Source organism: Rattus rattus, chromosome 5 (genome assembly GCF_011064425.1).
Source record: "Rattus rattus isolate New Zealand chromosome 5, Rrattus_CSIRO_v1, whole genome shotgun sequence".
Classification (NCBI taxonomy): Eukaryota; Metazoa; Chordata; class Mammalia; order Rodentia; family Muridae; genus Rattus; species Rattus rattus.
Window position 1 is genome coordinate 88,110,596 of NC_046158.1, and position 257,069 is coordinate 88,367,664.

At 40.2% G+C, this 257,069-nt stretch overlaps 3 protein-coding genes across 3 annotated transcripts; all 3 read left to right on the forward strand.

Moving 5' to 3' along the window:
• The first annotated feature begins 74,430 nt into the window (after positions 1-74,430).
• Positions 74,431-85,294, forward strand: Lin7c (lin-7 homolog C, crumbs cell polarity complex component). Its single transcript, XM_032903867.1, has 5 exons — positions 74,431-74,531; positions 77,776-77,894; positions 78,506-78,577; positions 80,673-80,882; positions 81,508-85,294. Exons 1-5 carry the CDS (start codon positions 74,495-74,497, stop codon positions 81,661-81,663), a joined length of 594 nt encoding a protein of 197 aa, XP_032759758.1. The 5' UTR covers positions 74,431-74,494; the 3' UTR covers positions 81,664-85,294.
• A 22,546-nt stretch (positions 85,295-107,840) lies between these two features.
• On the forward strand, positions 107,841-204,213 carry Lgr4 (leucine rich repeat containing G protein-coupled receptor 4). Its single transcript, XM_032903868.1, has 18 exons — positions 107,841-108,565; positions 160,737-160,808; positions 179,618-179,689; positions 181,045-181,116; positions 186,572-186,787; positions 187,823-187,894; positions 189,366-189,434; positions 190,042-190,113; positions 190,310-190,381; positions 190,706-190,774; positions 192,205-192,276; positions 193,225-193,290; positions 194,318-194,389; positions 196,461-196,532; positions 197,192-197,317; positions 198,117-198,232; positions 198,586-198,669; positions 201,207-204,213. The coding sequence occupies exons 1-18, from the start codon at positions 108,381-108,383 to the stop codon at positions 202,481-202,483; spliced, it is 2,856 nt and encodes a 951-aa protein (XP_032759759.1). The 5' UTR covers positions 107,841-108,380; the 3' UTR covers positions 202,484-204,213.
• A 3,114-nt stretch (positions 204,214-207,327) lies between these two features.
• On the forward strand, positions 207,328-242,704 carry Ccdc34 (coiled-coil domain containing 34). Its single transcript, XM_032903869.1, has 6 exons — positions 207,328-207,737; positions 211,351-211,486; positions 224,536-224,643; positions 236,906-237,064; positions 237,560-237,701; positions 241,553-242,704. The coding sequence occupies exons 1-6, from the start codon at positions 207,391-207,393 to the stop codon at positions 241,789-241,791; spliced, it is 1,131 nt and encodes a 376-aa protein (XP_032759760.1). The 5' UTR covers positions 207,328-207,390; the 3' UTR covers positions 241,792-242,704.
• The last annotated feature ends 14,365 nt before the right edge of the window (positions 242,705-257,069 follow it).

Consider the following 257,069-nt stretch of genomic DNA (forward strand, 5'->3'; position numbering starts at 1 on the left):
GTCTAATCCCTGATTTTAGTGGGATTGCTTCAAGTTTCTCTCCATTTAGTTTGGTTTGCTGTATATTGCTTTTACTATGTTTAGATATGGGCCTTGAATTCCTGATCTTTCTGAGACTTTTACCATGAAGGGTGTCAAATGCTTTCTCAGTATATAATGAGATGATCACGTGGGGTTTTTTTTCCTTTAAGTTTGCTTATATAGTGGATTACATTGATGGACTTCTGCATATTAATCATTCCTGCATACCTGGGATAAAGCCTAGTTGATAATGGTGAAAGATCATTTTGATGTGTTCTTGGATTTGGTTTTTGAGAGTTTTAGCGAGTATTTTTGCATCAATATTCATAAGGGAAATTAATCTGTATTCTCTTTCTTTATAGGGTCTTTGTGTGGTTTAGGTATAAGCATAATTGTGGCTTCATAGAACGAATTGAGTAGTGTTCCTACTGTTTCTATTTTGTGGAATAGGTTGAACAATATTGGTATTAGGTCTGATAGAATTCTGAACCAAATTTGTAGAAAGATATTGTGTAAATTTGGTTTTGTCATGGACTATCTTGGTTTCTCTATCTATGTGAATTGAGAGTTTTGCTGGATACAGTATCCTGGGGTGGCATTTGTGTTCACTCAGGATCTATATGACATCTGCCCAGGATCTTAAAACTTCCACAGTCTCTGTTGAGAGGTCTGGTGTAATTCTGATAGATCTGCCTTTATATGTTACTTGACCTATTTTCCTTTTTGCTTTAATATTCTTTCTGCTTTGTGCTTTTGGTGTTTTGACTATTATGTGACAGGAGCAATTTCTTTTCTGGTCCAATCTATTTGGAGTTCTGTTGGTTTCTTGTATGTTTATGGGCATCTCTTTCTTTAGGGAAGTTTTCTTCTCTAATTTTTTGAATACATTTACTGGCCCTTTAAGTTGGGAATCTTCACTCTCTTCTATATCTATTATCCTTAGCTTTGATCTTCTCATTGTGTTCTGGGTTTCCTGGATGTTTTGGGTTTGGAGTTATTTGCATTTTACATTTTCTTTGATCATTGTGTCAATGTTTTCTATGGTATCTTCTGCATCTGAGAGTCACTCTTCTATTTCTTGTATCCTGTTGGTGATGGTTCTGTCTATGACTCCTGATCTTTTTCCTAGGTTTTCTATCTCCAAGGTTGTCTACCTTTGTGATTTCTTTATTGTTTCTATTTCTATTTTTAGATGTTGGATGATTTTGTTCAATTCCTTCACCTGTTTGGTTGTGTTTTCCTGTAATTTTTTTAAGGGATTTTTGTGTTTGCTCTTTAAGGGCTTCTACCTGTTTACCTGTGTTATCCTGTATTTCTTTAAGGAAGTTATTTATGTCTTTCTTAAAGTCCTCTATTATCATCATGAGATGTGATTTTAAATCAAAATCTTGCTTTTCTCGTGTGTTAGGGGTATCCAGGACTTTCTGTGGTGGGAGTACTGGGTTCTGATGATGATTTCTATTGCTTAAGTTCTTGCATTTGCCTTTTGCCATCTGGTGTTAGTTTGACTTGCTATCTTTGACAGGAGCTTGTCATTCCTGTGGGAGGGTGAGCCTGTGATCTTAGGTGTGTCAGCAGACCTTAGAGACCAGATTTCTCTGGGCAGGATTTGGATATGGAGGCCTGTGGGACAGCCTTAGCTCTGGGGCGCGGATGGAGACCAGAAGGATCTTGTCCCCTGTGTGCTGCTGGCAGGTTCCCCTTTAGACAGTTATCTGGGCAAAAGTGGTGGTCTCTCCCATGGGCTTAGGAGTGCAAGCATTGGAATGAGAGCATTCCTGGAAGGCCAGCACTCTTTGAGAGGGATTTGGGTACAGAGGGTTTTGCAACATCCTTAGTTCCTGGATGCAGATGGAGACCGAAAGCTAAAGTTACATTTCTAAAGACACAGGATTTTAGCTATATTTTAAGATTTTATAGTCTTTAAAAATTGTTATGCAAAATTATCAGACCAAAAGGAGATGGCAAGCTGAGACTATTAGTGGATAATCTAAGACTTTAGAAGCAGTAAGATTTCAAAGTCAACCTGTGAATTTGAGCCGCCATTCTTTTTTTTTTATTTATCCAATTGATAATATATAATTGCCCACCTAGATAACATACAGTTTGCTCATCTGGACACACAAAATCCTGTACACATTCATCCGTTAAGAATATTTGTAACAACCTGTAAATGTGCAGAGAGGAATCTTAACATCTGCCTCCATGTTCTCTCAGCTGCCTCCCCTTCTCCAGAGTCCAGCCATTCTATTTGACCTCTTCAATTGACAGAAAGATCTTCAATTGAAAGGGGAAGCAGAATTCAGGCAAAAGGAAGTTTGCATCAAACAGTAGTAGACAGCAGAGAGAATAAAAACAGTCCTTTGTAGGAACTCAAATATCAAGATCGGAGACCAGGTTATGTGTCAGTCATACTAAGTACACTAACAGCCATTGATATAACGCTAAAACTGTGCAGTTAGCCTGACAAGCATAAATGGAGATAGAAATGTGCTTCTTTAAGTAAGCTAGCAATTTAGATATTTATAGATTTTATTATACTTTACAAACCATATATAGTTCATTTTGATTCATTCTCATGTGGAATTTTTAATTACTCAAATCAAGGAGGATAATCCTAAAGGAAACCAGCCATTAATAGAGAACATCCACTAAAATTTTTGCTTCACTTCCTGTCTCACCTATGGTTTCTATTGCTGTGAAGAGACGATGACCACAAACACACGTTTAAGAAAAACATTTCATTAGGGCTGGCTTACAGTTCAAAGGTTTAGTCTATTCTCAGAAGAGCAGGAAGCAGGCAACATGCAGGCAGGCAGTGCTCAAGAAAGAGATGAGAATACTACATCTGGATCCACAGGCAGCAGAAAGAAGACAGACTTGAGCTTCAGAGACCTCAAAGCCCAAAGTCTGCCCCTGGGAACCCACTTCCTCCAACAAGGCCACACCTCCTAATAATACCACTCTCTATGAGCCTTCAGATACCATTTTTTTTTTTTTCAAACCGCCACACTTCCTAAATTATATACAGGTATGATGACCGTTTAAATGAAATTTTGAAATAACAAGGAGGCAGGACTCCCGCTAGCTGTCTCTCATCACCAAATGAAGCTTCAGGACCAGGAATGGGTTATATCCAGGCAAGCTGTTAGTAAAACAGGTCCCAAGGAAACTTGAAACATCCTAGACTGTTGCAAAGGCTATAAGTTGCTCTCCACAAATGACAGCAAGGCCTTATTCTTTAAAATACCTACACAACTCATTGAGCATGGAGAAGTTTAGCTGATACCTACCTGGAAACTCCACTCCTACTGCTGTTCTTTTTTTTTTTTTTTTTTTTTTCTTTTTTTTTTTTTGGAGCTGGGGACCGAACCCAGGGCCTTTCGCTTGCTAGGCAAGCGCCCTACCACTGAGCTAAATCCCCAACCCTACTGCTGTTCTTGATACTAAAGGGTACCCTCCCTCTACCAAGGAAGAAATGTAAACACTAACCCAGCTATGAAACCTTCCATCTACAATGGTGTCCTGCCTGCAAGACATGCTAAGGCAATGTTGATACCAAGTTTGTAGGAGTAGACAGCCAATATCTGATTTGATTTAAGACCAATTCCATGAGATAGAACCCATTCTAAATAGTGCTTGGATGGCCAAGAACTTGAAACTACATAGCTCAAAGACCCAGTGGAAAACCAAATAATTCAGTTCTACAAAATAATGTAGCAATAAAATTTCTTCTGATGGCATCTGCTTTACTCATAAATCAGTGCCTTGTTCAATCATCTTCAGAAAAGTTTCTTGCAGCGGATGAGAGCAAAGACAGAGAGCCCCACACCTAGACAATATGCAGAAAGTGATAAACCTTGGAACACTTAGTCCTCAATGGAATGTCTTCACCAAATCTCTCCCTTCATGGTTCAGGGAACTCCACAGAAGAGGAGGCAGACATAGTGTAAGTGCCAGAGGGGTTGGAGGACACCAGAAAATCAGGTTTTCTAGACTTAACAGGGTGGCACATGTAGGAGCTCAGAGACTGAGGCAGCATACACATGACTTTTTAGGGATCCAAAACAAATGGGGACCTAATGATGAAAGGAGAACTGGGCATATCTCCCCATCCTTAGCCCAGAAGCTATCTATGTTAAACTTATAAACATTGTAAATAAAAAAAATTACTTTTCTCCAAGGGTGTCTCACAGTGGAAACAAATTATTCTTAAGGGTAGGCTGCATGTCCAGCAATACAGACATGTGAACAGAATACAGACTCAAAGTCCTGTTTAGAAGTTCCTTATCTCATGATGCATTGTCAGGGATTTTTTTTTTAATTCTTATTTTTAACTGTATTTATATATTTATTTATTAATATTCACCCTACAAGTTTTGCTTATGTGTTATTGTTTCTAGTTTTGGGGGTTATGTGGGATTCCTAAATGTGTGAATGAGTGTGTGTCTCAGAGTCTATACCTGTTTCTTTCTGTTTGTTTTTCTTAGTCTTATTCTGATTTTTTAATCTTATTATAATTTTTCCTTATTATCACTTTGATGCCTATTTTCTAACAAGAGACAGAAAGAGAATGAATACAGGTGGAGTAGGGGCAGCAGGGAGACCTGGATGAAGTAAAAAGTAGGGAAACTATAATCAGAATAAATTGAAATGTTATGAAAAAGTCTATTTTCAATAAAAGAAAAATGAGATAAAACTTTTGATTCATCTTCCCAAAGACTGACAGGTATGAGACCAACATATTCTTCCTGATGCTTCAAGAATATCAGTGTTTATCACATATCAAAGGAATTGAGAAGATAAAAGTGATCCTTCTGTGGTGATAGTGAGGGACACAGTTGTGTGAGCTGGTTCGTGTTCAAAACAGCATTTGAGACACCAAGATAAGGGCACTGGACAGATGGTTCAACTGTTCTTTCAGCTGAGTTTTATTCCCAGCATCCATTTCTACTTTCAGCTGTCTGTAACTCCTACTCCAGGGGACCTGACACCCTTTTCTGGTTTCTCTGGGCACTCACACACATGTGCAAATGCCCACATACAAACACACACACACACATAATATATATATATATATATATATGTATGTATATATATATATATATGTTATCTAAAACAGACTTTTAAATTTTTAGAAAGACATACCAAAGGGCCAGGAAAGAAATACAGAGAGCAGATACAACAAAACGAACGCCTGAGCACACGGGCGAAACAGTAATTGTAAACTAATATATCAAAGAAAGAGAAAGGCTGCAGGTAAAGTTGCTACAAAAAGGTAAAGACTTAGATGCTACCACAAGTCAGAAGAGGTCTCTGACAATCCGGGAGCTTTAAGTACCCAGTACTGTGCTGCTTACAGGCCTCAGTGGAAGGCAGCCGTATTCAGACGGAAGGGCTGACAGACGGACCTTCAAAGGTTGATGGAGTTATGACAGGTCTAAAATGGAAGGGAAGAAAAACCCTGTGATTTGATGAAAGAAAACAAGCATATAGATTAAAAACATAGACTGGGTACGACATAACCAAGGATTTCAAGTTCAGTGATAGACTGGCATGGTTCACTCTAAGATTTGCAGAAGGATATAGATGTTGCTGAAATAAAAAATTATTGGAGAATGTCAATAGCTTTGAATTCTTGAAAAGAGAAGTGGAACTTTGTTAATTTTAAGCTCCCAGGCAATTGTATTAAAACTTACAAGAAAAACAAGGCAGGGTGCAGTAAATCTCAGTGGCCACTCGGAGAAGAGATGAGGGGGATGGGGAGTAGGTGTGCATTTGAATGAAGCTGGTGTGGACATCCGCATCACAAGGGCTTCAGACAGTGAAAGGGGCCAAAGTGCCTGAGAGAGCTTACTTAGGCTCTGGTCAGTATCTGAAAGTAGCAGAAAAGAAGAAAAAGGAAAAGTTACATTTGTCAATACAATCAGAAAGTAGGCAGACTTAACCACCCACATGACTGCTAAATTAAGTTAATTAACTGTAACTAATCTAATTGCTATCATTTACTGAACATATAATCTTTACACACATTACTTGGTCTAACTACCACAATTACCTCGTTAGGAAAAAAATATTACCACCACTTTACTGGGTTTTTTTTCTCATACATTACTTCCCAGCCACAGTTTCCCCCTCCCCGAACTCCTCTCAGACCCTTACACACACACACACACACACACACACACACACACACACACACACACACACACACCTTCCCTCTCCCAAGATCCACTTGAAAGACCCCCGGAGCGGGGAGACCCTCACTCAAGTCTCGGGATGATGCGACCCCCCAAGAACTCACATGAGACCGTCCTTGCTGTAATAAACATGAGGTGTATTGATAGGAACCAGTGCACTGGGGTCGAGACTCATATCCCACGCAGGGGCAGTGGAGTTCAACGACCAGTAACTAAGACAAGGGGAATTTAAAGGAAGAAACCTCAACCCCAGCGGGTGGGGAGGGCATCATTGGAAAATGTCGAGAATACCAGTGAAAAATCACAAGGAGGAGCTTCCTGTTTCTCAAGATTGTTTACTTTATGGTCTATCAGTTCCTGGGAGAAGCTTCCTGCTTCTCAAGATTATTCTCTAAGATTTTAATCTAATTTTATAGTCAGCTAGTACAGGTAGAGGGCAGGGTCTGGAATTTGAGGTATTTAGGGCTTTTTTAAACTTCTGACTTCTTAGCTGCATTTTTTATTCTTTCACATTGCTCTTCCATTTTTCTTCAAAAAAAGAGCAGGTCTCCCAGGGATATCAACCAACCAAGGCACAACAAGTTACAATAAAGCTAGGTACAAACTCTCATATCAAGGCTGGATGAGGTAATCCAGTGAGAGGAAAGGGGCCAAAGCACAGCCAAGAGAGACAAAGACAGTCCCTATTCCCACTGTTAAGAGTCCCAAAATAAACACCAAGCTACATAACCAGAGCCTACATGCAGGGGACTAGGTCAGACCCACACAGGGTCCATGCTTGTTGCTTCACTCTCTGTGGGCCATTATGAGCCCTACTTAGTAGATTCTATGGGCCATGTTCCCACTACCACTTTAGAACTGAAATGTGAAGAGGTTTTCAAAACTGGGCAAGTTTTCAAATTCATAACGCTAAATACATATTAGAATTTAGATTTAAATCACTAATTCTATAAATTAAAAAACCCTGCCCCAAATAAACTATATTCCCCTAATTGTAAAGAAAATAGAAATCAAAGAACATATTTTTAAGAGATCATGGCCATGATTATCTTACTGTTTTTCAGTAAGATAAAATATAGTGCCTATGTATTTCTAGAGAAGTGAATATGGGCTGGGTTTACTTATAGAAGTAACTATAAGTTAGCAAAATGTTTTCCTAACATACATTGAAGTCCTAGGTTGAAGTCCAGTGTGGTGGTACATGTCCATCATCCCAGCTCTGGGGGAGAAGGAGGGAGGGAGGGGGGGAAGGTGGAGAGGGGGAGGGGAGAATGAACTGGTTAGTTTCTCTGAGCGTTGTTTTTGACTAGGTCTCAGGTCTGTTTGAGGTCTGACAGAGCTGCATTCAAGGTACCAATTTGACTACACTTTACCTAGAGGCTTTCTGAGGAAGAATCTGCTTCCACACTTATTCAAATTACTGGCAGGATTCATTTCTTTGTGTTCATCGGTACAAACTATAGCTATTGCCTCAGAGGGAAAAAAGACATTTATTCTGAACCATAGGTGAGTGAAATGGCCCCCAAACAGATTCACGTTGTCCCAAACAACATAGTCAGATGTGGAAATAGTCACAAGAACTTTTTATCATCACAGATGAAAGGAAAGTCGTAAGCTGGGTGAATACATTGATAGAGACATCAGGGTAGTTGTACTTGTGGTTCTAAGATGTTTCCTGGTGACTCTCTTAGTTTGGGGGCTCGTAGAAGCTACTGTGCTGCTAAGCTAATACATCTCAGAGGCAGTTCATGATAATCAAAAGGATGTTAGTTCAGATACAGAGCGGATCGGTACGTGGCTGTTGAGGGAGCTAAAGATAGAGCATGATAATTCCGGCACCAAATCCAATTCTAACTCTCCACAAGCATGAACTTCTTTTTAGTCAATCAGCCTGTAAGAATATTCATAGGTGTGGCTTTTCTTCTCGAAGTTTCAATCAACATGCTAGTATATCTGATTTCTACTTTTTTTTTTTTTTTTTTTGGTAACTCTCAGGCTGGAACACTTCTCAGATCCTACTGGTCACTCTGAAGTCTTTGTCACATGCTTCTTCCTCTCACAGCATTTTTGTTTGTTGCTACAACACAAGCATAGGAAGCTATGCTGCTTCATGTCTCTGGACTTAGACAGAGTTTAAAGCCCTCTTTAAAATGATCCCTGTGAACTCTGAGAACACGGTAGGGGGAATTGTGGGAAGAACTGGAGGGGCAGAGGGGTACTGTAACCCATAGCGAGAACAATGTCGGTTGTCCAGACCACCCAGAGTCTAGACCACCAACCAAGTAGTGCACGTAGAGGGATCCATGGCTCCAGATACATATGTAGCAGAGGATGGCCTTGTCTGTGGGAGAGGAGGCTTTTGGTCCTTCCTGTAAGCGTAAGGGGATGCTAGAGCGGTGGGCAGGAGTGGGTGGATGGGTGGGGAAGCACCTTCATAGAGGCAAAGGGGAGGGAAGAGAGGGCAGATGGGATGAGGTGGTGGCGGAGGGGTAACTGGGAATGGAGTATCATTTGAGTTGTAAATGAATGGAATGATAATTTAAAAAATTAAATGGAAGCCAAATAAACCCTTTCATCCTCCCAAAATAAACATGAATGAATGAATGAATGAATGAATGAATGAATAAATAAATATGGTTCTGTCTGAAAAGGAGGTCTACCTAAGACAATCACCTTGACTAATACAAAAAAATCAAAGATTGAGAATCTTAACTTCATCTTCAAAATCTCTTTAACTTTGTCATACAATGTAACCTAACCATTGAGGTGATGCCCTTCAGATTCACGTCTCATATACTCTGAAGGGAAAGTGATTTCATGGAGATTGCTGTTCAAGAGAGCCAGGAAATGTGGATGTGCATTATAACGTTCTGCCTACCAGGTTCAACTGCTGATTTGATACAAAGAGGAGACAGACTGGACTAAGCTTTTAGCCTGAGTAATTAAGAAGATGTGATGTCATTAACACAAATGACACACAGGAGGAAAACAGGGTTAATGAGAAAGATAATGAAATTTGCTCAGGAGAACTCATCCTAAGGTACCAGCGACATGTCCATTTATCCTAAACCATTTGAATTAGTTTGTATCAACAGTATCTAATGTTTAATTAAATGGTGTGGAAAGGGGATGGGATGTTGTATACATCAAAGTGATTCTATAGTATATATGATTTCTAAGATTTGAGAAATAATTAGCAACTTGATTATTGTTTAGATTCTTCTCTCTTTCTCTCTCTCCCTCCCTGCCCCTCCCCCTCCCCTGTGTGTTTGTGTGTGTGTGTGTGTGTGTGTGTGTGTGTGTGTGTGTGTGAGAGAGAGAGAGAGAGAGAGAGAGAATGTGTGTGTGTTTAATTGAATTTTTTTGATAAATGCTCTTTGCAGACTCTGTTATTACTGAGAAATAGCCAAACATCTTTTTTGCTCCAGGAATGTTTATCTTAAAATATATCCAGCAATAGCTGAATGAGTTGTTCAGTGAGTAGATAAATGAAATACCAAAAATAACTAAGGAAATATTAGGGTTATACTAATATACAGTGGAATAAGTAATCTAAACTCTCACTTTAAACCTATTATCCTTCAGCTCTCAGACTGTACAGATCACATATTCTATGGTTCCCACAGTGAAATGCTTACTTTGAAAAAAATTTAATTTCTGCTGAATGTCTTCTTTCTGCCAAGTCCCTTGCTCGAAGTTTTGCATACACTAGTTCACGTTGTTCTTCTTTTGATGGGAAAGACATGGTGTTGTGTGTGTGTATGGTGTGTGTATGTGTATGTGTATGTATGTGAGCATAGGTGCTCATATGCCACAGCACATACATGGGGCTCAGAGGACAGCGTTGGGAGTCAGCTCATGGCTTCCACCTCGTTCTGAGGTAGACTCTGTTTTATTTCTGTCATCACACTGCATATTCCAGACTAAGCTGGGCTGTGAGCTTCAGTGTAATTCTCCTGGTTCTGCTTCCCATCCTGCTGTAGCAGTGTGCTGGGATTACAGATGCATGCTACTGCAGCTGGCTTTTTATTGGGTTCAGGAGGTCCAAATTCGGGTCATCCGGCATGTGCTGCAAAGCACATTACCCACTGAGCCAGCTCCTGGGCTCTATTTCACTCCACTCTAACAATGCTTAACTAAGACAATAGGCCACACAGTTTAGACTGAGAAATAAGACACTTCATCTTAGCTAGGGAACAGGGTTAGCCTGCTTTCCGACCCAAGTGTATCTTACTCCTTATACCTTGTTCCTTCCACTGGTGACCTTTCTTTAATCCTCAAATTAGGTTCAACTCCCTAGAAGAATCCTTTATGACCAGAATCTTGGCCTTCCAACTCTGCATCACATGTCCACTCCCACTACCATCTCACTAATTAATGTCAATGCTGAATAAATCCTGGGGTTCGGGACCACACAGAATAGATTCAAACTCCAGAACCCAGAGTTCTTATCCTAGCTTTATCCTTTTAAAGCTGCAATATACCACGCCTCAGGCTTTTTCTGGTAAAATAGGAATAATATAGCTCCAGAGACACCAGACTCAAGGGATGATTTGGGGAATGTCCAAGTGAGTATAAGCTCTTCATAAGGCACTATGCTATGTATTACACTAGATTATAATTGCCTGTTTGCTTGAATCTGTTGGATAATGAATTATAAAATCATCCTTCAGACGGGGACTATGCTTTTACTTAACCACTTATTTGTCAGTGAGATTATTTTTCAAAATCTATGCAGTGCCTATGTGCTGTGTGGTAGGTATTCAGAAACTCCTGCTAAGAGAAAGGAGTTACAGAAGGAAGCAGGGGGAGGGGAAAGTGAAGGATAAGACTGTTACTGCTTTCCCCCAGACTCTGCACAATAAAGGCATGAGAATGCATGCAGAGAAAAATAAGCCATTACTTCCCTGGAATTATATCTAACACTCAGAAGCCTTGGGAAGTAGAGTTTGTTATGACAACCTTAATGCCAAGTATTAGAAATCATAATAGTTCAATGATGCTTGGACAAGGCAAAGCCCAGGCAGTCTCTCAGCACAAGTGAAAGTGTTTCCCTCTTTGAGAGAAATGATTGCCACCCTTGACCCTGCAGCCTACGAGAAATGTGCTAAACATGAGGGGCCTCAATGACAAAGCTGTCTCAACTACAGAACTCATTCCCAGCCAGCCGCTAACTACAGAGCTGTAACGAAGAAAATGCTCAGGGCCAGCATTTCGTATCTGATTTATCTCAGTTATGCCTTCTACCACTTTGTTACCTGCTTAAAAGCAAGTCAGGTCTGTCATTCTGATTCTGGTAGAAGGACACATTTAGATTTGATTGTTTATTATTTGAGCCCATTTGAAGCCCTGCATATGAATGACAGAAAAATTTCCAGACATATTTTTAATTAATATAGGATCCAACAGGTTGGGCATGCATAGGAACATGATAACAAAAGAGGATTGTTCCTATTTCTCATGGTTCTCATAATAAAAGCAAAGTTCCAGGTAAAATGTAAATTAGGCAAAAGTAACCACAGAGAAGGGAGATGAGCATCAAGATGAAGAGCTCTATTCATTAGTGATGCAAAAATCCATTATTAGAAACACATCTCCCCGGACAGCCTTGTGGATGCTGCATAATTCACCAGCCCCCTGTACTTAGGAAGTGATGGTTAAATATTGAAAATCTGATTGGAAGACGGAAGTGGCTTCCTGCTCTTTCCTGTAATTGCCTTGTCTGAATTTTCCTGTGAACAATGTATCACTGGGATCTCTGACTGTGATAGAGTGTACCCTCCGGAGAGCCCTGCCCCGAAGGCTAAGACTCCAACTCCGTAGGACCTGTCTGACAGAGGACTTCATACATCTCTGTACCTGGCATCCTCTCATCCCCTGTTAAGCCCCAGGGTACTTTGTGGGACACAGGAGCCTCCCCAGCCCATCTGCCTTCATCCTACGGCTCCTTACACATTACAGCAGCCTAATGAGTAGGAGACAGAGTCAGCCAGGGCTTCTTGTTACAATCACATTCCATTTCCTTCAAATAAACCCCGCTCAGAACAAAAGCGGGGCCTTCTGGGCACGGCCTTTGTTGTGGATGTTTAATCATAACATTTTGGTGGAACCCAGGATATTTTGGTGATTGCTTTCATGTAATTGTGATATACATGCTTGACAGATGATGTAACTGAACAGTATTGTTATGCTTTTTGGATCCATGGCTTCATGCAGTGTGCTTTTCTATGACACTATACTTCACAAATGTAGGCAGACGTATTTCCCATGACCTTAACTCTGGCAGATAGAATGTGTTTTATGTATTTCCCAATTAAAACATTTAAGTTTTTTTTTCAAAACACAACCCCCTGTGCTCTCCCAGCACCTGTACCTTCACACTCTGTGTTTTCACCTGTTTTAACTAGTTCACGAATGCCCTAATGCTAATGAAATGTTAGGATGAGGAAAGTAATTTAAACACATATAGGCTCCAGTTTTTAACGGCTTGTTTTAAGCATATTGGTTTCCCTTAAGCTTTACCTTCAACTAAAATAGTAGCAAACAGCTTCTGAGACATTAAATATTATCCAAAGGAATGCCAAAGCAAAACCATGTAGAATAAGGTAATGTCTAAGTTAACTTCACAAAGAGAGCTAATGATGTATTATGAGGACACCCTCCAACACTGTGACTGTCTTTAAAGAGCTGATGGGTAAAAGCTAGAATATCCGTATCCTCCCCTTTATCTGACTGTGCAGCCACTGCCCTGTTCCCGTCAATCTCCAACTCACCATCTACCAGAACCTTAACACCATGCCTTCAGTTCCGTTGACCAGTTCAGGTAGAGAAACCTTCACACCATCTGTGCCTATCAATTACATTTTGAAAGATTTAGGAATGAACTGAAAAAAAGTGTTTCAGCCCCTCTACTAAATATTAATGGAATGGTATTGGGAAGGGCCTTTTAAAGGGACCACCTGCGACAAGGATGAACTTCCTCCCTGAGGATGAAAGGGTCAAAGAAAAGCGAGCAGGTCGTGCCGCTGCTTTCGATGAAGAATTTCTGAATGTCAATCAAGGGATATTTTTTTGAAATTATTCTGGCTGCCAACTACTTATACATCCAAAATTTACTTTCTGTTATATGCAAGACAATATGATTAAGGGGAAATTCCAAAGGGTATCTTAAAGATCTTCAATATCAAAAAGGATTTTAATGGAGAGGCAGAATCCAATGTACACAAAGAGAGGCAGTGGTGTGAGGAGAGATGCCATGTTGTGCCTGAGGCTATAACATTCTATGAAGTGTTCCAACCACCAGTTACTCAGATCTATTTATAAAATTGTTACTATTAGATATACTGTCATAAGTATATCAAGTACATTAGCATAACATGATCCATTCATATATGCAATTTGAGTAGAGGTATCAAAGCCCAGCTGAGTTTCTTCTAGAAAAACAAAAGTAAAAACTATTCTTGGGGGGGGGGGTGTTTCTGCTTTTGTTGTTGTTATTGCTGTTGTTGTTGCTGTTGTTGTTGTTGTTGTTGTTGTTTTCCTTTACTTGGAACTACTAGTTTTCTAAAGAAAGTGCAGCTTGGGTTGTCCCTCTTTCTGTAAAGATCCCTACTAGGTTGTTTTGTTTTGTTTTTCTAATATCCAATTAAATTTACAAAGCTTTTAAAGGTTGGCAGTATAAATAAAATATCCAAAACATTTTTAAAGGTAGAATTAACAAGATCCAGTCTTTATCCACGAGTTGGAAACTGGAAGTCATGGGGAGTCAGTAGGCTCCTTCTCTCTTCCCAGCATCAAGCAGCCCTGTGTTGATGACTGACTTGTGTATGAAGAGGCTCTCTCAGTCCTGCCTCGGAACTGATTTTTACTCTTCTCATTTTTGATGATGTTATTTAGAGACTCAATTACTACCCAGCTTCTAGTTTGGGAGGTTGAAAGACAATATTTTAGCTTTTCAATTTTAAAAGGACACTTAAAAAATATAATCTATTAGAAAACATCCTACTTCAAGTCCCATTATCTTTTCAATTACCTATTTTCTAATTTTCGTTTTGCTTTCTAGGGTCTAAGGAGACAAAAAGAGATTTGGGTAGCTGGAGTTTGCTTTATTTGTGCCTGCTAAGATAAACATTTCCCCCATGCACTGTGACTAACACTGAGCAATACTGAAGAACACTGGCATTAATATTAATGAGTTATCCATGCTCCAGTGGATAGATAGCTCCACACCCATGCCTAATCAGGTGGCCCTGAGTAATCCCAGTGGTCACAAAACAAAAACAGAAGACATGATGTTTGTAGTGGTTTGAATAGGTATGGCCTCAATAAACTCATGTGTTTGAATTGAGTTGCCTATAAGGTATAGCACTACTAGGAGGTGTGGCCTCATTGACTTGAGTAGGTGTGGCCTCATGGGGGAAGAGTGTCACCATGGAGGCAGGCTTTGAGGTCTTATATGCTTAAGCTACACCCATATGGCTCACCATCTCCTTCTGCTGCCTTCAAATCAAGATATGGATTTCTCAGCCCCTTCTCTAGCACCATTTCTGCCTATATGTTGCCATGTTTCTCACCATGACAATAGCAAGCTGAACCTTTAAAATTGTAAGCCAGCTCCAATTAAATGTTTTCTTTTATAAGAGTTGTCATGGTCATGGTGTCTCTTCATAGCAATAGAAACCCTAAGACATTGTAAGAAGGGGGAAAAACCGGAGTCAGTGGGGGCTAGAGGAGAATAAGAGGGGTTGGGGTAGTGAGTATAACTAGAATATGCTATGAATATATCTGAAATTGTAAAAGAATAATTTTTTAAGAGCACTGGTTTCTAAATCAAGCCGGCTAAAGAATGGAATATTCTTAAGTTTGTTGTAACTTTTTAAAAAAGGAATTATAACTTCTAATTTTGAAACCATTTTAGAAGCCAGAAAGTCCATAAATAGTACAGGTAGTTTCAGTTTATCTCGGTTCTCCTAATAGAAGCATCTTAGATCACTTATTTTCAGAACAAAAAGCTAATATTGGTACAATACATTCTCTAGAACATAGTCCATTTAAATTTTCCTGAGGTTTCTACAAGCTAGTTATGAGTGTTGTGGGAGATTATTTTTGTAACTGGTGTGACCATTGGAATATAACATTGTGATCTACAAACTTTTTATTGCCATAAAGAAACTCCCTTAAGGTACATGACTTTTTATTTTTGAGGATAAACACTCATTAGAGATACTGGTTATGTGACGCGCTTTTTGTGTTTAACTTGAAAAAAGAAACTGTCAATCTGCTTTTCAGCGTGCTAGCACATTTTACACTCCATGTCAACACTTAACATTAGCACATGGTCTTTGATATTTTGGTTGTGTGACTACATGTGTGATAGCAGAACTTGTAACCTTAATTTACATTTCCTCAAAGGACAATTATGGGGAATGGGTTTTCATTTGTTTATTTGCCATTTGATCCCTGACATTGAAAAATTATAGAGCGAGACTTGAGCAGAAAGATGTGACTAGTCGTTGTGACAGATAACAAGACTAAAACTATGGAAGTAGAAATGTTTATAAAATAAGTTGTTTTTATAAATGTATTTTAAAAGGGCCTTTTATAGAGCTTAATGTGTCTTCTGGATTTAATACTATCATGGAATAGCCATTAAGAGACTGAAGTCTAGTAGGTTGCAAAGTGATACTAGGAAGAACTTACATGAAGATGATTTAACTTTCATCCCTTTGTGTGGTAGGACTGAATTGTGGGGCCACTCAACACAAAGAACATGAGGAAAGAAAGAAAAAGCTGCATGTAAATAAAGGATTCAGATTTTTGGCTCAGTTTTGCAATTGGATGCAGCATCTGGGTGGAGGGATCCACTGGGTAGGCCCAACAAATGATGGATTTCTAGATAAAAACTATAAATTTGCTGGGGATTTAGCTCAGCGGTAGAGCGCTTACCTAGGAAGCGCAAGGCCCTGGGTTCGGTCCCCAGCTCCGAAAAAAAGAACCAAAAAAAAAAAAAAAAACTATAAATTTGAGAATTATATAGTGTGTAAACAGAGATAGAATTCTAGGAGGCAGAAGAAAGAATTGTGTCTTCTTATATCCAAAAATGTATTGGACTGGAAGGACAGTTCATCGGGTAAGAGAACTGCTCTTCCAGAGGACCTGAGTTCAATTCCCAGCACCCACATGGTTCCTCACAACCATCTGTAGCTCCAGTTCCAGGGATCTGACACCCTCTTCAGGCCACTATGGACATCAGGCTCACATTGTGGTATACAGACATATGCAGGTAAACATCCATACATATTACCTCTTACCTAAATTCCAGAAACACCTCTCACCTTATCTATCTCTAGTTTTACCCCTTCACTTCGATTGTGTTCTTGCCACTAAAACTGGAATAAAATTTTATTAGTGAAAAAATCTATCCAAGGGTGGTGGCTCATGCCAGAAATCCAGCACTTGGGAGGTCAAGGCAAGAGGTCAGAGGTTCTAGACTAGCCTGGGCTACATTGTGAGACCCTTACTCAGAAAACAGCAACAACAAATAAAAATCCAACCACATTCCTCACTTGCTACTTTCAAACAATTCCCTCCCAGCATAGTTTCATAGACCATAAAAGGTTCCAGTAGTATTTTGGATTTCACAGCTGTCTAAGTCTTTATCTCAACCGTGGTCTACCAGATCTGATGCTGTAGCAAAATGTAAGTAAACATGTGTGGTTTGTTCTGATGACATCTTGTTTAAAAAATAAAGTCAGCAATAGGCTTGTCCTCAGAGTCAGTTTCATGTTCCTGGACCAGAAGAATGGAGAGCTTCCTCTCATTCAGTTGGGCCATTTGGTCTAAAATTCTAGGTGTGGAATCCTCAGAGAAGTTCTGTTGCTAATAACGGTATTTCCTTATACAAAGGAAGCAGCTGGAAGGTGGATAGTAAGAGTAAGGCTTTGCTTTCCACAAACTGTTGTGTTGACACTTGGTACATCAGTATAGTTGTGGCTCCAGAAGTCTGGAAGATGATAGTGGAAGGGAAGCCAACCTTGAGGCATGGGCAAAGCTAACTTCCATCCTTAATTCCACAAGCAGAGATCTCTGTTCCGTGTGCTATTCCTGAATGAAGAAGCAGCTGTGCTGACTATAAATGTAACTTTTATTCGTCTGATGTAATTGTCGTCACGGGGACTTACTGCTGAATAAGCTCACCCTTTCTAGTTCTTCCTGAACTCTGGCTGGCTGGTTCAACTCTGCTGTTCTGGCTCAAAATTCTCTCCAAGCTGACTGAGTCAATCTGGTTTCTCTCAACCTCTCTGCTTGGCTTTAAGCTAACTCGGGCTGTTTGTTTTAATCTTCTGGCTCCTCCTTATTCTCTGGCTTCAACTGCCTCTGCTGACCTGCACTGAGCTGCATGGACTCATGAATGAACTCAAACCCACTGCCCTGCACTCACTGCACTGACTCCCAACTCACTCAACTCTCTCCCTGAGCTCCGCTTAAACACTTTCTCTCTCCTGTGCTCTTCTCTTAAGAATTGTGCATACCCAACCTGTCAAATCTTTCTCTGCTCATTATCACTTTGTCTGTCCCTAAATTAGACTTTGTGGTAGTTTGAATGCTTGGCCAATGGTAAGTTGCACTATTAGGAAGTGTGGCCTTGTTGGAGGAAGTGTGTCACGGTAGGGGTGGGCTTTGAGGTCCTATGCACAGGTTTCACAACGTGTGGAAGAGACCCTCCTCAAGGATGCCTGTAGGACAGAGTCTACTCCTAACTGCCTTCAGATTGAGATGCAGCGCTCTCAACTCTTTCTCCAGCACTCCCTTGAGGTGTCCATGCTTCCCACCATGATGATAGTGGATTGAACCTCTGAAACTACAAACCAGGCTCCATTAAATGTTTGCCTCTACGGGCGTTGCTTTGGTCATGGTGTCTCTTCACAGCAATGAAACCCTAAGACAGGTATCACTGTTTGGACTAAAGATGTTGACTAACAGCATGCCTGTATTCCAGACAAAGGGATTAAAGGTGTATGGCCTATCAGCCTTTCAGCCATACCACACAGACCTACAAGGTCTTTGCATGGGATCAGAACAGCCATGTTGATTGATTAAAATTCCTCTACTGCTCACATTACTGGTGATGGACTTAGTTAGCAAGGAGTATCTAAGTTGTAGGAAAGTAGTAGGGGACTCCTGGCAGGTAGAAATGAACAACAATGGATATAGAAGAGTAACCATCAGGGGAACCAAGTAAATAGTATGGAGCAAGATAAGAAGCTCACATAGAAAGAACCCAGCGGTCTATTCCGTGCCCGTGGGAACACTCAGAAGTCACTAGATGACACGTAAAGCAGGACAAGTTTCACTCCAGAGTAAGCTGTGCAGCACAGTTGGAGTTGTATTTACAGCACAAGTTGGTAAGAGTTGATGAGCAACGTGAGTAACTGTTAAAAAGCACCAGCAAGTCAAGAGTTTATTGGGATGAATTGAGTTTTATTCATCCAAACATCACCTATATTCAGGTGGTAGGCACAAGTACTTACATAGTTAAAAAGATTCCATGCTATCCTTTCCCAAGTAAGTTCAAAGGATGTGCACAGTTAACAACAATAAAACCACAAATGAGAAAAGGTGCCGGGCTCGTTTTGGAGAGAATTCTCTGATAGAGATAAAATGTTCTGGCTGGAGAAGTCAAAATCCAGCAATGTCACATACCAATATCCATGATCCTTTTCTAATTCTGTCCTTTCTGGTCTGTTTCTCAGGAACTGCCATTCTCTCTCTCTCTCTGTGGGATCTCAGTGTCCGTTCCCTCTACTTAAAACAGTCTCTGGGTTCGGTCCCAGCTCTGAAAAAAAAAAAAAAAAAAAAAAACAGTCTCATGGCAGAGATACAGCTTAATGGTTGAGAGTTGAGGAGCACACACAAGTCTATGAGTTCAACCCCTGGCACTGCAGATAAGAAGAAAATCTTGCACTCTTTCTGACCTGTACCCACCAGTCTTGGCCTAGTGCACCATAGGCATCCTTCATATTAAATTTTGTAAAGTTCTAAGAGCATTTTGACATAGTAGAAAAAGGATGTGATCTTTTCTTGGTCCTGGTTTGACTTCTCTCTGGGGTACTTTGGGGTTACTTTACTCTCTCTCTGAAGATTAATTTTCTCATTCAAAGAAGACAGAGCAGGGGTAGCCACCTGGAAGAACCGGCCTTGCAACAGCCCAGAAGAAAACAAGACAACCTGACCAAGTCAGTTATCATCCAGGTCAGATCCAGGACTTTGAGTTGGACAACACCTACTCATCTCTCAGCTGCTGGACCCCGCAGAGGAGCTGATTCGGCAGCTCCAGACCCGAGAGGAGCATCACATCATCACCACCAAAGATGAAAACCTGAAGCATGTCTATAATCAAAGTAGCTTAAGAGATGACCCAATACTTATGGTGCTTCAGAGACCAGAGGCCTTGAACCAGACCAATGACTCCTAGCAATCAGTATTTGCTTGCATACCTGTATTGGGATATATATATATATATATATATATATATATATATATATATATATATATATATATATATATATATAGAGAGAGAGAGAGAGAGAGAGAGAGAGAGAGTGATGCACTGCAGTTTCCAAAGCTACTTTAATGGAGGGGTGGGAAGGATGGAGAAAGAGAATGAGTGGTACATATGCTATGGAGAGAGGCTGAACTACGTAGATGTTAGATACTCCTTCTGCTGCCAGGGGCCATGTCTGCGTCTGTGATCCCACTATAGCCGCAGGGGTGGGGGTGGGGTGGGGAGGTTGTTGATGTCCATGGTAGTGTTATCACTGACACCCATGTCTGTTGTCTACACTGCCGCCTAACGCCATGCTGATGTCTGTGGGCTGGGCTGTTGCTGGAAAAGTTGTTGTTCATGAGCAATACGGCCACTGGAGACTATGCTGAGGTTCATGACGTGTAGATACCCTGTAGAAGTCCATGTTCCGTTGACTGTAAAGGAAACTTCTGCAGCAGGAACGATGACTGCAGACTCACAGTTGAGAGAGATATAGGCTTCTGTGACAACCCCTACCCACACCCACCGAAAAATATAAAACCTAGACAGGGAAGCCAACAAAGAATTGCAGTATGGATGCCGAAGTGTAGCTCTCCACAATAGATGTGTAACTTGCGGGGGTGGGAGTGAGGAAGGGCTTATTTTTTTTTAATGGCTGACAACTAGCAGTCTGATCATGCTCCAGTGACTGTATGGGCAATATAAATTAGACTTGTATTGCTTTGTTGATCTCTTTTTTTGGGGGGGAGGGGGGAGTGGGCACAGGAGGAGAGTCAGATCAGGGAAGACTGGGAAGTAAAGGTGACGACGGGGTGCATTATGTGAAATCCCAAAAAACTAAAAATATTTTTAAAGAAAAAAAGAAATAAAACAAAGAAAAACATCAACTGTATACAACACAAAGTGTGGTCAGAGAAATATACAGAGTGTCAGGGGAGCTTTGAATGTTGCAGGGTACTGTATCTAGAAAACACTACTCGGCCTTTACACCATCGGCCCAAAACCCCCTCTCTGTCTGTTCCTTATATTTTTCCTTTGTAAAGTAGGGATCAATGATTTGATCTGCATTCCTCCCCTACAGTAATTGTCACCTCTCGATTCTTTAGAATTATATTGCTCAAAGCAGTGGGTCTCTTCCTTCCTAGAACTGTAGTTGATGATCCAAAGAAAGCAAGGGTTCTTTTATGTATTTTTCTGCTGTTTTGGTAGTCTGCTTTTACTTTTGGCAATGCTAGGAATTGAACCTAGAGCTTTACGCAGGATAGATATTCTATCACTGAGTTATACCTCCTTCCCAGGTAACAGCCTGTTACAAGCAGGAGCTCTGGAGATAATTCTTGTTCATGTTGTAAACTGGAGAGGTGGTTCGGGAGTTAAGAGTGCAGACTTCCCTTCCAGAGCACCTAGGTTCAATCCTCGGCATCCAGATCGCAGCTTACAACCATCTGCAACACTAGTTCCGGGGGATCCCCCACCCTTACACAAATATATATGCAGGCAAAACAACAATGTGCATGAAATAAAAATTTTTTTTAAAAAAATGAGTTTACATTTCAGAGTTACTAAGACAACCTCTCACATAAAGATCAACAAAATTTCTTTCTCCTTCTGACTCTGACCTTGGCAAAATCCCTGCCAATTCTTCCTCAAGGGTGCTGTCCCTGGACTGGGACTATCACCCACAAAAGAAGAGCTGTCTCCCTGTCTGTGGTCAATTTGCAGCCCAGAAGTCTCCAGTTGAGGTGACTCCACAGAGCCTCAGCCTAGACAGGAATGATCTAAAAGAAAAGAAGAAATCTGGGATGTGAGTGCCACTCCTGCCACAGTGCCACACTGACACTGCAAGATGAACATAGAGTTCTTTCCAGCTGATCCCAGCCCAGCTTGATTCTACCCAGTCTGTCCATGAAGCCAGTCACCATCAGTCACCAGCCAGCCAAGGAGACAGAGCCAATTAGTTACAAATACCACTGAGGCAGAATCTTTCCAAGCTCATTCTTAAGGTTTTTTTTTTTTAATATTTTCCCTAAGGACTTCTCCTATGCCAGAACTGGAAAGTGTGCTTCACTCTGTAATTTGTATGTTCTCTGGCTGTAATAAACGTCAGTCCTAATAGGCAGATTACCCTACGAAAAGGACTTATTAAACAAAGTAATTGTATTCTGAGTGACAATTTGAACGTTTCCATGATCCTTACGGTGTGATTTGTTCCACTTTTCAATATAGTTTTATGTTTCCTTCTTTGCAGTTGCCCTTTAGGCACTAAGAACCAGGACTTTGGCAGCCATCTTTGGTGGCTGGTTCTTTCCATCTTCTGGGAGAATCAGATCTCACTTGGCTTTTCGGACCATTTTCTAGGCTCTATTTTGGTAGGATGTATGTCTTGACTCATAGATGCCCATGCACCATCCATTGCTCAGCATTTCAAATACCACTCTCTACTTGTTCATCCTCTGCACAGCTATGTTCTCAGTAAAGAGACTCTTCTTCACTGCCAAAAACCAATGAGATAGTGTCCAAGCTAATCAAAATGACCTTATTCTTCCTGCCAATGACTGGTCTGAGCATTAGCAAATAATCTCTTCCTGGCCAGTGAGATGGGAGGGTAAATATAGTGGGAAAATTCTAGGGAAAAAATACTTTTAGTCTTAAAAAGAGATACTTAAATGGCTTCCCAGTAAAGGTGACAGATTAATTAATGCCTCTATTCATCACTAACACTTTGAAGGGCCCACTAAGGCAACAAAAAAGTTTTCTTTTAAGGGAAAAAAATCCTAACAAGAAAGAAAGAAAAGAAAAGAAAGAGAAACCCAATTTAATTTAAAAATGAAGATAAAACCAAGAAAAAGAAAACAAAGAAGCAGATATTCAAACCCCCTTATCAGATTTCAGAATTGTGTCTCCCCCAACAGAAGCAAGGTACTCTCAGAGTATTTCTGGGTAGAGACATTAAGCAAACATGAGGACAGAGACACTGAGTGAAATTTCACATACTCAAAACTGAGAGCCTTCTGTAAGTCAGGTCTTCCAACTGTTGGCAGTCGAAATTCATGGGGGCAGCTGGAGATCTCTTCTGTGAAGTATGTAGTACATGGAGAAAAAAGTATTGGTCATCTTTAAATTTTCTGCAATAAATCTACCCAGGCAGATCACAAGTGACAATGGCACTCACAGTTCACAGGGCATAATCATACACAAACAGTTTCGAATAAACACCTTGGTGGCCCATTGCAAAGGTTTGACTCTAGAGGATCATCAGACCATTGAGGAAAGATTTAAAGTGAAATAGCTTCAAGGAAACACACAAGCAACTGAGAGGAGAGGTGTGATGTGGGGAGAAAAAAACTAGTGAAATCAGTGGCCTTGAATAGAGGTGTTGTCTACATCCATAATGCAAAGCAAAATGCTGTTTATGAGGAGAGGAGTTGAAAAAAGAGCTTCCCAAAATTAGGATTTTAGTGAAGATTTGGACAGATAAATCAAAGACCTTTCAAAAACTGGAGCAAAATACCAGAAGCAAAAAGAAAGAAAAGAAAAAGTGGGCCCAGACAACTGAAAAGCAAAGCAACAAAGGATGAACATTTGAATCATAAAATTTCTTTACAAGGGAAAGAAAAAGCATATGAGACAAAGTCATAAAAAATAATAATTTTTTAAATCCAAGCAATTGAGTTCATAAATTTTCAGATCGAACAGAAGTATTGAGAGACAAACAAAATTAATAAAAATCATTAAAACACATGAGTCTGGGTTTGACCCACATATTGCCAATAACATAAACAACAAAAAGACCACCTAAATATTATTATGACCTTAATGTTTATTCCTCTGACAAAAACTATGTGCTGATGTCTAACCACCAAAACAATGGCTTTAACTGATAGAGGCATTTGGAAGATCCAGAGGTCATAAGAGCTTTGATCTCATGAATAGCAGCATCTTTATCAGCAAGACACTAACGAAATGGCCATCTCCTTCTAACAAATAAGGTTACAAAGACACTTTCTATGAAGCAAAAACCTTGCACCAGATAATGAATCTTCTAATACCTCAATCTCAAGTGCCCCAGCCTCCAGAACTATAGGAGATAAATTACTGTGGTTTCATACTCCGTCCAGTTTATGGGGTTTTCCAAGAGGCACATCATCGTGAAATTTATAATAGGAATGGGACAAAAAATATATGGAGGAAAAGACATTATATATAAAAGATAAAAAATTCAAAATGGCTCCATTGTCCCTCCACTAATGTGGAAAACGGAGACATTGCAGAATAATTCCTTCAGAAAATGAGTGAAAATTATTAATAAACAATGATACCTATGAAGCCAAACCACCAAACACATATGCAATCGATCTATATGTTTTTCAATTCAAAATTCTCTAATTCCTTCCCTCCCCAAATGCTTTCTACATATGTTAGCTCAGTGAGCTACTGAGGATTTGCTTCCCCAAAGCAGGCAAACCAGGAAAATTAAACACTGCCACTCCCACACTCAAGAACTAGACTGTCGGGGAGGGCGGCAATGGGGGAGGTGGGGAACACCCATAAGGAAGGGGGGAGGGAAGGGGATGTTTGCCAAATGTACATAAGAAATACTCAAGTTAATAAAAAAAAAAAAAAAAGAGATGCAGGCACAGGGTGTTTGACACATGAACAGGCAGACATAAGGAACACTGGCTTGAGGTAAGAGGAGACCTTAGCAATCCTAAAGGAGAAAATGTACCCATGCTGGCACAAGTCAGATCTCAGGAGATAGTCCTAGAAAACAAGGTTGACGAATGGAACACTTAAAGATGTGTGGCAGCTGTAAGAGAAGGAGCCTTAGCCAATGGCAAAATGTTGACTGAGCAAATACAAGATGTGGAATAAAACTGCTCCTGAAGACATCATCGAGTCACCTTAACACCACCTCTGTCTCCAGACCTCGTGTTACGAAGCTGAATAATACCAACCCCATGGGCTTTCCTGTTCCTCGTAGTCAAAATTACAACCATCTCTGCAGAAACTCGCGATCCTTCAGCGGAACATGTGGGCAGGATCCATGGCCCTGCGTGGAAAGTCATAGCCTGTGGAAACAGCACTGTCGCTAGTCACTTGAACTCGCACCTTTCTCTTGCACTTACTCAGTCCACCAGCAATCATTTCCACGACACACTTGCATTGCCGGCTGCTATGCTTTAAGCCAGTTGCTAGTCACACCCCCCAGTTTTATATCTTCGCTTCAAATTCCATTCCACTGTTAAAAGCTCTCTAGCAATTTCATGAGAAAGTAAATAGAAAAATTAGAAGACCTGCTCACCTTTCAATACTGAACCAGTGTCGTTGAAGCATCTTGACAATTAATTCCCTTTTGAGGCAGGCAAACCTAGAGATAATTTAGTAATCGGGAACACGAGTTGGTTTGAACCGTAGGACCCTTTCTCCACAAAGCACTCTGCAACCTGGGACCCACCTGCACAGAGTTGTGTGCACATACCTCTCCAAACAAAGTAACCAGCTCCCACTAGCCTACAGTTCCCTCAGCAACCTTTAGTCAGGCTACTTTTGTAGCCAGACAAATCCCGGAAGTATAAGCAGTTCCTGCCTTGGCTTCCATCCATAATGGACTACATAGTATAAGTTGGAATGAATTCTATCCTCCCCACATCTTTCTTGGTCACTGGGTTTGTCACAGCAGCAGAAGCTAACTAGGATACCTAATCTTACACTGGTTCATGTTGACAAAATCGGATGAACCATGGGAAAGGATGTGTTGCATTGATGTAACGCAAAAGTAGCTCAAATCTGTCAATCAAAACAAAAGGCCACTTACAGTTCACCCCTAACAGTCACTGGACCCGCAAAAGAAGCCCTTGGTAGTGACCAGGGGCTCTTGGGTAAATCTGACTCAGAGCTGCCAGCCCTCTTGCTGCTTATCTGTGCTGCAGGTTCACTGTCTCTGAGTAAAATCCTTTCCTCCTTTGCCACTGTGTACACTGATACAGTTGTTTTTAATACGACTCTAAGAACCTAAGAACAATCCAGAGAGAGGGCCCCATAATACCGCCATTGCACTTTTTAATTTCCATGTGCTCTTAAGGGAGCAAAGGAGTACCAAGGTCATGGTGATAGAAAACTGGTCCTTAGGCCTTCTCTATCACAATGTCAGATGGTTGCTAGGCATAGAAAGAAGCCATTTGCTTTTGCAGTATACTGTGGAATAGACTGACTGACTTAACCTCAGATAGTGGGTTGCTGTTTTGAAACATCAAAAAATACAGATCACATACAAACTCCTTTAACGGCACATTCCTCCTGTGCGGTCTCACAGTAAAGGCATTTTAAAACCCAAACCACAACTTCCTGCTATAATCATTTTCTCTTGTGGCCTCATTGCAAATAAGACACAGAGGCTTCTCACCAGATCTACTGCCTCCATTCTGAAGATATTATACACTTTGAGTAATCTCATCTTCAGGCAAAAATAAATAAATAGACAAACAAAAAATAATAATGCCACCTCTCTATGATTCGAAAGCCCAAGGAAGAAAATATTTTATTCCTCAGATTTACAGCACTTAGCTTTACAAAATAAATGTGTAGTTTTGTGCAATAATAATAATTAAAGGAATTATGCAAATAACAAAGGCACTATCTTAAGTTATTGTATTTTATTCACAGGCCATGTACTGAATATGATTTAAAGATGCAAAATCTTTAGTCCTTGCATTGGTCACAAAATTCATAGGTTGTTTCCTTTGGGAAGCCAGAAACTCATGATGGATGATACCATAATGTATGCATATGTATATAGATACCCAATGCATTATGGAGAAATACAACTAGATCGAACTAATGTGTCCTTAAGTGCATATAAATTTTATGGTAGCTTAATGCATGTGCATCTATTTCTAGATAATGCTAATATCTTTTATAGTTACAAGGGGAGGTTTGAAAGTGTATATATAGAGGGGGGTAGCCTGTCTTTCAAGGTAAGAATTAACATTGTTTATTAATCTCTTTTTAATAGATATTTTAATGTGCCTTTAAAAATTCCCACCACAGCTGAACAAAAATATAAAATTGGCCTAGAAATGATATCAAGACCGATTTATTAGGGCTTGTACAAGTCAGGAACCTTTTCTCTGTAGTAATCTGTATGTCTAATAATAAGTGTACAGTCAGCAAGAAACTCATGTATGCTGGCACTTGCCAAATTCTAGCAATGACGCTGACAGATTTCCACTCCGTTTAAAGGTAAACAGAGAAAGCTGTTCTATATACAAATGTGGTCAGATATTCCTTTATATCCTACTCACGTTTATCCCTTCCTCTCCACATAGGCTGCCTTCACCCCAAGCAGATCAAGTTATTTTACACCTGAGGTTGGCCATACTGGAACAGTACCCCAGAGCTTAGCATGACTGACTCCATGATGGAAGTGCCATTCAGGTTGTAAAACTGAACATGTAGACAGCACCACCTGCCAAAACTAGAAGAAGGTCTAATCCATCAAAATGCATATAATTCTGGGAAAATCTCAAGATGTAGTAACCTTGATTTTTAGCCTTTATAGTTCTACTTCTGGTTAACTGTTAACTGAAGCATGTCAATTCAGAACATGGATTTTGTGCTTAAAAATTCACCCTGAAAAAGATCCCAGTACACCCTGGGATCCTGAACATCCAGTGTAGTTGCTGGCCAGCTAATCAAGACTTTCTATTGCCTTAACCCCATGTCAGAACACTCTTCTCTGGGGAATACCCCACAACAATCACCTTGCTCTTTAGTTTACTTACTGCTTCATTCTTCTCAGCAGTGAAGACTTTGTGGGATTTCTTCTCCTTGGCCTTCGAGTTTTGGAAGCAGAAACTGTCTTCTTTTAAGTTTTATTGAAAGACAACATTGTTTCAGAATGCTGCAGAGAAATCACTAAGCTTAGCAAAGTTTGGATTCTACCCTTCCCACTCTGTATTCCTAAATAACTAAGTGGAAACTTCATCACCTAGGAGATGGAATAGATAGAAAAATGGCTTTTGGAGGATAATCTCATGACACCTATCTTATTTTCCAGTCATGAAGTTCAGTGTACCTATCAGTACTTTATCCTCAAAGGAAAATGGTATATATGTGGTTAAGCCTAAGCAGCTACCAAAGAAATAACCTGAATGTTCATAGACACCCACACCAAACCCCATACCCCTTTTGTTAGGTTTGTTTGTTTGTTTGTTTGTTTGTTTTTGAGACAGGGTTTCCTTGTGTAACTCTGGTTGTCCAGAAACTCTCCCTGTAGAGCAGACTGTCTTCAAACTCAGAGCTCTGCTTGCCTCTGTCCCCCAAGGACTGGGACTAAAGTCATGTGTCACCACTACCCAGCACATTGCTCCATTCTTCTACAAGACAATATTGATTACCTTTTCATTTGTATGACCAAAACACCTGAGAACAATTTGCAAGAAAGATTTTTGGGGGTTGTGCTTCACCCCCTCATAGTGGAGCAGACTAAGTGATAGAACTGGTATGTCCATGGTGGTGGAACCTGTGGCCGAGACTGACACCACATGGAGTAAGAATGCAGAGAAAAGGGATACACGAATATGTGTGCCTCAGTCCATCCAGAGAGCTTCCTCCTCAGTTCTCTTAGAAATACCCTCATAGGCACACTCAAAGTTGTGCCTCAACATCTCCAAGGTGATCCTAAAACCTAAAGTTGACAATGAACATTAAGTATGATGACTACTTCTCTTTCTCCAGGGTACCTACAAGAGAACATGGTTCTGGCTAACATTATATTTTCGTATGACGTGCAGATATCCTTGAAAGGAGACAGGTCTACCACTATCACCCATCTGGGGAAAAGATCCGAAAGATGGATGTGAAAAGATATCTCTAAAGTAGATAAAACTTTAGCCAGTGCACGGTTCTATACTCTGCTTCAGAGGAGAAATACCTAGACATTCTGTGATCCACTGAATCATAGATTAAAGCCAGATTTTGACTTGATAACCAACTACTTGGAAAGAAGATAATTTAAAAAAATAATAGCAAGAAAGCTAGAGGAACAGGTATGTAGACAGACTTCTGTCAACGGGTAGAAGCTGTGAAGATATGTGTCCTGTGGGAATTCTTACCTTGAGAAAGGTTTTTTTCAATAATCAAGGCAACAGGATGAGACATTCTGTGGGTATTTGTCCCTTTCTTTTTCCAGACACTCCTTCACCACTGAATGAGTTCGTGAACAAAATGCTGTGGTGACAGGGTAGAAGAAACATGGCAGCCTGAACATAACAACATGAGACTTCCACTCACTGAGACCAAACCAGCTATACGCATTGCTGAGTGTATAATCTGCTGGCCGTAGACACCATGCTAACCCCAAATATGGCACACTCCTCAGAGTAACCAGTGAACTGCCTTGTTCTAAGTTGATTACATTGGGCCATTTCTGTTGTAGAAGGGACAGCATTGTATCTTATTTCTCAGGATGTGGATTTGCCTGCCCTACATAGAATTCTTTTGCCAGACTTTCATGAATTTACATAATGCTTTATTCACCATCATGTTAACTTATCATGAATAACTGTGATTCAAGAAACTCACTTAAAAATAAAATAAAAGCTCACAAAATCCCCTGGTCAGGGTTGGGGATTTAGCTCAGTGGTAGAGTGCTTGCCTAGCAAACACAAGGCCCTGGGTTCGGTCCCCAGCTCCGAAAAAAAGAAAAAAAGAAAAAAAAAATCCCCTGGTCTTGTTGTGCTTTCTACAACTATGAAACAACTACTCTAACAGAATGGCCCTTTGAACATTCACTTACAGTGCCAGTTACATAACAATATATTTTCAGGTCTCAAATAAAGTTCTCCATAAAGTTTAATATGAAGCAGAATCCACATGATGATACCCTAGTAGAAAGATTTTTTGGGTTCTTGTTTGAACAGCCTTATGCTGTACTACATGTCTTAACTATAGAGGGAGCAAAGCTTCTACCAGGAAACAAAGCAAGTGTCTCACTGAACTGGAAGTTAACATTGCCAATTAACGCCACTGGGCTCTTTATACTTCTACATTGACAGCCAAAGAAGAGCATTACGGTGCTGGCTAGGGTGACTAAGGAAGAAAACAATGGACTTCCAGTCCAAACAAGAGAAAAGAGTCTGGACACAGGAGATCTCTTGTGGAGTGTCCTTATAGTCCCATGCCATGAACTAAGACTCATAGAAGACTACAATACAATCCAGGCAGGGCACTGATCCAGGTTCTTTAGGAATGAGGATATAGGGAACTCCACCAGGTAAAGAGCCACAGAAAACTGAAGTGCTTACTGAAGACAAGAACCAAAGAATCAGTAATAAAAGGTAGTTATTATGGTAGCTGCAACAGTGTCACCCAATAGAAAAATGAGAATTGTTATTATTACATAAACATATGGTTTTATTTTATTACTGATATAGTGTATTTATATATACATATATTAAATGATTGTTTTCTTTCATGCTCTATTTCCTTATAGCATGATATACCAATTTATAACAGGGTTTAAACATTGTTACTGTTTTATTTCTTCTTTAAAAATGTGTAAGATCGGGGCTGGAGAGATGGCTCAGAGGTTAAGAGCACTGTCTGCTCTTCCAGAGGACCTGAGTTCAATTCCCAGCAACCACATGGTGGCTCATAACCATCCGTATTGAGATCTGATGCCCTCTTCTGTACTGCAGGCAGAAAGCTGTATGATGTATACATAATAAATAAATTTAAAAAAAGTGTAAGATCTTACTATACTCCCATGTATCCCAGGCCAGCCTTGAACTTACACTCTTCCTACCCTCCAAATGCTACAATGCCATAGCTAATTTAAATATTTCTTTTATGTCATAGAATTTGAATTATAACACGTCAGGAGAAGAGCAAATATCACACAAAAACTCTATTTTTTTCTTCTGTAAAAAGAATCGGCAAGCTTTTTGTAGTAAGTGCAAACACTACATTTTACCTGACCTTGCGTTATGTCTGTGAGTTCAAGACCAGCCTGGTCTACATGGGGAGTTCCATAGCAAGCAGTGCTACATAGTGAGGCTCTGTCTCAAAAACAATAGCAAGCATAAAGAGAAAATTTGTTAGTGCCTGTTGGGTTTGATTCCCAGTCCTACTGGGAAAAGAAAACAATGGAGTCTGTTCTTCCCAAGTTTACCTCAGCACCACTGTTAGGGATGAGAATACCCATGGAAAGTTGTGCTGCACAGTGACTCTTTAGAATGCCTCTGTGTTTAAGTTAGAATCCTTTGAGTATGTATTCAAGAGTGGTAGGGCTGGATCATAGGAACATTGGTTATTTTTCTCAGTGTTGTGAGGCTTTCTTTTTTAAGCCTAAGGAAGGAAGCCGTTGGACCCACATGGTTCTAGGGTACAGTCTATCATGATAGTGACATCATGGTTCTAGGGTACAGTCTATCATGATAGTGACATCATGGTTCTAGGGTACAGTCTATCATGATAGTGACATCATGGTTCTAGGGTACAGTCTGTCATGATAGTGACATCATGGTTCTAGGGTACAGTCTGTCATGATAGTGACATCATGGTAGCAGAAGCTTAAGGACCCGGTCACAACAAATCTATAACCAGGGCTCAGAAATGACTGCTGATGCTCTCTTTCTCCCTCTTACTCAGTCCAGCATGTCACCCAATGGAATGGTACCACACACAATCGTGATTGGTCTTCCCACTTCACAAGGAGTTTTGCCCAGGAGTCAGGGGGTTTTCTCCTAGAGGGCCCTAGATCCTGTCACACTGACAATCAATATTAACCACCACAAAATGGGTAGCTCTATTTTCAAGACTTTTAAAGGATCACTGACTCCTGCAGCAGCTTCATCAGCCTACATCCAGAGCAGGAGTATAGGGCTCCTTCTAGGTAACTTGTCCCTAGAAAAGAGGTACCACGAGGAGTATCTGGTTCAATTCAGTTACCTAAAAGAACACAAGAGAGTCTAGAAACATATTCATTTACACTGTTTCTGTTACATTTATTTCTCTTTCCCTTTAGCCCACTCAGTTAGTGGAATAAACCACATTTCATTCACCATGACAGACAATGCTAGGTTTTGCAACAATGTAGCCAGTTAGGACCTCATATGCAGCTTCTTGGCTGATCTGAACTCTAGTCACTTTGGAGAAAGAAAGAAGGATCTAGATAGCTTCCTGACTTTTTCTGTCAACCACCCAATTAGTTAATATCACTGTCTTCACCAAATACAATGGCAAATGGGAAAGACATTTTTAATTTAAAAAATGTAAATGTGATTTCACCAGGTTACAAAATTTCATTTCTACCACAGGACACTCACATTATCTATTCTAAAGAATTATTTGAAACTCCCAGGCAACCTTTTGATCTGTTTCACTGGTTCTTCAATTACAGAGATCAATTTAACTTTAGGAGCTGGAGAGCTGAGAGTAGTTGGGGGCTTGTGGGAGGAAGCCTCCTGGAAACTCACGGCAGCTGCTTGCTCTTAATTATAAGACAGTGAGGACCCACGAAAGTGGCTTATTAGTCCAGAACAACTGCAAAACCCAATCACAGAGCATAAAATCCTACCTTTCTGTGTCTGCCAAATCAAGCCAGTTGGTCCAAACTCCAATCCCCAAATCAAAGCCTAATACATTAAGCACGGACTTGTCTCTGATTACTTTCACACAAAAGTCAAGTGTATTTCTAGAGGGCTGCTTTATCTGTGGAATGTCGAAGTCAAACAAGTAGCATGTTCAAAATAAAGGTGTCAATTACTTTAATTGTATGAAGAAGGCAGTTCCACAGAGTGATATTTCAATATAAATCCCTATTTAATTTCTATAGCTGCTTTTAACTTCTCTTTATACAAATAATTCATGCTAAGTATAAAAACTCTAGGAAATGATATTAAGCCTAAGAAAAATATAAAAGTCATCATGTTTCCTAAACTATTATCCTACAACTTTTCAATTATGGAATACATTTCTCTAGTCTTTTTTTCTTTTATAATATATTTTTTCCAAAGAAGTGTATTTCTTTAGATTTGTGTAATGTTCTTTCTTCTCCTTAGAGATTGAATGAATGTTTATCAGAAACATTAACATTTCTCTAGCATTATTTTTAATGACTACAAAGTATTATATTAACTAGATTGGTCATACCTGAAAGAACCACCCTGTTATTACACATGTAGAACATTTACAGTTTTTACTATTAAAAAGCACATCACTAAGGTGACTCAAAATTAATAAATTATTATAAACAGTTATAATCCTTTGCTCCCTTTCAATTTCTCAAGATAGGTATACTAGATTAAAGTTTACAAAATGTTGATATGGCTCAGTTGGGAGAGTGCTTGCCTAGCACACAAAAAAACTGGGTTTGATCTCCAACACTGCAAAATTTCTGTACAATGAAAATAGGTGTGGTGGGGTAGCATGCAATGTTGGCATGCAGGAACAGGAGGCCAGGTCAAAGTCATCCTTAGCTACATATTTCGAGTTTGAGCCAGCCTTAACTACCTGAAATCCTGTCTAAAATAGGAGATATATATATATATATATATATATATATACATATATATATATATATATATATATAAAATAAAAGATCATGAATATGAGAGGGAGTAGAAAAATTAAAGGGAAATAAAGGGAAATGATGTAAATGCAATACTATATATAAAATTCCCCCAAAAAAATAAAATCAAGTATATCAAAAGTTTGAAAGTCTTATAAAAATCTCTTTTTAATGCACACAAAGGATTATTTAAATTATTATTCTTTTTGGAAGACTCGGAAACTATATTCCCAACTTGGTGGTGTTGTGCTTTGGTGTTGGAAAGAGCAACTCGTGCTGTAACCTAGGTTGGCTTGGAACTCCTTATGAAATCCAAACTAGTTCCTAGCAATCCTTCTGCCTCGACTTCCTGAGTGCTGAGTTTACTGGTGTGAGTCACCACACTGGGCTTCTCACTTGCTTTTTTTTTTTTTAATCTTCAATTCTTGTAGAATCAACTGAATAAAATTATTTCTGGAGTTTCTAACTTAAATCCTCTGGAGTAAAGTAAACATTAGATGATGATGTTGTTGTTGTTGTTGTTGTTGTTGTTGTATAGTTGATTTTACAGTGTGGTCGACCTGAGGACCACTGACATACACAAGCATCTCACTTTCAAGGAAATAATAAGTGTATTACACATTTAGCAAACTTTATGCAAATATATATTTATATATATATCCTAGAACAGAAAGTGTGAGTGGCGCCCCTGCGAGTCCCAGCAGTGAGGTTCATGGATACCCTTGGTCTACACACGTCTGTGGACACGCAGCTGCTGGTCGCATGTCTAGGCTGCAGCAGTGAGGGGAAAGACAGTGCACACGGCCCTCCTGCCTTTGCCTTTCTGCTGTGGAATTCGAGAGGAGCCAACCCTACAGCAAACAAGCGAGGATCATTTTTTCACCCATTTGTCATCTTTATTTCAGAGTAACTTTGTAAAAAGAATGAATGAATAAGCACCTGAAATGTGTCCCCAGCATAATAAATTCCCAGAGACAGGAAGAGGAGATTCTACAATTTCCTCTTCCTAAGCCTCAGTAATCTCTCAGAGCATCACAATCCCCTTGTCGTCCTAAAGAAATCCGATCGGCAGCTTACTCATGCTGCGCTCTGTTTCCAGGCCTCGTTTGCAGTGTAAAGTGCTCTCCAGTTTCCCCTCCTCCCTCAGGCACAGTCAGCTGTGCTCCCTGATGCCACTGGATAAATAATGCCTCACCCCGCCCCCACACCTGCCCCCTAGGAGAGTGTGCGCATCCATTTATATCTTTGGTATTGTCTCATCATGTATCCCATTTGAACTCAGTCCTGTGCATTCGATTCTAAATATCCCTGCAACTCTCACCGAGGGGCCCAGCTATACCAGCTTAAACTGCATAAAGATCAATTTACAAACGGCAGGAGCTGTTTATGTTTAAATGTTGACTTGTATTGTCTCCGTCCACTTCCTACAAGGTAGAGCCATACTCCTAATGATATAAAAGTAAAGCCTAATGTTCGATGTTTGGTGTGTGTGTGTGTGTGTGTGTGTGTGTGTGTGTGTGTGTGTGTGTGTGTGCGTGCGAGCATGCACACTGGTGTTGCCAACCATATATTTGAACATAAACTGTCCTCCTCTGCTGCTCCTCTCCTTATTTTGTAGCTCAGCAGTGAGCTAGACTGACCAGGATCCCCTAGCAGAGGATCTGCAATGGGATTACACGTACCACCATGCTTGGCTTTTTACATGGGTGGTAAGAATCTACATTCAGGCCCGAATGCTTGTATAGCAAGCGCTTTAGCCACTGATCCAGCTCCCCAGATCAAATATTTTATTTAATAAGATGAGTACACTGTCTATCAGTCCTCAATATTTCAAAATCATCTACTTTTTTTCAACATATTTGTATTGACTGAGAATTTCACATCATGCTTACTCACTTTCCAATCCTGCTAGGTCTGCCCACTATCTTTGTGATCACTATCCCTCCCGCCCCCAAAAAAAGAAAAAAACAAAACACAAGTCCGATTTGTGTTGCCTATGTATACTCACTGGGGCATGGTCAAACTCCCAGTAGCCAGCCCCTAAAAAAGAACTGAGACCTTTAACACCAGCATGCCTGCCAGAAGCCATCAGTTGTGGAGAGTTACATTCCAGCATCCTTGTCAGAATGATTTTGTTACTTTTGGGGCGTGTGGGGGTTGTCACAGAAACCTCCTATGTCTTTCTTTCTGAACTGCTTGAGTCTGCAGTCTTCAATACCTCTGTAAGTTCCTTGCCTTTTACAATCAGCAGGAGCACAAACTATGGACTTTCGCATAGTTTTTGGTGGCAGTACAGATTGCAAACATCTACTTGACCTTCAGTTTTAACATGGGCTACAGACATCAACTCGGTCCTCAGCTGTAGTAGAACCACAGACGGGGACATGGCCCTTGGAGGCTTCATGAACCACAGACATCAACATGGCCTTAGGAGGGAGGGAGGGCCTGAGGCTCAGAGAGATAAAAACAATTATTTAAGCACTGGCAAGTACTGAATGAACTCAAGCAGGTGTCTAACTTGAGCACTGGCACGCACTGGACTCGCTATGCTTCTAAACTTAAACATTGATACCATTGCATTGATAGCCATCTACTCTACTGCTCCAATTATCTTTCAGGCAAACTCTAACCAAAGTTTGTTACTGCCTGTTCCCTTAGAAACCATCTGGAACAACGGTAGAGGAGCAGACTCTCTATCTTAAAAGAAAATTCTAGATTCTGGTTTTTGAATGGTACATTTCTCTTTCTGGTTTTGAATGCTGTATTTCCCTTTCTCTCACATCTACTTGATGAGTCCCTCCTCTCATTTTCCTCAAAGCTTTGTAAACCTGAGCTCCTGTCTTCACCATTTATTTCCAACTTTATGTTTTTCCTAGATACTCTCATCAATACTTAGGGTTTCCTAAATGGAATTTCTAAACATGACTATCTTCTGAGTTATAGATAGGTACATGACAAAGGTCTCCACTGGGAATAATTAATATATAAGATGTATATGCCATTTAAGTCTTGTATTCTACCAAAATGTTATTCAAGCTTTGTAAATGTGCTATATTTCTGAATATCTCTGTAATTTTCATCCAAGGAATAAGCCATAGCAATTTAAGCTGTAAGAAGACCAATCTGTAAAGGACAAGAACAATTCACATCTAAAAACTTTTGGCTGATACTGCATTTGACCCTTTCTTAAAGAATGCAGAGCCAAATTCCCAATTAATAATAGAAAAGTAAAACCCGATGTTTGCAAAATATCTCGTTCAGTACTCTAAATACACAACACATAACATTTTCAACGCTCATAAACCCCTCGATTCACAGCAAGGAAAACTAATGCATGAAATTTATTTATATGTTAATTTTATAAGTGTATAAGCACATAATCCATCCCTGCTTCTTCTGACTACCCGTCTCCTCCTCCCACTGACAAATGAGTAAGAACAGTCTAGGAGATAATAGCAACCAAGGTTTAGAAGGTCTCACTCACCTTCCCCTAATTGCTGGAAATGACCAGCATGTCCCCTAGCACTAGTGTCTCTGCATAGAATGCACTTGCACAGTGTGTAACCTTTCAAGCGCTTCTCGTCAAGCATTTCAGATTGATGAGTTATTTACTCTAGACTTTGTTCCATAACTGCTGAGCTGTACCCCCTGCACAGACATCGAACTGCTCGCATATTCACTTGCTAAACAACGTTTTGGTGTTTCTGTTTCTTGGCGTATGTGTTTGCAGTAAGAGTTTGGGTGAACATAAATGTTTACTTCTCCGAAGCAAGTACCCAGGAACTCCTTAACTTAAACCTGATGGGAAACACTACCTGAGTGTCAGATCAGCTGTTGTACTTTGTGACTGGTGAGATTCAACGGCTCTGCACTTTTTCCAAACTTTTATATATATATTTGTTTTACTTTTATTTTTGCATATGAGTAAGTTGTCTGCATACCTGGTGTGTAATGAGTTCAGAACGTGGCATAAGATCCCCTGGAACTGTGGTTTGTGAATGGGTGTGAACCATCATGTGAGTGTAGGAACTGAACCACAGTTCTCTACACAAGCAATGGGTCCCAATCACCAGGCCGCTCCGCAGCCTCTGTCCTGTTCCCTTTCCCTTATTCACCAATGGTTTTTATTTTAGTTTTTAATAGCCTATCCATTACTTCCACTTTAATTTATCTTTCCCGAATGGCTAAAGTGCCTTTGGTATGTAGCTATTTCTGAGTTTCTTTTCCCCAAATTGTTTGGGATATTTAGGTTCCTTTGCTTCTCTGAATTATTTATTGTTTTCAAAGTTGTATTCAGATGTAAATGACCGAAACCACCGTATTTAATGGTCACCACTATAATGTTTCTATTTGCATGTATTAAAATTCAAGGCTCATCCTCTTGGCACGTCCCAACTCTACAATGCAGTATTTTAAGGGTCATGATCATGCCATACAGTCTTTTTTGTATGGATTTGAAAGTCAGCTTTAATGCAGAGCACTTTACTGATCTTGCAGAGGACCCAGTTTTAGTTCCTAGCGCACACATGATGGCTTACAACAGTCTGTAACTCCAGTTCCAAGGGATCTAACATGCTTTCTGGCCTCTGTGAATACCAGCTAAGCTAATGGTGCATAGATAGTCAGGCTGGTAAAAACACTCATCCAAAATATAAATAAATAAATAAAAATGTAAAGCTCTCTCCCAAGCTTGTCTACCAGCAGAAAGAGAGTTTTTCATTCTCTTCTACTCTCCAGTCACTTGCCCTGCTCAGGCCTGGGATCCAAGGGTTTTCTGCAAAGTCTCTAGTTTTTCTCTACCTCAGGGACTTGCTTAACATTCCCACAGCCCACACTACACCCAAGACTTTATTGTCTTAATTTTTCTTTATGGAGTTTGTCATCAATCAACAGCACTTAACTAATTTCCTTTTTCATTGTTCTGTTTCTCCTGAAATACACAGATATGCACATATGCACATGAACACCCTGAGAATAAGCATTCTAGGTAGTTTTGTTCATTTTTGTATCTCAAGAACTAGAATGCTGCATAACACTCACTAGTCCCTCTTTTCTTTTGTCATTTGTTCATTCTTTTTCCTCCGCCCACCTTGAATGCTGCACTCTTCCCACCACTCATCTGTGGCAATCATATCATGGCAAAAAAAAATTATTTGATCACCAAATTCCAAGGAATAAAATATACACATTTCATTACCTTGCTAGAAACAACCCTTGCTCACAAATAAAGACTATACAATACATTTAACTACTAGAGCCTGCAGTATGTCAGGTCTCCTGTTATTACGATAGAAAATATATGTATTCTCAACTCACAGTCTAGTTTAATTAAAAAGATGCTTAAATACATAGGAAATAAGAGAACGATGCTTACAAAAACACTGTTATGCAGCGAGGAAGGAATTAGCAAAGGTTTAAAAATAAATCAGTATGGTCAAGACAAAGTCAGAAATAACAATCAATTAGAGAGAAGACTAACAGCCAACTGTGAGTTTAGTGTAAAAGATGTCCCATTTGAGCAACCTGGGGAGTTGATCCAATGACTCGTGTTCCGTTGACAGTGAGTCATGCTTAATTTCACGATAGCTTTTGCTGTGTTTGTGGTTATGAAACGATCCTCACGCTACCATTCCTAATATTAGAAGATTCTGTTCTAACCGGTACAAAGTGTCAGTCAAGGGAGTGGGTGTGTATAGTATGGGGTTTATTTGTTCTCTGGCAGGCCTGGGTTACAGTGAACTCAGCACTTGCCAAATAAAAAAAAACATACTGGAACTTTCCTTAATTTGCTGAATGAGACTAAACAAGAGGTGCTTGGGGGCACATTCAGGGGAACTCAGAGAGCAAGATGGAGGAATACAGAAGGTGAATAGTAAGAGCTGAAATGTTCTCTTGCAATGAAATTGCCCTTCTGAGTAAACATTTAGCAAACTGGCAGATTCATAACTCTGGGGTTCAGAGGCCTGAACATAGCAATAGCAACAGCAGGAAGTAGTCTTGAGAACATAGCCCCAGTTTCTAGACCGTATTTCATTAGTGAAAACTTCTGAAGTTCTCTTTCTGATTCCATTTACGATCAAGAATGGAAACTTTGCTCATAAGAGAATATAGTATAACTGGGCAGTGGTGTCAAACGTCTTTGATCCAAGCACTTGGGAAACAGATGATACTGAGTTTAAGGCCAGCCTGGTCTACACTACATAGTGAGGTCTGTATAACCAAGGCTACACAAATAAAGCTTACCTTGAACCCCACCTCCTCCAAACAAAGAGTACACGGTATGAAGGCACAAGGACCCGACACCCCCGACCCTAAAAGAGGGCATGGTATGGAGACACGGGAATGGTGCAGTGTTTGAATGAGCTTGAGAGGGAATGGTAGAACTGGAGAATAGCCCAGTGCTTGGCTATTTCACACTCATTATCTCATGTGCTCTGCATAGCATCCCTGATGACTAAATGTTGCTTACTTTCTGTATTTTATAAAACAAAAGACTCTGGCTCAGACAGAAGAGAGAGTTCCAACGTAAGAGTCAGGGCTTGAGCTCTGTTTTGGTTTGGGGTTTTTGTTATTGTTCGTGGTGGTGGTTGGTTCATTTTTGTTGTTGTTATTGTTGCTGTTGTTGTTGCTGCTGTTGTTTCTCTCTTCCTACCTTATATTCTTTCTTCTCCACTTCCTCTACAAAAAGCACTGGAAAATAAATTGTAAATCTCTAGTCTAAAGCCAAGTTTCATGGCCTAGACAATATCGGGAATCACCTAAGAATTTGATAACCCTCCCATGTCTGGAGGGTCATATTTAAAAGGAGTATAATCTGGACAGTGAGGTTTTAACTTGTTCTTATTAAAAAGAAAATTTTTGTACAATATACTTTGATCATGTTTATCCCTCCCTCAGTTCCTCTGAGATCTTATCCACCTCCCTATCCACCCAACTTTATGTTCTTTCTCTTTATTTTAATTAAAAAAGAAGGAAGGAAGGAAGGAAGGAAGGGAGGAAGGGAGGAAGGGAGGGAGGGAGGGAGGAAGGGAGGGAGGGAAGGAAGAAAAGAAGAAAGGAAGAAAGAAAAGAAGAGAAAAGAAAGAAAGAAAGAAAGAAAGAAAGAAAGAAAAAGATAGATTAAAACAAACAAACAAAAAACAAGATGTCTTCCCTAAGGTTTCTATTGCTGTGATGAAACAACCTACCTAAAAGCAAGTTGGGGAGGAAAGGGTTTGCTCAGTTTACACTTATACTTCCGTCATTGAAGGAAGTTAAAACAGGAACTCAAACAGGGCAGGAACCTGGAGACAGGAGCTGATCCAGAGGCCATAGAGGGGTTCTGCTTACCAGCTTACTCCCCATGGCTTTCTCAGTCTGTTTTGGTTGGTTGGTTGGTTGGTTGGTTGATTGGTTGGTTGGTTGGTTGGTTTGTTTGTTTGTTTGTTTTATAGAACTCAGGATCACCAGTCCAGGAATGACATCACCTACAATGGACTGGCCCCTCTCCCATTGATCATTAAAAAAATGCCTTACATCCAGGTATGATGGAGGCATTTTCTCAATTGAGGCTTCCTCCTCTCTGATGATTCTTGATTGTACTAAGTTGACATAAAACTAACCAGTACACAAACAAAACACCAGTAAGATAAAACATGTCAAAACAAAGGAAAACAAAGCAAAATATAGTCCATAAAAATACCATAGAGCTGATTTTGTGTTGGCCAAAATACTCCCAGGCACAGAGCCTGCACTGGAATGTGGTTGGTTTACCCATTAAGACTTCACTGGAGAAAACTGATTTTCTCTTGGCTAAATAAAGACAGCTTCTTTGTTAGGGTATAACCCCATGTCTATTTCTACCTCTGAACGCTGGAAGCCCATCTGGTTTGAACCTGTGCTGGTCTTGTGGATGCTGTCACAATCTCTGTGAGTTCATATACATGTCGATCCTATTGTGTCTGGAAGACACTCTTCCCTTGGAGTTGTACACCACCTCTGACTCTCACCATCTTTCTGGCCTTTTTTCTGCATAGGTCCCAGAATCCTGAAGGAAGGGCTTTGATGCAGACCTCCCATTTAGGAATGAATGTTGCAAAGTTTCTCTTGTTCTCTGCACATTGTCCAGTTGTGGGTTTCTGTGTTAATTCCCATACACTGCAAGGAGTTCCTCTGACGAAGGCTGAATGAAGCACTGAACTACTTATATAGCAGTATGTCTATCATTAGGAGTTATTTTATTCATATATTCCTTTAGCAGAACAATAGTAGCAGGTTTCCACCTAATCTCATCTCTTATCTTGTATCAGTGTCAGGTATGAGTTCCATCTCATGAGGTGGGCTTTTATCCAATTCTTAAAAGTGGTTAGTTACCCTCATAACATTTATGCCACTACTACAGTACCATATCTTTCAGGCAGGACACCATTGTAGGTTGTAGGGTTTGTAGTGGATGATCCTGATGATTGCCTTTCTCGTCTGGTGGCACGTAGTGTACCTTCCAGTACCATAAGCAATAGTCACAAGGAGTAGGGGTAACGTTTCTAGTTAGGCACTAGTTTGATTTATCCCATGTTCAATAACATAAGTAATTTTCAGCAATAACACCTGTACTCTATGATGTTTGGGGGTTTCCCTGGAGCTACTTTGGCCAACAGCTCAGCAAAATGTAACTCAATGGTGAGACTTTAATGCTCTCCACTTGAGAACAACTATGGAGAGATAATTACATTACAAATCTTCTGACCTCTCTCATAAGTTTATTACTTCAAATCCTAGATGTGAGAATATTTTATAATATACCTAGACCATTCTAGTCAGCACCCCAACCTTAAGATTACTATGAGTAACTTTAGATCAGGAACGAGACCCACTTCTGTCCTTGCCTGTGTACTCAAGGGAAACTGATTTCTCCTCATCTTAAAATGTTGTTTCTGGTATTTTCCACAATGATCTCTGGAATGGTCAAAGGAGAAGTAGTAATTGTAAGAGCCCTTAAAAATTATAAGGCATCATTCACTTGTAAGGTGCTATGATTAGTATACTAGTGTCCCTTGATTTTCACCAACCTGTGCAGATCTTGTCTACTACACTTGACATCTGAGGACCTGAAAGAATAGGACAGACTACAGCCTGATGCTGTAGACAGTGCTTCGGTTTCAGTGTACTTTTATACATGAATGCAACAAAGAAAGCAATATTCCAAGCAAAGGTTGTTTGAGTTCAGAAAAACATGTAAATAAACGACAGTAAGCACATACCAAATATTAACAGGGAAACCCTTTCCCAGAACTTTCTCAGAACAAAGCAGTTGAAATACAATTGCCAGACATGTACCATAGATTATATCTGAGAAAGCATGAAAGCTAGGCAGAAGGCCATATCCAGATTCAGGGTGCACTGAGCAGATTGGATTCTGTAGCTACGATCTGACATCCAATAAGAATAAACATGTCTTACGAATTAAATGTAAATGTTTGTTACAGGAGGCACAAAATCGTCTCCGAGAACAATCCAGGGAACCAAATGCACCTGAGGTAAAAGGCCCTCTCCTTTTTTTCCTGGAGCCTCTCTCACAGGCATTGTTCACCACAGGTCATTCTTTTGACTGTGCTCCAACAGTCTCTGATTGTTTTTAATCTCTGACATTTACTGGTAGGTCCGCAGAGAGGGATCTTAATTTTATAACTCTGCACTAGAAACTCCCTCTTTTGTCCTCTTCTCAACCCACAAGGAGCCGGCTGATCAGGATAGCTTCAAATTCTCTTTCCCATCACAGGAAAGAATATACAGAGAGAGCTTGCCTCCATGAGGGGAAATGGAGAGATGAGAACTGTGTAACCTCAACCACAGGCGTTTGTTGTCAAAGATCTGAATTTAACAGAAGGGCTGAAGCATTAGCCAATATGCTTTTTCCCAGCACTCACATTCAATTCAGAAATGAGGCTTCCCATTACCAAGCACAGCACATCCCAGTGGGAGTGCAGAGCTTCTTCCTCTGGGTTTTGGAGTGACTTGGGTGTGTGGCAAAGATACACAAAGGAAGAAGATATTACACAGACATTTTCTAACTCCTGGTTCCTAATAAGCTTGAAACTCCTCAAATTCTCAGGATGAGACACATGGAGGCTGGATTAGTGTCCTGTTTTATTGCTTGGATAAAATACCTCGCTTAAAAGCAGTTTAAGGGGCTGGGGATTTAGCTCAGTGGTAGAGCGCTTACCTAGGGCGCATAGAAGGCCCTGGTTTGGTCCCCAGCTCCGAAAAAAGAACCAAAAAAAAAAAAAAAAAAAGCAGTTTAAGAAGGAAGGGTTTATTTGGGCTTATAGTTCAGGGATCCAGTCAGTCCATCATAGTGGCAGGGTTCTGAGGGGCGTAAGTTGCATTGCGTCTGCAGTCAGGAAGCAGGACAGATAAATTCTGGCACTCAGCTTGTTAATTCTCCCTTTTATTCAGCCTGAAAACCCCACCTATGGTATTATTCTTCACAGATTTAAAGTGGATCTTTACTGCAATTAACCTAACCTATATAATCCCTCACAAACATGCCCAAAGGTATGTTTCCATGGTTTGCCTAAACCCCATCAAACTGACAAGAGGTATTAATCATTCCAGGGCCTGGTGGCCTTTTGAGAGGCTTTGACTCTTTGTGCCTTAGGAAAGACTATCAAACATTAATGTCTGGGATACCCTCCAGACATGCTAACCTCCATCCTTTCAGGTGGAGATATATTATTATTATTATTATTATTATTATTATTATTATTATTATTATTATTACTACTACTACTACTACTACTACTATATGGTTTTGTTTTGTTTTGTTTTACCATTGACTCTCTTGCTTGTAAAACTTGCTAGCTATTTATTGTTTCCCAAAATCCTAGTGGTAACAGCTCCACCGTCTGACACCACAGACAGGAAGGTGTCTCTAACATGCAACTTGGTACCTCAGCACATATACACATATACTATGCTACACATCTTACAAGTTGGAGACAACATTTTTTTTTCTCCCAAATTAACCCTCAGAAAGAAAGGAATTATCTGTTGCTTTGCAGTCCAATCCTGTACAGGCCCTAGGTTTGATTCCAAGCACCAGAGAAAGGAAAGGACTTGCAATTTATTCCATTTTAATATAGTCTTGCAGAATCATGGGATATCCAGTAATAGCTCTATTTAAAAACAAACAAATTAATGTATTATCATCCTGAGCAGACACATTAACCAAATCAGTACTAATTTGGGTGTCTAATTTATAGAAAATATCAATAAAAGTCTACTAAATAAGAACTAAAGGATCTGGAGATGTGATTAATTTGGCAAAGTAATTGCTCAAGATGCATGAACCCCTAAATTCAGTTGCCAGCCCCACAGAAGCCAGATGTTGTAGTATACCCCTGTAATCCCAGCAATTGAAAGGAGGAGGCATGAAGATTAAAAGTTCAAGGACATCCTCAACTACACAGGCAGTTTGAGGCAACATAGTTTACATGAGACCCTCTCATTAAAAACAAAATAGGAAGGAAGGAAGGAAGTGCATATGCATGTGTGTGTGCACATGTATGCATGTGTGATGTATGTGTGCATATGTATATATGTGTGCAGATGAGCTCACCAGACATTAGTTTTCTCCCTTTACCAATCCCTAACTTTTTCTTTCTTTCAGCCATAGTCTCTCCCAAAACCTAAGTCTTGCTGTTTTAGCTAGGATGGCTGACCACGGAGCTCTCAAGACCTACTGGCCTCTCCTTGGGAAGCATTTTACTCCAAGTTAAAAAAATTCCATCCAGGAGGAAGATCTTTTGACTCAGAAAGTTCGAAAGTGAGACTTATTAAAACTCAGAAAAATAAACAATTCATAAGTTTCAAGAAGTCCTTGAAACTGACCAGATATTCAAGACCTCTCTATCAGCAGGGTTTTATATGCAATAGGACCCACCAAGGAGATTCAAAACGGCAGAGCTACCTGGAAGACAAGACCAGCCCAGCTGCCTAGAAGAAATTCTTTAACATCTTGAGCTGCCTGCAAATCATGCAGAAAGTTCCCTGAGTCATCACTCATACAAGTTGGATGTCTTGTCATGATATAACTGCCTATGAGTTATCCATACTCTGGCAATTTACCCCTACTCACACTACTGTAAGTAATCCCAATAAAATCATCAATTTACCAAATTGGGTTTTGGTGATAGTGTTACTTTGGTCTGTTATCAGTTTTCTACTTGGGGGAATAGATGCTTGTTCTCATTTCTTCAATATGTGTCACTCAAGATACACCATTCAGTGCTGGAATTGCCAGTGAATGCTGCTATGCCTCAGACTTTTACATGATGTTAGAGATCTGAAATCAGGTTCCCATGTTTGCTCAAGAAGCACTTCACCAGCTGAGCCATCTTCTCATGACATTATATAATATAAGCAATTCATAGAATATTCACAGGTATATATTTACAGGATGGGTATTTTAAAACATGTTGTATTATAACTAAGGGTGTTTTCTATGGTAAAGCACTTGCTTAGCCTGAACAAGGCCATCCTCAACACTAAAATGGAAAATCCTATTGTTATATAAGTGAATTATTGATATTAGCTAAAAAAAAAAGTCCTGCAGTAGATCAGACACATCCAAAAAGTATTGACTCAAACAGTAAATAAGTGGTTTAGTCAACTGTTAAATGACAAAAAGTGAGTCTTAAAGGAAAAAAGTTACCTTTCTTATTAATTGTGAATAGAAGACATAAATTAGTGAAAATATTGCTAGGTATCCTTTTCTAAACATGTAATTTGTCCATATGTCCACCTAAATTCACATATTAAATACTGTAAATAGGCATTTGACCATTAGCTCCAAGTTTCATGTATTTCTGCTTCTCAATTTTTAGTTTATTTAGCTTATATTACATATTATTATATGTAATTATAATATGTCTGAGTGTATGTATGTGTATTGCATGCATGAGCCCACATAGTCAGAAAAGGTCATTGAATTCCCTGGCAACGGAACTTCAGGGAAGTTATGAATCCCCATGTGGGTACTGGGAACTGAACCTGGGCCCTCTGAATGAGTGGCAAATACTCTCGCCCTCTGGGCAGACATTCAAGAATCACTTAATCACCAGGTATAAAAAGTAGAAAGTTAGATTTCAGAATCACTCTCTCTCTCTCTCTCTCTCTCTCTCTCTCTCTCTCTCTCTCTGTCCCTTCCCGCCCCCCCCTCTGTTTTCTTGATGGTTTTCCAATACAGTATATTCCTGGCAGTCCTGGAACTAGCTCTGTAGACCAGATTGGCCTTGAACTCAGAGATCCACCTGCTTTTGCCCCCTGAGTCATGGGATTAAAAGAGTGCATCACCATGCCGGGCTATTTCTCATTCTTATTTGACCACTGAACTTGGTCCACTTGAGACAAGAATTCTATAAGAACATACATTGGTTAGTACTGCTTCTGCTGCAAAGAATATGACCAACTTCAAAGACACTTATTAAAAAACAAGTTCCTTTACTTTTATTTCCAAGTAGAATTGACTCCATGCATGAGTATTACCTATTGCCAATCACAAAGAACCTACATCCCATAGTAGGCTAGTACATCTCAGACAAGAGAAATTTATCTTTGTCCTTCTCACTGTTTAGATATGATTCCACTCTCTAAAACAAAGAATGCTGTGATTATTTCCATGCTCAGCAGTATAATCATCCCTTACCATATAATATCCAAAAACTTTACTCAGGGACCAAACACCAAGTAATGTGATGTTTAGTCCCTGTTTTCATATACTGGGCATAATGAGTGATGGTATGAATTACACCTACAAAAACTATCTCACCTCATCAGTTGTGATATTTACGGTTGTCTTAGGGTTTCCATTGCTGTGAAGAGACACCATGACCAAGTCCACTCTTATAAGGACAACATTTAATTGGGGCTGGCTTATCGGTTCAGAGGTTCAGTCCATTATCATCAAGGTGGGAGCTTGGCAGTATCCAGGCAGACATGGGACTGGGGGGAGCTGAGAGTTCCATCTCCTGTTCCAAAGGCAGCTAGAAGACTTGTAGGCCTGGTTCTGATCTAAGGTCCTGTTCCCCAATTGGTTCTTGATCTATAAATAAAGATTCTATCTGCCAATGAGCTGAGTGGAATAGGCAGGGCTTCCATTTCCCTGAAGGCAAGCTAGCAGACTCAGGAGAACTGGGGAAGAAGGAAGAAAAGCAACAGAAGATAAGGCCAACCAGTCATGTGAGTTTTCAGTTGAGGTAGCCACTGGTCACTCTATCTGATTATGCCTGGGGGGAGGGGTAAGAGTGCCCAGGCATTGAGTTAACAAAGGTTTGTGTGTGTGTGTGTGTGTGTGTGTGTGTGTGTGTGTGTGTGTTATTCCTGGATTCAGGGAAATTTGGGGGGCAGGAGTGGTACCATGGTCTGTTCCCGGAGCTTAAGCAGGTAGCAAAAGCTACAAGAAACAAAGACTGGGACAAAGGCCTTAAAGCCCACACCCACAGTGACGCACCTACTCCAACAAGGCCACACCTCTTAATAGTGCCACTCCCTGGGCCAAGCATAAACAAACCATCACAACGGTGAAATGAATAACAACTACCAAAGTCATCAATGATGCATGATATATCAATCATGCATGATATATCCATGGTTGTTAATAAATAGCATACCATGTAGAAGGCTTTATATGGGTCATTTACATTGAATTATCACTACAGCAATCTCTGCAAAACTGGTCCAACTAAACTGGGAGTCTAAATCAAAATAATCTATTCAGAATGCCAAAACTGGCCAAGCCTAGTTACTCAGCTCTTGACGACATTACATCTTTCAATCTCTAATTCTCTGAAATGTGTTCTCAAATTGTTTGGGGACAAAGATGATTTTGGCTTCACATTTCAGAGTAGTCTTCTGAAGTCAAAGTGATTTGGTTTTATACAGTAGCTCCAGCTGGTGGCAGATGGAAGGAAATAGAACACACTTGTGAAAGGCTGTCTGATATTAACCCAGAACTGCCACTGGTCCCACTATAGATAAAAGCTGTTTTACTTTTCACATTTAAAAGGTATGTATTATCATGCATTTTATAACTCTTTGGTAGAAAGAAGAAAAAAGTATCCTGAAAATTGTTCTCTCGGGAAGAAGCTATCAATACTGTGAAAAATGCTAGGACAATCTAGGTTTGAAGGACAACTTTGACATTGGATAAAGTAGTCATTTCTGGGTGTTTAGACAGTTTTATTTCATAAGTTATACATTCAATAACGTAATTGCAATGAATTGATCTAATGAATAATTATTTGTTCCCCCTTTTAAAAAAGACAATTAAAAAGGATTCATTTGCTTCCCTCCCCTTTAGCTTATTGCTATTAACATTATTTGTAAGTCTCCCAGGAGGTGAGCTCACTGGGCTTAAAACATCGTTTTATTTTTAATTTCCTGAATTTGTCTGAAAAACAGCTATCACCACAAAAAGGATCTAAATCCAGATGGGGGCTTGCTTCACTTCTGCAACTTATGACACAACTTCCCACCAGTGAAGATGTGTTTACATTCAGAGATGGAGTTTGGCTAACAAAGCTGGAGACCGAAGAACTGTCACTGGATTGTCTCAGTGAAAGTTAGTTCTTCAATGTGCATGCTGATGCTTCTCCAATTGCCAAGGTATCTTGTATCCAGAAAATTCTTTGGAACAAGTATAGGCACTCTTTATATGGTCTATTATGGCCACATAACACAACTTGAAGCATTTTGTTGTAAGCTATAACTAAGAAAATTGTTAAATCCACATATTATGACTGCATTGGCACCAATACAATATATTATTTTACATCTGAATAAAATTAGTAAATTATTCATATTTAGCTTTTTTAAGATTTATATTTAACTTTTCAAGTCTAAGTTTTTGAGTTACAGTGATGTTATATCTCAATAAACACATTGTAAGTTGAAAGTATCTTAAGTCCAAACTGTATTTACTACCCCTGTCCTACGACATGCCTGTATTATTAACACTGCTTCATATACACAGTGTCACCTGTTCAGCCTTCTGATCCTCTGAGGGGGGGTGGATGTGGCTCATGGCCTCTGCTCAGCACGTTGAGGCATATCACTGTCCTACAGAAATAACCAGACTTCAAACTCTGATGTATGGTTTGTGCTAAAGTGTATCGCTTTCCCATGAAAATGGAGCCATCATGGGTCATAAATGGATGCTTTCCTATTAGTAAAGATAGTGAAATATGTCATAGTGAAGGGAAACAGCTGTAACTTTGTAAGGACTAATAATTTCAAAAACACGGGCTGGAGTGATGACCAGTAGATAAGACCACTTGATAGTTTCACAGAGAATTTTGTTCTGTTCCCAGGACCCAAATGGTGGCTTACAATCATCTTTAGTTCTAGTTCCAGAGTAACTCTGCATGTCATCATCAGATACATGTGGTGCACATCCATACAATGTAGACACAGTCATAGGAGTATTTTTTAATAAAAAAAAAACAGATGCTAGAGAAATAGTTTAGCTGTTAGCATGCTTCCCTGGTATATATTAGGCCTTCCTTGGGTTTGGTCCTCAGCAGTATATAAATTGGGTGTGGTGGCATTCCCCATAGTCCCAGCCCTTAAGAGCTGAAGGCAAGAGAATTAAAAGTCAGGATTATGTCAACCATGCCTGTAGTACAACAAACGGCCACCCTTACTACATCAGAACTCATCTCAGTTGTGTGTGTGTGTAGGGGGTCAAAAATGGAAATAATGTAGAGCAGAGCTCATAGTGAACTAAGTATTTAAATTCTGATGATGTAAATGTTAACTGTAACTTACTTATCAGTAAAATGAGTAAACATAAAGACTAAATAAGGTAATGTATGTGAATAGTCTAGCATGAATCCAAGAATGGGTTAGACAGTCCCTTTTCTATCCTCCTATGCAAATTCCGAGAAAGCACCTTTAACTAGAGAGCTCTCCACCCTTAATGATGTGAGGCAAACATCAATCAAACTTAAAATAGGGATGCACATTGGATCCATAGGTAAGGGATTTGCCATGCTTGCCTCAGAATTAGTATTTGGGTCTCCAGCATCCACAGAAATGCTTATGTAGATGTATCAGACAAACTATAGCCCAGCTCTGGAAAAGCAAATCCCCACCCAGAGTACACTAGCCAACTGAACTAGCTAAGTAAGTGAGCTCTTGGTTCCAGTGAAAAAGCCTGCCTCAATACATAGGTCAGAGACCAATGAAAGAACACAGTCAACATCAACTCTGACTTCCCTATATGTATATATACACGCGTATATGCACCTGCACACATATTTTGTACCCATATACATGTAAACATATATATATATATACACACTACACAGAAATGCACACGCAAAAAAAATTAAAAGCCACTTTGAAAAGTAAACATAGGTGTATTATTTATTGCAAGGCATGTAGAAAATATTTTGAATGTATAAATGAAAAAAGTAGGGGAGAGGAACAATCATAGTATAGACAGCAATTCTGTGGTTTTAAAGTTTATGTCCTCTCTTTCTGGTTTATTTATCTTCTTTCCTTGGCAGGAACTCCCAAAACCCAGAATATGCTAATAGTCTCAGAGCACCACTTCATAAAATTCTAAGCAATGCTTAAAATTCCTGTTACTGTTAGATTAGAAGGTGGTTACCCTCCTTGTACTAAAAGTTAAAGAGAAATCAAATTATGAGTGGTGGTCATTTGAACAGAAATGCTTGCTTGAGGATGGCTTTGTAGGGCACCAATGGGAGGAGAAGCTGGATGCCCCCAGTGCAGGGAAATGTCAGGGAGGGCAGGAAGGAGGGGTGGTTGGCGAGGGGGAACACCCTTATAGAAGAAGGGGAGTGGGGGTATGGGGGGTTGTGGCCAGGAAACCAGGAAAGGGAATGACATTTGAATCGTAAATAAAAAATATCCAATAAAAAAAAATTTTAAAAGAAAAAGAAATGCTTGCTCATTGTAGCACATATATAATATTACCTTTTAGTTCAGATAGTAGAGGAATTCAACCCACATCCAAATGAAAAAACACATAAAATGTATACTTAACAATGGTATATACTACCAAGAACGCATTCTTGTATTGATTAATTTTCATCATTTTCCTAAGGCTTCAAAATAATCTTTAGTTTACCAGGAGCAGCGAGTCTAATTTGAAACAAATGTGTAAAGCAAGACAAAGGGTAAGGCATGAATAAAAGATAGTAACAATGGCCTATGGTCACAGAAATAAAACACATTCACGTTCACTATCACATTTCATCCTCAGAAAGTCTACTCCATTGGCAAGCCAGAGCTTCCTCGCTTCCTCACTTCCTTCCTCCCTTCTTTTTTTTTTTTTTTTTTTTTTGGTTCTTTTTTTTGAGCTGGGGACCGAACCCAGGGCCTTGCGCTTCCTAGGCAAGCGCTCTACCACTGAGCTAAATCCCCAACCCCCTCCCTTTTTGTTTTAATTCTAGTTTTTTGGTTTGGTCTGGGTTGGGTTGGTTTTTTAATTGTTTTGTTTGTTTTTGTTTTTGTTTTTGTTTTTGTTTTTGTTTTTGCATATGCGCAGCAAGTGCTCTGCTACAGAGCTAAATTCCCAGCCCAAGGCAGGTGTTTCTTAGTCTTTTCATTTTACTCTGAATGACACTAAAGCCAAACAGCAGATAGAAAAGCTAGAAACTGAGAAAAGGAATTACTGACTTCCCTCAACAAGAAGGTGATCCGCAGGTGTCGGGGGTTTCATCTTTGCTAACACCGGAATTCACACACCTTGTGCAGGTCCGGGCCAATGATTAGCTTTTTAATGGGTCAACAAAGAGCCAGGGGCCAGTGGCTGGACAGGGGAATGAGGCAGGACTTTTAGGATTTCCGGGGGTGGCTGGGGGATGGGGGGTACCGCAGAGAAGAGAAGGAGAATAATCACCATGACAGGGAAGCAGGGAGATCAGACTTAAGAGCCAGCTGACATGTAAGAATCCGGGAAAGTGGCCCCAGGAACCACTGCCCCGATTGGGTCTGGGGTAGCAGAGATGAAACATAGATTTAGCAAATGTCAACTCAGGAATATTGGAGGGGACTGTGTTAGCCACGTGGAGGTTCAGGAGTGGCCCAACCATTGAGCTAGTAAGGCATATTTAAAATAACGCTGTGTATGTCTTTTAATTTGCAAATCCAGAGCTCTTGGGTGGGTGCAGAGACCTTCCAGGAGCCTAGAGCCGCTTAGCAAATTACTGCTACTGGCAGGAATGGCGTTAGAATGTTAGAACAGCCGGGTGTCCATGGGCCTTACATGAAATTGAAGTTTGTTCTCAGACCTGAGAATAGATAACACATGCAACCTTAGAAGGCATGCAACCTTCCCTTGGTTCCTTGGCCTTAGCCTGGGATGTTTCATAGTTCATTAAGAAATGCATGCAGTGTGATTCATCCTCACACCGTTTAAATGTTAAGTACGTGTCAGGAGTAAGAACAAAGGAGAATATGCCACGAACTTGACTTATTTGGGTGAATGTAAAAGCAGATTACTGAAAGCTTAAAGTGAGACAATTTAAATAGGCTGTCTTTTTTGCCCCGCCCTTAGGGAGTGTTGGCCAGAAAGACTCATGCGTTATACTAGGCATAACAGAAGGGAAAAAACGGAGTAGGGAAATCCAAAGTCAAAATCAACCACTGTATGAATTTCACTGCCTAAAGGAACAAGGGAGGAACCTAGTTTCCACCCTCTTAACGTAGAAATGAAAGCAATTGTTGATAGAAAAAGGAAAAAAAAATCTTCTTTCTCCTCCCTTATCCAGAGAAAGTATGATTAAATAACACAGTGGGTCCCTCACAAATCACAGTATCCTAATTAGGAAGCTAAAAACGGCATGCTAAGAACGAAAAATACGATTCAGAAGTGAAACAACAACGAGTAAAGAACGTGCGTCCCTGCTCTAATGTAATTATGTGCAGCAATTAATGACGAATTTGTAACCATCCCTGCCGGCTCTGTTGAGATGCCAAGTGTGGCAGTCGCCAAGGTATCCTCAGTTGTAGGTGAAGATCTGTGATTGAAAGGCTAGTGCTGAGTGATGGGTTTCAGTGGCTGTAGGAACTTGAAGGAAAATAGCAAGCCTCCAAGATCTAAAAGCAAATGAAATTGTTTTCTTGTGGTCAAATGTCATCCCCCTGACTCACGGACTTTCCAGACAGAATCAGACTCAAGTCCAGTGCAGGCAATATAGCACAGACTTAGCCCCAGATGTAACTCTTTGCCAGCCTGGAATTAGGCCTGAGGACAATTGTCCTAGCCAGAAGAGAAATGGTGCCAGAAATGTTGAGTTCAGCATGCCATCCTGAGGGTGCTTGGGCTTGCAGCATCAGCATAGGCAGACAGAAGTGAGGCACTTGGTGGCAAATTCCTCTAGGCATGGCTTTGCATGAGGCCCAATGAAATTTCTCCTTAATGAAGGCTTTGGATGATAGATTAAGGTCCCTTCATGATCAAACCATTTCAGCCATTCCCACACATGGAAATCTCATCATTTTCAATGGAACCAGACCAGCCTGAGGCCAAAATATAAAGGAGGCCAAACCTGTCCTTGGCTTACTCAAAACTGGGTGTCTCTACCCGCCTGCCTTCTTTCAACGCACTCCACCTTCCCTACTCTCCACCCAAGCAAGCAAGGACCTCTTTGCTGCCCCTGGCAATCTAAGGATTACCTCTCCAGTAAACCAGGCATTGCCCCACATCAACAAACATTTATTTTGTTTAAATCACGGGACAGATTATTTGCTTTGTGTAAGAACTATAAATTACAAGGATCTCTAAAGATGGCAGATGATATCCAGGCATGGACTCCCTAGAATCACCAGGTTTACATGGAATCATTGGACAGAAGTCAGCATACAAGGTAGGTGACAGTAGAAAACAGTTTCAGTAACACTGAGAAAAAGGAAACTTGGGAAGCAAAACAAAAGAGGAGTCAAGAATCCATTCAGGAAGCTCAGACACTTCAGGGTTGAATGAGCCTCAGGAAAATTCACATTATACTTTCTCTAATTTTAAGAAGAGAAGTGGGAAGAGAGAAGGATGGATGAATGAAGAGAAGGGATGAGAAGAAAGAGAAAGAGAACGAGAGAAGGGGAGAGAGCAAGACAGCAGACGTTCCCTGTGATAGGTACAAGGAAGGGTCAATGCCAGGAAAATTCTCTCTACTCTATTTTTTGTCCAAAGCAGTAGCGATAATCCATCTTGATACATTCCTGCCGAGTTGGAAGCTCAGCTATATGGTCCTTCCCTCCAGGGCACACTGAGAACCCACAGCAAGTGTCAGGTAGTGTAGACTAATTAATAAATGACCTATAGCAACTGCTTGACCATTGGTCCTCAACCTGTGGGTTAACAACCCCTTTGGGGGTCATATATCAGATATCCTGCCTATGAGGCATTTACATTATGAATCATCACAGTAGCAAAATTATAGTTATGAAGTAACAACAAAATAATTTTATGGTTGGGGGGTCATCACAAGATGAGGAACTGTATGAAAGGGTCATGAGGAAGATTAGAAAGGGCAGAACCATGCATTGTTGCACAAAGTAGAAATCTAGTCTAAACCATAGACTAGGACTGTCTCATAAATACAGGTCCACCAAGCAGTCCAAGGTAAGAGGCTACTGATAAACCAGCCTGCCTACATCTTGGCCTTGAAAGCCATCTAAAGGCAAACTAGGTTTCATTCCTGTTTATGGTTAAATCAGTTTCTCAAGTACTGGGCCATGCCTCACCTCTAACCTTAACTACAAATGGTTCTGTACTTGCCTGTTGCAGGAAACAGCAACCATGTTCAATGACCACTTGTTGTTATAACCATCTTGTTATGACCACTTCTTGTTATGACCACCTTGTTACGACCATGTTGCAGCCATGCCTTTGTTTCAGAAGGTGGTTATGACCAACTTGCTCTGGTTATGTTCTATTTCTGTGACCATTTATTTGCCTGCCAAATCCCCCATTCTGAAACACCCTACTCCAATTTATAAAAGCCTTATCTTTCCCACATCCAATGCTGATCTCTTGAGCTCTGCCTTTGGTGGAGACAGCCCATGTACATAAGTAAAAAAAAGCTTTCTTTAATTCATTTGGCCATGATTTGGATGGATGGCCTTTCTCCTCACATCTGTGGAATTAATACTACCTGGAGACTTTCCCTGCTTGCCTGCTTCCCAAAAGTTTTATTCTTCTTCTATTTAATACCAATGTTAACTTAGTGGAACAGCCTTATCCTGCTCTGCTCTCACCATTACCACCCCTTTCTGTTGCTTTCGCTTTGTTTTGATGGAGTTTCTCCTAGCCCCCGACTTTGCATATCTTTATCCTGTGTCTATCCAGCCTTTAATGAAAGCTGCCTATCTTCTCCCTCATCCTTCTTGCTTTCAGCCTATTCCTGCTCCTTCCTATCTACTTCTCCCTCTCCTATTTTATCTGTTACTGGAATACACATCCTTTGTCTTGTTCTATTTATTTCCTTTTCATCTCTACCCTGAGAAGCTACCCTTTAAGCCCCCAAGTTACTACAGCTGAAGAAGCACTTGATTTTAATTGGCTATGACTGCATTTTCAAAACAGTCACATAGCATCACCCAGCTATACCATTTCTGTTATATATCTAAAAGACTTTAAGCAAATATACCAGAGACATATGTAAACATTCATATATACTGTGGTACTATTCACAGTAGACAAGTGATGGACTCAACCTAGGATTCCATTGATAGATTAACAGATAAGGAAAGTGTGTTATAAACACACAAGGAAGTTTTATTTAACCATCAAGAAGATTTCAATCAGGTCATTTTCATTTAAAAAATAGATGTAACTTGAGTTCATATTGAGCAAATAAGCCAAATAAACCCCATAAAATTCAAACACAATTCTTTATAGACCTTGAAAGGACAATTCTCAACTTCATATGGAAAAGCAAAATACCCAGGATAGCTAAAAACAATCCTGATCAATAAAATAACTGCTGGAGATATCACCATCTCTGAATTCAAGCCGCACTACAGAACTATAGTCATAAAAACTGCATGGTATTGGCATAAAAACACATACGTTGAACAATGGAATCAAATTGAAGACCCAGACATAAGTTCACACATTAATAAACACCTGATTTTTGATACATAAGCTGGAAATATACAGAGAGAGAAAAAATCTTCAACAAATGGTCAAACTGATGTCTGCATGTAGAAGAATAGGGCTCATGTTTATAGCAATGCACAAATCTTAAGTCCAAGTGGATCAAAGACCTCAGCATAAACCTTATATACTGAACCTGACAGATCAGAAAGTGGGGAACATCCTTGAACACACTGGCACAGAATCAACTTTCTGAATGAAACACCAATAGCATGGTCACTAAGACCACCAATTAATATATGTGACCTCATAGAACTGGGAAGACTGTAAGGCAAAGGACACCATCAACTGAACAAAGTCACAGCCTAAAGAATGAGAAAATATTTTTACCAGCTCCAAATCCTGTAGAGACCTAATATCCAAAATATATAAAGACCTCAAAAATTAGATATCAAAAATCAAATAGTCCAATTAAAAATGGGGTATAGATCTAAGTAGAGAATCTTAATAGAGGATACTCAAATGGCTGAGAAACACTTAAAGGAATGTTCAGCATCCTTAGCCATCAGGGAAATGCAAATCAAACTACACTGAGATTACAGCTCACACCTGTCAGAATGGCTATAAAGATAAATAACACAAGTGACAGCTCATGGATGGTGTTGAGAATGTGAAGCAGGGGGAACACTTCCATTGCTGATGGAAATGCAAACTTGTACAGCCACTATGGAAATCAATATGGTAGTTCCTCAGAAAACAAGGAATCTCTCTACCTCAGGACCCAGCCATAGCACTCTTGGGAATTTACCCAAAGGATGCTCCATCTTACTACACAGACTCTTGTTCAAGTATGTTCTTTGTAGCTTTATTCATAATAGCCAGAGAATGGCTAAAGAAAATGTGGCTCATTTGCATAATGGAGTATTACTCGGCTGATAAAATAATGACATTATAAAATTTGCAGGCAAATGAATGGAACTAAAAAAATAAAATTATCTGAGTGAGGTAACCCAGACCCAGAAAGATAATCTTATAATCATATATTAGTTGTTAAGTAAATGATAATCAAACTACAGTCCACAGACCCAGAGAGGTTAGTTAGAGAAGAGGGCTCTAGGGGGAGATGCTTGAATCTTCCTGGAAAGGGGAAAATAGAATAAATCTTGCTGGTCAACTTGGGGGAGATGAGGAGAGAAGGAGGGATCAGGTGAAGAGGGATGGAGGGAAGGTGTGCAGGGAAGCAGTTGAAATTAGGGAACATTGGGAAGGTGGACAGGGTGCAGTTGGAATCTCTGAAGGTGACCCTCGTGAGGATTCCGGGGGATGAAGGATATAGGAGTCTGAACTGGCTAGCCAGAATAACATCCACACAGTACAGAGGTCAAGTTGGAGCCTCTTCACCCTTACTTTCAGTCTCTTTTGTGCAGGAAGGTACTCTGAAGGCTATAGAAAGAGAAACCAGGGCATCCACCTAGCTACAAAATCCCCAACCTACAATTTGTCCTGTCTGCACGATGTGCTAGGACAATAGTGACCAAGAACTTGTAGAAGTGGCCAATCAATGTCTTGTTTAACTTGAGGCCCATGCCCTAAGAGGGAGGCCTTGCCCATGTCATATACGGCCTTCATGGTTAGGAACCAAAGACTGAATAGCCCAAAGAACTAAAGTAGAACAAAACATGTCTAGCAAGCAAGCAAACAAACAGACAAACAGACAAACAGACAAAAATCCCCAATGATATTCTGCTCTCCTCATAGACAAGTGCTTCGTCCAGTCTTTTTCAGGAGGATTCCTCCAGCAGCTGCTGCAGCCGTAGATGAGAGTGGGTGCAGAGACCCACAACCATACATTTTGCAAGAGAGAGTCTAAACTGGGTCTCCATTGGATCCCTTCCTTAGAAAACGTGGGAACCCCATGGAAGCTGGGGAGGAAAGATTATAGGAATCAGAGGGATGGGAGACATCAGGAGAACATGGTCCATCGAATCAACTAAGCAGGGCTCACATGGGCTCACAGATACTCAAGTGCAAGCATGGGGCCTTCATGGGGCCTTCATGGGTGCACCAGGTCCTTCGTGTGTGTGTTATGATTGTTTAGCTTAGTTCCTATGGGACTCCTAACAGTGGGGGTGGGTGTATTTCTTACTCTTTTGACGGCTCTTGGGACTGTTACCCTACTATTGGATTGCCTTGTCCAGCCTTGAAATGGGGTCTTTGCTTCGTCTTAGTGTATCTTGTTTTGTCCTGTTTGAATGTCATCTCTTGTTTAACTAAGAGAAACAGAGGTGGAGGTTGATCTGAGGGAGAGGGAAGGTAGGAGGTAGCTGAGATGAGTGGGGAGAGGGGAAGCTGTAGATGATATGTATTATACAGAAGAATAATCTATTTTCGAAAAATAATAACGAACACCCCAAATTTGTATTCAACCCCTGGTAGTCAGCTCTGCAAAAATATACATAAAAGCAATGGCTTTGATTTTATTTATCTAAAATCTAGGACTCATGTTAGAGAAACATGATAATTATGTTTATGAATCTGGCATATTTGCTCAAAATGATCTCAAATTATATCAAGTTTCCAGAAGATGGCATCATTTAAAAAAATTTAGTTTAGTTAAAAAATAATAATGTTACGATATAAAGACATCCACCGTCCAGGATTTAGGGCTTTTCTTGGAAAGCTTGAGTAACTCACGTGCCATCTAACTTTCAGCCTTCCAAAGGCTTCCCTCCCTTTGTATATAAACAGGGTCCCAAGCCCTCGCCACTGCTGACAGGGCCTTGTATTCCTGGTTCCGGTCCACGTTCCCGTCTTTTCTGTCCCTCAAATGTGCCTTTCTCGGAGTTTCAATCCTTTTTCTACTTTCATTTGTTTTTTCCTTCTTTCTTCTCCCTCCCCTACCCTGCTTCATTTTTCTAGTACTCTCTAACTGAAATCTTTCTGCTGGAAGTTTCCTTGGCCGGCCTCATGTCTTCATTTGGGACTTAGCTCAAGAGCCCTAAGAGTCTTCAGAGATATACTCGCTGACCACCAACCTAAGGCGCGCCATCTCTGTCACGGATCACATCTAGGTTTTGTTTTGGGGGTGGAAGGAGTACTGCTTTCTTGACATACTTGAAATTATCAAAAGCCTTGCTTTTTGTTTTTTTACTTGTTCGTTTCATAGAAAATTCAAGCTTAACAGATACAAATTTAAACTACCAAGCTACCTTCTCGAAATCTGCTCTTGCTCTCTGTCTCTCTGTCTCTCTCTGTGTCTTTCTGTGTCTCTGTCTCTGCCTGTCTCCTCCTCCCCTCCTCTCCCCTTCCCTCCCTCCCTCTCTCCTTCCCCTCCCCACTCCCTTCCTTCCTAATCTCACCTAAAAGAAGCACCACTGTCTGTCCAATCTATTTAGAAAACCTACTCATTACACTTTCCTAACCGAGTCCCATCTCCTTGCCGCAAGCACCGTCTCCCTCTCTTCTCCTTGGTCTCACTGCTTCCTCCATGATCGGTCAGTTTGTTTTCAACAGCGTGCCCAGAGGAACCTTTCCAAAGCGGGTCCGGCTAAGCCTGGAAACATGGCTCAATACTTATAAGCCTGCTGCTTCTTGCAGAGAGAAGACCCTGGGTTTGGTTCCCAGGACCCACATGGTTGCGCACAACCAAGAGTAACTCTAGCTGTAAGAGATCCATTGCCCTCTTCTGGGATCCACAGGCACCAGCCATATACATGGTTCATATGCATACATGTAACCAAACACTCATACACACAAACTAAAAAATTTAAAGTTAGTCTGGTTATATAATTTCCCTCCTCAAAATGTTCCAATATCTTCTCTTTGACTCAGTATAAACCAGAGTCCACCTTAGATAACTATCCTGTCCATTCCAGTCACAAATATCTACTTAACATTTTGTGTAACCACTTCTAATCGAGATAAACTATAAATACAATACTTGATTTTAAAGAACAAAGAATAAGAAAATATCATTAAACATTTTATATTGATTGCATGTTGAAATGTTAAAATTTCAGTATATGGAGCTCTGTTAAAATGCTATTAAAATTAGCCTCACTTGTTTCTTTTCACTTAATATTTTACATTTATTTATTATATATGTGTCATGGTACACATGTAATCCAGGGATCAAATTCAGGTCATCAAGGGTAGGCACCTTTGTCCACAGAGTCAGCTTACTGGCCTTGTTTTACTACTAGAAAATTCAAAACTAAATCGGTGGCTTATATTATATGGTGGATCACATAGTGCTAAGATAGACAGCATATAGCTATGAGACAGAATGAGATCATGCAATGAGTGAGTATAGACAGAAAGCAGAAGAAAGACTCTGCCCTTAGAGTCCTCCAAAACTAAGAATCTGGGGAGACAAAGGAGGGCTATTTTTAAGTACCCACTGAAATGAGACAAGACTTAAATAGATGACATCCCAAAAGCCAAATGGAGTAAGCATGGCAAGGAGGGAGAATTGAATTGTTTCATATGACACAATGACGAAGAACTGATGACTAGTTCTGGCAACATAGATGACTAGTTCTCTCCTGCTCCCAGCTCTAGACACACTGATCTCTTCTGAGACCTTGCCAGCCGCAGGGCCTTGCCATGTGTGCTGATTAACTTTTATCATTTCTGTCTTTTTAAAGAATATTTATTTATGTATATGAGTGCTCTGTCTGCATGTGAGAAAAGGACATCAGATCCCATTATAGACGGTTTGTGTAACTATGTGGTTACTAGAAATTAGCCCAGGACCTCTTAAAGAACATCCATGCTCTTAACTGCTGAGCTCTCTCTCCAGTCTCTAATTTTTGTTAATTTGATACAACCTACAATCACCTTGGAAAAAGAAATATCAACTGAGTAATTGTGCAGATCAGAGCTTTTTAATGAAATGGTTTAGATAAGTCTTATTAAGGAGCTCAAAAGGAAATGGAAAGAAGAAATAAATACTATGTACATACAAACTATAATATGAAGATAATATGGAAATAAAACTTAGAAGAAAAAGAAGAGAATGTCTTTTATTTTTGAAAGCATTAGAGTATTACTTCTAATCCTTGAGAAGTCTTGAGGTTCATGAACCTAATTTACAGGAGAAGGACTAGGTTTTAAATAGGAGTGTGAACATTATCCCACTGTAAATAAGGCATACAGTGAGCACATGGCAAAAATGTAGATGGGGAAGCAGGAATACAGGCTATGTATAGAAGGTCTCTTCAGTGAAACAGGAAGGTAGAGTGTCAAAGGAGATTGAAGGAGAACATGCTGCAAATTTGAGAAAATACTGAAATTTTAATATGAAGAATGACTATAGAGTAAGGAAATCCATCAGAATTTATAGAGCCATTTGAACTTAGTGGTTTATGACTTTTAAATGGGACCACACAATAAAGTTGGGTACTTTTCTCTGGTCAAGTATCACGCAGATATGGGCACACAACAGTAGATAACTGGGATGGAGATTCTGCAAGAGAAGGAAGGGCATGTGAGAGTCAGGATCTTAATGGACTAAGGTCTAGGGTGGATACAGAAGTAATGAGAACATTTGGACTGTAACGGACAATGGAAAGAGGACGAGTCAAACAACCATTAGTGAGCTGGAAAGATCTCAGGTGTTGGTTCTAGAAGGGAATTGCCAGTGGCTGAGATTGTGGAAGGAAATAAATGTCCAGAACAAAGTAGGATGTAAATGCATCATTCTGTAGGAATGAATAGCCAAGGTTAGAAAGGCAGAAGCCAGAGTGTTGAAAGGGACTATCTACATCAGCAGAGGTATCTACATCAAAGGGACCTTTGGGGTCCACATACCAGATATCCTGCATGTCAGATATTTATATTACAAGTCATAAAAGTAGCAAAATTATAGTTATGAAGTATCAACAAACTAATTTTATGGTTGTGGGTCACCACAACATGAGGAACTGTATTAAAGGGTTACAGCATTAGGAAGGTTGAGATCCACTGGTCCACATGGAGGTGGAAATCATGAAGAACTGAGACAGGTGTGTTATTGGAATGCATGAGAGTTAAACTGGAGGCTTAACTCTTCATAAAAATAAGAGAAAATAAAATGATGATTACAATAGGAAGGACAGTTGGTCATGATGTCATTGTTTCCATGTCCAGATTCCTCCAGGGAGATGAGAACTTGATCTTGTCAGAATGATGAAAAAGAAACAGTCCAAAATATTACATGTATCCCATAAAGCTTCTATTCTCTGACTCTACAAAAGTCATACGTCCTTTTTTAAAAAGGGGGCTGAGATGAGGGTAGTCTTACTTATTTAACTCAAAGTAACATGAGGTGGGGAATACACAAGCAACGACAAGCACCACTTGGCAAGACTGCAAAAAAGCATGACTCTAGGAGGTCCAGGCTTCGGTTAGAACAATCATTGTGTAATAGTCATTCAGAAGGAAGGTTAAAACCACAGGGCTTTTGCTGGAGATAGGCTCCAGGGCCTAGAAATGAATTGAAGTGGGAAATGAGGAATGTGGTCAAGAAAGAATAATCCCATAGATTTAGGATTCAGTGATGACCAGTCAACCCGAGATAAGAAGTTTTGGGACTGTCCTTGATCATCTCTTTGGAAGACTTTGGAGGAAAATAGTGAGGAAGAAAAAAAGGTGAGAGTTACGCCAAAATTTTGCCAGTATTCTGGGGTCCTTTGAAACTGTGATATCAGATTCACCACTTCCTTGAACCCAGAATAAGAGTCTCTCCCATCCAATCTTATGCTAGAAGAGTTGAGAACCACTAACTTATCCATTTGCGAAGAAGTTTAAGTTCCTGAGGATAACACAAAATAAAATGACAAGCAGAAAAGGCAAGCTATCTACATTCAAAGTATGGCTTTCTGATGCCAGAAAATTCTTACTCCTGCCTAATGATGCAGGTATAGCTATGCGCTTCAGGGTTCAATTTAAAGACTTAAAAACTTGGAAATCGCTGGGGTAGAGTACTGCTTATTACCTGTGGAGTAGGATGTTTTAGAAGGGATCTTTCACTCATATCTGTCCCAGTCCCAAGTGTGCAGCTGTTTCTGCAGGGAACTTTCTTTGCATTAATAACAATACAACACAAAATTCAGCCCAAAGGGAAGTGCTCAATAATAAAATTTTACCTGAATGAGGGAAGTTCAGGTCAAGTTCATTGAGAACTAGCAAGATGAGTCAGTGGCTGAGAGCTGCAGAAGCCCTTAATGACTTTTACAATTGTTTCCTTAATAATGGAATCTTAATAAGCAGGTCAATGTTAAATTAATAACCGGGAAGTACTCTAAAAAGCATATTAAAACATGATTTTAGCCTATTCATCCAAGGCTTGAAGCCATATTCTTTTTGTTCTTCCTGATAGAGTATCATCTATCAAAAGGAAATATTTAAGCTAGGAGATGAAGTTCAAAACATAAAATTAACAAGGAGGAAAAACATTTTAGCCACTGCCCGACAAAGGCTGTGTGGGTACAGAGCTCCTCTCTGCCACTCCCTCCCTCTACACATGCTTCATTCACCTGATGATGACTATGACCTAGGAAATAAGCCTCGGCAGTACTTTGATATCTCCTGGAGAATCCGAGAAAAATAATAATATAATGAATAATAATAATGCACTTACACACACATACAAACACACATACACAAATATACATGCATACTCAGAAACACAAACATACATATATACATGTATGCATATACACAAACAAGCATACACACACACACATATATATATAATACATATATATATACACACACACATATGCATATACAAACACACACACAAGCATGTATACACACACACATGGTAGGGTGTTCTTTGGCCAAGGACCAAAATAAACACATGAGCGAAAAAAGTGCAATGTTGATGATCTTTATCCCATGTAGCAGAGAACAGAAAAATTGAAATTATTTATTCAATTATGTTAGTGATGATGGAAATGAAGTCCAAGAACCTCATGGACCCAAGGCAAGAATTCTAACACTGAACTGTATACCCCACCCTCTGATACTGGTCTTAAGGAATGAGCAAGTTTTGCTGAGCATAAAAGAAAGTGTACCACTCAGAAAGAAAAGTGAGTGAAAACGTAGGACTCTGCATATACTCTATAATGTTCTTGTTTGAGGCCAAGCAAGAGTAGTTCTGCAGAGTAGGACTAAGAGGAGCTAAAGGGAAGGAGTGAGACATCTCCAGACACTGCCCAGTGTCCTCTGGGCTTCAAAATAACCCCTGGCTGAGCACCTCTGCTCAGTGACTTGCCCTGGTTCCTCAGAATGAGAAATCATTTCTTCTTGCTTTACCCCATACCATTTTACATCTCTATTAAAATTCTTGCAACTAAAGCCACAGAGTATTGAGGAATCCAATACAAACATTTTGCACCATCTTGCCTTTGTCCCATGGGTGCCAGTCTCCTCCTACGGTGTGTGTAAGCTGTTTGAGAGACAAGTCTTTCTAGGGCTCAGCATACTACCTTACCATCCTGAATAATTAAGATATACTTGCTACCTTTAATTAATCAGGCTATTGTCTCAGTCTGTTTGTCCTCTGACTAACCATTTAATTGACTGTATAAGTGGAAAGATCAAGAAGGTAAAAAAAGTTCTAATGCTAAGATTTTTTCTCTAAACCTGAAAAGTTATAGGAAGCAAAAAATAGATCTGAAGGCATTTATTTCTTTGTTTTAATTTTTACATGAGGGACTTTTATCCTCTTGGTTTCTTTGTCTTGAGACAATGTCTTGCCATATAGCTCAGGATAGCCTCAAATTTCTAATTCTCCTGCCCTAGCCTCTTAAGTGCTCAGATTACAGGAGCACCACCATGCCCAGCTCAAACTCTTGATTGTTGTAATTAAATATTAACTTTCAAACTGGGTTCAAGTTAACATAGGTTTGCTTGAATTTAGCATGAGTTTGTTTGCAAACTAAATGAGTTTGAAGTTTGAACTATTTAGTAGTGTTTCAGATCATCAGAGGAAGAAACTCCAAACCCATGGAGAGAAACCATCCAAGAGTCTCTCTTCTACCCAAAAGGATTGTAAGTTCCTTGAGGGCAGAACCCATTCTGACAGTCCTCTCTTTTTCTGACCAGTGAATACTTTAGAGGTGACTGGTTGAAAAGCTCAATGAAGGGGGCTGGCAGGGAAGAATCAATTGAATATTGATTGTTCTAAGTACTGCATTTCAGGGCCCTTTAAAGGCCGTGATATGATGTGCAAATGCTCACTAGAGGTTTATAAAAATACTCATGTCTCTTTGTTCCTTGGGTTCAGAATGGAGATTTTCCAGCCGAGTTCCACGCCACATAAAAGACTTTGTAACTAGGTGTGTAGCTCAATGCACAGTGTGCACTCAACATGCACAAGACACGGGGGTCAATCACCAAGATGAAAATAACGAAGAGCCATGGTGTGGATGCAAAATAACACTCATAGGCTTATATGCTGGTCCCTAGCTAGTGACACTTTTGGGAGAGGTTGTGGGACCTTTAGTAGCTGGGACCTAGAGGGAGGGAGGAAGTCATTGGTAAGCAGTCAAACTTTAAAGGTTATTTCTGGCCTAAGCCAGAACATAGGAGTTGAGCCACTCACTGAACTGCTGTGAGCCACTCACTGTCAAATTGTGAGTAAAAAAATAAAAATAAAAATAAATTTTAAAAGCCCTTTCTCCCAGCATTTGTTTCTCCCCAAATCTAGACCTTTTAGTTCATATGTACACTAGCTAGTGGTTGTGGACAACCATTTACTCGGTGTAAAGAACTTAATTTCCATATAAACTGGTTCTGGGTAGCACTGCGGATCCTGAGCTGTAGCTGCTTTAATTGTGAATATTAACTGAGGTAGTGAAACATGGTGTCCAGTTTTCTATTGCATTTTTTCAAGTGAAAAAGTTAACTAAATGGTTGACACACAAATTGGTGGAGAAATTGTGCATATGCCAATTTTTTTTTTGTTAAAATCTTTTATTTTGAACTATACTGCTTTGAGATCTCATTTCAGAAGAGCGGCATTCAGAAGAACTTAAAACATTCTTTAAATGGTTGGCTTCTTGTTTGTAATCCAGCTTGATATGGTAACAACCAAAGATTCCAGTGTTTGAGCATTTGAAAGACTCTGCCTGCTTACTTGTGCTAGAAATAACAGCTTCTAAAGTGAAGACTTAAGAAAAAAAACATAGCGACTACTAGATTATCTTTAGGACTCTGCATATACTCTATAATGTTCTTGCTATTAAGAAAAGACATATTTGTCATGGAAATTTAGTTACCGTCTTACAACTGAACATGTATGTTTGTTTCTTAGATAAATATAATCATTGTAAGCATCTAAAAAAAAAGTCCTTGCTCCCTTAAGTTGCTTCTGTCAGCTATTTTGTCACATCACAAAGTAACATACTACCTACATACAAATACCCATACTACCTACATACAAATATACATACTACCTACATACATATACACAGACAATCAAATTTATGACTATTTTTAGTTCGTTTGCAGTAGATAGAGCCTTGTCACAAAGTTCTGACAAATGGACAAAAGTTTAAAGTATTATGTGGAACTACAAAAAAAAAAATTAAAAGGATGCTTAAAACATGCTAGCTCCTAGTCAGGCATAGTGGTATACACTTGTAGTTCTAGTGTAGGGAGGCTGAGGCAAGAGGATCTCAACTTTGAGATCAGCATATATACACACATCAAGTTCCAGACCAGACTGATCTGTGTAGTAAAACTCCCATCTCAACAAACCAGAAAAACAAAACAAAAGGCTGTTGATTCAACCAGGAAGGTGCCTTTTATTCATCTGTAGCTTCTTATTGTTTTTCTATTGTACAATTCATATGTAATGCCTGGAACTCCAGCAGCCAAGCCAGATCATGAATGAATTTGACTATAAAAGATGTGCCCTAGGGCACTGGTACCAAATAATTGTAACTGGGATCCCTTCCTCAATGGCATGGTGGGGATATCATAGGTGTACCAAGTACTTACATGCAGATTTGCTTCTCAAGGTAAATCTACAACATTTTTCACTTTGGTGGTATGTATGAAGCTTTACATAATCCTTATCCACAAATATAAAACTGGAATTTGAAAATATATTTATGTTTATATATGTTTTACTATCAGTTTTAAACAAAAGTATATGTCCTCCAAATTTTTATAGTTTAATAAAATAGAAATGTTCATGCCATGTTTAATCATTTTTAAGCAAAAAAAATCCACTGTAAACCTGTGGAATGAATATTTAGAATTAGAAATATATGCATATATATATGTGTATGCATTCCCTCATATTACTTTTTATTCCTACAGGCAGGTTGATGGTATTGTAATGCCAACTGTTTTATTTTTTATTTTTATTTTTCCGGAGCTGAGGACCAAACCCAGGGCCTTGCGCTTGCTAGGCAAGCGCTCTACCACTGAGCTAAATCCCCAACCCCAACTGTTTTATTTCTAATTTTGATAGTCCTTATTCAGCCCAGGTAAATAATTTCTACTGAGGTAAATTAATCAAGTAATGGAGATCAGGTGTGGTGACAAAGGCCTTTAATACTACCATATGGGAAGCATAGGCAGTTCTCCAACCTGATTCACATGGTGAGTTCCAAACCAGCCAGGGCTACATAGTAAGATTCTGTTTAAAAGAAGAAAATGGGGGAGGAGGAGAGGAAGAGGAATAGGGAGGAAGAGGAGGAGGAGGAGGAGGAGAAGGAAGGAAGGAAGGAAGGAAGGAAGGAAGGAAGGAAGGAAGGAAGGAAAAGAAGGAAGGAAGGAAATAAAAGAAATGGAGGAAAGACGGAAGGAAGGAAGGAAGGAAAGAAAGAAGGAAGAGAAAAAGAAGAGATCAATATGGGCTTCAGTTGTCCCATGGCTTTGATTTCTGGTCCATGTTTTCTGTTCCATGTTGTAGGTATTTACCTTTACGTGTGCTTGGTCATCCCTTCTTCTGTTCAGTTTAGTTTTAGTATGTGTTTCTCAAACACCTTAAGATATGGATTGATATTATTGGCTTGAGATCTTGTTTTGTTTTTGTTTTTTAAAAGAGTTACTTAAAGCTATCAATTTCCCTCTAAGAACACTGTTAGCTGCATCATAAACATATTTTTAAAACTTGATTGTTTTGATGTACCACCTTAGTGAGAAATAAATATGCTGTACAGTTTTGTCAGAAAACAGTTTTCTTTGCATTTTTCCATTTCCCAGCATGGTTGCTGATTTTTGAACAGAAAAAGCTTTTCTTATAAAGTGAAATTCCTTGGCTTTTATTAGATAACAGAGAAAGGCTCTATTTCACAGCTGAAAGGTATTTTTCATGGTCTACTCTAAAACTCAGTTTTGTTTCATGTCCTCTAAGAAGGTTCCCAGATGATGTGGGTCCTTCTTTAAGGTTGTACGCTTCCTCTCCAGTCTGTACTTCTACTTAGTGTGTTTTTGAAGCCTGAAAACAAAGCTTATGTCCTATAAGGAGAAGTCAACTAATAGAGAAAGCTTTCTGTGCTAAGTCCTTTCTCTTGTCATGCTTTCTTCATAATTTAGCAGGATTATCACCAACTCCACGTGACAAGTGACATCATTGCTATAATGAGAATTCTAAGCAGCACCACTGGATCAAAGCCCATCTGTGTGCCTGCTCCCACACTTGACAAAACAAATTCCAAATTCATTCAGCATGCCAGTGCCATTTAGTCACTGTGACATATCCCAAATTTTGGACTCTGTGCAAAAACCAGTCTGTGCCCACAAAATTAATCATGGAACATATTTTATGACGTTTGACAACAACTTAAAAGGTTCTCATCTCTGGCAGGTGGCTTTGCCCGTCTGCAAGTGTGTGCACGATAAATTCTGAACAATATATATTGTGTAACTGAAAACACTTTGTGAAGGGCACACACCCTGGAGAGACCCCCAGAGTAAGTCCAAACAATCCTGAACTCTTACTCAGAGACACGTCAGTCAGACTTGTGAAGGAAGTATGATGGCCCCAGGTACTCAGAGAGAGCCAGAGAAAAGGCAACAGCTCATGTGCCAGGAGATGCTGAGAACATTGGCACATTTGCCAGTGTTGGCAGAATCAAGAGTTTGAGATGGCTAATTTAAGCGACAAGATCCTGGCAAACAGATTTATTTAGGGCAAGGGTGCGTCAGGAGGATGCCAGAAAAATACATCAAGCTGTGCCTTATATGTACTTTAGAGGGATGATGAAACAATTGACATTAAAAAGTGAACTCTTACACTTTAATATAATCTCACATCCGTCGAAGAAGAGAAGCAGGCTTTACTTTCGATCTCTGGAACTCAGAGAGTTGATTTCTATGATAAAAATTTCCCTTCAAAAGGGGAAGAGATATCTCCATACTCACAGGTTTAATTGATTAGACAAAGCACTGCAATATATTAATTACGTTTTCTGCTTGTTTAGAGACAAGGTCTCATGTAGTCCAAGGTGGCCTCAAACTCAATACATAGCCAAGGATAACCAAATTCTTATCAAAAATCTTACCTGCTTCTAACCCTAAGTGAGGAGATTAAGGGAATGGGACAACACTCTTGGTTTATCTAGTATTGGAAATCCAGGACTTCTTGCCTGCTAGGCAAATGGAACTACATTACCAGCACACTTCATTCATTTTAAATGCCAACTATTTTAATTTGACCATGTCATTTGCATTATGTAAGGGTTGCCCAAGGTTTTACTTTTCTAAGGAATGAATACCATATAAACTCTGTTGGAGAAAAAAAAAAGTTAGTTGAAAATTTAATTGCACTATCAAAAACTATCAATTCAGCTTTTATACAATAGTGCCTATTTCTGCACAGATCAACAAGCAATAAACTAGTAAACCATTAGAATCTCTAGTTTCATATTACTTTTCATTCTCCCTCTTTCCCCAGAGATCCTCCTACCCCCAGGTTAACCTACTGATTCCCCTGTGTTTTTATTAATGGGATTCAAATCTCTTGAGTAGGGCTGGAGAGATGGCTCAGTGGTTAAAAGCACTGACTGCTCTTCCAGAGGTCTTGAGTTCAAATCCCAGCAACCACATGGTGACTCACAACCATCTGTGATGGGATCCGATGCCCTCTTCTGGTGTGTCTGAAGGCAGCTAGAGTGTACTCATATACAGTAAATAAATAAATCTTTTAAAAAAATCTCTTGAGTAAAAGAAAAAAATTGTATGGGCCCAGCAGTCTACTTAGGACTCATTTGTTACACAAAACTACATTTGCATAATTTAGCTTTCCCTAGATTTGCCTAGACGCAGACTTTCCTTCTTTCTAATTTTAAAGTTCCCTTTCATCTCTAAGTCAGGAAGTGACAGTGAAAGGCCAGAGAAGAGGATCCCTTCCACAGGAAGAAAATGTCTTGATCAGAAGGTATGCTGAGGGACTTCACAGCCTAGCAGAGGCATAAGAGTTAAAGCTACTCTCATTCAGGCTGGGAATTGCTTGTGATACACAGGACACTAGCCATGTCTTCTGTGAAATGTTCTCTCCAGGGCTCCCCAGCCCTGACGGAGCTGCTCATTACCAAAGAGATCTTTCTTTACACAATAGAATGTTTTCTTATTTTCTGTGTTGGGGACAAATGAGTTAGTCAGCTTGAATCATATGTTTCCCTCTCAGAAGCAGTTCCTAAAACTCTTCTTTACCTATACTTCAAATATGTTAAAACTAATTTTAAAATCAGTTGGACATGCTGCCCTTTATACAAGAATATTCTTTTCATGATTATAGCAATTCTCTTCATAATTTGCCTCTGTGCTTTTGTAGAGAAAAAATAATTTTAGTCTGAAAGGGCCCTAGAAATAATCTTTTGAACCTCAAATAGAGTTTACTGAGTCAGTCTGGCTATGTTAGAACCCCTGAGAGTTTTGAAAAATGTTGATTCCAGCACTATTAGCACAAATAAGGACTGCACTCAATTCTCAGCACTTACAAAAATAAATTCATACATAGGAAAAATGTATATTACTAGAGACTTTCCTGGAGATTTATTAAATTCCCAAGTTTTAAGGAATATTTATTTAAATAAATGTTTATATTAGTTGCTTTACATTATGTATCATCAAGTAATTTTCATTTGTCATGTATTCCTCAATATTCTTGAAAATTGAGGAAACAGGCAGAGCCAGGCAGCGCTGGTGCCCATCTTTAATCCCAGCACTTGGAAAGCCAAGGCAAGAGAATTTCTGAATTCAAGACCAGCCTGGTCCACAGAGTGAGTTCTTGGAATGCCAAGGAACACAGAGAAACTCTGTCTCAAAAAACAAACAAGCAAAAACAAGACTATACAATCCTTTGATAATCCAGCTTTAACTGGAAAACAGAGCCCTTGATATGTAGGTCATTACTTTTCCACAATTTTGGGATGCTACATCTATGGATAGGAAGTTGTACCAAGTATTATATGTAATGTTATATGTGCCAAATACATTGCCTGCCGTGCACTGGTCATATTTAGGAGATGTTCTGCTTACAGACTTAACCTTGTGTCATCAACCTCACCTCTGTCAGACACAGTTAACTGAAATAGGTTTAAAGGTGGCAAATACATTGGCCTCCCATAGGTGAGTGGCATTCAAACAACAAATAATGCTGTTTTATGAATATAAAAAACGAAAATTATCTAATCTTTAAGTCCTCCAAACCTGTGTGTTTCTTTCTTTTTTCATTTGTTTACTGGGGGGAGGGCATGTACCATAGTATGTGTGTGGCGCTCAGAAACAACTTCAAAACTAGTCTTCTCTCTTGTTAACATGGGCCATAAACCTTCTGCTTTAGACCAGTGGTTCTGATCAGAGGATCTCCAAACACAGACTAGAACTATCATCATTAACTTCTCTGGGTTTTTTTTTTAAACCTTTGGCTTTGTACTGAAACTATTACCACCTTGTTTCCCATGTTTCCATCTCTCAGGCCACAGATCATAAGACACCTTATCTTTCATGGTCACTTGAAGCAGTCTTTCACAGTAAGTCTGTGTTCTCTGCATAGACACACATATGAGTGTGCGAGTTCTGAGTTTCTCTAGAGATACTAGTAAAACAAGCATTCTAGAATCAGATCTGAGGGCTGGATTAAAGAAAACCTCTCTGCCACTGAGCTACATCAGCAATTTAACTTCCTAATTCTGATGAGGCTTTAGAGAAAGTATGTATAGAAAGTAATTTTTAAAGAATTTATGTTTAGTTTGAAATTGGGGTGCTAGAGATTAACCCAGGGTGTCAGACATGCTAGACAAATGTTCAACCACTGAGCTGTACACATGACCCTAAAACACTTTTAGCATGACTTCACTTCTGATAATTTCATCGGCTTAATAAGTTGGTTCCTTCCCTTAAAAACAAACAAACAAAAAACCCAAAAAACAAAAAACCAAACAAACAAACAAACAAAAAAAAAAAAACATGTACCTGAGAATCAAAATGCAGTGGTAGTAGCACACTGCTTATGTAACTTAGGCTGAGGTCATATTGGATTACAGTAGGCCCCTGATCCAATAGGACTGGTCTTCTGAGAAAATGCTCAGACAAAAATAGCAAGAATGCCATGTGACTAGGAAAACAAAGACTGAGTTCACCAAAGACTTCCAGGAAACTGCTAGAGAGCCAGGAAGCAACAAGAAAAGGTTCCTATAGATGGGAATAAACATAGTACTTTCATTCCTGACTTCTAGCTTTCAGAAATGTGAGACAAATTATCTGTTTTAAGACATTCCACTTGTTATACTTTGCAATGGAAGCTCTAGAAAACAAGGAAAGAATTCTAGTTAATTAATTTTCTGTAACAGTTTTATAGCTTGCAGAGTCCTTCCAGATCTGTTAACGAAAAGAAAGTGCATCCTGCTTAGATTCCTAGTCTTTAGAAGATCCTTTATTCTCTGGAAACCTTTATGATCTTCTACTTAAGCCTGGAATTCTGAGGTTTTATAATTGTGCTCATCATCAAAGACATGGAAAAAAAGAATACTCCGAAGGAGCAGGGGTTCGGAGGTATATAACTCAGTAGTATAAGATTTGTGTAGCTTGTACAAGTCTGCAGGCTTGATTCTCTAGAAAAGTAATGTGTAACCCCAGCTCATAAGAATAGTTCCTGTCGGGAAAGAAAGTCTCTGTCATTTGTATGGAGCATGAGGAAGCTTGAGGACTGCTGCCCAGTGGTAGAATTCAATTAGCTCTACCTAATAACTTGTAGAAAATTGCAGTTCAACGGAAAGAGTGGATCATCCACAGCCAGTTACTAAAACAATCCTGTTGTGAAGCTATGAGGATCTGGAAATGATATTGCTGTTAGAGAAGTACTAGCTTCTCTTCCAGGGAAACTAGGATTAGATTCCCAACACCCACAGGGTAAGTCACAACCATCTGTAACTCCAGTTCCAGGGGAATCGATGCCCTCTTGTGGCCTCTACGGTCACCAGGCATGTAAATGGTGCAGAGATGTACATTAGGGCAAAACACCCATAGATATATAAATTCTTCCAAATTACAAAAATGTACCCATAAAACAAAATCCATGCCTTGTACTTCATTTACAAACAGATTTTGAATTGGCTAATTAAAAGCGATACTTTGTGGTATATCAAAGAATCTTCTCTCCCAATTACTTTGTATTTTCCACCTTTCTGCTCAAACAGAATTTTGGGGAAAATTCGAATTGCAGATTTTTAAAATTAAATCAAGCTAGGATATTAAGAATTTATAAGAGCCTCGGACACGGGGAAACCAGCCTAAACGATCAGTGTGCAAATCCAAGGTCAGAGGCTGCCGTCGATCAAGCAAGGCCTGGAACTAACGACATGACTTCCCCGACGCAGGGAACAGTGGGGACATCGGTTCTTTGCAACCTCGGGTTGTTGGAAGTGGACGAGCACAGATGGACGAAGGGAGACCACCCCTCAGCCGCACAGCATTCCCCGCTACCGCTACCGCATCCTTCTAGCTCTCGCGTTAGTACCAAACTCGCTCTTCCGGTTTCTCGGCCGGGTCCACCGCGGCCCCTCTGTCGTCATTTCCTGTGGGTCTGCACCGCGGAAGAGAAGATGGCGGCGCTGGGAGAACCTGTCCGGCTGGAGAGGGGTGAGTGCGGCGGGTCTCGCGGCCGCGATGGGTGGGGCGGGTCGAGACTACGAACCGCTTTGCCTACCCGCCGGAGCGAAAGCAAAGTGGCCGGGGCGCTGATACCCGGAACCCCCCCTCCCTCGGCCTCCGCTCTGGGAGCTGCTCGTGGAGGGCGCTTGGCGTTTGAAAGATGCCAGACCCGGCCGTTCTCGCTGACCGTGGGCACTGCTGGATTCAGCGACCTACCCACGGCTGTAGGCACAAGCACTCCCTGGGTGTGTACTACAGAAGGGCTTTCAGCTTCATAAACCCTAAGAGCAAAGGCCACACTCGCTGTTCGGGACTGTCTGCTGTCATTGCCCCTGTACACGAACAGATTAGTGTGGCCTCTTGGCCTCGTTCTTACACTTGGTGGACACAGGCACATTCCCGCAGAAATTCCCTCGTCCCCATTTAAAACTCAGACTCCATCATTTGACCACAACCTCCGGGCTTTGAGTTGCTGTTTCTTAGCTTTCGCACCCCTCCAGCCACGGAGAGGGTGCTTTAAAGAAGAAAAAAATCCAACTGACTTGATCTTGGGTAGGAGATTACATAACTAGGAGGAGTAGTGGCTTGATTTTAAATCACTTTTAAGTACGATGCTATTCCTTGCTTAACAAACGCCCAATTGGAAACCTGGTTGGTTGATTGCTTCTTAGAGCAAACAGTCAAGAAAAATAAAACCTATTCAAGAGAAGCCTGTGAAAATACTAGGGTCCAAATTGTGGGTTTCCAATATTGTACTCTGTTCTGCCCAAACTAAATTTCAGACAACCGAAACAAGCTTTTTACAATTGGTAGTCATAGCAATCAGGAAGTACCAGTTAAACATTTTGAGTACTGTTGGCAAACAAAAGCGTGGAAAAAGTGAAGTTTGACACTGCTTTGCATATATTAGTATTCACAGTTATAGTCTCAATATTAATATTGTCCAAGAAGGAAGTAATTTTAAAGTTTGTGTACGTAATAGAACCCTCCTCCTTCATGCCTCACCCACAATGCTGACTAGTTTTGCTTTTTATTATAGTGATTATGGAAGTCATTTCTTTCTTTCTTTCTTTTTAAATAAATGAGCTTGTTTCTGACAGGGTAGCTTGGGAAAGACTAAGGTAGGCCTACAGCTGTGACATTTTCTTCTTGAGTGCTGCAGTGTCAATGTGCTTTGTGAATAGGAGCAAATCTGCTTGTATTAATCAGAAGAGTTGGAAGTTTATAACAAGATGACGATCTTCTGTATTTTTTTTAAAAAAGCAGAAACTGTGGATCTTTACCCTCTGACATTTGCTTTTTGCTGTTAGGAAGTTTTCAGTTAGACAGTAGATAGTTCAAAGTTTGGTAGGGTTTTTGCCAGTTAGCAGGATAAGCAAGTCAGTTGGTGTCAAGTCTGATTCTGATTGAGAATTCTAACAGACCTAACATATTCTCAAGAGTTCTACAGTACAATTCCACAGTAAAATACCAGTACATATGACCAAGTTCCTGTTTTGCTTCTAAATGATCAAAGCATAGTTCACTGGTGCACGAACTTAAGAAGCATGTATTTGGAATAGAGTTTTTAACTCATTGATTAGTTGCTCTCCCTTCTCTCTACCCTCTCATATTCTCTTCCCTTTACTTCTTTCCACCATGCTGTATTGAGTTCATACTAGGGGAGCACTCTAGTGCTGAGCCATTTCCCCAGCCCTGTAGGTAGGATTTTAATGTGGATAGTGTATTGTAACTTTGTCAATCAACCACTCGTGAAACAACATTTATTAGCCATTCTGGTGCTGGGAAATCAGAGCAAAGGTAGTCTGTTTGATTAATAGCAGTTTAGACTTATTATCTAAAACTGAATCAACTTTTTAAAAGCTTCTCTACTAAGTTTATTTGGACGTTTTCATAAGCAAATGTAAAGTCCTTTTCCTTGAAGTAAATATCTGGTTCTTTAATGTAACGTGAAATCAAAAACTTCCTCCACTTAAGTCAAAAGTATGCAAGGATTAGAATATATAGGATAGTGTATAGACTCTCTATAGAACCCAAAAGTATCCTAGCCTTTGGAGGTAAATGAACACAATTGAAATTTACTGAAACGTCTGTTAATTAGCAATAGTAATCTACTGAGGCTGGGGTTCAGAAAAGCCTTAAGGAAAAAAATCAGAACAGAGGTTGTGATTAATAGTGTTACAACATGAATCTGAGTTTTCTAAAGTTCTTTGTTCATTAAACACATTTTTTACATTCCCAGTGACAGTTATCTAATATGCTAAAATAAGAGTGTGTGTGTGTGTGTAATTCTTTAGTATTTTTTTCTTTTTAAGTTGTATGTGTTGGGAGCCTAGGGGCTGGAGTGGGCAGAAGAGGGTGTCAGATTTCTAGAACTGGAGTTTTAGGTAATTATGAGATTTCCAAGTGGGTTCTGAGAGTCAGGAAGTACCGAATCTCTTTACCCCCTAATGCTTTAATATTTCATAAAATTAATTTATACCAACAATTTAAAACATCTGTGTTTGTGAAGGATTTTTGTTTCCTTTTCTTTTTCCCAAATGAAAAAGGCACTGTTCCTGCTGTTTCACAGTGAAAGACCATAAATCAGGCCAGGAATCTTACCTGAGGTCACCACAAGCACTAGGACTAGGTTGATAAAGCTGTTTTTCTTTTTCTTTTCTTTTCTGTTTTGTAACTCCTATCTGGACATGTCTGAATTAAAACAGTTAGCAACCCCCCACCACACCCCACCACACCCCCAGTTAGTTGTATTTCCACATGTTACTGAGCAGTCTGCATGTTTCCCTTTAGGAAGGCAACAGTGATGTCACTAGCACATGGTCTCTTGGTGTTTTGTTTTGGTTTTTTGTTTGTTTGTTTTTTTTTTTTTTTTTTTTTTTTTTTGGCTGCTTTGATTTACAAATAAGATGATTTAGTAAATTTTTATTGACCTAATCATCAAATTATTTAATAAATTCTTGATAATACTGTTAACTTTTCTTATCTAAAGATTTTTTTCCCCTTCTACTGTTTATTCTTTGGAGAATTGGGGGCGGGAGGGTTGGTTGTTTTGCTTTGTTTTTGAAGTAGTATTGAAGCCCAAAATGGCCTCAGCCTCTGGGGGGAAGATTATTCATATTGGGGACCATACCTGACTAGCCTTTGGACTAATCTTAGCTGCTATAAAGTTCTAAAGGAATGAGGAGAATCCTTAGCAAGAATTATCATTTGTGTTTTGTTTCCCCTGTAGATATCTGCAGAGCAATTGAATTGTTGGAGAAATTACAGAGGAGTGGAGAGGTGCCGCCACAGAAACTTCAGGCTTTGCAAAGAGTCCTCCAGAGTGAGTTCTGCAATGCTGTCAGAGAGGTAAGTTAGCATAATTTATATTTCTTCAAAATTTGAGTTACATAGCTACAGAAATACACTGAAATTTGGATTCAGAAATAATGTAGAGAATAAACTAGCACCAGACATGGCAGTGCACGCCAGTAATCACAATATTCAGTATTCACAATATTAAGGCCGGAGAAATTCCATGAGTTACATACAGGTCAGCTTGGGCTATATAGGTATAGAACAACCAGCCTGTAATAAAAAAGAAGAGATGTGAACAAAGGAAGAAAACATTAGAACTAGTGTGTTCTCTCTCTCTCTTTCTCTCTCTTTCTCTCTCTCTTTCTCTCTCTCTCTCTCTCTCTCTCTCTCTCTCTTGTTTTTTTTTTCCTTTGGAATTTTTAACTGAGGTTATAGCTCAGTGCTAATCTAACATGCACAAAACCCTAGGTTCACCCAATCCTTGCCTTACCCGTCCCCCTGCAAAAAAGAATTTTCTTTGAAATGTCTAATAGAAAAGCATTGCATGTTATAAAGACTGATAATTGTCTTTGGGAAATTTTAACATATTTATTAACTTTGCAGAGAACTCAAACATAGATATAGTCCAAAATTTAAGTATGGTGAAAACTTCATCTTTGCAGGTATACGAACATGTTTATGAGACTGTGGACATCAGTAGCAGCCCTGAAGTGAGAGCTAATGCAACTGCAAAGGTAAAGGGATTGTCCTTATCAAAGGTGGGACTCCAAAAACTAGAGCTGAAACGGGCTGGGAGGAGGAGGGTAAAGCGCTTACTGTGCAAGCCTGAGGACCTGAGTGCAGATCCCCAACTCCCAGCCAATGCTGGGCTTGGCAGTGTCTATAACCCCAGTGCTAGAGGAGGGGAGAGGTGGATATTCTAGGGACTTACTGGCCAGTAAGTCAACACACATGTATCCATATACACAGGCTACCTGTGTATATGTGTGTGTGTGTGTGTGTGTGTACGTACAGTACAGAAGTCACAAATTAAAGGTTTAGCATGCAGTTACTAGAATCATTGTAAGCTTTGAAAGCATGTCTTCTATACTATATTACACTTCTCAGATATTAAGAAATAGTGTTTTATTTGGTTTAGGTAAGATATTTTGTGATACTGTTTAGATGATATATTGAAAATCCAATAGTATGTATGTCATGCCTCATATAATTGTATTTAGTGCACTATTCAGATTTGTGACTATAACATTAATTTCATAGTCAATAAAGTGACTTTCTTGTAGAAGAGGAAGCATCAGAGTTAAACAGCTCCCTTTCAGCACACCACAATAAGTGAATAGGGACTGTAGGATAAACCCTTCAATTACTCCTGGATTTTCCCTTGACTTTGACCCTGCACTTATGAGGCAGTGTTGAACGGAAGCTACCTCCTCAGGGCCATAGATGGCATGTTTGTGTGCTTCCTTGTACCAACTTAATTTTCCTCAAATAACCTGTGACATTGAGCCATCTTACTACATGTGCTTAAGAGTTCTCACTCACCACTTAGTAGCAGGCTGTTATTGCTAATCACGGCTCCACAAAGGGATCACTGGAGTCTTCATTAAATACAGATACTAAGTGTATAGGCTTCCTGTGTCAAAGTCCCTAAATCCATAGGACCTTTGGGTTTGGGACAGTCTGTGAGTATAGTTCAGCTACAGAGCTTGCCTAGCATGCATAAGGCTCTTGAGTTCCAGCCACCCCTAGCACCACATAAAACCAGGAGTGGGGCATATGCCTATAACCCATTGTTTGGCAACTAGAGGCAAAAGATCCAGACATTTAAGGTATTCTTGGCTCTTTAACATGTTTGGTGCCACCTGGGCTAAATGAGACCCTGTCTCCAGAAGGAAAAGGAAAACATTTTTTGAAGTTTTGGCAGCGTCCCTGCAACCCCAGCCAGCACACGTGGCTGAGGCATGAAGGTGAAGAGTGTAAAGCTCGCCTATGCTACAAAGCTGCTCGCCGGCTTTCACCCACCCCACCCCAAAAGGAAATTCCGTTATCTCTGACTTGTGTAGTTCTTGGAGTTGCAAAGCTCCAGAGCCTTGGCTCTGTAAAATGGGGCCTTTTTTTCAGTACGGCAGAGATCGGAGTTGGTGCTGACTCAGTCTCCCTTCTCTCATTCTTGTTTTTCCATTCAGCATCCATTATGAAAATGGGGCCTTTAAAAGCAAAGGGAACAGAATGTAAACCTGTGTTAGACACAGTTAGACACAGCTGTTTCATCTTTATCTTTCTCTTCTAGTTGTAACTAGATAATTAACTGAAGCAACAAAAAGCATGCCTCTGCGTTATATGCCTTCTCGTTATTGAGTCATTTCTTGATATTTTCACTATTTACTATGGTATAAATAATATAGCAGCCAAAATTTCTTGATACAAGAACACATGTATGAGGTAGGTTGTGTCTTGCCCCTGAAGGAGCCACTCTATCTGCTTTGAAGCTCAGGGCTGTTGGCATTCTCAGGGAGAGCTCACATCTGTCTGCTTGGCAAGCCTCGACCAGCCCTGTGCATGTGCAGCAGCATATTTCTGAGCTCTGGAGGAGCTAGTAGTGATCTGAAGCTTACTTTCTACATAATCCGAGTATTACTTTCACTTCTTATCTCTTACAAACCGACTTAACTCAGTGAAGCTCACACATGAAAAGCTATATCCCTCAAAAAGACTTTTGTAGGCTAGGAATAAGGTTAATGCACATCCTTAGCACATCTGAGTCTCTGGATTCAAACCTAGCACCTCAAAAGTGAGTTATATTCTTTGATGTATGCATTTTTCTTTCAGGCTACCGTTGCTGCGTTTGCTGCCAGTGAAGGGCACTCTCATCCCCGAGTTGTTGAGCTACCCAAAACAGAAGAGGGCCTTGGATTCAATATCATGGGAGGCAAAGAACAAAACTCACCAATCTATATATCCCGGATAATTCCAGGTGGAATTGCTGACAGACATGGAGGCCTCAAACGAGGAGATCAGCTCCTTTCTGTTAATGGAGTGGTAAAGAGAAATTTTATTTCTATTTGCTATTTGCAGTAATGTGTTGTAGCCACTTGGGGGTGTACTAGAACAATCAAATCAGAAGCTAGAAGGGGGAATACTTTTGAGATTGATTTCTAAAATCCCTTGAGAGAAGCCTCTCAAGGTACTGCTCGGCCTGGTGCCATGCGATTGCTTTGATTTTTGTGATGATAGTGGAGCTTTTGTTGAGCAGAAGAGCAAACTCATGTACTAGGCAGCTTCTCACACTGAGTCATAGCCCCAGCCAGTGCTTTGTAAAGCAGATTCAATGTGGCTGTAGGGCACTGGGGTTAAAGCGCAGTGCTGTAAGCCTGTGTATAAAGTCAGAAATAGACTCTTCACTTGTTTACAGTGATAATTACGTGATTTACTCCTGACCTGGTGCATTAGTAAGGCATGAGTATTGCTGTCTTCTTATTCTCAGAGTGCACAGAAATGGGTCTCATAAGAGTTCACATTGATTGAAGTGGTAGAGTAAGACGTTGTTATAGTGCTGAAATGATGTAACATTGACAATTCTTACTTACTTGTGTATTAAACCTTTTCACGAGTTCGATTACTTGTAAACCTAATTGTCAGTTGTTTATCCTATGTGTGTTTTCAGAGTGTTGAAGGAGAGCACCATGAGAAAGCGGTGGAGCTACTGAAAGCAGCCCAAGGCAAGGTGAAGTTAGTCGTCCGGTACACACCAAAAGTCCTGGAAGAAATGGAGTCCCGCTTTGAGAAAATGAGATCGGCAAAACGCAGACAACAGACCTAATCGTTTAAAAACTCTATGTTCCTTTTGCTTTTAGCTAGGAAAGTTACTTGTGACCTACTGATGGTCTTGATGCCAGTGATTGTAAAACACCAGAAACTTCCGTGAACTCTTCTTGCCATTTTATAAATGCCTGTTTTAGCATCACTATGGTTGTAGAGAAGCATACACTTTTTTTCTCACGAGAAAAAGTCAAAGTTGATGAGGGCAGTTCTGTCCTGCTGTTTTTACAGGCCTTTTTCAAACACAGATTTTGTCACAAAGTTGTTATAGATTTTTAATAATGCTTTTTTAATATTAAAATGTACTTTTACATTCTTAATCTTTTTTTAAAAAGAGGTTTCTTTATTTGGCGACTTATTTACAAATAACAGATCTCCAATATTTCCTTTTGCTTACTGCAATTTCTTTGTGAAATTTGTTTTCATTTTTCCAAGCAATTAAACATAGCAGTCTTGATTGTGGCAGTTTATCATGCCGTGAGTGTTGCCATCTCTGCTGCATTGTGTACTTGGAGCATAACATATGAGATCATATAATCAGTGGTAAATCATAGCTTCCATGGAACCGTTTTATTTTTATTTAAACAATGTATAACGTATTCATTTATACTGATTTATAAAAGAAAGGTTTTAAGCACTGAAGCAATCATTGCTAAAATATGTATTTCATAATATTTAAGCAGTGAAGCAAGAGGATATAATTTGATTATTAGCATTACCAATTAAATCCTTTATTTATATTTAACAGTCATAAATTATACATGCAAAAAGCTCAGATTTCAACTTTTTATGCTATTCATTTGTATTTAAGTATATTTCTCATAGTTTGGCTCTTTCATGCCTAGAGATGAGTGGGTTAGCCTGTGCTGGGGAGAATGGAAGTAGGACAAGGTAACAACTTCAACTCTGGAGCCTGAAGAGCCATACATTCCTGCTCCCAGCTTCAGTACTGACTTGAGATATGAAGGGCAGGGAGGATTTGCTTAAGGTACAGAAGCAGGCGGTTTCCTAAGTCTCACAGTGAGTGGGGCTCAGGATGACGTATATCTTGATGATTCAGAGAGCGAGCGATGGGAATTTGGAACAGTACTTTTCACCATTTGTCCACTGGATGTCACCGTTTTCCTAAAAGGCAGCTATTGGTACATGATTGTGACTGTGGTCTTCTAAAAGCTGAAGTCAAAGTGATTAATTTCCAGTCACAGATTACAGGAACATTTTTAAAGGGTTTAAGTGATGATGTTAAATAGAAACGGATGGGTTGAAAATGGAAGGATTTGTCATAATTACGACTATTACCTTTATTTTTTAAAAATGGGCATTTTGTAACATTCCTTCAGGAAGAATGGAAGTGTGTATGTTTTTCTGCATGTGTGTGAGCACTGTGAGTCTACAAGATTACTGCAGTTTTCAGTGATTTTCAGAGTAAAAGTCAATCAACATGTTATTTATCATTTAGGACTTGAACACTGGATTGTGCATGGTTGAATGTCTTTAGTCCACTACAAAATGTGCTTGATATTGATAGAATCATGCTGAATTGTATATTTTCAAAATTAGCTCATGTGTTTTTAAAATGTTGAGACCAAAGTAGTATAGAAGAGTATGACGTATTTTAATTTAATTGTAAAATTATTAGAGGTATTTGTTTTAAAACTATATTAAAGAAAAGTGTTGGTGCATATAGAACAGTACCATTATTGTTATGCTCGTATTTCTGCATCCCAGGGCAAGTAAACCCTGAGGAACCCTTGTCTTCGGGTAGCTACTGGGGCTGCAGTTGCTCCCGAGGATGCACCAGCGTCCCACTATGATTACAGCTTCCTGGTTCATGTTTCAGCTGTTGCAGAATTTCAGCCAAGTTACTTTTTTTCCTTAAGTACGTTGAAAAAGCCTCTTTTCCTTCTTCGGTAACTCACAGTCTGTTCTTTGTGGCCGACACCTATTTATAAAGTCTTAAATAACACTACTTAAAGGAGCCAAACACAGAGCTCTTCTTGGTACTGTTAAGCATGAGTAGCAGTAGTTGGCTTTCATTGATGCGATTCTCCTATCTCAGAATTTTAAATAATGACCATAGGAAAAGTCAGTGGCAAGTGTACAGTAGTCTTCTTGTGTACTAAGGAAATGAATGAATTTTAATCTAATAAATGGATGATTTGTGAATTAAAACTAGGCAGTAAATATAAAGGGTATTTGTTTGACTTGTAACTTACAAATGTAAATTTCCCTTAGCCCCAGTTTTCCATTTTTTTTTTCTTAAATATTTCAAAATGAGTTGACTTGGTGATTCATGACCTTGGTTGCATGTTAGAATGCCCTGCAGATCTTAAAACTCACCTAGGTCCCTTCGCATACAGCGGATTCATAATCATTTGTGATTGACATTTCATATGACAGTGTCTACCCTCTATTGTCTTTAGGGGCTCACCCTGACACCCAAGCTTCAGAAGCACTAGCCCATGGACTTTCTGATTATACTGGACTCTGTTTGAAAGGACATTTACTCTGAAGCTGTTTAACGGTCGATTCTACTCCTTAGTAGCTCTTTATGGGCTTAAGAGGTATTTGGCAGTCCTTTCTTCTTTGGAGAATCTCCATAGCTCTGGCTGTCCTGGAGCTCTCTGTAAACCATGCTGGCTTCCTTTTGTATTCCCTTTTCTTGTTCTGTAAAAAATAAGACCTACCAGTAATTCACTTGTAAAATCTTATTAGTGTTTTCTCCTTCTGTCCCCTTTACCTTTAAAAAAAATTGCAGGTTATCATTTGAAAGAGCATGTTTAAGCATCGCCGATGTGAAAGCACTGTGAGGAATGAATCTGTGCCGTCTAGATATGGCTCCTTTACCATTACTGTTCTACTACATGGATGGAGTCCTGTTCTGTAGGGTCTCACTTTTTAAGATCATCTTCCTGTTGTAAAAGTTTAAGGCATTTTGCTCAAGTACTTTGTTTACAATTAAAATAAATAGAACTTAATAGAAGATAAGGTTATGGCTTACTGGAAAGCATCAGCATGACTTGGTATAGACTTAAAAGAGTACATGTGATTATACTGTGGAATGATTATTGATATATAAGGACTCTAGTAATTGTACCTCCTGAATAAATGTCCGTTTGTGCATTTTCTAACTTACAGTTCATTGTCTGTTCTGGCAACAATCTCGCTTTGTAGTTTTACTCTCCAAAATTCATGAGTAGTGTTTCTTCAAAGGTTATTGAAGTAATAATAGTTACATAATGGGGGAAAGTCATTTGATTATTAATTTTCAAGAAGTTTTAAACTAATTTGTAACTGGACGTGGTTTTTAAAAATATTGGCAAAGATTTGATACACTTGTACTCTTTTTAGTTCGAGAAAATTATTTGGAATGTGAAACAGTGCTTTTTCAATAGATGAATCATTTAGCAATTAAATTCTGACTCTAAGGCTTATTTAAAATATATTTGTATGAGTCGTGCTTGTCCTTTGCATTTGACAAAATTGATACAATTACAAGTAGATGTATTTCTGAACGCTGTATGTAAAATAACCGTTACATAAAGTAAAAAGCAAATTCCGTGGTGGTTCCTGAAATGAGACTTCAGATTTCTGTATTTTGTTTGCCTTTCATAAACTATAACTAAACCAAACTTTGTCTTCTGTTATTTCAAGAGGCGATGTGACATGCTTGACAGCAGAGACTATGCCCTCTCTTCACTTTTTAAAGAATTTTTCACGTATACGAGTACACTGTCACTGTCTTCAGACACACCAGAAGCGGGCATCAGATTCCATTACAGATGGTCATGAGCCTCCATGTGGTTGCTGGGAATTGAACTCAGGACCCCTAGAAGAGTAGTCCGTGCTCTTAACCTCTGAGCCATCTCTCTAGCCCCCGGCTGCCCTCTTTAAATCCTTGTTGCCATCCTTACTGTGAGCCTCTCTGTCCTGGTAGAATGCCCTGTAGAGCTTTCCATCTGTCATCTGCAGTCAGTGCCCGTGCTGTCTCTGAAGCTTTTTAGGCTGCCCGCAATTACTGGCTGGGTAGTCCCCACACACTAAGTAGCTGTAGGACCCTACTAGCAAAAAGTAGTTAGGGGACAAGAGGGTTCATTAAGGAAAGACAAATGTCACCAGCTTGACGACCTGACCTCAAGCCCCCGGGCTTGAAAGGCACAGCCTCTCTTGCAGGTTGTACTATGACCGTTATGTATGGACAAACACACATACAAGATGAAGCTTTTAAAGTAAACTGGCAACTTTTAAAATTAGTGCCAGTTTTGAGGAGTGAGGCCATGCTCAGAATAAAATTCGTTGGAAAAGAAGTTCTAGTACTTGCTAAGTGAAAAGGCAGTGTCAGTAGACCCACAGCAGAGGCAAAGATGAGAGTGTGCACAGCCACTGTTGAGCATGCAGAAACAGCCGGCCACCATCTTAACACTTGTTCATCCAGCCAGCTCATAATAGTTTGTGCAGTATACTTTTACTAAACGAATTCTGGCATTACCAGAATCCAACACTGAACCAGAACTCGGTGCGACTTCTTCCATGTGCAATAAAGATCCCAGTGGAAGTCTTGTAAGAGGATGAAGTCCTGACAGTTGAGAGTTAGGGCCTTGCTGATTCCTGTTCTCTGTGGTGGAGATTACCTTTGGCATTTGCCGCAGTGTAACAGAACTTGTTCTCCAAGTGCCTATCCAGGCCCATCTGTTCCACAGGGCATAGCTTTCCTTGTTTTAGTCTATTGTCGGCATAGCTTAGTCGTGGTCAGTCACAGGGTTAGACTTGGCTTTAGTTTGAAGGAAGGCTCTGCATTTGCAGCAGCTCTTTCTCTAGCTGGAATGATGAGTTTGCCCTTGGCTAGAGGTGTGTTGGTTATGCAGGTCCCCCGAGATCCATCTGCCTGTTGAAAAGCATTGGTTCGACTGGAGCGCCTCAGCCTCCTCAGGTCTCTGTTACACTGAGAGCAAAGTCTAAAGGGCCCTGCATAATCCAGGGCTGCAGTCCCCCCACTGTTACTACACTCCACATTTTGGGCTGAGTTGTTTGTTCTGAAGTAAGGCCTCATTTTGCAGCCTAGGCTGACCTTTGGTTCATTGCCTGTCTGGAATTCACATTTCTGTTAAATCATAGGCGGGTGTGTATGTGTGTGTGTGTGTGTGTGTGTGTGTGTGTGTGTGTGTGTGTGTAAAGCTTGAAAAGGAAATGGCCTTCAAAATCAGTCAGGCTTCTGTGGCCCACCGCCCTCATCATACAGGGATAAGGGCCTGTTTTTTCAGACTTGCCAGCCAGATCCTCACTCCCTGTGCTCCCGGCACAAGGAAAACAGAGGCCACCACTAGGGTAGAGTTCAAACCCAGCAGCTAGGTAAAGGAGCACAGAAATGGTTCTGTTTGTTTTAGTAAAAAGTAGAGACAAAACAGACACTCTCTGCAGAGTTCACTGAACTTTGCACATATCATTCAGATATTCTAGCTCTGAGCTGAGTCTCCAGTAAAATAGAGTGTCAAGCTAAAACAAATATTTCCTTTGAATCTAATGAGGATAAGGAGGCCGTAGCACATTTTGTTTTTCTGATTGCTTCTTGTTTGTAAAATTGAGATCTTACAGTAGACTGGGAATAATACCCACACACATGTGTAATTTTGTATGCAATTGAAAATAGAGACATTTGCTGGGAGGGTGTTACTTTTTTTTTTTTAAAGTCCCATCATTTAAACATCAGGACCCCTCATTCTTAACATGATAGAAATGTAGGCAGAATAGTGGAAACCCTCCCCCATTTTTGGGGCTATTTTCAGTGAGCATGTATGCCGTGAGCATGTATGCCGTGATTAATACATGCTACACCATCTGCTTCCTTTCATCACTTTACAATTCATGAAATAGGTACAGAAATGAGTACAGAAAGATTAATTTGATCCAAACTATGGCTGGTAGTCTTCTCTCAAGTTAAATATTAACGTTTGTAACTTCTGCAGCCGTTCTTCCTACAAGTGTTGGTAGAAAACATCACAGAAGAAAGGATTCGGGAAAATTCTTTCCAAATCAAATGAAATCAGTGTAATGTGTACATTTTAATTTTTGCCACCTTCTGTAAACAGTCACCAACTTAATACAATTTAAGGATGGTGCTCTCCAATTCTACCACAAGATGACACCAGAGTGCCATCTTCTATAAATAGGGAGCTAGTCACCAACTCATTCACGGTTTAGGGATGGCGGCCTCTGATTTTGCCACAAGGTGGCACTAAAGCCCATTGTTTTTTTTTTTTTTTTTTATTACCTTGAGTATTTCTTATGTACATTTCGAGTGTTATTCCCTTTCCCGGTTTCCCGGCAAACATCCCCTTCCCTCCCCCCCTTCCTTATGGGTGTTCCCCTCCCCACCCTCCCCCCATTGCCGCCCTCCCCCCGACAGTCTAGTTCACTGGGGGGTTCAGTCTTAGCAGGACCCAGAGCGCCATTGTTTCTACTCTAGAATTTAGTTCTTACAAGCTAATGAAGTTTATCCTCAGAAATATGCTAAAATTGAAATTTTTTTAAAGACAAGAGCTTTCTCAAATGTAGACAAAGAACATTTCCTAATAATTCCCTAAAAGTAAGAAAACCTATAGGAAATTTCAATGGAGGTAAATATCTATAGTCTTGGTGGAGAGGTATATATAGTAACAGTTTTGTAACTGAACAATATTAATCACAAAAACATTATCTTTGGCTTTGAGTATCTTTATCCAAGCTCCACCAAGATGGGATGGATTGTTTAGAGGGGCAGGGCGTCTTCTTTTAAATAAGCCAAAGGCCGTCTGGGAGGTTAGGGCTAACTTGCTTACATGGCACTAAATTTGTCTAACATCTTTTATTTCCTATAAAAATTAGAGATAAAAATGAAACCAGTTATAGAGGAGAAAGAACAGTTGGCCTGGATGTTAACTGGCTGTCCTGGTAACGAAGTATGCTACTTTGAGTTAAATAGTTTCCCTCTGGGGGTGGTTTCTCTCTGGCGTGAAAGGATTTTGTTTGTTCTTTAGATGAGGGCCTCTCTGTGTTGCCTTAAATGTGTGGACTAAAAGCAATGCTTCTGTCTCAGCCTCCAGAGTAGCTGGAACAACAAGGTCATTCCACCAAGGCTAATCTGAGCTGTTATAGTCTTTGCTTTGTGGTTCTGTGGGTCAAACTCAAATGATGTGCTCTACCACTGCCCTATACTGCCAGTGCCTGGATTGAGTGGTTTAAGCTATGACTTCTCACCCTCTAGGTCTCATCTACTTTTTCTGGGGACCTTGAAAGCATTATCATGAGGCAACATAGGACAGAGCATCCTCACCGTTGCTACTCGATGGTGGACCCTCCTACCTGTGCATGTGTGAATATATTAATTCTAAAGTTATATCCAGAACATGTCCAGGGATCATGGAGATGCTATTGGGTCCCCAAGCCTTAGGAAAAGAATTGAACTAGTATTAGGTTCCTTACATCCCTGAGTTCCTAAATTCCATAAATAAAATTAGCTTGCGGGGTTGGGGATTTGGATCAGTGGTAGAGCGCTTACCTAGAAAGCGCAAGGTCCTGGGTTCAGTCCCCAGCCCCGGAAAAAAAAAAAAAAGAAAAAAAGAAAAAAAATTAGCTTGCAAGCAGTTTGATTAAATAGAGGGACTTCATGCCACATCTTAAATTCCAAGGCTCTCCAGAAAATGCAGCTCTTGATTCTGTGGGACTCATTCTAATAGAGACATTTGGTGGACTCTTTTCCCCTCCAAGCCAGTAATGTTGCTTTATGGACTGATCCCAGGACCAAGACATGAAAGACTGGATGAACTGGGACTCCTCTGATGAAGGAGTTTGTTTAGAGACACTGATAACCTTGCTTAGCTTTTATGGGGCTGCACTGCACTCCCAGACTCTTCTCTTAGTCTCTCAGTCTTTTTCATTCCATCTCTTCCTTGCTTGGGGCCAGACCTACTACTACCTCAACACACAGACTTGGCCTGCCTCTGTCCACTCCCTCTGCAGACCCTCGCAAATGTTTCCTTTAATCAGTGTTTCATAAGCAACCTCGTAGTGGGGTTTGTGCCTAAGAAGACTCCTGCTTACACTGCTCTCTATCAGGAGGCCATGATTTGGGAAAGATGTTACATCGGGATCAGGAATTTTTAAACATTGACAACCCAGAGTCTATCTCTGACCTACTGTAATGAAAACAATGGAGGTCTCTGTGAATTCTATTTCAAAATCTCCCCAGGTGATTTCTGTGTAGATAGAGCTGTTCCAATGAAAACTCTTCTGTCCTTAGCAGAGTGGATCCTGAGTAGATACTTAGTGGGTCCTCCTAAAGGAAGTAGAGCCAGAGAGGCTCTCAGAGGGTAAAGGGGCCTTCTTGCTAATACCTTGACTTGAGTTTGATCCCAGAGACTCACCTGGTGTACAAAGAGTCTGACCATCTGTCCTCAGTCTCCCCCTTCACACATAGCATAGCATGCCCATGTACACACACACACACACACACACACACACACACACACACACACACACATACACACACACATACAGAAACCTATAAATAAGTAAAGTAATAAAAACTTTAAAGGATTCTAAAATTATTCAGTAAATAATTACATGTTATTTTAGACTCAAAAGAGTGAACAAAGAAATCTGTTGTAATGTTTCCCTGCCAGCTCAGAATCTTCCAGTTTCATAAGAATTTTAGCTTTCTCTGTTGTTCTTCAAAGTGACTTTTATATGGTTTAATATTAAGCGTGACCTAGGAGGGGAGGGCAGCAGGAAAGATAAGTTATATCGTGTTTGGCCAAACAGAGGGAATGGTCAGAGTCAGCCCTTCTTGAGAGAAGCTGATTAAAGAACACGGAAGTACTAAGGATCATGACGTGCTGAGCCAGGGCTCCCAAGAAATTCATCCTGAAACATCCTACTCTTCCATGGCATTGACTAAATCAATCCTCAGGGTGGCTTGCTTGCTTTGTCTGTGGGGAAGGGAAAGGTTTTGTTCTGTTTTTTCACTTTACCGTTTTCCACAGAGATCAGGATGCTATTTACAGTGGGTAACGTGCTTTTTATAGACGTTATCCTGGCCTGGAGAGCTGGCTGAGCAGTCAAGAGCTCTTGCTGGACTTGCTGAGGACCCATGTTCAGTCCCCAGCACCCTCATGGTGCCTCATAACCATCCATAACTCCAGTTCCAGGGCATCCAATGTGAACCAAGCAGGCAAAATACACGTGCACATAAGATAAATAAACCTTCTAAGGAAAATTAAACGCTGAAAGCACTGCATCCAGATGTTTTATTTCCAAAGTTAAAAACATGTCTAAAAACTTTAGGAGGATGAGTATGGTTATCATCATCATCCATCCATCATCGTCACCTACCACCACCACCATCACCATCATTGTCATCATCATCATCATCGTCATCATTATCCATCCACCATCGTCATCCACCATCACCATTATCACCACCATTGTCAGCAGCAGCAGCAACAGCAGCATCGTCATCATCATCCATCCATCATTGTCATCCACCACCACCACCATCACCATCATTGTCATCATCATCATCATTGTCATCATCATCCATCCACCATCGTCATCCACCACCACCATCACCATTATTGTCAGCAGCAGGAGCAGCAGCAGCAGCATCGTCACCATCATCCATCCATCATTGTCATCCACTACCACCACCATCATCACCATCATCACCGTCATTGTCACCATCATGACATCATCGTTATCATCATCGTCACCATCATCATCCATCTCCGTTGTTGTCACAGTGTTAAGAACCAGGTCTCAGACGTGTCAAGCACATACTCTACCTCTGAGCCGCACACCCCAACTCTTGTGCATGTCTTTTTTTAAAAAAAAAATAGTATCCAGGTTAGGAAAAGAAAGGCAATTCATAGAATATGAAGTCCTCTCTCTAATTTCTATTGAAATTTTCCACTCGGGTAAACGTTCCCCCCTTTCTAGATTTTTTTCCCCATACATGTTCATGTAGGCAAGAAAAGGCTTTAAAGGGATTTCTCTGCTTTACCATCAACACATCACTTCACCCTGACGGCTGCTTTTTCTTGTAAGTAGTTTACATGTACTTCTATAAAATAATTGTCGGGGTTGGGGATTTAGCTCAGTGATAGAGTGCTTGCCTAGCAAGTGCAAGGCCCTGGGTTCGGTCTTCAGCTCTGGGGAAAAAAAGAAAAGAAAAGAATTGTCCCATGCTAAGGTCTTTCTAGAGCATTGTAAACTTCTCTGGAATTCTGAAATGTACCCAATTTAGACTATCAAGATGAACGGCAGGTAAGGTCACCTGCCAGTGATGCTGAGGAAGTGAGTTCTCTCTCACATGGTGGAAGGAGAGACCTGAACCCCACAAGTTGACTTCCACACATACACAGTAGTGTAGCACATGCAGGTCACCCAACCACAAAATTAGTTTTTTTTTAAATTAAAGAAAGTACTCTTTTAAAAAGGAAAAAATAAGAAGCAGGAAAAAGGTGGGGAGGAGGAAAAAGAAAAATAACGCCCCAATTTGATGATGAAACAGAGTTGGCATTTTGGTCTCAATGGGGCCTCATCATGACCAGGTGATAAACACTCTGATTTCCTGTCTTGACCCCTCCCCCTTTGCTCTTCTCTTACTGCCTAGGTTCTTAGGCACATAATTTTTGGTTTATGCTTTTCACGAGCTTGTGTATCCTAGACGTGGGACCTGCATGTGTTTCCTGTATAATTCTGCTCTTCCCTGGAGGTTCACTCTCCTCCTGGGTTGGAACTGAAGGGAAGGGTGAGGAAAGATCAAATGTACAATGAGTAGGGGGTGTTTTTGATATTGACATGAATGTTTTGGCATTTGGTGTCACTGTAGGTCTTGGAAAGAGTAATAGGCCATCTTACCTGGAGTTGTCCAATCAGGTGAGGAGATTAAGTGACTGATGGTTACAAAGAGGGCTGACTCCAAGAATGGCCTTGAGCCAGCCCTGCCAGGGCTTCACCATAGGCCTGCACATCCTAAGCAGGATGCCTTTGCAGGCGGCATTGACTGATACCCAGCCAGCCCCAACCATTCCTCCCCACCTATCAGGAGAGCCACGAAACCAGATTTATCTACATGAATGGTTCAAAAGACATTTTCAATTTGTTGATAATCTCACATAATTGAGGCTTTTTTTTTTTTTTTTTTTTTTTTTTTTTTTTTTTTTGGAGCTGGGGACCCGAACCCAGGGGCCTTTATGCGCTTCCTAGGTAAGCGCTCTGCCGCTGAGCTAAATCCCCAGCCCCAATTGAGGCTCTTTTAAAAAAAATTTTTTTTAAAGATTTATTTTATGTGAGTCCACTGTTGCTGTTTTCAGACACACCAGAAGAGGGCATCAAATCCCTATTACAGATGGTTGTGAGCCACCATGTGGTTGCTGGGAATTGAACTCAGGACCTCTGAAAGAGCAGTCAGTGCTCTAACCACTGAGCCATCTCTCTAGCCCCATTGAAACTGTTTTAAATATACTTCCCAAAATAGACACAATTTTCCATCCTCAGTAATAGCACTCTATGGGCAGCAAAAACATAAGATCAAAGGATGCTCAAGCAACTGACCACAGGCATGACTGCACTGCATGCGTTGGGACCCTGACGTGGGAGCACTTCCACTCCAAAGCTCCACATGCAAACATGGAGAGTCAGAGCACAGAAACCCCACTGCTATTAATGATCTGAATACTGACTAGCTTGCAGCTTTAACTGAGCAGGTACATATCAGCTATCTGCTCAAGAGAGACTAGACTTTATATCTTCTATGTTCTCTTAATTGATTATGGCTTACCATGTCTGGTGTTTGTGTGTGTGTGTGTGTGTGTGTGTGTGTCTTCAGCATTATGATTTTCCATTTTATTAACTTGAGAATTTCTTATTTACATTTCAATTGTTATTCCCCTTCCCGGTTTCCGGGTCAACATCCCCCTAACCCCTCCCCCCCTTCCCTTCTCTATGGGTGTTCCCTCCCCATCCTTCCCCCACACCGCCCTCTCCCCCAACAGTCTGGTTCACTGGGGGTTCAGTCTTGGCAGGACCAAGGGCTTCCCCTTCCACTGGTGCCCCTACTAGGCTATTCATTGCTACCTATGAGGTCAGAGTCCAGCGTCAGTCCATGTATTGTCTTTAGGTAGTGGCTTAGTCCCTGGAAGCTCTGGTTGCTTGGCATTGTTGTACATATGGGGTCTCGAGCCCCTTCAAGCTCTTCCAGTCCTTACTCTGATTCTGTCAACAGGGGTCCCGTTCTCAGTTCAGTGGTTTAATGAAGGCATTCGCCTATGTATTTGATGTATTCTAGCTGTGTCTCTCAGGAGAGATCTACATCCGGTTTCTGTCGGTCTGCACTTCTTTGCTTCATCCATCTTATCTAATTGGGTGGCTGTATATGTATGGGCCACATGTGGGGCAGGCTCTGAATGGGTGTTCTTTCTGCCTCTGTTCTAAACTTTGCCTCCCTATTCCCTCCCAAGGGTATTGTTGTTCCCCTTTTAAAGAAGGAGTGAAGCATTCACATTTTGGTCATCATTCTTGAGTTTCATGTATACTGTGAATCAAGGGTAATTCAAGCATTTGGGCTAAAAACCACTTATCAATGAGTGCATACCATGTGTGTTTTTCTGTGATTGGGTTACTTCACTCAGGATGACATTTTCCAGTTCCAACCATTTGCCTATGAATTTCATAAAGTCATTATTTTTGATAGCTGAGTAATATTCCATTGTGTAGATGTACTACATTTTCTGTATCCATTCCCCTGTTGAAGGGCATCTGGGTTCTTTCCAGCTTCTGGCTATTATAAATAAGGCTGCGATGAACATAGTGGAGCACGTGTCTTTTTTATATGTTGGGGCATCTTTTGGGTATATGCCCAAGAGAGGTATAGCTGGATCCTCAGGCAGTTCAATGTCCAATTTTCTGAGGAACCTCCAGACTGATTTCCAGAATGGTTGTACCAGTCTGCAATCCCACCAACAATGGAGGAGTGTTCCTCTTTCTCCGCATCCTCGCCAGCATCTGCTGTCACCTGAGTTTTTGATCTTAGCCATTCTCACTGGTGTGAGGTGAAATCTCAGGGTTGTTTTGATTTGCATTTCCCTTATGACTAAAGATGTTGAACATTTCTTTAGGTGTTTCTCAGCCATTCGGCATTCCTCAGCTGTGAATTCTTTGTTTAGCTCTGAACCCCATTTTTTAATAGGGTTATTTGTCTCCCTGTGGTCTAACTTCTTGATTTCTTTGTATATTTTGGATATAAGGCCTCTATCTGTTGTAGGATTGGTAAAGATCTTTTCCCAACCTGTTGGTTGCTGTTTTGTCCTAACCACAGTGTCCTTTGCCTTACAGAAGCTTTGCAGTTTTATGAGATCCCATTTGTTGATTCTTGATCTTAGAGCATAAGCCATTGGTGTTTTGTTCAGGAAATTTTTTCCAGTGCCCATGTGTTTGAGATGCTGCCCTAGTTTTTCTTCTATTAGTTTGAGTGTATCTGGTTTGATGTGGAGGTCCTTGATCCACTTGGACTTAAGCTTTGTACAGGGTGATAAGCATGGATCGATCTGCATTCTTCTACATGTTGACCTCCAGTGGAACCAGCACCATTTGCTGAAAATGCTATCTTTTTTCCATTGGATGGTTTTGGCTCCTTTGTCAAAAATCAAGTGCCCATAGGTGTGTGGGTTCATTTCTGGGTCTTCAATTCTGTTCCATTGGTCTATCTGTCTGTCTCTGTACCAATACCATGCAGTTTTTATCACTATTGCTCTGTAATACTGCTTGAGTTCAGGGATAGTGATTCCCCCTGAAGTCCTTTTATTGTTGAGGATAGTTTTAGCTATCCTGGGTTTTTTGTTATTCCAGATGAATTTGCAAATTGTTCTGTCTAACTCTTTGAAGAAATGAATTGGTATTTTGATGGGGATTGCCTTGAATCTGTAGATCGCTTTGGGTAAAATGGCCATTTTTACTATATTAATCCTGCCAATCCATGAGCATGGGAGATCTTTCCATCTTCTGAGGTCTTCTTCAATTTCTTTCTTCAGTGTCTTGAAGTTCTTATTGTACAGATCTTTTACTTGCTTGTTTAAAGTCACACCGAGGTACTTTATATTATTATGAAGGGTGTCGTTTCCCTAATTTCTTTTTCGGCTTGTTTCTCTTTTGTGTAGAGGAAGGCTACTGATTTATTTGAGTTAATTTTATACCCAGCCACTTTGCTGAAGTTGTCTATCAGATTTAGTAGTTCTCTGGTGGAACTTTTGGGATCACTTAAATATACTATCATATCATCTGCAAAAAGTGATATTTTGACTTCTTCTTTCCCGATCTGTATCCCCTTGACCTCCTTTTGTTGTCTGATTGCTCTGGCTAGAACTTCAAGAACTATATTGAATAAGTAGGGAGAGAGTGGGCAGCCTTGTCTAGTCCCTGATTTTAGTGGGATTGCTTCAAGTTTCTCTCCATTTAGTTTAATGTTAGCGACTGGTTTGCTGTATATGGCTTTTACTATGTTTAGGTATGGGCCTTGAATTCCTGTTCTTTCCAGGACTTTTATCATGAAGGGGTGTTGAATTTTGTCAAATGCTTTCTCAGCATCTAATGAAATGATCATGTGGTTTTGTTCTTTCAGTTTGTTTATATAATGGATCATGTTGATGGTTTTCCGTATATTAAACCATCCCTGCATGCCTGGGGTGAAGCCTACTTGATCATGGTAGATGATTGTTTTGATGTGCTCTTAGATTCGGTTTGCCAGAATTTTATCGAGTATTTTTACATCGATATTCATAAGGGAAATTGGTCTGAAGTTCTCTTTCTTTGTTGGGTCTTTGTGTGGTTTAGGTATAAGAGTAATTGTGGCTTCATAGAAGGAATTTGGTAGTGCTCCATCTGTTTCAATTTGTGGAATAGTGACGGGAGGAGTTTCTTTTCTGGTCCAATCTATTTGGAGTTCTGTAGGCTTCTTGTATGCCTATGGGTATCTCTTTCTTTAGGTTAGGGAAGTTTTCTTCTATGATTTTGTTGAAGATATTTACTGGTCCTTTGAGCTGGGAGTCTTCACTCTCTTCTATACCTATTGTCCTTAGGTTTGATCTTCTCATTGAGTCCTGGATTTCCTGTATGTTTTGGACCAGTAGCTTTTTCTGTTTTACATTATCTTTGACAGTTGAGTCAATGATTTCTATGGAATCTTCTGCTCCTGAGATTCTCTCTTCCATCTCTTGTATTCTGTTGGTGATGCTTGTATCTGCAGCTCCTTGTCTCTTCCTTTGGTTTTCTATATCCAGGGTTGTTTCCCTTTGTGCTTTCTTTATTGCTTCTATTTCCATTTTCAGTTCCTTCACATGTTTGATTGTGTTTTCCTGGAATTCTTTCAGGAATTTTTGTGATTCCTCTCTATAGGCTTCTACTTGCTTATTTATGTTTTCCTGCGTTTCTCTAAGGGAGTTCTTCATGTCTTTCTTGAAGTCCTCCATCATCATGATCAAATGTGATTTTATATCTAGATCTTGCTTTTCTGGTGTGTTTGGATATTCAGTGTTTGCTTTGGTGGGAGAATTGGGTTCCGATGATGCCATGTAGTCTTGGTTTCTGTTGCTTGGGTTCCTGTGCTTGCCTCTCGACATCAGGTTGTCTCTGGTGTTACCTTGTTCTGCTATTTCTGACAGTGGCTAGACCATCCTATAGGCCTGTGTGTCAGGAGTGCTGTAGACCTGTTTTCCTGTTTTCTTTCAGCCAGTTATGGGAACAGAGTGTTCTGCTTTCAGGCGTGTAGTTTTTCCTGTCTACTGGTCTTCAGCTGTTCCTGTGGGCCTGTGTCCTGAGTCCACCAGGCAGGTCGCTTGGAGCAGAAAAGTTGGTCTTACCTGTGGTCCCGTGGCTGAAGTTGCTCGTGGGGGCTGCTTTTGAGCTCTCTATCAGGGCGGCAACCAGGAGGGCCTGCACCTCCTTTTCTCGGGCCCCCATGCACCAGGGTCTCTGATGTCGTTAGGTGTTTTCCTCTGGAGTCAGAAATGTGGGCAGAGTGTAGTCTCTTCTGGCTTCCCAGGCGTGTCTGCCCCTCTAAAGGTTTAGCTCTCCCTCTCGAGGGATTTGGGTGCAGAGAACTGTTGACCAGGTCCCTTCAGGTCAGGGCGGTGTCTGGAGCGCAGGGGACCTGCCGCTCTCCTGCCCCTATCTTCAAGTTCCCAGAGGCCCTATATAGTTTTCTCTTGGGCCAGGAATGTGGGCAGGGGTGGGCAGTATTGGTGGTCTCTCCGCTCTGCTTTCTCAGGAGTGCCCACCTGTCCGGGCAGTGAGCTCTCTCTCCCAAGGGGTTTGGGAGCAGTGAGCTGTGGGCCAGGGTCAGCGAAGTTGGGGCTCCAGCTCGTTTGTCTGGTATTTACAGATACACACATGCATATGGTTTAATATACATATCTAGCATTTAACTGCCTGTGATGTTTGATACCTATGCTTTGACTTCCACTCAATAGCCATTTCTTATAGGCCATGAGGTTACATTAGGTAAAAATATTTGGGGTACTAAATATAAACGATAACACTGACTGTCAGTGTTCAGAATATCTCTTAGCCATTTGTTCCTGAAAGAGGGAGCTTTTGAAGCTTGTAGTGGATTGTTATGGCTTTGTTTTCCAATTTAATCTTTAGTACGAGTTTTCTTAGACATCAAATTTTTGTTGTTTGATCTCAACTTACCAGAAAAAAATTGGCACCATTGAGGCAAAGCCTTCAAATGTTATATCATCCCCCATTAGTCAGTTTCCAAAGATAAGAGTTCAATAAAGGATTTGCACTTTGCAAAACTGCATTGGGAACCCAGTTGTGGCTTATGAGCTGCACCTAATCCAAATCTTAATTTATATAAAAATAATAGTAATGATGACCTGAGAGGACTTCTGGGTAAGATGGTCCAATAAAGGAGAAGAATCAAAAAAGGCTCTCCATCCAGACATAACAGCCCATACCTATGAGCTAATATTTGGAAAGGGAAGGCAGGAGGATTAATAGGTCAAGATTCCCAGGGACACTGGTTCACATCTTTAATTCCAGCCCTCAGGGGGCAAGGGCAGACAGATCCTCACCTTCCCTACTCCCCTCCCAAGTTTAAAGCCAGTGGTCTACATAGCAACTTCCAGGACAGTGAAGGCCACATTGAGAGATCTTATCGAGAGAGAGAGAGAGAGAGAGAGAGAGAGAGAGAGAGAGAGAGAGAGAGTGTGTGTGTTTGTCAAGGTAATTCTATACTACATTGTGAGTTTGAGAATAACCTGCTCTCCACATGAAACTGGGGGATGGGGTTAACTCTACTTCAAAGAAAGACTGTCAGAAAATTGTGAAGAGAGAAAAGACAAGCTCACAGAGCTTAGGGTGGAAGGGAAGATTGCTAACGGGAAGTCCACTGGCACTGGTAAATCTGGACATCCTAACTTAGTGATAAGTTCAAGGCCCTCATAAACTTCAAATATAGTGCGGGTTTTTATGAGACAATGCTTCATTCCTCAAATGTTACCACACACACCACGCTATCACTCCATATGAGGGCAAGGGTCGGCACTATCTAGAGAAAGAATTTATTTAATTACTAAACAGTTATTTAATTACTAAATAACTAACTGAGCTCCTATGGGCACCGGTGAACAGGAAAGAAACAGGACAGGGGACTTGAACTTAATCTACCACATCCCCAGGGTGATAGACATGTCTAGGAGGCAGTTGTGGACAGTAAGGGGGGCAGATAATGACAAGCAGAAAAGTGTAGGCAGTGTACCGGGAGAGGCAGTCCCACCCTCACTGGCCAGGCACAGATCTCATCAGCCCACCCTCAGCTTGGAGTTTGGTAGCTCCGTGTGAACGCTCATCCGTGAATCAACCTCCAGATCTACCTACCCACAATTCACTTAGGTTAAGCCTGGAAATTCAGCCGCTTCAATGGTTTACAACTGCATCCCTTCAGCAAGGGTAGGTATGATTAGAGTATGAAGATGGATCTTCTTTCTATACAGATCTTAGTGCTGTGATTGCTTCTTACATTCCCAATGCCACTGGGAGAAACCCTCCATCCCTAGCTAAGACATCAGCCAACTCAAGCTGGCGAGACATGAAGAGGGTTCATGGGATTGAGTTCTCAAGAATAGGCTGCTTAATAAGATCGTCAAAACCGGAAGACATACATCTAAGCCACAAGATGCAAAACTAATGTTTATAGAAACAACCATGAAAAAGCAAATATGGCCTGTGGTGACTTTGAATGAGAAGTATTCCCCATAAGTTCATGTAGTTGAACGCTTGATCTACAGTTGGTAGTGCTGTTGGGAGGTTATGAACTTTTAGCATATGGAGCCTGGCTGCAAGTCCTTCCACAGGGGTGGGCTTTCAGTTTAGAGCCTCACTCACCCCACTTCTAGTTTGGTCTTTCTGCTTCCTGCAGGCAGATGAAGGAGTTGCTCAGCTGGCTGCTGCCCTGCCTCCTCCACCATTCTAGACCCCCCCATAGAACCAGAAGCCAATGACACTTTCTTCCTCAAATTTCCTTTGGTCATGCTATTTTATGACAGTGACAAGGTCACCAGTACAAGGCCCAAACGACTATATTCTTCAACTATAGACTTCACAAATGTCACAATGGATAAAATGCTGGATGAAGATTTCAAACTAATAAAAATGATCAAAAAATACAAAATAAGCAGACAGCAAAGTCAGCAACAGAAGAGAAAGTCAGAAACCTGGATAAGAAAAACAAGTAACTTATATGAAAATGTATGAGATATAGAAAGGAAAATTGACCAAGAAAATTAAGAACTTCTATGTGATCTATTGAAGATGTTAAAAACATGAAGCAGGAAAGTAGTAAGTGTTGCTTACATTACAAAACTAGCAAGGTCTCACTCAAATAAATAATTTAATAGTACAGTTTAAGGTCTTAGACAAACAAGAATAAACCAAACCCCAAAGCAGCAAGCAACAAGAAAAAATAAAGATTAAGGCACAAATCAATGAAATGAAGACTAAAAGAAAAATACACATAGTCAATCAAGCAAAATGTTGATTCCTTGAAAACACAGACAATACTGGCATAACCCTGCAAATCGAAATGAAGAGAGAAAGAAGACCCAAGACTCCAAAGTCCTCGGAATAATTAAAGGATACTTAGAAAATACATATTCTGTGTCTGGAAAGATGGCTCAGCTGTTAAGAGTACTGACTGCTCTTCCAAAGGTCCTGAGTTCAATTCTCAGCAACCACATGGTGGTTCACAACCATCTGTAATGGGATCTGATGCCCTCTTCTGGTATGACTGAAGACAGCTACAGTGTACTCATATACATAAAATAAATAAAAAAACACATATTCTAAACTACTAGACAACCTAGAAGGACAAGATAAGTATAGACACATGTCATTTACCAAAATTAAATCAAGAATGTATAATCAATTTAAATAGATAATACCAAAGCAGAAATATCGAGGCAGTTATAAAAAGTATCCCCACAAAGAAGAGTTCAGGACTGAGTGAATTTACCAGAGAACTGTATTCCTCAAACTGTTCCGCAAAACAGAAAAGGAAGAGATCCTATTGTATTCATCTGACAAAGCCAGCATTGCCCTGACACCAAACCCAGTAAGGGGATTATAACAAAAACAAACTAATCTCCCAGTTGAATACAGACCCAAACTTATAAAATAGTACTCTTGGAAACATCAACACATGATCATACATCATGACTAAGACAGTTTCATCTCAGCGTTGCAAATTTAGTTCAACATTTCCAAGATGATATATGTAACACTTAAAGACAGAGATCATGTTATTGTCTCAATAGATGCAGAAAAGGCCTTTAAGAAAATCAAACATTTGATCATGATAAAATACCTAAGGGAACTAAGAATATAAGGGACACATATTTTTTTTTTAATTTTTTTTGTTTGTTTTTATTTTTTTAAGTATATGAGTACACTGTAGTTGTCTCCAGACACACCAGAAGAGGGCATCAGATCTCATTACAGATGGTCGCGAGCCACCATGTGGTTGCTGGGAATTGAACTCAGGACCTCTGGAAGAGCAGTCAGTGCTCTTAACCATTGAGCCATCTCTCCAGCCTTTTTTTTTTTTTTATTTTAAAAATTATTTTATTTCTTTTCTTTATTTTCCTTGTCCTTAATCTTTTTTTTTTTAAAGTCTAGTCATTATCCCCCTCCCATTCTTCCCTCTGACAACTTCTCATCCCATTTCTCCTACCCTGTCTTCAAGAGGATGCCACCCCACCTCTCCACATTCCACTAGTTCTCCCCATTCCCTAGGGCCTCACATCTCTCAAGGATTAGGTGCATCTTCTCTCACTGAGGTCAGACTAGGCAGGCAGTCCTCTGCTGTATGTGCCGGAGGCCTCAGACCAGCTACTGTATGTTGCCTGTTAGGTGTCTGAGAGATCTCAGGGGTCTGAGTTAGTTGAGACTTCTGGTCTTCCTATGGGGTCACCCTCCTCAACTTCTTCCAGCCTTTCCCTAATTCGGTCACAGGGGTCCCTGACTTTAGTCCCTTGGTTGGGTGTAAATATCTGCATCTATCTCAGTCAGCTGCTTGTTGGGCTCTAGGAGAACAACCATGCTAGGCTCTTGTCTATTAGTACATCATAGCATCAGTAATAGTGTCAGGCCGTGGAGCCTCCCCTTGGAGATATCTCATCTTAATGAAAGGTCTTACAGCACACCTCTAGCCAACATTGTACCAAGTGGAGATTAAAAAAAAAAAAAATGTTACCTAATTTCCTTTAAGATTGTAAGTGAGGAAGAGGTTTTCATTCTTGATGCTCATATACAATACAGGGCTTGAGATACTAACTAGAGCCGTAAGACAAGAGAATAAAATAAAAGGGGATAAAACAAGTTTAAAAACAAGAGAATAAATTATCTTTATTTGCATAAAATATGACCTTATAGTTACAAGACCCTAACAGCTTCACAAAACAATTCTTTTTTTAAAGATATATTTATTTATGTATAAGAGTACACTGTCACTGTCTTCAGACACACCAGAAGAGGGCATCAGATGCCATTACAGATGGTTGTACCTACCATGCGGTTTCTGGGAACTGAACTCAGGACCTCTGGAAGAATAGTCAGTGCTCTTAACCACTGAGCCTTCTCTCCAGCCCTTGTAGGTTCTTCTTTTACCCACTTTTATCCCCCGGCCCACCCCCACCCCATTCACCTCCTTTCACTAGAGAGGAGAGATAGTGGGAGAGGTCCATGAAACTAATTTCTTTTGTTTCTTCTTTAACATGACTACTATGACTACGAACTAACTGCAACCACCTCCCCACCCTCAACTCCCAAAACGAATACCAACTTCACCCATTGGGCTCTAGTTCCCAGAATTCCAAGCATAACCCAATCACAGAAACTATGTGCAGCTGGCAAAAACATGCCTCGAATAGAGCACGAGGCAAATCATAGTCAGCTGCTGCAGACAGTCCAGAGCAGCTCCACATCTCCACACCTGGGATTAAAACGGAAGTACATTCTTATACTACTTTGGTGTTTTTTTAAAGAAAACGAAATTCCGGAATTGTCACTACAAATTAGCATCTAGACCACAGGAAGACTTGTGAAAACGAAACAGTGAAAGAACAAACCATCCAATCTACAAATGGGCTGATGAAACCAGACAGACAATCCTCAGAATCAAAATACAAAGGCCCAATAAATACGAACGTGTTCACTGATCATGGAATTACAAGACTGTTTTGAGAGTCCATCTCACCCCAGTCACTATACCTATCCATGAACAATAAGTAAACACTGATCAGGTTGTAGAGAAAGAGGAACCCTTATATAACGAGAGTGGGACTGTAAACGGTGCAGCCACCTTGGAAGTTTGTGTGGGGGTGTCTCAAAAAGTCCTGAGGGCAGGGACTGGCAAGACAGTTAAGCAGGTAAGGCTGCATGCCACACAAGGTTGGAGACCTGAATCATATCCCTAGAACCCATGTAAAGATGGATGGAGAGAACTGACTCCACAAACTTGTCCTTTGGCCTACACATGCAGACTCCTCAACTGTGAACTGTGAATTAATTGGATTTAAAAAATGAAAATAGACGCAAGGCCCTGGGTTTGGTCCCCAGCTCCAAAAAAAAAAAGAAAAGAAAAAAAAAATGAAAATAGAACTACTCACCAAGCACCCTTAGCACTCTTGAAGACATTCCTGAAGGAGGAAGTCCACAGAAATATTTGCACTTCATGCCTAGGGCTTCACAATAGCAAAAACACCCCCCAAAACAAACAAACAAACCAATGAACAAAACCAAACAACAACAACCACAAACGAATGAGAAAACCAAAAAAACAAAAAAACCAAAAGAACCAGAAACCATTCAACAGGTGAACGGAGAGAGAAAGTGTGGTTTATATGCGTAATGGAATTTTATTCAGTCCTAGAGGAAACTGGGACATTTACAGGAACTGGAAATCATTGTTAAGCAAAACAAGCCAGACTCAGAAAGAGCAATTCCCCAGTTTCCTCTCAAATGTAAACTACAGATTTAAAGTGGGGTGGGGCCACTGGAAGTAGAAAGCAGACTGTGAAGAGGAAGGAAAAGATCTTAAATGAGAGTGGATAGTAAAAGGGAGGAAAAGATGAGATAAGTACGCGGGACAGGAAATCAGAAGGGAGCTTCTGAGGGAGAAAGGGGACTAGCAGGAGGGTACCGGGAAGCTATGAGAGAGGCCTGGGATGGGGCTTCTGGGCAGAGGGGTAATGGTGAACCCGAACAAGTGCAGTGAGATACACTCATGAAAACGCCGTAATAAAACCCACTACTTTGTATATTAAAAAGGAAAAACAGCTGGGTAGGGTGGCACATGGATTTGAAGCCAACCTGGTCTCCATAGTGAGCTCCAGGACAGCCAGGACTATGCGGACTCTGACTCAAAAACAAGCAAAACAACAAACAAACAAACAGACCTATAAACATAAACACAAAGAAAATCTTATTGAATAAACACAGTCATAATTGCTTATTTATGCTTTTTATGTGATTACTTTTGAGGAGCAATAATGAAGTTGAAGAATCATGATAGAGATACCTTAAAAAAAAAAAAAAACGACCTAATTTAGTATTGGACCTTAATAGGAACTTTACTGAGGTTTACTATAAACTTGTACTTTAACAGGGAGTTAAATTCTCAGTCCCTTGGGGGAAATTATTTCAACAGAACATAATGTAACAATGAAAATTAATTAAGAATAGCCATTAATGTAACAAACATGGGGGGAAAACTCATAAGTTGAGTGCAAAACAAAGCAAGTTGGGGAAAAGTATTGAATGATACTTTTCTAAGCATTACTGTACATTGTTTAGAGACACAATGAAGCCGTGTAGCTATGCATGGGAATTAACTATGACATTTACAAAATGCTTACTTTGCAGGGAGTGGAAGAAATAAAGAATGGGGAGAAAGACAAAGAGAAATTCAATTATATTTGAAACATTTTAGTTCATAAGCGGCTTGCTGTAAATTCATGCTTGTTAAGTCAGAGATACTTCATAAAAGGTGAAACTCTGTATAGTTGCTGATTTTGAACCTGTCAGTCATTTCAGTACTGGCTGAGAGCCCCTACTGTTCCAGTTTTATTGTGAATTTTATCCTTAATAGAGTACCTTGGACTTCTACCCAGTATGTAGGGCATATATATATATATATATATATTTTTTTTTTTTTTTTTTTCAGGTCCTTTTTATAAGAGTGTCAGGGTGGTGGGGCAATGTGGCCAAAGTCCTGCTTGTCTACCCATAAGTCCTTTGCCCTTTGCACAGGACACCAAAGTGAGCATCCCCAGATGGGGGTTTCCTTCACTCCCAGTGCTCCACAGAACACCCAAAGGGCGCAACAACTAGGCCACACTTTTTTTCCCCCTTTCCTTTTAAATACTCTCCCTGTGTAGACCAAGCTGGAGCTGACTTTATGGTTCTCCATCTTCAACTTCGGTAGCTTTAGAGTTACAGTTTGCACCAACACAGCCACGTCTCGGGCCTTTACCTCCCTGTGGGTGCCACAAATGTACCCATCTGTGGTGGTGAGAGAAGCAGCTCTCTTCAGCAGAAGCTAGGTGGCTGGTTTTGCTTTTTGCCAAGGTCGTGCTTGAGTTATCCTATCTGCCCTGAGCTTAGGTGAGAGCTGCAGTTATTTGGAACAGTGCACAGCACATTGTGTTTCTTCATTTCATTCCTTTTTTTATGCTGTAGCAGGACGACTTGTCAAAGAGGTTAAAAACTGGTGGATAAATTCATTCTTAGGCTCTCTGATGAGTAACTATGGGATTAGGGTTAGGGTTAGGGTTAGGGATGTGAACCTTTTTCTTTTCTGTTTTATTGTTGCTGTTTTGTTTCAAACTTACAGAGTTCTGTGTTTTTACATTATACTGTACATGTGATTCTTATAACTACTGAAATTTGGAAACACTTTATTTTTATTTGATGTATATACAGGTTTTGCCTGCATGTATATGTGCTTACTGTATACACATGCATGCCTGATGTTCACAGAAGCCAGGAAAATGTCAGATGTCCTGGACTTGGAATCACAGACAGTTGGTGAGCCCCTACGAGGGGGCCAGAAACAGAACCCCTGTCTTCTGCAAGAGCAGCCAGTGCTCTTAGCCACTGAACTATCTCTCCAGCTATTTAAAAACACTTCTTTACTGAGGGGAGAGGAAGTTGGGGGGACATGGAAATGAGTCTGGAATGATGATTCATACTATTATTCCAGTATTATTGAAGCTGAGGCAGGAGGATGGTGAGTTTGGTGAGTTGAGTTCAGTCTGAATTATATAGCAAGACTCTGTCAACATAAATATTTGTCAGAAATGAAAGCAACCATAAAGTCTACCTTAATACAGCAAAAAGTGTACCTTTGGAGGAGAATTTGTGTTTTTAAGAAAGAAGACTTTAAGTATCAATTCAAATTAGACATTTTCCTCACTTTCAACCTTATAGCGAGAAAATGCAACATTCTTCAAAACTTGTCTGTATTTATTGATACACCAGCATAATTTTAGAGTATACTGATTTAACCTGGGTTTATTACTGTTTAGCATAACTTCTTTGATGTAGAAATGGCAGAATTTTTTATTTAGGAAATTGTCTAGCTCTTTGTTAATTTATTTACATTTTCTTTTCTTATTTGTATGAGATGGCTAGTTAACTTTATACACAATAGGTAGTTTAATGCCCTTCTTGCTATAACTTAGTGGGTTCATTAAAAATGCACAATCTAGAGTAAAACCCAAAGGCATAGCAGAAAGCAAGAAAAAAGGCACCAAGAAAGCTGTGTTTTTTTCCTATAAAGATTTTGTGAGTCTTAGTCCACAGGGAAAACAAAAGCCCAGAAAAAGGAAGGAATGCTGATAGTTAACACACAAGTTGTTTCTGGTGTCTCAAGGGCAGTCAACTGGCACTCAAATGTTCTCTTCCAGTGCTGGGAAATGTCACCTCCTTGGACTGTTCCAACATCATTGTATTTAGGATTTTAAAGGGAGAAAGAAGTCTGATTTGTGTCATGGATGATTAAACGCTAATTTAGCTCCTAAGTGTGAATGAAAACAGGTATTAAGATCTCAGAGGTGAAGTGAGATACGGAAGGGTCACGCTGTTTTAATTTAGTGGTCGGCTGAACTCAAAAATTTGGATCAGATAGAAAGAAATGTTTCCCCTTCCTTTTCAAGCCCCCCCCCCCCTTTTTTTTCTTTCCTCTGTTTGCAAAGTTCTCAATGCCCTTGCCCTTAGGAACAGTGAAGAGTCATTTGAAACGTCTGAAAGCTGGAGGCGAGTTTTACTTTTCAGGTCATCCAATTTAGGAGATCCAATTTCTGCGGAGGGAAGAAAAAGACTGGGTGGGGGAGGGAAACAGCAGACTCCTGGTCTTCGGATCTGTCTACCTTCAATCCACAACCTGACAAACAGACCCAGCCAAGTCAGGGATTTCCTTGAACCTCCACCACCACCATCATCAACAGCAGCAGCAGCACAACCTTGTCACTCACTGCAGAGGAATACGCCCCTTTTCTCTTGACCAATAATGGCTCTCCTGCCTGCATAGTAATGAGCTCGAGACCTCCCCTGACCAATGGCGCTCCCGGAGCAGGGTTAGTTTTGCATGTACCTAAGTGATTTGCATAACCCGGCGGCCAGGGGCTCCCGAGGCGAGCGTGCAACCCTAGAAGGGAAAAGGACGCGCGGAGCCGGAGCCGCCGTGGGGAGAGCGCGGACAACCAGGGTGTTTGTGAGAACTGGGGCGGGGGTTGGGACGCCGGGCCGGCATGGCTGGAGGCTGCGCTCCGCAACCTTGAGGAGCCGTGCGGTTGGAGGAGGCCTGGGACAGGAGGAGGCGGCGATGGCAGCGCGCGGCCCGGGCAGTCGCTCTGGGCCGGGTCGGCTGGCCTGAGCCACTAAGCCGCGGGGCTGCGGGTGCGCGTCCATGGAGCAGCGGGAAGGGAGAAACTGCGGGCGCCGCGTCCCCAACGCTCCGGCGGCGGACTGCTGAAGAAGCCAGCGCACGCAGACAGCCAAGGACGGCTCCCGGGCCCCGAGCCCCGCAGGCCGGCTGCCCCTGGGGCGGCGCGGGGCGCCGGAGGGCAGCGGAGGCGAGCCGAGCGAGAGGAGCCGCGGGAGAGGCAGGCGCGGGCGGCGGCCGCAGCAATGCCGGGCCCGCTGCGGCTGCTCTGCTTCTTCGCCCTCGGGCTGCTCGGCTCGGCCGGGCCCAGCGGCGCGGCGCCGCCTCTCTGCGCTGCGCCCTGCAGCTGCGGCGGCGACCGTCGGGTGGACTGCTCCGGAAAGGGGTTGACGGCCGTACCGGAGGGTCTCAGCGCCTTCACCCAAGCACTGTGAGTGAGGGAGACCGGGTTGTGGATTGAAGGACCCGCGGAGCGCCTCGGGGCGTAACCAGGGCTCGACCCCAGCCCCCAACTCCAGCGCCTGGGGGTGCACCCTAATCACCTGTGTGTGTGTGTGTGTGTGTGTGTGTGTGTGTGTGTGTGTGTGTGTGTGTGTGTGTGTGCGTGTGTGTGTGTGTGTGTGTGTGTGTGTGTGTGTGTGTGTCTGTCTGTTTTGGAGGGTCAGAGGGCAATTGGCCCCCTTTTCCGCACGCTTAGCCAATCTGGATCTGAACCTCGAAAAGCTTTTTCTTTCATAGACTTTTTGGGTGCAATTACTACCTCACCTCCCAATATCAAATCCCAAGTGTGTTTAGGGCCAAGCAGGAGGGAGGATGCTGGAAACCCTTGTCCTTGGCAGCCTTTCTCGCGACCTCTTCCCTCATGCGGCCCCCTGTTCGGCTGGTAAAACTTTGGCTACGGATGAGGGCGCCTAGAACTTGGCCTGCGTTTGCAGACCAGGCACGTTCCACGGGATAGCACCTGGATACCCCCAGGGTTCGCGCAGGCGGAGAGAAGAAACACCTGTACCCTAGAAGGCGAACGCTTTCCAGTTTGGCCCCGTCCTGCCTGTGCAGTGTGACACCCTACCCCAGATCCACTAGGGACTCACTGCCACAAGTAGAGCACAAGGGAGAGGAGCAGGAAGTGGGAGAGGAGGGGGAAGTGGGAAAGGAGGGGAAAGGGAGGAGGAGGAGGAGGAGGAGGAGGAGGAGGAGGAGGAGGAGGAGGAGGAGGAGGATTCTGCCTACTCTGGGTGGGGATCCTTAGTGAATAAGGCATTTTAAAGAAGGAATGCTGACTTGAGGTAGAGAATGTTGGGAGAGAAAGTTCTAGAGCACACGTTCAGTGTAGTCTGTAAGGTGGGCAACCATTTTCCGCCTCTACCTTCACAAGCAGAACCTTTCATTTGAGGTGAGTGTGGTCAGGGAGAGTAGCTCAGATGGTTCTTATGACCCTCCCCACCTCCTTTCTCGGAGACCCACGAGAGCTTTCAACATCTCAGGGAAGAGGGGGAATCTGAAATAGGTGTTGGAGGTGATGGTGGCAAATGCCACCCATAGGAAAAGAATGGGGTAATTGAGCGGAGGGCAGCTTGTATGCTCCTTTCAGCCGATTCTCCTGTTGTGTGGCCTATTGCACGATTAAATCAGGAGCGGTGAAAGACCTGTTAGAGAGGAAGGGGCCTGAGAGGCCCTCGGGCAAAGGAAACTTCCTTTTTACCTTCAAGCTATCAAAGAGACCTCTTAGACATAGCTTTAAAGGAATAACAGATCTTGTGAAGGGAAAACTCCCTTTTAGGCAAGCTGGGGCATTGCTGTATTTCCAGGTGGGTGGTGCTGAGGCATTCGGCGGGTCCTCTCAGGTTGGGGATGAAGAGAATTGAGCCGTAGTCTCTGTGTTTGTTCCAATCTTAGGTGTTATTGATGCCTGGGAACACCCTTTCTTTCAAAATGATATTTAACTTTTCACCAAAAAAATTAAACTCTGAAGCGTGAAGTGATTTGCTCACACAGACATATTAAGTAGCAAAATCTGAGCAGGGTTGGCAAGTGAGAAGCTAGGTTTTTACCGTTTCTCAAAGCTCTTCGGAAATGGTCAGAGAATTCAGGCAGAAAGAGAGGGGACTTTACCTGAACCATTTAGAATCATGGTTATTATTATTTGTGAAATTCTTTGCTAAAGTTTGAGGAATGTGCTAACCAAAGTCTTTTCAGATGAGCTAAATTATTAGTTAAAAAAAATTAGGATTTCACTCTTTAGTTTATTTGTAAAGACTTCGGGTTAGCACATTCCTCAGACTTTAACAAATAGTCTTGTGCCATAAGGAAAAGGACTGGTTTATGTGTACCTAATGTCATGTTTTTATGGGAACATGCTCCTTTAGAGACAGCATCACACAACCTGTAGATCTCACTGGAGACAATGAAACACCCTATCTTCAAGGTCCAGCTTGGGGAGTCACTGTGCGTAGCTCGTGGAATGGATAGATAACATTTTCCTGAACTTTGGTGGTGGTCAAATGTGAGCTGTTTCTTTGTGATCAATAGGTAGAGCGAGTGCGTATTCGGAGACCTCATTTTCCCCATACTCTGATCTCACCCTGAGAAGAGTAAATGTTTTCTATATGACCACTCCACTTTAAGGGGTTCCAAGGGCAGTGCATTTTCACTTACCACCTGAGGAAGTCAGCTGCCTCTAGAGCTTTATCTGAGGAGGGGCAGGTGCCTCAGGCCTGCACTATTTGCTCTCACTGTGGGATTCCATTCTGAGACACCGTTGCAGAGTTCATGAGCCACAGTTTACACTGAGAGTGAGCCCACACATCTCCAGACCCTTGTTTACATCTTAATTTCTGGACCTCACTTTTTGTGAAATTGCAAAAGCAAAAGCAGAAACTTTAAGATGAGACTGTAGTGTTCAGGGTTCTTATAGCTCAGCGACTTGTCCAGTAATGAGACTTTCTCCAGCCTCTGAGGTGTGTGCACAGTTCGCCTTGGAGACCACAGGACCAGCAGAGAACAGGGATTTTATTTGACTCAGTGCATAGAGCCTGATACACCGGAGAAACTTAAAACTTCTGGAGTGAATAAATAAACCCATAGGAACACACTAATGCATAAGCTAAGAGAACCACACTAAAGAACTTTCGATCTAGACACCATTCCCATGAGGGTTTGCCAAACTTGGCATCTCTGCGTTTAGCCTTTTGTCCAGAATCGAGAAGGCTCCAGAGAGAACACTCCTGCTGTTCCTACTTTAGGCTGGTTTAAACTTGTTCAGCCACACTATCTATTTCCTGCTGATTGCTACCTTATCAGACTTGGGGGACAGAAGTAGATGTAATCCGCATTCTCTTTCCTGAGGCTTCTGTAGTCATAGCACTAGTAGTGATTGTGTTTTGGAATAGCTATTTTGAATTCTAATTGAAGCTACCACGTATACGGGCCTATCATTGCTAAGTAATCTTATTCATATTAAAGTTTAATTTTATGTTGTCAAAAGGATTCAAGGTTATCCCTATGTTAGTGGTGATATAGCAGTTAACGATATCCACTCCAAGGTTGGGGAGTTTGTAGTGTGTGTTTTCTGATTCCTGGGTTTCTGCAATGAAGTTCAAGAGCTATAGATTTGGGATACAAATTTTCATTTCCATAAAACATACATTTAAGATGATAAAGTCTGTCTTTGTGGCTTCATGGGAGAGAGGTAGATCTGAGCCTTTGATCATCCTTACCTCAGCACTGAGTAATTGTGTGGCCTTGGGCAAGTCATTCCACATTGTTTTGGAGTGTGTGACGATTTCCTTATCTGAAAAAATACAGTAATTGCATTCCCTGTTTTATCTCCAAGCTGCTTCTTCCATCCCTAAGTTGGGTGATTTTACAGTTCTTCTGGACGTGAGAATGGAGAGGTGACAGTCAGGCTAGGAGAGGCTCCTGGAGCAGCAGGACAGTCTTCCACTTGAAGCTGCATAAGCCTTTTCATTACCACTGGCTTGGGGGAGTTCTTGTCTGTGTTTAGAAGTGTGTGTTAGGAAATTTTCCATGGAGACTAGTTGCAGAATTCATGAGTAGCAAGGGCACTTTGCGAGGGTAGAATAGCCCTGATTGTTTCCTGTGTGTATGGCTTAACACTTGGAAAAGAAAACCACTCTGTTTCACTAATTTGGATACAGTACAAAAAGTTACTCAATGTCCTCCCTTCCATGTAGTCATAACTCAAACCTTCACTGTGGATACTCTGTACCTGAGCAGATTATCAAGTCTGTCTTACGGAACTGATGGTTACCTGAAGGGCTTTGAAGTGCTTTTTCTTCTCCTTTTCTTAGTATCATCTTGGATTCTTCTCCAGGGTGTGTTTTCTTCGGTGTACCACCACACACTTACAGATGTCAGTTGAAAGTATTTTCTTTTCTAACTTCAGCATCTACTGCGTATTCCTTAACAGGCCAGGTGGTCAGTGTCTGGGTGCTCACACTCCATTATAGTAAAATTGGTATCTTTTTTATTTCCCAGTTTCTAGGGGAACTTCGTTATTATGTCTGACTAGAGTTGTTACTTTTCTACAACTGTGCAGTTTAAAGCAAGGTTAGTATTTGAACATCTTTCCGTTTGGGCCCTTTATTTTTCAAACTGCCAAGCGACTGTTCTCTAATTGCTCAGGAGGAAAGAGCTCTCTATGGGAAATGTAGGGAGCTGGGTTCCAGATCTCACTGATTCACTGGTGTGGCCCTGAGTGAGTCAAACGCTTACTCCTTCAGGGCCCTCATTTTATTTTACAGTCTGGAAAACAGGCACGTCGACACCTCTTATTGACAAGAGGTTTTTTTTTTTCTTATTTTAATTTAAGTAATTTTCAATGAATTGGGTCTTTAAGGTCTTGTATCTGCTAGGCAAGCACTCTACCACAGAGCTATACGATTAGCTTTGAATTTTAGTTCTTATACATTTCTTGACTCAATTCTGTGAAGAGATGTGATGGGGACTCTCTCACCAATCCAGTAGATCCTACAGTTGTCCAGTTCAACTGGAGTTCTTCTACGGAATGGGGCATCCATGTCTCCCCAGGCAATGATGATGATGTCTTAGATGTTGCCTGAACAGTGCTGAGAATTTATACCAGGGATTTACTTATTCTGCCCTTCTTAAGACTTGCTGTAACCAGTAATAGTTGACGGTTTCCAGTTTAGCTGAATACTGTGCCAGTTTTGGTGTCACAAGTATTTACTGTCCAAGTACTTGGCTCCTAGCATTAGAATTGTAAGGTAACATTTGACAGCTTAATCTCTCTGGAAAGATCAAAGATCTGTCTTAGTAGGTGGATCCAGGCAAGTTTAGGCATTTTCTCGGCCTCTGCCTTTGTCAGTGTGTCTCTCAGATTTGTATTTTAGTCATCTTTATAATAGTAGAAAGCACTGACAGCCTGCCAGTTTAGATTTTAGTTTCTGGTCTCCTTGACTGTGTGTGTGTGTGTGTGTGTGTGTGTGTGTGTGTGTGTGTGTGTGTCCACGCTTTAGTAATGGGTATTGGAGTAGATGGTAGCTTCTGCCTCTACTTTGGATTTCTTTGACTCCTTGTAGAACATGAAGTCTAAGAATCATCTTGTGAATCAGAATCTGAGACCACTCACTTTTGCCTACCTGTAGTGCAGGTAGTAAAGAGGCAAGGTGTTGACTCCTATACTTGGGAACAAATTCATGTTAACAAAATATTGGATTGTTAGTTTAAAAGTTCAATCCCACCAAATATGCCTTCAACTTTGAAAAGATGAAAGCCAACATATGTCTTCATGATAGGACGTCTTTGCTCTTTCCATTTGTACAAGTAGATATTAAAGTTTTAGGTTTATAAAGATATTATCTGGGTTGCTTTTTAAAATTCATGGATGGCCCATTTTGGGCAATGTCAGCTTGTTTTCAGTATATTAAAAGAAGTTTTTTTTTTCTGCTCAGTGAATCATGGTTTTTGTAAAACCTTGACTGAAGGTGATAAAATGCTCCAATTTTAAATACTGGCAGTGAGGAAGAAAAATCTAGGGCATGTACCCAATCACTACTCTTACACAATGGCTAGTTTGTCTGCCTTCTTGACATTTCTTTGTTTCTTTAAGCACTTGATGGTCAGACTACATGTCAGTTATCAGCCTATTGTTTGAAAGTGAGCAGGTTCCAAAAGTGAGTTAAAAAGTAGTCTTAGAGAGGGAGCGGAGGGCATACAAGGGAGCATGATTTTAGTTCATAGATGTTTAATGGTGTTCCAACCTTCTAAAGACTGTAGCGAGATAGTTTCAAATACCCCTTTAAAATAGTATTGTGAACTTGTATGCAATATGCCGTGTGTTCCTTCAGAGTCAACGGTTGCTAAGCTTTGAATGTGCCTTTTGTTTATTGTAAGATTCTTAAACGTTCTGAGTTATTGTATGTCATGGCTTGGCAATTTAAAATGTCTAATGATTGTGCTGTTACTTTTAGTTTGTGAAACGTTTTGTATTATGATATTTTTAATTGTCAAAAATGCATAATAATCAGGTTCTCCCCTAAAACCATCATACTTGGCATTAAGTCCTTCATTTACTTGTTTTACTTTTTTTTTTTTTTTTTTTTTTTTTTCGGGGTTGGGGACCGAACCCGGGGCCTTTTGCCTTCTAGGCAAGTGCTTTCCCACTGCGCTAAATCCCCAACCCCCCCTTTTTTTTTTTTTTAAGATATTGTTTTCTTTTCCCCCTCTTTTCTTAGGTGCAAGTAGTTAAGGGTTTTGTTTTTTGTTGTTGTTATTTTGTTTTTCTCTTTTCCATTCTGGGCCTAAGACATGAGTGTTTAAATATTTTAAGTATTTGTGTATATGCATTGCTGAGTTTTTTGTATTGAAAGCTCTTGTGGGCAAACAAACCACTGAATCCTGCCCCTGTGCTAGAATAGTGTCCCATAGAGTAGGAAACTATCTCCTAAGGGAATGTAAGCCACAGATATTTTGGGAGTCAGCTGTGTGTCCAGTTAGATTCTGAGCTAGTGTTGTGTCGGCTAGTAATAGGACAGAAGAAGCAAATTTAATACATCGCAAGATATATTAGTGACTCTTCATCCTTAATATGTGATGTGTATATATTTACATATTCTGAATCAAGATACAAAAAGGGCTGTATGAGCCCTCCTAGGTGACTGCTTTGTTTATGTTTTGAGACGAAGTTAAGGCCTTGCACTGTAGCTCAAGTTGACCTTGAACTTGTGATCCTCTTGCTTCAGCCTCCCGAATGATTCATTTTCTTTTACATTAGAAAAATGCTATATACATTTTGCCTTGTTTTATTTCAGTCTTTTAATATGGACTGTTCAAAGAATGGTCTCTCATTATGCTCTTACTACAAGGCATTTTTGATACGCTGTTTGAATCATGATATAGAATTCATAGGGAAGATGTGATTTATACACCTCTCCTATTATCTTATTCCTTCCAAATAGAAATTTGGCAAGCACATGGTTCCTTCACCTTGGAGTGCTTCTAGGCATGGCTAAGGGATGTGTCTGGAATTCAAGTCTAACTTTTCCACTGTTCCTGTACATTAGGTTTCATGGGATAGTGCTCGGCATAAACCACAGAATACTTTAGTACAAGTGATAACATCCAGACTTCCTTCAAAGCACTTGATTAGAGCCCTTTTCAACAGAAGGGAAAGGGATTTCAACATCCTCGCTTTCTTCAGGGTTTTGGTTCTGAAGGTGCAGAGTGGGAGATACATTTCCAGTTGGCAGTCTCTTCCATGATGCTCGAAGGACTGGGCTATGACTTTGATTAGCTTCTGGGTTTTTCCTGTTTCCCCTAGGGATATTCTTTCTGTGTAGAAACTTTTGAAGAAAGTCTATACCTCATGAAAGGCTTGGCCCATCACAGACTTTAGGAGTGTGCAAATACATAGTTACTCTTAGATTCTGGATTGTCACTCTGCCCAAGTCTACAGACCACCTGAAGAATTCTCCACAGAATGAGAGCAGCATCTCTGGAACCATGCATGTACCTTAGAGAGCCTCCTGTACCGTGTCTGTCAGCTTCTGTTCCGTAGTTGAGAGAGAGAAGACACAGAAAGCCAGCTCTGGCTGTGGGACCAGCGTTCTGTGTTCTTCAGCGTTTGGTCTTACTTGTCTAATGTGTTTAGTGTTTGTATTTTCTTTTCTTTTCTTTTTTAAAGATTTATTTATTATACATAAGTACACTGTAGCTGTCTTCAGACACACATCAGATCCCATTACAGATGGTTGTGAACCACCATGTGGTTGCTGGGATTTGAACTCAGGACCTCTGGAAGAGCAGTTGGTGCTCTTAACCACTGGGCCATCTCTCCAGCCCATGTATTTTTTACATGCCATAATTGTCCTTTGGATCTTAATTGATCCCACCTTAATTCGCATAAGTGGAAATGTTCACAGACCTCTTAATACCATGAGGGCAATGTTCATAGGAAGGAAATATTACATGAATCCAGCATATTTGACATTTGTTGGTACCTTGGTTTTAATAAAACATTTGGGATTTACTGACATTTAGCAGCTGGTCATAAACCCAGTTTTCATCTTTTTTTTTTTCAATACTTCTGCTCACCTTTGATTAAGTTTATTCTATTTTTAATTTTTTGTGTGTATGATTGTGTGTATTTGTGTGTGGTGTCTATGTATGTACATACATGAAGGCACACATGACATGGCATGTTTTAGGGGGTAGAAAACAACTGCAGCTGCCTTTTACCTGGTTTGAGTGAGAATCTCTTGGCTTTTTGCTGTGTATTCCAGGCTCCCTGACCTGTGAGCTTCACTAGAGGTCCTCATCTCTGCCTTACAACTCGTTTGCAGGCCAAGCATTTATCTGTTAAACTGTCTCCTCAATCTCCAGTATTTCCTTTTCCTTCTCCCTTCTTTTAGAGACAAGCTTTTATCTCATACAGCTCTCATTTAACTAGCCCTGGCTGCCTGGAAATCATGGTGTACACCAGGCTGACCTTGACCTCGTAGAGGCCCGTTTGCCTGTTTCTCAAGTGCTTGGACTGAAGGTGTATGCCATCATATCTGACTCCAATATTTCCTTTTTTTTCCCCAATATTTCCTTAAAAAGAGATTTCTCCTTGTTGGTTTTCAGCTCTCCACGGTCATTTTGAGTCCCCGGTTGTATCATCTGTCTTTTTCTGTCCCTGCTGGTTTCCAGTCTTCTTTGATACGCATACCTTCTTGAACAGACTTCCGAAAATGATTTTCGCTTTTTTAATGTCTTGAGTTGCATAAGGAATCCAGAGGTCAAGCAAGTCAGTTAATCACTCTGGGCTTCATTCAGGCTTCCAGCTGGAAAAAGAGAGGCTGTGCTTTTACTGTCAAGCTTAACTTAGGAGCGCTTCAGCATGGCCTGGGTGACACAGCTGAGGACCATGTGTATCACCATTACTTTGGAGAGTTAATAGGTAGCTGAGTATGTGTGTCATTAGTTTGTGATTTAAACTTCTCTATTCCCCTCCTTTGGTTCTTTGAGTGTATCAGATTGAAAGTTGGATCTGGGTTTCATAGGTGAGTGACTGGGCTTAGCTACCACATGTTTCTAACAGTATCCCAGCGAAAAATCATCAGTACCTTATAATGTTCTTATAATGGTGCTACTGTCGTACGGGCGTGGCTTCTCACTTGTCTGTGATAGTAGGGAGATGTGTTTCTTTGGAGGAGTCCAGATGAAATCAGATTTTTTAACCTTTAACTTTGATCTCTGGGACTTGGTGCTGCTTTCCTGAGACAGCTGGTCTAGTAGCAGGATGCTGTGTCACTAAGGGAACAAAGTATCCACCAACAGCACGCCACCTGGCTCAACACTCCCAGACTTTGCAACGCTGAGGATTTTCACTGAACAAACTCAGTTCTTTGAGAATTCTCTTAACTGTAGTTTCTTCGATTCATTAGGTCACATCTTGTTAGATATGGCAAAAACTAACTCAGAATTAAGCTAGCAGCTACATTTTTATTCCTTTATATCACTCTGTTTCTAGAATCATTCAGATTGCTAGTTTTCCTTACAAATATTTTGAAAAGGTATTTTTACTTGTTATTTTATATATATTTTATGTATATATGTATATATGCATATGGTATATATATATGTATATCAGCATACACGTATGCAAATATATATTTGGCTTTGAGACTAGAATGTTCATGCCTTGTGGATAAAGATACATTTATTCTCTTTAGTAATTTTAGAACTAAAATTCTAAAGATATCTCATTTCTAAAATGTTAAATAGCTTCCTTACTCCTTTTTGGTGCTGAGATTTAAACTAAGGGCTGTGTATGCGTTCAGCACATGCTGGGCTGATCAGCTGTGCTTTTTGTCCCAGGGCTTCTTGTTTGCTTTTTATTTTATTTCCTGAGAAAATGAAAATGTTTGGGGTTTTGTTTAAGGCCTGCTTTTTAGTGACTTATAAGCCAGGGCAGCAGCTAACAGTGGCTGTAGTCCGGTGATCTGTTTAGATTGCCTGAGTGGTTCAAGTACAGTTTGCATAGTCTACCCAGGGTCACTCTTTAAAAAAAAAATGTTTGAGCTATTTTTTGTTATTGCCATCTTGACATTTGCCTGGTTACACATGAATAGCCTGATCCAATCCCTCAGCAGGGAGACTACCACGGTCTGGCTTTCAATAGCTTTATCACCGACAAAGAAAACATATGGAATATTTCATTCTTGCCCTTTCCAAACAGTCTGGGCCTGTGAGGGCATGCAGCAGAACCCTTCCTTCTTCATGGTAGGTTGGTGTACTTGTGTCCCAGTGATGGGCTCAGCTACAGGGAAGCAAGCCATGCTTCCACAGCCTGGACACCTTTTGTGTAAAGGAAATCCCATGTTTTGGTCAGGTCAGTTTCTGATATCAGCTTGAATGTAGTTGTATTGTCTGATTGATGGATGTGTACTTAATCATATATTCACTAAAGGGAGTGCAAATGACCACATGCATACATACACACACACACACACAGACACACACACACACAGACACACACACACACACACACACACACACACACACGCACACACACGGCAACAGCATTTGGGCATTGTCTTTCTAGATTTGATATCTGTCTTGTAAAGGGAATGCAGATGCTAAATTCCCTGTAGAACATGCCTGGAGGGCTGTCCACACGGATGTTTATTTCCTTGTCAGTCCAGAGAAAGGGATCAATTTATCATCCTTGTGCTAGCCCAGCACTGCTGCATTAGCCATTAAGGGTTTTCTTCCTCACAGTACCCGCCTTCGGCTCGCATTAAGGACTTTGCTTTGTGCCGTCTGGATTTACGGGGCAGAAGGGCTTGTTGGCTGGCTTAACTGGAGATAAGACGGAATATGGAAAGAAAGAGTGGGCTAAGTTCTGTCTTTACTGGGCCTTATTCTGTGGTGCTCTTGGTACCACCCTGCTTGAGATGGCACTCAGTAAAAGAATTACAAACAAATAAGAAGAAAAGAAAGTCCACCAATGAGATGACTCATAGCTTCAGTGAAAGCTATAGTGATGCTGATATCTTCCAGTCCCTAAGTTACCCCAGCTTGAATTTCTAGTTTCCTTGCTTCTTATACCTGTGAACTGGCTTTGGCCAGTTATCTAAGGGATGTGATCTTCTGTTGCTCGTTTAATCCCACGTAAAACCAAATATTTAAATTTATATATGCATCTTACCTAAAAGTTATTTCTGGTGGCTCTTCTTGTCTTTTTCCGTTTCTCTTTTTTTTTTTTTTTTTTTTCCGAGCTGGGGACCCGAACTCAGGGCCTTGCGCTTCCTAGGCAAACGCTCTACCACTCAGCTAAATCCCCAACCCGGCTCTTCTTGTCTTAACTGAGCAAAGTTGCATGACAAATTAGCTTATAGACATTAGTATCTTTCAGTCCTGGCTGTTCTGAACTGTCTTCGTAGACCTGGTTGGCCTCAAACTCACAGAGACCCGCCTGCTTCTGCCGCCTGAGTGCTGGGATTAAATTGTGCTTCACCTTGCCGGCCTGGCCTTCTTTTCTTACATGAAAGTCATCCCTTTTGTGGTACTTAACCCAAGGCCCTGTCCCTGCTCGGTAAGGGCTTTACTACTGAGCCACACTGCAGCCACTTGTAGCTCTTCATAAGCTTTTCGTTGACCACTGGGGACTAAATTTAAATTAAAATATGTATTAATTATTTTTTGGGTATATGGGTGTCTTGCCTAAATGGATATACGTGCTCTTCCTGGTACCCAGGGAGGCCAGAAGAGGGTGTTGGATCCTCTGGAACTGTAGTCACAGATGCTCGTAAGTCACCAGGTAGGTGTCGGTAACTGAACCCCAGTCCTCTGCACGAGCAACTAGGGCTGTGAACCACTGAGCGTCTCTCCAACCCCGTACAACGAGATTTTTAAAACCCTTCTATTTTCTGTGCTTCACAAATGAGTCTACACTATTTCTCTTTTTCCTTGTATAATTATGCATTTATAATGAGGAAAACCACCTTAACCCTGTATTAAATTGACCCTCACTGTTGGTGCTCACTCCGGTGTATTTAGGACACAGGTTTTTGATTGGCCTGGAACTCATGTAACCCAGGCTGGCCTTGAGTTTGTACAGATCCTCCAGCCTCAGTGTCCTGAGTGCCGAGATCACAGGTTTGACACTCCCCTACAGGCTGCCCACAGTACATAGGTCTTGAGTCATGAGTTAAGTGCCCATTGATAAGAGCATGTTAGCCTCAATTCGAATGCCTTAAAACTGCGGCAAGGTTTGTTTTTACTGATGATTTGCAGCCTAGTTAGTTTAGTACCCAACAAGCCAAACTTGTTAAAAACTGATTTTGTCTGGAAGTCTGTACTTTTAGAAGCACATTTTGTAGCATCCTTTTGATCCATGGTCTGATTCCCTGAAGACAGGTGCAGAAGTGACGACCGCAAAACGTTGTGCCTACAGTGAAGCCTTTGGATTATTTGGGTATCTGTGTTTGAAAAACATGATTTTTGAAAAAATGGAATTTTTGGTGAGGGAGGGGTTGCTGCTTCTGCCTTCTGTCTTAGGCATGTTTTATGTGCTAACTATAATTTCTAAAATAGGCATTTGGGCGCATCTAAAGGGCACCCATTTTATGGCTAAGCAAAGCGAGATTTGCAAGGATCAGGTAATTTGCTCACTATCCGTACTTGGCGAGTGTTGCTTAGGAAACTCAGGTGCTCATCTGCTGTGCTTAGGTGCTTGGTGGTTTATCATGAGAGAAAGGAGTGGAAACAAAGACCAGAGCTCGTCACATAGCTCGGTGGTAAGGGCCGCCAGACCTTCCGTGCAGCCTGAGCTCCATCCGTGGAACCCCTGTGTAGGAAGGAGAGAAACGACTCCTTCCTGCCAGCTGTCCCTGGATGCTGTGTGAGCCACGGCCCACGGCATGCACATGTAAAGCACATACACAAAAGAAGTCTAAAAAAGTGAAAAGTTTTAGGTTATTACAGGAAAAGGAAACCTTAGTGGAGCGGAATGGAGAATGAAGATTTTGATTTGAGCAGGGGTTTTTTTTTTTTTTTTTTAGAAGCTTATCAGCCTCTCTCATTTTCGCTCCCTCTCACGGTAACTCCTGCTTTTCATTTATCTGCATTGAAAAGGCTTTACCTCAGAGGGCAGAGGTGGGAGGGATTGGGGGATGAGTAAGACCAAGGTACGGTAAGGTACAGTTTATACGTGTACGAGGATGTCATAATGACATCTGTTCTTTTGCACGGAGGATATCTGCTAGTAAACGTTTAAAAGAAAACCTGAAAGAATGCAGAACTCTGATGTGAGCACCAACGGAAAGCCCCCCTCACTGAATAGCGGGTGGACATTTTGGCTGGCTTTACAAGTGTGCACAGAGTACGAGAGGGTCAGGTCTGCTAGCAGACTCACTTTTCTGTTTCTCAAGGAGCAGGTCTCTCAGTGTGCTTCTTTAAAGCAAAGCCTTGAGGAAGATGGAAACCCGAGTCTGCAGAGTGATGCTTTCCATATAGCTGCCCCTTTTCACTCACTGGAATTTCCTGCCTCTCCTGTGGAAGATGTTTTTATAGGGAAGTCAGCATAAAAGTGAATCACCCATGAGCCATTTTCCCCCCGAGGCATTTCATTTACTCAGCTTGGTATTAATTTAGTTGGTACTTTTTTTTTTTTTTTTTTTTTTTTTGTTTTTTTTTTTTGGAGCTGGGGTCCGAACCCAGGGCCTTGCGCTTGCTAGGCAAGCGCTCTACCACTGAGCTAAATCCCCAACCCCTTAGTTGGTACTCTTTAGTTGACTTGAGCACTGTGTTTGTTGATAGTGTGAGCTGATGTTTATTAAGCTGTTAATATTTTACAGACTTCGTGAGTTCCGGTTGGATCTATGCACACTTTCTCCTTTAGCAGCAGGGCTATTCATGGCTGGGTCTGTGGCCATAATTTCAGAGTTTCAGTGATTGCCAGCGCCGTCGTGGAGAGCCATTTGCTTGCTGATTCTAAAGGTGTTTTTTCCCCCTCTCTCCTGGAAATGTTTCCTTTTTGTTTGTTTGTTTGTTTGTTTCACCTATATGACATTTTCATGAAGAGGCCTGTAGTCTCTCTGGCTTGTCAGAGAAATCCTCCTCATCTTCTTGCTGTGAACTTGGCTTGTTACGAATGTCACCAAGGGTTTCCCATGTGGTGTCTGTGACTCTCACAGTGGCATTCTCTGGCATGTACTCTTCTCTTGACCATTTTAAAAAAGCAGAAGCCTGGTGTGCTTCGCCAGGCATGGGCCTTCGTACCTGCAATCCCAGCCCTCATCCCAGCACTCTGGTGACTCTGGAGATCACTGCAGTACTAAAGCCTGAATGGCCATAGAGACTCAGTTCTGCCCTCAAGAAAAGAAAAGCCAGGATTATTTGGTCGAGTGAGTTTTACACCACTGTCCTTTAGTGCTTTCCTGCAAGAGATGACTCATCCCCCTTATGTGTCTGGGGTATTTGGAAGTGTTCATTCCATGGTTACTTCTGGAGAGGTCTTTGTTTGGTCCACTGCTTGAGATGTCCTGAGCCATGGCGACTGTAGATTACAAAGGGCCCTGCAAGATCACATAGTGCAGGGAATGTAAAGCCCCATTTGTTAAAAGTTCCACTCTTCCCAAATGAAGACATTCCATGAGAAAAAGTGCGTCTCTCTCTCTCTCTTTCTCTCTCTCTCTCTCTCTCTCTCTCTCTCTGTCTCTCTCTCTCTGTCTCTCCCTCTTGTCTCTCTCTGTCTCTTTTGTCTCACACACGCACACACAAACAATGCCTTTAAGGGCATCTATTCACATCTACCTGTTTGTAGACTTAATAATTTTTTTCTGTACGAAACTTTAAATTACATAAATTATAATGGCCCTTTAGTGCTCTTGCTTCCTTCAGAACTTCAAGTCCTCCTTAGTCTAAAGGACTGGCGGACCTGAGCTGGGAGCTGGGCCTGGTGGTTTCTAAATTCAAGCACTTGGGAAGCAGAGGCAGAAGGAAGGATTTGAGTTCAAGGCGAGTTGGACCATGTATGTGTAGAAAGGTACTATCTCCATCTCAGAGAAAAATAGAAAGGAGGAAGGACATGATGGAGGAAGGAGAAGGAGAAAAGGGAGGAAAAGAAAATGGTTTATCTGGCTCACGTTCCCTTTCACAGGGGAGAAAGCCTTTTCTCTACCTTTCCCAGGACCATTCCCAACCCTCAGAGTAAGTCAAGAGCAGGAGCAGGGAGATCATTAGAACGTGTGTTCTCTTCAGATCTGGTAAATTTCGAGCATCTAGTAAGACTTTCTGACTTGTGTTGATACAGCTTGTGCTGCCAGATGGTAAATGTGTTCCCTTGTCTTTCTCGTTTGTGTGGGCCTGGTCCTTTTGGACCCATAGGCAGCAGTTGATTTAACTGTGAGAGTGAGTAAGATCATTAACGTTTTGAGAACTAACAATGTATATAGGGCATTGGCAGTCTAATGTTAGTATTTAAAAGAGTAATTTCTTCACATGTTTATTATATGTCTGTTGTGTTGGTGCAGGGGACACAGAATGGAGTGATATCTGACAGTGTCCTGTACTCTTGCCACTTATGCAGGGTAAGGAAGGAGACAGTTAATTAGACAAAAGCAATTAACCATCAGTGAGCCGTGTGCGATCTGATAATACGGAATACTGTCAAAATATAAAGCAGGATGGAAGAAGCTGCTATTCAGGTTAGTGAAGGAGGGCTTGCAGGAAGTGAGGATGATCAGTCAACTTCTCTGGGGACACAAATGCATCTTAAGCACTGGCAAACGCGTTTTATAAAGTTTCTCCCTAAATGTCCTAACATTGAGAAAAGAAAAAGGCCGAGGCCTGCTGCCACCCAGAAGGGGAGCCTGTCTCCCAGAAGGGGATTTAACAACTTGTCAGACCACCGGGCAGGAGAGGCTGACCCTGAGGATCATCGCACTGGGACCTCCCTTTGACTGGAACTGCCTAGCTCTGCCCTCTAGGGAAACCTCAACCGTGTGCTTTAGCACCAGAGTTGGGTTTTGTGAGGTCACAGGACCTCTGAGTTCTTCCTCCAGTCTGGTCACATCGGACAATTTTCCTTTTTCAGCTTTAAGGGAACAAAAAGTCTTCTCCATGCTATAATGACAGTGTACCAGGAAAGGGGAGTGCAACAGAGCATGAGACTGGTGAAGGGACAGTCCGCTGACAGATGCATAGGTAGAGCTCAGCAGCACGTGTTAGATGTTATAGTGTCTTAGATATAAACGATTGTAGTGGTGGAGAGCAACTCTAGTTAGGGGGAGGATGGTGCGATTGTAAAGGGTGTGTGTATCGGGGGGAATCCCTAGTGATGGCAGCCCCTTATAATTGCAGTATCGTGAGTATGCATGTGACTTTAGAAATCAGTGCTGCTAGCTTTGCGGTGGTGCAGACTCATTGCTCCAGCTACCCAAGCGAGAACACAGAAAGATGGCAAGTTTGAGGCCTGCTGTGCAACAAAAGTTGTACACAAGTTCAAGGCCAGCCTGGTCTGCAAAACAAGTTCCAGGAAGCCAGGGTACACAGAGAAACCCTGTCCTTAAAAATCAAAACAAAGTAATAATTTATAAAAGGACTCGGGGGTATAGTTCAGTGACTTACTTAGCATATGTGACTGAGGCTAATGTCGGATCTCCTGTACTGAAAAAAGAAAACCATTGCATGTAAAACTAGTCAAACCTTGTTAGGATCCTAGTTTAGTAACTATATTATACCCAGGTAAACCTCTCGGTTTAACTACTATATTATGTATATGTAGACCTCTCATTGGCAAGAGCAAGGTGAAAGTGTTATAGGTACTCACTGTGGTGTTTTTGTAGCTTTTAGCATGCCTTAAATGATCTCAAATAAGAATGGTAACAAGCATAGCCCATGAGTTTAGGGTTTTGCAAAGTCTTTGTCTTTACCTAAGTGAGACTGGGAAGCAGACTCTGAAGTGACGCAGCAAATGTATGGCTGTGAAGCCAAGGGCTCTGTTTGCACCTTTGGCTTCAGGGTCAGCATTTTCTGCTTCCTGAGAGCATCCCTGAAGTTGATTTGTTATTGAGTAGCTGTTGTAAAAGTGGCTTCTACCTTTCTCCCCAAAATGCCTTTCTATTGCCTCTGAGTCTCTCTTTTTGTCTTTGTCTCTGTTTCTCTCTGTGTGTCCCTGTGCCACCCCGCCACCCCCGTGTGTGTGTGTGTGTGTGTGTGTGTGTGTGTGTGTGTGTGTGTACATGTGTTCATGCATGTATGTATGAATAACATGACTGTATTATGAAACAGAGGAAGTACAACATCCAGAGTCCACATTAGGTTTACAATGTAAATGTTTGCAGTCATGGTTTTGGGCTGAGCACCCGTGAACTTCCTATTAGTGGCTGTGTTTCATGACTGAGCACCCATATAGTCTAAGCAGTGTGGGGCCTGGGGTTGCGTCTTTGCTTGTGAATTGGTAGCAGTTTTACTTCTGACAACTCAGGATATTTGCCTTAATTGCTAGATTAACCAATTTTTCCTTCCCACAAAAGGTGCACACATTTGTAAAAAGAGAGGATGAATGAATGAAGTTTTAAGGACTAATTTTTGTAGTATTTAGGCAACAATAGTCCAGATTACCCACAACCTTCGTTTCCTTTCATGAGTCCTATGGATGGGCTTTGTCACTGTTTACACTTGATTACTTCATTGTTAACCCCAGTGATGTGATTTAGCATGCAAAGACTTAATTATTCCTTTCTGGCTTAGTTAGAAATTTCCTTCCAATAATTGCCTCCACTGCCCTTTAGCCTCTTAAATGTTCAGTTTGTTTAGAAGAACGTGGCTGCTCAGTAAGCAGTTCCAAGCCCAGCAGTGTCCAGAGCTGTCTTTATCATAATTTATACCCTTGACATAGTGACTGGGGCCCTGGTTCTTAAGTGATGGCTGCTGGTGTTCCTAAGGGTAGCTGTAGTCAGGCATTTGTCTCATGCTGTTCATGGCTAAATGGCACTAGACATTTAACTACGATCTCAGTTTTAAAATTTGATATTTCCTAATTTTAAGTGAGAAATTATGCCAACTCTGGAAATAAAGCTAGATTCTTAAAACCTTAGCATTTAGACTTGCACAACACTATAGTTTTGAATGTGAAAACTTTTAGTATTTGAGAGAGCTATTTTTGTAAGGCCATAACATGCAATCGTAGTTATATGGTTGAGACAAGATCATTACATGTTATCCCGTTGGATGTTGTTTTATGAATAGCGAAGAGGTTTATATTTAGGGTTATATTTAGGGCTAGCAAAGAGATGATTTTCATTTTGCTTAGTTCTAAAATATAGTTGTTACATTTATGGTCTGAAAGCAGGGGATGGAGAGGAGAGAAATTGTTTTCTGAATATAATATTGTGTGGCAGTGCCCTCAATGGGAAATTCTGTTTGAGTTTTCAAAGTTGAACTTTGTGGATTGAAAATGTATTTCCTGCCAGGAGGATAGTACTCTCCCAGGATGAATTAAAAATGTTAATTCTACCCAAGACTTTGTTTCAAGCAGTTACAGCCATGTCTCTGTAGGTAGATTGTAAGGTTTGTCAAATGTTACTTTTTAGGCTTTATTTTTGCAACATAACTTAAGTTACAAGGCCTGTGCCTTTCTACAGTATCCTCTTTTGTCTCATCCCCTTCAACAATAGTAAGCAGTCCATTATCTCTGGGTTTAGGGTAGGGGTGGGACCGCAGACTGGAGAGAGCATGCTCGGGAAATCAGATATTCTTCCTACAAACAGTGCACCATGCTTGGTTTAAGTGAAAAGCTAGAAGTTTTGATTTAATAAAGAAAATTAATATACTGAGGACGCTGACATCTGTAAGAATGAATATTCAATTTGTGAAATTGTTAAGAAAAAAAGACTGTTCATTTTGATGTTTGGGTTATAGAGACTCCATTAAGCTAGATATTGAATTTATCAGACTCAACTGAGGGGTGTTTGAAGATGTTTTATGTAGCAAGATTATGTTCAATTTCTATGCATACAAGGTAGCATAACCAGTTATAACTAGCTTATTTTGCCAATTTGAGAAAAGTCAGAAACATGTACTTGAAGAGATACATATAATAAAGCAGCTCCAACCATTTAAGGACTGAAGAGGAAGCCTAGCAGAAGTCTCTGAAGATATAGTAACACCTGTGTGCACATGTGCGTGCATGTGTTCGCACTCCGCGTGCGTGCGCACGTGTGCACACACCACACACACACACACACACACACACACACACTCCTATGTAAATGCACACAAAATTAATGCCATTTTACTTTAGCCAGGCCCTTGCCATGACATTGAGGTCTTTTAAAATAAAGGTTTAGTTATTTATTTTATGTGAATATATTGTTGCTGTCTTCAGACACACCAGAAGAGGGCATCAGATACTATTACAAATGGTTGTCAGCCGCCTTTGGTTGCTGGGAATTGAACTCAGGACCTCTGAAAGAGCAGTCAGTGCTCTTAACCGCTAAGCCATCTCTTCAGCCCCGAGGCCTTTACTTTTGAAGTTTGATGCTTGACAGCAAAACGTTGAGTGAAGGCCTATTTGGTTTGTTACAATTTCACAGAAGATTCAGCCTTACCACAGCATATGATTATTTCCCCCAACCATATTAAAGTGGGAACTTTTAGCTTTTCACATAGATAAGTACTTGGTTGGGGAGGAGTATATATGAGAATGGATACATTAGCCATTATTTACTAGAAGCTGGATTACTTGGACACATATACTTGTATCAAATGGTCATCTCAGAACCTATGTACTGTGGGATGAAAAGTGGCGTGGGTCCTATGGACAGTGGGGTGACCCATATATCCTAGCTGGGATCGAGCAGGATGACAGGAAAGTTTACCATACTGCTCAGAATGGCCATATAATTGAAAACTATAAGGATGAGTTGTTTACTTTTAGAATTGTCTGTTTAGGGGGCTGGAGAGATGGCTCAGTGGTTAAGAGCACTGACTGCTCTTCCAGAGGTCCTGAGTTCAATTCCCAGCAACCACATGGGAACCACATCACAACCATCTGTAATGGAATCCAGTGCCTTCTTCTGGTGTGTCTGAAGACAGCTATAGTATGCTCATATAAATAAAAATAAATCTAAAAAAAAATTGTCCATTTAATAATTTTAGACCATGGATAACTGAAATCACTCAGACGAACCTGAGGTTAACCATACTATTGGACCTTTCAAAAGTAATTTTAATGTGCTTGAAGTAGCCAGCCTACAGACATATGTATGATTGCCTGATAGCTATACGCACATGTATATGTGTGGGTGCACATGTTTGTGTGAGGGTGCACATGTTGTGCTACAACCCTTGTGCAGAAGTCAGAAGGCGGCTTATGGTTGTTGGTTCTCCGTCCACCTTTTGAGTCCCAGGAATTGAACTCAGTATGCCCTTTCAGCTGAGCCATCTGGCCAGCCCTTGGGTCTTTTTCATAGTGTGGCAGTAGTATCCTCTCACCACTGAGACACCTTACCAGAGGCTGACGATTATTTAGTCGTGAGTGTCTTCGGCTTGTCTGTTTGTTACATTTACATTTTTTTTTGTTCTTTTATTATCTACTTTTAAAGTAAGCACTTATTGTTGACAGCTAGCCAGGACTGTCTTGACAGTGTTGAGAAGGCAGAGCCATCTTCTCTTAACTGGACGTGATGACAGTAAACAGTTTAGCTTGTTGTTTCAACTTAATTCCGTATTCTGGTCAGACATCACCAACTAGGTGAGTTCCTTTTCTTGTTTATCCACAGGCAATTGAGGAAAGAAAACATTTACATGATGGTGATGATGGGAATTCCTTCTATTTGAATTTGAGTGAGGAAAGTCCTGTTTGTCTCTAACTTGGCCTTGCTAGAAAATCACCAGAGGTTGGTTTTCTATTAATTACTTCGTTAGTCTCTGTGGAGGGAAAACATGAGATGCTTGAGTTTTCAAATGCAAATCTGTATTTGTGCCTTTAAAACTTACATCAGATTTGTGAAGTTAGTGTTGTATCTTAAAATGAGTTGGACAGTGAATAAGTGTCCAGCAAGTTCATTCTGTTTCTGTACTTTCTTTTTAGGTAACAAAACTCTGGGTGATTTATTTCAATTTAGTAATATCTTTAGTAAATTAAATTAGGGCTTAGTGGAATTGCTACATATAATCAAATGTATTTTTGATTTCTTTATTCCTGTATTTAATGGTAAGGTCTTTGAAAGGCTCATGAAGAAGACAGTGATTTTTGCTATACTGTTTGTTCATGACCCAAACTTTCTTATACCATTGGCTTTGACTCTCGCAAGCACTACAGGGAATGGTGACTGTAACCACAGCACCACACGTCTGGAGCACATGTGTATGCAATACCAAGTGGGAAGACCAGTGAGAATGATAAGTTTCATTGACGCATATATGGGTATGGAAAGCCTCTACCTGGCATGAAGCCTTAAGCTAGAGCCTCAACACTGAAAAAAATACTTCTCTTCTTTACAGAAAGGAGGAGCCTCGGTGTTCTTGTTCTCTCTCTCTCTCTCTCTCTCTCTCTCTCTCTCTCTCTCTCTCTCATTTCATGAAGATTTAATACACCATTGAGGAAACACACATGTAAAGTATACAGTAAACATTTGGCCAAGTCCTTTCTTAGAAGTATTAGCGAGCATTCGGAGGGTTAGAATCAGGCCTTACTCTCGACTTTTGCTCTTCTCTCCCTGTCCTTTTCCCCTTGCGTGTGATTCACCTATGTTGAAGAAATTGAAGGACATGGAAAAATTACATTGGAAGTTGTCTTTTACTTGTGAAATTTTATAAATTAACCTACTTAGCAAAAGTTTATGCCCTCAGAAAAGTATGTGCTTATTGTACTTTGAGGTGTATCGCTGTATTCAAGGGTAGAAGAGGCGGAAGTAAGGGCAGGACTTCCTGTTTACTGTGTACCGGAGTCTTCTTATGTGCCAGGCATTATACTCAAAGCTTTAGGTCCGTCCATTTACTTGTTCGTCCTTACTCTATTGGAGAGGTCTTGACTCCCTTTAAAACGTGGCACTGATCTAAAACGTTTAATTAGTAATGTGCATCCAAGGTCACGGTTTATAGTTTGTAACTAGGAGTTGGACCCCTGCTCTCTGACTTTGGGGCATGAGCCCCTCTCCCTATCACACTGGCTCACAAGTGTCCCCAGATGACGAGGTTTGGTGGAGAAGACAAAAAGAAGTATGAGAAGAATCAATATGAGAGCTCCATACAGAAACGGGAGACTGAGGTCTGTGGGAACTCAAAGAGGCCAAGGAGCTCACTTTGCTTTGGGAGCAGGACGCCTTCCCAGCTGAGGTGACATTTGAGCTGGGTCATTTAGTCTTCTGTAGGGCAGCTGCCAGGTTCTGCCTTGTTTGAAATAAGCACATTTACAAGAGAATAGTGCAGCACATTCAACTTGATGGATTAGATTGGCAGATTGAAAGTAACTCCCAGAATGATGGCTTTGTTAGGTGTTTGTTCTCTGAGAACTCTACCTGCCACTCCCCTTCGGTGAATTGTGGCAAGAAAGCTGTCACATTAAGCTGTCATTCAGGATATGGGGGGGGGCACAAATTATGGGCAGGAGTAGGTATTTTCAGAACAGCCTACAACCCGGAAAGATTATATTTCAGAGCATTTAAAAATGAACACAACAGTCCTTTTTAATCTGTGCAAAAAAGAAAATTGGATAATGAAAAGTTAATTAGGCCTTGGATATTTTTAAAGCTTAGACATTCTGATTCTTATCCACTATAATTAGATGAATCTTTGTTTGGGCTAGGATAGAAAAAGAAATCAATTATAGAGTCATATAATATCCTTACTTAGAGTGTTCAATTCTAAAAATACTTCATGTTTTTGGGGGTACTTTTTGAAATTAGTTTCTAAGAAGTACATTTGATTCCAACTTCTGCTTCCCTGTTTTGGCCCCTCTACTCGCTCGCTTTAAGATCACCTCATAGATTTTGTGATTTCTTTCCATTTCTGTGTGTTAAATTATTGAAAGATTGAGAACACAGCTCTAGATCTTTCTAAATCATGGCTGCTCCCGGTTTTATTTCTGGAGAAGTGGCTGAACAATACTTTGGGGTTGGCACTCCCCTCCCTAGCCCCTGACCCTGCTTTCCCATTCCCTTTGGACCAACCCTTCTTTCACCACCCCACCCCCCCACTCCCCAAGCCTGAGATGGAAAGAACTTGCTTTGTTACTTATGATAATATTTAAGCTCTAAAATTTTAACAGTATTTCAGTTGCAAATAAATGGAAATTGTGTGTTCTGTTTAATGTGTTTCAGAAAATCCCTGCCATTTTTTTTCTTTAAATACAAGAAAACAGGCATGTAATGCCTCATTGAGAAAAGCCTGGAGGAGTGCTTTGTGCAGGTCTTAATTAAGGGCTTTGAAAGACCAAACAAAAGGCAAAGGGAAAACGCTACAGGGTTATTGTTATTCCACCCCATTGGCTCAGCTAGCTGACCATCCATTGGAGCATTTTGTCCATTTTGAAACTGAATGACACTTTTGTTCGTGATTAACAGAGGTGAAAGAAGCCAATTATTGGGCCCTCTTTTTCCATAGAACAGCTGCTGTTGGATTTAACTGCGGGCAAATATGGCCTTTTACTACTGCAAGGATGTTGTGATGACAGTTTATTTTCATAGAACTATGTGATTGAAAACAAAATCTGTCTGACTTTTGTTATGAATATGCCCTGGAATTTATCATGGAAGGGTGAGTTTGTTGAGCTGTTTCTGTAGTTCTCTGTAAAAAATAGCGAATATGTTGTGTATAATTCACATGTGCATATTTTAGCATCTTTTAATGTAAGGATTCAGTGTTAAAAATCTCTTTTTAACTCTGTGCATTTGTAGCTCTTTCAGCCTTTTCCCGTTTTACTCTTAGTGAAAACTCATAATTTATTAAAGTTAGGAAGCAATTAGTGGGAGACCGAGTGGGCTTCAGTAAGCTTCAAGCTATTCTGATATAGACTTCTTAAGTGGGGCAGATGAATCCCAGAGACCACCTACCATTAGTGCAGAGTTCCGGCCCCGCCACTCAGTGGTAAGAGTGAGCTTGGGGAACTCTCCCTTGTGTCTTGGTATTAATGAATGTTTACTAATAGATACAGCTGGGCTCAGGCATACGGGTGTGGGATGACTTCACTGTAGTATGTGTTCAGATTGCAGGGCATGGAGTGGTTGGTTCCCTTTGGTAAAACTCTAGGCCACTCTTTTTAGTTTTCAAGGATGATCTATCTTCTACAGGAACAGAATCAGCGTGGTGCTGTCTACTAAGAAGACGTGTATCTTGCTGCCTTGCTTTTGGGAACAGTTCCCTGAAGCTACTTGAGAGGCTGTTTGGTGATTTCTTAAGGTCTTTCTGTATTCATTGGCAGCAGATAAATGGAACCCATATTCACTTTCAGTTTTCTTCTGAAGATGGATACATCCTAAGTGATTTTATCTATAAGCTCTCTCTGTTGATGTCACCACATAAAGTAGAAAGTGTGGTCCATATATTTGCTTTAACCATCACTGTTTCAAAAATACTTAGCAGGAGCAATATGTCTTGGCTCATGGTTTCAGAGAATTTCAGTCTGTCATGGTGGAGAAGGCATGGTTGAGGGAGCCACTCGCCCTGAGGCAGTAGGAGTAGGAGGCAGTGACTTTGTTGAGTTGGGATGGGGAAGCAGGTAGCTTGGGCAGTAACTGGCAAAGGCCCTACCCCAGCAGTCCACCTCCACTATTCAGATGCCACTTCCTACAGATTTCTCAACCTCTGCAGAAAGCGCCACCAGCTGGGGATCAGTGTTCAGATATGTGAATTTGAGGGGAAACATTTCAAACCCAAACACCAACAGTTCCTAAAGCCTTAAAACAAAACGAAGTAAAATTTTATGGCAAGATAGATAGCCTGGTTGTGTGGTTTCACAAGCCTGGCTACCATTTGAACGAAGTGTTTAACGCTGAAGCTCCTCCTAAGTCTTTAGAGCATCTATGTCTGCTTTCTGTAGACTTTGTAAAAGAGACGGTCCGGAACTGAGCTGTGTGTCTTTTCTCATCTGGGTTTATTCCTCCCCTTCTCTGTCCCATATCTTGTTTGGCTGAGTCCTCTGAGCTGCTCGCTCCCTCAGGCCGATAGACTTTCTAGCATCCTCAGGCTGATACACTTTCTGGCATCCTCTGCCTTTTACTGGCTCAGCCTCACAACAGCTTTCCTGCTAGTAGGCTCCTGGGTTGAGGCAGCTCATCTTCTCGAACTGTTAAGGGAATAACTAAAACATTGCAGTTCTTGCTTCTCCACTTTACTGCTTGCAAGTCGTCAGGATGCGGTCTTCACTTCCGGTCTCGCCCCTGCTGTGAGTTTCTTCACCAGAGCTATCCTCAACTAGGTTCTCTGTCATTCACTTTAGAACCAAGCTCGTGGTCTGATCATTCCTACCGTTCCGTCTCCTACCTCGCCTAGATAATCCTATTGACACTCTTGTACATCAAACCTACCTCAGCCGTCTCCTCCGGTCCCCGGCCCCTCACCCCGGTGGTCACATTTGGACTGTGTAAGTCTCGTAAGTACTGGCTACTTCTGACCTCAACTTATTTTTCTCTCTTCGTCATCTGTTCATTAGCCTAAATTAATAAAATTTTCGACCTTTGAGACCTTCAATCTCTGGGTTCTCACACTCCCATTATTTCTCTGGTCAGATTAAAGTCTGCTGTTTTTCCTTTCCCTTGTCTCACCAGTATCCTTTAACCTTCTTACCCTATTTTTCTTTCAACTGACTTTTTGTTTAACAAAGATGTGTCCTTTTAGTGATCTATGCCACTGTTTTGTGAAATACCTCATTGCCTAGCTTCTTACACTCTGTGACCATATGGGGTCAGCTAACTGAATGTGGGAGTCGTGAAATATTAGTCAGCTGTAAAATGCTTCTGGATGGGTTACAAGCAAACATTAATTCAAAATCAAATGTATAATATAGCCAAGATGTTTGCACATCTTCACTCTAGCCGTGGTTTTCAGCCATGCAGCACAAAGAATGCTATGTAAAATACCTTGGCCCAGCTTTAACAATATCATTTGTATGTTAGGAGTAGCAGGGTTTTTTTTTTGTTTGTTTGTTTGTTTTTGTTTTTTACAGTATTTATAGATACCTCAGTTCTTACAAAGGCATACTGGATTTATTTTATAAACAAAGACTATACATTTTCCTATCATTATTCATCTTGGTATAAACATTGGATTAGTATATCTTTGAGTTATTGTATTAGATAAAATTTGAGCTTAAAAATGGCTGCTGTCATTAATAAATAGTTTCGTTGGAAAAAAATCATTAAATGAATATTGGCATAGGATTATGATAGAATTTCCAACACTTTCTAATGGCCATAAATGTATTTCTGCCTTGTTGAACTACATACTTATCTCAGCATTGATAATTGTAAAATTAAAATATTGATTAACTCTAAAAAAAGGTTGAAGGTGCTTAGTTTCCTACAATATCAAATATGCAACAAATGTTTAATTCTTTAAATGAAAAACAGGTACGTCTTTCTTATTTTTCTACAAATTTGTTCTAGTCTTTAATAATTGACTACACACACACACACACACACACACACACACACACACACACACACACACACATTCAGAAACTACGTGCTTATCACAGGCAGCTCCTGGTGCTTCCGGAGACAGTTAAGTGGTGGAGATAAGTTGCTCGTATGTACTGCTTTGATGGACACTGGTTTCATGATGTGACTTTTGCCCAGATCATTGCTTTAAGGGGTTCTACATTACTTTATTGCCTTTCCAAATAGTCCCAGACAGATCACCCTTTATTGTCAATGGCCAAGAGAAACCTAATAATGTTACAATCTTACTGGAATTCAAACTCATTTTGGACATATCGGACCCTCTATTGCCTTATGCATAAGTATGCAAAACTGTTTCCTTCTCAAAATGAATGGTTACTTCTCTGACCTGAACTTGAAGGTCTGTCTCTAGTGCTGCATCCTGTACAGCCAGACTCCTTTGGAAGCAGAGCATGTTAATAGGAGATCTCCAATCCAGGGAGACACTCAAAGAATACAGACAGGTGCCCATAGAAAACACAAGGTGATGTAGGGATTATTTTTCTCAGGTTTCATAGGTAGGAGTCATTGTGACTTACAAGGTTATTGAAGAAGGGTCACCTGCTGGGCAGGCAGGTGTGTTTCTTCTCACGTTCTCTGGGCTTTTCCAGACCTTCCTTCTTTGCTTGAGATGAATTAGAGAGACTGTACATCAAAGAAAATGAAAAGGTAACTATTGATATTAAAATACCATTTCTTGCAGTTTTCCAGAAATTTGTTTACTGTGTGCTTTGTGACAAGGCATAGATGTAGAAGAGAAGGGTTTGATCTTGGGAGTTTTGTCAGGCAGGAATATACTGGAGGGACTATAGTGTCTCTGGAAAGTAGTGTGATGATGGTTCCTCAAAACGTTAAAATGGCATCTCCAGATTGTCCAGCAGTTCCACTTGGGTATGTCTTCAGAATGGAAGGCAGGATCCTTAAGAAATATTTGCACATTCTCATCATGTCAGCATTATTCTTAATGGTAAATAGATAAGACACGCCCCAGATGCCATGACAGATGAATGGATAAACCAACTGTGGTGTGGATATAGTCAGAAGATCACTCATTCCTGGGAGGGATTTCCTCTTACTATAGCCTGGCCGAACCTCAAAGTTACTGGTTCAGTGAAGTATACTAGTAACGAAAGGATATATACTGTGTGGCCTCTCTTGTATGAAGTACTTACAGTAGTACAGTTCCCACACAGAGAAAGCAGAATGATGACTGCCGATGGCTAGCCAGAATCGTCATTCGCTTTTGCAAGATAAAAAGTTCTGTGGCTGTATAGTGGAGATGGTTGTGTGATGACCTGAAAATGCTTAATGCCTGTGAACTGTACAAATGATAGTCTTCTGTGCAACCCACTATGGGAAATGCTAATGGGCATATTGTTGGCCTGCCTACTGTGCATGGATAAGTATGATTTCTTTTAAAAGCAGCAGGTTGCTTTTTAAAAATTCCTATGCATTGGGCTTCTTGGCTAATTTTAAGGAAGAAACTGCTGAGATGCAAAATAAGTTTTAAAAGAAGAACAGATTTGTGTCGGTATTTGGAGTACTGCACATGTTCATGTTGGTTGTCCGTGTGCAGTCACACAAGCTATTTATCAGTATGTCAGCCTTCACCTTTTAGAGCTATCCCAATCCTTAGTGCTCATGCTGCTATCTAATAAGATGGGGGATGTAGCCATTTGCAATGAAAGTGTTTGCTATTAAACGGGCAGATGCATGCAGCTTTGTTTTTGTTCTTTTGTTTGTTTGTTTCAAAACTGGGTCTTAGTATGTAGCCCTGGCTGTCCTGAACTCACTGCAGACCAGGCCGACTTCACAGTCAACAGAGGTCCACCTGCTTCTCTCCCTCTGCAGCTTTCCTTAGCATGACTCCTCCTTCAGTCTCTCTTCATCTATGCAGGCCAAAGGCTAACTAGGCTTAGCTCTGTGAGCCTCGCCTCTGGTCACCATCATCTATCTAGGATTATACTCCTTTAGGCCTCTTGGGTATTAAATACGACCTCTCTTTTGAGTGAAAGTAGCCTTGTGTGGTTTTTGTAAATGTTATCAGATGTTGCCTGGTGTTGCAAATATGTAACGTCTGAGAGAGATGTGCAGTCCTATCATGAACAAAGGTTATGAAGCCCTGCAGGAAGAGTAAGTGGTCCAGGAACTGTTTTCACTACCATCTGATAAAAGGCCATTGTGAAGATAGCAGGGTGCTAAGAAGACCTCTTTACTACTGTCATGAGATCCTCAGTTTTTCTTCTTTGTAGATGACGAAAACACTGGCAGAAGAACTATGGAATATATCTTGTAGTTATGCACGTGCCTCTTCTTTCTACCAAACCAAATTAAACTCCCATTATTATAGGACAAACTTTTTTGGATAAGTGATGGTTTTGGAACATTTGTTAAGTCACTTGCTAGTGCCTGGGTTTTGTTTGTTGTTATTTTCTTTTAGCATTATGGAGTCGTAGGGAGGCAACATTCAGCAAATGATTGGTGTGATGCTCAAATCTTGCTTGGCATCTCTGCTAGCAATTTTGGGCATGTCTATGCAATGGAAAAGGCAGTGGGACCTCTTAAGGTTGCAGTGAGGATAATGTGCTGCATTGAGTACTAACTGCTCTCTTTACTATTGTTAAGTAGTATTGGTCAGGAGTGGCATGTGGCCTCATCACAGCAGCAACATTACTAGGACTTTATCCTTTAGTGAACTTGAGAAGGTTCTGCCTAGGTCTGACATCACAGTCTTTGGATTCTATTTGTTTGTTTGCCTGCTTGTTTATTTATTGTTTCTCTGAGTTACCCTGGCTGATCTGGAACTTACACTGTAGACTATACTTGCCTTAAACTTAGAAGATCTGTCTGCCTCTGCCCACTGAGTGCTGAGATTAAAGGTGTGGGCCAGCACGCATGCTTGAGATGGATCCAGAGCCTCAAATGCTTTAGCAAGGGCTGTCTACCTAAGCTGCACCCCCATCCACATCTTTAACTTCTAAGATTATATTCCCTTTTAGAATGGGGTGTTATGTACTATCTCCTCTAAAAATAGTCTCATGGGGGTTGTTCTGTAAATGTTACTGTATGTCACAATAAAACGTCGTCAGTCTGATATTGGTCTCGCTGAACGTTGGGGTTTTGTGGATGGGGCGAGCATTGCATTGGCGTATATGGTCTGAGCCTCATACTTCTCATACCTCATGGAAAGGATGAGAGCTTTAAGGGAGACATGTTTGCTAGGAATCCTTGCTCTGTAGTCCTTGGAACATGGTGGTGTTGTAAGCACTAACAAGGCAGCTGCTTCTGCTAAGCACTGTTACTGGAAAGGCATTAATAATGTTCTTTTCTGTTGTATTTTGTAATACAATTAGCCTTACAGCTCAATATAATAGAAAAATCGTAGATTTCTGTTCCATTTCTTATCTTGTTTTAAGTAAGACCAGAGTTATTAGTTGAAAGAAAAAGACTCACTGTATTTCAGCTTATAGAATGTTTGCCCATCAAGCACGAGGCTTAAACTGGGCATGGTGACTCATGCCTATAAATTCTAGCACTTAGAAGGTAGAGTCAGGAAGATAAGGAGTTCAAGGTCATCCTTAGCTACATAGCAAGTTTGAGGATAAGACCCAGATATGAGCACCCAGCACATATTAGACATTCGGGAGCTGTTGCTTCTCTGTTCTGATGTGGTGAATCTGTCACAGGACCCAATTCACTGATCCATAGTCATGAAGATGGTGTTCTCTTTCCTACAACTGAGTTCAGAAGCTTTTTCAATCTCTACCTTTTCCAGGGCAGATTTTTCAGTACCTTCTCCCCAGCTTGAGTGTTAAGGCCTCTCCCTGTTCTGTCCTTCTGTCCTGGAGACAGAATTTGAAGTTTCTGTCTTAGGGTCATGCATTCATTCTTCATCGGTGCCTTGTATATGCAGAGTAGAAATAATGTCTTCAAGTGCCTGGAGGGCTCTCTTATTTGGAAACGATTTTCCTATTTTCCAGCTTTGTGGTAGAACAGATGGCTCCAAATTTTCCTGTGGAGAACCTGTGAGCCTTTCGAAAACCAAGAAGCCACCATTTAATTTTAGAGTTGGAAAAGCTTTGCATACCATACGGGCCTCACATCCCAGAAGGCAAGCTAGGCACTCAGAGGACTTAAAAAACTGCCCTTGGGCCACGAGTGCCCTGATTGGCTATGGCCCTTGGGAGCCACATTCCATTTTTAAGTCCCATTTTAAATCAGAGGTTGAGCCACACAGTAAGGTCCTGCTGCTGTTGTGTACTGCATGGACTGAAGCCAAGGAAAAGAACCGGGCTTCCTCCGTGCAAGGGCTTTGCCCACCAATGAAGCGAAGTGTTCTCCTCCTTCGTACTGTAGGGAAAAAAATCTTAGTAGCTGCAGTGATGATGGCTTATCCACGTTGGGGAGAAGGTGTGCACCAAATAGGAATATGTTTCTAAGGAGTCCTTGAACACATTAGATTAGGGTGTGGGATAAGAGAGTGAGTGGAAGAGTGTCTTCTCAGAGAGAGAGATGCCTGAGGTTCCTGCTTGAAGGAACAGGGGATGGTTCAAAGCTTTGGGATGAGTTTCTGATTTTGTGTTGGTTAGCACTCTTTTTTTTTTTTTTCCCCCAGAGCTGGGGACTGAACCCAGGGCCTTGCGCTTGCTAGGCAAGCGCTCTACCACTGAGCTAAATTCCCAACCCCTATTGGTTAGCACTCTTGGTAAGGCTTACTTTTTCGAGAAAACGAAAGGAAGAAAAGGAAATATACTTGGTATAATTCCCAGCATTTTTCTTTTGATACATAAAGTACCTTTGCCAGACTGGGATGACAGGAGCGCTCAGCAGTTCTGTTTGGTCCGCTGTCAGCTGCCAACGGTTTGCAGACTGGCAGCGTTTTGTGTGACTCCGGTCTAGTGTGTAATAACATGAGGAGAAACCAGCTGTTGTGGGAGGATCTAGCCAGAGCGTATCAATTTAAGTGGTGCGTGGAAGGAAACTAAGGCCCCATCCATCCATGTTAGCTGCCAGAGAATCTCATATTCTCGAAGGGTGTGGGGAAGAATTTAAATGTGACCCCAGCAGCAGTGGGGAGCTCCTGGAAGATCTTAGACTGATGTATTCAAGGACACTACTTGTAAGTGTTCACACTGTGTGTAAGTGCTGTAAATTGCTGTTTTGTGTCAACTGTTCTGTTGTGATTTCTTTCTTCATTTTTTTTTTTTTTTTGCCTGTATCATCCATAGAGCAGAAATAGGCTGTGTTTTAAGTACTGTTGCTGAATAAGAAGTTAGGCCTTCTCAGGTTAGAACAGTGAGTGAGCTCCTGCTCTCCCAGTGTGCATCCCCCCACTCCCAATTTTCTTTCAGAAAGTGTCTCATTTGTTAAACAGATATTTTCTTTTTTTTATTGGATTTTTATTTACATTTCAAATGTTATTCCCTTTCCCAGTTTCCTGTCCATAAGCCCCCTAATCCCTCCCACTCCCCTCCTTTTATAAGGGGTCCCCCTCTTCCCACCAACAAATATTTTCTTTCTGAGGATTTTCCAAGCAAGGTCAGAATGAGGGCTGAGGAAAGAGGCTGTTTACATGAAAAGGTTATGGAATAGTTAGGGAAGCTTGGTTGAGATCTTTGGGGAACTGGAAGAATTACAGTGTATCCAGAGGGTTGGTGCTCCTGCTTCTTACCTGCCTTTTCATTGGTTGTCTAGCATCGTGTAGTAATGCTCTGCTGTAGCCAGACTGTTCACCCTGGGCCATCCGGGGCCAAGAATTTCTCTAGACCTTAGCAGTTACTGCCAGAGTGTGTAGAAGTACTTTCTGAATGACAACGCTCTCCACGCATGGACACAAGCTACTTTAGTTAATCCTCAGAGCAGGTGTGTTAAGTAAATGGCATGGTTCAGTATTTTGGAAACTAAAGGAAGGCACAGAGGTTAATCTGTTTGTTAATGACTAACATAGCTACCGCTGGGCACATGCGTTGTGGTAGAGACCTTGAGCAGCCTTCAGGAGGTTCTAGGCTCAATCTCCGGTAGTGACAACACACACAGAGCTAATCTGAAGTGACTTTGAATGTGAACATCTGAGACGAGCTGGTATTTTTCTCCGTTAGGTTAGTTCTGCATGCAATGGAAAGATTCATAATGTATGTATAGTTTTCTGAGGATTGTTCACTTATACGTGTAATTATTTTATTCTAAAAGCTGAGAAATGTGGAATGGAAGAGAAACAGTGACCCAGGAATTACTGAAACAAACCAAACCAAACCAAAAGGAGAGCCATGCATGCTAGAAAATCTTCGCAGAATGAAGCATGATGTCACCGTCTTACACCGTGAAGGTTAGGTAGTTGCGGTTCAGTGGCTTGACTGAGATAACGCACCCACTCCTACCCCAGGACCTCCAGTCTACTGCTCGCTGACCTAGGAGTTAGAGCATTGTGGCGATCCAGACAGACTAGATCTTTGTCCTTGTATATTCGAAGACCATTACATGGAAGGTAACAGCCAAAGGGCTCTCACATTTGAGTATCCCTCAGAGTCACCTGAACCTGAACTTGTTAATGCCTGTAAATGTTCATTTCTATCAAGTCCCCAGGTGGAATTAAAGCAATCTTTGTGAAATTTTATCTGAATTGTTAGAGCTGGCTTACAGAATGTAGTATATGAGAATTGTTCCCTCCCCCGCCCCCCTTCTTAGAGAATGTGGTACATGAGAATTGTTTCTCTCTCTTACATACACACACATACAGAGAGAGAGAGAGAGAGAGAGAGAGAGAGAGAGAGAGAGAGAGAGAGAGAGAGAGAGAGAGAAGAGTCAGGGTCTTTGAACCTGAGCTCACTGATTTGATTACATTTGCTGACTGGCAAGCTGAGGCTTTTCCAGTTCCCCCAACTCGTGCTACATGACAGGTGTGCACATCCATGCTTAGTTTGTATGTAGGTGCTGGGAGTCTCAACTCAGTTGTTCATGCTCGTGCGCTCATCTTTCCAACCTTACAAGGAAGGTAAAAGGCAGAGAGCATAAGTTAAATGATAGGTCCGGAGAGGAGATAGGCTGGATGACAGACAGTACGGCAGATTTTAATGGCAGTCACTTTATAGGGACTCAGGAGGAAGTCAGAGGGTGCGGCTGCAGAAGGAGCTAGGTCTTGAGCAATCCGTGCTGATAATGGAAAGGGTCTGAGCATTAGCCACAGGGGAAGCCATGCTGAGCTTGAATGGTCTGCCACAGGGTTTCTAAGGATAAAGAGCAAGCTCAGGTGGGGCTGCATGGAGAGCACAAAGCAGCAGGGATGATGGGGTGCTATCAGGGTTAGGGTTGGTTTTTCATAAGATTGCTCTGGCAGCAATGTGTAGGTTGAACAGGAGAAGGTAGGAAGTGTGGAAATCCGAAGACCAGACAGGAGACTGAAGTAGGACGCCAGAGGGAAAGGGTATGTGGAGGAGGATATGTGTTCAGGCACTGGGGACGAGGTGGAGAAACAAAAGGAGGCGAGCCAAAAGATGCACCCAGTGTTTTATCACCACAGTGAATGCTCATAACGAAAGCCCGTGAAAGGTTAAATTACACTTTATATGTGTTGTTTTAAAGGAGGTGAGTGCAGAGAACATTTGGGAAAAAACATTCATCATCAAAACTTAACTTGTGTCATTGCCTTCCCCCTCTGTCCCCTGCAGGCAACCTTCAAGTCTCTGGAAAGCTTGACCGGCCAGGACAACTTGTTCTCTAAGCTCTCTGTTTTACCTACGTTAGTGTGGCATATAATCTGTCTGTGTGCGTTTGTGTGTGTGTCATTGCTTAATTGTTGGCATGTAGTGACTCAACTGGTAATTTAAATTAATAGACAGTGCATATAGGCATACTATTGTTCTCCTTAGATCTCGATGGAGCTTTGATTGGCAGCTAAGTGATGGCGTATTCGAATTAATTACTGCAGCTGAGAAGGAACTGGGGAAACACACGAGTCAAAAATAGATAGTTGTGATGTAGGAGGGAGAGGAACAGACTCAACATGAGAGTGAGTCTAGAATAAATTATCCAGAACTTAAAGGCTGGCAGATGCCAAGTGGGGTCTGTCTGTCACTGGATTACAGAGGCACAGCTCATGTGTAGCCTCATCATTTCGCTGATGTAGAATCTTGCTCTGCTGATGAACAGACTCAGAGTGGGGCCCCCTTCCTGTGTCTCGGGATTCTCGCCCAGTCAGCGCCACCTCAGGCGGTCTCTCTCTCACATGTTAACACACATCCTCTTTAAACTGTTTCTTTTTCCTTTGCTCTTTTAAATCTTGCCCAGTTTACCTCGGGAAAAATTTTTTCCTTTGTTCTATTCTAGAGCCAAAGTGAAGGAGGGAAAAATCCTAGTCACGGTTAATATACATGAGGTTCATGCTGGAATAACCATATTGACAAATGATCCAATTACCAAGTCCTGTGGCTGTTGTAGTTACCGAGTTCTTGGCTACCTCTGTCAATGCAGAACTGTCTCTGCTTAAACCTTTTCCTGCAGGGTCTTTGCTCTCCTGTTACTCTCTCCTGCTTGCTGCCTCCCCTCCTTTTCTGTACTTCAAATTGAGTTCCTTCTAGAAGTTTCTATCAGTTGTTCATCTTTGCTTTCTTTTCTTCCCTTCCTGCATAGGAGGTGCAGCCACTCCTGAAGTTTTAATTCAGTCTATTGCCTGCCCCAGCAGCTGCTCCTCCTCTCTTACATTTCAGCTCAATCGAGATCTACTTCCTCTTAAATGACGTTATAAGCCCAATGCACCAACTCACTTTCTTTGATGTTGCCTCTCTGTATGACAGCAGGTTATTCAGAAATAATACCGCTAGGTCATCTTCAAGGTTAAACGTATGTTTCTTCCAACCTCTAGACTGGACTCTGTCTCACTGATCCATCTTTACGTCTCTGTTTCTCTGTCTAATCAGTCTTTCCATCTATCTACCCATCACTCCATCTTTTTCTGTCCCATGTACTGGTTTGGTGGTTCAGGACTGTATTATCACTCACAACAGAATTTTCCATATCAACCTTCTCCTCCCTTTCCTTTCCTTTTTCTCCTCCTTCCCTGTTTTCCTTTTGTTTTTGTAACCCCTAGACACGGTTTCTCTGTGTAGCCCTGGCTGTCCTGAAACACTCTCTTGACCAGGCTGTCCAAGAACTAAGAAATCTGCCTCTGCCTCCTGAGTGCTGGCAATTAAGGCCTGTGCTACCCTGCCCAGCGTCCTTACTTTCAAATGTAAGGTAGATCTCCTGCATGCAGTCTCTACATTCCTGACTTCTCAGTTCATGCTACCAAGCAGAATGTTTGCACATTTGTCAGCTTATATGTAAAAGGCCCATGAGTGCTCAAAAGATACTATGGCCTACTTGATTCTAAAATGAGATCACAATAGCATTTTGATAAGAAAATACAGAATAAATGGAAGGCTTGGAGGCGCCTCTACAGCTAAGTCAGAAGGAGGGATTACTGAATCCCCTGCCTAACGCATTTGTAAACAGTCTTAGTAGCTGGTGGAGGAGGGAGGGAAGGATCCATCTCTCATTCCATACTGTCCAGAAGATAGGACAAGTTGTACAGAAGAAACAGCTGTTCTTGGAATGGAGGTCAGAGGGAACTTTCCCCAGGGGCTCTGATAAAGGGAATTCCCTGCGACCTCTTGAATAAGCTGACTGGCATTCATACTGCAGTCACTTGGGGGAAGGCTGCTTCTAGCATTACCCATTGTGAGCCAGCAGAGGAGAATCGGTGTGAAAGTTCAGTAAAGTAGTTAAGAGCATGCGTAAGTCACCATGGTGTCGTGGAACAGCCTTCACAGCATGCCCTGATCTTGTTCCCATCTGCAAACTCAGATTCCGTGGCTTCAAATCTGAAGCTGTTATATTTCTATCTTGTTTTTAGCTCCCTTGTCCACTGCTCATGCTGTTTACTGAATGAATGGCCCTGGCCTAGGAGTCTGCCTTCCCTCTTCCCTTTACCTCACTGCCCACCCCTTTGAATACAACCGCTTTCCTCAAGATCATCAGCAATGTCTAAGTTGCCATGGTAATAGAATTTGTGGATCAACAACCCAATACTTTCATTAATTAAAATTGAACACACCAACACATTAAAAAAAATTCAGAACTCTTTGGTAGAAATTTTGTCTCATTTTAAATTTAATATGCATTTGGGGGGCATTTTTTAATAGGAAGAGTCCTTATAGTCCTCATTTATTTTGATGTGTTTGTGTTGTTTTGTAAAGATCCATTTGTTAACTACAATTTGCCTGACTCTTACTTAGAGTCCCTCTGGCTTTTTAAAGTGTTTTTTTTATTAGCATATATTAATTGTAGCTAGTGATGATAATTGATGTTACTGGGAAAAAAGCTGGGTTCTTTTTTTGGTTTCTTAGTCTTATTAATAATAGAATTTAGAAACAGATTTGGAAGGAAACTTGAAGACAGTTACATTGGTTCCTGAGAACAGAAACAATAGGGCAGGCAAGCTGCCAGGAGAGGACAGATGAAGGAAAAGAATATTGAGAGCTTCATCTTTCGAGTTAGGGTCCTGTAATATTTTGGTGTGTAGGTCAGCAAACAGCCATGTAATAAACAGGTGGATGGGGTGCTTCAGGGAAGGGATAAGAAAGCCCAGGGAAAACATACTTAGAATTCTGGCCAGAAGCGAAATGAGCAGGTCCCATGGTGTAGGCTCTGTACCAAGTGGGTACATGGAGAAGCAGTTTCTGGAAGGATGAGTGAGTATATTGTCTCATTAAGGGAATAGTTGTCCTTCCCATCTTCCTATGGCCTTAGGTGAATCAGCCACAGTGGGAGATCTAAGGTCTCCTGATCAGCTGACTCTAGGCCCGGTTCAAGGCCCGGTTCAATTAACTCCTACAAGACACAACAGTATGTAGTATCTAATCTTTAGAGCAGATCAGACTGTCCTATCTCTATCCAGGGCCAGAGGCATTCCACTGTTTTGATCAGGGGGGCCTAAAGAGATGTTTACCTTTCTAGTGTTAGAGGGAAATGGCAGGAGGGGTCCAAATCTCATTGTTTAAGAACCATTTGTGCATTGTTTCTGAGAGAAATTGCCCCCCTAGTCCCCCTCCCATTCTGAATCATACTTCCAATACACTTCTATTAAAAAATACTCCAGTTCAGGGAAGTTAAAAGACTCCTAGGACTTGTTGTTCAGATTCTCATCTTGATTCTTTAATTAATTACTTAATGTTTTTGGTACTTAGTGGCCTTGTTATTAAAATGAGATGATTAGATGGTGATTGAATGATGGCAGGACAGAGTATCAGAGGGGACTTTCAGTCCTGGCTTTGGCCAGAGGTGAAGCTACCTAATCTTTCCAGCGATGCTCTGAGGTCAGAATTGTCATTCTTGTTTACACAAGTAAGGGCCAAGGAACAGAGATTATAGGGTTTGGACAGGGTTGGACAGCCAGTGAGTGGACAGGCTTTTGGCCCGGCTTCTGGGAGAAACTCTTAACCACTATGCTTTCTAGTTCAGTGGTTCTATGATGTGCTATTTATAGGGCAAAGCCTGTATTTTAAAATTTTGAGGCAGTAAAATTAGTTTTACTGAAAATCGGTTTTGTATTATTCCTCCCAAGCCGTTTTTAAACCCAGTAACTCACATTTAAATGAAAACGTTACTCTTTCTTGCTTGGTCCCACATGTGTTTGCACGTGAGGTTATTTGGTTACAGCAGTGGACACGGGGAAGAAGGCAGTCACTGATGTCTTCTGTGCTTCAAGAGGAGCGGTGCGTGTTCTTAGTGTATGCTTCGTAGGAGACCCGGCATCACTTTTGAGTATGTTTTCTTTTTTTTTTTTTTTTTGGTTCTTTTTTTCGGAGCTGGGGACCGAACCCAGGGCCTTGCGCTTCCTAGGCAAGCGCTCTCCCACTGAGCTAAATCCCCAACCCCTTGAGTATGTTTTCTATACCCACCCTGATGTTCTTTTTATAACCAGGTCTTTGGCTCTCTGTGAAGCATTGGACAGTGGCCAAACATGGAACTTTTTGGAAGTATTAAGTATTTAGTATGCTCACTATGTGAAGATTTTAATGGATTGGCTGCTGTCATTTACTCTACCGATATGACGAATACTGCTTGTGCTAGAGGCGTGCTATGAAATAGTGAACAAAACATAGGACCTTAAAGAGGTATCCGAGTTCTACGGACTCTTGACTCATGGTCCTCATATAGCTATTTTCATATCATCATATGCGTGAGGCACTTAACCGTATTCTTTTCCTAATGTGACCCAAACCAAAACCTTGACCATCGAAGTCCATGTACCACCATTTCCCTGTACCTATTGCTGTGGTTGGGATGGTCAGTTTTTCAGTCTAGGATACTTTTCTGAGTGAAAAAAGAATGTGTGTGTGGGGAATGGGGGACTCCTAATATTTGTGCTGGGACAGTAAATGTAAGCCAGGATTGTATCAGGCTGACAGGAATGTATTTTTAGTCTACTTACCTGAGGTGATAAGCCCCAAGCTCCACATTAATTATAATGAAATTGGTATTAGAGGTTTGCTCTTGGTTTTTGTGTGAGTTTGTAGGCTTAGCTATGGGTTTCCTTGCAGGAGTTTATTTTCAAGTCATCTACAGACTCGAGAGATTTGTTTTTTCAGATAAATGTCATAAAGTAATGGTTCTCAATAAAGTATAAAGTAGCAACTGTGAATAATCTTTGGGCAAAAAACAGTGGGAGAAACGGGACAGGGGAGAGCTTGAGATTCCTGTTACATATACTTCATGGCAGCACTGTCCAGATAAACAAATATTTAACCCACATTCATTATAGAAGTCAAAAAGAACTTTTGTTGTATGTTGTGACATTTACAAATTAATTGTCATAAGCAGACCAGCCCAAGAATATCATAAACCTGCTTTGAGAGCTTTAAAAAGTAGCATTGATTTACCTGCATGTGTGACTAATTTCATGCGCATAGAGGACAGCAGATAAATTCTGGAAGCTGGCTCTGTGTGGGCAGCTGGCTCCTTTACCAGCTCGGTCATCTTGCAGGCTCAGCTTGTACAACTTTTGTTTCCAGAGACTCGAGGTCTCTTTGGCTCTGAAAGACATTATTTGAATGAGTTTTTATAACTTAGCATTATCCCTGTGTATTGTCTCAGAGTTAACAGAAGTTGTCTTCTCAGTGACGAGTTTTAGTAATGGTTGAAGGGGTAGGACCCATTTTGGAAAATAGCCATAAAAACCAGGAAACAAATTAAAAACTGAATCAAAGACTGTGCAAAGGGAGAGGGGAGAGAAGGGTGAAGGGCTGTAGTGTTAGGGAGAAGGGCCTTGACTCCTTGTGGCTGAAGGAAGTGATTGCTCCATCAGCCTGCATTATGGGGATGGTGAAATCCTGAGAGAGCATTTGCCTTTAGGTTTAAGCCATGACTGTTGGCCACTGGCCTTTAGCATACTGCCTGACTCATCATTGGGAATGTTTTTCCTATAGAATGAGGTTATGGCCTCAGAGTTCGGAACTTAGAGCTGCCGTTGCCCAGGCCACTTATTGGTGGTTCCCTTTTGTATTTGGGACATTAGAATTTACATTACCTTATCTAGGGTGGTTTTGACAAAGTTATTTATAACCATTTATGACCAGCAAGTGGAAAAACAAAACACTAAGATGGATTCGAACATCCTCAACCCTACCCAGGGCAGCAGGATAAAAATGTAGCTAGCTCAGTTTATCACCGGTTCTCGGAATGTCTGGACGGAACAGCGTATTAAAGTGTTTGCCATATCCCTGGATTCTCAACGGCATCCTTTCTGACCGTTCCAGTTCATTTTAGCATTGTCCCATAATAGGAGAGAATACTAAAGTAGGAACAAAAGGAAGGAGAGGCATTAAGCGTTACTTGATCCACTGGGGCGACTTTCTGTGCTGGGACAGCAGCTGCAGTTCCAACTCCGTTTGGATGGATTTGAACAGTCAGTTCCTTGAATTCAGGATTCTGCCAATGTCAGAGAGGACACGGGAGACATCCAGGCCTCGCTACCCCTTCCCTTTGCAGACTGGAAGAGAGATACACGTACGCGCCAGATCAAAGTCTGCACAAACTATTCTTACCTTTATTTTGTTTGCCTCCTGACATTTTTTTTTCTGTTGTTTTTTTTTCCTATTTCAGTTTTTAAAAAGTTGGCTCTGAACCATTAAAATGATTTCACAACCTGTTAATTAGTTGTGAGCTGAAGTTTAAAACTACGCGTCTAAATAGATTTTTTTTTTTGTGGGTATACATGTTTGAAGGCAAGAACCATGAAGTAATGTTTTCCTATCAGCCCTGTTAATAAGTATAATAAATAATGAGCCATAATAAAGCATGAACCATTTAGTTAATTAGAATATTTACCGTAATACATGCTGTTGGGTTGCTTTCCTTATGAATAGTGCATTTTGTCTGCTAGGATGAAGTAATTGAGTGTTTCCAATCTGCCCAGACGGTAATCCTTACAATACTTCTTGTTGATGTTAAATGGTCTATTGAAATGGCATTTTGTCTGTGTGTCTTGGCTGGTAATGAACACTGTTTTGTCATCATAGGGTTACCAGAACAGCTGTTGACACCCAAAGAATGCCCGAGAATGCCTGTCAAGTAGCAGAAAAAAACAAATCATAGTTTTAACCCTTTTCTGTTTTGTATGACACCAGATGGTAGAGTATGAGATCATGTGGAAACTAAGGTTCTTCTATTTCTGGCTTTCATTCTCTGGTATTAGGACACTCTATTTTTTCTCTTTAGAGTTTATTCCACATTTGAAAACTGGTCTTCATTTAAAAACACAACAAGGAAAACTAACCCAAAAGAAGCTGAATTTCTTCCACTATCAGGAAATACTGAGTTAGCCTCACCAGTTTTTCCCCTTTCCTCCCTAGCCTCACCAGTTTTATTATTTACTTTGGGTCTCTCCTTTAAAAACATGCCTTTTAAACTGCACAGTGCCTTTTCTTTGTGGTGTTGAGATTTGCATGTTTGTGAGGGTTCACTGTCTTCTCTAACGTACAGGCTTCTGCCTCCCTGAAGAACATACCCTAATTGTCTCCTGAGCTGTGTTGTTTCATCAAGAGCATAAACAATTATGGTATAAAATATTATGTTTGCGATGAAGTCATGCGTCGTTCTTCATTGCTAAACTCTTATAATTTTAAAGGAGGGTGTGTTTACGTCGACTCATTCACACCCTTGCTACCACAAGCAAAGGAGCCCACACATAGAGATGGGGAAAATATGAATCTGAAGGGTTCTTATTTTCTACTAATGCATGGAATATGCGGGATTAAGAATGCTAAAGTGGGAGTAATAATGACAGCCTTAGAAGGTACTGAACACGAAGTGTTTCCCGGTGGAGAAAGCTAAAATCAAGAGAGCTGGAAGCCTTCATCCTAGAATTTGTCTCTCTCTATATGATCTTTCTGTAGCACACTGAGCATGCTTAAATGTCAGCGATTAAAGTTGTGATTTCTAAAGGTCACTTAAAATGCCTCTGGCTATGCTATGCCTCTGCTGCTCCTGCCTCCACAGCCATACTGCTCGTAATGGTTGAGCCTCCTGGTGATCATACTTTTTTTGATCATGTTTTTTGTAATTCTCTAATTCTTTGATGCTTCTCAACTTTTGATGACTCTGACTTTTTTATATTACGCTTTTCTAGAAAACTTCCTCATACACTTCATAATACCAGGTGCTTAGCTCAGTGGCATTTAAAAAAAAAGAGCAAAGAAACCCAGTGTGGACTTTGGTCTATATCCTGAAAATATACATTATACATAAATATGTATTACAAAATATAGACATTGATATTTTATATATCAATAATTAATCTTATATGTGATGTACCTAACTTAAATGTTAGCAATTCACTGTTTCTTTTAAACAATGATATTTGTCACAAGTGAAATAGATTTCATTTCTTCTCCTGTGCTACCAAAATAAAGTATTTAGAAGGGTTTTGGGATGCACTGGACTGGTGTGCCAGGAAACATCAATGGTAAGTGGTCTAATGGTCAGCAAGTGTTTTAAATTATGCAGAATTAACCCATTTATTCAATATACACAATGTGCCTTTATTGAAAATCATGGTCAACCTACAACCTAATGAGTGAGACCACAGATCTATATAATAGACCTCCATAAGGCAATACTTCTCCCTTCTATTTTTTTTTTTCTCTTTCTTTTTTTCGGAGCTGGGGACCGAACCCAGGGCCTTGCGTTTGCTAGGCAAGCGCTCTACCACTGAGCTAAATCCCCAACCCCCTCCCTTCTATTTTTAAAATATATTTATCTATCTATTTATTTGTTTACTTTTATGTATGTATGTGCATGCATGCGTATACTTACGTGCATGTTTGGCGCATGGTGCCATGGAGGCGAGAAGAAGGTGTAAGATCTCCTCAGATAGGATTTACAGATGGTTGTGAGTCCCCTGACGGGTGCTGGGCACTGAGCTCAGAGCCTCTGCAAGAGCAGCAGATTTAACCACTGAGCCATCTGTCTATCCCAGCACCCACGCATGCCCCAAGTGTACTACAAGAGTTCACTGAAGGTTTCTTCAGCTTTTGGTCTAACTTAATAATTTCCTCTGTTCTTTCGTGTCTCTGTTCTGCTTTGTGAAGCTTTTTAGGGTAACTGTTTTACGTATCTCTGAACATAGGTACAAATGGAATATATATCCAGTAATGAAAATGAATAGGTCTGGCTAAATGTCCTCATTCAAGCTGATAACAGAAAAACTAACAAAAAACAAAACAAAAACAAAAAAACAAAGGCAAAACAATCAATCTAAAACTGAAAGAACTCTAGTTTCTTGATCCTCAGGCAAGTCTGAAAATTTTTGGTTTTAGTAAGAATTGGAGAGAAGCCGTCTAGGTATAGAATGACGATTTTTGCCTGTTAGAGGTGCAAGAGGTGGTTCTATCTCTGTCATCTCTTGACCACCATTGGGCTGTTTTCCATATCTGTAACTTCCCCTTTGTTCCTGGTTGCTTTGCTTTAGAGCAATGCATTCTGGACTCTCGCATCATTGGTTGCATCCCTAGTCTGTTCCACTACATTGCTAGGTCACTTTCAATTTAATACACATGCAAAGAATTCTTGTGCATTCACCAGCACAAAGATATTTTGAGTTGTTTCCAGTTTTTTGGCAGTGCTATTGAAACTTAGGATTGCTGCCTCATATGGTCATAAGTATATGTCCAATTCTATAGGAAACTACTGAACTGTTTTCTAGAGTAGTTGTGCCTTTTGCAATAGCTCCCCATACATGTATGAAGTTATAGTTATTTTGCAGTGTGATCAGCATTTGTCATTGTCTTCTATTACTATGTAAAATTCTGATAACTCTGTGGTGTCATAGAATGGGTTAACTTGCACTTTCTTAATAATGAATGCTAAATATCTTTTGATGTGTGCACTCACCATTCGTAAATCTACTTGTTTGTTCAACCATTTTGTCTATTTTAAAGTTGGGTTTGTTTCTCATCACTAATTTGGAGAACTTTTTTCCAAAAAAGTTTGTGTTTCTGTATGACCTTGGCAAAGCTTAGAGGAAGCTCACATTCCTCATGTTTTACTAATATATTTAACCAGTTGTTTTCTGTGTTTTAATATAGTAACAATGACAGTTCACTTTTGAAGTATTTTATGTAAAACTTCTGAGAGCCATTAAAATGGAGGGTCTAACCCATTATAGTGATGATAAAGTGAATTAGACATTGTTTCTCTCTGATGAAATTTACAAATTTTTATGGTTTGAACCTGGCATTTTCTCAAGTATTTGAGTTGGGAGAAAGATCTTATACTTGGGATAGTCAAGGGCCTAGAATAGAAAACGACTTTACAATTCGATAACTCTTCTCTTGGGTAATTAGCACTCACTTTTCAGTGTCAGTACAGTGATTGTGGGGAGTGTTCTAAGGATACAAAGACTACAAAGAAACAAGTGTTTGCTCCTGTCTGCCAGCGAGCAAGGATTACTACACTCTGGTACTTGAATGTCAGGGAAGAGATTGGACAGCATGGAAGCCTTTTGAACCACTGCCCAGAGCTGTTTGCAGTAGGAATGCTCACAAGGCATTAGGAGCATGTCTGTGTTGATATCTAGTAGGATCCAGGAGTGCCCAATAAAACAGGCCGAAGTCTATAGAGAGAAGTATCTAATTAAAATTCCACCTGTGCAATTCTGGCCCCATCTGCACTGTGAAATCAGGGTTCTTCTTCATGGACATATATTTGGTCTTATTTTCAGAATGCAGGGATGTCGTTTTTGCTGTGTGAAACTGTGTGTGTGTGTGTGTGTGTGTGTGTGTGTGTGTGTGTGTGTGTGTGTGTGTGTGTGTGTGTGTGTGTGTTTAGATGCTTGTGGAGGGCAGGAATCAACCTTGGGCTCTGCTCCTCAGGAGCCAGCAACGTTAGATTTTGAGGCAGGGTCTCTTGTTGATGTAGAGTTCTCCAACTAACCTACGCTTTCTGGCTAACAAGTCCAGGCAAACTTTTGAGGAAAGTTTCCTCAGCACTAGATTACAAGTATGCACAACCACACTTAGCTTTTTAAAAATCAGTAGTCTTTTTATTGTTGGTTTTGTTTTTATGTTGTTTTTGTTTTATATTAATTTGTTTTCTCCAGACAGAATTTTATGTATCGTAGGCTGACCTTGAGCTCACCGTAACCAAAGATGGCCTTTGGTTACTGATTCTCTCTCCCTTCTGTACCTCTGAAGTATTGTTTTGTGGTTTTCTTGTGTTGGGGATCAAACCCAGGGCTTTGTAATTCACTACAAGTACTTACTAAGTGAGGTGTATTCTACACCAGTTTAAATGGGATCATAGGGATTGAACGCGGGCCCTCATGTCTGTGTGGCCAACACCACTACTAAGCTATCTTCTGGCCCAATAATCCAGTTTCTTAAAGTTAGGTTTAACTAAATGTTGAAATTATCCCTTATGTAATTGCAAGTTAAGAACAGAGTGAGTTGATAGATTTTAAAGTAAAAGCTAATTGTGAGCATATTTGTTATGACGGCTTTCCCATCCTAGCCTGGTGTCAGCACATATGTACATAGTGAGAACTTTGTACTCATTTAGTGAGTGGGTGACAAGCTTTTCCTTGATTAGTTATTTACTTATTTACTGACTGGCTTGTAATTGTAGAGAAGAGCATGAGTTAACTTCTGTTTGGTGTATACAGGCTGTGTTACGTGGGGAAACAGACAAAACTATTGATTTACATTAAACTTCAGTATTTAGAGACAGAGAAAGATATTTTTAGCAGGAGTACTTATTTTTGCAAATGAAATCAAGAGATGAACTTTCTTAGAATTATGATGTTTTAGAAAAATATCTAATGATACACACCTAAATATGGCAGTGGTTATATGTGGATGTTGATAGTGTGGATAGTTTTATTTGTATTTTATTTTTAAAGAAATAGCATAGGTTACTTTGCTAGAATAGTGTCAGAAAGGAAATTACACTCCTAGTTAATTTTAACTAGGGAACTGGTACAATTTGAATTTTTACTGCTTTTGGATGTTAGAAGCCCTCCTTCCAAATATTTACACCTTAGGCATTTTTTTAAATAATTAAAAATGTTTATTATCAATGTTATGCATAAGGGTATATTGTGTGTGTGTGTGTGTGTGTGTGTGTGTGTGTGTGTGTGTGTGTGTGTGTAGGTTAGGGACAACTTTGTGTAATTGGTTCTCCCTCTCTCACTTTCTGTGAGTCCCAGGGATTGAACTCAGGCCTCAGTTCTTACGTGGCGGGCACCATCAGTAGCTGAAGTCATTCTACTAGCCTATGGCCCATGAAGAATGTTTCAAAGTTGCTCTCAGTTTGGAGTTTTACTGTAAACATCTGTTATTTGGAAATTGTCTTACTATTTCTGGATGATTACCAAAGACCTTGGAAAAATTATTGTAAGACAACTAGTTTATCATAATGAACATGTACTATTTGATTAAAGGACACCGTCAACCAATTTTGTTGTTGTTATGTGTGTCTCCTCTCCCTGCCCCATGAGAGACCACAATTAAGAACTGTGTTCCCTAGATCTAGTATATGGTTAGAGACATTTGAACTGCAGGGGAGGCTTCAGGTATACAGTACGTGCCAGTAGGAGGGCAGTTTCAAGGAATGCAAATAGACTGTTCTTCAAATTTAGACAACACGGGTCTGTTTAAAATTAAATAAAGCTCTGACCAAAGTCCCAGATCCTTTGAGGACACAGTGAGTAGCAGAAGCCACAGTGGTACATATTGGCCACCAATAAACAGCTTACATTCACTATGAAGCACTTACAGAGATTTTTAAAGGGGGGGATGTAGAAACAGAATTTGTATAATGTAGATTCTTCAGCATTACTAGGCTTAATGGGAGGGGAAACGATGAGAGTTTACCATGGGGAGATTTGTCAGTTTCAATTAAAACAATTGCACCCTTTAAAGAGTAATGTTGAAATCAGTGACTTAGTGTTTTAGTGTTCAGGTGTGGTTTTTTTAGTGAAATGCTGTGCTATTGTGTGTCTTCTCTGTGGTGAAAAGTTGGAAGCATTTTGCTGTGTGGGCGGACAATGTAGCCTTGTGTTCTGTCTGTTATGAAAACAAAGATGTATAGAAAAGATTTTCCCTCCACCCTGCCAAACTAAGTTTTAGACTTTCTCCAGTGTTTGCACCAAACTGCTTACAGTCACCCTAATCTTTTTAAAAATTATTTTATTTCATTATTTTATTTTATTTTATTTTATTTTATGTACAGTTTTGCCTGAATGTATGTCTGTTTGAGGGTGTTGGATCCCCTGGAAGTGGGGTAACAGACAGTTGTGAACATCCATGTGGGTATTGGGGATTGAACTCAGGACCTTTGCAAAAGTAGCCAATGCTCATAACTACTGAGCTGGCTGTCTAACCCCTTCCCCACCCTAATCTTCCTGAGAGAGTATTTTGTCTTTGTCCCACTGAAATGTTTTCCTTTAAAAATATAATTTCTTGTGCCAGATCATAGTTTGCATATGCCTATAATCCCAGAACTTGGGAGGCAGAGGCAGGCAAATCCCTACATATACTGTACTGTACTGCACTGTACTACACTATACTTATGTACATGTGTGTATATATGTTTGCATATATGATAAAATTCTTTTTAAACTGAAGAAGGTGTGACAGTCAGTAATCGGCCCTTAACTGTGTTTTGTTTGTTTGTTTTGTTCTGTGTTTTGGTTGTTAGTGAAGTGTTAAATCTGATTAGCTCTACTTTTGTTGACTTTTTAGGACCAACTTTCAGTTCTGTGTGTTACTCTTCAGAGTTTCTAGTTCTCTTTTGTAAAGGGGTTTCTTCCTGGGAGGCACCAACTGTTCTGTGCTTCACCTTTTCAGTCCTGGCTGAGTCTCCTGCATTCAGAGGCCTTCCAGAAACAGCCAAACAGATGATGGGAAGCTAATAGCTACTGCTCAGTGAGCTTCTTGACCAGGACCATTGTCACAGCAGTCTCAATCTGTATGATTTCTGCCTCCATTTTAACAGTGACGTAGTGGGATGTCAGAAGCCCATCAGCCTGCCAAAGGTCACATAGCCCAGGCAGTGTGGGTGAAGCCCAGGCCCTTGTCCTTGGTAACCTGTGTACTTCTAACCAGTGTCCTGGCTCTGAGGCCTTCTGTTCTCTTGAAATTGCCCTTCAGTGATGTTTGTGACGTGTGCTGACCTTGTATGTATGACCTTATCGTCTATGGACATTTACCTTTGGGTCGGAATCTAGAGTGGTGAATCACTGGGTTCTGTAACTGATGTGGCTGGATGGTACAGTGAGCTGCTCATGAAATTCAAAGCTGGTGACTGATTTGTGAGAGTATCTTTACAATTCTTAAAATATGTATTTTGTTAGTCTGTTTATTGTGTGTGGATGTGTGTATATAACATATAGGCCTGGTGCCTGTGGAGGTTGAAAGAGATTCCTATCTCCTGGAGCGAGAGTTAAAAATGGTTGTAAATTACCATGTGGGTACGGGGAATCAAATCCAGGTTCTCTGAAAGAGTTGCCAATGCTCTTTTTTAATCACCGATCCATCTCTTCAGCCCTAGCTGAAGATTTCTAAGCAACTTTCTTATACTTCAGTATCTTCTGTGAGTTTCATGTATTTGTAATTAGTAGCTAGGGCTTCCATTTGTGAATTGTTACAGGGTAACTCATCACCCAGCATGCCTTCTAACCTCTTATTTATGAAGTCTGCAACTTGGATTCTCTTGTGTGTGTCGGTGATGTCAGGTCTAGAATCTACGCTTATTTCTGTCTGTAGGTTGTTTATTGCCATTAGCTCTCATTATTTTAAATGGGCACCCACCCACCTTATACTCTGTAACCACAGGATTCTAGGGCGGCCGTGGAGATAGTATCTTGTAGTCTACCCCTTTCACCTCTTTTTACTTTATTCCTAAATGTTTTATAACTGTAGCTTAGATACTGTGAGGGAAAACACTTATTACAAAAAGCCTTTTGCTAGGGTTTATGTGTAAAAATCTCTTAAAATTTTTAAGTTCTAAGTTCCTGACCCGGGACTTAGAAGCAAAACCTCCCTATGTGTTTAACATACATTAGTTTGTAAATACAGAGTCTTGCTAATTGCAGTTACAGCTCACAGCAAACTACCTGTTGCATCCTGTTACTTTGGGGGAGGGGATGTGTGTGCGAGTGTATATGTGTGTGTGTGCCTGTGTAAGTATGTGTGTGAGTGAATGTCTGTGTCTGAGTATGTATGTGTCTGTATGTGTCAGTGTACATGAGTGTGTGTTTGTGTGTGAGTGTATGATTTACAAAATGCTGAATGTAGACAAGATTGTTGGGATAAGTGATTTCTAATCATAGTATATGCCCCACCTTTGATGTGAGATTAATTAGTTCACTCCAGACCTTTTCTGATGAAGCAATTCATCGGTTTTGATACTGTGGAACTCACCTAAATTAAGATATGCCAACCTTAAATAGTTTGGGGTGACTGTATGAAGCAATAAATCAATAATTTATTGTCCCCTTATTTTATTAGCATAGCTAAAAAGTAGCAAAAATGTGTTAAGTTTTTCAGGATTATTCCTTACTCATGAAATTATTGCTTTTCCTTTCAAATTAAAATTTGTGTTGTATTCTTAAGAATGGCTTTGGTGTATCCAGCAGAAGTTACTGGTTTCTAAAGGAAAAGTAATATATAGCCTTACATTTTATGCCATTGTAAACTGGTCAGAAAAAAAGTCCTCAAGTGAGCCGTGTATATTTTCAACAACAACAAAGAAAGTGCTCCTCCATGATAGACAAACTTAGTGCAACAGAGTAACAGCGCAACAATATACAAGAAACAATATAATGGCAGGCTAGGAAGCTACACAAACCAACTACATCAACTGCTTCATTACAGAGAGAAGCCCAGGGTCAACTGGATGTCAGTTGTCAGTTCTCTGTCCCCTATTTTGATGGTGTTTCACCACTCTTTTTGTTTTTAAATTTTAACTTTATTGTGTGCATATAGGTCTTTTGCCCACATATATGCACCATTTTTCTGGTGCCTACAGAGTCCTGAAGAGGGCATAGGACCCCCTAGAACTGGAGTTACAGAGGGTTATAAACTGCCATGTGGGTGCTGGGAACTAAACTGGGGTTCTCTAGAAGTGTAGTTCGCCACTGAGTTATTTCTCTAGCTCTTTGCCAAAGTCTTATGGGAAAGGGTTTCTTCCCCTTTCCTCATTGATGATTGTTACCTTAGGTAGCATCGGGAACTTGGTTTAAAAATGATACTTTTTGGAGAAAGATACGTCTTCTAAGGTATCTGTAGTAGGATTTGAGTCATTTTTCAGTGATAGAAAAAAATTTGGAATAGTTGTGAGTCTAGTAACAAGATCCACTTAAAGGGAATTTTCAGGTTATGAGAAATTTATGTGAACGCTGACTCCTCAGTTGTTGAGCTATTTATTGTCCTTTTTCTATTCAGTTGTCAGGCAGAAGTATATGACTTAAGATGCATTGATGATTATGCCAAGGTCTCGGGGCCATTACCTCCTCCCTTGTTTCTTTTGGTGCTGACGAGTAAGCCTGAGGCCTTACACATGCTAAATACCGCTGTCGCTGAGGTTCCCCATCTACCCCTTTTCCCTAATTTTTAACCTTGGTATTATTCAGGCTTTGGTTTCTATCTTGATTAGAGTGAGGATACTTATAGGAATTATGTACCATGTAGGAAGACATAGGAAGTGCACATTTTCCTCCTCTTGTTGGCCCTGAGGAGGTTATTTTGCCTCAGGATGAGCCTTGGTTGCCAGGTTAGCAGAGGGTGATTATTGGTACAATTTTATACTGAGAACATCCGCTCCTTTTTTGGAGCTTCAATTCCTGCTGGTTTTGGTCCTACTGAAGTTTCAGTCATTCCCAGTCCAAGATGTTTTTCACCTGCTTAGGGAAAGGCTAGAAGAAAGATGCGTTACCAGTTTCCAAATACTAGCAAGAGAAAATGTGGAGCAGAGTGACCCCTATACTAAGGAACTGAAGGTGTCTTACTTTGACAAAGATTTTGTGAATTGATGTCAGTTATACCTTATTTCCTGCCAGTCCTTATAATCCAGCAATGGGGCTGCTTCATGCCTGAACTTTACGGTGATTTTGGCATTAGAGGGCTCATCCACTGCATTTACCTTCAGATAAGAGGCAGAGGTGGCTGAAAATGTTCAGTTTGGCCCAGAGCGTGCCAGGACCTTCCCTCAGAAGGCTGTTAATATGTCTTTCACAGTGTTGATATCGAGTGGAGTAAGGAAGAGAAAGTCAATTCAAAGGCAGCTGCCAGGGAAGAGGGGAATGATTAATAAAGTATGCACTAAGTGTTTGCACTGGTTAATTGTTGAGTTACAGCGTTGAGTGAGCTCCCTCCTTTCTAAACTGCCTACATACCTATCATGTAAGCACTTGTCTCCAGCCTGCATCTGCTCACAGGCTCCAAGTGAAACCCACTGACACTTCCCACCTGGAGCACTTTTTATAGTTTCTAGAGAAGTCTGATTGGCTAGAGCTAAGATTTGTTTTTATAGTCATTGATTATAATTCAGAAGCCATTTTCATCCCCAGATTTGATCTAATCCTGGTGTGTGGTTGCTTACTTTGATCATGCATAGGACTTTGATTATCCCTGCCACTGAAGGACACTGGGGACCTACACTAGCCTACTTCTTCTGGGTAGATTGAAATATTTTTTTTTCTACTGACACCTAAAAGGGGGAAATTCCAGGATTGCAGTGTGTTTCTAAATTGTGGGACATAAAAGAGTTAACTTTTCTAAGCATTGATTCTAAAATTGGATTATGACTGTTCCCTTGTCTTTCACAGTCTTAATTTCTAGCTTCTGTACAAAGTGTCAGCATGTAATTACCTTTCTATTGGCTTAAACAGTTTGATGACCAGAACCTAGTTAATGATGTTCCTAACTTCATGTTTTGCAGGGATATCAGTATGAACAATATCACCCAGTTACCAGAAGATGCATTTAAGAATTTCCCATTTCTAGAGGAGCTGTAAGTACTACTTTGAGCAATGTGTACTAGTGTGTTTTCTACTCCTACTTCTTGGAAGCTCTTTCTATGGAGAGAGCCTAATGATTTTTGTCTGAGAACTGATAGCTTAGTTCAAGTGGGCTTTGTGCAAAGGAATCATGTTTGGGGGTTGGGGAGAACAAAGTTGTTTTTTTAGGCAGTATAATTACTAAAGTTATTTTTGAAAGCCAGAACTAAAAACTGCTACTTCCATGAGACATTTCCTCCCTGCAATTGTTATAGCCATGATTACCGCGGTGACACAAGTTAATTACAGTGCGATCCTCAGATAACATGGCTCCTGCATGATTACCATTGTTGGCGAAGGAGTTGCTGTATGGGTAACAGAACAGGAGAAATAACACAAGGTGTTCCAGGGTCATGATGCAACAGACCTCTTTGACAGTAAGAGAACAGCGGCAGGAAACTGATAATAGATCCTCTTGGTTCTTTGCATATGACCTTTGTGGGATACAAGTTTGTGACAGCAGCCTGCTATGAATCCTACAGCAACTTTAAGAACATTTCTCTGTCAGCTGTGTATGGAAACAAAATCCTTGGTGTGTTTTAACCTCTCCTTTAGTTGTGCTTCCTGTGTCCATAATGAAGAGAGTGCACCTTTGGTTTTTAAAAGAATTGGAAACTATGCATTCATTTTTGGAATCCTGGTGGACAGTAAAATTAGCTTTGAGTCAATTAATATAAGTCCCAGTTCATGGATTATGAGGTATGTGGTAGTGGAGAGCTTACAGTTTGATGCTAAGGGCATAAAAAGACACAGGCCTGAGATCATGACCTGGTCTCTGTCTGTTGAATATTAGAGCTGAGTCAGGGAAGCTGCCTCTTCTAGCCCAGCCCCTCTCTTACAGTGTAGACTAAGAGTCAAGTTAGACCCAGATTGAATTCCTAGCTCATTGAAATAGCTGTTTAAAGACCTAATGAAAAGGAAGAGAAAGTTTTTCTTCCCACACTACTTAGTTGAGCCTAATGCTTCTACAGTAAAAAATTGGACAGAGATTATTTGTCACAAGTTTAAGAAGTGGGTCAAATTACTTAGACTTTCAGAGCCTTTGACTATAATGTGTGCTTAATAATAATCCCTCATCTGCATTATTCTGGCGCATACAAAATAGATCTTAAACATTTAGTATAGTATATAATACAGAATGTTATATAAATGCTAGCTAGTATTTTGATATTTTTAAAGTGCGTAAGGAAAAATTATGTTTGGGTAAAGGATTTTAGGGTACGATGTATTTTATTTATGCCTTTTGTATAATGAATATTAATTGTTTTTAAATAATGCTGTTTGAGATAATCCCTATCTTCATCACTATAACCAATTGTTAAGAAACTTTATTGCTTCCATTTTTTTCCCACATCTAGTTTGAGACTTCAGGATTAGTGTCTCTTTACAGAAGTAATTATGTAATGAAAGGACATTAGCAACTGGTCGGTCAGCCATTGTGCAGCTGCTGTGCGATGTATGATGTACCAGACAGGAAATGGAGAGGCTTCCTGCACTCTGGAGGGGACAGTGTGTGCAGACCACCTTTGTTGACACCTGCAATTACCAGTCACACTTTTAGTGATTTGTGGTGGGAACCTGGCTAATCTCTGCTTTGTGAAATTTTACATCTTGGATTTCTTAAAATCTCAAATGACCAAGCATTTGTGAACCTCATGAGCTTTATCAACTGAGAGTTTTAATTGGAACCAAATTAAGTTTGATTGCTAGTTCTTTGTAGCGAGGTCATGTTCTCTCTGTATTCTACTATCACAGTAATAAAGCTTATCAAATTAAGCCGGTATGCCCACTCTGAATACTGGATAGGATTTAAAAAAAAAAAACAGTTAGGAGAGCTGCAAGTTATTTATTTCAAAATCATCTTTAATACTCTAGCAATAGCTTAGGCATTTAAGAGAGCATATTTTCCAAGTTAATATGGACATTAAAAAGCTTCGTTTTTGCCTTTTAAAACAATGTAGTTGATTTTAACATTCCTGAGTAATGCGGCCTTGACTATTGTAATGTTTCATAAACATCATAGCCATGTGTTCCGAAGTCATCTGGAAATGATTTAAGAGTGACTGTCACGCTGAGCACCCTAAGCAGAAATGAGTGACTTGCCCAGAGTTTTTTCCGTGTTAGTTAATGAGCTCTTCTTTATAACACATGGCTGAGCTTGGCCAAATTTCACGTAGGGATCTGGAATGCTTACAGTATAGGGTGGATTCACTTCCCAGCGGTATATAAAAACCATTCGTACATACTTACACATTCACTTATTTTTCAAGCAAACACCGAGTCCTGTTGCTCGCCAGTTCTTGTGGTGCTTGGTAGGGACATCGATCCAGCATAGTTCTGTGGGGAGCCGACCCCCTGGGTCGCATTGCTTGATAGCATAGCAACTAGAAGCGGGTGAACATTTAGGTGAGGACATGAGTGGAAGTCAGAAATTCAGCTCCTTAGCGGAACTAGCCATATTTCATCTGTTCATTTCTTCTTTGTAGTGCTTGTGATGATGGAGCCCAAGGCTCATACATGCTGTACAAATACTCTGCACAGAAACACATTGCCAGCCCCAAGTCACCACATTTTACCGTCAGTAGCTACCTATGTTTAGAACTACCACATAAGCAAACACAAATAATTTCCATCACTCCAAGAAACTCGGTTGGATAAAGTTGACCTAACCCCAGAGGGAGATTACGGTTTGTACTGAAGTATATATAGAGTGAATGGAAGCCAAAAGCTAGGTTTACTTGAGACTGTGGAATGTGGGAAGCTTTTCTGATTCCTAGAATAATTTCCATTGAGTTTTGCACAGTGTAGGAATTGGCCCCATAAGGACAGGTTGTAAGGATATGCTGGAAAAAGTTCATAGGATGTGGAATGGTCTAGAGGGAGAAATTTCCAGAGGACTGGAATATGTGGAGTGAATTGTGATGAAAAGATTGGATAGTGCTTCCAAAGACATTTCTCAAATGATTCTGGATCATGACGTTTTTAGCCAAGTGGTGTAGGGGAGTTAAATGATTCCTGAGGGGTTTGGTTTGACAGGTTTATCAGGAGGCTAGAATGGTTACATGCTAGTTTCTAAGACTAGAGACACTGGCAACCAGTCTGCTTGGGACCCAAAGAATTCAGTTTTTTAAAGATACAATGGTTAATACCATACATATAAAGCCTTTCATTGTGCATAAGTCTTTTCTCATACCCTAAGAAAGGTGGTTTTATAAAGGCAGGGCCTGGGCTGAAAGGGTTTTGGGCCTTGCTCAGGTTCATAAATCTGCTGTTTTGTTGTTCTGGGTCTTGAAATGTTCCAAAGGCCTTTTCCTTCTGAATTCTGAAGAATGTGTACTTACTCTTAGAGAGATTCCATCCAACCTTTTCTATGTGCGTTAGCTATATTAGATAATACTGTTGCTAATTATTTTCACACTTAATCTACTTTTCAAAGCTTTATAGCTCAGAAAAATTGTTAATCAGTAGTATTCTCCCATAGCACTAAAGTCAGTATATGCCAGATTCTCAGGTCTTAGGACAGTTCCCTTCCTTTTTTTTTCTTTTCTATTTTTCAGAGCTGGGGACCAAACCTAGGCCCTTGCGCTTGCTAGGGAAGCGCTCTACCACTGAACTAAATCCCAACCCCCCCCCTTTTTTTTAAATCTCACCTTTGTAGTCTTTAAAATGAGAATCCTCATAGGACTACTATAAAAGAATATTGGATAACATGTAAAAACATCTGTCCATGAGAGGTATAGAAATTTCAATAGTCACTCTAAGCTCTAAGCTGTCTTTCTATTGAAATATGCAGAGAAGAGGTAGTTTTGCACAGAGGAAGGAATTGGAGTAGGCTGGTATGTGGTATTCAAAGAAAGCAGGGATTCTGGGAAAGCGTTCATGCAACAGTGTCAGGCTCGACTGCCTGATACTATCTGTACAACCACACATGCGTCGGTTTCTTCTGGACTTGTCAGGGCAGTGCTAGCCATTTGGGGAATGGTTGAGATTTAGAGTTTGAAAATGGCTTAGGTAGAAGCAGCAGGAAGAATAAATACCAGCTACTTTTCCGCAGGCTGTCACTGAAAAGTTCCTGTAGATATTACAGCTATGTAGCAACAACAGTTGAAGCTACTGCCAATGTTGGCATTCAGTCAGTTATTGAATACACTTTATGACTAAGATAATTCTATCATTTCGAAACACTTTGACTCTTAAGGCTTCATGATACTAGAGTGAAGGCTAGGATTCTGAACACCGGCTCATTGTTACTTGTTTTATTTAATCTGTTCAGTACTAAATGGAATCACTACTTTATGAAAGGGGTGTGTAAACAGTTCAGCAGGGATGGGGAATCAAATGCAGAGTATTTGACCACATCAAAAATTTCACCTTTCCGAGGCCTTCACTGTCTCATCTGTAATTCTCGAACATAATTCTGTTTCCTCTTAGGCACCGTGCAAGTGCTGGTTAAGGTTTGAGCATATAAACTCAGTCGGTGTAGCCTGCCACTATTATTCCAGTTCTATCTAGCAGTAATTACCTTTTACCAAGCTTGAACAATTTTAGTTATTTTTTTTTTTTTTTTTTTTTTTTTGGGCTTTTTTTTTTTTTTTTTTTTTTATTAACTTGAGTATTTCTTATGTACATTTGGCAAACATCCCCTTCCCTCCCCCCCCTTCCTTATGGGAATTTTAGTTATTTTTATAAATGGGTTCAGGTAGAAAATATGAAAAAAAATATCGAGAAATTTCAAGTGGGTTATTGTTAATCTCAGTGTGTGCTTCCCTGGCAGAGATAGTAACTGGCCGTTGTTCTCTTCTGCTCCTGCACTGAGAAGGACTGACCTTTGCTTCCAAACTACGGGGACTCACTTCACATTTACTTCCTTGATGAAACCTTCCAGATAAGCTGTGCTGGATGTCTCAGATAAAGCCAAGCCTCTTTTCAGTTGCCTGGCGATAGACTCAGTTGTTTAGTAGTGTTCCCTTGTTCCTCCTTTGTACTACTTAAATACGAGGACTGTTCATGAAGATCACCAACCTAGCAGTTGTGTAGTGAGCACAAGAAGCCTCTTTACTTGTATGATTCTTACCTTTTTTATAATGGGTCATTTGGAAAATTCTCAGATTAGAAAGTAATACAGAAAGGGAAGAATGGAAGGGAGCTTGCTTCATTAATTGCAACCTAACAGTTATGGACTAGGCCCTTTTAGATTGTTTTTCTCTTTGTTTTGTTTTAACCCATCTAGTTCTTTGAGGAAGTAGAGCTTCTTCTCACAGAAGGACAGCTGACAGAATTCATTAGTAGTTGGGCCTGCTATCAGTCATATTGGCTATGTCTCCTGTACAAGTGGGAAGGCCAAGGAAAAGAAAGACTTACTACATCATTTGTTAGTTCAATAAGCCTTTGTCAACTAAAACACTGTGTTCAGTGCTGAATTAAATGAGATTCTTGACTTCAAGGGAAAGGAATAGTGTATTCCAGCTATGAGAGTTCAAAGGAAAAGGGAAATTACTTCTAGCAAGAAAGATTAAAGAAGAGCTCATCAAAGAGTTGGCATTTCTAGAGAGCCTTGAGGGTTGGTAGGAGTTATTTATGAGGAGATACGTAAAGACATTCAAGCAGGGAAAGCGAGACACACTGAGATGGGTAGTGAAAATGCTAGTGAGGTAGTGCTGAATTACTGAAAGCAACCATAGAAAGAAACCTCGAAAGGCATTTAGAGCCAGACTGGGGGCCTTTCTTGGTAGGCAAGGGTTGTGACTGTTAAAAGGTTTTTTTTTTTGTTTTTTTGTTTTTTTGTTTTTTGCTTTTTGTGAGCCAGGGACTAGTTCATATCATACCAAGAAGATAGATAAAGTTTTCTGTCAATGTAATCTCATAGCAGAGAGCTTAGAATTGAGAGAGGTTAGAGAGATGATGGAGTTAGCCAATGGAGCTAGCTGTTAAAAAGAGGCATCAGAATCTAGGTTTAGCATGGTGGCGTACTTCTTTAGTCCCAGCATGGATGACACAGAGGCAGGCAGATCTCTGTGAATCCACAGCCAACTTGGTCAACATTGTAAGTTCTGGGCCAGCCTGGGCAACACAGAGATCCTGTCTAAAAAGTGAATTTGTGTGTGTGTGTGTGTGTGTGTGTGTGTGTGTGTGTGTGTGTGTCCGTCCGTCCATCCATCCGTCCGTCCGTCTGTCTGTCTGTGTCTGCCTGTCTGTCCATGTAAATTTGAATTAGGGGATATCTCAGCTGAGGTAAGATCAGTACTTAATTTTAATTTTTTCACAAGTTGTTAAAATTAGAGACATGAAAAGAAATTATTTTAGAAGAGAAAGTATCAAATTTAATTTCAAGTTAGCATCTTGAGTTCCACAGGATGTAGATTGGGACATATATGAATGGAATGCAGAATGGAGATTTATGGGTGTAGAGTTGAGAATCTTTTATGTGACAATTATTGGAAACTGGAGATTGTAAAAGATTGTCAAGGGATAGAGGGCAGAAGAAAAGGGAAGAGGGCCAAGGACAACTCCTTGGGAAACACTTGAATCAAGGTGTGGGAAGAGGGCAAGTGCCAGCTGAGAACTGGGGCAGAACTCTTCCCCAGGAGCTGTGGAAGAGGAGGGTTCCACAACCGAACAAAGGGATCAGCTTTGACATGCTAGAGAGATGCCCATAGCCAGACACTGAAAAATCACCTCAGTTGCTTTGAGTAGCTTTTGAGTTGTTTCAGCAGAGAGTGACAGTACCACGTGGGGAAAGAAGTTCTCTAAGAAACAGGTATTCGGGGATGCCAGCACACAGCTTCTGGGCTGTGCAGAGCGAATGAAGCCTGTAATCTGGTCTGTATGGTACAAGAGTCCACCAGGTTTAAGACACAGACACCACTGAGGCATGGTAGAGAATTGTTCCTTGGAGAACAGAAATGTCTAAAGATGGAGCTGCTTCAGCTGGCATTGGACCTTGAGGCTTAAGTTACAAGAATTTTCACATGTTCTCAGTCGTTCAGTTTTGATTCCTACTTCTCTGTGTTTGGTTCCTTTCCTGTTGTAAATATTCTGTTTTCATATAGTGGGGACTCAAACCTTCAGTAGTCTCAGTGTGTCTTTGCATCTAAAATCCTAAGTTAATGTCTAACGTATTCCTTGTTGCTTTGAGCAGAGACCTGGGAGGACTTTGGCAGTCTTGCCTCCCTCGCTTGTTCTTAAAATAGCCACCCTGTATGGTCTAACTTGGTTCATCAGTCCATGTCTAGTAGAACTATTTAGGTTGGAGAAATGGTCCCCCAAAGTGAGCGGATGGAAGCAGGAAGGTATGTAGAGAAACCATGGATATCTCAGCCTACTAAAATGCAGCTTCTAGCCACATCTGCATGAAATGTTTCTTTAATGGATCAATGTGATGTGAACAAAGTATTGTTGAAGAATTCTCCATTTAAATAGGAGATAATATCAATTTACCAAGTTTCACTGAACTACATCTGTAACTTAGTTTTAAATGCTTAGTAGTTCATGAATATAGGTGAAGAAAACGTGATATCGTCAAGTTTTGAGTGTAGTAAATGAGAATTTAATAGCAAGCTAGACAATCAAACTGGGAAATTCCAAGTTCACTGGTAAAGTGACATACGACACAAAAAGTGTAGAGAGGCACACGAAACCACGTATTGTTAGGTCCTTTATGTATCTTAATCAATGATGGTTATTTGTTCTTTTAGTATAATAGAATTACAAGTAAACAAAGATGTATTTGATTTTCTATTAGCATGGTTAAGTTTTCCAACAAAGTAATAAACGGAGCCATTTCTTTTATTTGTTGTCTACTCTTACTTACTCAATAGGAATTCAGTGACACTGTATTCCATCATAGGGACATAGGGACTCCGGCTCAGCTCTTTCTTTACCTTCTCTGTTGTCATCAGTTGCTTCGAGTGCTATCTGTACTTAAGAGATGGTTATGATGGATGTGCTGCAAATATTTGTATTGGAGAGCTATCAAGTATAAACTTGATAAAAGCTAGAATTTTCAAAAATGATTATAAAATTAATAGAAACTCGATGTTCAAAACCTGGACATATAGTTACAGAGAAGAAAAGATTAACCAATTATCTTACCTCTGAGAGATAACTTTTGTTGATATTTTGTCATGAACCTAGAGGGTTTTCAATACATTAATATACTTTCTTTAAAAAATAGAATCTTTTAGAAACTTATTACTTATACTCATTTGTCATAATACTAGCATACTGTTAGATTTAGGTTTTATGACTAATGAATATATATTATATTTTCTTATGGATATTTCCTACTGTTCTGGTGCTTATCTGTTGTTTTAAAAAAATGTTTAAAATTCCTTACCTAGTTTTTGTATATTTAATATACTGTTTTCTAAAAGTATTTTATTTGATACACACACTCTCTCTCTCTCTCTCTCTCTCTCTCTCTCTCTCTCTCTCTCTCCTCTCCTCTCCCTCCTCCTCCCTCTCCCTCCTCCCCTCCAGAAGAGGCATCAGGTCTCAGGTTACAGGTGCTTGGGAACCACCTGATAGGAGTGCTGGGAACCCAATTCAGGTCTTAGAAGAGCATCAGGTGCTTCTAACTGCAGAGCCTCTCCCTCGCCCCTTAATGTACTGTCTTTAATTGTGCTAGTTACAGCCTAGCCTCTTTTCCTAAATTTCTTGAATTGGAATTATATCTGACTATAATGGAAAGTTTAAAAAGCAAAACAAAACCAGTGGCTTAAAGACATAACACTTTCTTTTATTTCTTTCTTTTATTTGCATGCCTATGAAATCCGTAGCCTAGCAACCAGGAGTTACTATTGAAAAATCACAGTTTTTAGAAATGTAGAATTTAACATTCCTGTCTGCACTTCTTTGCTTATAGTGTTCATGTCCAGCTCATGTTGCTGCTGTAGCTGTAGCCATCAACAGCCTCTTCTCAGAGGAGGGGGAAGGAGGGATGGCGATGTCTTCACTCGGTCACTTCTTTAAGAAACCACCTTGAGCATAATCATACAGTACTTCTGACATCTCATTGACTAGAACTTAGCAATATGGACTTTTGACAGGAAATGCTAGCTAATAAGAGCTCTGTCACTTGGACTCAGTCAGGATTCTGTTACCAGGTAAGAAAGGAAGAATGCGTATTGGCGATTCAGTCAGTCGAAACAATTCTTGGCTGCAAGTTACAGAGCTGAATTTCCTATTTAAACAGTGGGCGATGGATTCTTATCTTGATCACAGTCTTAAACAGCTTTAGTGCTCAGCCATTCAATACAGTCCATTCCGAGCTCTTTCTGATTTGTGAAGCTTTCCCTGCCTTCCTTCCCATCCTCACCACTGAACTCTGTGTGTCCTGCCAACTTGTGATGTGGGTAAAACCAGAAAGTCAGTCTATGCTGTGCACTCTGACTTTGCTCCAAAGGCGGACTCTCCGTCTGTGTGGCTCCCCGTGCCAATAGTCACATTTAAATTTCATTTTGATTCACTTATTATTGCGTGAGTGTATAATGAATGTGCATGGATGAGGATGGAGAGACATATCATGGCTCACTTTTGGACGTCAGAAGACTACAACTGGACATCAGTTCTGTCCCGCCATTGCAGGATCCAGGGCGTCAGGTTCGGCAGCAGGTGATTTTGCACTGAGTCATCTGGTTGGCACAGTAATCCTATCTTTGAACTTAAAATTAGGGGAGAGATTGAGACAAAGGATTTCTCCTCATTTTGAAATTATCAATGCAAGAAACTTTGTCAGCACAGAGAGGAAGCAAGTTCTGCTGGGGCAGTGCGTCCCTTGCTGTCCCGTGGTAGAACAGTGACAGTTGCTGGTCAGTGTTAGGTGCAGATGCATTATACCGTTTCCTCACACGGGCGTCACGCACTCATCAAAAGGCAAATGATTAAATGGTTAGAATCACTGCTCAGAATCATTATCAGTGGCAGCGTTCTCAACTGATTTACCTCTAAAATATGCCTTATGCAGGTTACTGTGATGAAGTAGGAGATACAAAAGGCCAGTATGGTGCAGGTAGAATCATTTAACTTTGAGTTAAAGTTCTTTAGTATGTGGAAGAGCGTTAGATGGCTCCATGCCAAGTTTTAACAGGGATAAAATTATTTTTATCATAGATTACAGTAGTGTTTATCTGTGGTGGGGGTAGGGGAAGAGTGTGTTCTTGTAAAGGCAAGCTGCTTTAAAAAACAGTGATAGTTTTGTGAAAAGGATCTAAATACATGTATGTTCTTAAAACTTTGCAGTTTACATGATGTATTTGCTTCCTTGCTTTTTGTGTAGAGTCTCATTATAGAACCCAGGATGCTCTGCAGGATGCTTGTTTATTTATCCCAGGTCTATTTCAAACTTGTTATTCTTTTGCCTCAGCTTCTTAAGTGCTAGATGGCATGCAGTACCACCTCCAGCATATGTGTGTGTGTGTGTGTGTGTGTGTGTGTGTACAGCTCCTACTAAAATATGTATGTGCACACATTATATATACATATTTTTAATAGGAGCTGAATGAAGACATAAGCCTTCCTGAAGGTGTGGGAAAATGTGGATAACATGGCTGGAGATATCATTCAGCATTTCTAAGGCCCTAGGCTGGAGCCCTAGCACTAGGATTGGGGTGGGTAAAGGAGAAAAGAAAGAAAAGGCAGCAGGGAAGTAAGCCAGGCATGGTTAGTGGACTTCGGAAAACTTTGATCTACTGTATGAAATGAGGTTTAACTCTGGTAAGTAGAAGGTCCCAAGGGATCTAGATGCTGCTTAATTAATGGCCTTTTTGGTCTACTACAAGAGTACTGCTTTCTTGTGGCTGTCTTGAAGCTAGTAGTAGAAAACACCAAGGGCAGTATTCTGTTCAGCGTCTGGGATTTCCATGGCTTTGTTTGCACCATTGTGTTTCTAGGGTCCGTGTCTTCAGTGGTGTTTTAGGGCACTGGGCTCGGCATGTCAGGGGCAGAGGCTCACAGTCTCCATCCGTTCCAGAAGGAGCCGTGTGTTAACTGTATTAAGGGCCAATGTAATAGGATCATTATGGAAAGGACCAGATGAGGCCTCAACTTTTATTGTCTGTATTGATACCAGATAAGCCCAAATAGGAACCACCAAACTCCTTACAATTTTTATTTTTTCAACAAACACCCCATAGTTCTGATCTACAGTCAGGGCCTCAAATTTACATTAATATATGACTTAGAACTAATAGTAGAAGTGTTTTATGCTATTGAAAATGGATGCTAACATTTTATATCCTGCTGATTTCCATATTTGGAAGAGTGACACCCACCACCTGTCAGATGCTGTCTGTCTAGTGGCCGCACTTGCCTAGGCTTGACTGGGAACTTCTTTACAGGAAACACCACAGGCTGGTGGTCTAGCTAGTGTACTTTATAAGCAGTATGACTGACACCGGCCCCCTTGAGGGACACAGTGACATTACAGGAGAGGCAGCTTGGATGTGTTTGGGTTTAAGCTGTAATACTTCCTTTTTTTATCTTCAAAGGTAGTGTAGAGAGAAGCAGTAGAGGAGGAAAGAAGACATTGCTGAGGGCAGAAGAGTATTGATTAGACTGAGGGGCAGTAAGTACTGTGGTACTTTTCAGTAGGCTTAACAGTAGCACAGTGCCAGACCATTTTGTAATCACCTACAGAATGAAGGTTAGGGACACGAGTGAATTGCAAGGGTGTGCAGCCTACTTCTCAACCTCCTCAGGATGTGAGAAGAGCTGTCTTTGTAAAGCTGTCTTGTGTGGTGAACATGTCTCCTGCCTTGGTCCACAGTTGCTATGGTCTCACTGTCCCTTCTGTACCTCGTGTCTCCTCAGAACAGCTGCTACATACCCCTCAATTCAGTAAATGTCTGGTCAGTGTACAGATTGCAGTCTTTGCTCTCCTAAATATTGACTGGAATTCCGGCCACCATGAAATTTATATAATGGCCCCAGTGCAGTGGTTTTGTGCAAATAACACCTGCTGGTTTACTTTGCACTTTACAGTAGCCTCTCTCCTTTTCACTTAAAAAATATTTGATTTTATGTGTATGTGTGTGTTTCTGAGTGTACATACATGTACCACATGTGTGCAAGAACTTTGGGGATTGGAAGAATCATTGAATCATGTGGAACTGGAGTTATAAATGGTTGTAAACTGCCATGTGGGTGCTGGGAACTGAACCTGGGTCCTTTGCAAGAGCTGTGAGTGCTCTTAACTGCTGAGTCTCTCTACAGCCAACCTCTCCTCTCAGTTGTATCCCAAATGAAGAAATCCCAGTCTCATTGGGTGCATTGCATGAAGTTATCAATCTTCTCGCCTACATTTCCTTCTGAAATGGGGCTTGCTCACTCATATCCATTGACCTATTTCCCATGTTTCCTGTAGTATATTCATTAAAAGTAGATATGTCATTGAAAACTGTCGTTCTCCAAAGCTTCCCCTCTAAGGAGCTCTTAATATGAACCCATGGTGCTTATGAATAATAACCATAAAACAGATATTCACCCTGCACCACTTGGACCCTCCCTGGAATGGCTTTGATACACTGGGAGAACACAAGCCTGGGGAACTGACGACTCCCTACCATCAACTCTTGCTCATCTCTCCTCTCTCTCTGCTTTCTTTGCTCCTAAGACTCTGGTAGCCAGTAGGGTAAATAAGACCTGTCCTGAGGTAACTGTCTGGGATCACTATTTCAAGTGCTGTTGGACTTGTTTCAGTTCTTCATGTTTGTGTGTACAGTGCAGTAACTTGAGGTGTAAATGTTGACCTATGAACTGGTCTTTCTAACTGTAAGCTCCTCCTTACTTGCAGCATACATTAAGAGAGGTAAGAGTTGCACTGGCACCTGCTACCTTAGATTCCAGCTAAGTACTACTTCCTGTTAATAGTCTGGATGAGACTGAGGGAGTAGAAAGGAAGAATGGAAGAGGAAAGAATATCAGACAGCTCTCCAATTTTTTAAGTACCAATATTAGGTTCTCATGAGTCTTATATTGGGGCCTCAAGCATTGCACTTATCTTCTGTATATATGGTCTCATGCAAGAATGCAAAATGAATATAATTTAGTCCCCACATTTACACACACACACACACACACACACACACACACACATTATAAAGCCACAAAGATGGTGGTGGTGGAAGAGGGGGAAGTGTGAAGTGTGAAGTGCTCAAGGCACCAGTGAGAAAGTTCTATTTCAGACTCCTGTGGAACTACAGGAAGGTGTTGTCAACTGGTTTCAATTGGCAGAGGTTGGGACACAGGGTTAATTCAGGTGAAGAAAACTGGTGTGAGTGGTGAGTTATATAGAAAAATTCTGATGTGTTTGGATATGTAACAGTCAATGCTAAGTTGTAGGAAACAAGAACACTGGGTTAAGGTGTGAAAAAAGAGACTTACATTGAAGGTCTAGAAAATTCACTGGGAGAAAAATGAGGTTTTTAGAATTTTTTTTTTTTTTCAGAATTGAACATCGGAAAGTCAGAGATGGGGGGTCAGATCCCCTGTAGTGAGTTATGGATGATTGTGAGCTACCATGTGGCTTCTGGGAACTGAACCCAGGTCCTCTGAAAAAGCAACATGTACTTTTAACTGCTGTCACCTCACCGGCTCCCTCACAGTATTTAAGTAGGCTGAAGCAGAAGTCTTGTGGAAGTTCATGGGAGTAATCGAGGTGAATAATATTAGAGCCTAAACTCATACCACAGAAAGACTAGGAGTGCATGTCTTGAAACCTTGTAGAGCGATTCTCACTATCTTGGGAGCCAGTAGCTACTGAGGTACACAGGGGAAAGACATGATGCCTGGGACTATCTATCTGTGTTTGCAAAAAGAATTATACCACAGCTACCTTCTGCTCTCACCTTGATGATAGATATTTCATTAGAAATTAACAGCTGCTGAGGAGTGTAGTAATAATGAACCAAGAGGCATTTTATGGAATAAAGTTTTCTGAGACCTTCAGCTAGGCCCCCAAGTATCCCTGAAGTTAGACAATTGTTGTCTGTGGCACAGAAGTGCAAACCCAGGCATGGAATGGGAAACAGCTGTTCTTTGTTAAAAGGCATCACTGGTTATACTTTTCCTCAGGCTCAGCCACCGTAGGCCCAGTAAGAGTCCCTATATCTTTGGCTGAGTGAGGCGTGGACTGTTAGTCTGCTGGGAAATTCCCCCATACTTGCAGTTCAGACTCCTAATGCATATGCACAGTTTGTCAGCTTTGGGCTGCTAGAGCAGAGCTGTTGATACTCAAACAAAGCTGTTAGCTTGCCCAAGTCCATAGCGTTCCACTTCTCCTCTGGGAAAGATTTCCTAATGTTTGGGTGACACCACAGAAGCACCTCAGGTCAGGAACAAATAGATAAACATTGAGGCAGCTAAGCAAGCACTAGAATGCTGACTCTTCCACTTTGTAGCTGTGTGATTTTTGCCAAGTCACCTAACCTCTCTGGTGCTTTAGAAAAGCAGAGTTGTTGTTGTCATGTAATTAATATGAAAGAACAACTGCATGCCATCTGTTTTGACTACTTACTGTACCTCATAAGATCTTAGATGTTTGTTTCCTAAGGACTAGGGGACCCAGCCCCAAGTCCTGTCACTTATTTACTTTGCTTTTTATTGGATCTGAACTTCAAGACAGGAAGCACCCCTAAGATGTGTTGTTACAAGAAGTCCTGACTGGCTTGCAGGAGCATGCAAAGTGAGCGGTCTGTGAGAAAGGTTCTGGGGAGTGACTGCTGAAGCTGCAGCGGGTATCATTCCTCACCACAGCAGCTCCATAAACTACAGGAGAGGAAGGCTGCATCTGCCGTATTTTCTCCCAATAAACAGTCATCGAGTGGTGTGCCTCCTGTAATACATTATCATCCACCCACTACACTCACAGTGTTTATTTCAGTTCTCCAGACCTTTGGCTTGTGTTTCAGGATAAGCCCCATGCACAGAGCTCTCTCACTGTGTCGTTTCTATTAACAATAAGTCAAGGAGAAATGGAATGCTCTTTGAGACCAGGTTACTTTAGCATTCACATAGTTTATAAAGAGGCAGATTTGGGGAAAAGGAAGCAAATATTTTGACTAATGTGGTTAAACAGTCTTTTTCGTTGACAAATTAAGATTATCAGATGTACTTTGCCACTGGCTCGGTTATTTAATAAAGCACTCTTTCTCGTGGTCATGGCATAGAATGTTAAATTCCCCAAGGAGGGCCCACAGATGTCAGGATGGTAAAAGCTAATGTTAGAGACAAGGGGTGAAAGACCCTGGAAAACTGTGTTTATAGGATTTCATTTTTGGTGGCTGCTTTCAGCCCAGGTTTTAAGGACAGCTGGGAAGAGCAGAGTTAACAGGACTATTTGAGGCACTTGGGGAAAGATGGCTACTGCCTCTTAAGGCCCTTATGGTGCGGTCCGAGCTTTGAAAAATGTGGTCTTTTAAATGCTGTGTTTCAATTGTGAGCATTCTTAGCTGAATTTACTGAGGGAGCTTGAGTGGGGCAAATCCTTTCATTGCTTATGTGGAGTTTGCACAGAGGTGGGCCACTGGAAGCTGTGTTTTGGCACCAGGAGTGTTTGCAAAGAACTCTTTTATTTGTTCTGTTGGCTCTGGTAGAGATTGACTCCAAGGCCTTGTCCCTGTTAAGCAAGCTCTCAGCTACATCCCCAGTGCAGGAAGGACCATCAGAGGATACACAGCTATGGATGGGAATGGAAGTGTGGGATGTGTACCTCATTCTGAGAAGCATTTGTACTTGGCCTGTGAGATTAATGTGCAATAAATGGCCAGAAGGTAGCCTGTGCCCATGTTTAATTTGGTGCTGTAGTTACTTATTTATGGGTTTCCTTCAAGGGAGAAGCGGGGCCATTGGGTGTTTAAAGAGTGTCAGTTAGGCTCCACGGTGAGGCACTGAGATGATGTAGCATTGACGCTGGTTACTTGGGGAGGTTTGGGAGCAAGAGGGGAAATATTTTGAAAGGGTTTCATAGAAGAGAGAATAAAACTGTCTTCTTCTATTTTTCTGGTTTGTATGCTAATCCCCAGTGGGGAAAGACTGATATTTTAAAAACAGAAACTGGTGTACAGTAGTTTTTTCTTTTTATTTATTCTTCCCTTATGGCTCCTATCCTGAATACTTGCTGTTACACCTCCCTCCACCCTCTCAGTCCACCACCACCACCACCACCACCACCACCACCACCACCACCACCACCACCACCACCACCACCACCACCACCACCACTCCTCTGGATCCACTGCTCCTCATTCCCCTTCAGAAAAGAGCAGGCCTCTTAGTGATACCAACTAAATGTGGCATAACAGGATTCGTAAGGCTAGACCCAAGCCCTCGTATCAAGGCTGGACAAGGCAACCCAAGAGGAAAAGCATCCCAAGAGCAGTCAAGAGAGTCCCACAAAACCCCAAACCTATACAAGTACAGCATGTATGCAGTGGACCCGGCACAGACCCAGGCAGGCTCCATGACTCCCGATTTGTCTATTTCTAGCTATGTGTGTTGGCATCTGAAGTACACATGATATGTCTGAACATGGTTATGTTGCACATGAGTTGCAAGTGCCTGTGGAAGCCAGAGGTGTGAGATCTCTTCTGGAGGTGAAGTCATGGCTGGTTGGGAGCTGCCCAGTGAGTGCTAGGGATTGAACTCAGGTGCTTTGCAAGGTCAGCCAAGCTTATATCTTTGATAACATCTCTCCAACCAATTAAGATTGGTTTTGGCAAACAACAATTCATGAATTGGGCAGTTGCCCACCAGAAAGGGTTCAGAAGTTCCACTGAGGAAATGCAAAAGAGGAGATTTTATTGGACCAGCATAGAAGTAAAGCCATGAGGAAATTTTTTTCATCACATATACTGTTATTGTTGTCTACTTCTGCTTCATTGAGCTTAAATGCTTGCTTTCCTTTAACTTAGGCATTCATAAAATATAGCTCAAGTTTTGCTAATTTTTACAAAGTAAGCAAATTATAAGTCACTTATCACTTAATAACGCACCGTGTTGGCTTTGTCTGCTTAGATTCTTTAGGCTATGATGCCGTTTTAGATGGCATTTAAAAGGTTGATGGTATGGATTAAGATGTTGGGACAACACATTAGAAGCCTCAGAGGGCATGTGGTACAGACACTAGGCTGGAAGGACGTGATGAGTGACGGCCTACACCCCATGGTAAACTTGGGGCTTGACTGAGAATCCAGCATCATTACCATTTACCGAGGAAGAAGTTATTTATCATCTGCACCGTTGGGGTTTCTGAATTGTTTTATTTCACCCATCTGTGTAACATATGTCTGCTGTGGACCAGAGGTCATGTAGAGTCACGTTTTTTCATGCTGCATGCATTTTAAGTGTATAAAGCCTTAGAAGAAAGCAAGGCTCTTATAGTAGAATTTCAGACATTACTTTGAATTTTAGAGTTCCTAAGGATGTTTTCCCTGTGTCCCTAAAATCAAGGTAGATATAGCAGATTAAAGAAGAGGGAGAGGATATTGTGTTTGGCAACTAGAACTTGATAGTGAACGAATGAACTCAAGCCTAGGGAAGTAGGGTGCTTACAGAGTGATCAGAGAGAACAAAGGAAATTCTTTGGTTTTTTTTTTTTCCTTCTCTATATGTATTTTATTTTAATGTGTATAAGTGTTTTGTTTGTTTGTACATATACCTCATATGTCCCCAGTGCCCTCAATGGTCAGTAGAGGGTCCAGATCCCCTGGAACTAGGGTTACAGATAGTTGAACTATCATCTGTGTGCATGGAACTCTCTGGAAGAACAGCCAGTGTGCTCTTAATAGCTGAACCATTTCTCCAGCTCCTGCATTTTTATTTTTGAGAGAGGGACTCACTGTATATTACAGCATGGCTTTGATCTTGAGATTGTATTGTCTTGGCCTTCTGATTATAGACATGTATTATTTGACTGGAAATAGACCTTTTTAAAGGAGAAATTATAAAATTTGTTTTATCAATTTAAAAGCTAATTGAAACTAAATTATAAGTAGAAGCATTTAAAAAGAAGACATGGAAAGATTTTTTTAAAAAATCAGTTATAGAATCCAGCTGCTTGAAAGACTAAACCTGGTGGACCCAAGAGGCAGGGTCCTGTGCTCCATGACAGGGAAACACAACTTCTGTGCCATAGTCCTGAGGAAGTGGGAGGAAAAGTGGAGAAAGAACACAAAAGAATTCATAGTCTTTCTTGCTCACTTTTCCCCCACTTAAATGCTCTACTTAATAATTTCTTCAGGGAAACTTTTCTTTAAATGTGTGCTTTTAGGCCTTTATTTGAAATCCAGGATCCCAAACCGTCTTTGTCTGGAGTATGCTGTTGTGGATTTCTGTGGAGATAACAGGCTGACTTGCCTCCTGACAGCATTCTTCCTTGACAGACTGGTTTGCTCTGCTCTGTGTAAACAGTCCTGCCTGCTGACTAGTAGCCTGTATTTATGAGGCCCTCAGAAAACACTGCAAGCTGCAGAGTGACCGTGAATAGCAAACTTAATTTGGCTTAATGTGTTTTGGCTTGCTTGACCTCACCAGAATAAAAATGTGCCTTCTTAAATTATTGTATTGGAAGTTTAAAAAAAAAATCTAGACATTCTTAATTCACTGGAAGAATCTTGGGACCGCTTTAGCAGATGTTAAGTCCCTGTTTAATGTCATGTCGTCTTGAGAAATGTTTAGCATAGAGTTTTAATCACAGATAAGGTTATTGTGGATTCTGAATTTTAACTTTGAATTACTATTTTTTTCTCTTGTTACTTTTTTTTTCTAGACAACTGGCTGGTAACGACCTTTCTTTTATCCATCCAAAAGCCTTGTCTGGGCTGAAAGAACTCAAAGTCCTGTAAGTAATGCAGTTTTAGAGCGAGCGCCACAGCTGGCTGTGTGTTTGCTTTCCGCATAGTCAACGTGCTTGCAGCTAGGTTAAGCACAGTGTCTTTTAGTTGAGGATTAAAAGATTTAAGGCATGGCCAATGGGTACGGGAACAGGCTAGAGGTTGCTCTGGGCAAACTTGGGTCTAGATAACGAAGGATAAAAATTCTAAATACTAAGTATTCTGAACTCCGAGGCATCACAGACTCGCCATGCTACTAACGTACTGACTCAAAACCATTTTTAAGCTATATTGGTGGAGTTTCATTTCTACTTTCTTTATAGCTACAAGGGTTTTTAATTAGCCAACCCTAAAGGGAGAGAGCTTTGTAAGTGCTTTACATGTTAAAAGCATTTTAGAGCTGAAGAAATTGAAGCGAGTGAATCACATTCATGATTTATAAAGATAATCAGAGATCAGAAGAGAAATTCCTGGCCATGCAGGAGCTTGGAGGGTAACAGACTGAAGATCATGTGGGTTGACAGCCACTGTTTCACCTACTTCTGTCACTACTACTCTGGACGAAGTCACAAGGCCTCTAGTTCAGTGTATTTAGGTAGTCCTGTTACTTCTATTCTGTGGTTATGATTCATGTCAAATAGTCATTAACATAACAAGACTGGCTTTAGGTCAAAATGGGAAAGATTTTGTTTTTTTTTTTTCTTTTCTTTTTTCTTTTTTCTTTTTTTTTTTTTTCCGGAGCTGGGGACTGAACCCAGGGCCTTGTGCTTGCTAGGCAAGCGCTCTACCACTGAGCTAAATCCCCAACCCCAGATTTTGTTTTTCATAGAGATGCTTGTCTCTGTTCTTCAGGTCTCAGCTCTCCCAGGACTGAGACTTGATGATGTCTATACTCAGCCTGCAGGCACTGAGACATTGCTGCTGCTCCTTAAGGCCCAGTGTCTGCTCTCCTTGCTTGCAAACTGACTGCCTGTTGCTATCTAATGCCCAGGTTTCTTTTGGCTCTGCTTTCTTCCAATTTGAGTAGGCATTAGAAATTCCAATGGGTTTGTTGCTGAGACACCCCAGTAAATTTGTTACAAATCCTAGTGAATCTTAGCCTAGGGAAAGAAACGAGCCCTGGAAATGTGGATCACCTCACAGCTCCATTATAGATGGCCTGGAATAGCAGCGTAAATATCATCTCTGAGTTTACAGTAAATGCTTCTTAACATTTTACAGTTTTCTTGCCTTAGATGTTTTTTACCCTGCCCACTCCAGTTTTGATATTTTTTTTTTTAGGGAAATAAATTGCTCCATATTCTTATATGGGAAAAAATTGTAACAATTGCTTATTAACCACTAACCAAAATTTTCCTTCTAGAACACTCCAGAATAATCAGTTGAGAACCGTGCCCAGTGAAGCCATTCATGGACTGAGTGCTTTGCAGTCTTTGTAAGTAGCCTTTGTCTTCCGCACTCTGGGTCATTGGGAGGCCACTCTGGCTGCTAAATGAATAAGGAAAGGAAACCCCAAGGCCAGAGGAGATTATCCTCTTCCCTGGGATGAAAATTGCTGTTATCAAAATATCCTTTGTAAGGCAGAAGGTGGTCCTTCAGTTTACTTTCTTTCTTGACTCAGAGGCTGGGGGGTCTTCTGTGAGTGCGGGGTGCACTAGTGTCAACAGGCACATGGCTGCTGGTCACAGCTCTTTCAGACCAGAGTTAGAGATGTGCAGGAGATCTGATGTCTTGTGTCCTAACAGCCATAGATGTGATCTAGGTTTCGGCAGCAGTGATTGGTATGAACTGAGTTTAATGCCTTACCTGTGGCTCAGAATCCATAGAGGGATAACTTGGCTGTCTGAGCCTGGGCTGCCTCCTTTCCCAGGTTGGCTATTTTTTTTTTTTAAAGATAAAACTTGTTTTATGTGGCATAATCAGGGTTTTAATTTTGGATTTTTTTCACATAATTAACTCTAAATGCTTTTCCAAATAGCACTTTGTTTTTTTACAGTCTTTATACTCAAAGAACTTGGCTTTATATGAATTCTAAATGCTTTTCTTGCATTGGAGTTCACGATAGGTAATGAGCAGATGACAGCAGAGAGAATTTTAAGTAACTTGCCCAACAGCACACGGCTAGTAAAGGCACAGCGGGGATTCAAAACCAGACAAACCTGTTCCTGAATTCTAACTAATCGGAGTTTCTTAGCAGAATTCTAGTAGTGAGTGTAAAGTGAGTGTTAGAGCAAAAACATACTAATAAATCACTTGCTGTAAAAGGTAAACATTAACTCATTCCTGTCACAAACGGAATGTCCAGGGTGTTAGCTGTTCAGTTTTTAATTCAAATAGAAGTTAAGATTGTGTGTATTAAGCAGTTCACTTTGCAAGAGTGGCAAGCTATGGAATATCAGGATTTGTTGCTCACTAGAGTGAACTTGGCTTTTAAAATGACTCAGTTAGAATGAGTTGCTTTTACAAAAATATTTGGCTGAGTCTTTCTCCTCCTGCATCTAAGGATGCAGAGCCGTTTGACTCCTCTAGATGTGAACTCATTGAACATCATAAATAGGACCTGTTTTCTTTTGGTACTTTACACTTAATTGGTTTGACTTTAAGACCTTCACATTGAATCATTATTTTCATAGACTTAGTGATCAAAGGACCAATTATTTTGCCTAGTTCGAAGGCAAAAAAGAGAAGACTGAAATCTCATTTTCAACTTCAGGACAGAAAAATTACCAAGAAAATTTCAATAGATTGTTTCTAATTTGTGGCCAACAAGTACCTTTGAAGTGCATGTGGTATTTGTTAGTAAAATGGGTGAGTTGAAGTGGTGTTGGTACAAAAATTGGAGACTGCTCCCTCAAAAACAGTGAGTTAAGCAAAGCTCAGTGTGCACCCATCACTCAGTGCATGAGGTGCTTGGATTAACTCATATTATTATGAGAATAGAAAGGCCACATAAAACACTCAATCTTGTCTGTCATCTGTTTCTGTCTGTCTGTCTGTCTCTCTCTTCCTCTCTGTGTGTGTGTGAAGTTCTGATCTACTTTAATATGTAACAAACTATAGAAGGAGCTCTGTATCAAGTGTGTTGCATTTAAGAAAGAAGTGTTCTGGGGTTTGTTAGCATAGTGGGTGTTATATGGTCAAATGAGCTATCATTGAAATTCTACCCTGGTGTAAAACACCCTTATCAGCACTTGAGTCAGTTTTCAAATCTGATCTTCAGACCCAAGTTATGTTAAAGATTTCCTTGTGGTTTCACCACAGACCTGAAAAGGAACAAAGTTCATTAGGCGTTAAAATTGACCAGGAGGAGTTTGAGATAAGTGAATACTTGATGGTGACTGTAAAGTCAGAGTGAATTCTAGGTATTAATAAAAAGATAATTTAACAACCCTTCATAAATTCATAAGTAGAATATTAAAATGGCCAACAGAATTAGCTCTAAGGTAGCTTTTTTATATCAAATTTATATTGAATATTATATTAAATATTAACCTCAAAGATTAAATAAATATCCCTAATTTCTTCAATACTTTAAAGTTTAACTGTAATATTTACCCTATTGTAAAATTAGAAAAGAGAGCTTTTGATTACATAGATTATTTGTTTACTGATCACAAATTTTTCACACTAGGACAGTTATGGAACGTGTGGGCCCACAAACTGTGCCCCAAGCCAGATTCAGCCATCCATCATTAATAATCCAATTAGAAGAGTCCAATTAATAGTAGGAAGCAGAAAAGGAGTTTTATTTAATGTAGCTTCATTGGGAAGAGGAAAAGAGAGGTCCACTGAGCCTACAAGTCCCATTTTTAGGATCCTGAAGTGAGATTAAAGTTTAAACGGAGGCCACAGACATGATCATCTAAATAGTCCCAGTCAGGGTGTAGCTCTGCCTGCCACTGACCCATATTTATGTGCTTTGGTTAGAGCTTACAAGGTGGTCAGATAAGCTGTTAGACCTGTGTACAATCTGCCAGGCCCCTAACCGAACTACGTGTAACATTTAGTCACTATAATTTTATTTAAGGCAAGAAATTTAAGATGTGAGTTTTAGTACTAAAATGCATTCCTCACAATTGATCATATACATTTTCAAGATGAAATGTGGTCAACATATTGCTAATCACTTAGAAAGGGAATTTTTTTAGCAAGTAATATATACAAACTCTATGGAGTGTTGCTAGTAGAACATGTTGGAAAAGCTCGCATACCATTCCGTGATACTATGCTGCTTCACATCTTGTATAGCAGTCCACTGCACTACTTCTTGGTCTGTTAGGATGACTATTAATAGTGTAGGCCACTAGGACAGCCCTGTTTTTCTCTTTTGGTGGTAGTGTTAGGGACTGAACTCAGCTTTTCAAGTACTCATCTAATGGTTTACTACCAAGTTATACAAAGCAACATATAAAGATTTTCCTTAAAGCGTTGATCTCAATATAAGTCTTTACACTTACAGGTGTCACTAACGTCCACATGAGTGGAGTATAAAGTTTAAACTCTCGAGTCCTTTTTACAGCAGTCTACAAATCTGGGTCCATAAGTCCTTTTTGCTTATTTAATTTTGTATTCAAGGGTCCATTTTTCTATAGGTCTTTTGTTTGCACTCTCATTTGTTTGCACCTTTCTAATTTTGGAAAAGCATTTAGCAGAACCCACATCTCTGTCTGTCCTCCTGGATTACTCCTTCACATAGAAGATAATTTCATTGTTTTCTCAGTTTAGATTTACTTGCTTGATGGAATATGACAATTCATAGGCATATGTGTCACTAGTACTAAATTCACATTTAAAAGGAATAGGTAGCTTAGTATGGTCTTTATCCTATTTAATGAAACACTTTACAGAGGAGACTTGATTTTGGTAGACTTTTGTTGGCTTATTTACAAGTGCCTTTGGGCTTTATTAAATATACATATTAATTATTATCAATGATAAAAATAAGCAATTTATACTTTTAAACTGTCTTGCCACTGAGAAACTGGGGAAGAATTTTACTCTATAATTGAAATACAGTTCAAGTTCCTTTCTTGGACTGCGGGACCTGTGTAAACCAGACCCTGTTTAGAGTCACAGGTATATATCCCTGGACCCCTCTACTCCCCCACCCGCCATGTTCTCCTTGCTCTGTCTTTTTGGGAACTATGTGGTCTTAACTAAGTTTGTTTCTGTTGTCCTTGACATTTGTCTGAAACACCTCCTGCTCAACTACTGCTTCTGCTGGCCCTTGCTAATTAATTCATTAGGCTCTAGATTAAATATTAAAGTTTTAAAAGTGCTTTTCTTGACCAGGTACATTTCAGATAGCTCCTGTTGCCTCGATGTCTTCCAGTTTTATCGCCATTCCTCATGTTTACTTCACTGCACTTTTTAAGCACTCTGTAGTTTCTCAGTCTGTTCATCTCCAACCCACAGAATGCCTCATACCATTTCATCCTTTATGTCTTCCAAGATGGTCAGTTTAAATGTGAATGGACTGCAGCTAGCCGAATCATCTACAAGTGTGTTCAGTTACACTGTGTAGTTAATCTATCTGATTACGGCTAATGTCTCTTCTCAAGAGTGGATTCTCGGAGGTTGTGACTCCTATCTGTATTTGGACACTTTCTTATCTGTTCATTACACAGATCCCCTAAACAGCTCTGTGTCCAGTACACGGTCAGTCCCTCTTCATGAGTCAGTTCTGTGAAGCCCTTTTTGGTTTACACAGACTCCATAGTCCAGGAAAAGAACTTGAAGTTCTTTTCTATGTTGTTGCTCTCAGAAGAAAATGCCCATTAGATAGACACAAAAGTCTGTAATTGAGAGCCCTTGCTAATCTGCCCCAAGAAGGAAAATTCAGTGGCCTGGGAATGGGAACCCAGCAGTTTCCTGGAGTTAAAAGTTCCAGTAATGGCTGAAGTTGGAGCAGGATTTAAAAAACAACGACGACGACAAAACCCAGAAAGGCACAGAAATCTCTCTAAAACTCAGTTTTTGAACTTTAAAGTTGTCAAATAACAACTTTCTTAAAGAAAACAAAAAGTTGTTCTGGGTTTTGATCAGTCTTTTCTCTTCCTCCTTTTCACAGAGAGGTCCAAGGCTGTGAGACAGGAATGCACGTGATAGCCACCAGCAGGAGATTATGAGAAACACCGGCATTTCCTGGCTGACAGTTTCTCATCCTGCTAACACCAGGCTGTCTTTGTATTGAAAAGTGATTCTACAATTATACTTGGTTGTGGCAACAGAAAGAAATAGTTAGGATTTCGTGTCCAGGTTTTCAGACAGAGACTTAAACATAAATAATCCTGTTAAGATGGTGCCCCCTAATTGCAGAATTTTCTGAAAAAGATGAAACTTTAAAGCCACATAGTATTGATTGGAGGAATTTTAATTTTCCCACAAATAATCTGAACAAACGTTCTAGCTGATCTGCTAAGGTAGCTGCGAATCTACTGAAATGGGTTTGCTGCTATTTAAAAAGCTGTAAACATATTCTTATGTTTCCAAATCAGAGTAGTAGTTAAATTCAGTCTCTAACCACCTATCCTGTAACACTGGATACTGTGAATACTGCACGCACACATGTTAATCGCTAAGCCCACCCAATATCTCTCTGGTAGATGTATATTCTGAAACATACATTTCTAACTTGAGCTTTGTGAGCTTTCTTTTAAGCGTGTTTTTCTGCAGTGAAGTTAGCCAGGAAGGAACTATAATGTGCTGGCTGTGGAAGAAGTTCAGATTTGTTGTTGTTCAGACTTCTGTTACAGTTAAAGAAAGAGAGGCCTCCATGGCTCTGGCTAGTTTTATGGGGCCCTTCTGTTTGGAAACTATGGAGCCGTATTCTTTGGTTTGACTCCTTCCAGTAGTACTCATTACTCACTGTCAATGTTTCTGTTTCTCAGACGCTTAGATGCCAACCATATTACCTCAGTCCCGGAGGACAGTTTTGAAGGGCTTGTCCAGTTACGCCATCTGTGGCTGGATGACAACAGCTTGACGGAAGTGCCCGTGCGTCCCCTCAGCAACCTGCCAACCCTACAGGCGCTGACCTTGGCTCTCAACAACATCTCAAGCATCCCTGACTTCGCATTCACCAACCTTTCAAGCTTGGTGGTTCTGTATGTGGTTAATCCTTTTATTCCTGTTTATTTGTGTTAATTTGGGGCCAAAATGGGTTTCATGTGACAAATTACTATAAAAGTGGCCCTCATGGTCCTGTTTTGGACAATTAGTATTGGGGGAGATGCCTTTGATAAGATCAAACATACTGATTTCTTGAATAATATCTAGTAGTAGATGTTGAATTTTTTTAAAACAAGTAGCCATCTTTTTAAAGTAATTGGGTCATTTACCAAATACTTTTTTCTGTTTCTGTCCCAACAATGAGTGCGTTTCTTCAATATTTAAAGAAGGGAAACTGCTTTGAAATGCTCAGAGAAGTAAGATGTTTCTTATTCCTCCACGAATGTTTTATATTTTCCCAACTTTTCTATTCAAAACCTTTTTGATTTTCTACGCCTTTCATCTTTCAGAAGTTCATGAGACGTGGTGCCGTCTCGTTTCCATTAGAATCTATTTCCATCCTAAGTGGTGTAAACTCCATAAAGCTGCCTTCTCCCCTCAGAGAAGGCAACCAATGCTAGGCTTTGTATGAAGGAGGAGCTACTATAAAGTTTCATTTTGTATGAGCCAAAATCCAGTGATCTCCAGTGTGTCACCATTGCTGCATTGGATTCCCCTCATGTTGGTATTCTGTGTGCAGTGAGTCTCTGTAATGGCCAGCTTTCTGAAGTTGACTGTGGAATCCTCCGTCATTGCTTTCTGAAGTTGACTGTGGAATCCTCCGTCATTGCTTTCTGAAGTTGACTGTGGAATCCTCCGTCATTGCTTTCTGAAGTTGACTGTGGACTCCTCCGTCATTGCTTTCTGAAGTTGACTGTGGACTCCTCCGTCATTGCTTTCTGAAGTTGACTGTGGACTCCTCTGTCATTGCTTTCTGAAGTTGACTGTGGACTCCTCCGTCATTGCTTTCTGAAGTTGACTGTGGACTCCTCCGTCATTGCTCTCACCCACATCAGTTCAGACACATTAAGCGGCTCTAACACTTGCATTTGAGAGGTTATGAATGCCATCTTTGTGCTTTTTTTCCATAGGCATCTGCATAACAATAAAATTAAAAGCCTCAGTCAACACTGTTTTGATGGACTAGATAACCTGGAAACCTTGTGAGTACATTTATAGTTTGTATAATCACAGTGTGATTGGGACAGTGTAATCTTAAACGTATGAAGATAAAAGGAAAACATTGTTAAGAATAGCTCATTATTAACTTACTTTAACAACTCGGGTTTTACCGTCTAAGAACCCACTTGTGAAAAACAATGTCAATTTTTGATTCAAACTGATACTTAAGTGTGAACCTCAAACCCTCCCTTTCCCCAAATATGTATTAAAAGCAGCTCCATCTGCAAAGATTTATACCGTCCCCAAAATGTTGTGTTAAATTTGTGACAGTTTAGGAACTTTGACATTTCTAAAAATCAGGGGTTTTTTGGCGATAGTTTTGTACTTATTGTTGTTGTTTTTCCATGATTTCGGGAGCCTAGTTACTTGTTTAAATCATGTTGGAACAGCATGTCTGCTTTCATATGCTGAAATGTAACACATTAATGTTTTTAAAATTTGCATGATGCTGTGTTTCCACTGGCTGGAAAAGGACTTCTGGGTCTTTGACTGAACATGACATTTACCACGGTGATACATTAAATGGATTAGGAGAATGTCTCCTTTGGATGACTGAGACCTAATTGCAAATACTTAGGATCTGTAGTATTTTGGTGAACTGAATTTTCTGGCTAACTGTGAAGTATTGAGAAGATTTCTCATCTTATAGGACTTTAATCCACCTGTCAAAACAATTAAATAATAAATACCAGTGGATATATGAAAGTTAAAATTGGAGGAAGACACCTGCTAGGTGTAATTTTTATGAGGCAGTAAATAAAAGCTAGCCCATGTATACAATCCAAATGATGTTCATATTAAGTTTTTTCCCAGTTATTTCAGTTAATGCCACTTTCCCTCCTATGTAAAAAAAAAGGGAAGCGATAGATTTCAAAGGAGCTGGGCTTTTAATTTCCTTTCTTCTAAAATCAGCCATAATAACCATACGCCATTGGGCTCTTTATGTTAAGAGAAATTAAAATGTGGACACTCTTAGAACTAGACCCACATTGTCAGAGACCATTGTGACTTAACCTCTCTCTAATGAGTATGACTTTGCTCTCAATAATTTATGACTTAGATGAAAACAAGTCTGGTCCTTCTCATTTCAACAACTTATACCAGAATTTAGGGAGTGGCTGTCTACTCCATGGGTAGCCTCTGTTTCATAGTCTAGCCAAGAACTTCTGTAAGATTCATGTGTTTAATCCTTCAGTGACATGTGATCTGATAGTTCTACAAGCTTGTAAATGTATTAATCTAAAAACATAAAGGATGACTTTTCCTATTTAATGTTCTATAAAAATCCATAGATGAAGTTCCTATAGGGTTTTAAATGACAATGTAGTTGGGAGAAAGATATTGCCAACTAGCGACTGTGACCTTTAAACATGTACGCAGACCAGAATGTCTTAGAATTATGATTTTTATTATTCACTATGCTTGGATATTTCCTCCCATTTTTTCCCCTAGGGACTTGAATTATAATAACTTGGATGAGTTTCCTCAGGCTATTAAAGCCCTTCCCAGCCTTAAAGAGCTGTGAGTATTGCTTTTTCTCTTCATGCTCTGCATCCTGGAATTCACCATCAAATACTCTAGTAGTTAGGTCTTGAAGCTTCTTCCTCTCATTACATATACCCATAACATATACTATCACACACACAGTCAGTCCACAAATCATACTGTATTAACCAGCACAAAGGGTTGAGAGCATAGATTACTGTACAGGGTCAGATGCTACTGCAAGTAAAAGGCACGAGAAATAATCTTCTGGAGGAGCCTGTAGTCTTGGCCTCTGTAGAAAGGCAGAACATGAAATAGGCAGATAACTAGCTGTTCCCATATAGATATCAAGTGTGAATAAGGAAGACAAATCATCTCACACAGAGATCTCCCAGAAGCCTGGGACCCCTGGAAGATGCATCACCAAAACAAAGGAGTGCGATGTGACCTAAAGGGTGGGAAACTTAAATATGTGAAGGGGATGAGGGAGTCTCTGGAGCCTGGGTCATGTGGAGTGGAGCTATGGATGTATGCATGGTACAACAGAGACTGCATCATCAGTTGAAAGCTCATATTGTAGTAGAATACAGGCATCTATTCTGGTTTTAACTTGTTTCACAGTGTTTTCCTCCTATCTTTCTAGGGGATTTCACAGTAATTCTATTTCTGTTATTCCTGATGGAGCATTTGGTGGTAATCCACTGCTAAGAACTATGTAAGTATTTTTTAAATTTTCTTTGAATATATAATCACGTGCAGTTATGCCTACAAATGCCAGACATCTGCATCAAAAGTAAAAACAACAAAAAAAGGCCTTTGGCTTTTTGATATATGGACACTGGGAATATGGATTTAATCTCAGAATGTTCATAAGCGTATGCAAACCTTGCCTCTTCTGGATATTTTCACAGTCATTTGTATGATAATCCTCTGTCTTTTGTGGGGAACTCAGCATTTCACAACCTGTCTGATCTGCATTCCTTGTAAGTATTATGCAAGTTCAAAAACGTACCTGAGTGTGTATGTTAAATCAAAACTGTTAAATCAAAAACATGAATTAATATTGTTTATAGCTTTGAGAAAACAAATACCTTTTCCCTGCCCTTTATGTGATGTGTCAAAGGATAACTCTTAACAATTTATAGTGATTCTAATTTATGTGAATACTTGACCAAATCACATTTTCAAGAAACTTCAAAAGATGAAACTAGTCATATTTGGTTATAATGTTATAATTTAAAATTAAAACATGAAAATATCATGTAAGAAAATATTTTAAGTTACTTTTTTTCTCCCCAATTTCTTAGAGTCATTCGTGGTGCAAGCCTGGTGCAGTGGTTCCCCAATCTGACCGGAACTGTCCATTTGGAGAGTCTGTATGTGTGACACTTTAATGAAGTCATGTAAAGACAGTACTACAGCAGTCCAGGGTGCCAGCAGAGAGTCAGTGCTTTTTCAGCGATGATTTATGCTCATTCTTTTAACTCCCTTTTGTGACTGTCAGACTTGGAGATGAGTGTAGTAGGCCTGAGGTCACTTAGCTCAGGCAGAGTGCAGCTTCCAGTGTAGGCAGGTGGGAAAGGGCTACTAAGAATAGAAGGTGGCAACTAAATGGTTAATTAGAAGCAGAACTTCCGAAATTCAAAAGCAGGACAACAGGATTGAGTTAACCAAGAAGCCTTCATGAAGGAGATGAAATATTTCAAAATTGTATAATGTTTTTCAGGATTGAGTTTTTCACTTCTAAAGGCAAGATTTAATAAGACTAGGAATACCAAAAATATATCAGGGTGGCATACAGATGATCAAATATAGACAATAATCCCATGTTTATAAGGGAATGGGGATGTGGGATGAAGATATTTGGAACAAGATATTAAAATGATCAGCTCTTTAACCCCTGCACATTTGGCTATAGGAAAGATTCCTAGTGAGTGGTCTATGAATGGAGACAGGTGCATCTGAGATCTTGTTTTCAGTCCTTTAGCAGCTTGGGCCTGTGGTAGACCAGGGCCATTATCTGTAGGAGTCTTAAGATGGTGTGCTATGTGTATGTTAAATGATTTTCGTGTATTCTAAGATGAAAAGAAGTTGGGAAGCACTGAGAAAGGAGCTCCAGTTTAGGTAGTTTGTGCAGGTTGGGAATATTGGACCAGTTAGTGTGGTGAGAGTACAGTAAAGAGGTCAAGATCCAGAACTGTGAGGTCATGGTCAGAGCCAGGAACTACACACCAAACACAGCTGTGCTCAAGGCATTCAGTCCATTTTGGACACCTCTGGAACAAAGGGCATGATCAGATCCTGCCCTGCTTTATGAAATATTGGAATATTTCACTCTTGATCTATATGGCAGAAGAAAGGAGAGAAAATGTGAGATATTAGACACATTAGAAGAAATAAGTGGAATTAGTGACTGACTACAAATGGGAAAGAAGCAGGGAGAATAGGAATGTTTCAGAATGCTGAACTGGCTCAGAAAGAAAAGCAGAAACAATTCGTATTAGGCTTCTGGGGTGGTTTCAAATGTGTTGTATGTGAGAAAAGATGACAGGTTGTAGGAAATCAACTTGTCCCTTGGACAGTGTTAACCCCTTCTGCCACAGCTCTTTTTCATTACTGTGAAGATGACATATTGAGAGTTAGTTCACCCTCCCATGTGCCTACCTTTAGATGGTAGATAGGCAGGGGTTGGGGGTGCACAGGGACATACGCAGTCTTTCACTTTTTGTATACGAGAGGAACATTTTATTTACTATCCCAACTTGAACTGTCTCTTTTAAACAATTGTTTTTTTTTTTTCCTACAGAACCTTGACAGGGACAAAAATAAGCAGCATACCTGATGATCTGTGCCAAAACCAAAAGATGCTGAGGACTCTGTAAGTTGGGTGATTCTCTCCCTTCTTTTGTGTACTTTACAGAGCCTGTGTTTTATTCCGAATGACCTGTGTTCACCAGGTGGTTTGAGGTTTGGTTATTTGTTTGTTTCTTTCATGTAAACAAGGAGATTAATACTTCAGGGGGTAGGGCGTATCTGGATTTGACTTTAGGATTGTGTATTATGGGTTAATTATTTTGTTACTTTATTTGGTGCAAAATAAACCAAGAGACTAGTTAGTTGTTAATCTGGTTTCCACTTGGGCATCATTCCCTCTACCCCACCGCCATTTTCTGTCATTCATAACTAAACAGATCCTCGAGCTTTGCTTTCCTGAGTCAACAATGAACTATTTGTGGCTATCTAAAATTTGTAAGCCGACTTAGAAATTAAAAGTAAAGGTATAGAGCTCTCATCAGAACAGTTAGATTCTGATGTGTTAAGTACTTAAAGGAGCTAGTAACAAAATAAATGACAGATTGACTAGTGACAGATTGAGTAGTGACATATTTTAGTGGATTTTCTAACATAAACATGGTAACTGAAATTGAGGGAAAAGCCCAGTGACATCCATAATTTCATATAAATGACCTAAAAATGTACCAAAGCATTCTAAGAACATCATAATATATTACATAAAATGTATTAGAAAGAATACGTTTTCTAAAAATCTGTAGCTTTACTAGTGACTTTATGCACATTTTGTTATAGTCTAGACATGTTGCAGAACTCAATATATTTTAGTATATGATACATGTCTACACTCAACACTGTGCACTTCAAATCTCAGTTCTGTGGTGGAGCCCTGTAGCACTGGGGAAACCAAAGCTTGTTTTTTTTGTTTAGCTATTCTCTTTGGAAGACCCTAGTGCTGCTTTCAATGCTTCTAGGCACAGTACTTTTAATATAGTATTTTAATAATGAGATTAAGTTGTTTTGTTGTTTTTAGGGACTTATCTTATAACAATATAAGAGACCTTCCAAGTTTTAATGGTTGTCGTGCATTGGAAGAAATGTAAGTTGGCCTTTGACTTACTCTGTTTTTTTCTGTGGCATACTGTTAGTTCACTGATCAGTTCCAATAATGAACTGTTTCAAGAAATCAGAAGTTCAGATAGTCAAATGTTCCATAAATAAAATGTCCTGTGTCTATTAGTGCAGTGAGCATTTTGTTCATGATTTGTAACAATGGGAAGTTTTTCTATTACCTGGGAAATGTGCCTTGAAATGACTTTAGTCCAATCTTTTTGTTTCTGTTATAAAACTGTTTTAATCTGGTTTCAGATTTTTTTTCCTGGCTTATTAGTTCTGTATGTCAATACTTTGAGGGTATGTTCTTAGATACAGAACTAATTCTGCTGTCTAACAATTTTGATTTCTTGCTTACAAAAAAAGGAATATTAGGCTTCTGTCTACTAGACATTCTGTCAGATGCTGTAAGGGGAGGGTAGTTATATCAGAGAACAGAAAAATATACTCTGGCTATTGGGAAAAGAGATCTGAATACTAGAATCCCATATGTCAGAGCCAGGACAGCTCAGGTGGAACCTGGTCTAGATATGAGAGAGGGGATATTAATACTTTTCTATTTTCTCTTCTCTCTTTTTCACTTTCTCTTTCTCTTTCCACTCTCCCTCTCCCTCTCCCTTCCTTGGCCTTTCCTTCCCCTCTCCCCTCTTTTTCCTCCTATGCTCTTCCCTTCCTCCCTATGCTACATTTTATAGCTAGTTTCAAAGCTTCTCTCACTGTCCTCTTTCTTCTTTCACATCTGAGTAAGACTGGTGGGAATTTAGCTAGGTACCAGTTAATTCCCAGTATAAGTTCAGATGGAATATCAGTTAGTTTAACATTTTAATTTTATACATAAATTGGAGATTTTACTTTCAACAAGATCAGTGTTATTTATATATAAATTTATAAAATTAGGAAAAAAACCCAGAATATTATTTTTCAAAAATATAATTTTTCTTTCTACAAAGAAAAGTTTATTAATTTCTCTCTAACTTACCTCTCTTCTCCCATCCTTCTTTTTTTTTTTTTAGTTCATTGCAGCGTAATCAAATCTACCTAATAAAGGAAAATACTTTTCAAGGCCTAACATCTCTAAGGATTCTGTAAGTTTGTTTATGACTATTAAAGACAAAAAATTTGTCAAACTCTAAATTTACATATCCTGACTGTGTTAGGTTTCCGGTTGCTGTGATAAAAACACCCTGACAAAAGCAACTTAAGGGAGAAAGGGTTGGCTTGGCTCACAGTTCAGATTGTGGTTACTGTAGGGTTCTAGGGTAGCTGGGACCGAAAGGCTGGTTGCATTCCTTCCACAATCTGGGGCAGACAGATGTTAATGAATGCTGAAAGGCTAGCCTTCTCCAGTTGATACAGTCCAGGATCCTCTGCCTAGGAAATGGTGCCACCCACAATGGATGGCTCTTCATACCTAAATTAATGTAACCAAGGGAGTTCCCCTATGAGTTTACCCATAAGTTGACCTGATGAGACTCCCTTCTGAAGTGATTCCATATTGTGTCAATTATCGTGTAATTATTGTGATAATTAAAACTCTCCGGGCTGGAAAGATGGCTCAGTGGTTAAGAGCACTGACTGCTCTTAACCCGAGGTCCTGAGTTCAATTCCCAGCAAACACATGGTGGCTCACAACCATCTGTAATGGGGATCTGATGCCCTTTTCTGGTGTGTCTGAAGACAGTGACAGTGTACTCACATACATGAAGTAAATGAATAAAATCTTTAAGAAAAATAAAACTCTCACAACAATTTTCATGTTACTAGCAACACTTTAAAAATGATTGATATTTTATAAACATCGTTTAGCCTTTCTTTACCTTGTGATACTACATTAAAAATTTCCTTTTGGTATATCCTATCCCATTGATGATGTTGGTATTCAGCCAATGGCATGCTTATCATTTCAAAGAAGAAACTTAGTTGATTTCAAGTCTCAGTGAGGTTTGGTACTTCCTTAGAGCAAGGGTAGGCTGACCCCAGCCCTATGCTGGCTGCAGCTTACCTCCTACAATTATGACTATTGTGGGAACACGCCAGGCCTCATGTTGAAATGTTGATTTAAGCTGTGTTTCTCATGCTGTGGTCCAGTTGATCGGTAGCAGACAAAACTGTGTGATCCAGAAGGTGAAAAGATCTCTTGGGCTTTCTACAAAGAAAAGTTTGCTGACCTTGCTCTGGAGTATCTGTGTTGTCAAATATACTTCATTTGAATACATATTTGTGCCTGGTATTCTACTAAGACTGGGAACATGGAGATGACTAAGCACAGAAAATAAAATAAATACACTCAATTAATACACGGTTTTTAAATATAGAAATGTTTGAAAAATTGACACATGAGAAATTACATTGGCTGAATCTGCTTTTCTAGTGGGTCTCCTTTAAGAAATAAAACAGGCTGGAGGTGTGACTTGGTGTATCTGTCACAAGAAGGTTCATTCTCCAAGGGAGGGCTAGGTTCTATCTGCCACCAGTTTAGAGCACTGATAAATGACAACTAAAAGCTGGTCATTTCTTGAGTTTGTGCTATGAATTTACCCAGTCTTTTAATTAATGTTAAGGACCAGTTTAAATGTGACACTAGTTCCCTGGTTTATGAATGCTGTTATATCAGAATTTGTCAAGGTGTGTTCAGTAAAGTAGGGCTAGCTCTAACCTTGATAGGAGTTGATTTCCTGCTGTGGGGAAGAGTGATAGGGAAGCCCTTTGGAATGCTCTTGTTTGCTTATTGATTGTCTTCTCTTGGGGCCCTACCGCTAAGCTTTGAGAAGGCAAACAATACAAAGCCCCACCCCACTCCCTTTTTCTTTTTAAAGCTTGTCAGTACAGGGTTTCTCCCACCCTGGTTAATTGTATCAAAGGCGATATCATATCGTAGCTATGTTGGAACTGGTCCGAGAAGATAAAGTAGAGAAAATTCACAACTGGTTTGAAAGCGATGCCGACTGAGATGCATGCGTGCTACAGGGAATGCATTCTGAGAAGACTGGTGTGAAAGAGGGGCCGCGACTGCAGACATTTAAAGAATGTTGTTGGGCAAGATGGAAGGTCTTGGTTAAGGGATATTGTGTTACTTCCTCGGATTATAAGGTGTAGTCTGACTGGAGTTTTGATTGTTTTTGTGAAATAATTAAGATGTTGCTCTTGTGATTGCAGAGATCTGAGTAGAAACCTGATCCGTGAAATTCACAGTGGAGCTTTTGCGAAGCTTGGGACAATTACTAACCTGTAAGTAAATGAATGGCTGTGGCATAGTACAAGGAAAGTAGTAAACGGTCTACAAAACCGGTAGTCAGATCAAAATATTTATTTAGTTCTTTCCTTGCATAAATGCTCTGCTATCATGATAGAGTAATAGCTTCTCACATGTCAAGACCTGTGCTAGATCTATCTTAACACATGTAAACTTCATTTTACATGTAATATTAGAAAATATTATACATACAAAAGATAAGATTATATAATCATAAATATTTAATATTTATGATGCTAATACAGATTTTCCTTTTTATATCTTATATTCATTCTGTGTGTGTGTGTGTGTGTGTGTGTGTGTGTGTGTGTGTGTGTGTGTGTGTGTTGCATGTGCCACAGGCTATATGTGGAAGTTAAAAGACATCTTTGGGGGTTGGGGATTTAGCTCAGCGGTAGAGCTGCCTAGCGAGCCCAAGGCCCTGGGTTCGTCCCAGCTCTGAAAAAAAAAAAAAAAAAAAAAGACATCTTTGGGGATGGGTTCTCTATTTCTATTGTGTGGTTTCTGGGGATTGAACACAGATTTTCAGCTTTCAGAGTGCCTTTACCAGCTGAGCCTTGTGGTACCCTGATAGAGATGTTTGCATGTGATTTATAACTTAGAGAGTTAACTCGAAGTGTGTTTCGCATTTTAGGGATGTAAGTTTCAATGAATTAACTTCATTTCCTACGGAAGGCCTGAATGGGCTCAATCAACTAAAGCTTGTGGGTAACTTCAAGCTGAAAGACGCCTTGGCAGCCAGAGACTTTGCTAATCTCAGGTGTGTTTTGCCCACTCTTTCTTTCTGTTAGTTATGGTGGTCCCCAAATCACTGAGGCTCTTATGGTTTTCTTCTCATGTGGTTTCTGGTTGTAGTTTAGGAGTATTTTCTATCTTTACCTTTACAAAGTTGATCAAAATAGAATATGAGCACTATCCCATAGGTGTCAAGGGCATGAATTAAGCTCTGGACATGCTCAGAAAGATATTTGTCAGAATTTTTTTTTTTTTTTTAAATGGACTTGTCATTAGCAACAAGATACTGGAAATGTCCTCAGTGCAAACTGACAGGAAGCTGGTACAGTGCCATCACATGTTCTAGAGACAGCAGATTTGTAGGTGTTCAGGAAATGCAGCAGATAAAGGGCTCAAGCATATTCTTGTACAAAGAAGAATAGGTCCACTTCATTCTATGAGCAGAGCAAAGCTGACTGATGCTGTGGAGCTGCAGATGTCCTCGGGTATTGATTTTAAATAAGCTTCCATTTCCTATGATACACTGGGCTTGGTTCAGACAAGTATAAAAGGATACTGAGATAGTTACTTTAAGTTGATGCATGGTTATAAAATTTTAACATATGGCTTGATTTGTATTGGGTATTAAGAAACAACTCATGAAGGGGGAAACTTCAGCTGTGTTCATGAGGTTTACCAGAACTCAGAGGAAACTGGAGAGGACACACAGCCAGTCTAAGGCATGTGCCAGGTGTTACTGGCGACTTGGCTAGGTTCAGTGTTTTTCAAGTCCTGTCTGCCTGCGGATCTGATACTCAGTGTGTGTTTTACAATTCTTTTCCCAGGTCTCTATCAGTACCATATGCTTATCAGTGTTGTGCATTTTGGGGGTGTGACTCTTATGCAAATTTAAACACAGAAGATAACAGCCCCCAAGAACACAGTGTGACAAAAGAGAAAGGCAAGTGTGTGCACTCTTGATAGAGAATTTCCAAAGCATTCATCAACCTGTCTGTGTTGTAATCATTTTGAAAGGATCAGCGCAAATCTGTGGGGAAAGTAGTGTTTACTTTGTTACCTGCAGAAAAAACAGTATTTTCTATATACTTTGACAATTTTATACATGGATAAAATGTATCTTGTTTGTATCCCAACCTAATGCCCTCCACATTACCCCTGACCTCCTCCCCCAATACTTAATGTTATCAAGCCTCAAAGAAGCTGATCTTGCACTAGTGACGTAGAAGAAATAATGTAGGGAAATCGGTCCTTTTGAAGTGTGTACCATTTAAATGTGATGTGCTTTATATTTAGGTGCTACAGATGCAGCAAATGTCACCAGCACTGCTGAGAACGAAGAACACAGCCAAATAATTATCCACTGTACACCTTCAACAGGTAGTGCCCAACCTCCATGGCTGTGATGTCTCACCTTAAGTGAGATTGGGTGAATAGACCGATAGGGTCCAGATGGATGTGGTTTCTACAGTAGGGGAGGGATTACATGACCTACAAGGGCCATTTTTCAAACTAAGCCTACTGTTCTTTTATAAAATCAGTTCTGTATGTCACCGTGGGGTTCAGCAGGGATGCGCTCATGTGGGTGTGTGCAACATATGTGTGTGTGTGTGTGTGTGTGTGTGTGTGTGTGTGTAGGCCAGGGGTCAATGTCAGGTGTCTTTCATTTGCTCGCATCACAGTGTTTGAGTCAGATTTTACTAAACTTGGGTAGCATTGGTTTGGCTAGCCTGTCTGCCCAGTGAGCAGTGAGGATCCACCTGCCTACCCCCACCTCCTCCAGTGCTGGAGTAACAGACCGTGGCATTGTGCCAGGCTTTTTATGAGGTTGTTGGTGACCCAAACTCTGGTCCACATTCTCATGCAGCAGGCACTTTACCAGCTGGACTATCTTCCTAGCTCCTTAATTTCTTCTAATGTAAATTTTTGCTTTTTTTGATCTTACTCATTTGGGGAAAGTTATTAAATTGATGTCACATACTTGGTTGGGATTATAATGACATATTCTCCCTAATTTACAAATAGATGGATTTCTCCACAGCTAAGCTACAGAAACACAGACTGATGGATAAGCTAAGACAGAAGCAGTCTGGTGTACGTCATCCTTCTGTAGAATCAAATGCCTCCTGAAGGAAGCTGTAGGCTTCCAAGGACAGTCTAACTGTTAGGAAAAGTGGCTCCACCCATATGAGAAACAGTTCCCAGAGGATGTTGTTCTTGTCAGAGGACTTTTCATCCGCTTTGTGTTGTGTGTGTGTGTGTGTGTGGGGGGTTACTTGTTTTGTTTGACACAGGCTTTCACCATATATCTCTGGCTTGCCTGGAACTCTCTATGTAGTCCAGGCTGGCTCCAACTCGGAAATCATCTACCTCTGTCTCCAGAGTGCTGGGATTAAAGGTGTGTTACCTTCCCAGCTCTGCTCTTCTTTTAAAGAGGGCTGAGTTCTGACTTAGAATTTAAATTAAGGCAATTAAAGTGCTTTCTTGTAGAACTTCCCAACAGCAGTACAAAATAATAAAAAAAGTTTATGATATCTGGAAATCAAAAGGTGTAGAATTGGTTTATATGATTTAAGAGGGACCTGGTGAAATGTCTCAGGGATAAGGGCACTTAACTGTCAATACCAAGCCTGATGTCCTGAGTTCTATCCCCAGCTCATGCATGGTGGAAGGAGAGAATCAAGTCTGGCATTTGTCCTCTGACCTCCATACATGCATGCATATTCCCTAAATAAATACATACGTAATTTTTTAAAAACTATAAAATAAGATTCTTTATTGAATAAATAATTTTTCATGACTGCTGAGAATAAAATATGCCTTTAGTCAACTACAATACATAGTTTTCTTCTGCTTTATAGCCAAATTTTTTTATTTTAAAAATTTAAATAAAATACTCATTTGTAATATAACTAATATGTGAAAATTAATAAGACAAATAGTTCAACCTTTATACCTTTGACCCCAACTTTTGAGAAGCACAAGCGGGGTGCAGGGTGAGCTCTGTGAGTTCAAATCTAGCTTGATCTACGCAGCAAATTCCAGGACAGCCAGGACATAGGAAGAGCCTATTTAAAAAAAAAAAAAAGACAAACATTTCTGTTCACTGAAACAGTTTTGTTTTCTCTCTCTCTCTCTCTCTCTCTCTCTCTCTCTCTCTCACACACACACACACACACACACACACACACACACAGTTTTTATTCCAACGTAGTTATAAGTAGTTAATATCTGATTTACATATGCAGCTATACTAGCTTAGGAAGTAATCTTTGTCACATCATTTTAAGGTTTTCAAATGTCAGTTTCTTTGAAGATCAGGTTAACTACCTACCTCCTTAGGTTGCTTCTGAAAAATGGAAACAAATGTGTTTACAAATACACATGTACATATATAGTTATAAAATATTTGGAGACCAGCAAAAGAGGGGAGTTAGTACTTACTGAAGTTCAACAATATACCTGGCAGCTGCTTAAATACATTAACCGCGTAATTCTGTATAAGCTGTGCATCTCTATGGATAGGCATTGTTTAGCCACAAGGGATAGCATGGAAGCTATAGAGGTCTGAAAGGAAGGCTGGTAAAAGATGCAAGGCATTTGATAGATTGCATATGTGGACCAAGTCCCTTTTATATACTTATATTGTGGGGTTTGTGTGTGTGTGTGTGTGTAAGTGGTGCTCTGTGTACTAGTTTTATATAAAGTCAAATTTTCAGTTACCTCTATGTGACTCTACCAAATATTTAATTTTAAAAATTTAGGGCAGCTTTTTCTGTGACTAAAATATCTTAGAAGTAGTAATCTTTCAATTTGCAGGTGGCAGGCTTATTCTAGATTTAATTGCTAAGCCAGACCATAAGAGCCACAGTGTACTCTAACGGTGTTTCACTGTACCCTTTCTTTTTAATTCCTAGGTGCTTTCAAGCCCTGTGAATATTTACTGGGAAGCTGGATGATTCGCCTTACAGTGTGGTTCATTTTCCTGGTCGCCTTGCTTTTCAACCTGCTTGTCATTTTAACAGTGTTTGCGTCTTGTTCATCACTGCCTGCCTCCAAACTCTTCATAGGCTTGATTTCTGTGTCTAACTTACTCATGGGCATCTATACTGGCATCCTTACTTTTCTTGATGCTGTGTCCTGGGGCCGATTTGCCGAATTTGGCATTTGGTGGGAAACTGGCAGCGGCTGCAAGGTAGCCGGGTCTCTGGCAGTCTTCTCCTCAGAGAGCGCTGTATTCCTATTAACACTGGCAGCCGTGGAAAGAAGCGTGTTTGCAAAGGATTTGATGAAACACGGGAAGAGCAGTCACCTCAGACAGTTCCAGGTGGCCGCCCTCTTAGCTTTGCTGGGTGCCGCAGTGGCAGGCTGCTTCCCCCTTTTCCATGGAGGGCAATATTCTGCATCGCCCTTGTGTTTGCCGTTTCCTACAGGAGAAACCCCATCGTTAGGATTCACTGTGACCTTAGTGCTATTAAACTCACTGGCATTTTTACTAATGGCCATTATCTACACTAAACTGTACTGCAACTTAGAGAAGGAGGACCTGTCGGAAAACTCCCAGTCTAGCGTGATTAAGCACGTTGCCTGGCTCATCTTCACAAACTGCATCTTCTTCTGCCCTGTTGCATTTTTCTCATTTGCACCATTGATCACAGCAATCTCCATCAGCCCCGAGATAATGAAGTCTGTTACACTGATATTCTTCCCGTTGCCTGCTTGCCTGAATCCGGTCCTGTACGTTTTCTTCAACCCAAAGTTTAAAGAAGACTGGAAGCTACTGAAGCGGCGTGTTACCAGGAAACACGGATCTGTTTCAGTTTCCATCGGCAGCCAAGGCGGTTGTGGGGAACAGGATTTCTACTATGACTGTGGCATGTATTCCCACTTGCAGGGTAACCTGACTGTCTGTGACTGCTGTGAGTCATTTCTTTTGACAAAACCAGTATCGTGCAAACACTTAATAAAATCGCACAGTTGTCCTGTGTTGACAGTGGCCTCTTGCCAGAGGCCGGAGGCCTACTGGTCTGATTGTGGTACACAGTCAGCCCATTCTGACTATGCAGATGAAGAAGATTCCTTTGTCTCAGACAGCTCTGACCAGGTGCAGGCCTGTGGGCGAGCCTGTTTCTACCAGAGTCGTGGATTCCCTCTGGTGCGCTATGCTTACAATCTACAGAGAGTCAGAGACTGAACTCCAGTGTCTGCCTGCGACTGTTTTTCCCCATCAACCAAATCACAGTGCTCGCATGGGAGCTATCTGTCTTTTGACCTTTCATCTAGAAAGCACTTGTAGAATCACTTCCTGGTGTCATGCAGAAGAGGAGGAAGGTGGCAGTTTATTTCTCAGATCAGACATCTGTGAAGAATGGGTGCCTAAACTATAAATTGTTGAAAAAAAATTGTGATGCCCCAGTAATGTGTGCTCTATTCTAAATAAATGCAACTTGAAAATGGTTTGATGTATGGCATAGCAATATAAAATTAGGGTTTTTTTTCTTTCTTTCTGATCCATCAGGTGCAAAGTTCAAACTATTTCTGAATTAAGCACAAAATAAAGGACAGCTGTTAATATATTTTAAGTGAAAATGTGAATTTGTAAAACTAAGAAAATGCCTTGCTAATTTCACCTAATGATTCATCATTAATCTCAGGATGACTGACTTCAGGGCCACAAAAGAGACTGTCTCCCAGCTAGAGTTATGAAGAGTTCAAACAGGCGTCCCCTTCATGTGTTTTCTGTGTCCGTAAATTAAAGGTTCTGTTCAAATGATTTGTAAATCTAAAACCTGAAGATGTTTTGAGGACTATTGACAGCTGTTAGATTTTTTTTAATAGCAGACCATTTGGTTTTGTTCATTGTACATTGCTCTGGTGAAATCATAGTGATTTATGCTCCCCCTCAGTGTTTTACAATCACAGTACTAGGACAAAGCAAAAGGTTAATTGCTATGAGGGTTTAGTAGAGGTGACTGAAGTACTAAGAAACACTGAGCTTTTAATAGTATCCAAGGGGTTTGATGGTTCTAAGTAATGTCCCCATCAACTGGCATGCCCTAATGTCACTGGCTGCTCTTACATTTCCAAATTCATTGACGTTATCTATCATTCTGATTATATAGGAAGCAAACTCGAGTCATTTTCTTGTAATTGTAAGAAGCTGATAGTAATCAAGACACAAAGCACTTAAGTTTATTTTTTAGTGAGCTGTTGTATGAGAACTTCCATATATTTTTCTTTTTTTGCACACTGTAATTTAAAAAACAAAACCATTCAGTAGCTCAGATGCTGTGTGCTTTGGTTAAACAAGACACAGGAGTGGGGGAAATCAAAGCTTGTCCTATGTCTTTACATTTTTAAGATTTACTTGATTCTTACCTATAGGCTTCTGATGTGTTTCTGTAAGAAGACTTCAGACTGTGTTCAGTCAGTAGCAAACCCACTGCCATCTTAGTTCTACTGGTTAAACAGAAACTTAAGCTAGATTGCAGTTTGATTAAACTGTACATACTGTGCATATGATGAATTTTTATCTTGTGTAAATTATTTTTAGAACACGAGTTGGGAAATGTGGCTTCTGTTCATTTTGTTTAATTAAAGCTACCTCCTAAACTATAGTGGCTGCCAGTAGCAGAATGTTTAATTGTGGTTTATAAACATGTTTTTGTTTTTGATTTTTTTCCCCTTGCATTGTAAATAGTGTTGGTTGTACATTGTCAGTGGAATAAAAACAGAATCTTTGTATATCAAAATCATGTAGTTTGTACAAAATGTGGGAGGGATTTATTTACTGCGTGCTGTAATTTTGTAAGGTCATCTATTTACAACATAAATATAATGTTTGTATATTTACACATCTGATAAATATTAAATCATAACTTGGTAAGAAAATCCCAATTAAAGGCTTTCTTCCTAAAATTGAAATTATTGAAAACTTCATTTTTTCTATAAGAAATAGAAGAGACCAGGTATGGTGGCTCATTCCTTAGTCCCAGCAGTTGGAAGATAGATCCCTGAGTTCAAGGCTAGCCTGGTCTACATAGTAAGTTCCAGGGCAGCCATAGCTTTGATAGAGAGATTGTGTCTCAAAAAACCCAACAAAACAAAACAAAAACCGAAATAAACAACAATAGAATACTAGGTACATAAAGTATGTGGTAAACTGTGCTAGACATTGGATATGAAATATAGCATTGCATATGATGTCTTCAATGATTTAGAGTTCATAAAGCAATCTAGCATCTCTTAATTTATAACTGAGTATATTAGTAAGTGTACTTAGTATTATACAGTCAAATTAAAATTTCAAACTAGTGAATATTAAAAGAAATGTTGGAAATAACCATTGGAAAACAGAATTTTCATGCTATCATTAAAGTCTAGGACACTACTGAAATTTAGAAGTAAAGTTTTATCTCATACTTAAACTATATAGTAGAAAACAAATTGTTGTGGTATTTAAGAGAGTAGTAATCATTACCTCGCTACTAAAGGCAAGAATTAACTATTTGCATGATAGTACATGCAGTGACTTTCCTCGATGCTTAGGAAAACCCTCATTTTTCAGATGAAAAGACAGTTGGTAAAACAGAGCAAATTTCAGTAAATCCTTGAAACATATGAGCCTAACCAGAACGCCATTGTCTTGGTCTTCTTTATTACTTCATGAGTGTGGATGTATGAAGGTGTGCTCATGCCAGACAACAACTTGTCATCCTCAGGGAGTTTATCCACCTCACTTCGGACAGGTTCTCTTGTTAATCTGAAACTCTTTGGTTAGGCTAGACTGCCTGATTAGCTAGTGACTGGCCCAAGCTTGTGCCACCACATCACAGTCCAATGTAGGTGTGGAAATGGAACTCAGGTGCTTATGCTTTGAGGTAGGCACTTTACTGACTGAACCGCCACCTCAGTTCATTCATCTTTGCTCTGGAGATAGTAATGAGTTTATGTTAAACTTTGAATGTTGGAAATGTCTATAGCAAAAAGCACGGCGTAATTACCTTCCACCTTCCATAGTTGTCACCAGCAAACGACGAGACTTTCATCTTCACATTCACTGAGCCCCTCAGACCTTCTGCCTCTTCTTTACTTTGAGGCAAGCTAAGACGTATTTCATATGTTGATACTTAAGTATGTGCAGGAAGACATTTTTGAATCCCTACCATAAAATTGCCATAAGGAATACTTGCAAAGGTATTAGTTTGTAATATAGTTAAATATTTTTAAGCAAAGGTCACTTTTGCAGGGAGTTTCTATGTCAATTTCAAGAACCCTCATATTATTAGAGTGAAAATAAATGAGTAGTAAGATGCTATTATGTCGACACCCTATAACTGAAGGGGAGAGCTAATTTGTACAGTTGTATAATCCTACCCATCTGGACTATTGTCAGCCCCAGTAATGAAAAAACACTGTAAATATAGACCACAGATGTGACTTTATTACATTCAAACAGCCACAGCAGGCCATGTAACTGCCTTACAGTGTTTAAGGCTAATGCTCTTGGTGAGCACACTGATCCTGGAGTATCAAGAACACTTTAATAAAACATTAAGAGGGTTAGGAAAGTATATAACATTCCTAATGACGGGGAACTCGATGCGGGATAGTGTTAGAATTCAAGAGTCTTTACCATTGTAAGTGTCAGGTCCTGAATGGAGCTGAGGATTGATGAATGAGTATGATCACGGGGTAGATTATTTTGGGCAGGATTAAATTAAGATCATTGTGGTTAAATAGCTTATTTAAGGATAGTAAGAGGAAAACTACTGGTTCAAAGCCAGGTCCATTCCCTTCCCCAAAACCTTTAGGTTATTTTTGGAGGACAGGGAATTGTTTCTCAAGCTTCCATCTCTGTGAATGTGTAAGGTGAAGGTGTCAGTGTTTCTGGGTTACTGACACAAAGGGTGTTTTCTGACAAAGGACTTTAACCAGATGTACCAATACTGAATAACTGGAGTAAGTCATAGCAATAATCCCAGTAAATCGCCTTTCTTAATCCGTCGAACAGTTTTCTTCCAATACCATTGTTCTTACTGTAAAATTGAACAAAATAGGCCAGCATGTCATTTACAGTCACTGTAACCTTTGCCTCACTTTTGGTTGCTAATATTTCTACCACATCTAACTTTGCTATGAAAATTCTACAGATAAAAGCTTCATCAGATTTTATCTTTGATCATTAAAGTTTTGTGTTGTGTCAGTCATTGTCATTTTTCACTTGTGATGTTTCTTACACTAATGTGCATTAGGAACTAGACAGAAGCTGTGTTTACAAATGCATGCAGTTTTGTGAGCATGAATAAGCAGCCCTCTTGCAATATCTGCCATCTTTTCCTTGTGGGCTTCAGCTAGATCCTCTGGTCCTTAAAGGAGAGTGTCTCCAGGTCCTAGAAAAATGCTTATTGCATCACAGTTTGAACTTTCATTACAAAAAGAACGATGGATCATAAGGTTGGTTCGTGATCTGCTGCTCTAGTATGGACATGCTGGAGTGTGGACACAAATGCTTTGAAAGGCCAGAAAGTTAACACAGCCTAACAAAACTGATTATATTGACAGATGCTGCCCATATATTGAGAGACCGTGCCCAGAGTATTCTTGGCTCAGATAAAGTTCTCGTCCCTAGCCTGCAGCCTGATGTAAAAAACAAAACAGAACAAATGAACGAAAAAAATCAATCACGAGTGTTAGGGGTGTTTGTTTGTTTTGTTTTTTAATGATCCTGACCTTTTATGAGGGAGGGGGAGATAACCATGGCTTCCTTCGGGCTTCTACCTTTTCTTTTTAAAGGATCAGCTTTAGTGACACCCATACATGTCGTATACCAAATGGCCTTCAACACCTCAGTAAACAGTACTCTGGAGAGCATCAGGACAACTTGGGAAGACGCGGAGCTGACGCTGTCAGTCCGGAGCCTTCCAGTCTTACCTGGAAGCCAAGCTTTGCAAGCCGGGACAAAGCCCCTTGCGGTGTACAAGCGTCGCTATGACAACACGGCCTAGTGCTGGCGCTGATTGGCCGGAGGGTGCGCGCGCGGAGACTGCTGGGAGAACGCGACGCCGTCCCTGCTCGGGCCGTTTGAACTTGGCGGGCCTGATGCAGGCGGCGGGTCCTTGGCGGGCCGCCTCTCCCGTTCCTTGCACCCGCTACCTCGCCCGCTGCAAGCCCGGCTTCCGGCCCTCCTCGAGCTTTGTCGTCGACCTCATAGTGGATTCCCAGGGCCCAGAGCTGGAGGATGTGGCGTTGACCGAGTGCTTGTTGCCGCCGTCTCTGAGCTGCAGCAACTCCACCCTGTCCCTGTTGTCTCCCCTTGGCCACCGGAGCTTTCCATTTGGCGAGGACGACAGTGAGGGGGAGGATGAAGAGGCCCTGGACGAAGATGCCTGTGAGTCAGAGGCCAAGGTGGAGAGCTTGGAAGGAATGGAGTTACAGGGCCGCTCCAGGTAAACTCAAGGCCCGGCCCTCACAGCCCTTGTCAAGACTCCTTAGAGATGAGATTCAGAAGGCTTTGTTGCCCCCGGCCTTATAACTTCCTGTTTTTCAGCGCAAAGGCTGTGTAGCACCTGCATCCTGGGATGCTGGGCAAATTCTTACCAATGGTCATTGATTTCCCATGATTCCTAGTTCCTTTTCCTGAGACCGAGTTTTGCAGTCTCAGTTTTCATAGAAACTTACTGTACACAGTCGCAAGCACACAAAATTTGCTACCAGGATTCCTTAAAATCCCCAAAAACCACGTTATCGACTCCACAGCTCTTTTTCATAAATTTAGCACCAAAATGTATAGCTAGTGCTGGGTAGTAGTAAGTAGGTGCTATAGCTAGTGCTGGGTTGTAGTAAGTAGGTAAAGAGCTGAGTATGGTGCCTGTAATGTTGGTACTCTGCAGAGACAGGTTAACTGACCTGTGTAAGAACATTTAATGGAATAGTGAGTGTTCAAGGGGGTTAATAACACCATCTTAATGTTTATTTACATTGATTCATTCAACAAACATTTACTATTTTGCCACATATTAGTGTAGCTAGAGGGGACCATAAACAAGGTATACAAGAACTAGAAAGCCCAAATCACTTCATAAATAACAAAACTGTATTAGAATACAGATAGAAAGTCTACTTGGGCTGGAGAGAGCTCGTTGCTTAAGGGGGCTAACTGCTCTTGCACCAACCCAGGTCGATTTCCAAGCACCCTCATTATCAGGTGGTTCACAACCACCAGTAACTCTAGTTCCAGGAAATCTAACTCTCTCTGTCTCGTACTGGCATCTGAATGGCTGCACTTGTTGCACATAATAAACTCACACACAGTGCATACGTACTCATAAATAAAAATAAACCTTTTAAAAGGGTCTGCCTCAAAGGCATACAGCTAGTTACAAGCAGCCCAGGGCTTCGAACTCAGGTACCTCTTTCGTACTCTTACGTACTCATTACTGTGTAAACTGGAACAAAGGGCCTGCCCCTGTAGGAATCCTTCTAAGACAGCTTTGTTCTAGGATATATTCCTTGTGGCATCTTCAGGAAGCATTTGCAAGGTTCTGATTGTCAAGCCGTGTCAGGCATAGTACAGGAGAGTTAGGAAATTGCTGCCAGCAAGGCTGTGCTTTTTATTTAATTAGTAAGATAGTCCCCACTCAGTCTAAGGCATTCATATAAAGAATTAGTCAAATACAAAGTCACTCACATGGAAGGACAACTTTGTAAGGGTGAGAAGTGAAAGTTTACAGCAGTGAGGGTGGAGGTCACAAAGAACAAGTGAGTAAGCCACTCTTCCAGACTGCTAATAGCAACAAGAAATAGGCTTCCCCTGATTTTCCTAGTAGAGTTTTCAATTAGAATTTTAGGAGTCTTTTCACAAGGACAGTGCGGACTTAACATTTTAAAAATAAATTTGCAGGCTGTGGTGAATACCTTCTAATTAATATTCAGAAGAACCAAGCAGTGTGTCGTAGTTTAACAACACTGTGAATAAAGCCGTCAGAATACATGTCAGCTACTGAGACTTGTGTTTGCTTCCAGGAGCCAAAGAAACTAACCATTAGAGAGCCAGCTAGGGAAGAACTAGGCCTATTCGGGTCTCAGTCAAAGCCTGAATGAGCCGATAGGACCTATTTTTAGCCTGCTTTCACACTTTAGTCCTTACTTAAAGGACTAGGTAAGACTACATCTGAAAAAAAATGATAAAGATTTATCATGTTTTGTGGATACAGGAAAGGAATTTCACTTTTAGGGCAAAGCTAGAGACAGCACAGAGGCGTGACACATTCATCTACCTGCAGTTCAGCAAAGCAGAAATAAGTCTGATCAGTTTGCTGAAGAAGGAGCCCACTCAGGAGTCTGGGTTTTATGCTGAAGGTAAAAGCCTCACGGAAGAATGTTTGCAGTGATCCAAGGATTCAGCTAAGGGGTGAACCTGGACACAGCTGTTAGAGTGGTTCGAAAGAAAGGGAAAAGACTATTTATTGTAAGGTTGGAGAAGAGAATGGCTTGAAAAAACAGAAGACTAGAGATTTGTTACCACAAGTGTCCATGTATATGTAGGATGTGGAGCTAAAAATGGAAGTTTCTGGTTTTGGTGACTGGGTAGGTGTGGGTACTCTTCACTAAGGATTGGAAGAGAAGTGAACTTTTATTGAGAGGCTGGGATAAGTGCACAAATGATTGGATTTATTTTGTACTAACTTTATTAGCTGGATAATTGGGAACAAGTCTGGAATCCAAGATAGAGGTCTGAGCTATATTACTGATGTGGGACTAAGAAGATGTAATGAGACGATACAGGACAAGATAAAGTCATTCTGCAAGACTGAGAAAGAAGGAACCGTATAAATAATATATATCAGCAGTGTCTCTTTCCTTCCAGAATACAGATTCTATAAGGGTGTGAATAAATGAATAATAACAGGAAAATGAGTAAACGTAATCTATGAAGTAGAGAAAATTACATAACAGAGTTGATGAGGCCATTGTTTGCTAGGAGGAACACTAAAAACACAAGGAACTACGGTCTATAATAAACTAGATTTTAGGAGTGAGGGGGATGCATCTGGCAGAATGCTAAGATAAATATTGGATTTAATCATCAGCACCACAATTTTTTTGTTTGTTTTTAAAGGAGGCTGTAGAGATGGCTCAGTAGTTAAGAAGACACACTGATGTTATAGAGAACATGATTCGAGTACCCAGCTGATGTTCACAACTTGCTTATAACCCAGTTTCAGGACATGTAACTAACACACTCTTCTGGCCTCTGTTGGCACTGTACTCATGTACAAACATGTACATACAGACACACATTCTGTTTTGGACCCTGATTAGTCTCTTCCATGGAATCTGGCCATTAAGCTTTCTCTAAGTCTTGTGAGCATTATGCATTACCCAGGATGCTCTGCTCTTAGATTTAAGACACATGGTAGGAATGGAGACTGACAGGAGACCGATAGCCTGAAGAGTTGTAGATTCACTAAGAAACTAGCAAAGGCAATCAACTGTAATACTTAGTTTGTTCCAGTCCCTGGGTTCAATTTCAAGCATGAAAAATTAGAGAAAACAAAGAAAAAAAGCCATAGTAACAGACAAGTATTATTTCTTTGAAACTTTTAATTTTAAAACAATTTCAAGCTTAGAAAAATTTGAAAGAGAACTTAACAAATATCTGTTTCCTCCTTTAACCAGAAATCCCTGGTTGTTAACATATTTTTGTTTTGTATTTGCTCTGTATGTATACACATTGTTTTTTCCAAAATACTGTTAAGGATGGGAAAAGGTCTGGTTAGGATTACATGTAGTAATTAGCTGTCCAAGTAGGATTTTTAGGAATAATTAAAAGAAAATCAGCAATGCTGAAACTGAGGCCGATAGATTGGTTTGGGACACTCCCACGGGTTCTTAAGTAGTATGGTTTTAGAAGTAAGTGCAGGTGGATGGCTAGCCAGAGTCAAATGGACTTGTAAAAGTGAAACTGTTTGGACTACGTTTTTGCTTTCATTGCACAGCTTCGTGTTTCTGAGTGGGAAGAGTTCTCTGTAGTAAGTTTTCCCCTTCTCTTTCTTGTAGCTGTGAAGTTGAGTCCCAGGACAAACAAGAAGAGAAGCAAGTGCTGTTACAGGAAAGCAGTCTGACACCATGGGAGATGTGGTTTGTTGGCAAAGAAAAGGAAGAGCGTGGCCGGCTACAACAGAAAGTTCTGGAGGTAAACTGAACAATGATCTCTTCACTGAATCCTGAGCTCGTAGATCCACCTGTCTCTGCTTCCTCGGTGCTGGAATCAAGGTTGTGCATAACCACGAACATATGAATCTTCATATTCAAACATAGCTAGAGAATATTAAAGGGTGCTCTTATTTTGAAGAAAATAGAATCAAGCTCTCCTCTAACCTGCATTTTTTCCTGTTAGATATTAATATATTTCCATATCCTTGAAAACATTTTTTTTGTTCTGAGAATTGAACATGAAGGCAAGTGCTCTCACCTTTGCGTTACACTCCTAATCCTAATTAAATACTTTTTAATAATATCATTTTAAAGTGACTTCCTGATTATATATAGGATGTATTAAATATGTATCAAAATGTGTTTACTGTGTAGAGATTTTATTTTCATCTGTTTGTAACCATGTTAACAGTAAAATCATAGAGACTAAAGCCTTTATAGTATTAGAACAAGTTTTCCTTATCAGTTTTAAAACTATTTTTGTGTTGAATTTCTTGCTAGGTAGAAAGTAACAAGTCAGGAGACATGGCATAACTCAAATGGTTGTAGGTACCATTCCATTCAGTAGTTTGCTATTACACACTACTCTGTTTTCTAGAATGTAAATCAATTCCTGGAAAAGCACACTGTGAGGGAAGCCCTTCCTTATTAACAGGACTTTAAAAAGACCTTGTGGTTGGTATTAGGAAGGCTTAGTAAGAGCCCCAGTTACAGCCTTTTCACCTTACAGCCTTCTCACTTGCTGGTTGGCATTGCTAAGTTATTTAAACTTTTGTGCTTTAACTTCTCCATCTATACAAGACAGTTGAAATTGTACACATCACTGGATTTTTATAAAGACTAAGTGAAATGAAGCATGAAAATGACTGGTTTTGGTTTTATTGATATTATTTGTATCATTGCCATCATGATCTTCTTAATGCTTTTTTATTTATTTTGCATATTAACTTGTATTTTGAGATCCAAACAAGAGTCTCATCCTATTTTATTAGCCTTGCCACCGCTCACCCTGCCCCCAGTACTGGGAATGAAATCTAGGACCGTCTACATGCTAGACAAACAATCTGCTACTGACCTATATCCATAGGTTCAATATATTAAAAATACTTGTTCCCGGCTGAAGATATAGCTTAATTGGTAGAATGCTAACCTAGCATTCATGAAGCCCAGGGATCCTTTTCCAGAATGGCATAAATCAGAGAGGTGTGATGGCACATGCCTGTTTCCCAACTGCATTTCCAGTATCTGGGAGGTAGAGTTTGAAGGATCAGAAGTTCAAGGTCATCCTGGGGGAGTTAAAATAAAAGAAATCAATAGAAATACTTGTCCATAGTAACAAGTGTGTTCTTTTTATTATACAGAAAATGAATATGTGTATACATATATCTGAAATGTCGCAGTTTTGTGCAATAGCTGGTACTGTATTTTGGTTTTATTTGTTTTTAGCCCATTGAATTGATATTAGATTCACAGTTTTGTTTTGTGGTGAACACTGGGGTGTTCATGGCTTTGTCTGGACCCTCACTACAAGTCACTTACTAAGACAAAGGAGTTACTTCAAATCATTTTTACTTGGTATATAAAGAAGGTTCATAATTAGAGTAAGCGTGCCTGGTCTGTGGAGTCATATAGAACAAAGCTGAATTTTAATGTGGAGAGTTGCTTACATTCTTTTGGCCCTGATTTCTTCATCCACAAGCAGACCTTAGCAGCAGAGTAGTTAATAGCATGCACTTGAGCCATACTTTCTATTTTCAAAACTTAAGACTGAGTAGGTTCTTCCGTGCTTTGATGAAAGGGAGAGCACACTGTTGGGTTATGGCTGAGGGTAGAAAATGCTCAGTACAAGTTAGATATTATTCAGTATGAAAGCCGATAATTACTATGAAAAGCTGTTTCGAGAACAAATTATAATAATATAAAATCCATGCCACAATAATTAAACATACAGAAGGCTATAATTATTTGTAAGGGTTAAATCCTTTTCATGTTTTAGATTACTTAGCATTTTTGTGCTGCCTTATTACTCTGACATGACTAAGGTATTTTTGTCTGAGTGGTTTTTTGGTTTTTTTTTTGGTTGTTTGAGACAGGTTTTCTTTGTGTAGTTTTGGCTGTCCTAGAACTTTCCTTGTAGACCAGCCCTTTCTTGAACAAATAGAGATCCACCTGCTTCTGACTCCCAAGGGCGGGGATTCAAGGTGTGTGTCACATTTGCCCAGATTTTGTTTGACTGCTGTGTAAGCTTATTCTGAGTTGTAATCAGTAGATTTTTCATGCCTTTCATTTTGTTTTATTTCCTGCTTTCCTTACTTACTGCATTGCCTCTTTGATTTTATAATCTATATCATAAGAAGCACAGATTTTTTTTTTTTTTTTCCGGGAACAGAGACTGAACCCAGGGCCTTGCGCTTGCTAGGCAAGCGCTCTACCACTGAGCTAAATCCCCAACCCCAGAAGCACAGATTTTTAAAATGTTTGTTTGTGTGTTTTTCTGTATGAGTGCTCTGTCTTCGTGCACACTGGAAGAGGGCATCAGATCCCATTACAGATGTTTGTGAGCCACCATGTGGTTGCTGGGAATTGAACTCAGAACCTCTGAAAGGCGAATCAGGTGCTCTTAACCACAGAGCCATTTCCTGTCCCCAGATCTTTTTTTCTTAAACTACAGGAAGGAATAGTGTATCTGAGATTCCTACTAAAGCTAAAAATCAGGAAGACAGAAGTAATTGGTTAACGTTTCACTTAGTAGAAAAGTTAGGACTGAATTGATTTCCAATATAAATGCCTTTCTTCACAATATCAAGATATATTTTAGAAACAAATGAGTCAGCCTTAATATTTATTTACTTTTTTGACAATTTTGAGTCAGTCTGTTTTTTTTTCATATCCTAGGATCTTAAAGTTGCTGTGCCATCCCAACTGACCCCAACCTTAATGTTTCTGCTTCAGCCTTCCAAATGCTGAGATTTCACTTGTAGACTACCACAGTTGGCTTAACTATTTATTTATTTAATTATTGCACGTTTGTTATAGAATGATGACCTTTTTTTAAAAAAAATTAATCATTCCATTTGTTTATATCTCATGATATCCCACTTCCCAGTTATCTCCTCCCTCAAAACCCCATCCCATGATGTCCTACTTTCCTACCCCCTTCACCAGCCCCCCTCCCCCTCCCCTTTGCCTGTAGGAGTTCTCCCCCACCCACCCACACTTTCCTACCACATGCCTCCAGCATCTACCTACTCTGGGGCATCAAGCCTCCCAGGAACCAAGGGCCTCCCCTCCTGTTGCTGTCAGGCAAGGCCATTTTCTGCTACATATGTATCTGGAGCCATGGATCCCTCCAGCTACACTCCTTGATTGGTGGTCTAGACTCTGGGAGAACTGGGTGGTCAGGCCAGCCTATGTTATTCTTCCAATGGGTTTTCAATTCTCCTCTGCTCCTCCAGACCTTCCTGTAGCTCCCCAACCAGGTTACCTGAGCTCAGTCTGATGGTTGGCTCTAAGTATCCACATCTGCATTGGTCACTTGCTGGCTGTACTTCCTCAGTAACTGCTACACCAGGTTCCTGTCAACAAGCACCTCTTGACCACAGCAACAGGGTTGGGTTTGCTATCTGCAGACATGATGGATCCCCAGGTGGGGCAGTCCCTGCTTGGTCCTTCCTTCAGTCTCTCTTCCATTTTTTTTGTCCCTGTTTTTCATTTGGAAAGGAACATTTCTGGGTTAAAAATGTTGAGATGGTTGGGTGTCCCCATCCCTTAACTGGGCTCCATGCCTATCTGCTGGAGGAGGTCTCTACAGGATCTATCCCCCCCCCCTTCTCTGTGCAATTCAACTAAAGTCATCCCCAATGGGTCCTGGGAGTCTCTCAGGTCCCTGGTGTCTGGGACCCTCCGGGGGCTATCCCTAGTTCCTTGTCCTCCCTGCTACATATTTTTGTTCGATTTCCTGGCCCTCTATACCTCTCTCACATCTCCAGATCCTGAATAGGTTGCCACCCTATTTCCTCCTTTCTTCCTTCCTAGTCCCTTTTCCCTCCACCTCCCACAATGATCCTGTGTCCCCTTCAATGCAGGACTGCAGCATCCACACTCTGGTCTTCCTTCTCCATATGTTCTGTGGGTTATATTATGAGCATTGTGGGCTTTGGGGCTAATATCCAATTATTAGTGAGTACATACCATGTGTGTTCTTTTGTGGCTGGGTTACCTCACTTAGGATATTTTCTAGTTCTATCCATTTGCCTGGAAATTTCATGAAGTCATTGTTTCTAATCTCTGCTTAGTACTCCATTGTGAATATGTACCACATTTTCTGTATCCATTCTTCTGTCGAGGGACATGTGGGTTCTTTCCAGCTTCTGGCTATTATAAAGAAATCTGCTATATGTTGGAACATCTTTTGGGTATATGCTCCAGAGTGGTATAGCTGGTTCCTCAGGTAGAACTATTTGGAATCTTCTCAGGAACCACCAGACTGGTTTCAAGAGTGGTTGTACCAGCTTGCAATCCCACTAGAAATGGAGGAGTGTTCCCCTTTCTTCACATTCTTGCCAGCATCTGCTGTCACCTGAGTTTTGATCTTAGCCATTCTACATTCTAACTGGTGTGAAGTGGAATCTCAGGGTTGTTTTGATTTGCATTTCCCTGATGACTAAGGATGTTGAACATTTCTTTAGGTGCTTCTCAGCCATTCTATATTCCAGAGTTGAGAATTCTTTGTTTAGCTCTGAACCCCATTTTTTAGTAGAGTCATTTGGTTCTCTGGAGTTTAATTTCTTGAGTTCTTTGTATATTTTGAATATTAGCCCTCCATTGGCTATAGGATTAGTAAAGATCTTTTCCCAATCTGTGGGTTGACATTTTGTCCTATTGACAGTGTTCTTTGCCTTACAGAAGCTTTTCAATTTTATGAGGTCCCATTTGTTGATTTTTGATCTTAAAGCGTAAGCCATTGGTATTCTGTTTCCCCTGTGTCCAACTATTTGAGGCTCACCCACACTTTTTTTTTCTATTAGATTCAGCGTATCTTGCTTTATGTGAAGGTCCTTGATCCAGTTGGACTTGAGTTTTGTACAAGAAGATAAGAATGGATGAATTTGCATTCTTGTACATGCAGACCTCCAGTTAAACCAGCACCATTTATTGAAAATGTTTTTTTCCACTGGGTGATTTTTAGCTCCTTTGTCAAAGATCAAGTAACCATAGGTATGTGGGTTCATTTCTGGGGCTTCAATTCTGTTCCATTGATCTACATGCCTGTCTCTGTACCAATACCATACATTTTTTTTTTTTTAATCACTATTGCACTATAGTATAGCTTGAGGTCAGGGATGGTGATTTTTCCAGAAGTTCTTTTATTTGAGGGTAGTTTTTGATATCCTGGGTTTTTTGCTTTTCCAAAGGAATCTGCAAATTGCTCTTTCTAATTCTCTTTGAGCATAGCTTGAGGTCAGAGATGATGATTTCCCCCAGAAGTTCTTTTCTTCTTGAGAATGATGTTTGATATCCTGGGTCTTTTGTTATTCCAGATAAATTTGAGAATTGCTCTTTCTATCTCTGTGAAGAATTGAGTTGGAATTTTGATGGGGATTATGTTGAATCTATGTTGTTTTAGGTAAGATGCCATTTTTACTGTGCTAATCCTACTGATCCATGAGCATGAGAGATCTTTCCATTTTCTGAGATCTTCTTTGATTTCTTTCTTCAGAGACTTGAAGTTCTTGTCATACAGATCTTTCACGTGCTTGGTTAGAATCATACCAAGGTATTTCAAATTATTTGTGACTATTGTAAGGGGTGTTGTTTCCCTAATTTCTTTTTCACTCTATTTATCCTTTGAGTAGAGGAAGGCTACTGATTTATTTAAGTTAACTTTGTATCCAGCCACTTTGCTGAAGTTGTTTATCAGCTGTAGGAGTTATCTCCTGGATTTTTTTGGGTCACTTATGTATACTATCCTATCATCTGCAAATAGTGATATTTTAGCTTCCTCCTTTCCAATTTGTATACTTTTGATCTCCTTTTATTGCCTAATTGCTCTGGCTAGAACTTCAAGTACTATATTGAATAGGTAGGAAGAGAGTGGGCAGCCTTGTCTTGATTTTAGTGGGATGCTTCAAGTTTCTTTCCATTTAGTTTGATGTTGATTATTGGTTTGCTGTATATTGCTTTTATTATAATTAGGTATGGACCTTGAATTCCAGATCTCTCCAATACTTTTAACGTGAATGGGTATTGTATTTTGTCAATAGTTTTTTTTTCAGTATCTAATGGGATGATTTTTTTTTCTTTGAGGTTGTTTATGTAGTGAATTCCATTGAAGGATTTCCGTATATTGAACCATCCTTGCATTCCTGGGATGAAGCCTCTTTGATCATGGTGGATGATCATTTTGGTGTGTTCTTGGATTCAGTTTGCAAGAATTTATTGAGTATTTTTACATAGATATTCATAAGGGAAATTGGTCTAAAGTTCTCTTTCTTTGTTGGGTCTTCTTATGTTTAGGTATCAATGTAACTGTGACTTCATAGAAAAAAACAGGTAGTGTTCCTTCTGTTTCTATTTTATGTAATAGTTTGAGGAGTATTGGTATTAGATATTCCTTGAAAGTCTGATAGGATTCTGCACTAAAACCATCTGGCCGTGGACTTTTTTGGTTGGGAAACTTTTAATGACTGCCTCTATCTTCTTTGGGGTTATGGAACTGTTAGTTTATATGATCCTGATTTAACTTTAGTACCTAGTATCTGTCTAGAATATCATCCATTTCATTCAGGTCTTCCAGTTTTGTTGAATATAGACTTTTGTAGTAGGGTTTGACTTTTTTTTTTTTTAAATTTCCTCAGTTTCTGTTATGTCTCCCTTTTCATTTCTGATTTTGTTAGTTTGGATACTGTTTATGTGCCTTCTGGTTAGTCTGACTAAGGGTTTATCTTGTTGGTTCTTCTCAAAAGAACCAGCTCTTGGTTTTGTTGATTTTTTTTTTTTTTTTTTTATAGTTCTTTTTGTTTCTACTTGGTTGATTTTAGCCCTGAGTTTATTTCATGCAGTCTACTCCTCTTGGGTATATTTGCTTCCTTTTCTTCTAGAGCTTTCAGGTATGCTGTCAAACTACTATTGAATATTCTTCCCAGTTTTTTTTTTTTTTTTTTTTTTTGAGACAGGCAAAGCTCTGAGTTTTCCTTTTAGCACTTTTTCTTTGTGTCCTATAACTTTGGACATGTTATGTCCTCATTTTCATTGAATTCTAAATAGTCTTTAATTTCTTTCTTTATTTCTTCCCTGTAGACAGTTGTTCAGCTTTCACGTGTATGTGGGCTTTCTGTTGTTTTTGTTGCTATCGAAGACTAGCCTTAGTCCTTGGTTCAATAGAGTACATGGGATTAATTCCGTGTTCTTTTATCTGTTGATGTTTGTTTTGTGTCTGAGTGTACGGTCGATTTTTGAGAAGGTACCATGAGATGCTGAGAAGAAGGTATATTCTTTGGTGAAATGTTGTATAGATATCAGTTAAATCCATTTCCTTCATAACTTTTGTCAGTTTCACTGTGTGTCTGTATTTAGTGTCTGTTTCCATGGTAAGTACAATGGTGAGAGTGGGGTGATGTTGAAATTTCCTACTATTATTGTGTGAGGTGCAATATGTGCTTTGAGCTTTAGTAACATTTCTTTACAAATATAGCTGCCCTTGCATTTGGGGCATAGATGGTCAGAATTGTGAGTTCCATCTTGGTGGATTTTTCTTTTCATGAGTATGTAGTGTCCTTCCCCATCTTTTTTGATAAAAAAAAGTTGAAAGTCTATTTTATTGGATATTTGAATGACTATTCCAGTTTGTTTCTTGGTCCCATTTGCTTGGAAAAATTTTTTCCCAACCTTTTACTTTGAGGTAATGTCTGTCTTTGACTTGATGGTGTGTTTCCTGAATGCAGCAAAATGCTGGATCCTGTTTATGTATCCAGTCTGTTCACCTATTTTTTTTTTTTAAATTGGGAAATTGATTCCATTAATGTTGAGAGATATTAGGGACCAATGATTGTTGCTTCCTGTTATTTTTGTTGTTAGAGGTGGAATTATGTTTCTGTGTTTCTCTTCTTTTGGGTTTGTTGTGAAAAGATTAATTTCTTGCTTTTTCTAGGATGTAGTTTTGCTCCTTGAGTTAGAGCTCTCCTATTATCCTCTGTAAGTCTGTGTTTTAGGTAATACCTTGGTTATTCTGGGAATATCTATGGTAATTGAGAGTTTTGCTGTGTATAGTAGCCTGCTGGACTGGCATTTTTGTTCTCTTAGGCTTTGTATGACATCTTTTCAGGATCTTCTGGCTTTTAGAGTCTGCTGAGAAGTCTGGTGTAATTCTGATAGGTCTGTCTCTATGTTACTTGGCCTTTTTCCCTTAATGCTTTTAATATTTTTTCTTTGTTCTGTGCATTTGGTGTTCAATTACTATGTGAGAAGAGAAATTTCTTTTCTGGTTCCATTTGTTTGGTGTTCTGTAGGCTTCTTATATGTTTATGTGCATTTCTTTCTTTATGTTAGGAAAGTTTTCCTCTATAATTTTGTTAAAGATATTTGCTGGCTCTTTGAGTTGGGAATCTTCACTCTCTTCTGTACTTATTATTCTCAAGTTCAGTTTTTTAATTATGTTCTGGATTTCTTGAATGTTTTGAGGTAAGAGCTTTTTGCTTTTTGTGTTTTCCTTGACTGTTGTGTTGATGTCCTGTATTCTGTCTTCTGCCACTGAGATTTTCTCTTCTATCTCTTGTATTCTGTTGATGATGCTTGCATCTCTGATTCCTGTTCTCTTTCCTAGGTTTTCCATTTCTGTGGCTGTCTCCCTTTGAGTTTTCTTTAGTGATTCTATTTCCATTTTTAGATCCTGGATGGTTTTGTTCAATTCCTTCACCTGTTTGATTGTGTTCTCCTGTATGTTTTAAGGGATTTATGCGTTTCCTTTTTAAGGGCTTTTCCTTGTTTACTTGTGTTCTCCTATATTTCTTTCAGGGAGTTATTTATGTCCTTAAAATCCTCTATCATCTTCATGAAATAGAGTTTAGATTTGAATTTTGCTTTATAGGTGTGTTGGGGTAGCTAGGACTTCCTGTAGTGGGAGAACTGGGTTCTGATGTTGCCAAGTCAAATTGGTTTCTGTTGCTTTTATTCCTGTGCTTGCCTCTTGTCATCTGGTTATCTCTGGTGTTATCTGACCTCCCTGTCTCTGACTGGAGCCTGTCCTTCCTGTGAGCCCGTGATCCTGTGATTAGAATACCTGGGAAGTCAAGCTACAACTGGTGTGTGGGCTGTGTGGGTTCGAGTCCAGTGCTGGGGTTCTGGTCCTCGACATAGGTAGAAACCAGAAGATGCCCAGGAGTGATGACTTTGTTGTGAGATTTTTGTTCAAGTATATAATGTACTTTAACCATATCTATCCCACTACCCATTCTCCTCTTCCTCCTCTCACTAGTACTCTTTTCTCAAATCTCTGACATTTCGCTTTCTTTTAAATTTTAACAAAAAACTTAATGTGGTAAGTTGGATCATCAAAAAGATTAGCCTTATTGTTGATTCCATCAACAAAAATTCATTTCAGATGTTTTTGTTTGAGTTATAATTAGGTCATTAAAACTACTCATTTACAAAATTTAAATGTTATTTTTTAACATAGATATTATAAAACCTAGTACATTGGACTTCACAAGTCATTTGTGTTTTATTTAGTTTGAGTAGTTCTTTAGCTACCTGCCCAGATTCTCTGTGCTGTCTGTGCAGGTTTATTTCTATGATTGCCGTGTGGGCACTGGACTCCATGGAGCTATGTTAGAGGAGGCTGTGCTCCACCTGATATGGTGCTAGTCACTGAACTTGGGTTCTCTGCAAGAACATGCTTTTAACAACTGAGCCATCTCTCTAGCCTCATTCTCTCTGTCATCTTTAGGTCTATTAATTAACTTTACATGTGAATATAATGTGTTCAAAATTGTAAAGTACCTTTTTTTCAAAAATCCAGGTGATTTTTCATTCTTTTTCTTCACCACATTAACTTGGGCCATTTAATTAATTAGTCTTTAATAAAGCAATTGGATGGGATATAGAATATTCAAAGCTATTTTGTTTTGTTTTAAATGTTACCTTCAGTGGCTAAAACTTCTTTGCATGTAGTTAGACTATGTTGCGGTAAAATAAAAGTAAGTTTTTCTTTTTATCCCACACCAGTGCAGGAACCGTGTAGCCTCATGACATCTATTAGATATTTTCATCTCAGTCAGCAAAGTGTCTCACCCGCTATGCTCCATATCACATTGCCAATGGCTCTGAGCCCAGCAACAATCTCTCTACATCTAGCTCCCAAGGCAGGTTGCCACCATGCCACACATACACATCCCAATTCCATGGTGGCCCAGTGTGTCCAGTCACCACACACTCTCTTGAACTCAATTAAATCGCCACACGAAAGAACATACAATACAATAACCTCTGAACCAATTGATAATATATAATTGCCCACCTAGACATAAAAAAGCCCTGCCTGTACACATCCATCCCTTAAGAATATTCATAACAACCTGTAAATGTGCTGAGAGGAATCTTAACATCAGCCTCCTTGTTCTCTCAGCTTTTCCTCTCTAGTTTCCTCCTCTCTAAAACTTTTCTCCCTCCCATCTTTCCTTCTCATCTAATGACAGGCCTTGTTCTATCTTGTACCTGCCTTCACCTACATAATGACATCATCCTACAACAATATATTGAAATACACATACATGCTGATTTTATTCTTACCATAAAGTGTGTACACTCTGGGAAAGTAGCTACATTTGAAATTGAGTGGTATACCAGCAGACCATGTTGGGCTTTTGAGTGAAGACTCCTGTCCTGGAAGAGGCCTACATTGGTGATGAACAGATGGAGTAGATGCCAAGCATTCATGTTTCTAAAATGTGGTGGGCATTTTAGATGGGTGGGCAAATTATTTTAAAAGACCCTCTGGAATTGGACCACTACTTTAGGTCAGTGTTAGCATTTTCTAGGTATTACTGAGTCTTCTTTAGCCCTTAGACTAACTGATAATTGGCAACTATAAAGCAGGGTCTAAGATCTGAGTAATCCCTTTGCAATTGTTGATTATTTGAAGAACCTTTAAAAGGATATAAGTATGATTACATTTAAACTGTAAAACTGTTTCTAACTCTGAAAGCATGGCATTAAAGGGCAAGATGGTGAGTAGAGATGTTTGAAAAGCATGGTGAGATATCAATTTTCTCTTTTTGAGAAACCCTGCATAAATTGAATACTATGAAGCAAGAATTCATGCAAAGGGGTGATTTAGAGCTCTCAGTGACAAAGACTGATTACAGTGACTAATGGCTTGAAAACTATTCTGAGGAAGACTGACTAGGAAATTATTGGGTTCTTGTTAAATGGGGAAGACTCGATGGAGTTGTGTCTGAAAACAAAGGAGAAAAATATATATACACATGTGTGCATATGTATACATATGTATGCATATATGTAGATAAAGTGTCTACATATAGCTATGATAGTTACATAAACAAGATTTTGAAAAACAGTGCTTATAAATGAAATGCTGGGGAAGTAGAAATGGGATGGGTCCTGGATTGGACCCTAGTTCCGGTGAGACCCTGCTCTCAAATAGCAAGATAAGCCCTGTGAAATGGCTCAGTTAGTAAAGGTGCTAGTCTCCAAGCCTGATGACCTAAGTTTGATCCCCAGGTCCCACAGTAGAAGGAATAAACTGACTCCTAAAAGTTGTCAGTGGCATGCATGTACCCACACTTCACATGCATGCATTATGTGAACATTGCACATGCAGACACACACACACAAAACCACCCAGTTCATACTAGCTATATAGCAAACATTCTGTAAAAGTGTATTATATGAGTAATCAAGGAATAATAGCTGGTTAGTGAAGAAGTCTTAATACTAAGATCAAAATTTGCTTTTCGATGGACAGTACTTAAAAGTTGAGAGTTTGTGAGTGAAAAAGGCATCTGTCTTCCACCCAGTAGACTTGAGACAAGCACTCACATAAAATTGTCAGCCTGTGATTTGCTCTAAAGTGCAAAAACTTTGTTCTTGTATAAGTTTTATTTCACTTAAGGTACTGAACTTACACTGAGAGAAAACTGTCCTGATTGGTATTTCTGCTGAGATAGGTAGGTCTTAGGGAAACAGAAGGTTGGGTAAGAGAGTAGACCAATGGAACATAGGAAATTTGTATCTGATTATTAATAACTAAGGAGAGAGAAAACAATCAGCAGTGATTGATTATAGAATCCTAGGGAAGTCTAGTTTGAACAGTTTTCTCAACAGTGCATGGATTTTACTGATAAGTAGTAAGTTATGTGGCATTCAGCATGTGTTTTATTAGCCATACCTTCTTCATTCCTTCTCCCAAGAAAATGTGACAGCAGATACATTGATTCTCGTGACAGCAAGGCAGTTAAGTAATCTGGTATCTGAACATGGTTTTGTTTTATACTCCAGCATCTGTAAAATCAGTGAAGAAAACTCCAGATTATCTTTTTTCTCTAAGGAAAATGGCTTCTTTACATTTCATTACTGTAGCTCTGAACTAAAAATTTAAGGCTTATTTCATTCTTGTCCTTTACTTTCATTTAGAATCTAAAAGGGTTTTTTTTTTTTTTTTTTAATAACTTTAAACCAGAAAGTTCTAATTCTCCTGAGCTACTGCCAGTACCTCACAGCGATGCCAAGATTTATGTGTGGGAAAAAGCTGACTTCAGTGCAGGTAATTTTGCTGAAGCTTAGTCTAAGAAACTAGTGTTTTGCTGCCAACCAATTATTAGTATTCCTGTAGAATGACTTACGTGTTTTACCAATGCTTTCTTTTATCCCAGAGTTACTTGAAAAAGATATTTCACTAGTGATACATGTCCTGTAAGAGAAGATATATTCATGTCTAATTTAGCTTTAGCCTTTTCACAATTATGGTTTTTGGGTATTTCTATTAAGTGCTGCTCTTTGTTTAAAATCTCACAGGAATTAAATCAACAAATAGAAAAAAGAAAAGAAATGGAAGAACGTGAAAAAAGAAAGATAATTGCTGAAGTAAAGCATAAGGAATGGGTTCAGAAGAAAAATAAGCAGGTAAACAAACAAATGCATGCATATTGTTCACATCTACAAAGTCTTTCTTCCTCCCCATATTTAAGACTGCTCACCTTTCCTTTTTTATGTAGCCAGATATTGGCTACTGTGTGAGTTCTTTTTTCTTTTACCCTTCTTTACCCCTTTTCTTCTACCCTTTCAACCTCCTAACACTTGATAGGAGAGAAAACAGGATAATGGGGAAAGGGGACTGACTATATTATCACTAGACTACTTCTTGCTGATTAGGATTGTTGAGTTCCCTGGGACAAGATTGATTTTTGCTGTCAGGACATCTAATTTATTGTGGGTATTTATTTATTTATTTATTTATTTATTTATTTAATTTATTTTTTTTGCACACTAATACTTAACAAACCACCAATAATAGCTAACCAACAACCACCACCAACAACAACTTCTTGGGGCCGTAGCATTTATATATCCTCTGAAGAGTCCCTAGAATTCTAATTCTAAGCATTGTGCAATCACAGAAACTGCAGCTGGCAAAGTCAGGACCCCCCCCCGCCCCCCCCAGCTAAAGCATGAAGCAAATCATAGTCAGCTGCTATGGGCAATCTGAATTGGCCCTGTATCTCACACCTGGGATTAAAATGAAACCATATTCTCATATTTCTTTGTTTTTCAAAGAAACCAAAATTCTCACTACATCACCCTTTTTGTTTTAAGCCATTAATTATGCTATGTTTAGTAGGAAATTAAACACAAACGCATTTTAAGTGAAGTAAGTGCTTGTTGGATCAGTGGCCAAGGTTTTCAGGAGACTTCTCCTGCTCAGTTTTTATCTTTATCAGTTTTGATGGAATCTACAGCTTTTCACTTCCTATGGAAATATAAACAAGTCTGCATCCCTGATGCAAAATGGTTGCGGGCTTCCATTTGATGTTAACACATCCTTACAGTATGTAGACTGATCTAATTCCACAGTTTTTTCTATAACCTGGTGACTCTTGGCTGTTCTTGTCTGAGATGGCTTGTAATTTTTGCTGCAGGGACTTGAGCTGTGCTCCCAAAACCATTTCTCAACAGTAAGAAATCGCCTTGATATCTCTCTGGACCTACCCTCGTTGGTCTAATGGCAGCCCTTGTTATATCACATGCACACGCCTGGAAGCCTTGGCTGCCTTTCTGGTTTAAGATGCTTTGTTTGCTTTTCTGGCACAAAGTACTGAATTTCTTAAAGTTAACACACCAGGAATTGGGGAGTCTGAGATTTTTATTTACTTGGTCACTGTCTCTTTGTAAATGACTGAATTTCAAGCAGCTGAAGCACCTGGCATTTTGATATCAGAGAGCTCTAGATATTACTTGACCCATGATATTAGCATGGTCAGTATAGAATGATTATTGGTTGCATCACTTATCCATTTGTCCATAGGTGCTGCCTATGCCTTTTAATGGTCTAATAGCTTTTTCAGATTTGGTATTCGCATTTTCAAATGCCATAGTCTCTGTCAACACCTGCCTTGTTTTGGGGTCTGATAGCAGCTTTGTTCACAGCTGAGAATACTATTTATAAAAAAAAAAAAAAAATCACGGAAGGCTTCTCCAGAGCCTTGTATAGTCTTTGTCAACGAGGCAGACCTTTCCCTAGGCTCTTCAACTTTGTCCTTTCCCTAGGCTCTTCAACTTTGTCCCACGTTCTTTAAGCTACTAGCAACATTGTTCTATAGTAGCGTCATCAAATTGAATCTGTTCTTGTATATCAGAGTGCTGTCCTTAACCTGGCACCTGATGGTATTCATTCCCCTTGCTATAGTTCACTGTTCAACAGTCTTGGCTTCTTCCCTCCACTGTGTTAACCATTGCAATTGCAGACAAGCCTCTAATACAGCTGTCACCAATCTCTTACTGTCTAGGGAATAATTCTATTTGAGTAGCACAGTTATTTAGAATTTGTTTTCTATAAAGTGAGTGCATCTCATATGAAATCACAGCCTCTTTAAAACAGCTTAGGTCCATCATTTCTGTAGGACACCATCCTATCTTGTCATAACCTTGCTCCACCCTTTTAGCAGTCATATGCTTTTCAACTGCTGGGTGGGGGTAAAGCTACTGGGGGCTATCTCATAACCCAGGGCCATCCCTGCTCTAATTCTGGTGGGACAAAATTAACCCTTTCTTTCAAAATGGTTATTTCACTAGACTATCCTTGATCCCTTTTAGCCTTTCTTGGTCCTGACTGTCATGCACCAGAGTTTCTTCTTCCCCCTTTTCCTCCTGCAGGATACTCCTGCTCTCTTGTTCAGTCACTGGACTGAAACTTTTCTCCTCCCTTTTCCAGTGCCCCTGCCTCCCAAGCACTTCCACTTCTGTGCACAGTTTTTCCAGTTACACAGCCAACTCTGCAACCCTTTCAGAAAAGAGAGGGTAGAGTGGACCCTTTTGTTTTCCCACTTCAGCCATTTTTTGTTTCTCACCTCCATTTCCACCTACAATTTTTCCAATTGCTCAGCCATTCTTCTAACCTTTTTTGAAACAGACTATTGGAAGAAGAAAAAATAAAAAACAGAAAATTTCCTCTGGAGAGCAAGCAAAGTAGGGGAACCATAGTGATAGCAACCTCAATAAATGTTTTGCTGGCACTTGAGAAGAAATAGGCATTTTTTTCGTCCCCTGCCATTTCCTCTATGTTACTTGAAATCAAGTTTCCCATTCTGCCTAGACTCTTGTCTGGGCACAACTTTTAAGTAGTGTTTGCTAGTTTATGGCTTCTTTTTCCTTCCACCCTTCTCTACCCATTTTCTTCCACCCATTTAACCCCCTAACCCTAGAGGGAGAAAAAGGATAAAGGGGGACAGGGGCGGCATTATCATTAGACTACTTCCTGCTGATTAGGGGCATTCAGTTCCTTGGGGCAAGTTTGATTTTTGCCATCAGGGTATCTAATTTCTTGTTTTTGTTAAATGCACAACTACTTAAGAAACTGCAACCATTAGCAACAGCAGCAGCCAACCAACAACCCACAGCAGCACCCACCTTTGGATGCCCAGCATTATATGCCCTTCCTTCGGAGAATTCTAGAACTCCAGCTGTCACACAGTCACAGAAGTCATCTGCAGATGCCTGCTAGAGCGCGAGGCAAATCTTAGATGCTGCGGACAGTCTGAAGCAGCCCTGACTCTCACACCTGGGATTAAAACAAAAACACATTCCCATAATATTTATATATTTTTCAAAGAAACCAAAATTTTCACTACATTTTTGTTTCATGGGTTTTTGTTTGTTTGTTTTTTGTACGTTCATACCCTCTTATCAAGTGTCTGTCTTCTGCTCTTTTGTGACTTCCACTAGTATCTTTCTGCCAGTCTATCACTAAGTCTATCGCTAGTGGAATTTCAAGGCCTGGACTTGCAAACTGACAGTTCTAAACATGAACACCTGAAGCAACCAATGGCAACAAGTCATTGCCTCCTCTTAGACCTTTTCTTCAGTCTCCTTGGTTTTCTTACTACTTCTTTCTCCTCAGACACTGAGGCCTAATCAGAATGCTTGTTGTTAAACACCTCCTTTTTATGATTGTGTCTGAGTAGGTCTTGTGACCTTTTGAATTCAGCTTCATTGTTCTCCTGCTCTGGAACATGGGAAAATACCACCGATAAGTTACACAGAAATAATACTGACTGAATAGAGTAATCTGTCCCTGCAGGACCATTGTTGAAGTCTGAATGACAGTTCCCTAGGTTTCATATCCCTTCTGCATCTTCTGAATGAGAGTTTTAGACCTTCTTGCCTAGCTGGCTGACGCACTGCACTGTGTCTGCAATCTAAACTTCCTCTAGCATTTCTCCCATCTGTGCTTTCCTTTACTCTGTGATATGATTTTGCTGGGCTTCTCTGAGCGGTCACATGAGATAGGCACAGCCCATCTCTTTTAGTTTAGCCCATCTTGTTTTACTGAACAATTTTAAGAGGGAAAATGGTTTATATTAATTAAAGCAAACACAAATAGGAAAAGCATATTTACTGTTTCTCACAATGGTGAGGATTTAACCCATGGCTTCACATGTGCTAGGAGTTTTGCATTCATTCATCTATACTCCCATCCCTACATTTTTTATTTTTAAGATATTAGTAGGTTTTTGTTTGTCTTAAGAAATTTAGTCTAAGAGCTTTGGCTATACTTTCTAGCCCCCAGAAATACACACACACACACACACACACACACACACACACACACACACACACACACACACACACCCCTGAGAAATATATATATATATTCCTGAGAAACTTTGAGAATTCATACTTACTGCTTTTCATTTCCTTACTTTTATTTTTGTTTTGTTTTTTAAGGTTGTGTGTGTGTGTGTGTGTGTGTGTGTTTGCGTGTGTTTGTGTGCGCATTCGTGAGTACATAATTGCCTGTCTGCTGAGGCCAGAAGGCCTCAAGTGACAGATGATTGTAAGCTGCCTCATGTAGATGCAGGGAACTGAGCTCTGGTCCTCTGGCGTAGTGACAAAAGCTCTTATCTACTGAGTCAGCTCTCTGGGCCTCTTAGTTTTATTGTTGTTTTTGTTTTTAAGTACTTAAAAATAGATTATTGGATCTGCTTTTTCTCTCCAATATATTTACCTTTTGACAATTTCATATATGTTTTTAAGTACTTAAAAATAGATTATTGGATCTGCTTTTTCTCTCCAATATATTTACCTTTTGACAATTTCATATATGACAACCCTTTCTGGTCACACCCATCTCTGTCCTCTCTTATCTTCCCACCCTTAAGAGCTCTCCCTCCCACCAAGTCCCCATCCCACTTTCCTGTCTTTTTGTTTTGTTTTTGTTTGTCTTAGCTCTGTGACCCACTGGGTTTAACAAGGGTCACTCAAATGGGCGTGAGTATGATATCCTTTGAAGCATTAGTAATTGGCCGGTTGCTATCAATGAATAATGATTCCCTCTCCACCAGCATCCTTTGACTGCTGTTAGCTCCCCTGGGCAGGGTGGGACAGACCCCATGTGTCCTGCCCTCATCTATGACTACTGTTTTAGTCTTACATGGGCATTTTGTAGGCAACAACAGCTGCTATGAGTCCGTGCATGTCACAGCCATGCCATGAATCGTAAGACAGCATTTCATAGCCGTCCTAAATATTGTTCAACTCTTACAACCATTTCACCCTTCTTCTCCGTGTTCCCTGTGCATGCATATGAGTGTCTTGTTTAATGTTGAGCACTCAGTCATCTGTTCCCAGTACCTTGACTAGCCACGAGTCTCTGCCTTAACTGCTCTGAGCTGCAAAGAGAAACATTTTTTTTAATGAAGGCTAAAGTCAAGACTCTAATGTGGTTGTAAATATAAATATTTAAGAGGCAGTTTGACAACTTGTCTAATTAATAAGACAGAAATCATAGGTTCACCCTTAGTGCCTTTGAACATCACAGCCATACACCTGTGACCAGGTCCTACCACCTCTCTTATGGAGCAGGCCACAGATCCAATCAGAAACAGTTGTATTACTGTCAAATTAGTAAGCACGTTTTGGCCCGGCAAGTTAGTAATATATCATGTAAGGTCTAACACTTGGGAAAGCCATTGCTGACTTTTCTCCCCCAGTTACTTGCATAGCAACTTCTAGCAGTGTGAAGTTTAGTCAGCAGGGAGGACGCTGTCTTCTCAGTTCCAATATGCTTTCTCGGTATTCTGCAACCAAGGTGTGTGGTGTCTTCAACAGTAGGGTCTTTGTATCCCACTCTGGTGGGCATAATCTGTATAATTTGGAAGGCCTCTGTGGCCTTCGGGAAAGGTGCCTAATACCTGACACTGGGATCTTCTTTCAATAATTCAACAATTCTGGGACCAACATTATCTGTCTCATCAGGAATCTCCCTTGATAGTTCGAAATTCTTTCTTATCAATCTTTTCAATTTGCATCACTATTAGTAAATTTGTTATATACTCTGTCCAAGTATGTATATATTTTGTCAAAAAAGATGTTTTATATTATATACATGCCTTCACTTCTCTTTTACTTTTATTCTTTTAAAACATGATTTTTTTATCCATTATTAGATTTAGCATAATGCTTTGCATATCATAAGTTTTTTTACTGAGTAATTTTTTTTCTTCTTGGTGTGTGTGCAGGGGGGTGGTATATATGGTATGGTATGTGTATATGTGTATGTGTATGTGTGTGTAAATCTCTGTGCTCTATGCATGCTATGAAAGTGCTCTACCATCCTGTTACATCCCCAGATCTTCTTTAATTTTTTATTACTATTTTTAAATAAAAATATTAGGCCCTAAGAATTGAACCCAGGACTTTGTTTATGTTAAGCTAACACCGAACTAAGTTGAATACTTTTAGTCCCTATTTTAACTTTAATACATTCTTGTGTAGGAACGTACATCAGAAAATTTTAAAGTACTGGGACTGGGGGTGTATTTCAGTAATAGAATGCAGTGTGTCCAGACCGTAGTTAAAAATCCAACAAACGGGGCTGGAGAGATGGCTCAGTGGGTTAAGAGCAGTGACTGCTCTTCCAGAGGTTCTGAGTTCAATTCCCAGCAACCACATGGTGTCTCACAGCCATCTGGGATCCACTGTCCTCTTCTGGTGTGTCTATCAGCTACAGTGTACTCATAGAAATAAAAGAAATAAATCTTAAAAAAACAAACAAACAAACAAAAAAAAAAAAAAACTGACCAGCAAGCTAGTGTGGGGTGGAGAGACGGAGAGGGAGGGACAGAGACAGAGACCAAATGAGTGAAATGTTGTAAATTTGTCTTTGCTCAAGTTTTATGTTTGGAATGGTGCTGCTTCATTGTTAAATTCTACTTTTAGGAATTGAGACAAATATTTAAATTATATAGGATAAAATTTTAAATCTAATTTAGAGGACAAAATTATAATTTTGTCCTTAATGCCCACTTATTTTATTAAGAGGACCAATAATTGCAGGTGGATGTGATTATAGGAATAAAATTGATTAGTTGTGTATATCTGCAAATTCAAATTTCTTTTTTCAGAAGTCAATTGCAGAATTTTTGTTTGCTTCATCAGTAATATAACAAGAAAGTGTTCTTTGTGAATAAAATGCCAAGATCAAAATAAGTACGGGACTATAACAAGACTGGGTGATACCTTTTGGAAATTTAAAACTATAAATCAGAATAGTTCTTGGTGTGTAGAATGCCTTTATCTCATCTGAAAGCCGCCTGTCTTCAACTGCATTAAGCTAATGGTGCCATGCCAGTCATGCGTGGCTGTTATTTGTCTGAGTAGGGGAGATAATACTGACAGATCGATGGGGTATTTGTTTTTTACTTGTTGATGGAAGATCGAATTCAATTATTGAAGGGAATTAATTAATTAACTAACTGATTAATTTTTGGTGCTGGGGAGGGGGAAGAAGTCGCTTGCCCGGGTATAAATCATTGCTCCAAAAGAATAAGAATTTGTTAAAAACAAGACCTGAAAAATTGAATTTACCCAGTATTGTACAGCACTCTTGTGCTTGGTAAGGAATAATTGATTGCTCTTTTCTTTTTTTCTTTTATTTTCTGTAGTGTTCTCTCTTTCTTTCAAAATTCTCTTGAGTTTCTTTGTCCAGCTTTCCCTACACGTACCTCTGTTTGGAAAGAAGCTCTCCTGCTCCTTTTCCAGTCTGGCATCTAGGATTTGCTCCTCTGTTTACATTTCATGGTGTGTGGTCCTCTGCCTCCTCCACTTTGGGGTTGGTCAGCCCCAGCCTAGCCGGCTGCCACCTTTGTGGTTTTCACTGTACTCTATCAGAAAATCAGACAAAGGGAATTTATGTATCCATTAGCAAACTTGGTTCCTTATAACTATAAATTGTTAAATCCTCTTGTAAACAAAAGGCATATCTCATCCAGGACTTTTATATTTGTGTTGTCATACTGGTTCTTTTTCTAGAGTCGGGGTTTAGTGTTGATACGTATGTTGTGAGAACAACCTTTATTTTCAGTGCTTTAAAGTTACTTAAAAAATGAGTTTTAACTTTTAAACACAAGGAATGTGTGTGAGGTACAGCTGCAGCTCAGTGGGGTCTGTAACTGGTGGTGCTGCTATCAGGGTGTCCTGCAAGCCGTCTGGTGATGTTCGCTCAGCCTTTCTTCTGTGGGGGCAGGTGCTGTTTGAGGAAGAAGTACACAATCAGAAAGTTTTAAGTAGTCTTTGTTGTTTTCTGTAAGAGAAGACATTGTGTGCCTGGTGTGTAGGAACCAGTGTGCTAGAAACCTGAAGGCACTCTGAGGCTCCTTAGGTAGAAAAAATGCCTGTTCTATTTCTCTGTTCACAGTCATTCTGTTCTCTCCATAGGTTCTCATGATAGCCTTGTATAATTAAAAATAAATAAATAAATGAATGAATGAATAAATAAATAAATAAATAAATAAATAAATATGCATGCATTTGTTACCTCCAAACTCTTTACTAGCATGCTTTATTCAGAGTTCTCTGTGACATTTCTCTGCATCTAGTTGTGACTACTGCCACCCCCATGCAGTCTAGCTGTTGTATTTCATTGGGCTGTAACTTGCATATTTTATATCAATTGTAACTTTGTGAAGCTTGGTAAACTTCTGTACCAGTGCAAGCACCAGCTCTGCAATCAGGTGATAGAGCATTGCTGTCATTCCAGAAAGTTTCCTCTGTCCAGTTACACTCAGCACCCTGCTTCCTGTGCCAGACTGGCCCCAGCAACAAGGTTAATACAGTACTCCTGTTCTGGAAATTAGATTTGCCTATTTTAGAATTTATTTAAATAAAATGATAGGATGCACCTTCCTTGGAGTTGTTCTTTTGTTTTTAATTTTATCATAGTATTTTATATATTCTTGATTCCTTCCCTCTACTGTTCTAATATCCTGTGAAATAGCACAAATTGCTTATTTATCCACTAGCTAATAGGAAATCACATTTTCCTTTGTCTTAGGCAAATGCTCTAGAGCTCAGTTGCTGGGCTGCATGGAAACCTTTAACTTTATGGGAATCACCAAGCTTTTCTAAAGTGCTTGTACCATTAAATGTTCTCATTATTAACATGAAAATTCTAATTGGTCTATACCTTTCTTAAACCTGATCTTATCAATCATTTTTATTTTGCATCCTTCTCTAGTGTGCAGTGCTTTGTCATTGCGGATTTATCTTATTAGTCCACCTAGGTTTTTTAAAAAACTGGAAGTTAATTTTCTCATGGTTTGGGAGTCTAAAAATCAAGAGGAAAGGATATGAGGGTTGGACTGCTCATTGTGTCTCTTCTTGGTTTGCAGAAAAACAGCTCTGGTTTTGTTCCTTGAGCAGCTTTATATTAGTGTACACATCCCAATATGATTTCCTTTTCTATAAGGACACCAGTACTCTAGGATTCAGATTCTACCATTATGACTTCATTCCATTTCTTTAAGTGTAATCATGCTGGGAATTACAACAACAGCACAGAAATGGAGTTGAGCAAATTGGGTCATTTCTCTTTTGTAGTTGACTTTTTTTGTTTTGTCCATCGTTTGTCTGTTTTTGGAAGGTGTTAAGAGTTGTTAATTATGCAGAAAATTCAGCTCAGCGACATAGCTTTTACTCAACATTCATAAAGGTCTGGATCTAATCCCCAGCCCTCATCATCTCTAGACATATAAAAAATTGGATTGTATATCTTTTTGAGATGGGGTTGTCATCCTGCCAAGGCCTTGTTTGACCTGTTACACCCAAGCAGTTCTCTCCCTCCTCTGAGCAGCTATTACTCCACACATGCATTCTGCTCTAGCTGTCACTGAGTTAATTTTACATGGGTTTTGTTTGTTTGTTTTTCTAGTGCTGGTGATTGGACACATACATGCCAGGCAAAGGCTCTGAGAGAGATTTCCAGCCTCTACATCTGGTCCAGGCCCAAGTCCCTTGGCAGATATATGTACCAAAAATATGTCTTGCCATTTAAATTTTGTTTAATTTAAAAAAATAATTTTGTATGAGTGTCCTGTATGTATGTATGTCTGTGCAACACATGCATGTTTAGAGCCCTCAGAGGCCAACAGAGAGAGTTGGATCTCCTGGAACTGGAGTTATGGTTAAGAGATGGTTCTAGAAATTGAACCTGAGTTCTCTGTAATAGTTAGTGTTCCTAACTACTAAGCCGTATTTCCAGGCTCTAGTTTTAATGGTTTATGTTTTTATTTTAATTTTAAATCAGCATACAAAATAATGGGTCTCATGATGTTATTTTTTATACGTATGAGTCAATGCCTGTTGTTCTTTTTTTTTTTTTTAATGCATGCTCTCACTAAAGACCCTGAACTGGGGCCTGAAAGATGGGTCAGCAGATAATGGTGTTTGCTGTCCTTGTAGGACCTTAGTTCCCTTCCTAACATCTGCATCAGGTGCCTCACAGCTGCCTGTAACTCCAGCTCCAGGGTTTCTGATGCTCTCTTCTGTGTTCCTCAGAACCTCTACATGGGTTGACATTGGCATAGACTCACTCTCACAAACATTACAAAAAAGCAGTCTTCACTGTGAAATAATTTAAATGCTGCAGTAGGGAGAAAGACAGACAGACAGAAGAACATAGAGATATAGCATAAGTGTAAAGGTTTCCTAGCTTTGGAATGAACTTTAAAATGTGGGACACTCCTGTAGCAGTCAAGATGTGTTCTAAATGCTGTAGAAAGTGGTGACGGTGTAAGAAGGACGAACACTGGGGAAACTAATGCAGGAGTGTGCAGTCTAGAGTGACAGGGGCAGGCTGGGGCAGCAGCCCTGCTGTGCTGGTGCATGGTGACTGCAAGGAAACCATGAATGCCTGTAGTTCTAATTGATCCCCATTGCCCAGCTGTCCTCCCTCTGCTCCTAGCCTGCCCTCTGGTTGATTTGCTACTTCATATTACCCACTAGCCACTCATGTTTCATGTCAGATGGATTCATCGCCCTTTCTTTCCCTCCTCCTCCTAAGATTATTCCTCCTAGCTCATGGACACACACACACACACACACACACACACACACACACACACACACACCTCCCTACCTATTTGATTTTACATTTAGGTTCTGCTTTTAAGAATTGTCATGTGATAAATGCTTTTCTGACTCTAGCTAGTGATTTCCAATCCCATCCTCCTGAAAATGTTATTTTTCATTTTTCCTTATGCTGAAATAAAAATTCCACTGTGTATATAAACCACATTTCCTCATCTTTTGATGGACATTGAGGCTAGTCCCATTGCACAAGTATCTCCAAGTATTTTAACTTAGTCCTGGCAGTTGGAAATCTGGGTCATATTAGTTATGTTTTTTTAGTTTTCGAGAGGTCTGCATGCTGATTTCTATAGTGTCTGTTCTAAGTTACATTACCACCATCGGAGAGGAAGGGCTCTTCTTTCCCCATAGTCTTGCCAGTATTTGTTTTCTTGATGACAGCCATTTTGACTAGAATCAGATATCTCAAAGCATCAAACTTTTTTGAGAACTGTTTGTTGAACTCTCCAGTCTATTTATTGATTGGATTTGTTCTTTGAGTGTTTCACTTTTATACTTTATAGATTCTAGATTGTAGACTCCCTGTCTGCTATGCAGTTGGCAAAGGTTGTTTCTTTTCTTTATTCCACAAGTTGGCATTTTACTCCAATGATTGTTTCCTGTGTTGTGTACATGCATTTTAATTTTATGTAATCCTATTTGTTGATGCTTGGGATTGGGAAACTCTTTGCCTATGTCTATATCCTGGAGGATTTTTCATAAAACAATTGGAGGGGGCTTGAAGACCAAATTTGACTTTTAAGTGTTCATTTTCTATCTTCTTCTTTCTACCTACCCCTCTCCTACTATTCCTATTTTACCCTGCAGCCCAGGTCCCCGAGAGCTTACTGAGTAATCCAGACTCCATCAACTTCCTATTAGTCCTTCTATCCTTGCTTCCTACATATTGGGACCACAGGTGTGAACTGGCTGCCGGCTTTGAATCTATGTAGGAATGATGTAGCCAAGCATTTACCTGCTTTTCCTCTAACAGCATTGTGGATTTGTCCTCTGCAACTCACTGATAGTTGTGATTTATCCAAGTCTGCACTGGCAGACTGCCGAGGAAATGCACACATATGTGCTTGATACTTAGAGTACAAGGAGTGCTCGTGAAACCATACTAAGATTCAGGACGATCAGTAGTCTGTGAGTCTGTCTTGAACACCTACCATTCATTGTCCCAATCTCTGAGCAGCTTCCTGTCATTTAGGTAATTGCAGATATTGTAGATACTTCAGTTAAAATCCCTTCCTTTTTATTGAAGGAAAGGAAAGAAAGAGTACAAAAAATTAATAAAGAAATGGAAGAAAAAGCAGCAAAAAAACGGGAGAAAGAACATTTGCAAGAAAAAGCAAAAGAAAAATATCAAGAATGGTTGAAGAAAAAAAAAGCTGAAGAATGTGAGAAGAAGAAAAAAGAAAAGGTATTTTTAATTGAAATAGCCAGTCATAGTACACACTTTGTTGTTTATATGTGTATTTTAGAAACAAAAGTATAGTAATTCAGTCAATACTGTTGTAGTATAAAAATACTGTTGTAGTATAAAATACACAAACTATTCTTTCTCTTGTTATTTTGTGTTTAATCTTCAAAATAGATAATGCATTTATGTTATTCTGCTTTTAACCATCTCCATAGTATTTTGTAGACATTTTACTGCTTGTAAGTTGTCCTTCTAAGACAAATTTGCATTTTTTGTTTTGTGAATTTGCTATCTTATTGTTGAGTGGTGGACACTTATATACCACATCAGATATTTAATTTTGTTCTTTGATTATAGAAACATAGTTCAGTTTTATGGCCAATCGGTCACTGGGGCAGAAAGCCACTGGGGGAAGACAAACAAACAGTAAGACTTGACTGGAATATCTAGTTACAGAATAGAATACTCCAGGGAATTCTTTGGTCTTATTTTAAGGAAAAAGAAAAGCAGCGGCAAGCAGAATTACAGGAGAAAAAGGAAATCGCAGAAAAAAAGTTTAAAGAATGGTTGGAAAATGCAAAAAATAAACCTCGTCCAGCTGCAAAGAGCTATGGTTACTCCAGTGGAAAGCTTACAGGTTGGTTTTTATGTCTTGTGGCTTACGTAAGTATGGTTTGCAGAAGCAAATTTCTCTTTGATATAAATAGATGTATAAAAAGTAATTTTTCTTTGAAATTATTTTCTAGAAGATTATAACTATACGTTGCTAAGGAAGTGCTATAAATTTATTGCTATCTGTTTATATATAAATACATTTCTTTTTTTTTAGACTGGAGAGGAAGGAGTTTATTTTAAAAGTTAACAATTTCATGGACAGACAGAAAGATGACAGCTTGCCAGGGGGCTGCAAGGAGAATTCAGGCCCCAATATGGCAGGGGCTTTAAAGAGAGCCACTGTGGTTTCTTTTGCTTTCTGAGGGTGGGGGTGACCTGTACCAGGAGGGAGACAGAAATGTGCTAGGAAAGAGCAGGATGTGTGTACCCTCTTTACTGTAAAATTATTTCCCAGGGGAGAAACCCTGGACCTGACTGAAAGTCTGTCACTTGGAGAGTCAGTGTCTCAGTAGTGTATCCATGAGAGGAAACGCTTGCTGTAGGTGCTGTGGCTGAAGCAGCAGCTGGAGTCTGATATTACATTCTCATGGTGTGTCGAACAGGTTGGAGTTGGGTCAGGCTGTGAGGGTTTAACACAGTAGGGCTGCACACGGAGAGGAATGACCAGAGCCAGGAAAAGCTCAAGGCAAAAGTATCCAGACACTGACTAGCCCAGTGTGGTAGTGTGTGTTCCTAACTATAATATGTGGAAGATGCAGGCCGGAGGATCAGTAGTTCAAGGTCAGCCTTCAGTTTGGAAGACTAGTGTTTCATCTGGGCTGCTCTTAATTCCAATTGGCCAGCCCACAGGGCCACGTTTTCTTTACTCCTATTCCATGGAGGCTCACTCTTCCTCCTGCAAGTTCTTCCATGGTGGGCGCTCTCTCTCTCTCTCTCTCTCTCTCTCTCTCTCTCTCTCTCTCTCTCTCTCTCTCGGCAATAGTTGCAAAACTGAATACTTACATTTTAATTTATTTTTGTTTCTTTGAAACGGTCTCCCTTTGTTGTCCAGGCTAGCCTAAAACTTAGGGCCTTCCTGCCTCAGCTTCCTGAGTACGTCTGTGAGTACCAGAGACTCACACGTGAAGCACTGGTATTCACGCAGAACTCATGAGACTGCTTGTTTCCCTTGGTCTTCCCACCTTGCTCCTGTTTCCCTGTCTCCTTTCATGTCACAGGTCCCAGTGTCTTATCTTTCTCCTATCCCTTTAGATCTGGTCCTTCCCTCTAATGATCCCCTTTTAGAATGGGTACAGAGCACACACATCTACTCAGTTTAAATCTAGGTTTCACATGGGAGACTTCACATGAAGCATTACCTTGCTTCACTTCACTTGTCCAGTTTCATATGCTTTCCTCAAAATATCATGATTTCATTTTTTCTTTCTACTAGAATGAAATTTCCATTGTATATATGAACCATATTTTCTTTATCTATTCATCTTTAGATGGACATCTAGGCTAATTCCATTTCTTAGGTATTGTGTTCAAGGCAACAATAAACATGAATGTGCAAGTATGTCTCTGGTATGTTGACTGTAAATCCTTTGTGTGTATACTCAAGAGCTGAATCCTAACAGCACTTCTATTTCTAGTTGTTTTTTTTTAAATCTCTACACTGCTTTCTAAAGTGGCTCTGTCAGGTTTCATTGCTACCATTAGACAGCTAGCTCCTCTTCCCCAAACCACATCCTTGCCAGCATTTATTTTCTTGATGACAGGCATTCTTACTAGAATAAGATAGATCTCCAATTGATTTGAATTGCTTTGAGATTAAGGATGTTGAGAACTTTTTAACAAATCTCATTATGGGCAAAGATCTCACAGAGATGACTCTCCCCTGCCTCCCAAGTTCTGTTATTAAGGTGAATACCACTAAGCCTGGCAGCTGTGTCAAGTTTATCTACTGGCTGTTTGTATTTAGTTTGAAAAATACCTCTTCAGTTCGTCAGCCCATTTATTGATTAGATGGTTTGTTCTTTGGGTATTTTATTTTTGCAGTTCTTTTTAGGTTAAAACTGAATCTTCTACGTAAAGATGTGCAGTTGGCCAAGGTTCTTCCCCATTGTGTTGTTCACTCTGGTGATTGTTACCTGTGCTCTGCAGAAGCTTCCTAATTTCACGTCATTCCAGTATTGATTTTTGGGATTATTCCCTATGCTGCTGTATCATTTCAGAAAGTCCTTGCTGTGACTGTATCCTGACATATCCCTTTTCTTTCTAGCACTTTGAAAGTCTCAGGTTTTGCATTAATGCCCTTTATCTTGGATTTATTTTTGTTCAATATGTCCAATTAGAGAAATATGACTGATTCATTTTTTGCTTATAGAAATTCAGTTTTTCCAGCACTTATTACTTTAGAGTTTGCATATATTTTATAAAGCAATGATTTTTTAATGTTAGCAAACAAAAATTCATGTGGTTAGAAATGTAGCTCAGTAGTAAAACAGAACTTTAGCAGATGCCTGACTCTGCGCTTAGGCTCCAGGATTCCAAAATAGTTCTATTATTTATTGGCTCCTTGAAGCTCAATTGATATAGGTTCACAGTGTTGTTTTATTTTTCCCCTTTCTACCAGTCTGTAAGGAAGAGCTTCCAAGGTCCAGTGAATTCTGTTTTAAGAAGAGTAGACATCACATGACCAAACAAACGTACCCAGTTTGCCTTTAGGCTTGGACTTATTATAAATGGCAGTGCATGTTTTTCTTTGTTCTTCCTAATGGAAACTCATACCTTGATGACAGCTGCCTTCACTTTTTTAAGTGATTTATTACTAAAATACTCCCATTCTGTTTCGTTCACACACTGGAACACACTCCAGACTTTGTTTTGGCCATCTTGTGAAGTGTGTGTTGACATATCTTTGCAGTCAAAGTGGACTGAAGTGTCTGAAAGACACATCCCTGCTGTCTGTCAGGGTTAGGCCTCTCTTACTTGTCACAGGATCATCTGTCATGAATACTGAACCCTGGCAGGCATACTCCTTTAAAAAGTTTTTAACATTTTGCTTGGAACAATAATGATAAGCAATTATTTTAACCTAATAATCAGACAGTAAAGTCAGAATAGAGATATTGGCTAGAAGTTAATTATCAAAATAATGGATTATTACCTTAATGCTTTGGATGAACTTAATTCTCAGAAGCAAACACCGTGCTTCTCTGTCTCTATCCTTTATGTTCATACCATTGCTAAACATTGCACAGCACAGGTTCCTGTCTGCACTGAGTGGAGGACTCGAAGCCAATTCATAAAATGTTCTTTCTGCACCTCATTGTGGGTTGTCAGATGCCACTGTTCTGTAAGCACTTCCTGTGCACTGGTGAAGGACAGCTGGTGGTTTGAATGAGGGTAGCATTCTGTATCCTTACTGATTTACAGTAATGCAGAGGTTCAGTGGTTCTAAACAGGAATCTTGAGTTAACTGCAGGTTCTCATACAAAATAAAGTGATTTTTTTGAAAAATGAACTTTAGTATCTGACAAGGGAAAATACCACACAATTAGCCAAAACTGAGTTAATACCATAAAAATGTTAAGAGTTATAAATTTCATAGAAAACTTTTGTAAGCATTTTTATTTAGATAGGTTTTCATAGTATTATTCCAATTCTCTGAATTACTTTGTATTATTTAATATTTGATATAGTTATTTCAATATTAGAACAATTTTATTTCTTTTATATTTCAGGCTTCGGGTTTTAAGGTATCCTATCTGATTTATCAATGATATTTTGTCTTGTTGCCATTTTAGTATGTTTCTAGGAATTAAAAATAAGTGATTTTTTTTATCGAAGAATTTTTTCCTTTATCTTTCTGATTTTTAATGATTATAGGTTTTTACAGTGGAAATTCCTACCCAGAACCAACTTTTTATAACCCAATTCCGTGGAAGCCAATTCCTATGCCCCCTCCTAAAGAAGCGAAGAGTGAACCAGGAAAGAAGAGCAGTAGAGAAGCAGTGAAGAAGAGTAACCGACCTGCCACGAGCCAGCCGCTCACAGCATCGTCCCTGGCACTTCACAATGCCAGGAGCAGCCTTTGCCTGGGGTCTTTGTGCCGAGTACAGAGATAGAGTCTGTGCACACAGTGTACCAGGACCTAGGACCTACCTTAAAACCAGGATACCTTTTTTTAACACTTCTTAATCAACAAGACAATATTTGATGTGGTAATTGACGGGTACCAAAAATTTAAATTTGTATATGGAATCCTTAGAGTTAGAGTTTTTACATTTTGGTTTTTATAAACCATTAAGGTTGATCTAATGATTGTTTTAGTTTTTATTAAAACTCATTATAGTATCAATAAACCAACAGTTTTTCTTGTGTTCTTTTGTACTCTGTTATTTGCTTGTGTTATATACTTAGAAACATAAGATTAATTTGTTCAAACAGGCACTTCTAAACCTTACTTAAATTAAATGGGTTAGAAACCAAGAGAAATATACAGTGTTTGGTTTTTAGTACAGTTTTCCATGAAAACATTTTAAAGTTTTCCTTTTGCATTTGTTTAGTGTGTGTGTGTGTGTGTGTCTGTGTGTGTGTCTGTGTGTGTGTGCATGCTTATACTATAACATGACTGTGGAGATCAGAGGATAACTTGGAGTGAGTCAGATCTCTACTTCTACTGTGTGGATATCAAGGATTGAGCTCAGGTCGTCAGACTTGTGCAGCAAACATCTTTACCAGACAAGTTGTCCCATTGGTTTCCTGGAGAGGTACTTTAAAAAACTAACTGAAATACTGCTCTGCAACACAGAAATAAGAGTTGGAGTTGTTAAGACAAAATTTTAAAATACTGATTTGTGTTGTAGATCTGAGGCTGATGTCTTTATAATGTTGAGACACTGATAATATTTTGTTATACTTTATAAAATCCTTTTTATACACTTATAATTGGATTGCTGGCTTTGAAATTAGGGTCATCATTAGATCATTTGTAATACTTGCTACCTTAAATGTTAAATAAAACTTGGAACATTCTGATAAAGTTGCCACTTTTTTTTTAGAAGTCTTTTTTAGGTGATGAGGAAAAAATGCAAAAATATTTAAATGTGATTTCTATTCGGAATATATTCTGGCAGTGCTAGATTTGTAATGTCAAGTTTCTGGTGATAGAGAGTAGTAGTTGGTAAAGAAATACCAGTAAGGTCTTGAAAGGTAGTCATGAGATCGAAGATCTAGGAATAGATGGTCTAGGATCGGCTTTACTGGGTCAAAAGAGGAGATGGATAATTTTCCATGGTTACACACACCCCTAAATTCTTCCTGATCAAATTTCTGGCTGATAATCTCCCTAATTTCCAAATCCACTCCTATACCCTGAATCCTAGGCATTTTAGATACAGTGTAAAGCTGTTTTACAGATTAGGTTACCTCTTAGCTCTAACTCTTTAGTATCAGTCATACTTTTCAAGAAGGTAGTTAGCTAAAAGTCACTGATTCAGACGTTAAATTATATGCTAATTGTAATGGGAAGTCTGGAAGATTTTATGTAGGATGTTGGCAAGATCTTGTTTATAGTTTGTAATTACTCTGGCAGCTGTGAGCAAGTTGGCCTGTAGTGGGATAAAGCACAGCTCAGGAAAACATCTGAGAGATTTTCGTAGTATCCACCAGATAGGCCATAATGGTTGGATTAAGGTAGCAGCTACATGTAAGAAGTGGGAGTGCATTTGAGAAGTAGGTTATCAACAGGAAATTTGACCAGGAAGAATTTAGATAGTTAAGAGGGAGCTGATGTTAATAGCCAGCAAAAATCCCGAAAACCAACCCTCTCACTGCCTGCGTCCTCTGCATTGGCAGGTTTAGGGCGACATCTGTCTGGGGACTTCTCTGTCAGATTCTTGGATAATTTTGATAGTTCCTTATTTTAAGTTCCGGGCATTCTTCTGTTTCCTCTTTCATGCTCTAACTTCTGTTTTGTGAATGTAGTATCTTCTTTAAGGACATTAGCTAATATTACTTTTTTTTTAATTTCTCTAATTGTTTTTTGTGTCCTCTAGAACTTCTCCTTCCCTCTTTTCCCTTTCCCCTTTCCTCTTATTTTTGTTTTTGGAGATTTCTCTCACATGTTTTGTTAATCCTTGCCTCACTTGGCACTCCAGTGTAAAGTCACCCATATGCAATAATGAAAGCCAGATAGAAGTGGCTAGACACAGGAAGGGTTTGTGAATGATGGATTTCATGTTATGCTGGGCTGGGGACCTTCTTATGGTTATTCATTTGCTGATATAAGCCTGGCTGGTCTAGGAAGGCACTTCTGTGTATCAGCTAATTGCACAACTTGTCTCTTTATCTGTTTTTTTTTTTTTTTTCTTTTTTTTAGCTACTGCACAAGCTACGCCCTCAGTGTCTGGAATAGGAGTAGGGGTATCTGTATTATGAGCTATTTAGGGATTTCTTTAGGCTCTATTTTATTTTAATTTGTGTGTGTGTGTGTGTGTGTGTGTGTGTGTGTGTGTGTGTGTGTGTGTGTGTGTGTGTGTTAGGGGTATGAATGGGAGAGTCTCTGGCATCTAGCACTTACTCCTCGGGGCTTAGGTGTAGTCAGTATGTGAAGCCATCTAGCATCACATTTGTAGCACTGGCTAGATCCTAGGTTAAAAATTCTGACTTATTTTGAGACTCGTTAAAATTTTCCTGCTGGTTGGTATGAGATTTAAAGTGGTATTTGAAAGCTCAAGTAATGGGGGGGGGGGATATGTAGAGACAGATAGCCTTTTATTGTGGGTCAAGATAAGCACTCAGGGAAAAGTGATTAAGCTGGAATGCAGGTTGAAGGCCGGCCCCCAAATAGACAGAACTTAGGATGTGATCATTTGGAAGGCTGGGAGGTTAAGGAGTGGGTTTAGAATGCTGGTAGTTCCACATACAGTCTCTCAAAGGCCAGTGATAGGTGATAGTCAATGTTTGAACGTCAAGGTGTCTTTCCAGCAACTTGAATCCAATGACACATTTCTCCAAAGTTACACAAGTTTCCAAATTCTTAGTAATTTGCAAAGAAAACTTGGAATTTCAAGGGAAAATACACTTTGAATTTTAATGGTAAAAGTACACCATGATGGCCTCAAAAGTCTGAGATGATACAGATGGGGCTATTTAAAACAATTGCTAATTCTGTAATTAACAGTTAAAAGCCTGTGCTTTTATGGACTTATTATACACATGTCCTAGGTAAATAACAGTACAGAGGGGGTATACCAATAAATCATACTTTTGAGACTACAAACTAATGCTTAATTCTCAAAGAAGATACAACTAACACTGTGCTTGCTATACTATTAATATCTTAAATTCAGTTCATATGTTAGTTTAAGAAAAGAAAACTCATGGAGTTATTTTACAGAGAGTATTTACTTCCTGTTATTGGTCCTGGCAATCTGCCTGAGAAAAGTTTTCAGAGCAGGCAGTGGTATCATGTATTACCTCTTAAAATTGAAGAGAAATAATACACCAGAGAAAGTGCTGCCTTCAGCTCTGGAAGTCAAGGAACATTCCATCTTCTTTCCTAGGAACCTCTATGCTCAGTGCCCTCTTCAGTTTCTTTTCTCATACTCATGGAACTGCATGTGAACTTGGGGAAAGAAGGTTTTCTCACCTACTCTTCTCATGATTCTGGGAATCAGATTCCATTGTTCTTTGTTGGTGGCGGTGCTGGGTGTTTATATGAGGAGGGTGTTTTGTTAGTTTCAATATATTTATTGAATATAATAATATAATTAGCCAAATGATCACTCAGCACCCACCTTTCTACAAATCAAGTACTCTCAGTCAAGGGCTTTCCTCCCAGATTTAGACAAAAATGCCAACACAGGTGTCTTAGTCACTGTTGAATTGCTGTGAAAAGACACTACGACCACAGCAACTCTTAAAAGAGAAAACAATCATTTGGGGGTTTGCTTACAGCTTCAGAGGCTTAGTCTATTATCATGAGGGAGGAGAATATGGTGGTGGGCATGGCAGGCCTGGTTCTGGAGAAACAGCTGACAGTTCTACATCTGAAGACACAAAGCAGAGAAACTAGGTCTGGCTTGGGTGTTTGAAACCTAAAAGTCCATCCCTAGTGACATACTTCCTCCAATAAGGCCACACCTACTAATCTAAAGTAGTGCCACTCTCTGATGATTAAGCATTAATATTTATAAGCCCGTGGGGGGAGTCTTACTTAAATCACCACAAGTAAATCTTAGATATCAAAAAAATAAAATAGAAGAAATGGTCACCAATTTATCCGCCCAATGAAGACCCTATAATGATTGGTCATGTAGCCTCCTTTTACTGTTTAGATTCTACTTTTGCCCAGCTCCTGGTGGGATGGGGCCAGGATCAGGACAGCACTGGAGCCTCATCCGTGTTGGGTGACATGCTTGGCAGACACTCAGGCAAGACTTTTTTTAAGCTCCTCTAAGCCTCACATACATCTGAAAAACAAGTCTAATAATGCTAAATCCTTAGAGAATGGGTAACATCCTCTATGTATGAAATACTAACATAATTTGGTAAACTGTGGCTAGACAAGACTTACTAGGTTTACATAGGGTGTGAGCAGGAAGTAAAATTAGAAGAAGAGCCAAAACTTAATTTAAAAAAAGGCAGTCTAAGCAGTATGTTATATTAAATATGATTTTGGAGTCAAGTCTTAGAATTAATCTGACATCGTTTTGTAGCATGACACTAGTGGGAGGTGAGTTCAGGTCAGGAAACAAGGGTCAAGCTATGTAAGAAGAGTTATGTTTAAAAAGAGGACAACCTAAGATCTAAAAAAGAAGCCTGGAGCTCCAGACACCGCCGGGACCTAAAGGGACTGGACCAACAGTTCTCTGCACCCAAATCCTATGGGAGGGAGAGCTAAACCTTCAGAGGGGCAGATACGCCTGGGGAGCCAGAAGAGACTACACTCTGCCCACATTTCTGACTCCAGAGGAAAACACCTAACGCCATCTGGGACCCCAGTGCACAGGGGCTCCTAGAAAAGGCAGCACAGGCCCTCCTGGTTGCCACCCTCAGAGAGAGCAGCCCCCCATGAGCAACTTGAGCCACGGGACCACAGGTAAGACCAACTTTTCTTCTCCAAGTGACCTGCCTGGTAGACTCAGGACACAGGCCCACAGGAACAGCTGAAGACCTGTAGATAGGAAAAACTACAGGCCCAAAAGCAGAACACTCTGTCCCCATAACTGGCTGAAAGAAAACGGGAAAACAGGTCTGCAGCACTCCTAGCTCACAGGCCTATAGGATGGTCTAGCCATTGTCAGAAATAGCAGAACAAGGTATCACCAGAGACAACCTGATGGCAAGAGGCAAGCACAGGAACCCAAGTAACAGAAACCAAGACTACATGGCATCATTGGAGCCCAATTCTCCCACCAAAGCAAACACTGAATATCCAAACACAACAGAAAAGCAAGATCTAGATTTAAAATAATATTTGATCATGATGCTGGAGGACTTCCAGAAAGACATGAAGAACTCCCTTAGAGAAATGCAGGAAAACATAAATAAACAAGTAGAAGCCTATAGAGAGGAATCACAAAAAATCCCTGAAAGAATTCCAGGAAAACACAACAAACAGGTGAAGGAATTAAAAATGGAAATAGAAGCTATAAAGAAAGGACACAGGAAAACAACCCTGGATATAGAAAACCAAAGGAAGAGACAAGGAGCTGTAGATACAAGCATCACCAACAGAATACAAGAGATAGAAGAGAGAATCTCAGGAGCAGAAGATTCCACAGAAATCATCGACACAACTGTCAAAGATAAAGTAAAACGGAAAAAGCTACTGGTCCAAAACATACAGGAAACACAGGACTCAATGAGAAGATCAAACCTAAGGACAATAGGTATAGAAGAGAGTGAAGACTCCCAGCTCAAAGGACCAGTAAATATCTTCAACAAAATCACAGAAGAAAACTTCCCAACCTAAAGAAAGAGATGCCCATAAACATACAAAAGCCTACAGAACTCCAGAAAAAAACACCTCCGTCACATAATAGTCAAAACACCAAACGACAAAATAAAGAAAAGAATATTAAAAGCAGTAGGGAAAAAGGTCAAGTAACATATAAAGGCAGACCTATCAGAATCACACCAGACTTTTCAAGCAGAAACTATGAAGGCCAGAAGATCCTGGACTGATGTCATACAGACCCTAAGAGAACACAAATGCCAGCCCAGGTTACTGTATCCTGCAAAACTCTCCCAGTTAACATAGATGGAGAAACCAAGATATTCCATGAAAAACCAAATTTACACATTATCTTTCTACAAATCCAGCACTACAAAGGATAACATATGGTAAAGCCCAACATAAGGAGGCAAGCTACACCCTAGAAAAAGCAAGAAACTAATTGTCTTGGCAACAAAACAAAGAGAAGAAAAGCACACAAACATAATCTCACATCCAAATGTGAATATAACAGGAAGCAATAATCACTATTCCTTAATATCTCTCAACATCAATGGTCTCAACTCCCCAATAAAAAGACATAGATTAACAAACTGGATACGCAATGAGGACCCTGCATTCTGCTGCCTACAGGAAACATACCTCAGAGACAAAGACAGACCCTACCTCAGAGTGAAAGGCTTGAAAACAACTTTCCAAGCAAATGGTCTGAAGAAGCAAGCTGGAGTAGCCATTCTAATATCGAATAAAATCAATTTTCAACTAAAAGTCATCAAAAATGATAAGGAAGGACACTTTATATTCATCAAAGGAAAAATCCACCAAGATGAACTCTCAATCCTAAATATCTATGCCCCAAATACAAGGGCACCTACATACATAAAAGAAACCTTACGAAAGCTCAAAGCACACATTGTACCTCACACAATAATAGTAGGAGATTTCAACACCCCACTCTCATCAATGGAAATATCATGGAAACAAATTAAACAGAGACATAGAGAGACTAAGAGAAGTCATGAACCAAATGGACTTAACAGATATTTATAGAACATTCCATCCTAAAGCAAAAGGATATACCTTCTCACCACCTCATGGTACTTTCTCCAAAATTGACCATATAATCGGTCATAAAACAGGCCTCAACAGATACAGAAAGATAGAAATAATCCCATGCGTCCTATCAGACCACCATGGGCTAAAGCTGGTCCTCAATAACAATAAGGGAAGAACGCCCACATATACATGGAAGTTGAAAAATGCTCTACTCAATGATAACCTGGTCAAGGAAGAAATAAAGAAAGAAATTAAAAACTTCTAAGAATTTAATGGAAATGAAGGTACAAACTTATGGGACACAATGAAAGCTGTGCTAAGAGGAAAACTCATAGCGCTGAGTGCCTGCAGAAAGAAACAGGAAAGAGCATATGTCAGCAGCTTGACAGCACACTTAAAAGAACAAAAAGAAGCAAATACACCCAGGAGGAGTAGAAGGCAGGAAATAATCAAACTCAAAGCTGAAATCAACCAAGTAGAAACAAAAAGGACCATAGAAAGAATCAACAGAACCAAAAGTTGGTTCTTTGAGAAAATCAACAAGATAGATAAACCCTTAGCCAGACTAACAAGAGGACACAGAAAGTGTGTCCAAATTAACAAAATCAGAAATGAAAAGGGAGACATAACTATGGAATCAGAGAAAATTAAAAAAAATCATCAGATCCTACTCAAAAGCCTATATTCAACAAAAGTTGAAAATCTGCGGGAAATCGACAATTTCCTAGACAGATACCAGGTACCGAAGTTAAATCAGGAACAGATAAACAATTTAAACAACCCCATAACTCCTAATGAGATAGAAGCAGTCATTAAAGGTCTCCCAACCAAAAAGCGCCCAGGCCCAGATGGGTTTAGTGTAGAATTCTATCAGACCTTCATAGAAGACCTCATACCAATACTATCCAAACTATTCCACAAAATTGAAACAGGTGGAGCACTACCAAATTCCTTCTATGAAGCCATAATTACTCTTATACCTAAACCACAGAAAGACTGAACAAAGAAAGAGAACTTTAGACCAATTTCCCTTATGAATATCGACGCAAAAATACTCAATAAAATTCTGGCAAACCAAATCCAAGAGCACATCAAAACAATCATCCACCATGATCAAGTAGGCTTCACCCCAGGCATGCAGGGATGGTTTAATATACGGAAAACCATCAACGTGATCCATTATATAAACAAACTGAAAGAACAAAACCACATGATCATTTCATTAGATGCTGAGAAAGCATTTGACAAAATTCAACACCCCTTCATGATAAAAGTCCTGGAAAGAATAGGAATTCAATGCCCATACCTAAACATAGTAAAAGCCATATACAGCAAACCAGTGGCTAACATTAAACTAAATGGAGAGAAACTTGAAGCAATTCCACTAAAATCAGGGACTAGATAAGGCTGCCCACTCTCTCCCTACTTATTCAATATAGTTCTTGAAGTTCTAGCCAGAACAATCAGACAACAAAAGGAGGTCAAGGGGATACAGATCAGAAAAGAGGATCTATTTGCAGATGATATGATAGTATATTTAAGTGATCCCAAAAGTTCCACCAGAGAACTACTAAAGCTGATAAACAACTTCAGCAAAGTGGCTGGTCATAAAATTAACTCAAATAAATCAGTAGCCTTCCTCTACACAAAAGAGAAACAAGCCAAGAAAGAAATTAGGGGAACGACACCCTTCATAATAGTCCCAAATAATATAAAGTACCTCGGTGTGACTTTAACCAAGCAAGTAAAAGATCTGTATGATAAGAACTTCAAGACTCTGAAGAAAGAAATTGAAGAAGACCTCAGAAGATGGAAAGATCTCCCATGCTCATGCATTGGCAGGATTAATATAGTAAAAATGGCCATTTTACCAAAAGCGATCTACAGATTCAATGCAATCCCCATCAAAATACCAATCCAATTCTTCAGAGAGTTAGACAGAACAATTTGCAAATTCATCTGGAATAACAAAAAACCCAGGATAGCTAAAACTATCCTCAACAATAAAAGGACTTCTGGGGGAATTACTATCCCTGAACTCAAGCAGTATTACAGAGCAATATTGATTAAAAACTGCATGGTATTGGTACAGAGACAGACAGATAGACCAGTGGAATAGAATTGAAGACCCAGAAATGAACCCACACACCTATGGTCACTTGATTTTTGACAAAGGAGCCAAATCCATCCAATGGAAAAAAGACAGCATTTTCAGCAAATGGTGCTGGTTCCATTGGAGGTCAACATGTAGAAGAATGCAGATCGATCCATTCTTATCACCCGGTACAAAGCTTAAGTCCAAGTGGATCAAGGACCTCCACATCAAACCAGACACACTCACGCTATTGGAAGAAAAAGTGAGGAAACATCTCGAACACATGGGCACTGGAGAAAATTTCCTGAACAAAACACCCATGGCTTATGCTCTAAGATCAAGAATCAACAAATGGGGGTTGGGGATTTAGCTCAGCAGTAGAGCGCTTGCCTAGCATGCGCAAGGCCTGGGTTCGGTCCCCAGCTCCGAAAAAAAAAAAAAAAAAAAAAAAGAATCAACAAATGGGATCTCATAAAACTGCAAAGCTTCTGTAAGGCAAAGGACACAACGGCAACCAACAGATTGGGAAAAGATCTTTACCAATCCTACAACAGATAGAGGGCTTATATCCAAAATATACAAAGAACTCAAGAAGTTAGACTACAGGGAGACAAATAACCCTATTAAAAATGGGGTTCAGAGCTAAACATAGAATTAACAGCTGAGGAATGCCGAATGGCTGAGAAACACCTAAAGAAATGTTCAACAACCTTAGTCATCAGGGAAATGCAAATCAAAACAACCCTGAGATTTCACCTCACACCAGTGAGAATGGCTAAGTTCAAAAACTCAGGTGACAGCAAATGCTGGCGAGCATGTGGAGAAAGAGGAACGCTCCTCCATTGTTGGTGGGATTGCAGACTGGTACAACCATTCTGGAAATCAGTCTGGAGGTTCCTCAGAAAATTGGACATTGAACTACCTGAGGACCCAGCTATACCTTGGGCATATACCCAAAAGATGTCCCAACATATAACAAAGACACATGCTCCACTATGTTTATAACAGCCTTATTTATAATAGCCAGAAGCTGGAAAGAACTCAGATGCCCTTCAACAGAGGAATGGATACAGAAAATGTGGTTCATCTACACAATGGAATACTACTCAGCTACCAAAAACAATGACTTTATAAAATTCATAGGCAAAGGGATGGTACTGGAAAATATTATCCTGAGTGAGGTAACCCAATCACAATAAAACACACAGTCCATGCACTCATTGATAAGTGGATATTAGCCCAAATGCTCGAATTACCCTTGATGCATAGAACACATGAACCTCAAGAAGGATGACCAAAATGCAAATGCTTCACTCCTTCTTTAAAAGGGGAACAAGAATGCCCTTGGCAGGAAATAGGGAGGCAAAGTTTAGAATAGAGGCAGAAGGAACACCCATTCAGAGCCTGCCCCACATGTGGCCCATACATATACAGCCACCAAACTAGATAAGATGGATGAATCAAGGAAGTGCAGGCAGACGGGAACAGGATGTAGATCTGTCCTGAGAGACACAGCCAGAATACAGCAAATACATAGGCGAATGCCAGCAGCAAACCACTGAACTGAGAACGGGACCCCGTTGAAGGAATCAGAGAAAGGACTGGAAGAGCTTGAAGGGGCTCGAGACCCCATATGAACAACAATGACAAGCAACCAGAGCTTCCAGGGACTAAGCCACTACCCAAAGACAATACATGGACTGACCCTGGGCTCCAACCTCATAGGTAGCAATGAATATCCTAGTAAGAGCACCAGTGGAAGGGGAAGCCCTTGGTCCTGCCAAGACTGAACACCTAGTGAACATGATTGTTGGGGGGGAGGGTTGTAATGGGGGGAGGATGGGGAGGGAAACACCCGTATAAATGGGGAGCGGGAGGGACTAGGGGTATATTGGCCCGGAAACCGGGAAGGGGAATGACAATCGAAATGTAAATAAGAAATACTCGTTAATAAAGATTAAAAAAAAAAAACAAAAATAAAAAGAAGCCCCTACCTCCATGTTCACTGTGGATCAGATAATCCGGTTGTCTCCCCTGGTAAAATGCATCTCAGCTTGTCCAGTCAACAGATTTGTGCAGTGTGTACTGAGGGCCATCACCATACAAAGTCCTTATAACTTGGGCAATGGTCCGGCTTTGCCATGTCTTCCCTGCTGGGAAACTGCAATTTATATTTCCTTGGAGCTTTGACCTACTTTCGCACCTTAATCTAGCTAATAACTATTTCTGCGGATTTTCTACTCTGAATCAGTCACTTCTGCATATCAGCACAGTAGCACTGTTTCGGGGAGGTTCCAAAAGCCCCACTCCTCATGGCAGAATAGTGACATCACAAGGCTCTTTGGAAGCTTCTCAATGATTCCAGCGTGCAGCTACATTAGGAAACCACCACCAAACGTTTGCTAGATCTCCCTTCTCCCTTTAGCTCCCACACCAGCCTTTTCTCACACAGGTTACCGCACTAGCTTCCTGTTTGGTTATTGCGTGTCTGATCTTATCCTAACTCTAGTGTGTATCTTCTCCACAGCAGACTGGTGACTTAGAGACAAATGTAACCATGTCGCACTCTTCTGCTTCCAGCTTTTCCAAGGCTCTCAACCTGTTTTTCCTCTTCACCTAACCACAATGTTCACCAGAATAGCACAGATACTTGATTGGGGGCCTTACATTGTTAGCTTGCTTGTTTTCCTTCTGGGGGAAGAGGAAGGGTCAAAATGAAGCAAAAGCACATTTTACTTTTTATAGCATGAAAATGCATCCTCTTGTCCTGCTTACTCTACCCATTCTGATACACAGTCTTTCACTAGAGGGTCCAACTCTTGAAATGAAATTGAATTCAGCATGGTGATCTAACCCAGTTTCTGCTCTTTTTCTGAAATAGCCTTACCTTGTTACTTTTACTACAGAGCATAAACCATGCTGTTAATGTACTTTGGGTTTTTGTTTTGTTTTGTTGGTTTTTTTTTTCCCTCTTTGCAGAAGGCCTCACTTGTTACCTTCTCCTTTAAACTATCTTTAACCTAATGTGGTTTTGAAAGCATCCATTAGGTCTCAGGTCAGAAAGTAACTCTAAGAAGCCTTCTCTAGTTCCTTAATTTTATGGTTTGGGCTCATTGTTCTCAAATATCTTGTATATTTTTCTCTTTAATCTTGTTATATTTTAATTATAATATCTGTTCTAATGTCTCATTTTTTCTTCAAATTTTTTTCATTTCATTTTATAATATTTTGATATTTTTTCCTCTTTGGCATTCCATACATTTATATAATGAATTTTTAGGCATTTCTGTATTCCTGCTAACTCCCTGAATCTGTCTTTCTTTTAAATTCAATTAATTCAAAAGCTAGCAAAACATCAACATTGGAAGTGACTTTTAACTTAAAATGTTTTTACATGATGCATAAAGCTCACACACACTGGGGTAGCATGTGGTATTTTGATGCAATGTATACTTTGTATCATGTTTAAGTCTGAGCAGATGTTTCTATTTTATTAAACACTTAGAGTATCTTTGTGATGAAACCATTCAAAATCTTTTTAAATTTTCATACTTGCATTATTGTGATTTATACCCAACACCCTCCCCCATACACACAAGGGTAACTACAACTCCTAACTGTATAGTACAGTGCCCTTTATCAATCACCTATTATCTCCTAACTGTATAGAACAGTGCCCTTTATCAATCACCTATTATCTCCTAACTGTATAGTGCAGTGCCCTTTATCAATCACCTATTATCTCCTAACTGTATAGTACAGTGCCCTTTATCAATCACCTATTATCTCCTAACTGTATAGTACAGTGCCATTTATCAATCACCTATTATCTCCTAACTACATAGTACAGTGCCCTTTATCAATCACCTATTATCTCCTAACTACATAGTACAGTGCCCTTTATCAATCACCTATTATCTCCTAACTACATAGTACAGTGCCCTTTATCAATCACCTATTATCTCCTAACTGTATAGTACAGTGCCATTTATCAATCACCTATTATCTCCTAACTACATAGTACAGTGCCCTTTATCAATCACCTATTATCTCCTAACTACATAGTGCAGTGCCCTTTATCAATCACCTATTATCTCCTAACTACATAGTACAGTGCCCTTTATCAATCACCTATTATCTCCTAACTACATAGTGCAGTGCCCTTTATCAATCACCTACTATTTGATCCAGCATCTGACTGATAGCTGCTATGTTAATCTCAATTTTATGATATTAGCATTAGTTTAGAGTGGAAAAGATTTTAAAAGTAATTTTGCTCAATTATAAAAGTGATGTGTGTGTGTGTGTGTGTGTGTGTGTGTGTGTGTGTTTAACACTAACTGAATTTGAGGACGATGCTATCCAAATGGAAAGATTTATGTTTTAAATGGCAGTATAGTACAGTAGAGTATAGTACCTAGGATAGTTGATCTTGAACTTAGTAAAATGTATCTGATATAGTTATTTGCACATAAACATCTCCTTCCAGGTAGGAGAGGGGCCTCGGAGGCCCCCACTTCTCCCTGAGAACAACTGGCTGTTGAAATGGCCACTGAAATGTTGCCCTTGCTGTTGTAACTATTTAAACCTACATCACACACACACACACACACACACACACACACACACACACACACACACACACAGCATAAAAATAGAGGGGAAGCATTGAGAAGAAGAGTTTCAGTAGGAAAGAAAGCAGGATGGGGGGAAAAACAACTGAAATTCAGTCTATAAATATGCGGAACCAAAGATAAGAAATAAAAAGAAAAAAGAAATGTAGTTGAAGATCCAAGGGAAAGTGTATGAAGAAAAGAACAACAGTGAGAAGACCCATCGTTAGAGCAGCCTTTAGGAAACAAGAAATAAGTAGGAAAAATAATGAAGGACAGAGAATCTCTGCAGGACAAGCAGCGAGATTCTTAAAAAACTAGTGAAAGGTGTGTTTTAAGGTTCAGGGGGTAGCTTGGCTGGGTTATACATGTATATAATACCTGGCACAGAGAGGTAAGAAGAAAGCGAGTCAAGGCCAGCCTGAGGTAAGTGAAACTTGTCTCATAAAACAAGACAGAACAAAGCAAAAACTAGGCGAGTATTCCAGAAGAAGCCTAGGTAAGTGGCCTTGCAAAGTAGTTCCTCTCTGCTGTGACTCTGCTCCAAGAAGTAGAATCCACTGGAGAGCATTCTAAGCTTCCTGGATCAGGCTAGAGTTATTTAGGGGTACATTAAGCCCCTCAGCCACAGCCTACACTCGAGTAATTGAATCTTTTAAGGACTTAGCCTTTTGAGGAAAACCAAATCTTGAGAATTGAATATTCTCAGAAAAATGCAACATACAATTTCACATTAACCTCATCAGTCACTATATATCCCCACTGCTACACCATCCCCCCCAGCCTTTACATTCTCATACGACTCCACAGCTGGATACGGAAACTAGCTTGGGCTGTGAGGACAGTGACATACTTGACAGGCAAGAGCTGTCTTTCTGCCCAACCTAACCCTCAAAGACATTTGAAAAAAAAAATCCTAGTTGAGGTTAAAAGAAAAATTCTTGGTTCTCTTTCCTCTTCCAAGGATCAATTAAAAATATTCCCTTGTGTTTTTAAATGTGTTCTGCCTGAACATAGCCGGAATTCTGTCTATGGACTAACCAAGTTACTAACTTGACCTGCTAGCATCTACCCTACTCCCTCTGTCTTATGGAAAGCCTTCCTCCATGACGGTAGCCAGCCACAGGACTCACCTCATCTACCCATCTTGCTACTTCATTCAGCTGGCTCACCTTCTCTTATTCCTTCTTCGAATTAAAGATCTTGGGAAAGCAATGCAAATGTTCTGGCTTTGAAAATGGGAAAGTAGGGATTTCAGTGTTTGTGGGAGAAGGGCAGAGATGTGTAAGCTTTTCTTAAGTTTAGCTCATTGAAAGAACAGCAGTGCACCACATGGAGCTCAAAGCACTGTTGATAATTTAGAAATCACATTTGTCTGAGATATATTGTTAATTTAAATGTACCCATTTTTAAGATTTTAAGTTTTCTTTGGTTAAGCACTGAAATAATTTTGCAGTGACAAGAGAGAAATGGATGTGTTGGAGGTTGACTTGGCATTCAAAATGTGCTATTAGTAACTGAGGGTCCAAAAAGAAAAATAAACAAAGCCAAACCTAGCACATGAGTGTGTTTTCAAGAAAAATCAAGTTTAGTTGATTTAGTCCATATCTCAAAGTGCAAAATCATAAACTATTAAAGTGAGCTTTAAATAGTATTCTGAAACTGTTGATGATGCCA

Coding starts and splice junctions, on each gene's coding strand:
- Ccdc34 (XM_032903869.1), top strand. CDS start 207,391: ATGCAGGCGGCGGGTCCTTGGCGGGCCGCCTCTCCCGTTCCTTGCACC. Junction 207,738..211,350: donor GAGTTACAGGGCCGCTCCAG/GTAAACTCAAGG, acceptor TCTTTCTTGTAG/CTGTGAAGTTGAGTCCCAGG. Junction 237,702..241,552: donor CTCCAGTGGAAAGCTTACAG/GTTGGTTTTTAT, acceptor TAATGATTATAG/GTTTTTACAGTGGAAATTCC.
- Lin7c (XM_032903867.1), top strand. CDS start 74,495: ATGGCGGCGCTGGGAGAACCTGTCCGGCTGGAGAGGG. Junction 74,532..77,775: donor ACCTGTCCGGCTGGAGAGGG/GTGAGTGCGGCG, acceptor TTTCCCCTGTAG/ATATCTGCAGAGCAATTGAA. Junction 78,578..80,672: donor GAGCTAATGCAACTGCAAAG/GTAAAGGGATTG, acceptor TTTTTCTTTCAG/GCTACCGTTGCTGCGTTTGC.
- Lgr4 (XM_032903868.1), top strand. CDS start 108,381: ATGCCGGGCCCGCTGCGGCTGCTCTGCTTCTTCGCCCTCGGGCTGCTC. Junction 193,291..194,317: donor TGTCGTGCATTGGAAGAAAT/GTAAGTTGGCCT, acceptor TTTTTTTTTTAG/TTCATTGCAGCGTAATCAAA. Junction 198,670..201,206: donor CCACTGTACACCTTCAACAG/GTAGTGCCCAAC, acceptor TTTAATTCCTAG/GTGCTTTCAAGCCCTGTGAA.